Genomic DNA, 288,358 nt, shown 5'->3' with positions numbered 1-288,358 from the left:
ACACACACACACACACACATACACACACATACACACACACACACACGCACGGCGACACAATTACTGACCGAGGTTAGAGCCGACATTCGACCCACAGTGGAAAGCTAAAAAACACCTGATGTCTCAAACATGATTTGACCTTTGACCTTCCCAAGGTCACGTCACCGTCTCCCTCCCTTGTGTGTTCATGTTCTCCTCTCTGCTCTCTAGATGTTGAATTCTTCTTTAAATGACATAAAAAGGAGAATTCTCTGGTCCAATGCGGACGTCACTCTCTTCAAAATGAGTTTTTTAATTTCACCAAATCTATACGACACCGACGTCGCTGCACTGTTCTTCTTCTGGCATGTAGGGCACCCTAAAGTATGCATTGAGTTTCCTCCACGTGAAGCGCCCCCTCAGGAAGATTGCGCAATTCACGTCTAAAAAATGAATATGTGAATTCAGAACATATATTTTCCATTTTCCATTTTGGAGTGATGATTGTGAATGATTGTTATTAATATGCCCAAAATAAATGTACTATCTCTGGGAATTAAGTACATTTATATTTGAATCAAACATGAAAAAACGGGTTTGATCTCCTTACAAACACCATGGCAACAAGATGTGTGCAACTTATAAGAAAAATAAATAATTAAATAAACCGGAAAGCGCGACGACCTCGCTCGCTTCTCGTTTCTTCCACATCTCCAAATTCTCCAAACTCATCTGGCATCACTTCAAGCTCGACTTCGTATTTGGCACCTGAGCGCTGAGTGATTCAACACGTAGGTGTGTGTGTGTGTGTGTGTGTGCGTCCTTCACCTGCTGCATGTGCGCTTATTGCCAGGAGACAGTGTCTCATGATGGAGACTTAGCTGTTCCACCTGGCGGAGCATCACATCGATCTGTTAGTCTATGTGTGTGTGTGTGTGTGTGTGTGTGTGTGTGTGTTTCTTCAGTGGTTGTCACAGTGGTGTCAAACACAGGGCGGATTAATAAAAAACACTCCCTACAGTGACGTGTCCAGCATGGAGGTTAATCCGGGTTTTCAACAACATGGGATTGACCTTCTCGTGACCTTTTGACCTTTAGTCATGTCTCGCAGGTCTTAGTTTCAAAGGCGCAAACATAGACAGACATGAATTCACTAAATCCCTGAACTGGCGATGTGCCTCCCTGCTGAGGAGAGTCATCGTCTCATTTCAATCGGGACCAAATGGTTTATTTTGTGGCCAAATCTAAATATAATCAGGGCGTCTGATTGGCTGCTGGCTCCAGGCAGGCTGTTCAATTAGTGTTGATGAATTTGGCATTTTTGGCTGCGGTCCATGGAGCTTCATGTTAACCCCCAGGCAGTGTCTTAAAATGTGCATTCTCACTGCCCACCACCAGGGGGCGACTCCTCTGGTTGTATAGAAGTCTATGCTTCGTGTGTTAAAGCTGCATTCTCTCTCCTGACCACCAGGGGTCTCCTCTGGTTGTATAGAAGTCTATGCTTCATGTGTTAAAGCTGCATTCTCTCTCCTGACCACCAGGGGGCGACTCCTCTGGTTGTATAGAAGTCTATGCTTCATGTGTTAAAGCTGCATTCTCTCTTCTGACCACCAGGGGGCGACTCCTCTGGTTGTATAGAAGTCTATGCTTCATGTGTTAAAGCTGCATTCTCTCTCCTGACCACCAGGAGTGACTCCTCTGGTTGTATAGAAGTCTATGCTTCATGTGTTAAAGCTGCATTCTCTCTCCTGACCACCAGGGGCGACTCCTCTGGTTGTATAGAAGTCTATGCTTCATGTGTTAAAGCTGCATTCTCTCTTCTGACCACCAGGGGGCGACTCCTCTGGTTGTATAGAAGTCTATGCTTCATGTGTTAAAGCTGCATTCTCTCTCCTGACCACCAGGGGCGACTCCTCTGGTTGTATAGAAGTCTATGCTTCATGTGTTAAAGCTGCATTCTCTCTACTGACCACCAGGGGGCGACTCCTCTGGTTGTATAGAAGTCTATGCTCCTTGTGTTAAATGTCAAATATTATTGGGAACATAGTCAGTTGTATTTTTGTTAATTCTGCTTTTGGATTCTACGTGGGATTTTATAATTGACTCTTTTCCCCTGAAATAACTTTTCTTCTTCTTCTGTGGTTTCATCTTGCTCATAAATACAACGAGCCGTGTGAAAGCGTCTTATGACGATGATGAAAACGTTTTGATCAAGGTTTATAAATACAAACAAATATTAAAAAACAACCTCAGTGTTAATGACAGGAAACAAACATCATAATCATCCCCTTCATGTGAAAAGCTATAATTACACACACACACACACACTCACAATCTCACATACACACACACTCTCACATACACACTCACACACACACACACACACACACACACATACACATACATACACTCACACACACACACACACACACACACTCACGTATACACTCACACACACTCTCTCTCACACCCACAATCACACACACACACACACACACATACACACACACACACACACCCTCATGTATACACTCACACACACACACTCTCTCACACCCACACCCACACACACACATACACACACTCACACTCACACTCTCTCAGACCTACTTTGCCACTTTGCTGATCACAGGAGCGAAGTTGGTGGGTCCGTAGAGCTGCACCGTCCTCAGACTCTGGAAGTACGCCTCCAGAACGCCGTCGATGCCCACGCAGTTCGGGTTCTCAGCGTCGCCGCTCTGCAAAGGACACAGGACACATGACACGGGACACAGGACACAGGACACAGAGTACAGGACACAGGACACAGAGCACAGGACACAGAGCACAGGACACAGAGTCCAGGACACAGGACACAGAGTACAGGACACAGGACACAGGACACAGAGCACAGGACACAGGACACAGAGTACAGGACACAGGACACAGAGCACAGGACACAGGACACAGAGCACAGGACACAGGACACAGGACACAGAGTACAGGACACAGAGTACAGGACACAGGACACAGAGCACAGGACACAGGACACAGAGTACAGGACACAGAGCACAGGACACAGGACACAGAGTACAGGACACAGAGCACAGGACACAGGACACAGGACATAGAGCACAGGACACAGGACACAGAGTACAGGACACAGAGCACAGGACACAGGACACAGAGCACAGGACACAGAGTACAGGACACAGAGCACAGGACACAGAGTACAGGACACAGGACACAGGACACAGAGCACAGGACACAGAGCACAGGACACAGGACACAGAGCACAGGACACAGAGTACAGGACACAGGACACAGGACACAGAGCACAGGACACAGGACACAGAGTACAGGACACAGGACACAGGACAAAGGACACAGGACACAGAGCACAGGACAGAGGACACATGACACACTGATGAGATCACACAGCATCATCACTCCCTCAAAGACAATCAAACGTGTCCCATATCTGTCTCTATTGAGAGAGACAGATAGAGAGATGGATAGAGAAGGAGAGAGACGGATAGAGAGATGGATAGAGAAGGAGAGAGACGGATAGAGAGATGGATAGAGAAGGAGAGAGACGGATAGAGAGATGGATAGAGAAGGAGAGAGACAGATAGAGAGAGACTTTCAAAGGCTACCGTCGATCATGACGCTTTGGGAAGAGGGAAGAGATGAGGAGGGCGGAGATAAGAAGAAGGAGAGGAGGGGGGGGGGGGCATCCACTGATCCATAACGCTACAGCCATGACGTGTTTTAAGATGGAGTTCATAAAGAGTCACTCCTGTGATGCATTGTGGGACATGGGACTCTTGAGCCCGTCGTGGCTCTTCCCCCCGACCCTCCATCCCTCGGGAGGAAGCAAGGAGGAAGTGTTTGGGGGGAATGCCGGGAGGTTCCCCGCCGGCAGCCAGAGGAGCCGACTCCTCACCTTCTGCGGCCAGCTGTCTCTGATCCAAGCCACGCCCTGAAATCATGCCTGTGTGTGTGTGTGTGTGTGTGTGTGTGTGTGTCTTACCAGCGGGAAGCCGTGGGATATTTTGTCGTCGGGGGGCAGCTTAGCCCCGAAACCGTAGGCGGGAAAGAGCTTGTCGCTGTCGTAGTCCTGGATTATCTCTCCGACCGCTTTCAGGGCCATGGCATACGCATTCATCTGGTAGGGACTCATGTAGTGGAGGGAAGTGGGCTGGGAGGGGTTACCTGGCAGGAACACACACACACACACACACGACACAATGCAGTGAGTCAGAATGGAGGAGCGTTCGCATTTCTGAATCAGCCGTTTTCAAGGTTTTGCCTGCAGAAGTTTGGGATTCGGTGAAACGCGATCACGAATCAAAGAGTCGCGTTAACGTGATTATCGGGGGGTGGGGGGGGGGGGGAGCTTTCGGTTCACGCCGTCGTGTCGACGTCTGGCGAACATCGCCAAAATCCAACCGAACGTTCCCCTTCTCGAGATCTCGAGGGACTGGAAGGAGGGGCCATGATGTGATTATTCCCCCTCGTCTCACCTGGCTTCCAAACTGCTCTGCAGGTGTACCGAAAACATACCAAACGCGTTGGCTAATGGAGGAAAGGTCATGTTACGGTACACGGGGGGAACAGGTGCTCTCTGGAAGAGCTATACAAACAAAATTAAATTAAATTAAAATGGCGGCACTAGTTTCAGAGAATCTTTAAACTTCTATTCAGCAAGTGTTGTATATGGAGGACACACTCCATACAGCGTGTTAAACTAGGGTGACCAGATTTGTGAAATAGATGACACTTCTTCTCGGGGGGGGGGGGGGGGGGGCTGAGCGATTAAACATCTCTCTTGTTCTGCCTGTTTTGTGATATACATGCCTAAAACACTGAGATCGGTCGACCAATGACTGTTCTCTATCCAGTCACAGCTCGCGCAAGAAGGTGGAACGTAAGGGAGATACCATTTCCAAAACTTATAAGGGGTAATAACTAGATTGTGAAAGACCCAGAGAAACATAAATATCCGACGAAGCAAAATCCCGGACGTTTTTGGAATCCCTGCCGGACGCATTTATTAGGTCTCAAAAAGAGGACATGTCCGGGGAAAAGAGGACGTCTGGTCACCCTAGGTAAACATCGGTCTTGTTGGAGGTCAGTATTTCGAGAGGAAAAAATACAACTGGCATCGACTCCAGCTCGATGAGTAGCGTAGCATTAAGCTGGAAACCCCAAAACTAGAGGTAGTAGGACCAAATACTCCGACTAAAACCTCTAAAGTGTGCTGGCGTCTCAGTTCGTGACTCCCCGACTTCGCCCTCGGAAAAATGACCGACCATACAAGACAACGTCATCCATCCACAACGCGACCGCGTCCGGGACGTACCGTTGGACGCCGTGAAGTCGATCGCCACCGTGAAGTTGAGTTGTGTTCTGTTGGGAGTCAAAGAGGACATCAAAAAACAGCAAAGATCGCACACTTCAGCGCACTCAACACACGCCGCATCGCCAACGCTAACGCAATTGAGAGCAAGAGTAATCAGTTCACTGGTTCGCCGGCTAATGAGCAGGGCACGAACAACATTGCCTCCGCCATCTCCAAGGCCTAATGAGGTAAAATAACGCAACCGGTAATTAAAAGGGATTGAACTGAATAAATTAGTTATTAACACATGCAAATGTCCTCACAGAGGGGCTGTTGGGAAACCCAATCAAGAGCCTCCACAACAACACGGATCCCTTTAGAGGGCATTACATGGGCTCATATTCATTTACGGATGACTTACACCTCCCACAGCCGCTATTAGCCCAACCCTCACCCAAGTCATCGCCCTCAAATGGAATGATTTATATGGTGGAGACCTTTACTTTGTCCCCATAAGCACGGCGAGTCCCCACAACGGAGGCTGTCAACAGATTTATGTCCTTGTAAAAAAACAACAACACAATGTTTCTGCCCCTGAACCGCCAGAGAGTATTATTATTATTCCACTCACCCTCCTCGGATGAAATCCACGAAGGTATACTCAGACTCCACTTTGAAGGACAGCAGAGTAACCTGAACACACACACACACACACACATACCAAGTGGTAAACAGAGAAGGAATAAGACAACCAGGTGGCCAGACAGCAGCGGGTTGGAGGAGGTGATGCTACCTATGGAACTATGTAAAATATGAAATGGGACGTGGGGACGTCTGTGGGCGTACTCACGGTTCCAGAATTGACGTATTTCTTCTTCTTGCCTTTCTTCTTGTGATTCAAAACCTGCCGGCGACGGTGGAAAAAGCGAGTTAGCATTGTTCCGCGGAACTTCGTACCCCGGAACAATGTTCGGATGAATAATTCAACGGACTCCCGATACCGAGATGCCACGAATGGAGGCGACTGATGTCGTGTTTAACTGTGTTTATTTAGAGTTTAGAGGCGAGAGATGGAAAAACAAGCGAAAGGTGGAGAGATTAAACCGGCTTTCCTTTTACAAATCAGACTTAAATTCCTCTCCTCCTTTTTATGTTGGAGAATTCAATCATCTTTCTTCGTTCATTATGCTGCAAGTAGTAATTGGTTCGCTGGGAGCACATTTGAAGTGTTCTTCATCCGAGTCGGTTTTAATAAGCTGTGGGCATTGATGGGCTTTTTATTCCCAGCAGAACTAATCTATACTTCTTGTCAAGTAATGGTTTTGTTTGGACAGTTTTATTCAAAATGTCCACATATTCAGACCTCAACATTAAGGATCAGGAACAGTTCTTGGTCCTAATTGCCTCACCTCATTGATGACAGTTCTACAGTGCAACAGGGTCCATCGCATTTCAATCTCCTATATCACCTTTCATATGATATCGTAAGAATGTTTTGCTACGAATGTCCGGTTTAGGGTTATAATCATGGACTGTGAAAAAGAAGTGGACGTGTTTATCGTGACGTCACCAATTTGTTTGTGAACTGACATTTCGAAGCCTCGAGTTTATGCGATTTTGACGTTGCCATCTTGGATCTTTAGAACCGGTAAGTATACGTTGCAATATTTGGACGCGGTGACGGCGTATACGTCGTTGGTCGTGGCAGCGACTTGTCAATCACATAAAGCCCGCCCTAATGTATAACCTGCTTCACGCTCTATTTGACTCTAAATTACCATAAAGTATAAATGATGACATCATGCTGTATAGAAGAAGACTTGAAACTAGAGACTGAGACATAAACTCATGTTTACAATGTTTACTGAGGGAATACATCAAGAGAGAAGTAGAGTCACTATATAGACTTCTATACAACCAGAGGAGCCCCCTGGTGGTCAGGAGAGAGAATGCAACTTTAACACATGAAGCATAGACTTCTATATAACCAGACGAGCCCCCTGGTGGTCAGGAGAGAGAATACAGCTTTAACACATGCAGCATAGACTTCTATATAACCAGAGGAGTCGCCCCCTGGTGGTCAGGAGAGAGAATGCAGCTTTAACACATGCAGCATAGACTTCTATACAACCAGAGGAGTCGACCCCTGGTGGTCAGGAGAGAGAATGCAGCTTTAACACATGCAGCATAGACTTCTATACAACCAGAGGAGTCGCCCCCTGGTGGTCAGGAGAGAGAATGCAGCTGTAACACATGAAGCATATACTTCTATACAACCAGAGGAGTCGCCCCCTGGTGGTCAGGAGAGAGAATGCAGCTTTAACACATGAAGCATAGACTTCTATACAACCGGAGGAGACGCACCCTGGTGGTCATTAGAGAGAATGGCAGGTTTTCTTTCTACTTCCACACAGGGGTTACCACCGGGTTACAATTACATAACAAATATGTAAACTTCAGTGTCGGACAGCGTCCTGACCATTAATAGAGTCTTGAAGAAGACATATTAGGTTTTCTTTTGTCAGCTGGGATGAATTTCTGGTTTCAACTGTTGAACACTTTGAACCGACTCCTACTAACGAGGAAAAATGATAGTTCAGGTCAAGGGGATCTGGAGGGGTAGGGAACATCCTGAAAAGATGTGTCACAAAAAAATTATATTCGACTGAGATGTTGGCACCTCACCTTGTATCCTACAAGAAAACAAGTAAGACAAGCAGTGAGAAACAACAACCCACAACCACGTCACGTCTCACCTCGTAGACGTTGAACTGGTTCTGCCCCCGGGACAGCTCTCTGTAGCTGGTGGTGAACTCGCCGATGAAGTCGTGGCTGCAACACACAGACAAAGACAGGCGAGCATGAGCGCAGATTTCATAACCTGAGAAAGAAAATTGTCACGTCTGTCTCTGACCACGTGTCTTTCCTGGATTCTTTGTTTCTGTCAATTTCTCAGTATCACGAGACATTTCCCATTATCTCTGCCATTTGAAAGACATCAATGTGAATCGAGGGGCCACAGTCAGTGGGTACCCACAGATGATTTTACCTTCCATCTCGATCCCAGTCAAAGACATCTACCTTCACGGTCCTGAAATAGAGAGAGGATGTTTGAATTCCGAAAGATTTTCTCTAAATCAGATCACATCCTTTCAATAAAATGAGAACCAGAAATTCTATGTAATTAATAGAATTAATGTGTGGACGTTTTTTTATTATTCCATTCTAAATCAACCTTTCTAACCTTTGATATTACGTGTCACGCTAATGCATCACACGGGTCATAGCGGCCATTTTGAATAGCCAGACCCTATGATAATGACCAAAAAGCAGGAGAAGTAGAGGATAATTGCTCCCCAGTTTTTTGTAAAAGTGGCTCTGTATGCTCTCTCTGGCAGCAAATGGCTGGCACAGTCCAAGCTTACATAACAGAGTGCTGTTGAACACTGAGTCAGTCTCAATAACACCAGTGCTGGTCCCTAGGACACCATGACCGACTGCTGGCATTATTCTGACCGCCCCAGCAACAGGTCATACAAGTCTGCCTGGACCCTCCAGGCATGTTTTAGTGTGTTAAGATACCAAAATATTTAAATATAAACTTCGACTAGGACTACTTTTTCTCCCTTATTGAGAAGTTCTGAGTCTGTCCTCGCCCCCCCCCACCACGGCGGGTTATGCTAGGTTGAACGGCGAGCATCAAGGTGTCGGTGCAGAGCTCCGCGACCGGCTCCCGCTCTGCAGTGATGGTTCCAGCATTGATCTGTCTTCTTCCGTGAGAGGAAATATTGGAGAGATCGTACAGAATCATACATGTTTGACAGAGATGTCAAGTAACGACATGAGAAAACGCCTTTGTACAGATAGAAGTCAGTACAGTTCAAATTCATCGTTGTCTAAATAGAAATTAAATATCTCATCATCACATTTTATTAACTGTCCATTTCTTGACTCAAACGAGTTCTCTGACCTGTCATAGTCGCCGTTGCACAGCGCTCTGACGGGGATGGTGAAGGGCTGCCACACCGGATTCAGAGTGTTCTTCATCACCTCGGTCTTGTGGCAGATGGTGAACCTGCCAGCAAAATACCACACACACACACACACACACACACATACACTAAGGGGAACGCATGTTCATATTGCCTGTGGTAATCCTATCACTTATCTCCAGCTTCCTTTGCAGATTGTTGTATCATTTTGTATTTTTTTTACATCTGTTTAAGTTTATCTGGCGGAGATGACGGAATTGCAGATTTTTATTATAAATACTACAAAAGAGAAACTCTCCAAAGCAGAGTGGTAGAAGGTGGAATACATCTTCACCGTTGAGCTAATCCTCGATGGGTGATATGTCATATGACTCAAATCACACAAAAAATAATTTGTACAGGAAACCAGATGAGACATTTGATATTACTCACATGAATATATAAATTAGAAATGCTCAGAACAAAGGTGTTATTCATTGTTCAATACATTCGTCCGCAGGCTGTTCAACACGGCTTGCATCAAAATCTCAGGGATGAATCTCATTGTTAGACTGCCAGATTGTTTTGAAAAAAACTTTTTTTTAAAGGTTTCAGCTTCCTGTGATTCCCTTTAAGGATCAATAAAGTATTATCTGTCCATCTCAAGTATGATGTGTATCTGAAACCCGCCTAGAAGAGAAGAAAGTAAGTCTGAATAAAGTCCTTTTGCATATTTTTCTTCTTAAAATATGTTTGAAACTCTTAACAACAATGTGAAAAGTTCTCTAATTATTTATTCTTAGATTATTTAAATCAGGTTTCAACCTTTATGTCATCATCCTATCTGTTCCGTCTTTTCATAGTGCCTTATCTGCTCATATATATGCATATCTGCTCATATCTGTTCATATCTGCTGATATCTGCCCACATCCAGCTCATATCTGTTCATATCTGCTCATATCTGCACATATATACACATATCCAGCTCATTTCTGCTCATATCTGCTCATATCTGCTCATATCTGGTGCTCAGACTCACGTTCCGTCCTCATTACTCCGGTAGAAAACCAGGAACGGGTCGGACTTGCCAAAAAAGTCTTTCTTGTCCAGCTTGTTGGCGCACAGCTGCATGGTGGCAATGTCCTGAGAGAGAAGACAAGCAGTTCTTAGTGGAGACTCAGAATGCAGAGTAATTGGTACAAAGTTCACGCTTAATGGCATTACAGCCGTGGATCAGAATCCCACACCAGAGCGTTGGGATAGGCTTGATAACTGACGCATACACAGACCGTAGTGATTTGAATCCAGCGTTTTTTTCAAGTGAAACATTCTGACTGTCTGTAATATAGTCAGAGCAAATGGCTTCATGCATATGGATGCATGGGCGCAGCCGTGAAAGAGAAACTATGTCATTCCTGCTTCTGTGTTGAAATGCCTGGGATAGGAAAGGAAGGCAGGACGGAAGGGTAAATGGATGGATGGATGGATTGATGGATGGATTGTCCCAAATGAGGCACTTTAGTCATTGCCTCCAGGAGGAAGGCATCATGGGAAACCTATGCTTGTCATAACAGATAGGATTTGTCAGCCTAGATACGCACACACACACACACACACACACACACACACACACACACACACACACACACACTCACTAGCACACACACATACACACACACACACACAACACACTCATTGTCAGAATTTCTGAAGAGCATTTGGATGTTGTCAACAGCAAAACCTCCCTCCTATAGAAATGATGGTAAACACAACCAGGATAAGCCTGTTCACATCATGGTCTCTTGAGCGCACACACACAACCTTGTTCATCTAACTTTGTGAGGACCATCGTTGACAACATGCGCTACCTGGTCAATTACCCTAACCTTAACACCACAGCTGACCTCAACCTTTACCCTAACCATGGAAGTGACCTTAAAACGTGGTTTGAATCCTCCAACAGGCCTTTGATGGTCCTTCCATAAAATGTCGTAATCTTTAAGGTCTAAGCCTCTAATTGGTCCCCATAAAGATATATGTACCAGTCCATTCGCACACACACACACACACACACACACCTGACCTAAATCCTTGAGTGATATCTACCAATCTAAGAGGACACCTCTATCATTTAACAAAACTACTTGGATAATTTAACTTTGATGTGATCAATATATATTTTTAATCTGTTATACAAATATTACCAAAAACAAATACACAAACATATACAGTATACATAACTTAATTTTAACTTTGTGTGTGTGTGTGTGTGTTTGTACTGACCCTGCAGTTACTGAGCTCCTCTGCAGCAAAGATAATGACTCCACACTTCTTCCCTGGAATCCCACTGAGGGCGAGAGCAGAGACAGAGAGAAAGCATGACATGAATTATACAACTAGTGAGCCGATGTCATTCATAGCTACGAGCCCGGAATGGAAATCGTTGACCGCCCAGCATGCGGATTGTCGTATTTAGACCATTGCATGATGTTAAACCATCGAATGTATACAAGTAGCAGATGTAGTCATCGCTTGTGGACTGAAGGATTTGAAGCCTCAAGTTTGCCGTCACTATCCGGGAAGCATAGACTTCTATACAACCAGAGGAGTCGCCCCCTGGTGGTCAGTAGATAGAATGCAGCTTTACCACATGAAGCATAGACTTATATACAACCAGAGGAGTCACCCCCTGGTGGTCAGTAGATAGAATGCAGCTTTACCACATGAAGCATAGACTTATATACAACCAGAGGAGTCACCCCCTGGTGGTCAGGAGAGATAATGCAGCTTCAACACATGAAGCATAGACTTATATACAACCAGTGGAGTCGCCCCCTGGTGGTCAGGAGAGATAATGCAGCTTTAACACATAAAGCATAGACTTCTATACAACCAGAGGAGTCGCCCCCTCGTGGTCAGGAGAGAGAATGCCAGTTTTATTTTAGACTTCCACTCTCATGTTTGTAATGTGATGCACAATGGCGTTGGTTTTTTCTTCCCCGATGTATCTGCAACTTCCGAAACGTGTACAAAGCAGCAATAGTTGTGTTTTCAGCCGTGATAAATGATGGAAATTAATATCTAAAAGTATCAAAGATTCTCTGTAATGTGTCTGTTGTTCGTATCTACATATAAGCCCCGCCTTCTCTCTGGAGTTATTCTCGCCGCGGTATCGTTGCCGTTTATTTGCGTCACTCACTCGAGGCTTTGCGAAAACAAATCTCCGTGTACAAAAACTCCAGGTAGTTTTAATGATACATAAAAAGGAAACAAATAAGGCATTTACATATTTACTCCCGGGATTCAGGCCGAGTTGCACCGATAATGGAGGTTTAATAAAAAACTAAGGAAAGAATTTGGTTTTAATCAAATCAATTGGCTTTATTGAGCAGGATACAATCTTGTAAAATGTGTGATGTAATAAAGGGATGGGTTGAAGCTTGAATCATTTTTATAGTAGCTGTTGGTGTGATTATTATGTTTTTATATGTAGAACTACCCATTTTAACTGCTTATTAGACTATATCATTTTGGTGGGTAATATTCAGTATTCCTAATGTTCCAAATCAGAGGAATGACTCACACCCAAGAAGAAGAAAAACATCTCCATATCTTCCAATGTCTTTAAAGTTAAAGTTTGTAAAGGCTGAAAAGTTTTTTGTTCCTTCTTTTGTTTCCCTCGCCATTTAAACTCACATTTATTGTAATTGTCTCGAGACGGAAGTGACTGCCACGAAAGAACAATTCATTGGACCGAGACAAAAGGTGTGAGGAATTGGACAGAAAAGAAATAGAGTGGATGTCTTAAAGAATAGACTGAGTGGAAACAGGAAAGGAGCGACGGATTGGGAGCGAGAGAATGAAAACGAGGGGGTAACTTTGTGACAGTCGGGCTAAGCCTTGCTGCCGCCTCATCACAGCTTCCTGAATCACAAGATGAGGTTAACGAGATGAAGCAGCAAGAGGGTAAAGGGGGTGAGAGGGAAACAAGAGGCTTGACAGACAGGCGACTGATGGGGGAGGCAGCCTTTGCCTTTGATGCTAGCAACTGTTCCACACCGAACAGAACACAGCTTCCTTCAACGTTTATACGTGACAATAATATAAATATATTAGATGGGTTTCCATGAGGCGAGGCTGGGAAAGGAAATAGAAACTTAGCACTAGAACGCTTGTTATGTGGTGCTTTCATGTGCTGGTGCCAGGCTCCGACATCTGAGCACTGGAGCCAATGTCGTGGTTGAACATTGTATAATAATGATACTAGTTTTCTAAAGCGTACCTTAAAAACCTGTAGATCTACATCAGTTAACACTTCTACGCCACGCTAGGTACTGAAGGTTGATTTTTCTGATTTTAACAGTGAATAAAGACCTACACGCCTTCACAGGAACAGTGTTGTTCTTTAATTTCATTGTTGAATCAGTTTGACATCCACACACAGCTGTAAGGCCAAGAAAATGACCAGTCAATCTAGATGACATGGTTAGCCTGTGGAGAGCCAGATATATATATATATATATATATATATATATATATATATATATATAGTGCTTTTTAGTTATTTCCAAAAAATATTCTTCAAGAAGTGCAGTTAGTGACATTTTGGGCTCAATGGCAGAGTACCTCTAAACAGTCATGGAGTAGCAGCAGAGGGAGGGGCTTAGCCAGGGGGTCCACCCTATGAGGGTGGGATGAATGACAGTTGTATAATTCGTATAGTTCGTGAAGATTTGTAAGCTACACATTCCCATCAAAGCTCCAGACAACCATTAAGCTAAGTATTGCATTTAACATTCAATTAAAAAGAGTCAGTCTGAAAATAAGTTTAACAACTGACTTTTAGTCAGTCAGGTAAGTAATGCTTTATGCAGTTCCACTTGGATTGTATTACATTGTGAACATTGTTTTACTATATTTAACCAAGTATCTCAATGCTAACTGCAGTTTTCGTGTTAATGTAGCACCAACAACTCTTCACATTCATCCCAGTGGCTGTTATGTTGGTGAATCCTGCCGTGAGGTCAGCTAATCACGCATACTTTGACTACTTTGGTTAGTAGGCAGGAAAACAAGAGGAAAACAAAGCTTTAAAGTCCTTAACTATAATCCCATCTGGAAGCTTCACGTTTCCGGGATTTAAATTCCTTTAACTTCTAAACCCCAACTCAATTGTATTGCTATTCCAGTATATGTTTTACTGATAGCCAGTAAATAAATACACTGTAATACGTGCTCCGTAGTCTTAAGCTCCCCAGAGATGTAGACGGCAATGTGATCGCATTGAGGCCATTGAGCACCGTCGTTGAATGTCCATATGACGTGCTGGTTTTTGCCACTGAGCCTGTAATGAAAATCTGAGCCTGAACATTATGGACAGTCAACTATGGAAATGCAACTGCCAGCTGGGCAGAATTTGTTATGTTAATAGTCCAGAAGGCATAGCCCCGTGTTATCTGAAGGACTCTCAAAGTCATGGCTGACTAGTGGGACAATGTGGACGAGGTCTTTGAGCTGACTTTGGTCTGAAGACGGTCGTTTGTGTTGCTGAACTGTCGTGCTTTCCATCACCATTTGGTTTTAAGTCAGTGGGCTCAACATCTGCCATCAAAACTAAAACCATGTGTGCTTTTATAAAAAAGAAGATTGTGAGATATCCATGTGTTTCCACATCTGACAGCTCCGGTGACGCCCGAGTCAAATTGCTCACAAGGTGTTTTTGTCCTTGATATCTAGAGACCTCTTCCTTCTTAAACACATATGCAAACATCGTACATGAATGCACATGAGCAAATCTGTCTGAGTAGCACGCCGTCTCCGTGTTGATTTGTAATGTAGTTCAGCTTGATTTGAATCATGTCACGAGGATGAGAGCACAAGATGGAATAAGAGTCCTCCGCTTTTTGCAATTTTCATTACACGTAATTATTCTCCTTCACAGCGGCCCTCTCTGTGCTTTTCGTGGAGTCTTTCCGTCTTGTTTTCGTCTGCCTTCTTGTGTCGCTTCGTGCCCAAAGTCAACTTTTTTTTTAGAAAAGTGTGGAGGGGCCCGAGGCAAAACCCGGGAGGGCAGAGCCGTCATCCGCTAACCTGGAATAATAGTCCCACCGCGGGATCCTTTGGCACCGGCTGATTTAGCTCTGACACAAAATATGGAGAAAGATGACTGACAGGCTGAGAGGGAGAGGAAAAATAAATAAAAAGCCACCGTGTAAGTGGAATTGATTTCAAGGACACGGAGGAAAGAGACGGGAGAGGAAATAAAGTCTCTCGGCCATCTTTTGTGACATAGTTTTCATAAATCGATGGATTCTCTTGCTCACGCCACCTGTAGAATGATTATTCTTTTAATAAAATTCTTGTCTCATTTATTTGTGTCATGTAAGGTTTTATACTGTCTGCTTTGGAATCGTCTTTGTTAGTTTAAATACGACATTTTATCACTTGTTCATGTTTACACCGAGATTTCACAAAATGTTTGGTCATGGGAATTTGGTTTAAAGTCCTGGACACCCATTGGTCGACATGTGATGAACCTGTTCATTGGTCATGTGGATGAACCTGTTCATTGGTCATGAGGATGAACCTGTTCATTGGTCATGAGGATGAACCTGTTCATTGGTCATGTGTATGAACCCTGTTCATTGGTCATGTGGATGAACCTGTTCATTGGTCATGTGGATGAACCTGTTCATTGGCCATGTGGATGAACCTGTTCATTGGTCATGAGGATGAACCTGTTCATTGGTCATGTGGATGAACCTGTTCATTGATCATGAGGATGAACCTGTTCATTGATCATGAGGATGAACCCTGTTCATTGGTCATGTGTATGAACCTGTTCATTGGTCATGTGGATGAACCTGTTCATTGGTCATGAGGATGAACCTGTTCATTGGTCATGTGTATGAACCTGTTCATTGGTCATGAGGATGAACCTGTTCATTGGTCATGAGGATGAACCTGTTCATTGATCATGAGGATGAACCTGTTCATTGGTCATGTGGATGAACCTGTTCATTGGTCATGTGGATGAACCTGTTCATTGGTCATGTGGATGAACCTGTTCATTGGTCATGAGGATGAACCTGTTCATTGGTCATGTGGATGAACCTGTTCATTGATCATGAGGATGAACCTGTTCATTGATCATGAGGATGAACCCTGTTCATTGGTCATGTGTATGAACCTGTTCATTGGTCATGAGGATGAACCTGTTCATTGGTCATGTGTATGAACCTGTTCATTGGTCATGAGGATGAACCTGTTCATTGGTCATGAGGATGAACCTGTTCATTGATCATGAGGATGAACCTGTTCATTGGTCATGTGGATGAACCTGTTCATTGGTCATGAGGATGAACCTGTTCATTGGTCATGTAGATGAACCTGTTCATTGGTCATGTGGATGAACCTGTTCATTGGTCATGTGGATGAACCTGTTCATTGGTCATGAGGATGAACCTGTTCATTGATCATGAGGATGAACCTGTTCATTGGTCATGTGGATGAACCTGTTCATTGGTCATGAGGATGAACCTGTTCATTGGTCATGTAGATGAACCTGTTCATTGGTCATGTGGATGAACCTGTTCATTGGTCATGTGTATGAACCCTGTTCATTGGTCATGTGTATGAACCTGTTCATTGGTCATGTGGATGAACCTGTTCATTGGTCATGAGGATGAACCTGTTCATTGGTCATGAGGATGAACCTGTTCATTGGTCATGAGGATGAACCTGTTCATTGGTCATTCACACCTGCCTTTCGATAGGTTCATGGACTGCCGTGCGTTGGCGTACCGGCCTCTTTATTGTTTATTTACTCTTTATTTAATCGCGGCGTATCAACACCATGCTGACCAGCAGAAATTACCAAGCTGCCGAGCTGATGATGAAGTCTGTACAGACAACTGAACGTCAACGACAGCAGCTGGGACCTGCTTTCATAAGAAACCAAGAACGTCAGAAGAAATGCAAAGTTGTCATTCGATGAAGGCGTAAAGGCATCGATTACCACCTCTAGATTATAGTGTTTTAAGGCTATAAAACTCAAAATAAATGTATAAATGTGGCGGCTGAAAAACAGGTGCCCAGCTTCTGGAATGTTTTTAGTGCTTTCCATCGTCACCATTATTTTGATATACATTGTATTTAAGTCTCTTTCATTTGACACTTGTAATTGCAGATATAGGGAAAAGTACAACAGTCTAAAGATAATATTTTATCGTAATGAATCATTTCGATCCAACTGCCAAGTACGAAAGTTGCCTCTCAATATGTTTTTCTGACGTAATCTTATGTAAAACTCTCTCGTGACTCCGTATCCTTTGTTGTCGCAACACATGGCGTTGCTAACAGATTACTTGCCAAACAATGTTGTTTGTATTATTTTCCAAAATGCTCAAACCTGGCAACCATGAAACGAGCTCTGAGCCGATCGCAAACATTGCAAGATAAAGTAACAGATAATTCTTGCCAGTCGGAAGAGACACATTTGTAAGTCTTGCGCTGATTCATCTGCTGTGTCTCTTTTTGAGACCTTGGAAGTGGCAAAAAGAATGAAATACTTTCCTTTTGCGAACATATTCTTTACACATTGTCACACACACTGCGAAACCCACTGGTTACGGGTGATATTTGCAGAGACTTGAACTCCAAGAAGGTGCCAAAGATACCTATATTGTGATCGCATTTGCACCACGGGCAAGATGATGTCATATATTTGACTTCCAGCTTGATAAACTTTACAGTTCCCTGGAGAAGAAGAGCAGACGTGTTTAGTCATCCTGCCTGTCACAGCAGAGCCATACAGGTGAGACTTGAACCGCCATACCAGATGGCAGGTGACGCTTCCACAGGACGCGGATCACAGGTGTCGAACAATGACGACAACGGTGTGTCTGTGTGAAGGAAAGAGGCCGATAGAGATCGAGAGATTTATCACGACTTTTACTAAAGTTCCAAACTCTCAATGTCACTAAATAAACCCAAATTGCGTCTTTTAGTGGGTGTCCGGTAAGCCTCCTGGGACGGAACACAACTTCATTCTAATTTAAACATACGGTAAATGTTAATTGGTGACCATGAAATCCATGACCTTTAAAGATCAGTAGATCGGCCAACTAGCTTCTCGAGCAGATATCTGTCGGCTGATGAAGGACACAACAGCAGCTGGCAAAGAAATGGTAAGACGGAGAAATACAGGGAAAACAAAACCGGAGAGAACTCATTCATACTTGAGGTTCCGAGAGTCTTAACAAGTAGGATGGAGACAGAGCCTTCAGGTATCAAGCTCCTCCTCCACCTATCTCCTCTAGGATACACTGAGCACCTCTCTCCTCTAGGATACACTGAGCACCTATCTCCTCTAGGATACACTGAGCACCTCTCTCCTCTAGGATACACTGAGCACCTCTCCTCTAGGATACACTGAGCTCATATCTCCTCTAGGATACACTGAGCACCTCTCTCCTCTAGGATACACTGAGCTCCTATCTCCTCTAGGATACACTGAGCACCTATCTCCTCTAGGATACACTGAGCTCCTATCTCCTCTAGGATACACTGAGCACCTCTCTCCTCTAGGATACACTGAGCTCCTATCTCCTCCTATCTCCTCTAGGATACACTGAGCTCCTATCTCCTCTAGGATACACTGAGCACCTATCTCCTCTTCTCTCTCTCCTTATGTATGAATTGTCATCTCTCCAACTCTACTTCCTCCCGGAGTCTTTCTGACTTCATGTCTCTTAGGGTCATAAGACGATTTAGGATACAATGAGCACCTATTTCTTCTTCTCTCTCTCCCTATGGACATTTAGGATACACTGAGCACCTCTCTCCTCTTCTCTCTCGCCTTATGGATGAATTTACATCTCTCTGTCACACATTACTAAATCTACTTCTTCCCGGAGTCTTTGTGACTTCATGTCTCTTAGGGTCATAGGGGTGTTTTAGGAAACACTGAGCACCTATCCCCTCTTCTCTCTGACTGTATCTGATACCTTCTGCCTGGTGAGCCGGCCTCCTGTCATGGCCCTGTTGATGCCCCCGCCCCTCTTGCCCCCCCCCTTCCCCTTCTGGATCGTGGTCCATGCCGATTAATGTCGGGAGGATTCATTTTCTGGGGAGTGTCTGAATGTCGGGATTTATTTATTTTTTGCTGGCTACAGGAAGTCAGAAGATCGCCAAAGTCATCGTCTTGCCACCATGAGAATAACTACCACCTTCTAATGATACCAACCAATGGTCTGGGCCACAGTGGTGGATGGACCTCCGGACAGATAGACATAGACATCCTTAGAACCGAGCCACCATGGCTAAAAACAACAATGCTGTCCTTGGTTTGCAACATTGCCAACAACAGCCTTCTTCAGCCACAGTTATTTATATCACACAACAGAGTGGACACCTCAAGTCCCTGACCTCACGCATGGCTAAATACAGCCTGGAGATACTTTTTGAACAATGTGTTCCCACCTGTCTGTTTTTATCGCAAGAGTGTCGCAACAGGAAGAGATGACTGGTCCAGCCCTGCAGCACAACACCGGCCTGCTGTCTGTCACCGCGTTCGTCTGCTACATCTCAGAGCACTACATCTCTTATTTTGGGGACTATATACACTACCGTTCAAAAGTTTGGGGTCATCCAGACATTTTCGTGTCTTCCATAAAAACTCACTTTTATTTATCAAATGAATTGAAAATTGAATAGAAAATATAGTCAAGACATTGACAAGGTTAGAAATAATGATTAATATTTGAAGTATTAATTTTGTTCTTCAAACTTCAAGCTCAAAGGAAGGCCAGTTGTATAGCTTATATCACCAGCATAACTGTTTTCAGCTGTGCTAACATAATTGCACAAGGGTTTTCTAATCAGACATTAGTCTTCTAAGGCGATTACCAAACACAATGTACCATTAGAACACTGGAGTGATAGTTGATGGAAATGGGCCTCTATACACCTCTGGAGATATTTCATTAGAAACCAGACGTTTCCACCTAGAATAGTCATTTACCACATTAACAATGTATAGTGTGTATTTTTGATTAATGTCATCTTTATTGAAAAAACAGTGCTTTTCTTTGAAAAATAAAGACATTTCTAAGTGACCCCAAACTTTTGAACGGTAGTGTATGTGTGTGTGTGTGTGTGTGTGTGTGTGTGTGTGTGTGCTGGTCTTTTGTGTCCATCAGCCACACAGAGCAGCCAGCATCTATCCAACTGAACCCCCAATTACCCACCAACTGCCCTCTGACACAAGCCCAGGTGTAATTTCACGACACAGGCCGGTTATCACCGTCAGCAACACCATCGTCCTCACTCTGCCCGCCGCCGGCCACCTCATCAATCTACATCTGGGCCGCGAGGCAACATGTGGGTTTGTTAACGGATCGGCCTCGGATCTATTTTTCTTTCTCAGATTGCATTTACAAACGGGTGATTTGTCTGTTGCTTTGTTCGCTTTTTAGTTCGTGCTCAGAACTGCTATGCCTTCAACTGCGTAGAGATTCATTCATACCAGGGGCGTCGTTAGGCCTATTTTAGGGAGGGCTTCAGCAAAAGCACACTCTTTCTAATTGAACCAATCTATGAACTGTCAGAAACAACGGCTATCCGGGGCCACCCCCCAAAACAATTGCAGAGACATATCCTAAAATGCCTCTCCCCTTGGGGCTTAGCCCCCCCTTTCTTTGAATCCTACAAACGCCCCTGATTCATACATTGTATATATATTTATATATATACATATCTATATATAAATATATATATATTTATATATATACATATATATATTTATATATATATGTATATATATTAGTGCTGTGAAAAATAACGCGTTAACTCAGTTAATTCAATTACAGGTTTAACTAGTTTTTTTTTTTTAACGCATTTAACGCATGCGCAGAATGAGCTTCCAATCCGTCTGTTGTTGGTCGTCGGGACGAAAAAAAAGTCACTTGCAAAATGAGCTTCCAATACACCACTTCAATCTGAACTCTGTCCGCTCTCATGCAGACGGTCTGTTCATCGGTGATGATCCTTCCGCAGGTTCACCTACGGAAACCTTGTTACGACTTTTACTTCCTGTAGATCAGGGTCTCAACACGTCGATCGCGACCTGCCAGTCGATCGCGGCGTAGTGTCGGTAGATCGCATGACATTAAAGAGATTGGCCCGCCCCCCTGACATGTTCTCTAGAGCACGTCTTTGTTCTTTTATTAAACTAAACGTCTGTTGTTCATCGTATCTCCACAGCAGCATGTCATTTCTGTCTCTTCGCGTTGCGTTAACACTTATCGATCTCCGTCTCGCCGCCACAGAGCTCCGTGCGCGCATCGGGACCGAGCAAAAAAAAGTCACTTGTCAATCTGTCCACGTGTCCGGACCGATGAGGTTACAGTTATGCAGCGGTGTGCCCGCCGTCCCTTTCATCACGGCCCAGTTCATGAAGAAAACCCACACAGTCAGTTTGCCTCAGCAGCTGCTAGAGGAAGACTAGAGGCCTTTAGATTGTATCATGGTGGAGTTAATGGTTGACAAACAAGAGAAACATGTTCTGTTTAACCCTCCTGTTACCTTTACATTTACTAACATATTTTACCCTCGGGGTCAATTTGACCCCAGCAATTAAAACCTCCAGAAAATTATTAGAATTAATATTGCTTCCCAAGTTTAAGTGTGAGGTACTTTATGTTTGTTTGTTGACTACCGAAATAGCCCTTTAAATAAATAAAAAAGTTGATATTTCTTATATGTTTGACACAGTGAAAAACAGCCTGGGGTCAAATTGACCCCAAAGAACACTGCCATTATACATTGAATGGGGTCAAATTGACCCGAAAGGTAACAGGAGGGTTAAACATTCTGTTTAGGATGAAGATGTATTAATGTTCCATATGGAAGAAAACTGCTAAATAACTGCTGAGTTGCAGCACCATTGTATAGAAGAATGTATAAATGTATATATCCGTCTTTTGTCATAAATCTCTATGTTCTCACAAAATATACCGAGAATATCGGTAATATGTGATTAATCATGATTAATCCACAAAAACCTGTGATTAACCCGATTAAAAATTGTAATAGTTTCACAGCCCTAATATATATACATATATAAATATATATTTATATATATAAATATGTATATATAAATATATATATATATATAGATATGTATATATATAAATATATATATAAATATACACATCCAGTATATTTAAATATATATATATGTATATATATGTATATATATATATAAATATATGTATATATCCACGTGTCTGTGTGTATAACAGGTTATCCCTCACTCGATGAAAAAAATCAATTCATGTCCATAAATACCTTCGCTTTGTGATCGTACGGGCTCCCATATAATACATCCCGCAGAAGCTCCACCATCTTTTCCCTTTTTTCAAATACGTAGTTTTAGATCATTGTTATACTTTTTTACCGCCTCGGTTAATAGACCCCCCCCCCCCTCCCCCTCCTCCTCACCTCACCTCCCTTGGTTGCCTTGGCAACATGCAGGTAAGTGGAATGGAGTGCTCAGTTCGCCACGCAGCATGAAGCCCGTTTCTAAAACTGTTGACCTATAAAAGCAACAACACACCTGCCAACACGAGGAGGCTTCCAGGGACAGACGTGTGTTTGGGAATCCGTGTGTGAAGACAGCAATAGCACAAGGAAAAATCAATAATCCAATTCATTTATATATATATATTTATATATATATATAAATACATATACAGTATAATATATATATAAATACATATACAGTATAAATATATATAAATACATATATATACAACCATATATTTATACATATAATAATCCAATCTATTTATATCTATTTATATATATATATGAATATATATAAATATATCCACACACATCTATATATACACACATATATGTATGTATATATACATATGTATATATGCAAATATATTTATATATACATACACACACACAGGGCATGTATTGCCTTTGTCCAAGCTTACACACACACACAAACACACACACACAAACACACACTGCGTAGAGCGAGGACTCTGCAGTTTGGGAAGTAGACACACATCCGTCTACTTCGCTCTCTCTCAGGAAACGTCTCCTACTCTGCATCTATCGTCCTCCATCTATCTCCCCTCCCTCTCCCCCTCCCGCTCCCCCTCCCTTCTCCATCTTCACATACTCCTTTGGCCTTCTTTGCAGAATTAAGTTGCCGTTCTTCCGTCTCCATCCTCCCTCTCTCTTTCTCCTTTTGTCTGACGAGTTGTCACTCACCTTTTCCGCGTACACCCCCATTGTTGCTTTGTGTCACCCCTTTACCTCTCCATTCTCTCCTTTCATCCTCCCTAGTTTCTCCCCCCCCCCCCCCCCACCCCAACCCTGGTCTTTGCTGTGTCTGATCTATCAGAAGCTCCAGACGTCCCTCTATTCCCTGCAGGCGGGCCATCAGAGACACTGTCCGTACGGGGGGGATGGTGATTTGGCTCAGTCGGGTTCTCACTGTGTCGTTTAACTCTTTCCTATTTTTTTATAAGTACATGTTCCTCCAGAAACACTTCTCGTGTTGCCGTTCCTTTCGGTTGCTCTACTTTTTATCTTCTCGCTGAATCTTAGAGGCCATTTGAGAGCCAAACTGCGTTGTTTGTGTTGTGTGTTTGTGTGTGTGTGTGTGTGTGTTTTAAGGACGAAGCCATGGACCCACGGTGTGTATCGATGGATCATTAGGGACAGCTGTGCCTTGTTTGGGCTGTTTTAACTCAAAGTGTTGTCTTTTAAAAGGGAATTGAGGCCAGCAGGTATTTTTGTCACGGTTATTTTTTTAAACATTTGCGATGACAAACAAATAAAAGAGAGAAAAATATAAATGTTGTCGGTTGTTATGGGAAATAAAATGCCAGTGTAGCACGCTGAAATAAGTTGTCATACATCTTACCGATGTAATACAACCGTGTCCATCTTTTTATAATTTACTTTAAATGTGTTTTTAAGTTTCATTCATGTGTTGTTCCTGTGTTTGAGAATGTTGATCACCTGTGCACATACTAACTGTGAAGAGAGGAAGGTGCTTGTTGACCCTTTGGAAGAGAGAGCACTGTCTCTTTAAAAGAGGGGTGCTGCCTCTTTAAAAGAGTGCTGTGTCTTTAAGAGAGGGGCGCTCTCTCTTTAAGAGGAGGCTGCTGTCTCTTTAAGAGAGGGGCGCTGTCTCTTTAAGAGAGGATGATGTCTCTTTAAGAGAGGAGCGCTGTCTCTTTAAGAGAGCGTTGTCTCTTTAAGAGGGGCGCTGTGTCTTTAAGAGAGGAGGATGTCTCTTTAAGAAAGCGCTGTCTCTTTAAGAGAGCGTTGTCTCTTTAAGAGAGGGGCGCTGTGTCTTTAAGAGAGGAGGATGTCTCTTTAAGAGAGGGGCGCTGTCTCTTTAAGAGAGGGGCGTGTGAAGTGCAGGTGCAGGCTGAAAATAAAACAATGCATGCTTTTTTAACCGGGAACTTATGAAATAAAAGTTGCAAAACAGAAGATCAACGTGTTTCTGAAAGGTCAATTTGAAGCTCGAGTTTCAAATCGGTCCTTTCATCACGGCACACGGCATTCAGCGCAGTTGTAATTTTAATTTTCAATATTCCTCTCTGAATGAAAAGGATCAAATGAACACCGTGTGCATGCTTCGTGCAACGCCGCCGAACGGCACTAGTTAGCACGGAGGAAACGTTCAGCGGCTCACGAGCCCCGTGTTTGTTTACCCACGAGAGGACGACATGTCATCTTTAAGCTGGAGCTGAACCCACCGAAATATCAGAGAGCGAGTCCTTCGGGGAGGCTTAACAAGCTCCGTGACTCGGAGCTTAACAAGCTCCGAGTCACGGAGCTGAGATTATAAGTTTCACGGTCGTGCAATAAGTGATTTCCTGCAATGCCAACCTGGAGACGATGGCTGGAAAAGCACGTACTTGTTCATTTAAAATTAAACAATTTAAAAAGCTGACGCACATACTTTTAAAAATGTTCGACTCGCTCGTTCACTTGTTTCATTCAAATGTCGCCGGTATTTTCTCCTCCCCGACGCTCGCTTGACGAATCAATCGGCGCTCCATCGTCCACCATTAATCACCACAGAGTGAGTTAGTATGGAAATACTGTTCAGACGTAGAGGTCTTGTTGTGTGTGACCCGTCTCTTTGTTTCTCTCCTTCCTCTCAAGGTGAATCCACATTAACGGAAACGGTGCAAAGATGAATAATCGCCTGGAATCTTTTCCAGGCTGGATGAGTAATTGTCCAAGTCTTTAAAAGTCCATTCAGTTTGTGTCTATATATATATATATATATATATATTTGTGGCAGCTGTGGGGGTGGGGTGTGTAATTGGCCTCGGCTGCTGGCTGGTTGGTAATCAGCTAGCTGATCTGGCTGATTGGCATTCACCCGGCAGCTGATGCTAATTTCAGACCCCACCCCCACAGCTGCCACAATATTTTTTTTAAGGTGTAGAGGAGGGGTCTCCAAACTTTTTCCTAAGAGGGCCACATAACGTTTGCCTTGTCTGCTGGAGTGCTAGTGAGAGTGTGCTCACCTGTGCGCGCGCATCACGGCTGAGCGATGCGCGCGCCACTCGCTGTGAGTGCTGCGCGTGCAGACAGCATTTAACGGAGCGGAGCAGCGCGTGCGCTCTGATCGCTCTTTTAATGAAGTATCGATACTAAAAGTATGCTAAATCACATCGTTTTTAACGTACGGTACTTTGTTAGTATCGCTACACCGTGCAGCGTGACAGGAGCAGATGTAGCGGACTCACATTCAAGCTAACCTAACTTCCCAAACGCTGTGGACATCTGAACGCTGATTGGCCGATACGCGACACGTCCCATCAAAGATGTTCTATTGCGAGGAGCACCACTCCACATTTTCTCCGCGTCTCACTGCAATCTCAACGGCAGCGGGCCAGGTGAAAAAAAAAAAAAATCGGAACGCGTCTCTGGTATTGTTCAGGGGGCCGGTCCAAATGGGGAGGCGGGCCATATCCGGCCCGCGGGCCGTAGTTTGGGGACCACTGGTGTAGAGAAAGGGAGGGGGGGGGGAGGGGTTAAATCTATTGTTTGCAACTGTTGGGTATCATCATCACATTTACTTTACATTCGCAATCCAGTGTTGAAAAAACTGTCAAATACTTGATCACCCCACCCACCGTCTCTCTCTCTTTCTCTCTCTCTCTCTCTCTCCGGCCCTGTGCTCGCCCAGCTCTGTGGCATTTGGGCCGTCGGACCATAACCTCGGGAAGATTGTCCGGTCTGTCTGAGAACGATAAACTCTCTAGAACATGTGACTAGTGGCTGCTGGCTGCTGGGGGGGGGGGGGGGGGGGGGACTCACCACCGAGTCCAGCTGCTAGCGATTCATTTACTGTCGTGGGACCAGTCTGAAAGCTAGCGTGAAGATACTGGTGTCAAAACCCAATGAATCCTTCGGTACCGAGATCATCTGAACCTGGGATGCTCCACGCTGATCCTTCTCTCTTCATCATTACCTTACCATCGCCATTGGTACACTGACCACTCGAAGCTCTTTCACACCACAAGGTGCCAGCTGCCGATCAGGACTCTAACTGACCCTTCATACCCACGCAGTGATATCCTGCGGGAGCAATTTGGGGGGGAAGTGTCTTCCCTCGAGGACACACATCGACATGGACTAGTGGAGCTGGGGATCAACCCCCCCGATCCTCTGATTGAAGGTCTACCCCGCTCTAGCGTCCGAGCCACGGTCGGCCCTGTTCTTTGGTTAAGTGAAGAGAGAGCTATACGAAGAGAATAAAGAGAAACCGACAACCAATCACAGAGAGGTTCTTTCTACTGGTGCTGCTGTGTATCCGCCACGGCTTCTGATACTCCTGTGAAGAACTGCGTCTGATGAGCTCCACTGGCGATGCTCTCCTTGCAATTAAACAGGTTTGAATTTGGCTTTTTGCCTTCTGGGACCTCCCATCTCTCTGTCTCGCAGAGTTATTTCCACTCCTCAGAATACAGAGTGTTATCCCACATTGCAGAGATACAATAAACAGTATGGGTTTGTGCCCCCATTCAATGTTGTATCTCCTTTTATTATGTGGAGATTATTATTATTATTGTTGACCCTTTGGAAGAGAGAGCACTCTCTCTTTAAGAGAGGGGCGCTGTCTCTTTTAAAGAGTGCTTTGTCTTTAATAGAGGAGTCTGTCTCTTTAAGAAAGCGCTGTCTCTTTAAGAGAGGGGCGCTGTCTATTTAAGAGTGTGCTGTCTCTTTAAGAGAGGGGGCTGTCTCTTTAAGAGAGGGCCGCTGTCTCTTTAAGAGAGGGGCGCTGTCTCTTTAAGAGAGCAGAAAATATGAACAGATTCTGTCAATATCCATAAAATACTGTAGTGGGCTCAAGCCGGCGTTGCGTGACGTATGAAAAACTCAAAGCGACTTCTTCAGTGACCCCCAGGGAGCTCGGTGTGCAGCGATGCCTGATCCGACCGTACCAACATAATGGATGAGGCCATTTCAACGCGGTGTGTCTATACACAGTGCATTAGCGCGATGACTCACGCGTTGTTTTCCCACCGCAGCCATCAATAAATATGAAAACGAGAGTGGGAGACCTGTATTGTGCTCACTTTAGCTCGTCTCGAGAAATTATTCATGCGCATAATTCCTTTCATGAATACGATTCAACGAGGATGCCGTCGGGGCACTTACGAGAGGGTCCGCTCCAGCCGCCCGGCCGTGGAGCCGATGATTTCTCCGAGGGTACAGAAGGTCTGGCCCAGAAAGTCCTTGGGCGAGGGCGGGCGGGGGGGGGGGGGGGGGGGGATAGAAGAGATAGTGTTAATTGGATGACAGGACCCAGATGTACACACATTTGAAAATGCTTCTTCACCATCATATCTTAACGAGTTTGTAGTACCATATTACCCCACAAGAGAGCGTGTAGTACCATATTACTCCACTAGAGAGCTTGTAGCACCATATTACACCACTAGAGAGAGTGTAGTACCATACTACCCCACTAGAGAGCTTGTAAGTAAGTAAGTAAGTAAATCTTTATTTGTATAGCACCCTTCACAACACGAATGTACAAAGTGCTTCACATCCTTAAAATAGGTAAGATAAAAATAATAAAATAATGAAATAAAATAATAAAATAAAATAAAAAAATAACATCAAACAGATCATTTACGATTTAAAATCAGAACATAGAACACGCACAGGGAGCAACAATTAAAAGGACCAGACGCTGAAAATGTCTATAAATGTCCAAACGCCTGCCTGAACAAAAGAGTCTTTAAATTACTTTTAAACATGCTCTCGGAGGGCAATGATTTCAGGGCCAGGGGGAGAGCATTCCAGAGCCTTGGGGCTACCGCCCCAAAAGCTCGGTCACCTTTGGATTTAAGTCTGGTCCTGGGTATCTGCAGAAGTTCCTGGGTGGATGACCTCAGAGACCGACTAGAGGAGTGTGGTTGAATGAGATCACAGATATAAGCAGGGGCTTGACCGTGGATGGCTCTGTGGGTGACTACTAAAACTTTAAAATTAATCCTGAGATGCACTGGAAGCCAGTGCAGTGTGGCAAGGATGGGGGTGATTTGGCAAGACCTCCTAGACCTGGTGAGCAGCCTGGCAGCGGCATTTTGGACCAGTTTTAATTTATTGACGGATGATTTATTGAGGCAGGTGAACAATGAGTTACAGTAGTCTAGTCTGGATGAAATAAAGGCATGTACAGACATTTCTAGTTCCGCATGGGATATAATGGACCTGAGTTTTGCTATATTTCTTAGGTGGAAGAAACATGAGCGGGTGAGGGATATGACATGTTTTTCTAAAAGCATCGACTGATCAAATATTACACCAAGGTTTCTCAGATGGGTACGTACATTTCCCTTAAGGGACCCCATGTGGTGTGCCACTTTGGACGCGATGTGGTCAGCAGCTATAATTAGCACCTCAGTTTTAGCTGCATTTAATTGGAGGAAATTATTTGCCATCCAACTCTCTATGGCAGATAGACACTCATGGAGTATGCAGAGTTTCTCCAAATTATCCGGTTTGAAAGAAATCTGGAGCTGGATATCATCAGCATAACAGTGGTAAGAAATGTCCTTAAATTTGCTGATCAGGACACCCAGGGGGAGCATGTATAGAGCGAAAAGGATTGGAGCCAGCACGGAACCTTGTGGCACACCACATGGGAGGGGGGAAAGGTCAGACCTAAACGGGCCAACGGCCACCGAGAAACTTCTCTCTTTAAGGTATGAGGCGAACCAATTTAGGACGCTCCCAGATATGCCCACCCACTCCCTGAGCCTGTCCAGCAGGATACGGTGGTCTACCGTGTCAAATGCTGCGCTAAGGTCCAACAGGACCAAAACAGAGCATTTGCCGGAGTCAGAGGACATCATAATGTCATTTGAGACTCTGAGGAGGGCGGTTTCGGTGGAGTGTTTTTTGCGGAAACCAGACTGAAATTTGTCTAAGATGTTATGGTTAGTCAAAAACGTGGTGAGCTGGTTTGCCACAACTTTCTCCAATACCTTCGAGATAAAAGGCAGCTTAGAGATGGGTCGGTAATTTTTTAGTTGGGAGGGGTCCAGATTTGGCTTTTTAAGGAGGGGCTGAACGACCGCCTGCTTAAAAAAAGCTGGGACTACGCCAGAAACTAAAGACCTATTTATAATGATGCCTAAACTGGGGCCAACAACACTGATTACCTCCTTTAGCATGGCAGTAGGGAGAATATCTAGGGGGCTAGAGGAAGATTTCATAGAGTTTACTATGTCTGTTAGCTCCGTCTTCGAGATAATACAGAAACTACTCAAAGAGAAATTTCTGGCTGGGCAGGGAGGGAGGGGAGAGGGAGAGGGGGTAATGTTCGCCCTTATATCTGTAACTTTGTTCACAAAGAATAAAAGAAAACGATTACAGTCTACATTAGAAACAATAGGTACAGATGAGGAAGGGGGGCTAACTAACTTCTTAATGGTACTGAACAATACTCTGGGATTTTGTTTGCTAGAGATGATTAATTTAGAAAAATAAGCAGCCCTAAAGCTCTTAACCAATTCATTAAAATCAGATATGAGCTCTTTAAGGTAGAGGCGGTGTACTTGAAGGTTGGAAGATTTCCAGAGCCTCTCTGTTTTTCGACACTTTCGTCTGAGAATGCGGATGTCATCATTTACCCAAGGGGCGATATTCACAGAGCGGACAGTGCGAGTCACAAAGGGTGCTACGTCATCTAAAATGGCAGTACAATGTGTGTTGAAAGCCAGAACTAAACAGTCTACCATACTACCCCACTAGAGAGCTTGTAGTACCATATTACACCACTAGAGAGAGTGTAGTACCATACTACCCCACTAGAGAGCTTGTAGTACCATATTACTCCACTAGAGAGCTTGTAGTACCATATTACACCACTAGAGAGAGTGTAGTACCATACTACCCCACTAGAGAGCTTGTAGTACCATACTACCCCACTAGAGAGAGTGTAGTACCATACTACCCAACTAGAGAGCTTGTAGTACCATATTACCCCACAAGAGAGCGTGTAGTACCATATTGCTCCACTAGAGAGCTTGTAGTACCATACTACCCCACTAGAGAGCTTGTAGTACCATATTCCCCCACTAGAGAGTTTGTGGTACCATATTACACCACTAGAGAGCTTGTAGTACCATATTGCCCCACTAGAGATCTTGTAGTACCATATTGCCCCACTAGAGATCTTGTAGTACCATATTGCCCCACTAGATATCTTGTAGTACCATATTGCCCCACTAGAGATCTTGTAGTACCGTATTACCCCACTAGAGATCTTGTAGTACCATATTACCCCACTAGAGATCTTGTAGTACCATATTGCCCCACTAGAGATCTTGTAGTACCATGTTGTCCCACTAGAGAGTTTGTAGTACCATATTGCTCCACTAGAGAGCTTGTAGTACCATATTGACCCACTAGAGAGTTTGTAGTACCATATTGACCCACTACAGAGCTTGTAGTACCATATTGACCCACTAGAGAGCTTGTAGTACCATATTACCCCACTAGAGAGCTTGTAGTACCATATTACCCCACTAGAGAGCTTGTAGTACCATATTGACCCACTAGAGAGTTTGTAGTACCATATTGACCCACTACAGAGCTTGTAGTACCATATTGACCCACTAGAGAGCTTGTAGTACCATATTACCCCACTACAGAGCTTGTAGTACCATATTGACCCACTAGAGAGCTTGTAGTACCATATTACCCCACTAGAGAGCTTGTAGTACCATATTGACCCACTACAGAGCTTGTAGTACCATATTGGCCCACTACAGAGCTTGTAGTACCATATTGACCCACTACAGAGCTTGTAGTACCATGTTACCCCACTAGAGAGCTTGTAGTACCATATTACCCCACTACAGAGCTTGTAGTACCATATTACCCCACTAGAGAGCTTGTAGTACCATATTACCCCACTAGAGAGCTTGTAGTACCGTATTACACCACTAGAGAGCTTGTACTACCATGTTGCCCCACTAGAGAGCTTGTACTACCATGTTGCCCCTCTTGAGAGCTTGTAGTACCATATTGACCCACTAGAGAGCTTGTAGTACCATATTACCCCACTAGAGAGCTTGTAGTACCATATTACCCCACTAGAGAGCTTGTAGTACCATGTTGCCCCTCTTGAGAGCTTGTAGTACCATATTGCTCCACTAGAGAGTTTGTAGTACCATATTGACCCACTAGAGAGCTTGTAGTACCATATTGACCCACTAGAGAGCTGCGCTCACTAAATGCGGGGCTACTCTCTAAAGTCTTAAAAAGTAGGATTAAATAGGTTATCAAGCATCAACTTATCAAGAATCAAGAATCATTTGCCGGCGAGGGAAGGGCCGATTACAGTCATTTGTAACTGAGGCATAAAAAATCAGAAGCAATAGTAGCTTGGAAAGTGGAATTGACTGAGAAAACATTGGGCAGATAATTGATGTTCAGGGGCCGAATATGGGTTGTATTACAAGTGGCATGGCACTATTCCTGGCATCTCCCCTGGTACTCGGGCACAATGGTGTTGGAGGTGGAGGGTAATTACTCCCAACCGTAGACTGTATTTAAGAAGAAGAGGAGGAGTGAGGTAGAGACGCTGTCACAGGAAGCCCGCCCTAAGCATACCCTGCTTTATGGTTTATTTGACTCTAAATTGACCATCATTTACAAAATAAAGACTTTAAACTATAGAAATTGAGACCATAACCTGCTTACAATATTTAATGAGGTAATAATTCAAGTGAATTCCATACAATCTGACTTATTTTTTGCAGCTGGAGGAGTTGCCCCCTGCTGGTCAGTAGAAAGAATGCACGTTTGAAGACTATTCCGCCTCACTCGGCAGAACTAAAGGGATTTCAGCTACCCTCAACGAAAACCCATCTTCATCATTAATATACTATCAATGCAACTTTAGTGGCTTATAAAGCTAGAGAAAAGAAACTCATGCAGGTGGGAGTTTGAGGATGGATGGGTAAAACAAACACAGGACTTTCACCTAGGAGACCCCTGTTTGTGTAATGAAAACAAAACGAGAGGGAATTTAGTATGAAAAAGACACTAACTTTGAAATATATGTTCTTCATTTGTTAAATTCCATTGAAATCCCATTAAGAAGGGATTCCTTTATATCCTGGCTGGATGGACTGAGCAAGTAATCACGGCACGTTTTAAACGTCTCGATATTCATATACCTGACTAATGATTTTAGATCAACTTGAAAATTTGCGAGGCTATCCTTTAATTAACGGTGCACTGCATAACGCATCTCTAGGACACCGCAGTGGGCTCAGTCGGTTACAGGTTCCCATTCATTTTCTTTAACTTCTTTTTTCATCATATGAATTCATGAGTTGTTAGCATGGGGGGGAACCAGCTCATTAAAGTACATGGACATTAAACTAATTCCTCTACACATGTCTGTGCCAGGTGTGCCACTCACCTTCTGCTCTCCACAGGAGTTGATTCGGGGGAAGAAAAGAAAAAACAGCTTCGTCACAAGATGGATTTACAATACAGGCCCTTTAAACACCAAATAGATTCATTCATGGCAAATCATCGTCCTTCACTGTAGATGAGCGTAGAGTGACGCTGGAGACGTTGAATGAACTGTGCTTACGTGTTTGGAGATGTTGCAGCTTCTCGAGTCCACGTTGTAGCTGCAGGGAAACAAATAGTGAGACAAGACGGTAAGATTGGAAGAAGTTGAGACGTTTGCATTTCAAGAGATGATGTGAGTCAGAACCGTCTTCTTCCGGAAGCAAGAATTCTTTAAAGTCAAAACTCTATATTGTAGCGATTGCTCGCCAACTATATTGCAGTTACTACTAGCAGTAATGCTATATTACCTCAACGTGAGAATCCGTATGTTTTTGTAAGTATTTCAAAGTTATGGCAGCGGTTGTTTACACAATCTGAGTTTGGCCGAATAATGCTTCAGTTCAAACGTCGCCTACCGCAAGGAATTGTGGGGCGGAACGATCTACGATCCTTTCGTAAAAGGAAGATCCAGTGTTTCCTATGCTAAAGGAGATAATGAAGGAAGCATTGAAGCACCTTTCCTTAGCATTTAGAGAAGTCAAACAGCTCTTATCATGGCGGCAAGTTTCAAAACCTCAGAGTCATTTCACTGAATTAGGAACCTTCCGGAGCGAAAAGGACTATTCCACCCTAAAATATAATCCTGAGTATGCTCTTTGGAGAGACCGCTGCAGAGTCAAATAATAAACTCTATCTAGCTGGTGATCGATATTGTTTTCCTATGATGGTGAAGGTATGACCTACCCTACTCTGCCTCTGATTGGCTTCAGCCACATTTACACCAAATCAGGCGTTGTGGCGATTAGGGCACGGCGTGGATATCTCTTAACGGGCGTTATTAATGTCAGTTTACGTTTTTAGTTCCCTCACGTAATACACACATGGTTACGTTTGGCCACTACAGCGTGATGTTGCTTTTCTACAAAATGTTTACTGTTTCCATACATTTTGAAAACACTAGAGTAAGGTTGGAATTGTGTAACATATAGATATCACTAAAATAATTTTCTGAAATGTTATGTATTTTGTGGCGAATTTAGGAGAAATCTATCACTAAGTTTGGATGTGTTCTTCTAGTTATGGAGGTAAAATAGCACAAAATCTCAAAATTGGGAAATAATGTTTTGGGCATCAAAAGAACCAAGAATAAAAGAAAATGTGAAAGTCTCTTGAAGGTCTCCTGATTTTTTTCATTTGATTGAAAATAGAAAAATTACCCGGCAAAGCGGCGGGGGTTTAAATTATGTACACAACACCAGTACAATAATGTCATCACAAACAATGTTCTGGTTCCATTTCCAGACCCCACTGAGCAATAAAAACACTTGTCAGAGCCTTGATTACTTGATTATTGCTCCAGAGGTCTTTAAGTGATCTCTCCCTGCTTTTGATTAGGGATAACAGACACTTATTTAATCAGTTGGGCAATCAGGCAACCTTGGCAAGTGACATATTTTTCAAAAGAAATCTCCTCTCCTGATTGGATATCCCAGCATTTGTTCTAATCTGGTGATTAGACCCATCACTTAACCTGATCAGGCAAAATTTGCTTTCAACCAAACTGAAGACCTTATTCAGAGAGAGAAATTATTCAAATGCAATCACAGGCGTTGCTATTTTCCTGTGATTGCTATGAATCCAGAGCACAGCTGAATGTACCTAAATTGAAATGGAGCGGAGAAACGCTGTAAGACTACTTACACATCAAACCGTAGATTTTGTTTCTCCTCGAAGAAGAAATCCAGAACGAACTTCCGGACGAAATCCGGATTCCGAGTGTTATCGATGACCTCCGTCCTGCCAAACTACAACAGCAGAGTGATTATTGGTGGTAATAACAGCTTTAATTCACAAGTCCATGCGTGTTATTAAGCTCCCATCAAGAAGGAGACGCCAGAGAAAGAAGTGAATCAAACGAATGAGGTTCAGCAGAAACCCGTATTACCATCGGACCCTTTCGGGATTTTGAATCTCTGAATATGAATCTCCTTTCGCAAGCCTACTGTCTCACTGTACCGCACCTCATCGAGCTATGTGTAACTCCTTTTGTGCCCGGAGAAATCCGAAAGCTCAGTTGTAGCCTTGTTTGGCCCAGCTCCACACCTTCAAGTCAACAGGGTCTGGCCTCCCTCCAGGTACCTGACAATCACACCGGTAATCCCCCCCGCTCGCCGTTGGATCGGCGGCCTCACCTTTCGCGGCCGGCCTCGACAGCGCCGTGTAATGAGCTATTGATCTTGGCACTGATTCAATACCTCGACTCACTTCTTTAGTGCCCAGCGCACATAATCCGAGCCATCAACTGCGTCCCCGGAGCCAGGGCCTTACCGAGGCCGTGCAAGGGGCGCCGAGTGGACCGCAGAGCCGCCTGGGCGTATCGACCCGGCGGGGAGGATCCGATGATATTTTTCTCTTAGTGATTCTCTTTCCGGGGCTCGGGACCTTTTGGTTTTTGTAATCCCACTCAGGCATGATTGGTTGAATAGGCGCTGGGGCATATGTGAAGGTTGAGGAATTACTTAGTAACTGGGGGGGGGGGGGGGGGTAGCAGATCAGCTGGGAAGGCAATCATTGGATCGGCAAAGGCTATATACATCTGTCTATCAAATGAGTCTGTTAGAGCCGTGGATTTCTTTCAACTACCTCTAATCTAACTTTTGATTTGCTGGTCTTCAGTTTACCTTCTGAGGAATGTGTATTTCAATAACAATGGAAGCCGTGCAGGAAAGAAGGATTTGTGATTTAAGTGTTATCCCCCATTGTGCACAGTCATTATGTGTTGACTTGTAAAAGACTTTCATTCTTTGTGTTGGGGTAAATGAAATGGAATGGAATCCATGCAGACCACAGTCCAACTGTTCCTGAGGGGAACTGCCGGTCTGGATGTGTTGTACAGTCCTATAATGTCAATGATGCATGGTTTAGTAATGAGATAGTCCGATGTTTGGATCTAGGAGCCCGCTGACATGGGGACTGTTTGTGAACTTCTGAGCTAACAGTCAACATGCTAGTTAGCCAGCTAACAGCTCCCGCCTATTTTCTTTCTTGAATGATGTCATGTACACTCTAAAAAGCCCAACTTCAAATGTGTTGTCCTAACACATTTTTTTAAGTTGAGTCAACAAATGCCTTTGAAAAAAGTTGAACTAACTCAAAATGTCAATTTCATTAATAAAGAGTGGAATCCACTTAAATTGTTAAGTTGAGAAAACTTAATATAGTGGTTTGGGCATCTGCTGAGGTAACTAAGGCCACTGCGCATGTATGTCAGTAAACACACACACACACACATATATATATATATATATATATACAAATACATATATAAATACATATATATATGTAAATACTAGGGCTGTGAAACGATTAAAAATTTTAATCGGGTTAATCACAGGTTTTTGTGGATTAATCATGATTAATCACATATTACCGATATTCTCGGTATATTTTGTGAGAACATAGAGATTTATGACAAGACGGATTTATACATTTATACATTCTTCTATACAATGGTGCTGCAACTCAGCAGTTATTTAGCAGTTTTATTCCATATGGAACATTAATACATCTTCATCCTAAACAGAATGTTTAACCCTCCTGTTGCCTTTCGGGTCAATTTGACCCCATTCAATGTTTAATGTCGGTGTTCTTTGGGGTCAATTTGACCCCAGGCTGTTTTTCACTGTGAAATACATATAAGAAATACATATAAGAAATATCAACTTTTTTATTCATTTAAAGGGCTATTTAGGTAGTCAACAAACAAACATAAAGTACCTCACACTTAAACTTGGGAAGCAATATTAATTCTAATAATTTTCTGGAGGTTTTAATTGCTGGGGTCAAATTGACCCCGAGGGTAAAATATGTTAGTAAATGTAAAGGTAACAGGAGGGTTAAACAGAGCATTTTTCTCTTGTTTGTCAACCATTAACTCCACCATGACACAATCTAAAGGCCTCTAGTCTTCCTCTAGCAGCTGCTGAGGCAAACTGACTGTGTGGGTTTTCTTCATGAACTGGGCCGTGATGAAAGGGACGGCGGGGACACCGCTGCAAAGCTGAAACCTCACCGACCCGGACAGGTGGACAGATTGACAAGTGACTTTTTTTTGCTCGGTCCCGATGCGCGCGCACGGAGCTCTGTGGCGCGCGAGACGGAGTTCGATAAGTGTTAACGCAACGCGAAGAGACAGAATGACATGCTGCTGTGGAGATACGATCAACAACAGACGTTTAGTTTAATAAAAGAACAAAGACGTGCTCTAGAGAACATGTCAGGGGGCGGGCCAATCTCTTTAATGTCATGCGATCTACCGACACTACGCCGCGATCGACTGGCAGGTCGCGATCGACGTGTTGAGACCCTGATCTACAGGAAGTAAAAGTCGTAACAAGGTTTCCGCACGAGAACCTGCGGAAGGATCATTACCGATGAACAGACCGTCTGCATGAGAGCGGACAGAGTTCAGATTGAAGTGGTGGATTGGAAGCTCATTTTGCAAGTGACTTTTTTTCGTCCCGATGTGCGCGCACACGCCAGCATCCGAGCTCTGCGGCGCGCGAGACGGAGATCGGAGTCGTGTTAACGCGACACTAGAGACATAATGACATGCTGCTTGTTAGAGACGACCAACAACAGACGGATTGGAAGCTCATTCTGCGCATGCGTTAAAAAAAATAACTAGTTAAACCTGTAATTGAATTAACTGAGTTAACGCGTTATTTTTCACAGCACTAGTAAATACATATATATACTACTTTAATCTTATATTTTAAATAATAAAATAATATGAAAATATTTTCTTTAGCCCCTGTTTAAAATACATTGGTTTTTGATACCATTGTTTGTTTATTATATTTAGATATGGATTAGATTTGGAAGGATATTGTCCATTGTTTAATGGCAGATTTGCTCCAGTTCAGGTTTTTGTCACTTATTGAATTAAAGGGAGCCTGTACTGTGAGAGCAAATGTTTCCCTGTATTTTGCTCAATTTATTTATTTAATTTAACAGACTATGAAGATTGAAATACTATAATTCTAATGTGTAGGAGGTGACTCTTGTATGAAAGTGCTATATTTTAGTTTTTTAAATCTGCATAAAAATGTCTTTTGACTTTTAAATTGTATTGTAACAGAATGGGAAGAAAGAAAATGAAAATTTAAAAGAGGCGGTGAATATTTATTATAGTCTCTGTATGCTTGTTTTTGTGTAGAATACAGACTAGGAGGAATCTTACGTGAAAGGAGTTGAACTGGGAATACTGCAGAGTGGGTGGAGCGGGGGTGTGGTTAAGGGAACGGTGTCTGATTGTCATCAGCTGGACTGATTGGTAATCAGATTGGTAATCAGTCCAGCTGATGACGATCTGTGTTGGTTATCTGAGTCTGTCTCCATAAAGGAGCTGGACAGACAGGAGATGAGAGGAGCGTGGAGAGCAGAGACACAGTCAGCTGTCGGAATAAACCTTATTACCGAATATCCCTCTGGCTACTTGTTGCTTATTGGTGCTTTAGGGGGGGGGGAACCTACTCGTGACGGCTACACACGTGTCACAAACATGTTCCAAAGCTTGTTTCAAGGCCTTGATTTTGGATTCACAAAACAGAATCTTTTCTTTATGCAGCCATTTTGATTTTTAAGGATGTTGACCCTCTGCTGTCTATGTTCAAGTGTTGACACCTGGAATTCATATAGTTATGCAAACAAATGTTTAGTTATTGTTAATAAACATTTTGTGTTTGAAGAAGTTTGTTTTCTTTAACTGTTGACTTTTCCAAAGAAAACGGTGTACATTTTTTATTAATTTAAATGAAGGCAATGTTGCAAAGAATGTTGAGTGTACTCAAATAATGGGCAGTGAAATTTAGTAACAAAACATTTTAAGTTAAAAGTAAGTTCTCTCAAACAAAACATTTTAAGTTAAAAGTAAGTTCTCTCAACAAAACATTTTAAGTTAAAAGTAAGTTCTCTCAACAAAACATTTCTCAACAAAAAATGTTAAGTGCTGTTGATGTATGTTTTTAATCTACAAGAACACACAATTTAAAGTTTCTCCAATTTAATATTTTAAGTGTTCTGAACTTAAGTACATGAGTAGATGTAACTATCAAATGCAATATTTTAAGTAGTGTTAACTTAAATACATAAGTACGTCTGAATAGTAATGTTACGTTTGACAAACTTAAGATATCACTTTGAGTGAACTTCTTATCATAAGTTGACACAACACATTAGCCCTTAGTTGAGTGAACTCAAAAAGGCTTTGCAGCTGGTTGCCTCACTTTTTTAAGTTGACTCAAATTTTTTTTTTTAGAGTGTAGTGTCAAAACCACTCGACAAGTACAAGTACAGGTCCATGATATTTCCAATATGAGTGTCTAAGTTTTTGAGTGGAGATTCATATCCATTGGCTAGAAAGAACTCATATATATTGCTTAGGAAGAACTCATATCTATTGTTAAGAATAACTCATATCTATTGCTAGGTGAACTCATATCTACTGCTAGGTGAACTCATATCTATTGGCGAGGTGAACTCATATCTATTGCTAGGATGTAATCTCCTGTGATCAGGACATGATTTAGTGCTCAGCCTGGCGCTGCAGGGAGAGCCATAACAAAAACATAAAACAACAATAACTTCCCACACACCACAAAAAAGAAAGAAAGAACTGCTGCACAATGGAAGATGGTCTGGCTGGAGACTTCCTGTTGGGATACAGCGAGTTGTGATTGATTTCCTTTTAATGCAAACACACGATTTGTCCCCTCAAAGGACAACATTTAATTTACAATAGGTAGCGTATTGCCACGATACAAAAGAAACCTTCTGAACATTCGAGCACAATTATCCGAGATGTTTACTCGGCTGATTGCCGTGAGATTCACGTCGTGTTTCTTTTGACAAAGCCCCTCCAGGAGGAATAAAAAGTCGTGAGGCGTCCTGACGTGAGGGGATCAGCGGCGACAAAGCTGCGAATTTGCAAATGAGTAAATACGGCGACTAAAGACGGAATGTCGTCGGCAGATAACACGAGACGGGAAATGAGGATAGAGATGATGAGGAAACCTGTGCGACTAAAAAAGAAAGGGTAAAAAAGGGAAGACATTCAAAGATGCGGGACTGAATGTAAAGTCACCTTTCCTCATTAATAAAGAAAAGGAAAGAAAGAAGTCGTGAGGAGCAGACGATGCATATTTAATGAGGCCGGGGGAAAAAAGAAAAGCAATGGTATTAATTCCGTTTGTCAAGCATCGGAAAGTTGAATTAATGAGATCCCTCCTTCATTCATTTATTCCTTAACCTTTACTATCAATTCATCAGTTTAAGTCAAGTGTAACACAGTTTTTTAAGAGAGTGGTAACAAGCGAGGAATTTGACGATTAAAATGTTCTACAATGTGTTCTCAGGTTCGCAGTGAGTTGCCCCCCCCCCCCCCCCCCCATCTTCTCTTATACCTGACTGAGGGTAACTAGCGTCAAGGACAATTCTTGGTGTCCTTAATTTAGCATTCTTAAAAATAAAAACACACACATGCAGTACACATATTATTATTATTATATTGATTGCTCAACTCACCTCCCTCCATTCTTTGGTTCCCACGGCCTGCAGATATAACACGACCACTAGACGGAAGAAGAAGAAGAAGAAGGAAAAAAGGGGGGAACCGTGAGGAGGATAGAGAGAAAAAATGAAAGAAATGAAGACAACATTCAATGTTGGAGGTTGGCCTGATGGTTGGTACATGTTTGCACCGGCAGCACCTGACAGGTATCAAAACACTCGGGGAAGACAATCAATCAACGTCGGTTTTCATTGGAGCTATCGAAGCTCACGGAAAAGTCAAGGATGAGAAAACAAAAGACTCTTATAGACGCTGGTGGCAACGTCAGTTCATGGTGCGTGTAACCACGGCGACGCCACGCTGAGCGGGTTTCACCGATTTCTTAAGAGTTACGGACACATGAGCCCGTCGATGGCGGTGTCCAATCAGAACACACCGACGCGGTGCAGTCAGAAATAACCTTTTGTAGGACTTTAACAGAAAGTCAATATCTCAACCGTTGGATTGACAGAATTTATTTTTACAGACATTCACTGTCAAAACAAAATCTAGGCAACAATAGACGACATTTTGTGTGTGTAATATCTGTAAAAATGATTCAAGAAAAACATATATATATATAAAAATATTTATATGTAATATCTGTAAAAAGGATTCACAAATATTTATATATAAATATATATACACACACATATATATATATACACAATAGACTAAATGTTGTGTGTGTAATATCTGGAAAAATGATTCAAGAAAAACATATATACAGGACTGTCTCAGAAAATTAGAATATTGTGATGAAGTTCTTTATTTTCTGTAATGCAATTAAAAAAACAAATGTCATGCATTCTGGATTCATTACAAATCAACTGAAATATTGCAAGCCTCTTATTCTGATTTATTGCTGATTATGGCTTACAGCTTAAGAAAACTCAAATATCCTATCTCTAAATATTAGAATATCATGAAAAAGTATACTAGTAGGGTATTAAACAAATCACTTGAATTGTCTAATTAACTCGAAACACCTGCAAGGGTTTCCTGAGCCTTGACAAACACTCAGCTGTTATACATCTTTTTTTTTACTTGGTCTGAGGAAATATTAAAATTTTATGAGATAGGATTTGAGTTTTCTTAAGCTGTTGTAAGCCATAATCAGCAATATTAAAAGAATAAAAGGCTTGCAATATTTCAGTTGATTTGTAATGAATCCAGAATGCATGACATTTTGTTTTTAATTGCATTACAGAAAATAAAGAACTTTATCACAATATTCTAATTTTCTGAGACAGTCCTGTATATATATATATATTAAAAATGTTTGGATGTAATATCTGTAAAAAAAATAGATATATCTATATATGTATTTGAATACTTTTTACAGATTTTACACACACAATTTTGTTTTTAAGGCTTACATCAAGAAGCATATGACGAGAATGGTAGCTATAGCGCCACGGTAGCTAGCGAGTGTTGTGATGTAGTTCACTGAGAGGTGTCACACAAAAACGAAAAAGACTTGCAGGAGGAGGGTGGCGCACCTCCTCCCTCCTCCACCCTAGGCACCTCTCGTCAGTCTGCTCATCTTTCATCATCGGGTTACAGTAACTTCCTCCCCTCCACCTGTCTGGACTCCAGGGGGATTCTCCCTGCTCAGACATCAGCATCACTCCCCCTCGTTTCTCCTCATTCAGGACGGAGTTTGCACTATTCAAATGCAACTGTAATATCTTATTGTTAAACTCCATAATAAAGTCGTCTGTAAAGAGATCCGGCGGCCCCTGACTCGTCATTACTCGTGCTCCACCGTCGACAGGCTGTGGTTTGTTCACCGTACATTTCTTTAAAAAGAAATATACAACGACATAAATAGGCTGTGCAATTACAACCAACACATTCATCACGTTGTCCTGTTTGGATACATAAGCAAACAAACAACACTCCCCGAAGCCTCTTGCGGGACATGTTGATAATTGTCCGAGTCTCGCCGTACGGGCGCCATCAGCCTCCGTGACGTTCTGGACGTTAGCGCTAACGAACTTCAGACCGTCAGACAATTAAAAATCGTGTTTTCCCTCCTAATGAGGCGAGAGAACAGAGCAGCCATCCTGTCTTCAGAGGAAAAACAATCTGCTCTCTGTTGGATTGTTAACCAACCCGCATACAGAGCTGCTCGAAAGGGAATTACAAGTGAATCAGTTCAGGAGCAACATGTTCGCCTTCCGAATAGATCGCAGGGGAGGAAAACAATGAAGGCAAAACACACTCCGAGGATTATATCTGTGAGCCTCAAGGTCACATCCCCGATGTTTCCCCTGCGTCTCTTTAACAGACGTGAAAGTCCGGGTACCTCGATGTTTTCCCCCCCAAGGTTGCAGAGCAACAGCCCGACGGCGGGTGGAGACTAATCCGCCGCGTCGGGGAAACCTGACTGATTGGGTTCCTGATGGGAAGTGACCGAGGGGGGAAGCGCCCGTCTGGTCGGCCACGGAGAGACGACGGAGCGCGAGGCGATTCTCCGTCTCTGTCGGATTCCGACTCCAACCCCCTGCGACAGTCGGGCGCCGAACCAGAGCGACTCTGAACGAGGAGCACTCGGAGTTGAGCTGGAATCACAGTCAGTTCTCACGGGGCTCCAGGAGACAGGAAACAAGAAGTTCAGAAGCACAACGGAAGAAAGAAAATGATGAATCTCCTGCAAACACGAGCAAGGACACTGGGGGTATTTTCTCTTTTTTAACGGTTCCTCCACATCCATTGTATTGTCCCTGTTCCTCTTCAATGCATCTCTTGTATAACTACACACTTCTAACTTTAAGAAAAGAGATGGAGACTTTGTAAAGGGGGCATTGTGGCATGACATGGGCAACAAAAGTCAATATCTCAACCGTTGGATTGACACAATTTATTTTTACGGACATTCACTGTCAAAACAAAATCTAGACAACAATAGACTCAATTTCTTGTGTGTAATATCTGTAAAAATGATTCAAGAAAAACATATATATATATATATATAATGTTTATATGTAATATCTGTAAAAATTATTCAAGAAAAACATATATACAGTTCTTTATCTGTAATGCAATTAAAAAAAAAATGTCATGCATTCTGGATTCATTAGAAATCAACTGAAATATTGCATATATATATCTAAATATTGCTGATTATGGCTTTGTAAGAAACTCAAATATCCTATCTCTAAATATTAGAATATCATGAAATATACTAGTATATTAAACAATAAATCTTTTTTTGAGATAGGATTTTAGAGTTTTCTTATATAATCAGCAATATTAAAAGAATAAAATGTTATTTCAGTTGATTTGTAATGAATCCAGAATGTAAAATGAACTTCACATATATGACAGTCCTGTATATATATATATATATATACACACATTGTGGCATGTGATGGTCAACAATAGCGTGTTATACGTCCGAGTCCACCTTCGGACTCATCGGGCTACGCTGACCGAGCGGACGCGCAACCTGTTAGCGAGGCTGTTTCTTCTTCTTCTTCTTCGACTGGGGGATTTCTGTTAGCCGGCCTCTTGGTTTAATCAGAGGGGAGGAGGCCGACATGGACGTGGACCGCGGTGAGGTGAAACGGAGAGGTGGTAGGAACGAGGGGGTGGGAGGGGGGGATTTAAAGGGCAGGACAGGGGAGGGAGGTGGAAGAAGAATGACAAGAGAAGCTTGGTGCACTCAAAGAAATGACTCATTGGATGAACTCAATTAAATTGTTGGCAGGTTTTTCATCCAATAATTATATGCAACTCCAACTCAAATTTAGCACATCAGTGCAATACAATGTAATTAAGTTAGTCCAACTCATTTGTATCAAATACATCTAAAATAAAATAACGATATTCATAAAATGAAATTAATTTGTGTTTGTCCAACTCAAAATATAAACTAACTAACTAACTAAGAAAATATACAAACTCCACACAGAAAGAACGCCCCGACTGGGAATTGAACCCAGGGACCTCTGGCTTTGAGGCGACAGTGCTAGCCACTACAACACTGTACAGCCCTGAAAGTGTCTTCACCTTGTAAACAACTGATGTTTAGCTGGCGCATGCGCAAAGAGTAGTCCTCAATTAAACACATTTATTTTGAGTTGATATGCACACCATCTAACCTAAATAAATCTAACTAGAACGGGCACTCGGTAGAGCGCATACCTTCGCATATCACAAGATTGGGCATTGAGTTATGAACATGTTGGCATTAGTTGCATGCCAATTGGACAAAAATGTATCGTGCTATGGTAAAAAAAAAGATTTTGACCTTTCCATGACCTTGACCTTGACCTTTGACCAGATTGATCCCAAAATCTAATCAAATGGTCCCCGGATAATAAACAATCATCCCACCAAATTTCATGCGATTCGGTTCAATACTTCTTGAGTTCTGCGAAAGATTTTGACCTGTTCATGACCTTTGACCTTGACCTTTGACCCGATCGATCCCAAAATCTAATCAACTGGTCCCCGGATAATAAACAATCATCCCACCAAATTGCATGCGATTCGGTTCAATACTTTTTGAGTTTTGCGAATAACACGCATACAAATAAATAAATAAATAAATACACGGCGATCAAAACATAACCTTCCGGCATTTTCAATGCGAAGGTAATAAATGAAAGAATTCATACATTTTGTGTTCCACCCATTAAATATAAATATCTACTTTTGTAATTGATTTATTTAAATGTATCAAACAATATTTAAATGTGTCACCTCGAAGAAGGGCTTGAATCGTTATTGTGAGTGTAACCTAAATAAATCTAATAAATGAAAGTATTCATACATTTTGTGTTGCACCCATTCAAAATAAATATCTTCGTTTTGTAATTGATTTGTTTAAATGTATCAAACAATATTTAAATGTGTCACCTCTAAGAAGGGCTTGAATCGGTTTTTTGAGTGTGGATGACAGATGGAATATGATGAGGGCCATAGAAGAAGAGGTCAGGGAGGTAAGGCAATGGGATGGATACATGTTGGGGGAGGGGGGGGGGGGGGGGGCGCTGTCAGGCGGTGACAGATGATGGAGAAGAATGGCTCGTCTTGACAGAAATCCCTCACAGGCCTGTCAGGGAGCAATTTCAGGTGAGAAGGAACGAGCACACAAAACCCCCAAGAGGCCAGAAAGCCCCGAAACCCTGAGGCCCGAGCAGCTCAGCCGAGAGGTAACGTACATATATATGTATATATGTATATATATATACATATATATGCATACATATACAGGACTGTCTCAGAAAATTAGAATATTGTGATAAAGTTCTTTATTTTCTGTAATGCAATTAAAAAATTATTAAATATTAAAAGAATAAAAGGCTTGCAATATTTCAGTTGATTTGTAATGAATCCAGAATGCATGACATTTTTGTTTTTTTAATTGCATTACAGAAAATAAAGAACTTTATCACAATATTCTAATTTTCTGAGACAGTCCTGTATATGTATACATATATATACATGTATATATACATATATACATGTATATATATGTCTGTATATACAGTATATATGTCTGTCTGTATATATACATGTATATATGTATATATGTCTGTATATATATATATGTCTGTATGTATATACAGTATATACATGTATATATATATATATAAATATAAATATGTCTGTATATATATATATATATGTGTATATGGGGAGAACCACAAAGGCTTGTTTTCCTTTCTGTACTGTATTTGATTGATTGATTCTCAAATTTAATTTCTGATGTTGGGTGTGGATTTGTCTTTTCCCTCAAGGAATAATCAATAAATAATATTTTTTAAATAAAGAAGAAGATTGAATTGAAATAGTTTTAGGCTAGAAAAGAAAAATAAACGAAAAAAAGTTAAAAGCTCCATCGAGCCAAAAGGAGCTGGAGAAAATAATTGTGTGTGGGTCGGTTGTTAAAGGGCAGGTCCAACATGGAAACTCGGACCAGAACACGAATGAAGTCGACCTTCAAGACGAGTGGGAGGGGAAAAAGCAACTTTATGTGAATTAAATTCAGTCTATTTAGTAAAGCCCAAAATGACAAATTAGGCCTCAGAAGCTTTACAATCTGTACGATGATGAACAATAGATGTGATGTGACCAGATGAACAATAGATGTCATGTGACCAGCTGAACAATAGATGTCATGTCACCAGATGAACAATAGATGTCATGTGACCAGATGAACAATAGATGTCATGTGACCAGATGAACAATAGATGTCATGTGACCAGCTGAACAATAGATGTCATGTCACCAGATGAACAATAGATGTCATGTGACCAGATGAACACTAGAGGTCATGTGACCAGATGAACAATAGATGTCATGTGACCAGATGAACAATAGATGTCATGTGACCAGATGAACAATAGATGTCATGAGACCAGATGAACAATAGATGTCATGTGACCAGATGAACACTAGAGGTCATGTGACCAGATGAACAATAGATGTCATGTGACCAGATGAACAATAGATGTCATGAGACCAGATGAACAATAGATGTCATGTGACCAGATGAACAATAGATGTCATGTGACCAGATGAACAATAGATGTCATGTGACCAGATGAACAATAGATGTCATGTGACCAGATGAACAATAGATGTCATGTGACCAGATGAACAATAGATGTCATGTGACCAGATGAACAATAGATGTCATGTGACCAGATGAACAATAGATGTCATGTGACCAGATGAACAATAGATGTCATGTGACCAGATGAACAATAGATGTCATGTGACCAGATGAACAATAGATGTCATGTGACCAGATGAACAATAGATGTCATGTGACCAGATGAACAATAGATGTCATGTGACCAGATGAACAATAGATGTCATGTGACCAGATGAACAATAGATGTCATGTGACCAGATGAACAATAGATGTCATGTGACCAGATGAACAATAGATGTCATGTGACCAGATGAACAATAGATGTCATGTGACTAGATGAACAATAGATGTCATGTGACCAGATGAACAACAGATGTCATGTGACCAGATGAACAATAGATGTCATGTTACAGAGTTACAACATTAACATTTGTTTTTTGTTTTATATTTATTTTGAAAATAAATATAAAACACAAAACACAATACTGAAAAACTAAATACTAAATAGACAGGAGGGAAATAAAGTAAAGTGCTGAGTAAAGTGGCTGAAGGAGCTGCAGAGCCGGACATGAATACGGCCGCTAAACGCCTCGGCTGTGAGGGGGGGAGGGGGGGGGGTCCTCAGATCTCACCGGGAGACCTCCAGCGTAATTAGAGACCAGTGACCTTTATTTAACTGGAGCCTTCCTTCTCCTCCGCCACGGAGCATCACAGTTCAGCTCGCCGGACTGGAGCCGGTCAACACAGCGTGTTCCCAACGCGAGGCGCGTGTTGGGAACGGGAAACTTCTTTGTCGTCTTCCCGCCTCACCCACATGATTAAAAGCCATTCTTTCACAAAGTTCACACTCAGATACTTCACAGCCGGACCACCGACGTGACGACAGAGACATACATCATACAGTTCATGTCTCAGGATTTGGTTTTCCACATGTGTTATGAACAGAAGATATAATCATAATGTCTGTCATCGAGCGCTGTGAAAGATGTTCTACTTCTTAAAAGCCATTTTCATGTATTTCATGTCAAGAAAGTCGCAGCCCTGTCACGAAAAAGCCTAAATCCTATAGTTCATGTCTCAGAATATGTTTTTTCATTGTGAACTCACCGCAGGAAGGAGAACAAACTCCCAGCTAAAAGCACACCTGCTGTTCTACGACTAATAATATACGATAACTCCTACCTGCTCGTGAGTCACAGTCCTAAAGCAGATGCAACTCAAGGAAATGTTGAGAGAGTATCACTCAGCGTCGGAAACATATAACAAATGTGACGCGGCAATTGGCGGAAGAATAATTTCACTTTTAATTTCATCTGAAATTAATCTTCTAGCATTTCATATGTGAACTCCTCTGGGAGCCGGAGGAGCGGTGCATTGGTCGTCTACAGATTCAAACGCTCACGCATGTGGGAGAGAAAACTGCCAGCGCTCCACCGGAAAATGGTGTTACATAAGAGCAGTGGGATGCTGCAAATGGGGGAGCCTGCTGGAGGTTTCAGATGGCGGAGCGGCGGAACCATCGCCTCACTCGTGCACTTTCAAATTGTTTTTTTCACGAGCCGGCGTGAGAGATTTTCTCATTTTTCCGACTTGCAATTTCAGCACCGAAATGATGTCGAAGTGCTACACGAGGAGCCATAAAAAGGTTGGATTCAGCGAGAGAGAGGGAAACAAAAAAAGAAGTAGGTCTAAAAAGGGGGGCGAAGGAAATATCTCATGAATTCCATTATTTTATTCTGGCTCTCAAAGGAGGAAATCGTTTCCAGATGCGTCGGCCCAATGATGGAACTAGTTTCTTCTCCCTTTGCCAGACCGTAATCTCAATTCTTCACTTGTACTTGCACCAGAGCTGTTTGCATCTCCCCAAGGGCGACATCAGTGTGTCTGAGGTCACGCATGCCCTGAATATGTTAAAGCGGAATAGTTTCTGCAACTGACGAGCAGCATGGCGTAAGAACGGAGCACAATTCCATCATGAAAACATCCATAATTTAAACACGTGGCAGCTGCTCTGAAACACTGACTGACAGCACGCATGAGCGCTCTCCAAAAAAAAGAGCTTACATAACCGTCATCCTGGGCGAGCAAAATACTAGAGTGTAAAAATCAACGTGTGATTGATTTGATTATCACGCCACGTGTTGCTGACGTGTTTTAATTTAGTCGAGCTGTGTGAGGAGTTAGCGTCATTCTGAGTTACGGTTCCCCTCTTTAAGTCTGTTTTAGTCTCAATTGAGGGAAACTGTCCCTTTAAAAATAAAAGGGACTTATTTTACAGTATGTACAATTCAAGTAGTTAGAAGAAGTTTAATAACTAACTGTTTTTTAATCCAAAATATATTTTCTTTTTAAATCCTAACCAAGTAGTGTTGTTGCCTATAAACATTACATTTTATTCCCATTGTTATTTAACATTTTAAATTTTTATTTATTTTTTAGATACTTTATGGATGATAATGCACAATATGCCATACATGGATCATAGAACAAGTATTTAAATGTGTAAAAGAAATTAAAAAATGAAATATAAGAAATAAAAAATAATAACAAAGGCATAACCTAAATGTTTTAAATAATAATAATAATAATCAATAATAAAAACACCCTCTCATAGACCCTACCCATGGTTTCACATTCTTTTTTACCTGAATATTTTTTAACAAGGTTGTCTTTAAAAACTCAAACAATGAGCTTTGAAGACGCAAAAACTCTGCTTGGAGCTGCCGAGCCGGTGATGAATCTCTGTCGATCGGTCACAACAAGGGACCGCTTTCACATGACATCATCATTAAATCAGCCGGCAGCATCGTTAAGCACGAGAGCCAAAGATCAACGTCGCAGACGGTAGGAGGCGAGACCGGCGGGCGAAAGAAGAGCGTCTGAGATAAGCGGGTAAAGAAAAAATACATCGAGACCGAGGACCAATTACGGCGCCGGAGCCCTGAACACTGCGTTCAAGGTCCTTTAAAACATATAAGAATAGATAACCGGTCCTTTAAAGCATATTAGAATATATAACCGGTCCTTTAAAGCATATTAGAATATATAACCGGTCCTTTAAAGCATATTAGAATATATAACCGGTCCTTGTAAAGCATATTAGAATATATAACCGGTCCTTTAAAGCATATTAGAATATATAACCGGTCCTTGTAAAGCATGTTAGAATATATAACCGGTTCTTGTAAAGCATGTTAGAATATATAACCGGTCCTTGTAAAGCATATTAGAATATATAACCGGTCCTTTAAAGCATATTAGAATATATAACCGGTCCTTTAAAGCATGTTAGAATATATAACCGGTCCTTGTCAAGCATATTAGAATATATAACCGGTCCTTGTAAAGCATGTTAGAATATATAACCGGTCCTTTAAAGCATGTTAGAATATATAACCGGTCCTTTAAAGCATATTAGAATATATAACCGGTCCTTGTAAAGCATGTTAGAATATATAACCGGTCCTTGTAAAGCATATTAGAATATATAACCGGTCCTTGTAAAGCATATTAGAATATATAACCGGTCCTTTAAAGCATATTAGAATATATAACCGGTCCTTTAAAGCATATTAGAATATATAACCGGTCCTTGTAAAGCATATTAGAATATATAACCGGTCCTTGTAAAGCATGTTAGAATATATAACCGGTCCTTGTAAAGCATGTTAGAATATATAACCGGTCCTTGTAAAGCATGTTAGAATATATAACCGGTCCTTTAAAGCATGTTAGAATATATAACCGGTCCTTTAAAGCATATTAGAATATATAACCGGTCCTTGTAAAGCATATTAGAATATATAACCGGTCCTTGTAAAGCATATTAGAATATATAACCGGTCCTTTAAAGCATATTAGAATATATAACCGGTCCTTTAAAGCATATTAGAATATATAACCGGTCCTTGTAAAGCATATTAGAATATATAACCGGTCCTTGTAAAGCATATTAGAATATATAACTGGTCCTTTAAAGCATATTAGAATATATAACCGGTCCTTTAAAGCATATTAGAATATATAACCGGTCCTTGTAAAGCATGTTAGAATATATAACCGGTCCTTGTAAAGCATGTTAGAATATATAACCGGTCCTTGTAAAGCATATTAGAATATATAACCGGTCCTTGTAAAGCATATTAGAATATATAACCGGTCCTTGTAAAGCATATTAGAATATATAACCGGTCCTTGTCAAGCATATTAGAATATATAACCGGTCCTTGTAAAGCATGTTAGAATATATAACCGGTCCTTTAAAGCATGTTAGAATATATAACCGGTCCTTGTAAAGCATATTAGAATATATAACCGGTCCTTGTAAAGCATGTTAGAATATATAACCGGTCCTTGTCAAGCATATTAGAATATATAACCGGTCCTTGTCAAGCATATTAGAATGTATAACCGGTCCTTTAAAGCATGTTAGATTACGTAACCGTCAGAGTAAAAAGGTCTCTTGCAATGTGACCGAAAGAATAAGAAAAGGTGAAAAAGCCGGAAGCTGTATGCTTTGCTGTCGGCCGTCTCTCGTTCAGCATCTTGACACATCCGGAGCGCGTGGGCAGATACCGAGAAGCGCGGGGGGTAATTTGATGAAAGAAGTAAAATAAATAAATGTAATGTACACAACGCGATACCACGCCCCCAGGGGCAAACACCGAGTGGCCGGTCCATGAGATGAGGAGACGTGCTTCAGAGGCTTCTGCTCTGGCTCCTCCACGCTTTCTTGTACAGAAGCTGCAGAGGAGAAGCAAAAGGAAAACCCCTCGTATGATTCTCCCCATCGCATCCTCGAGGAGGATCTAGTCGAGGCCGACGAGGCCGTGACGACCTCAGGTGTAACACACCGGACGGGGATTTGAATGCTCTGGACTGGGAGTGAATATCAATAACTGGGTATCGGAGCATCTTCTGGGGACCTTCTCTTAATTTTGCTCTCTCCTTCTATTCGTGTCCGTGTCCCACATGTGAAATCACTCGCTCCCGTTCTTTCATGCCGGTGTTGTTCCCGCTCTGTGGATTCCGTCATTGATCACTGACTTCGGTTCCTCCGAGCTTCGCATTTGGTAATTTCCGAGACTCTCGTCGACTCTCTTCGCTCGCAGCAGCGAGCTCCTCTGAGGTTCCGTCTGTCGGAGAGTGAAAAGTTCGCTCTCGACTTTGAGATTAAGACCACGACAAAATGTCGAAAGCGCCAAAAATGAAGTTAGTAAGTGGGTCAAAACGTTTTTTAGGCAACGAAATTGCTACAATTTACTTTCATGAACTGAAAACGCGGACTGCTCCCAGAGCGGAGAATGCCTCGGTGGAGCGATACGATGAGGTCTGGCGTCAGGTGACACGTCGGGGTCGTTTTGTCACACGAGTCGCTCCTCATGAGAGAATGCGAGTTTAAAGCCCTTGAGCATCGGCTTCACTTTACAGACTCGGAGGTCTGATAGCTTCAAACTACTTCACCTCGCTGCACCCTCTTCGCGTGCAACGGTTTCTTGGCATCCAACTTTCTTGCTTATATTCTGGAAATGTGTTTAAAATTTTGAATCACGAAAGGCTAATGGAACTGCAAAAACCCACATCTGAGGCGTGTTCAGGTGACCTCCGGCTAATCGTGAGTCATCGTGATCAAATAAAGGGAATCTGTCCTCCACCGGGACTTGACAATGGGCCCTTTAAATAACCCTCGGTGTTGAAAACAGCTGTGTGTGTGAAGGTGTGCCATTTCGTCTCCAGTTAATCAGGTCAATGTGACGAGACTTCCTGTGGCGCCGTACCTCTTCTTCCTTGCCAAGTCGTAGAAGCCGTCGCGTAAGTTCAGTCAAGACGACCGTACTCTTGACCGCCAATCATCCCCCACATGCTCACTCACTGTTTACTTGCTATGACACCAGCTGTTTAGATCAGCTGGTCTCCTTTATCCAATGAGCATAAAGAAACAACGACATGGTCATCATATCATCCAACTGCTGTCTCTTTTAAGTATGAACGTCTCTCTACCTCCACCTCCCCTTCTCCGCCAAAGTCTTCATCAGATCCATCAGCTTCATCAACTCATCATTCCAGCAGCCTCGCCAGGGAAGTTTGTTTTCGAAGGGTGATTTATTTATTTATTTAACCCTCCTGTTACCTTCAAATGTTCTAACATCTTTTACCCTTGAGGTCAATTGGACTGCAGCTATTTAAACATCCAGAACATTATTCTAATTCCTATTAGTTCCCATGTTTAAGCGTCAGGTACGTAATGTGTGTGTGTTGATATCTAAATAGCCCTTAAATAAAAAAGTGTTTCGAAGTCTGATGTGTAAACATGTGTGAACTATCTGTGGTTTGCTGGTTATGTTAGGGCCTAAAACCTCTTTGAAGATTTTTAAAATTGCATGTTATAGTTATAGTGACCTCAATATCATCCAAAACAACCAAAATCTATAAAATAGGTCCATAACATGTTGATATTTCAGCCTGGGGGTCAAATCGACCCCAAAGAACATCGATCTGCACTAGTGTGTTCAGGACATTGAAAACATGTAATCGTGTTCATTTTATATTTACCCAGTTTTCCTCTTTAAATCAGGAAAAGTTGTGAAATATGAAGCAAAAAACATGCCGTCAATCATATATGTTGAGACTTTAAACATCCAATGGGGTCAAATTGACCCCAAAGGTCACAGGAGGGTTAAGCATCTATAAAGCGGTCTCCTCATATTCCTCACCCCGTCTCCCGTGGACCTCCTCGGGGTGCTTGTGTACAGCTGACCCGTTTCATGGGCGCACTGAATCATATTAACGTAAGAACGGTGCGATTACCCTCACTCCGGCCGCGTGATGTCCAGCGACTCGTTCCAGCCTCATTTCACGTCGTGTATTTTTGTCTTTCTCCATCCTGCGATGTTTCTATATTTAGCATTTCCACAATCGGCCTTGGCGGGAGTTTCTCCCGTACGAGGAGCTCCGAGTCGTCGTGTGAAATGTGATTAAAACGTCGGCGTGGCAGGTGGGACGAGAGCGGCTGATCGAGGAGGTCCATCTCGTCCTTCCTGGACGGCGCCCACGCCGTTAACGACTTCCTTCCTGTCGTAAACGGCCCGTTCTTTCTGTTTCTTGTGACCTGAGAGCGGGTTGTTAAGTCACTTTAAGAGTTATGAGTCATGAGTTATGTTGGTCTTTGGTTCCCTGAAGATTATTTGTCACTCAAATCCCCACGTAGAGCTTGTTTCAGCAACCACTGGAATACTAATAGTAATCTTGAACAAGTATCACTCTTATTTGTGTGCAAATTAATACACAATTTATTCTGATGTGATTTTAATCCTCGACACTCTAATGTGCACAATTATCTTGTCGAATATTAAATAACTCATTTATTCCTGTACATTTCAATGATGTTGATCTCTATCATTGTAAATGTATTCTACTACAGGTTTTCATAGTTTTATATCATAATATTGCACATCCAACCTACTGTACACACATTAACTGAACAGACATTGTGTTAGCAAACATATTTTTATACTTATATATTTCTAATGGGTTTATTAAACATGAGAGGATAGAAAACGTGATAATTTAAAGGTCCTCTCCAGGCTTTGATTTCTGGTCATTGTTTTTTTCATTAACAGAACCCCTTCAAGCCTCCAATTGGCTTCCACATATCTCTACACCTTTTCCTCATTTAGTATGTGTGTACTTATGGATATGAAAGTTATCGGATCAGTTTGGACCATAAACTGTGTGAGGTCACGGTGACCTTGACCTTCTGACCATGAGAATCTAATCAGTCCATCAGAAAGTGGACATTTTTGCCAAATTCAAAGAATTTTCTGACAAAAAACACTAATTAGGACATTAATGATTTTCATTGGAGTTTTTTAAAAATGTTATACTTCAAGAGAGAAGTAGAGTCTTTATATAGACTTCTATACAACCAGAGGAGTCGCCCCCTGGCGGTCAGGAGAGAGAATGCAGCTTTAACACATGAAGCATAGATTTCGATTCAACCTGAGGAGTTTCCCCCTGGTGGTCAGAAGAGAGAATGCAAGTTCAAGGCACTTCAGCATTGGTTTATGTTGTGGACTGAAGGAAAAGCTCATGCAGCCCAGTAGCTCCTCCGTCTGCCCCTCACATCTGGGGCGTTATGACCCGGAACTTGGAGGTCAGACCGGGTCGAGGAGTTTAAGACAGCTGTGCTCTCCAGCTGTGACTTGTGGAGCTCATTAAAAAAAGCCAGACTGTCTGGCTGACTCGGGGTAACATTTGTCCGTGAAGGCTTCACCCGACCGGAAGGCTTCAGGGTCAGGAGGGCCGAAGTGGATCAACACCTAGGAGTTGTAAAAGAGCCGTTTGGACTGCCAGGTGAAGAGAGGTTTCAATTCTCTTTGAAAACGGCCCCTCAGCTCTTTTTTGTCTTGTTAGTTTTCGGACTAAGCTCTTGACAATGACAATTCCTGAAATGTGTGTAAATGGATCCCCTATAACAGGCAGTCGGGTTTGATTAGTAATGACATCCAATAACATCCAATGACATCCAATGACGCCCAATGACATCCAATGACATCCAATAACATCCAATAACATCCAATAACATCCAATGACATCCAATGACGCCCAATGACATCCAATGACATCCAATGACATCCAATGACATCCAATGACATCCAATGACATCCAATGACACCCAATGACATCCAATGACACCTAATGACATCCAATAACATCCAATAACACCCAATAACATCCAATGACACCCAATGACATCCAATGACATCCAATGACACCCAATGACATCCAATAACATCCAATGACACCCAATGACACCCAATGACATCCAATGACATCCAATGACATCCAATAACATCCAATGACATCCAATGACACCCAATGACATCCAATGACATCCAATGACATCCAATAACATCCAATAACATCCAATGACATCCAATGACGCCCAATGACATCCAATGACATCCAATGACATCCAATAACCTCCAATGACATCCAATGACATCCAATGACATCCAATGACATCCAATGACACCCAATGACATCCAATGACACCTAATGACATCCAATGACATCCAATAACATCCAATAACACCCAATAACATCCAATGACACCCAATGACATCCAATGATACCCAATGACATCCAATAACATCCAATGACATCCAATGACACCCAATGACATCCAATGACACCCAATGACATCCAATAACATCCAATGACACCCAATGACACCCAATGACACCCAATGACACCCAATGACACCCAATGACACCCAATGACACCCAATGACACCCAATGACACCCAATGACACCCAATGACATCCAATGGCATCCAATGACATCCAATAACATCCAATGACATCCAATAACCTCCAATGACACCCAATGACACCCAATGACATCCAATGATACACAATGACATCCAATGACATCCAATGACATCCACTGACATCCAATGACACTCAATGACATCCAATGACATCCAATGACACTCAATGACATCCAATAACATCCACTGACACCCAATGACACCCAATGACATCCAATGATACACAATGACATCCAATGATATCCAATGACATCCACTGACATCCAATGACACTCAATGACATCCAATGACATCCAATAACATCCAATAACATCCAATGACATCCAATGACATCCAATAACATCCAATAATATCCAATGACACCCAATGACACCCAATGACACCCAATGACACCCGGTGACACCCAATGACACCCAATGACACCCGGTGACACCCAATGACACCCAATGACACCCAATGACACCCAATGACACCCAATGACACCCAATGACATCCAATGACATCCAATAACATCCAATGACATCCATTAACCTCCAATGACACCCAATGACACCCAATGACATCCAATGATACACAATGACATCCAATGACATCCACTGACATCCAATGACACTCAATGACATCCAATGACATCCAATGACACTCAATGACATCCAATAACATCCAATGACACCCAATGACATCCAATGACATCCAATAACATCCAATGGCATCCAATAACATCCAATAATATCCAATGACATCCAATGACATCCAATGACACCCAATGAAGCTGCTGGCTAAGGATAAGCGGAGATACAGTCAGATTGTAATACACGCCGGTGGTAATGACGCCCGAGCCCGCCGCTCGGAACTCACTAAAATTAATGTGGAATCGGTGTGTGCTTATGCCAAGACGTTGTCGGACACCGTAATTTTCTCTGGCCCTCTCCCAAATTTGCAGACAGACGAATTGTATAGCCGAATGTCGTCTTTCAACCGCTGGCTGTCGAGGTGGTGCCCAGCGAATAATGTGGGCTACGTAGACAACTGGAAGACTTTCTGGCGAAAACCTGATCTGATGAGGAGTGACGGCATTCATCCCACGTTGGACGGAGCGCGTCTCATTTCTGCGAATATGACCAAGTTGATCACCGGACTTAATCTATGACAACCCAGGGTTCAGATCAGGAACCGGGAGCAGAGTTGTAGTTTAACACCCTTCTCTGCTCTTCCATTCGAGCAGTTACCCACCCTTGACTTTAGAGTAGAGACTGTGTCTGTCCCACGGCCACTTCAATTAAATAAATCAAAAGTAAGCAGAAGAGGAGTCGTACACAATAACCTTATACAAGTTAACACAATTATTTCAGCAGTGCAACAAAATAGGTCTATTAAATGTGGTCTCCTAAATATTCGATCTCTGTCATCTAAAGCTGTGTTACTGAATGATTTAATATCAGATAATCACATTGATTTATGTTGCCTAACTGAAACCTGGCTGAGCCATGAAGAATATGTCTGCCTGAATGAATCGACTCCTCCAAGTCATATTAATACTCACATTCCTCGAGGCACCGGTCGAGGAGGTGGAGTAGCAGCCATCTTTGAATCGAGCCTATTAATTAATCCTCAACCAAAATTACACTACACCTCATTTGAAAGCCTTGTTCTTAGTCTTTCACATCCAACCTGGAAAACACTACAGCCAATTCGATTTGTGATTCTGTACCGGCCACCAGGTCCATATTCAGAGTTTATATCTGAATTCTCAGAATTTATATCAAGTTTGGTTCTTAAAACCGATAAAGTTATTATTGTTGGAGATTTTAATATCCATGTGGATGTTGATAATGATTGCCTTAGTGCTGCATTCATCTCCTTGTTGGACTCGATTGGCTTCTGTCAGAGTACAGAAACCCACTCACAGCTTTGGCCACACGCTTGATCTTGTTCTTACTTATGGCGTTGACATTGAGCATTTGAACGTCTTCCCACAGAATCCTCTTCTGTCAGACCACAACCTCATAACTTTTGAATTTATACTACCGGAGTGTACTCCGTTAGTCAAAAGTTTTACACTAGATGTCTAACTGATAGTGCTGTAGCTAAATTTAAAGCGATTCCTTCTGTATTTGATTCGATACCACGTCTCAATATAACAGAGGACTCCTGGTCTAACTTTAGTCCGTCCCAGATTGATCATCTTGTTGACAGTGCCATAGGCTCTCTGAGAATGACACTGGACTCGATAGCCCCTCTGAAGAAGAAGACAGTGAGGAAGAGGAGGTTTGCTCCCTGGTATAACCCTCAGACCCGCAAACTGAAGCAAATGTCACGAAAGCTTGAGCATATGGCTCAACTAATCTCGAAGAATCCCGCTTAGTTTGGCGAGATAGTCTTAAAACATATAAGAAGGCCCTCCGTAATGCCAGAGCAGCCTATTACTCATCAATAATAGAAAAAAATAAACACAACCCCAGGTTTCTCTTCAGCACTGTAGCCAGGCTGACAGAGAGTCACAGCTCTGTGGAGCCGAGCATTCCTATAAACCTTAGTGGTAATGACTTTATGAACTTCTTTAATGAAAAGATTTTAACTATTAGGGACAAGATTAATAATCTCTTGCCCATAACCAGTGCCAATCTGTCCTCAAGTGGAATGGCCTTGGAAACCGCTGTATGCCCTGGTGTATATTTGGAGGATTTTCTCCTATCAACCGTGACCAATTATTTTCAACGGTTTCTACTTGAACACGTCTACCTGTCTCTTGGACCCCATCCCGACGAGGCTGCTTAAAGACGTTTTGCCTTTAATTGGCGGCTCTCTATTAGATATTATCAATGTGTCTCTGCTAACAGGCCACGTACCACACTCCTTCAAGGTGGCTGTTATTAAACCTCTCCTGAAGAAGCCCACTCTGGATCCAGAGGTATTGGCTAACTACAGACCGATCTCTAACCTCCCTTCCTCTCCAAGATCCTTGAGAAAGTGGTCGCAAATCAGTTGTGCGACTTTCTACATCATAATAGTTTATTTGAGAAATTTCAATCAGGATTTAGAAAACACCACAGCACCGAGACGGCACTGGTGAAAATTACAAATGACCTCTTAATGGCAGCAGATAAAGGACTCCTCTCTGTCCTGGTCTTGTTAGACCTTAGTGCTGCATTCGACACCATTGACCATGACATCCTGTTACAGAGACTGGAGCAGTCGATTGGCATTTCAGGCACGGCACTAATTTGGTTTAAATCCTATTTATCAGATCGATCTCAGTTTGTATTTGTAAACGATGACGCCTCGATAACCACCAACGTTAATCACGGAGTTCCACAAGGTTCTGTGCTTGGACCAATTTTATTTACCTTATACATGCTTCCTTTGGGCAATATTATCAGGAAACACTCCATAAACTTTCATTGTTATGCAGATGACACTCAACTATATTTATCGATAAAACCAGAGGAGAGCAACCAACTCTGTAAAATTCAAGCATGTCTTAAAGACATAAAAACATGGATGACCTGCAACTTCTTGATGTTAAACTCAGACAAAACCGAAGTAATTTTAATCGGCCCTGAGCACCTCAGAGATCAATTATCTGGTGATGTGGATTCTGTAGACGGCATTGCCCTGGCATCCAACACCACTGTAAAGAATCTTGGCGTTATCTTTGATCGGGACTTGTCCTTTAACTCCCACGTAAAGCAAATCTCAAGGACTGCATTCTTTCATCTACGTAATATTTCAAAATCAGGCACATCTTGTCTCAAAAGATGCAGAAAAATTGGTTCAGCGTTCGTTACTTGAGACTGGATTACTGCAACTCCTTATTAGCAGGCTGCTCTAATAAATCTCTTAGGTCCCTCAGTTGATCCAGAATGCTGCAGCTCGTGTTCTCACTAAAACTAAGAAAAGAGATCACATCACTCCTGCACTAGCTGCTCTGCACTGGCTCCCAGTAAAATCAAGAATCACTTTTAAAATTCTTCTCTTAACCTACAAAGCCTTGATTGGTGATGCTCCATCATATCTTAAGGAGCTTGTCGTACCATATTGCCCCACTAGAGAGCTACGCTCACTAAATGCGGGACTACTTGTAGTTCCTAGAGTCTTAAAAAGTAGAATGGGAGCCAGAGCCTTTAGTTATCAAGCTCCTCTTTATGGAACCAGCTTCCAATTTCAGTCCGGGAGGCAGACACAGTCACCTCGTTTAAGAGTAGACTTAAGACCTTCCTCTTTGACAGAGCTTATAGTTAGGGCTGAATCAGGTTTGCCCTGGTCCAGCCCCTTGATATGCTGCTATAGGCATATAGCTGCCGGGGACGTTTAGGATGCACTGAGTACCTATCTCCTCTTTTTCTCTCCTTAAGGATGAATTTTCATCTCTCAATCACACGTTACTAACTCTGCTTTCTCCCGGAAGTCCTTTTGACTTTACGTCTCATGGGGTCATCGGACCCTATGAGACGGCATAGATCTATCTGCCTGATGGATCGTCTGGGTCGTGGAATTCCTGCTCATGACTACGCCACTGTCCTGTTGAGACTCCGCCCTCCTCCTCCCCACCGCCATCTGCCTGATGGATCGTGGAGGTCTCCATCGTGGAATATGCCTACTATGAACTATTCATACACTCTGTCATATTCATTGAATGTATTTTAACTCTAAATCTGTCCTTCTGTACACATTACATCTATTGCATCTGTCCATCCTAGGAGAGGGATCCTCCTCTGTTGCTCTCCTCCAGGTTTCTTCCTTTTTCCCCTGAAGGGTTATTTGGGAGTTTTTCCTGGTCCGATGTGAGGTTTTGGGGCAGGGATGTCTATGTGTACAGATTGTAAAGCACTCCGAGACAAATTTGTAATTTGTGAAATTGGGCTATACAAATAAACTGAATTGAATTGAATTGAATGACACCCAATGACATCCAATAACCTCCAATGACATCCAATGACACCCAATGACATCCAATGACCTCCAATGACATCCAATGACATCCAATGACACCCAATGACATCCAATAACATCCAATGACATCCAATGACATCCAATGACCTCCAATGACATCCAATGACATCCAATGACACCCAATGACATCCAATAACATCCAATGACATCCAATGACATCCAATGACCACCAACAACATCCAATGACCTCCAATAACCTCCAATAACACCCACTGACAGCTCTGTCCTACTTTCACTCTCTCTAACTCTCCCACGGCGTGTTATCGAGCTCGTTGTGTTTATTTAATGCCGCCCAGCCCCTTTGTGTCTCTCTTCATGTTTTATTCCCACATTTTCTTCGAGTGTAAAGATTCTCTGCTTTGAAAAAGAAATAAATATTTGAGAGCTTCTTGTAAGTAGCTGGCGGGAGTGACAACCAGAGCCGATTGACTTATGTTGCATTCGTCGGCGATTCACAACTCAGAATCAAGGATTCAAGAAGAAATGTCACATTAAAGTTTGCAGCCCTACATGCCATCACTGAGCTGTAGAAAATATATTATAATCACATTTAAACCACCTCAAAATGTTGGTTGGATCCAATTTGCAAAACTTTTGTTTGCTTTCCAGAATTTTTCAATAAATGTAGATATACAATCCAGAAGGAAATGTATTTGAGGTTCTGAACATGGCTGGAATTCCTCGGCCGAAAACACGGCATTAATAATCACAACAACATATTATTCAACCTGGCTAACAGAGAACTGCTTAAGAGAAATATCCTTCCACTGAATACCAAAACCCACAAGTCGTGTGTCTTCATCAAGTCTATACAGAATACATTCCTTCCCCTATATGTATATACAGAGATATCTTCTTTTACCGAAGCTCCTGACCTTTCATCAACCTCATTTTTTATTCTCCCTCCTCTTGTATGCTATCAGCAGATCATCAATAGCTCTGACCTTCTGGGATATTCAACATCCGTTATATCGTACTGCTGGGAGAACACCGGTGGACACATGAATACATCTTCCAGTTTGTGTTTTGTTTTTGATATTCAGTTAAATGTTGGACTTGGTGACACGATAATTGATTTGCTAAAGTAAACATCATTATATGAAGGCCTGAGACAGCGAGACGTCGTACGTACCTGGATCTGACTTGGAGAACGTGTCCACGTCCAGCAGACTCCTGGAGAAACAGCAAAGCTTCAGGTAAGAATGGTTCCTCACGGCCCTTTTAAAAACTATATGTGTATATATTCATTTACATTTCCTCAACTACATTTTTTTAACCACTTTTATATTTTGCTCCCCGAGTGTTTCAGTCTCAGTTTTAAGTCAGGGGCCGATTTTATATGGATGGAACCAACATTTAAAAATAACTGCTGGGGACCCTTTTCCCCGACACACGAGTCACAGTTAGCCCCTCAAGTATGTACACTAGCCACCTAAAGGATGTACACTAGCCACCTAAAGTATGTACATGAGCCACCTCAAGTATGTACACTAGCCACCTAAAGTATGTACACGAGCCACCTCAAGTATGTACACTAGCCATCTAAAGTATGTACACTAGCCACCTCAAGTATGTACACTAGCCATCTAAAGTATGTACACTAGCCATCTAAAGTAAGTACCCTAGCCATCTAAAGTATGTACACTAACCATCTAAAGTATGTACACTAACCATCTAAAGTATGTACACTAGCCACCTCAAGTATGTACACCAGCCACCTCAAGTATGTACACTAGCCACCTCAAGTATGTACACCAGCCATCTAAAGTATGTACACCAGCCACCTAAAGTATGTACACTAGCCATCTAAATTATGTACACTAGTCATCTAAAGTATGTACACTAACCATCTAAAGTATGTACACTAACCATCTTAAGTATGTACACTAGCCATCTAAAGTATGTACACTAGCCATCTTAAGTATGTACACTAGCCATCTTAAGTATGTACACTAGCCATCTAAAGTATGTACACTAGCCATCTTAAGTATGTACACTAGCCATCTAAAGTATGTACACTAGCCATCTAAAGTATGTACACTAGCTACCTAAACTATGAACCCTAGCCATCTATAGTATGTACACTAGCCACCTCAAGTATGTCCTGTTAGTCGGTGAGTTTGTGTTAAACCTTTGGACAAAACCAGGAAGAAGCAAAAGAGTTTAAAATTACTAAATGCATTAAAAAAGTGAGAAAAAAGATGGAAATAATGCAAAAAACAAGGCGGAGCCTAAACAAAAAAACATCTGACTTGTAATTCTAATTTCTATATTTTCTATATGTACTGTATTTTTCTTTTTTGCAAGGGGAGGGGGGGGGGCGGTGAACACACTAAAGATCCCCGTCATCAGAACAGCCCCCTCCCTCTGCCCTGTTAGGGGGGGGGGGGGGGTCCTCAGATCCGCCCGACACCTGAGCAGAGGAGCAGGTGGGATGTTCAGTCACAGATGAAATCAATCTGAGATTTCTTTTCTCTTTCTTGTTTTTTGATTGATGACGTTTTCCCTGAAGTGCGTAACATTGCATCATTCTGAATTAAAGCTTCATTACAGCCACACAGCCGTGCTCAGCAGCAATGAACACGCACGCGCGTCCACGTCTCGTCGGCGGATCAGAGCCTGGAGGGCAACAAGTCACGTGACGCACAGCAATTATTTAGAGATATGTTTTGAGGTCAATGCAAAATGCATTGGACATGTTTTTAAATCTAAAACGTGAAGAACAAGAAAACTGACGATAAAAAGTGCACATTAGTTAAGAAAAGCACACAAACATATCGACACACACACACGCACACACGCACACACACACACGCGCACACACACGCACACACATGCGCGCAATTAACTTCTATCACTTTGATGCCGCGCGCGCGTCTCGCGCCTCATCCATGGGTCCATATCCGACACATCTGGGCATATTGTTTTTCCCGCGTCGCACACTTTTAACCTCACATTTACACATTGAACATCCACGTGCACGTGTGTGTGTGTGTGCGCGTGCGCGTGCGTGCAGGCTCCGACCTTACCGGCACGAGACGGTAACTTCTATCTTAGTTGCGGGGACTGTGGTGTTGAGAGGGTCGAAGTCCCCAATCGATGCCATCATCGCGACCCGCGACGCTAACGAGCATCCAGAGGAGAAGAAGGAGGAGGAGGAGGAGGAGGAGAAGATGAAGATGATGGAGGTCCGATCATTCACAACAGGATCGTGATTGCGGTAAATCCAGAGAGAAATGTTCTCCTGGTGGTCCGCGGAGGTGGGAGAGAGAGAGAGAGAGAGAGAGAGAGAGAGAGAGAGAGAGAGACGGTGAAAGTTGTGAGGCAGATTTTAAAGTTCATTCAACCTGAATCCACGGTGTGCTCCTCGGAGGAGGAGGAGGAGGAGGAGGAGGAGGAATGATGAAGGAAGAGGAGGAAGAGGAAGAGGAGAGCGCAGCCAACCGAGGCACCAGCAACGGCTTGGTGCTCTCTCTCTCTCTCTCTCTCTCTCTCTCCCTCCCTCTATATCTATCTACCTCTCTCTCTCTCCCTCCCTCCCTCTCTACCTCTCTCTCTCTCTCTCTCTCTCTCTATGTCTCTTTATGCCTCTCTCTCGCTCTCTCTCTCTCATTAAGAACTTAAATGAATCCTCCACTAGATGTTCCTTTAGACTTTCGTGGTTAAACCCCTGATGCTCTAGAAGTTTCCATTAGAGGCCAAATGTTCATCTTTATATTTATTAAATCATTTCAGAAAACTTTTACAAAACAGAATGTTCCTCATGTGAGTCATGAGGAAGTTTCATGGTGATATTAATGTTTCACACACACACACATATCTAAATATATATATAATTTAGATAATGTTGGATATATAAATAACATTTATTTTTTACAATCACATTGAAATGATGACGCGTTAAAGTCCAACATGTAAACTAAACTCTGGTGTTCCACCTCTGAACTTCAGGTGTGATGACACGACGGTGTGAAGGTCGTCTGAGTGACGGCTGCAGCTACAGAGGTCATGAGACCTTCACTGACCTCCTGAACCCAGTAATTGCCATCACTAATATTATCTAGATCAATGCTTCCTGTAAACACAATAACACGGATAACAGGTTAGGATCACGTGTCCCTCAGTGTGTCACACTGTGAACTATCGGAAACAATGGATGTGAAACAATGAAACAATGGATGTGAAACAATGGATGTTGAACAATGGATATGAAACAATTAATATGAAACAATGGATATAAAACAATGGATGTGGAACAATGGATATGAAACAATTGATATAAAACAATGGATATGAAACAATGGATATAAAACAATGGTGATGAAACAATGGATATGAAACAATGGATATAAAACAATGGATATGAGACAAATTATATAAAACAATGGTCATGAAACAATGGATATGAAACAATGGATATAAAACAATGGATATGAGACAAATTATATAAAACAATGGTCATGAAACAATGGATATGAAACAATGGATTTGAAAAATTGGATATGAGACAATGGATATAAAACAATGGATATGAAACAATGGGTATAAAACAATGGATATGAGACAATCTAAATGTATATATATACTGAATATATAAATATATATATATTGTTTTACTTATTGTTGTCTGTGTGTTCGTTCAAATATAACACCAAGTGTGACAGTTGTCCCATGGGGAGGGAGAGTGAGAGAGAGGATAAAAGCTACTTATTTAAAAATGTTCCACTCTCTGGACAATCTATAAATAAAGTGTTTGACGAGAGAGCAGCGTCCACGGGCTAGATGTGTGTGTGTGCGTGCGTGTGTGTGTGTGTGTGTGTGTGTGTGAGCATCAGCTAATTATTCTAGGAGGAAGAAATCCATGTTTAGTTTCCATTTCGCAGCTGAAAAAAAAACAGCCGTCAAAACATTGAAAATAATGGAGAGAAAAATTTAAGTGTGGAAAAAGTGTTTTTTCTTCACTTCCTTTTTCATCCCTCGTTACCTCTCCTGTCTGTTGTGATGAAGACTCATCACGATGAACAGAGTTCGGCCCTCATGGATTGGTCGAGAAATGTGACTCAAGGAAACAGATTTCAATCACTTCTTCATTTCTTAACAAACTTTTAAATAAGCACTCTTTATGTATTTTTGCCGACGTGGCGTCTCTCCCACAATCCTCTCTGATTATGAGATGATGATGATGATGATGATGGTGATGATGACTCACAGATCTACCCACCAATGAGCTCAAGCACATGCTAATCATAGCGAGGCAAGCGCATCATATCTGACTGAGTGATTCAGTCTGGAGTTGATGAAGTGATGGAGGGATGGAGGGATGGAGGGAGCGGTAGAATATTAAAGTAGAGAGAGTTTATTAAAAAGGAGTTCATGTCTCGGACACGTGGGAGGAACCACGTGGTTCTCCTCAAAGATGTCTTCAATGAACTATTGCTGAAACGTCCTGAACCTGCATTCTCTCTACTGACCACCAGGGGGCGACTCCTCTGGTTGTATAGAAGTCTATGCTTCATGTGTTAACCCTCCTGTTGCCTTAGGGTCATTTTGACCCGATAAAATATTTCACCCTCCCGCCGCCTTAGGGTCATTTTGACCCGATTCAATGTTTCACCCTCCTGTTACCTTTATATTTACTAACATATTTTACCCTTTGGGTTCAATTTGATGCCAGCAATTAAAACCTCCAGTAAATTATTAGAATTAATATTGTTTTCCAAGTTTAAGTGTGAGGCACTTTATGTTTGTTTGTTGACTACCGAAAGAACACCGACATTAAACATTGAATTAACCCTAAGGCGGCAGGAGGGTGTAATATTGATTCGGGTCAAATTGACCCTAAGGCAACACAAGGGTTAAAGCTGCATTCTCTCAACTGACCACCAGGGGGCGACTCCCCTGGTTGTATAGAAGTATACGCTTCATGTGTTAAAGCTGAATTCTCTCAACTGACCACCAGGGGGCGACTCCTCTGGTTGTATAGAAGTCTACGCTTCATGTGTTAAAGCTGCATTCTCTCTCCTGACCACCAGGAGGAGACTCGTCTGGTTGTATAGAAGTCTGCATTTTCTCTCCTTCTGATTGTTCCAAACTCCAAAACAAGCATTTTAAGTTGTGTGATGACGCCAACAAATCCTGAATTTAGACTTTTTGCAAATCACCATCAACGCTTCAATATTTCTGCATTTTTTGTATCTGTCTATTGCAATTAAATACCAAATAAATAGTTTATTTTGTGTTCACATCGCTGTATTACAGGTGATGTGAGGCGATAGATAAATGGTACCTGCTCCTCCCCCCTGATGACGCTCTGAGGAGTCACTCCATCGTCTCGAGACATTTTTTGTACATTTGGGGTATTTATATTTTTTCGTGATCTCCAGGTTCTCACATCTTTCCCCTCAGATCCCAGTTTGAAACGGCCTTTGATCATGTGACAGCATATTTGATTCGCTAGGCATGTGTGTGTGTGTGTGCACCCCCCCCCCCCCCCCGACTCAGCCCCACACTGTGACATAATACGAGGAGCAGAAAGCCAGAGCAAAGTGCAACAGTCTGTTCACCGAGGAGCAGTCAGAGCTGCATGCCAGGCCTGATAAAATGCTGCCCCCTGGTGGTCAGTGCTGCACACTGCAACTACACTGTTGTATTCAGCCTCAGATGTTAGCCGTAAGAATGTTCGAGGCCAGCAGTCGTCATGAGGTCATGAGGTCATGAGGTCGTCTCCTCACAGCAACATGCATCTCAAGTCATGAGAGGGGGGGGGGGGGGGGCACATCAAGGAGAGGAAGTTGTTGATTGGTATTTGGATAGATAAATAGATAGATGGATGGATGGATGGATGGATGAATGGATAGATAGATAGATAGATAGATAGATGGATGGATTGATAGATAGATAGATATAGATACATAGACAGATAGATATAGATATAGATACATAGATACATAGATAGATAGATATAGATACATAGATAGATAGATAGATAGATATAGATACATAGATAGATAGATAGATATAGATACATAGATAGATAGATGGATAGATGGATGGATGGAGGGATAGATAGATATAGATAGATAGATAGATAGATAGATGGCTAGATAGATAGATATAGATAGATAGATAGATAGATGGATGGATGGAGGGATAGATAGATAAACAACATACTAATACGAAGTACTTTATACATTCCTTTGTTGGAGACAGTTCTTTGTTGATGTTGGTTTTGGGAGGTGGATGAAGAATAACTTTATGGACAATAAGTTTATGAACAAAAAGTGTATCATATCTCAGATATGCAATGTCACCTCTCTCTCTCTCTCTCTGTCTCTCTCTCTCTCTCATTGGAGTAGTTCTTTTGTTCTCTGGCGGATGGATTGGTGGTGAAGTCCTCGTGGATCAAGATGGCCGAGCCCTTCACCTGTTCAGCTTCATGTAGAACAGAGATCTGACCACAAGGGGGCGGGGCCATGCAACCTGCTGGCCAACCCGATGGTCCCATCCAACTTTCAGATGGTCCGGTTGTAGTTTTTCAAGAGCTACAGTATGTCACCCAAAATATAAGTATGAACCTGAACATATAAATGCTACGTGTTCCTTTTAAAAGCATCATTTGATATTTTTATATTTCTTTTGTCAACAAATCCCAAGAAAACTAAAACCAATGAACAATGAGTTGACCCCGCTAACACATATTGACCTGATGGATGTTAATTGTCTGAAAATATTCCTTTTCTAAATATAGTGCCTATAGCCCTTCACTTTGTAATACCTTTAAACATTATAATAACAATGTATGGACAGGGAGTAGAAGTATATAGAGACACCGTGTTTTCATTGGCCAATATCAGCCCCGACATCGTGAGCTTTATGTTCTGTATCTCATGAGCTCCTCTCATAGGTGCAGACAGCTTTAACACCGGAGCTCTAAATGAATCCTTTCTGGGGAACAAGTGGACTTTCTGTTCCACTAGAGCGCGCGTGCAGTTCACCGAGTGGCCAGCAGAGGGCGACCTCACACCAGACCAAGTGAACGAGCTGTGAGACACTGTTCAACACGCAGACTGTCTGTGGGCAACAGACACAGCAACGGATATCATGAGGCTGGCCTGCCTCCGACCATGTTTACACACACACACACACACACACACACACACACACTCACACACACACATGCAGTCAGTCATGCAAACACCTCTCATTCCCCAAGAGGCCGTATACACTCTACTCTATTGTCATCCACTGACATGTCCTCACTTGAGCCGTCACCATACACACACTACCACACACACACACACACACACACACTCACACACACACTAACACACACACACGGTCAAAACACCAATCCCCCACAAAACAGGAACACACTAACGTAGCTAAACAGATGTGTTAAAGCTGCATTCTCTCTCCTGACCACCAGGGGGCTCCTCTGGTTGTATAGAAGTATACTCTTCATGTTTTAAAGCTGCATTCTCTCACCGCTACCGCCCAACTGGAGAGACAACAATAAGGATATAACAATAAGGATATAATAATAAGGATATAACAATAAGGATATAACAATAAGGATATAACAATAAGGATATAATAATAAGGATATAATAATAAGGATATAACAATAAGGATATAATAATAAGGATATAACAAGGATATAACAATAAGGATATAACAATAAGGGTATTATAATAAGGATATAATAATAAGGATATAACAATAAGGATATAATAATAAGGATAGAACAATAAGGATATAATAATAAGGATATAACAATAAGGATATAATAATAAGGATATAACAATAAGCATATCACAATAAGGATATAATAATAAGGATATAACAATAAGGATATAATAGGACCAGAAGTATTGTGGCTCCCACCTCCCACAGTGAACGCGCATCTTCTCTCGTTGGGGCTCCCCGACTCAAAATGCGCGTGTCCGTCACAAATGAACGCCTCCTCCGAACGTGAGCGAGCATTCGCTGAAATTATTGGAGGTGAACAGCTGGGGGGCGGAGACCCCCCCCCTCCTCCTCCCTCCCTTTTTTTTCTTATCCTCCTGTGCCCGCGCGCGTACGAGAACGCGCTCCGTCTCTTGTCATCCGTACAGCATCAGCATCTTCCGGAGGAGAGGGAGAGGAGGGGGCGCGCGCGCAGGGAAACGGGAGGAAGAGAGGACGGAGAGAAAGAGAGAGAGAGAGGTGGAGAGAGGGAGCGAGAGGCGACATACTGGAGACGACAATAATAACGAGGAGCATGGTGATGGAGACGAGGAGGTGGAGGATGTCGGGTTTAGGAGGAAGGACTGTTGACGTTTGACGGAGGGGATCCGATTTTTTTCTTCTTCTTCTCCCACCTTCTATCGGTTTTCATTCCGTTTGATCCCCCCCCCCCCGCCCCGCCCCCACACACACATGCTGCGTGGTCGCTGAAGGCGAGCAGAGGGGAGAACACGGGGGGAGGCAGCCCCCCCTGCGGAGGCCTCGGTGACGACGGGCTCCACCGGCCGCCGGCGCGTCCACGGATGGGTAAATAAAAACAAGGGGACACCCCGGGGAGGCGGACTGATGGAAGAGGAAGAAACGCAGCTTTAACCCCCACCACCCCCCAACCCACCACCACCCGACACCCCCCCCCCACCCACTGTGAAATAATAGAAAGATCCTGTATGTGGATGGATTGTTGTTGTTGTCCTGAACGGTTCGCGCCTCGCGCGGCAGGCCGGACCTCTGGTCTCGGTCCGTTGTTCATTCGAGGTGGAGAGGGAGGCTGGGGTTTATTTTTATTTTTTATTGCTTCAATTTAGCATTTTTTCTCCTCACTCACTAAATCCAGTTTTCTTTCTTCTTTATTTTTATACAATGTTTATCCTCGTGACATCACGCGCATCTGTGCCGCTCGCGCGTTGACCGTGGTGATGTGTTCAAATAGCCTCGAACACACACGTTGAGGCAGCCAAAGTGTGTGTGTGTGGGGGAGGGGGTGGGGCTTTTTTTCAAGATTTCCTTTTTTTTTTACTTGTAAGAGTCCAAAACAAAGACAGAGGAGAAGAAAAAAACACAAAAAACTAAACACCACCAAACATGTTGCCTTCCCAAGAAGCCTCCAAGATCTACCATGACAACTACATGCGCAACTCGCGCGCCATCGGCGTGCTGTGGGCCATCTTCACCATCTGCTTCGCCATCGTCAACGTGGTGGTGTTCATGCAGCCCTACTGGATCGGGGACAGCGTCAGCACGCCGCAGGCCGGGTACTTCGGCCTGTTCCACTACTGCCTGGGCACCGCCGGGCCGTCGCCCGCCCGGGAGCTCACGTGCACCGGCAGCTTCTCGGACTTCGGCTCCATCCCGTCCGGCGCGTTCAAGGCCGCCTCGGTGTTCGTGCTGCTGTCCATGGTGCTGATCCTCGGCTGCATCGCGTGCATGGCGCTGTTCTTCTTCTGCAACGCCTCCACCGTGTACAAGACCTGCGCGTGGATGCAGCTGCTGTGCGGTAGGAAAGCGTGTCACTCAGCACACACTATACACAACAACATACACAACATCATTTAAATAAAAGACACGTTTGATGACGGGGAATCCCCGTCCTGAACTCAGTTGACCCTCCTGGCCACCATGCACACAGTGTTGTATACGAATGCATTTTCTTATCATGAATGCATTCATAATAAGACTGATCAGATAATCACTTTACCCACAATTCACTGCTGCATTGACACCTTTTTTTCAGCCCTTGAATCCACCAACATGTGCACATTCTATATATTTATTTATTTTATTTTATTTATTTTATTTATTTTATTTATTTTATTTATTTTATTTATTTTATTTATTTTATTTATTTTATTTATTTTATTTATTTTATTTAATTTATTTTATTCATTTAATTTATTTTATTTATTTTATTCATTTTATTGAGACTTAACTGGAGTGACATCATCAAAACATTTACAGATGTCTGACGTCAGAGCAGCGGAGCGGCAACGGGCGCGCGCTCCTATAGTAACGTGACGTCGTGTCACGTGTGATTTAAAAAAAGTTTTTTTCTTCTTCGTTGGTCTGAAAACCAACACACGGTGGTATAAAGCGGCGCATGCGCAGTTGTCACTCATTCATGTGACGTCGGTTGGGTCATTGTTGATGATTCCAGGTTTTCAGATGTTTTTTGTCTCGTGGCAGATTACAGCTGCAGCCATGGAGACGAGGTTATCGTGTGTGTGTGTGTGTGTGTGTGTGTGTATACGTGTGTGTGTGTATGTGTGTGTGTGTAGGTGGGTGTGTATGTGTATCTGTCTGTGTGATTGTGTGTCTGTCTGTCTCTGTGCGTGTGTGTGTGTGTTTAAGTATTTCTATTGGTGTGTCTCTGTGTGTGCGTATGTGTGTGTATGAATGTGTATTTGTGTGTGTGTGGCCACTCGTAACACACACAGCGCGTGTGTGTGTGACGGTGTGACATTTTGAGGCTTCTGTTTTTGTGTATTTTTTTTTCCTGCACGAATAAAGTGTGAAGCTTGTGTTCATGAGGAGGATTCACTCAGAGCTACACACACACACACACACACACGCACACACACACACACACACACACACTGGGCGAGTTAAATATAGAACTAGAGAGAGAGGGAAAGTTCCCAGAGGGATATCCCTGCCTCTCCCTGCCTCTCCCTCTCTCTCTCTCTCTCTCTCTCTCTCTCTCTCTGGCTTCCCCCGACCCAACGTTCATGTTTTAATAATCAGACGTCACCAGTGTGTCTCTAAAAATAGCCGAACAGCTGAATAATGGATTCATTTGACCCCTCTCTGCATGTGTGTGTGTGTCTATTTGTTTGTGTGTGTGAAAGAGAAAACCCCTGCAGCATGTTGATGAGATGTAAAAGTTGATTCATATACATATATACTGTATATATGAATATAGATATATAAATGTATATATATATTCATACATATAGACGGTATATATGTATTTATACATGTATAGACACATATACTGTATATATGTATGAATATATGTATATATATGTCTATATGTATATATACATTTATATATACATTTATACTGTCTATAAGTATATATATATGTATATATATACATATATGTATATATACTGTATGTATATGTGTATATATATACATATATACTGTCTATAAGTATATATATATATACATATATAGACAGTATATATATAGGTCGCATATCCACCTTATAAATACATTATTTCCAACATCACAAAAAAATAATTTGAAATTCACGTTGTAAAAAATAAACCTTCAAGTGAAAGACAAGATTCAACACACACAGGGTGTGCAAAGAGGGCAACAAGTACACATCAGCAGGAATGCAACAAGTACACTATTTACAAATAAAAACAACAGTGTGTACAGTGTGTGTGTGTGGGTGCTGTGTGTGTGCGCGGTGTGTGTGGTGTGTGTGTGTGGGTGTGTGGGGGCTCCTGTCCTCTGAGGTGGTCGGGTTCACTGAGATGGCCTGAGGAAAGAAAAACGCCTTCTTCTGTTCTCTGTTCAGCAGCGTGCACTCTCTGGGCGCCGTGACTACGGCAGCCTGCCTGTTCTCAGCCTTGTGAGGAGGATGATCCTATGATCCCCTGGGCTGGTTCCTGCCTGGTCCTGGCTGGTAGCACCTCTCCTGGTGGGAGTCCTGAAAGGTTCCTGTCACGAGTCGCACAGTCTGCAGAGCCAGGCTGTGATGCTTCAGAGCCGAGGCTTCCTGCCGCCTCCATGCTCTGCTCACAGCTCACAGACAGCTCCAGAGTAGAAGGAAGTAGGATCCTCTAGAGGCTTTAACTTCCTCCTGGTAGAGCAGCTGCCTGAGGCCCTTCACCTGCCTTGTCTGTCAGAGTGTCTTGTGTTTGTGACCATGTCAGATCCGATCTCAGACCCCGTCCATAGTTACCCCCTCCCACCCCCCTCATCCACCTCCGTCCCCCCCCCTAAAGTGTCCAAGTTGTTGTTCGTTCCTCTGTTGTTGTACCCTCCTACCTCCCTTTATTGGTGACATTCGCGGTGTGAGGCTGTTGTCCAGGCACCAGAGTGACAGATCATCGTCTCTCCAGGTAGGCTCTTCTCGTCAGGCGGAGATCAGGCCATCCCACCACCACTTGATGATGGTTGATTGATGAAACCTGGCCACAGTCATGTGTACAGTCATACAGTAGGGGGAGTGAGGTAGGGCTGGAGGGGGGCAACCTGGGGGGATGTGAGGTGGGGGTGAGGATTTGTGTGTGACCTGCCCACCTGACCACAGGTGTCCAGGAGGAAGTCAGAGGTCAGCCAAGCAGGGGGGGGGTGTTCAGTCCCAGCTCAAGGAGCCACATGGAGGGACTATGGGACTATATAGCTGATGAATGACAATGATCACCGAACAGCACCCCCTCTGCCCCCTCTGAGATCCAGTGAGAGTGTGGTGTGCAGTACCTGGGCAGACAGCATCATCCGTGGATCTGTTTGATAAAGCAAAGCGGCGCAGCCATGGGAAGGAGGGAGGGAAGGCGAGATGAGTCTTTATATCAGCTCTCAAAGCATTTCATGACCACCGAGGTGAGGGCCACCGGTCGGTAGTCATTCATACATGCTGGAGAAGCATTCTTGGGCACAGGGACAAAGTTATATCAGAATGAAAGTATTACATACTATCATAAACTAAACCCGTTAAGCATTTACATTTATGTTAATATGTCACCATGTTATAAGATAGATAGTTACGCTTATCTAAATAAATCATGTTAACTTAAGTTATTCGAGATAGTGTGGGATAAATATGTAAATATATATATACATATATATATATACACTACCGTTCAAAAGTTTGGGGTCACTTAGAAATGTCTTTATTTTTCAAAGAAAAGCACTGTTTTTTCAATAAAGATAACATTAATCAAAAATACACACTATACATTGTTAATGTGGTAAATGACTATTCTAGGTGGAAACGTCTGGTTTCTAATGAAATATCTCCATAGGTGTATAGAGGCCCATTTCCATCAACGATCACTCCAGTGTTCTAATGGTACATTGTGTTTGCTAATCGCCTTAGAAGACTAATATCTGATTAGAAAACCCTTGTGCAATTATGTTAGCACAGCTGAAAACAGTTATGCTGGTGATATAAACTATACAACTGGCCTTCCTTTGAGCTTGAAGTTTGAAGAACAAAATAAATACTTCAAATATTGATCATTATTTCTAACCTGGTCAATGTCTTGACTATATTTTCTATTCAATTTTCAATTCATTTGATAAATAAAAGTGAGTTTTCATGGAAGACACGAAATTGTCTGGATGACCCCAAACTTTTGAACGGGAGTGTATATATGTATATATTTGTAGCACAATAATGTTATTTTAGGGGCTCTTCTGTGATAATGTTATGCCTGCTTGTCAAGAAAGAAGATTCTTGTGGTCGTGTCGATGAGAAAGTCTCGACTTAATGTTCATGTAATAATTCCATAAATAACTTCATGGCGCTATAAATAAATGTATTCTCGTTGGTTTCACCTCGGATCACCAACGTGTCCTGGCAACACTTCCAGAATGTTTCAGTCCGCGCGATCGGCTTTGAAGCCTCGCTGAGAACGGAGAGATGACAAGAGATGAGAGGGGAGGACCGGTAGCCATCCTGCTCGCTCTCTCTCTCTCTCTCTCTCTCTCTCTCTCTCTCTCTCTCTCCCATCCTCTCCTCCTCTTACCGCCTTTGAAGTTATTCCTTTCCAAGTTCAGCATGCGGTGTCTTGAGAGAGTAGGATGGGGATGGGGGGGGGGGGACCACTTCAAAGAGCTGTTGGAGGTGTGTGTGTGGGGGGGGGGGGGTAGTTTTAGCCAACTGGTGCCCCGCTTTAATATTTGAGTAGAAGATGGAGGGGTTGGGCCCAGAGTACGTCACACTCTACATTCTTCTACATCTAAACCGAGTCGACGGACTCAGGAGCCAAAAGGCCTGATTCATTCATCTTATAAGCGACGCTAACAAGGTGAGAACAGTCTGAATGAATACGGCCGCAGAGCTTCGACTGACTTTGTCTCCAAGGGGTTGGATTAGGTACTCTGGACCCGTAGTTCTATGAAGACCCGTGGCTAATTGGGTCTAGAGAAAGCAGGGTGTGATGGCTGTGGTAGCCCAGTAGGTGTCAAACGAGCCGATCGTTTTGACCCTACCTCTCGAAGGTTTTTCCGATCGACACCTTTTGCGCTCGCCGAGGTGATCGCCGAGGTCTGCGACGGGTCCAGATGCGGCCGCACGATCAACCGGGTTGTTACCGAGGCGGATCTTTGTTCGCCCGATTCCTGGAAGAAGTTTATCGACGACCAATCTCAGAAGCCGTCAGCCATCGGTCGGACAACGATACGCCTCCGGGGGCCGGAGTTCGGAGGAGCTCCTCTTCTTGATGGTTTCAAATCTTGTTTGGCATCCTGTGATGAGCTGATGTGTCTGACGGGATTCTTTAACCAGCTGATAAAAAGCTAAATCATCAACAAACAAGTGTCTTACGGATCTCTTTGGCCTTTTACACGAACCGGTTACATCCATTCAACCGAAGGCAACTCAAATGCGATTGGTCGATACCACAAGTGGAAAAACCAGAGTGGTTCCATCACCAAACATCTTGTTCCCATCCTGCAGTCACATGCAGATGTTTGTTAGAACAGATTCATCGACAACCTGAACCAACGTCTGGCTGCTTGTCCTTCTGGAAGATAAATTCATCAGCGTTGTTCAAAGATATCAGCAATGACACGTTTATGAAGACCAACCCCACCAATGACCACATTACGATCAGAAAATGGAGATTTAAATGCTCACGGCACGAATGAGTATGAAGTATTTGGAGCACCAGGACGTGGCTCTGCATCCTCGTCCTCAGGAAGCTCGCCCTTCGAACGAGCCTCGTGCCGGATGGGGAGACATTCATCAAAAAGCCGTAAAACACTCAACGCTCATTATCTCAGTTAATGATTTTATCCGCTCTCATCTCTGCTAATATTTGGCGTAAAACGTCATAAAAAGAAGTTAATACCGCGATGATTTCCCACGCCGCTCACTTCAATTCTCTCATTAGTTATCGTGTTATCGTCGTTACGCCGTCTCCCATTACGTTCTCTCATTACGCCTGCGATCATCCGGTCGGAGGAGCGGTCGCATTTATCCAACTCTCAGCCTGAAATACGACTCTCCTTGTGCAAGGAGAGGTGACTAATCTCGTATCCTCCCTCGCCGGCTGCCACGAGTTCACCGCCCACCATCCGCTCGTGATGGATGGGTGGTGGGAGAGGCGTGGGGTCTTCAGAGGGAATCGCTCATGTGCCAGGGTAATACACTCGATTCCATCACCTTCAGATGATGATCACATTTTCCTGCCTCCTGTTAAATTCGTTCTGGGTACCTTTTTTCTTGTTGTATTTGCTGCCATTTAGAAACTGTAAACTCTCTGTTGAAGGTGTTGGTAATCGTGATGCCAAATATGTGGGTTATTTCATGTCCCTTGAGATGATGGAGAAGAAGTTTCGAGCGACACGGTACTTGATAAGAACACAAAGTTTATTCTACAAGGTACAGGCCGAAGACAGACATCTAGAACCACTGGAAACTTTCGGGGTCCGGATGAGAAAGTTCAATGGTTTATCATGTTGTCACGGGTTATATAGACAGAGGAAAGAGGAGGCGTCATGTTCGAATCTATGGGCTGGCAATGGTTTCGAGCGGGCTTCTAGCCCCCCCTCCCATGATCTCATGCTACCTAATGTAAACCATCTGGTCCAGCTCTAAGCAATGGTATTCTATACCATGGACACCTTGTGGGCCTCTGAGACCAGATCTATATTTATGTCTTTATCTTTAATAGCTGTATGGTGTAAAATACACTACAAAGGCACAACACCTCCATAACAGTCAACCCCCAGCCAATCAAATCACTTCAATGTGTGATCAGTCACAATGCACTAGCTGATAGTAACACCTTGTTGGCTAAAACCGTCACAGGGTTTGAACCACTTTAACACTCTGGCTAATGTCGCCATTTAATTGAGCTAGTTCTGAATAACAATAGAGCAATTCTCATTCTGTTTTTTTACACCTTTCCAGGAAATATTCAGTATCCAAAATTCCAGCCGCAGCCGAAATCGAAGCCCTGTCCCCTGTAACGGTGTCAAACTGAACTCATCAGTAGAATACTTGAATCAGTGTGAGGATTACCGGAGTTCGGTTTGGTCTGGAGACCAATCGAACGATCCCGTTGTCCGGTTGGCCCGTCGATTGGTGCATCTTCAGCTCAACACAAGGTCCAGAGTTGCTGAGCAGGCTAGCAGACAATCAACAGTCAAATAAGTGTGAAGCTAACGTTCGTTTGCAGACCCGAGAGCTGTTTAAATGAATGAAACATGCTATTTGTCCGAAGCTTGTCAGCTGCTCATGAGTTGGTTTATGTTGCATATCAATCAAACACAAACACAGGCCGCCATACGAAGGGTAATTGTTTTTCAGTCATCTCAGTTGGACTTTGACGAACGTATCGGCTAACGGACGCCTTCTGGTTTTCTGTCATCTCTCCATCGACGGCAATAGGGAGAGAGCCAGTGATCTCTCCATCACTACGGGCCTCAATCCACACAGCCACTACAGCATTTCTACGCCGCCCAACATCCTTCAATACACACACGACTTTTAAAATATTCACAATTGCGCACCGATGGCGTTGCGGACGTTCAAACCTCTTTGGAGCGTTTTTATTTTGGGCCCGAAGCGTCATAATCTGCAACCGTTTGAATGTCCATGTGTATCACAAGTGATGTTGCCCTAGAGAGAAGACATGTCTGGTCTAGAATGAAGATGCAGCGTGGCGTCTGCCATGTATCTTCACCCATCTTACCGCTTTATCGACGGCCCCTCAGGCAGTGGCCGACTGCTAGTGAAACAGTGCTTGTGAGAAAGGAGTGTGGACCGGTCGGCTCCCCTGGTGATGCTCACTTCGAGGTGGAAAGTATAGATTACCATTTGGGTTGTATTGTTGAAATGGACTATACATAAGAAGTGGAAGTAGTCCTTGTGTCTATTGGTTTGTGGACTTCCATTTTGAAAACCAAACGTTGCTGTTTTGGCTTTCGTCTTCTTGGATTAAGGTTGTCCCCATCTTGGCTTTTTGATACCAGTGAATGGACTTGACCATATTTGGACTGCGGGGGAGGGGCTTACAGACGCTGTATATGGCTTAAGTAGGCTAGCGACCTGTCAATCACAAGGTACGCCACGTAAATGAAGAGTAGAAGTAGAGTCATTTTATCATGGACTTCTATACAACCAGACCTTGTTTTGCAACCAGTCGTGGCCCCTGCTGGTCATTTGAAAGAATGCAGGTTTAAGACACATCTGCATTGGCTTCACAGATTGCAGCCTAGTAGCATATCTGTAATGTCAAAATTATCCATTTTCAGGCTCTATTCACAAGGTCAAACATGTTAAACACATTGTTTACTGACTGAGTAATATGTTTCTAAATATATCTCATCAATATGAATCTAAGTCTACCAACTTCTACCCGTCTGCAGGAGTGTGCCTGGTGCTGGGTTGCATGATTTTCCCCAACGGATGGGACGCCGAGGCGATCCGGGACATGTGCGGCGAGCGGACGGGGAAGTACTCTCTGGGCGACTGCTCTGTGCGCTGGGCCTACATGCTGGCCATCATGGGCATCCTGGACGCCCTCATCCTCTCCTTCCTGGCCTTCGTGCTGGGCAACCGGCAGACGGACCTCTATCTTGACGATTTGCAGATGGACAACAAAGGTACGTGAAAACAAATAATTCCCGGCATTTTCCACCTAATCGATGACCCACAGCGCTAGGGGCCCAGTTAGCCAACTGATCTTCTTTAAAGGGGCAGTGTGAAGGACTTGGTGGGTCTCAGCCGCTCCCTCTTCCCTTTTCAAGGCTGCGTTACCTCAGTTTTCACAAACGTGTCAGAGAACTACGGCGACCTTCAAGTTGACGCGAATGGTTGCGAATGACACGAATTGTGCAGAGCAAAACATTTGCCTCGAATTTAAATCGCCCATTGAGCTGCTCCGCCGTGAATCTAACTGCGGCTGCTCTAATGGCGCTGGAAGCAGAAGTCATTCAGATGTAGAGGTGAAAGTCACCGAGCTGTGTGAGCCTACGGGTGATGTCATGTATAAATAAATATATATATATATATATAGTAATTTTATGAACCCAAACACAAGGGCGTCAGATGTTAAGACGTTTGTGGGACGTCCTCAACAAGTATGAAGCAGAACTAGTGTTTAGTCCTTCATGGTGGATGAAGGAGATGATAACTGTTTCCACGGAGTAAAGCCAGAGATAAGCCCCGCCCCCTCTAAGGGGCGATTGACGCGAATAAACCACAACTAGACAAGCGTGTAAACTCACGCGAGTAAAGCGTTGATAATATGGGTGAACACAGCATTAGATTCAGGTGATTATGCTCTGATGAAAACAGACCTAATGAATATTATATTCCACTTCTGCTGATAGGTCCCCCTAAATGCCGCGCGCTGGCCCTTTAACTGTAAAGTCGTTAACGTGAACAAGATGTTCCCTCACCTCGGCTTCTCGGAGGGGAGAACGTGTCTCCGGCCTCCGGAGGGCCTCTTCAGTCGGTTTGCTCGACGTTGCGTCAGGACATTTTTGAATTGTGTGTTCTCGGCGGCGTGAAGAGGGAAAGAGGAAGAGGAGGGAAGGAATGGCATGAAGGAGAAGGAGAATAGAGGAGAGAGAGTAGAATGTACAACAGAACCAGAGCGAGGGGGAAGAGAGGTGGAGACGGATCCGTGACATGAGACGGAGGAGAGAGGCGTAAAGAGACCGAAGTGACATAAGACGTCTCGGTTTCCCTCCGACGGCTGATGACGACGGTTTCCATGGTAACTGGAAATATTCCAGCGCGTGGGCAGGGCTTTTCTGTCATCATCTGATTAACCTCATTGACAGTGTCAGTGATTTATATATTTTTATTTTATCTTTACACATGCGACGCATCGAAATGCTTCGCTCGTATTTATTTCACAGAAATAAAATGTTTACTTTAGCTTCTTTATGTCAAATGTTAAAAACAACAACTGTGTGACGACTAATGGAGCATTTGTCTTGAGAAGAAAATATGTGGATTTCTTTTAAAATAAAAAACGAAGAGAAACTAATTAATAAATGAATGAACATGTATTCATTTTTATTTATTTTTTCAGTGATGCGTAACTCATGCTTAGATAAGCAGATTCATGTTTTTACACAGGAATGCACTTTTTATGCCGTTCCCTCACCGTGGCTCTCTTTCTCTTTTTTCTCTTGTCCTTACAGATTTTGCTGTGTCGAGGGTAAATTGACTTTTTTTCCTACGTTTTCTGTGTCTTTGAACTTCACATTCTTTTGCAAAGCCTCATTGGTTTCATGCCGCTCATAAATCATCCCACGGATTGCGAGCCGAAACAGATCGTATGCTAATTTATTGTATTTCTGGGGTTCCGGTGAAGACAAGACTTCATGTTTACGTGCTCTGCCCGTTATTTACAGTCCGTTTACTTGAGACACAAGACTCAAGTTGAGAGACGTAGCCAGCTAACGCGCTAATTGTAAAACCTATAAAAAAGCTAAATGATGTGTGTCGCTACATTAACCCCATCCTCCACCAATGTGATTGGTCAATACAACAAAAAATACCAAATTGGACGGCACCAAAGTGCAAGAGTTGTCCAAAAAACCTGCGGTACTCGACATCAGACGGCGAGCCGCAGCAGAAGTCAACTTTACCAGCCGGGAGGTCAAGTTTTAAGGAAATTAGAATGTCTAGGAAAGATGCATCCATGCACTCCTCTGATTGGTCAATACTATATGTAGATATGTGCAAGGTACGACTTTGGTGTTTTTTTTAACCTTTTTATTGTGAAAAAAAACATGGGACTCTACAATAATACGTATTTAATTGAAATTTGAACTGCATCTCATAACAACACAAAAAACTGTCCCCAGCTATTACAACGATGGTTTTCTCATTATTTTGAGGTACTGAGCCATGATTGCAAGATGAATTGCTTAAACAAGGTAGTGTCAGCTGTTGGGGGGCAATCACATACACAGGGCTCTCAAGTTTTGAAGACAGGCAAGAGTGACATTTCCATCCCCCCCCCCCCCCCCCCCCCGCCAGCTCATGTTGGCGCGCTGCGGCACATTAAAACATTAAATAGCCGAGAGTTTTTTTCAGCGTGAGAAATACGATGTGTGGCGGGAGTGCGTGACTTAAGACCGAAATGCGTGAGTGTCACGCTCAATGCGTGACACTTGAGAGCCCTGCATACATTTTCCATACATACATACATACATTTCTCAAACAGTTATTCTGGATGCAGCACAAATCTGTCCACGTAAAGTAAAATTAAACATAATCATATACAGACTAAACTAATGGCATCTTCTTTCCACCAACACGCTCATTCACGATGTTTCATTCCTCTGTGAATCTTTCTCCAGATCGAGGTGCGGGACAGAAGAGAGCCGAGATACGGAGTGCAGCGTCTCCACTGAGGGCACTGGACACAACTCCTTTCCTACCCTCCTTTCCTCTCCTCCTTTCCTCCTCTCCTCTTATCGTCTCTCCAATGATACCACTCAATCTTAATATCGACACCAAGTGAAAAGGATTCTTTCCGTGAGACGGAACCGGGCGACAACTCACTGGGATAAACTATATTTTCAACAACAACAACAAAGAATAGAGTTGTACGGCGCATTTCTCAACAAACACTCTTACGACGAAAAAAAAGACAAAGATTTACCGTATTTTAACGTCTTGATTGGCATGAGAAACCTAATCCTCACAGATGAAGAACCATCACGTCCGCGTATGATTATAACGCCATTTATTTCAAATATTGCTATTTTTAACAACTTTTGAGTTTGTGCACGTTCGAGGCTCCAGGACCGCGGACGACGGAGTCCAGGCTCATTCACATCACTCGTATGGCTCTTCATCCAAAGGAATAAGGGAGTTTCAGACGTGAGGACTTGAGAGGAGCCCCCCCACCATTGCAGCTTTACAGAAACCTAACATCTCTGGGAGATTCTCTACTGTATATACGTCACAATGTAAATGACATCACCGCCGACCAACGCAGCCGACGACACACAACCTCACCCCGCTCCGATGGACTGTTCTACCCCTTTTGGTGCCGGAAGAGCATCGGAGTGACCGCTGGGGTCCCGTGACTCCTCACTGCTGACGGAGTGACCGCTGGGGTCCCGTGACTCCTCACTGCTGACGGAGTGACCGCTGGGGTCCCGTGCATACCTGCAAACTCATGAGGGGTGAAAAAGGTGACAACGGGGGGGGGGGGGGGGGGTGTAGGTGACTTTTTTGTTGTCACCACACCACATCCACGTTGTCTGAATCCTCAAAGCTTTTAGAACCACAACTACAGTCATTTTATTGTTCTGACCACAAATCTAAATAATGATAAACAGTTCAGTTTAAGAACAAAATGTTCTCCGCTCTGACTCAGCCCTATAATGATAGTAATAACAAATATACATTGTCATTATATATAATATGGTTAAAGTCATTCATGAACCAACTTCCTTTTTTTTGCCTGAACAGTCCTCATGGACTTCTCCCTGAATCTGTTCTGTCTCTACCTGTTTGTCACGATACTCATATTATAACTTCTATACATATTACATACCTGCCATAAATATCATGATACCCGATACCAGAATTAAATACAATACCATAAAAACAATATGGTCCCATAAATACGAGACTGGTATATTTATCTATAATAGTAATAAATAAAACATCTGTATGGTTCACTTTTTACCAACTTGTTCAACACTTAACAAATAGCAGTAATATTAGTATTAATACAGCCAGATATGAATGAAACTACATGGTTCCATCATAGCATTGATTATCACTATGAGGCCGTTAGTCTCTGACCAGATGATCCACAGTTCATCAGGATGAGCAGCTGGAGAGTTACACAACTTTACAGACTGAAACATTTCACTTCTGGCATCTTTTTATTCTTTAAGCCGAAGTCTCTAAAGCTCCGCCTCTTCTCTCGCTGTGAGCTGCGCAGCGCAGTGTGCGCAGACAGCTCGACACGGAGCAGCGCGTGCGCTCTGATCGCTCTCTTAACGAAGTATCGATACTAAAGATATGCTAAATCACATCGTGTTTAACGTACGGTACTTTGTTAGCATCGCTACACCGTGCAGCGTGACAGCAGCAGATGTAGCGGGCTAACATTCAAGCTAACCTGAACCCCCAAACGCTGTGGACATCTGAACGCTGATTGGCCGAGACGCGACACGCCCCATCAAAGATGTTTTATTGCGAAGAGCACCACTTCACATTTTTCTCCGCGTCTCACTACAATCTCAACGGCAGCGGGCCAGGTGACCCCCCCCCCCCCCTAAAACAAAAACTCTTCGGATCTCCACGATTCACGTGGACGACCTATTTTGAGTTCAAAACGGTGAATTTCACCGAAAGGTGACAAGTTTGCAGGTATGGTCCCGTGACTCCTCACTGCTGACTTGGTGACCGCTGGGGTCCCGTGACTCCTCACTGCTGACAGAGTGACCGCTGGGGTCCCGTGACTCCTCACTGCTGACGGAGTGACCGCTGGGGTCCCGTGACTCCTCACTGCTGACGAAGTGACCGCTGGGGTCCCGTGACTCCTCACTGCTGACTTGGTGACGGAGTGACTGCTGGGGTCTCGTGACTCCTCACTGCTGACTGAGTGACCGCTGGGGTCCCGTGACTCCTCACTGCTGACGGAGTGACCGCTGGGGTCTCGTGACTCCTCACTGCTGACGGAGTGACCGCTGGGGTCTCGTGACTCCTCACTGCTGACTTGGTGACGGAGTGACCGCTGGGGTCCCGTGACTCCTCACTGCTGACGAAGTGACCGCTGGGGTCCCGTGACTCCTCACTGCTGACGGAGTGACCGCTGGGGTCCCGTGACTCCTCACTGCTGACAGAGTGACCGCTGGGGTCTCGTGACTCCTCACTGCTGACTTGGTGACCGCTGGGGTCCCGTGACTCCTCACTGCTGACAGAGTGACCGCTGGGGTCTCGTGACTCCTCACTGCTGACTGAGTGACCGCTGGGGTCCCGTGACTCCTCACTGCTGACGAAGTGACCGCTGGGGTCCCGTGACTCCTCACTGCTGACTTGGTGACGGAGTGACCGCTGGGGTCTCGTGACTCCTCACTGCTGACTGAGTGACCGCTGGGGTCTCGTGACTCCTCACTGCTGACTGAGTGACCGCTGGGGTCTCGTGACTCCTCACTGCTGACTGAGTGACCGCTGGGGTCCCGTGACTCCTCACTGCTGACAGAGTGACCGCTGGGGTCTCGTGACTCCTCACTGCTGACTGAGTGACCGCTGGGGTCCCGTGACTCCTCACTGCTGACTGAGTGACCGCTGGGGTCTCGTGACTCCTCACTGCTGACTGAGTGACCGCTGGGGTCCCGTGACTCCTCACTGCTGACGGAGTGACCGCTGGGGTCTCGTGACTCCTCACTGCTGACTTGGTGACGGAGTGACCGCTGGGGTCCCGTGACTCCTCACTGCTGACTGAGTGACCGCTGGGGTCCCGTGACTCCTCACTGCTGACAGAGTGACCGCTGGGGTCTCGTGACTCCTCACTGCTGACTGAGTGACCGCTGGGGTCCCGTGACTCCTCACTGCTGACAGAGTGACCGCTGGGGTCTCGTGACTCCTCACTGCTGACGGAGTGACCGCTGGGGTCTCGTGACTCCTCACTGCTGACGGAGTGACCGCTGGGGTCTCGTGACTCCTCACTGCTGACAGAGTGACCGCTGGGGTCCCGTGACTCCTCACTGCTGACAGAGTGACCGCTGGGGTCTCGTGACTCCTCACTGCTGACTTGGTGACGGAGTGACCGCTGGGGTCCCGTGACTCCTCACTGCTGACAGAGTGACCGCTGGGGTCCCGTGACTCCTCACTGCTGACTTGGTGACGGAGTGACCGCTGGGGTCCCGTGACTCCTCACTGCTGACTTGGTGACGGAGTGACCGCTGGGGTCCCGTGACTCCTCACTGCTGACCTGGTGGAGTGTTACCGTCGACCGGATGTTTGTCGGGAGGCTGTGAATCAAAGCGGTCGCTTTTTTTTTTGAGGACACGGAGGAAAGAAATGCTGCGGCCTCGCAAGGAGACTCTTATTGTCGTATTTCATCCGGGAATAAGTTCATCGAAGCTAAGTCCGACTTAGAACTCTTTTTTTCCCCGTTGTCTCATTACACCCGAACACCAGTGTGCAATTTAACTCCAGTTTACGGCTCCAGCGTACAGCGACCAGTTTACAGATGACTTAAGACGGGGCGGAGCCCCAAGTCCTGCATTGTCTTAATGGTGATGTCACTCATTTGCCTTTTTGAACAATAAGCAATGCGAATAAACCCCCAACGTATGAAGTAGCGTACAAGTAGCCAAACTGGGGTCTAGTGGGTCTCATGCAAGAACATTTTTAGAATATCCTTCTTTTATTTTGTATGTTTTTCTCAGATTTAGTTTTTTGGGGGGACGCTTCATGCCCCAAAAAATTTACAATTTATTTGACCAAAGAGTAAAAAGAAGAGTTTCATTTCCTGCTGTCTGAAACCAGGAGACGACAGTTTAAGTTAAGTTTTATTAAGCCGGACCCCGTCAATATACAGAGGGAATGGTTTAACATGGAGTTAGATGCTAAAATAATAAATGGGAGGAGCCTAACGACTTACGCAAATCTGGGTCGACCGGGTTGTGCATAAAGACCTTGATGCAGCTGAAACATGTGAATAGAATCCTCCTCCCCCCAAAGAAAAATGCAAACCGAAATGATTTTTTAAATTCTTATAGATTTTGGCATATTATATATAATCTTTAAATTTATTCAGACATAGGCATTCAAATTACAAGGTCCGGACCACTTTGCAATTTTATCCGTATTAATTTCAAAATGTATCTGTTTACACTGTACAAAAAGATTCTTGCATGAGGCCCATTGAGTCTAAAGAAAATTCTGGAATCAGCCAATGAAATAGCCGAAAAAAAATAATGTCAAAAATAATGACGTCAAGAAAAAGTATTACTTGTGTAGCATAGCTTGTTGCTACGACGACAATGAACCTCGATGTAGCGCTCCGGACGACGTGATTGGCTGATGTAAAGCGTTTCCTGTTTTAAAAAAATCATATGAACTAAAAATAGGCACCTGCTCCATAGTATATGTATACTATAATTGAGGCGGTATTGACGGACCTCGTCCATTTGGTATTGCGAGAAATGTGTTTTTGTTTGTTATTTTTAAATCTGTGCGATCGCTGTGACGTCAGCATGGTGATTATTATTAATTTTTTTATATCTCATGGTATTAATGGTGGTAATGTATCGTGAGGTAGATATCTACTACTACAGCGTGCGTCTCTCATTGTGGGAATTCTCTCACGGGGCCCGGGGACATCGACATCGTACCTTACGAGAAAAAAGGGGGAATAAAGAAGAAGAAAATAAGAAGAAAAGAAAAAAGCCCAAAGGCCTAAAGGTCACGTCAGGCTCTTCCTGTGTGACCCCTGGTCAGCTCTCCTCCACGATGAACTGAAACATAACGAGGAACTGACAGTACCTTAAAAACCCGATGAGCACATATTTGTACCACTCCAGGTGCCTCAAGAACTCTGATGGTGCAGAACCAGCAACACAAGTTTGTTTTTGTACTGAAAACGACACACGGACCACTGATCACAGAGCTGAGGTCGATTCAGCTTCACGGCGACCAACTCAAGCTCAAATAATGAAGTATTTTATTACACAACCTCCTCGCGGAAACATTTTGATATAGAACAACAAAACATCCCCTGACTTTGTTGCTTGTAGTTTGATTGTACTCCAAAAGCTGAATTCACCTCAATCTCGATTTAGAAAAGCAGATTGAAGAAATTAAAAAAGAAAAATGACTAAGCTAAAAACATTTTTTTAAGGTGAAGTCATTTCTAAACTCTAGTGGCAGACGAAGGCATTTGCAGACTGTGTAAACGTCAATGATTTCATCACGTTTTTATTACGCAATATCATGTACAAAGACATCGTCCAGTGAAATGCAGATGTTGCTACCAGATGTTCCCATCTGTCATGTTCACAGGGGAATGTGATAGATATCAATGTGTTACATGGGTGGGTGGGGGGGGGGGGGATCTTAAAAAAGAACGATATACTGATATTTGTACTTCTGATAATATCTTTTGTTTTTCAGCATCTTTCTGTTCTTGTTTACTGTCTGTGTATTTTGGTATAATGTGTGATGATTGTTGTTTCTGTCTTAAGATTCAAATACCCGACTCCCCATCTCTTATTTCTTTTTTTTCTAAATAAAAGTCTATTTATAAAGTTGCTCGATTTGTGGACCGAGTCTGAACGAGGCTTTCTATGCTTTCCATTAATTGTGACGGTTTTGATTTGGGAAATTGTAATTGTCTAATGAATTCCTATGTGAAGAGTATTGCGACTCACCACGATGACAATTTCTGTTGTTAAAAAAAAGACATTTTGAGAAAGGTCGAATAAAAGATATTTTACATTCAATCACGTTATCCTGGCTGAATCAATTCAATCGTGTAGATATTTAAAGGCCGTGTAGGGTTTAGCGGCCTCTAGTGGTGAGACTGCACATCGCAACCAACGGAGAAAAAAAGAGTCAGTGTTGGGTTTGTCTATTCTGGGCCACCGTAGAAACATGGTGGACGACATGCTTCATATTTACATACAAACAGCTTATTATAAAGTTTACGAAAGTACATCGATTCTTATTTTCAGGAGGTTCATTAAAGGAAATATACTTGTTAATATTACATTGTGACCAATATTTCTGTTATTAAAAAAACACATTTTGAGGTCGAATAAAAGATATTTTACATTCAATCACGTTATCCTGGCTGAATCAATCAACCATGTGGACGTTTTAAATGACATGTAGGGTTTAGCGGCCTCTAGTGGTGAGGCTGCACATCGCAACCAACGGGAAAAAAAACAACAAATGGCCTCGAGTCAGTGTTGGGTTTGTCTATTCTGGAAACATGGTGGACGACCTGCTTCATATTTACATACAAACAGCTTATCAGGAACTTTACGGAAATACATTGATTCTTATTTTCAGGTAAAAGGAATTATACTTATACATATTACATTCTGACCAATATCGTCCCCTTAAATGCGACACACTGTTCCCCGAAAAGCAAAGCAATAAACACCGTCCCGGTACTTATCTGCTTTATTCATACGTATCATTCTCTACCATATCTGCTTTTAGCAGCCACCACGACGGTTATTTATGCAAAGACGAGGTGCCTCCACTTGGAAGCTGTGAAGCAGGATGAGACTTTACTCACCGCAAGGCGCCTCTAGAAAAGGACAACGCTCTACTTTTAGAAACCTCAAAGGTTTCACTGTCATTTGGGTTTTTAGAACTGACATTTAAATACATTCTTGAGCTGCAGGGACCCGAACCAGCACGCGGCGAGCCAGGGCCGCCGGCTTAGAGTCCACCGTGGTGGTGCAACGCTGCGTTCACAGCAAGAGCTTTAATCGCTTTACTCTTTGCGGGTCATTCACTTCATTCGCGCCTTAGAGGGGGCGGGGCTAATCTCTGTGGCTTTACTCCGTGGAAACCGTTTCCATTCCCACGAGGAATACGCGTTACTGTCTCGTGATCCAGGGATGTCTTTCCTTCAGTGACTCGAGACTCTTAAAAGTCTGATGCTGCGTTCTCACCCAAAGGGTTGAGAATGTTCACAACGCTTTACTTGTGTGACTATTTGTGGGTCATTCGCTTCATTCGCGCCTTGGAGGGGGCGGAGCTTATCTCTGTGTCTGTACTCCGTGGAAACAGTTATCATCTCCTTCATCCAGCATGAAGAACGAACCACTAGTTCTGCTTCATACTTGTTGAGGACGTCCCACAAACGTCTGAAGGTCTAACGCCCTCGTGTTTGGGTTCATAACATTAATATATTATATATATTTATTAGGGCTGTCAGCGTTAACGCGTTAATCTATGCGATTAATTTGGCCGCGTTAACGCACTAAAATATTTTAACGCAATTAACGCAAGTTTTTGTTTTTGTTTTTTTTAAACCGCGGCAGTACGGTTTGACACTGTTTCCGTTTTTAAAACAATCATTTCTCCGCGAAAATAAGGAGCAGAAATCAGTTTAACTCGTGGATGAATCAGTCGGGTTTCCTCCTGCTCCTCCTTCCTTCGGTCTCCCCCTCTGATACACAGATGAACGGAGGAGCGACGTGGACGACGCGGCGGAAAGAAAGCGACACACGAAACCTTCAACGTGATTGGTCAATCCGTTTGTCTGTCAACATTTCGGGGGGGAAAAAAAACCAATGAACACTCAGTAAATCACAAAGGACCTCCCACCTCACAGGTTAGGCTCATTTAGCAGCCTGTCAGTCAGAGAACCAGAGGACAGGACAATGAGCCTTATTTCAGAGCTGAGATTGTTCTGGAATGTTTGATGTAGAACACGTGGGGGGGTGTCACATGCAAAAGACTTTAAAGGGTGAATTTAATTTATTTTGTAAAATGTATAAAATGCCCCCAGCCTCCAGAGGGTCAACGTGACATATTTGAATGTCAGTCAGTTACCAAGGCCATTGGTTCTGCTGCTGTTCAATGTTAAAGATGACAGGACCAATGGGGTCTCAATATACTTTTTTTTTTTTACTAATCTGATGTTTCACTGAAAAAACAATTTATCATCCACGATATTAAATACCTCGCTGGCACTTTATATGTAGGAGCCTCTTTGAAAACACAGCTCTGTGTGAAGTTTTGTCTTTAAAAAGAATGAACTTTTAACTGCGATTAATCGCAATTAATCGCGATTAATCGCGATTAATTAATCGATTAATTAGTTAATTTTTTTTAATCGATTGACAGCCCTAATATTTATACATGACATCACCCGTAGGCTCACACAGCTCGGTGACTATTACCAACTACGTCTGAATGACTGCCGCTTCCAGCGCCATTAGAGCAGCAGTTAGACTCGCCAACGGTGAATCACTTAATTTGCTTCATTCGCTTCATTCGCGTCGCGCAATTTGCGTCATTCGTAACCATTGGCGTCTGTGCATTGACTTTGCTCATGGGATCTACTCACGCGGATAATTCTCAACGCTTTTGGTGTGAAAGCAGCATTAGAAAGTGACAAGGAGGTAAGGACTGAAGCTGCAATGTCCAGCAATATACAGACTAGCTTAGCGAAAGGTCTGGAAACAGTGCGGCAAGGTAGTGAGTAGGACATGCACTGAATGTCATAGCAAATCATAGTTTGGCTCAAACGCCGACCTCATGGAGTCGTTTAGAGAAGCGGTCACGGGATCCCTGAAGTCAGAAAGATTCATGCTCTGGGAAACATGAACGTCTTCAGTCTGGACCAAAACAGTGGACTGTGAGACGGTCTCCAACCAGAGGCAATGGGACTCATAAGACTGCACATGGCCGTGGTATGGACTCATCTCATTCTGGACAATGGCCTCCTGACTCCTGATCATCTCTGATGAACTGGTGCGTAGAGAATCCCAGCCACAGGTTACTGAGGATTACAGAAGGTGTGAAATGAGGCTCGTAGAAGAGATTTTTTTTATCCCTGATGGATTCACACCGTTTCATAACATTGTGATCATCGGTGGTTTTCAGGGAGTCTGTGTGGTCCTTCCCTCCGGCCCTCAGTCCCACTTCGACCTACCACGCTGTGAACGCTCCGGAGGCAAAAGAACTCTTTTCTCTGGTTCGGAATGTGTCGACTTTGACCCACCACGATGTGGCTGCACATACCTCAGCTTTCAGCTGCATGACCCCCAAGATGTGGCCCATCAATTGTTGGGGTTTCATGCAAATAACAGGGAGTCAATTAGGGGTGAAATATCGCACATGTCACATATATTTATATTATTCAAAGCCGAAAGTACTCAGGTCACTGCTCCTACGCTAAAAACTGACGCTCTGCACACGCCTCTGGGGTCAGTTGTAGGTCGAATGCAGTCGGACAAAAAAAACCAGGATGTTCCACTGCATCCGGTCGCAGTGTGCAATATGTTTTCTTTCTTGTCTGGCTATTCTGACCCACAACAGATATATGAGCATGCAATCCAAAGTTCAAGGAGCAAAAGTGGTTCGTCCCAATTGAATGCATCCGACACGCAAAGGTCTGTATTACGTCAAAGCAGCCGGGACTGGGACACGGCTGTTGAAGGTGGTTTCTTTCAGCTTTGACCACAACCAATGATGAAGTGAATGAAAAGGACTCACACTTCCGTCTCCTGAATGAAAGTCTCTCCCGGTCCATCTCCACATCCTCCAACAAACGTTCAGACATGAATCAGATCGAGCGCATTGTTATTCTCAGGCTATGCTGCTCACCTACAGGTGAGGTTTAGGATCCCGTGCGGTAGAGAGCCGGACCACCATGGAAAACCAATACGGTCACAGGAAGAACGTGCAAAGTATCCAACCATGACCGGTTGAGTAAAACACAGAGAAAAAACAGGAGTTTGTTGCCCCCCCGACGCCGTGAAGGTGCTTCCTGTGCAACTAAAGAGGGGTGAGGTGGAGGAAGTGGTGGTTATCTAGCAGGAGTCCTTCCAGTTCCTCGGTGTTCTGTTTGTTTTCTCTTCAGCCGTGTCGGCTGGTCACCGGCCAGAGAACGCCGGGGAGGAAGAGGCCGACCACGGTCCATCACACGTGCAGTAAAGTAGAACTGTGAGAGACAAAGACCCAGAGACAAAGACACAGAGACAGAGACACAGAGACAAAGACACAGAGACAGAGACACAGAGACAAAGACACAGAGACAGAGACACAGAGACAAAGACACAGAGACAAAGACACAGAGACAGAGACACAGAGACAAAGACACAGAGACAGAGACACAGATACAAAGACACAGAGACAAAGACACAGAGACAGAGACAAAGACACAGAGACCCAGAGACAGAGACACAGAGACAAAGACACAGAGAGAGACAAAGACACAGAGACACAGAGACACAGAGAGAGAGACAAAGATACAGAGACACAAAGACACAGAGACAGAGACAAAGACACAGAGACAAAGACACAGAGACAAAGACACAGAGACAGAGACAAAGACACAGAGACAGAGACAAAGACACAGAGACAACGACCCAGAGACAGAGACACAGAGACAAAGACACAGAGACAAAGACACAGAGACAGAGACAAAGACACATAGACAAAGACACAGAGACACAGAGACAAAGACACAAAGACAAAGACACAGAGACAGAGACAAAGACACAGAGACAAAGACACTGAGACAGAGACACAGAGACAAAGACACAGAGACAAAGACACAGAAACAAAGACACAGAGACAGAGACAAAGACACAGAGACAAAGACAAAGACACAGAGACACAGAGACAAAGACACAGAGACAGAGACACAGAGACAAATACACAGAGACAAAGACAGAGAGACAAAGACACAGAGAAAGACACAGAGACAAAGACACATAGACAAATACACAGAGACAAAGACACAGAGACAAAGACCCAGAGACACAGAGACAAAGACACAGAGACAGAGACACAGAGACAAAGACACAGAGACAAAGACCCATAGACACAGAGACAAAGACACAGAGACAGAGACAAAGACACAGAGACAAAGACACAGAGACAGAGACAAAGACAAAGAGACAAAGACACAGAGACAGAGACAAAGACTCAGAGACAAAGACACAGAGACAAAGACCCAGAGACAAAGACACAGAGACAAAGACCCAGAGACAAAGACACAGAGACAGAGACACAGATACAGAGACACAGAGACAAAGACCCAGAGACAAAGACACAGAGACAGTGACACAGAGACAAAGACACAGAGACAAAGACACAGAGACAGAGACACAGAGACAAAGACCCAGAGACAAAGACACAGAGACAAAGACACAGAGACAAAGACCCAGAGACAAAGACACAGAGACAAAGACCCAGAGACAAAGACACAGAGACAAAGACACAGAGACAGAGACACAGAGACAAAGACACAGAGACAAAGACACAGAGACAGAGACAAAGACACAGAGACAGAGACACAGAGACAAAGACCCAGAGACAAAGACACAGAGACAAAGACACAGAGACAGAGACAGAGACAAAGACACAGAGACAGAGACAAAGACACAGAGACAAAGACCCAGAGACAGAGACACAGAGACAAAGACACAGAGACAAAGACACAGAGACAGAGACACAGAGACAAAGACACAGAGACAAAGACCCAGAGACAGAGACACAGAGACAAAGACACAGAGACAAAGACACAGAGACAGAGACACAGAGACAAAGACCCAGAGACAAAGACACAGAGACAAAGACACAGAGACAAAGACACAGAGACAGTGACACAGAGACAAAGACACAGAGACAAAGACCCAGAGACAAAGACACAGAGACAAAGACACAGAGACAAAGACACAGAGACAAAGACACATAGACAAAGACACAGATACAAAGACCCAGAGACAAAGACACATAGACAAAGACACAGAGACAAAGACACAGAGACAGAGACACAGAGACAGAGACAGAGACACATAGACAAAGACACAGAGACAGAGACAGAGACACAGAGACAAAGACCCAGAGACAAAGACACAGAGACACAGAGACAAAGACCCAGAGACAAAGACACAGAGACAAAGACACAGAGACAAAGACACAGAGACAAAGACACAGGGACAAAGACACAGAGACACGCTGTTGTTGGGTCACTGGGTCTTTATTTTTCACATAACTTCTATAAATTGGGACTTAATGTCTTTGAAACCTAAATATTATTATTATGCATCTTTATGCTTCAGGATGCAGTTTTTAAGGGATGAAGATGGTGACCTCCAGCTGGCCACCACTGGAGCGGTTGAGCATCCCGTTGGAGTGCCGGGCCTCCTCTCACCCACGCACCCTTCATACCGGGCCAGAGGTAATATTTAGGGACGCATGGATTCATCTCTAAACACACCTCGCTGGGAGGAAACCAGGGATAAGAACATGTGTAGATGGTTTTTTCTCTCTCTCTCTCTCTCTCTCTCTCTCTCTCTTTCTTTCTCTCTGGCCGCCGTGATGTGAGACTATAAATATTAACCGGTGTCTACTGAGCCATCACACTTTTCTCTGGACGGTCACAATTCGTTTTTTAAGAGATACGAAACCCGGTTTGGAGACTTTTATGAAATAATACCCGTGTTTCTTCGACGATGTTACTTTGGACCCGTGGCGGTCGGCGATGCTCTCTACCGCTGGCGCTGGCGCTGGGCTTGCCCCTCGTCCTTCTGCTGAGCGACGGATACTCAGAAGCCTCCGTGTACCACATTAAAGGTGAGGACTACTTCTTCTTCTTCCCTGTGGAGTGATTTGATTCTTCTGTCCAGGAGATGCTGCTTCTCCACCCGGGAGCATGAATCAACTCCTGTTATGACTCACCTGGAGCCATTAAACCAAATGTCCTCTTTACCCTGACCTTGCATTCGGCCCCTCGGGGCTCCTCACATACTGACCCCCCTCTCAAGGTGACTGACAAACCCCACTCACAGAAACATGGAGGTGCCATCTGGAACGCGAAAATGGTTCTTCAGAGTGATGCCAGGGAAGAACCATTTCTGGTTCCACAAAGAACCTTTCAAACCAGGGTTCTTTAAAGAACCATTTCCTTAAAGAGTTCTCCAAAGAACCTATAAATGTGTCTCAAAGAACCTTTAAAAATGGTTCTTTAAGGCACCATATCTGGTTCCACAAAGGACCTTTCAAATCAGGGTTCTTTAAAGAACCATTTCCTTAAAGAGTTCTTCAAATAACCTATAAAGGTGTCTCAAAGAACCTTTTCTAAAATGGTTCTTTAAGGCACCATTTCTGGTTCCACAAAGAACCTTTCAAATCAGGGTTCTTTAAAGAACCATTTACATAAATAGTTCTTCAAAGAATCTATAAAGGTGTCACATAGAACCCTTCAAAAAAATGGTTATTTAAGGCACCGTATCTGGTTCCACAAAGAACCTTTCAAACCAGGGTTCTTTAAATAACCATTAAAGGTGTCTCAAAGAACCTTAAAAAAATGGTTCTTTAAGGCACCATTTCCAAAATGGTTCTTCAGTAGTTCTTCATATAACCACAAAGCCTTATAAGGAACCATTTAAGATTCATTATTTTTCTCCTTGTGCACGTGGAACAGGGGGATGCTATATTAAATGTGCCGGGCCTCTTGCGGCGGTGCTTTATGCTTGATGTATTCCTGTGCCACAGAAAATCTGCAAAGCTTTGACTTTCGCCTCTGTCATCGGCTCATACCGCGAACGAGAGAAGTGACGATACAATACAAGAGACCGATGTGTTCATTGTGGCGCTCATTGCTTCCTGCAGGCCTCTGCTTTCACAAGGACAAGCACTACAGAGCAGGAGAGTCTTTCTGGAGAGGCTGTGACAAGTGCTTCTGTCACGCCCTTGGCTCCTACTGCCTCACGTGAGTCCGCCTCTCACTCTAATGGGTATTAAAGCCTCTCCGTTCGATAAAGCCCCGCCCCTGGGAGTTCTGTCTCGGTAAACGGTCTCTTTTCTCTGTCCCTGCAGGCCAATGAATCCCACCTCCTGGCCCAGGAAGTGCCGCCGGGTCAGGACCGAGTGCGGTTACACCGTGGTGTACAAAGAGGACCCGCGGGCGAAGTGTCGGGCCTACAGCTGGATATGATAATGAAACTAAACATGTTGTATTGTGTATGTATAAATATATAGTGTTGGTTCTGGACAGCCTTACCTTGATGATATTTTTGTAATAAGCTTTACTGAGGACAAGTCAAATCATACTTTGATGCTTAAGTTCCTCTTGGAACCAAAGAGACAGAACGAGGAGAATCGGCCCCAGCTGGACGTCGGGGTCACCATTGTTTGATTTCAATGTTGTTGTTTTCTATGTAGATCAAGTTGACTTACTGTACACACACACACTGCAATTGATCTGGATGTTCATTAAACTGTACAACAAGTAAACTAAAAGAAAAGCAACTTTAAAGATAGCGTGGGACAATAGTTTATTTAATTTGGAGACAAAAAAATACTAATCAGGTGTCTGCTGCTTGTATTGGACATAAGGCTCCCTGCCTTTCCATCCATGCTCGTCTGACCGCTGTGAGGACTAACAATAACCATGTTCATTGTTTGCTTTCATTATTTGGGGGACTGGTTTTTGAGGCAGGCCTGAAGGGGACGGGCTGCTGACTGGGACTGGGCTGTCCGGAGTATTTTATATACATCCAGCGTAGTTTTCTCAAGATTACCAGCCCTAGTTCTCAAGTATTATTAATATGAATGATCATGAAATGTATGCTTTTTTAAAAAAAGCATAATATTCATCACACTGAGACGAGGAACGATCCCTCAGCCAGACCTTTGAGTCCTACAAGTAGCTCCAGACATACAGGACTTACACTAGAGAAGATGTACACAATTAAAATTTAAAATACACTGCCTCAGCAGTATAAAGTGCACAATGGGGCTCCAGTGGGGAAGAGCATCCTACTCTTCATCAAGTGCTGCATTGGTAAAACACCAGATTCTACAGGAATTCACAAATTAAAGTGAGTAGCTCTTTGGTTTCCTCTAGAAGGTCTGAAGACCTCAAAGATACCCGAAGCATTGTTTGACGTCTCACAGATTGAGTTTGTGGCCGGTGCTCGTTCACAAGTCAGCCCGGCCGAGCTGCGAGACGACGGCAGATGGGGGGGACGCCGCCCTGTGGGGTCCGTTGGGAGGCGATCAGGAGGTCAGCCAAGGGTGGCGGAGGCACTGTGCCGCGGTGGCCCTCCTCTTCGGATGGTAGTCCAACATTCGAAGGAGGAAGTCTGAGAATCCGGTGGCCTCCTCCAACGGCAGGTGTTATTTCTCCACCAGGACGTCGAAGAGGCTCCAGAGCCTGAGCGGGCCGAAGTGATGCAGGTCGCCTGGGTGACACGCAACCAGTATGACAGGTGGACGCTCAGCACAAGCCATTTAAAAATGATTTACTGGAATGATAGTCCTAAAAAAAGTATAATACCACACAACACACGTCGAGAAGAAGTTGTGGATGTACCTCTGCGGTTGAAGTATTCTGCAGAGTATTTACCCGACAAGGCAACAGCTGGTGGGATTTGACCGAGCAGCTCCAGGATCTGGGCTACGTGGTCTGAGGTGGATGGAGAGAACAAACACACGTGGGGCGAGTCAGCATGCACTGCATCGACATTTACATTGTGGTCTCATTTCATGCCGTGTCGACGTCAGGTCCCTGGACAAAACGTACCTTCCGCCAGGGAAATGGACTCGCTGGCTTTGGGTTCAAACAGCGATTCTCCAGAGGCCAACTCGAAGGCCTGAAAGAATAAAGGGAGACGATGAAAAGGGTGAGAGGTGTGGCCACGGATTGGAAGCCTGGTATAGTCTGTATCATAAAGCTCGGCTATAGGTTTATTTAGGTCTGCTAGCAGCATGACAAGAGCCCATTGTTATGACAGCGCAATAGTCCAAACAATGTCCAATTGTCCATAAGGAGCACTTGGCTCATTAGTATGCAGAATTACTTTATTGGAGCTTCCCAACTTTTTAATTAGTCTTCCTCCCGGCGAAGACGTTGGTTGATTAGGTTTATACATGAGGAATGAGATTAGTTCGGTTTAAGATTAACACCATCAGAGGCGAAGTCGGGTAGAGCATAACTTTGCCATAAGTGTGTATTTACATAACAATGGAACTTTGATTTTGGAATAACTGTCTGGGCTTTCAGACCAAAGGGAAATTTTTCAGGACTATTGGTGTGTGTGTGTTGGAACAATGGCTTCCATGACTGAGACATCTCAACAACAATGGGATGGATGCCATTAAATGTGGTTCTCCACGTACTCAACATGTGCCACTAGCAGGTCAACATTGTGAAACATCTCTGGACCAACTAGATGGATTAGCACATGCCTCGGTACAGACCTTTACAGACCTTTATAGACCTTTTCGATTGCCAAAAGATGAATCTGAATGCATATTACACATCTTGTATGGCGAGATGTTCATAGAGATGATCACCCCCAGTGACCCACTGGTTGGACAGTCACTCTAAGCTCTTCTAGTGGAAATCCCACAGATAGTCAGGTCGAGTTTTGAGAAAGATGTGGTCCAAATTCGCCACAAAACTAATATTTCCATGAAGTTGTGGTTTTAAATGTTTCCCACGGACGGTTTCTCACCATGCAGGCGACGCTCCAGATGTCAGCAGGAGGACCGTACTCGGATCCCAATAAAACCTCCAGTGAGCGATACTGACGGGTCTGAATCTCCTCACAGAAATGTTTGTACTGGTCCAAGAAAGAGAGACAGAAACAATTACATCTTGAATCTAAATGTTTTTGATTGTTAAACCTGAGAGAACATTTGTTTTTGGCCCCTTGGGGTTCGACGGAAGCAAGTTGTGACACAACATATTATTATCACCTTTTAGGTACATGACAAACTTGTGAATAAACTCCTTGATTCTTTAGCCTACCAGCAGTTATAGAGCAATGATTAGCGTTCCAACATGATCTCCCTTGTCAGCATATTTTGCGCCCGGGTAACCTCGCTCGTAGCTTTAGGCCACAAAAAAGACTTGAAAAAAAAGTATGTCTGTTACGTAGCTTAAAATGTAGACGTACCATCATGTGACACAGAGTCGTCAGTAAAAATAACTCAATATTTGGTTTCACACAAACAACGGCTGAAGTAAAGGTCCTGGGTTTGTTTGACCCCTCCAACACCTTCCCGCCCTTTAAAATGACTTTCCCGCCCTTTAAAGGACTTTCCCGCCCGTTGTAGTACATCTTTTGCTCAGTGTCTAATAATGACGCAGATGGATTTTTAAAAAAGACGTCAAAGACTAGCGTCACTTGAGTTGTGTTGATTCTCTCTTTTAGCTCTGTTTTTGGTCTCCACCACCTCCTAAGAGAGAGATATCGGGCTCCTTAACTTCTAAATACAATACAATGTTTACTTTGTTTGTAGGTTGTGAAGCAGGTAGGTTTCCGAACTACATACTCTGAAACCAGGTTTTGGACCAGTGTCTTGTACAGATGGACCCTTCTTGTAGGTCTAGAAAATGAACTAGCACTTGGCTAATGTGTTATATCAAACTATATAAAGACTATGTGGGAAAGAGGAAAATACTGACCACCCAGCAGGAGCTGCCCAGGTCAGCAATCTTCACTTTGATTTCCTTTAAACTGTGCGGCTTCACCTGCTGTTTCTCTGGAAGGGACGAGAAATCGTGTTGAAAGATGATATTTTTGATCGGATACATCACAGCATGAGTTTAGATCTCAGTTCAACCTGTTTGTTGAGCCAGAAGATTTATGAAATGTTTGTAAGGAGCAAAGACTTGAGACTCTGAAACTATCTCCGGCATCTGTACATAAGAAAGGGAGAACGAGTGCCTGTTGTCTTGGCCTCTTTCCCAGTCAGTACAGAGGAGGAGCTGCTGCCCCCTGCTGGTCCTTTGTGAGACTGCTCCTCCAGACGCAGCAGGATGTTCTCGGGCTTGATGTCCGTGTGGATGATTTTACAACGAGTGTGGAGGTAGTCCAGGCCCTGAAGAACCTAGAAACACGACACAAAAGTACTGAACTGTGTTCTGGCATCTGACTCCATCGCCGTGAACTGTTGGGTCAACGAGGGGAGGATTACCTGAGTGAGTATTTGTTTGACTGAAGACCGTGACAGTCCGGGACTCCCAAAACACAGCTGCCAGCTCCTCAGGTCGGGCCCCAGGAGCTCCAGAACCAGGCACATGTCTGACCAGCAAGCATTTGAGGACGTGTACATGTCAGCTATTGGCTAGCAGCGCTTACCGTACGACGCGAACCAGACGACAACCTCCGGTTCTGCCCAGTGAAGCCAATGAGGAAATGTCTTAAAACGTCATTCTCTCTCCTGACCACCAGAGGGCAACTTCACTGGTTGTATAGAAGTCTATGCTTCATGTATTAAAGCTGCATCCTCTCTCCTGGCCACCAGAGGGCAACTTCACTGGTTGTATAGAAGTCTATGCGTCATGTGTTAAAGCTGCATTCTCTCTCCTGACCACCAGAGGGCAACTTCACTGGTTGGATAGAAGTCTATGCGTCATGTGTTAAAGCTGCATTCTCTCTCCTGACCACCAGGGGGCGACTCCTCTGGTTGTATAGAAGTCTATGCGTTAACGTTGAATTAACTCTCCTGACCAGCAGGGGGCGACTCCACTGGTTGGATAGAAGTCTATGCTTCATGAGTTAAAGCTGCATTCTCTCTCCTGACCACCAGGGGGCGACTCCTCAACTTCTAGTTGCAAGTCTTCTTCAATGCAGCCTGATGTCATCATTTAGTACATGATGGTTAGTTTAGAGCAGGGATTCCCAAAGTGTGGTGCGCGCACCCCTGGGGGTGCGCGAGCTGCCTCTAGGGGGTGCGCGAGAGGAAAAATGTAATGGTGGTCTAATGGTGTAATAATTAATATTAAACATTCTCAGGGCTCTCAAGTGTCATTTCGGTCTTAACCAGTGGCGTCCCTAGGCTAAAAAACCCGGGGCTAAAGCCCCGGATGTATTTTAATTAGCCCCGAATGTTAATAAAAAAAATTTTAAAAAAAAGATTTGGCACACAAGTGGTTAACACCTCCAGATCGCACGTGACGTCATTCACCCAAAGCAGCAGAGTCAGACTGGCAGCAGGCGCACGTAACAGCAAGCTGCTGTCTGAGAGTGTTTCTATGTCTACACATTTCGCTGCTTCACTCTTCTGGGCTAAGCCCAGCGCCGCCGCTCCCATAACGCACATCAATTATCTGGTGATGTGGTTTCTGTAGACGGCATTGCCCTAGCATCCAACACCACTGTAAAGAATCTTGGCGTTATCTTTGATCGGGACTTGTCCTTTAACTCCCACGTAAAGCAAATCTCAAGGACTGCATTCTTTCATCTACATAATATTTCAAAAATCAGGCACATATTGTCTCAAAAAGATGCAGAAAAATTGGTTCACGCGTTTGTTACTTCGAGACTGGATTACTGCAACTCCTTATTATCAGGCTGCTCTAATAAATCTCTTAGGTCCCTCCAGTTGATCCAGAATGCTGCAGCTCGTGTTCTCACTAAAACTAAGAAAAGAGATCACATCACTCCTGCACTAGCTGCTCTGCACTGGCTCCCAGTAAAATCAAGAATCACTTTTAAAATTCTTCTCTTAACGTACAAAGCCTTGATTGGTGATGCACCATCATATCTTAAGGAGCTTGTAGTACCATATTGCCCCACTAGAGAGCTACGCTCACTAAATGAGGGACTACTTGTAGTTCCTAGAGTCTTAAAAAGTAGAATGGGAGCCAGAGCCTTTAGTTATCAAGCTCCTCTTTTATGGAACCAGCTTCCAATTTCAGTCCGGGAGGCAGACACAGTCACCTCATTTAAGAGTAGACTTAAGACTTTCCTCTTTGACAGAGTTTATAGTTAGGGCTGAATCAGGTTCACCTGGTCCAGCCCCTTGATATGCTGCTATAGGCTTATAGCTGCCGGGGGACGTTTAGGATGCACTGAGTACCTATCTCCTCTTTTCTCTCCTTAAGGATGCATTTTCATCTCTCAATCACACGTTACTAACTCTGCTTTCTCCCCGGAGTCCTTTTGACTTCACGTCTCATGGGGTCATCGGACCCTATGAGACGGCATAGATCCTATCTGCCTGATGGATCGTCTGGGTCGTGGAATTCCTGCTCCTGACTACGCCACTGTCCTGTTGAGACTCCGCCCACTGTTGAGACTCCGCCCACTCCTCCTCCCCACCACCATCTGCCTGATGGATCGTGGAGGTCTCCATCGTGGAATATGCCTACTATGAACTATTTATACACTCTGTCATATTCATTGAATGTATTTTAACTCTAAATCTGTCCTTCTGTACACATGACATCTATTGTTCTGTCCATCCTGGAGAGGGATCCTCCTCTGTTGCTCTCCTGAAGGTTTCTTCCCTTTTTTCCCCCCTGAAGGGTTATTTGGGAGTTTTTCCTGGTCCGATGTGAGGTTTTGGGGCAGGGATGTCTATGTGTACAGATTGTAAAGCACTCCGAGACAAATTTGTAATTTGTGAAATTGGGCTATACAAATAAACTGAATTGAATTGAATATATATATATGTAAATACATATATATACTACTTTAATCTTATATTTTAAATAATAAAATAATCTAAAAATATTTTCTTTAGCCCCTGTTTAAAATACATTGGTTTTTGATACCATTGTTTGTTTATTATATTTAGATATGGATTAGATTTGGAAGGATATTGTCCATTGTTTAATGGCAGATTTGCTCCAGTTCAGGGTTTTGTCACTTATTGAATTAAAGGGAGCCTGTACCGTGAGAGCAAATGTTTCCCTGTATTTTGCTCAATTTATTTATTTAATTTAACAGACTATGAAGATTGAAATACTATAATAATAATGTGTAGGAGGTGACTCTTGTATGAAAGTGGTATATTTTAGTTTTTAAAATCTGCATAAAAATGTATTTTGACTTTTAAATTGTATTGTTACAGAATGGGAAGAAAAAAAATGAAAATTTAAAAGAGGCGGTGAATATTTATTATAGTCTCTGTATGCTTGTTTTTGTGTAGAATACAGACTGGGAGGAAACTTACGTGAAAGGAGTTGAACTGGGAATACTGCAGAGTGGGTGGAGCGGGGGTGTGGTTAAGGGAACGGTGTCTGATTGTCATCAGCTGGACTGATTGGTAATCAGATTGGTAATCAGTCCAGCTGATGACGATCTGTGTTGGTTATCTGAGTCTGTCTCCATAAAGGAGCTGGACAGACAGGAGATGAGAGGAGCGTGGAGAGCAGAGACACAGTCAGCTGTCGGAATAAACCTTATTACCGAATATCCCTCTGGCTACTTGTTGCTTATTGGTGCTTTAGGGGGGGGGAACCTACTCGTGACGGCTACACACGTGTCACAAACATGTTCCAAAGCTTGTTTCAAGGCCTTGATTTTGGATTCACAAAACAGAATTTTTTCTTTTTTTTCTTTATGCAGCCATTTTGATTTTTAAGGATGTTGACCCTCTGCTGTCTATGTTCAAGTGTTGACACCTGGAATTCATATAGTTATGCAAACAAATGTTTAGTTATTGTTAATAAACATTTTGTGTTTGAAGAAGTTTGTTTTCTTTAACTGTTGACTTTTCCAAAGAAAACGGTGTAAATTTTTTATTAATTTAAATGAAGGCAATGTTGCAAAGAATGTTGAGTGTACTCAAATAATGGGCAGTGAAATTTAGTAACAAAACATTTAAAGTTAAAAGTAAGTTCTCTCAACAAAACATTTTAAGTTAAAAGTAAGTTCTCTCAACAAAACATTTCTCAACAAAAAATGTTAAGTGCTGTTGATGTATGTTTTTAATCTACAAGAACACACAATTTAAAGTTTCTCCAATTTAATATTTTAAGTGTTCTGAACTTAAGTACATGAGTAGATGTAACTATCAAATGCAATATTTTAACTTAAATACATAAGTACGTCTGAATAGTAATGTTACGTTTGACAAACTTAAGATATCACTTTGAGTGAACTTCTTATCATAAGTTGACACAACACATTAGCCCTTAGTTGAGTGAACTCAAAAGGCTTTGCAGCTGTTTGCCTCACTTTTTTAAGTTGACTCAATTTGTCTTTTTTTAGAGTGTAGGAACGTGTGTGAATGTGGACGTTTATACAACCGTGTCAATTCAATATTTCTTTATCCAATCCAGAATCATCGCTGAGACTCATGTGGTTACGTTGTTAGACACAGTCCAGTTGTTCAAGATTATTATTACAATTTACACTCACTAAACTTGACCCTTTGTTGCATATTATGCGGTTGGGTACAGAGTTGTATCTAAATTCATGTTTATAAATCGGTTTGCAGACCCACAAAGAGACATTTTCCGTCATAGAACAATCTAGCTAACGTATAACGCTAACCGAGCTAATTTTAAGTTAGATAGCTGAACATCCGACACATGCAGTGGGCGGTGTTATAACCTCCTCATGAATGTGAGCTTTGAAATATATACAGTATACATACAGTATATACTGTGTGAACCAATGAGAACCATGGCTTTTTACTAGAGTTTGCTAAAGCTAGCAATAGCGACAGGAAGTTGAAAAAAGCTAAACAGGAAATGGAGCAAATGAAAGAGCCAGTGTGGCTAAAAATGAAGAGCTTGAATTTCTTAATCCCCAAAATTAAAATGGCTGAAATAGTTTTTATATTTACAAGAAATGGCACATTTAAATCTTAATGTAGACATTTGTGATTCTTAAAATATTTTTTCCTGCCAAAAGAAAATATTAACACTGCCAAGAAGGGTCTTGCTTTAAAATATCACTCCCCAAAAACAGTCCCTAACTCAACCCACCTGAGGTCCACACACAGCCACACGGTGGCGTAAGAGCCCCAGCCGAGCTTGGAGAGCACCTGGTATCTCCTGTTGAAGGTGTCGCCGATCTGGACCGGGTGGTACCCGCCTGAGAAGATCAGAGCGGGGAGTTGTTCCCGATGTGAGGTCAAAGGTCAGGGATGTCGTTTGTGTACAGATTGTAAAGCCCTCTGAGGATAATTAGTCATTTCTGATTTTGGGCTTTACAAAATAAACAGAATTGAAAACAAGAGAGCATCTGTTAGCGTCTATTATTGAACTCTTTGTATTACTCCATGAACTCTTTGTATCACACAGTTTCCAGTCGTCCATCTGGTGTTTAGAAAGCCGAGGACTGAACTATTCCTGGCATTACGACTTCCTCTAAGCTTCAACACGTCTGCTGTGAGTAACACAGTCAAATCTCACTGAAACATCACGATGCAGAAGCTTCAGGATCAGTTTCAGCCGGCATGACAGACGTGTTGAACATTGTCTTATATATATATATATATATAATTATATCTATATAATTATATATATGATTATATATATATATACATATATATATATACATATATATAATTATATATCTATAATTATGTATATATACATATATATAGATATACATATATATATAATTATATATATATAGAATAATTATATATATATATAATTACATATATAATTATATATATACATATATATATAGTATATATATATAATTATATCTATATATATATACATAAATATATAATTATATATATATTTATATCCATATATGTAAATATAATTATATATATATAATTATGTATATATATGTATATATATATATAGGTGGGTTATGATCTATGACTGCCTTCGGGATGTGTGGTATCACACGTAGTTTATCTGCTTTTAAGAGGCATACAGCTGGCAGGAGGTCAAAAGGTCAGGTTCAAAAGGTTCTCGTGATGTATATTAAGAGCGGACCGAGTGGAGGTCATGAGAAGCACCTACGGGTCACGAGTCAGACACATTCTTAGCCTGCGTGTTCACAGTGAGACGTCCAACCCAACACTTCTATAATCACCGACGGCAACGCACTGCGTTCACGACTCTGACAGCTCTGAGAATAAAGAGTGTGTTGTCACGGCGATGGGGTGAGTTAAGAGTCTCTGATGTACCATAGCAGTATTCTCCCGGGTCCTCGGAGTCTCGGCTCTCCTTTGGATCCGGCTGCTCGTGACGTCCTCGGGCCTCGAGGTTATTGGACGACCTTCAAACATACACACACACACACACACACGTAAACTGGACTCCACAGACTGCCGGTGCATCCTCTGCGCACAGTGACCACGCCGGTGTTGCCGGGAGACTTGAACTACTTTTAGCGTTCCCACGTGGTCTGGATGCGGCCCTGATCGGACACTCGGCATCGGGAGTTGCAGTATCCCTGAGTCAGCAGTAAATCACTGAGCAGTGTGAGTGTTCACGCAACCCGACACCGGCCCGGCTGCTCGGGGCGTCACGGCTCAGAATACTGAACCCGGGTCCAGTTTCTGTGTGGCTGTCGTGAATTTTGACGTGTTTTTTACAGTTATCGCACGTTAACGATTGATGGCGTTCTCTTCCTTCTTTTTTCCTCTGCAAGACGTGTGACGTGTGATATCTGAAACTCTAGCAGACTAACACTCAGAGTTTAATCATCAGTGTTCAAACAGAGCTGGGCGGTGTGGACAAATCCTCTATTCACGTTTACGTCGTTTCCTAAGTATCACGATATAAAGCATGTTTTTTATCTTTATACGAAATAACCACATGATAAAGCTTATGCTAAATCTTTTCTTTATTAATTACGATTATTTGTGTGCAAAGTTAATTTTCAATGAGGTGGCGATGAAAAGTTTGATGGAAAAAAATAAAATAATAACAATCTTCTAATTGTTATCAGGTTTTCCGAAAAATGTAAGTTGGCATGTACGGAGGACAGAAAATGTCTTAAGTATAAATAAATAAATGCATGAATAAATACAGCAATAAATAAATGCTTAAATAAATGTATACATGAATACAGGAATGAATAAATACATTTATTTATTCCTGTATTTATTTATACATTTAAATAAAAAAATATAAATAAATAAATGCATGAATACAAAAATAAATGCTTAAATTAATGTATACATAAATACAGGAATAAATAAATTTATTTATTCCTGTATTTATTTATACATTGATTTCTTTATATTCAAGCCATTTTCTCTCCTCCATAGGATGTGCGTGTTATCAATTTAGACAGTTCTTGTGTTAAATGAACTTCTACATCCTGACACCAGCTCATAAACCCAAAGTCCCGCCTCTTTTTAGTACATTTGAACACGTTCACTGCTTCCGGAGGTTAAAAATCGACCAATCAGAATGGAGGAAGCCCGACTTCCTCCACAGGAGTTCTGTCTCAGTGTTCCTGACGGTCAGGAGCAAACAGGACAAAACGACAAGTTAATTTAAATAAAGTGACTCCAGGGTCACGTCTGGAAGTCTGGAATCAAGCCAACTCAACTTAACCCCCTTTAAGTTGAAATCATGCTCAGTTGAATCATCTGGTGTTCCAGGTCCACTCACAACGTGTCGGCCTCCCACACGGACCCGGCCGTGGGGCTCCTCCGCATGGCGCCGTCCAGCCGGCCGCTCGCCACCTGCAATTAAAATTTTTAAAAAACAACCTGCTGGACGTCTGAAGCTGCACGGGGCGAACCTGCAGAGGGAAACGCACACCGCCTGGACACAGTCGAGCGGCTGAGAGGTGTTGGGGGAGGGGGAGGGGGGGGGGGGTCAGCAGGGTCTAAACATGGAAGAAAGGCCCCTCCTGCAGACTCCTCCACTCAGTCCTGGTCTCTCTCTCTGAGGGCAGGGCCGGAGTGGGGCCACTTTTCAGCCCGGGAATTTCAGGCTCAAGACCAGCCCACTTTTTTCATGGTATAGTGGAAATTGGATAAATGAAGCAACAGTTCAGCTCTTACTATCCTGTAATTCTTTTATTAATACCATGGTCCAACAAATAATGTAACGGTTAAATACAACAATAATAATCCACTTAAGATGAGAAGTTAACAAAAAATATGCACAACATTAAAAAAGGCAGAAGGGCGTAGCAGGGGTGTCAGACTCAGATTAGGCAGTAGGCCAGATTTGTTGGAGTGAGACCTCATGGGGGCCGTCATTGTCATGGTCATTATCATGGTCATTGTCATGGTCATTATCATTTTTCTGCATGAGTATTATATAGTGGTGATTTACTCCTTTACTACACAACAACTACACCCACTTCTGAGTAAACAATGCATATTGGTTCATCAAGTACTGTACCGCTCTTTCTTAGAATATATAACTGTAATTCATATAGTGTCCACTGTTATCCTCTCTACCTGTCCCTGTCGTCATGGCCTCCTCATTGCAAATGTCGGGCTCATCATTTTCAGCAGGAGACTCTTATCTGCTGCTCCGAAGCTACAAAGACAAATTAAGAGTGATATTACTGCATACTTCAATATCAATATCAATAGTATATATCAATATTTGCATAATATTTGCAAAGTCTATGGATCGCCATATGTTGGGTGATATAAAAAGGCTAATATTGTAATTCAATTTAATATTTTGCGTGGGAATAGGTTGACAACGCTACAATGATATTAATCAAGGCTACAACGTTAGCCGAATAGTTATGTTGCTAATCATTAGGCCTTTGTCCCTCTTTATCAGTTGCCACTTGTGTTTATCCTCTTGAAAATAAATCTGTAAGCTTAGCACATTTGGCAGCATCCTCCTCCAATGCCTTTCTTTTTCTCAACCTGGCTTTTTCAGCCCCTCCTGCCCTCTTCCTCCCGTCCGTCCTCTCTGACGCGTATCGTTGCGGTCGGGCCGGCCCAGCTATCAGGAGCTGAGAAAACTTTTTGGAAAAGACGGCTAAGGACCGAACCAACTCTATTTGGAAGAGGAGAACTTCCTCGCATGGTGTATGTACCATGCGAGGAAGTTCACCCCTCCAAAATAGAGTTGGTTGAGTTCCATAATGGACTGAACCAACTCTATTATTTGGGAGGGGTGAACTTCCTCGCATGGTACAACCCATGCAGAGGCTGCGGTGTCAGAATGCTGAACGTGTGTAGCCCACTTTAAGAGAAGATGGACTAACCTGACAAATGTCAACAAATAAAATTCTCGACCGGCCCAGAAATGAAGCGGCCCACCGGGAACTCTCCCGATTCTCCCGATTACTCACCCCGGGCCTGTCTGAGGGGCTCACAGATGAGGAGGGAGGCGAGGGACAGCTGCTGAACTCCCCCCCCCCCCCCCCACACACACCCTGGGGTTTGACCTTTTGGGCCATGAGGGGGGGGGGGATCCCCCGTCCTCCAACCAGATATCAAGCATCACAATAAAGTCTGGAGAAGGAGGCGGGCTAAAGAGATTCCTGCTTATTGTATTTCTATTGGGCGTCCCGTCTGGTGTGTGACATCACGCGTTGGACATCGGCCCCTAGGGGGCGCTGACGTCCTCTGTTCCTCCTGGAGGTCACCGGGAGGTCGAGTTTTAAAACAAGTGGTGTCGCTGTGTGTAATGACTTCTACTGGGACTGCTAGAAGTGTGTGTGTGTGTGTATTAATATGTGTGTGAATGTGTGTGCATGTATGTTAGTGTGAGTATATATGTGTGTGTATAGGGGTGTGTGTGTGTGCGTGTTTGTAAATGTGTGTGTGTGTGTGTGTGTGAATACCCTCCACCTCCCAGAGTGGTCCTCTGCTCTCTGGGTGAACACTCCCCTCTCTGGCGTGAGAGGCTGATATGAGCCAGAGGGCTTCTGGGTAATAAAATCTCACTGTGTGTGTGTGTGTGGCTTCGATGTAGTCGGCCTTCACCTCATGACCTCTCCAGCTCGGGGTGAACGTGGTTCAGTCACATGACGCGTTCTCACAGACCCGGTATACCTGTAGCTGCGCCGTACGACCAGCGGGGGCATATCACACACACACACACACACACTCTTTATTTAATGTTTTTAATATCCTAAATTCTGAAATCACTCACTGCAGTTCATTTATTCTAGAGAACAAGTATTTACAGAGAGCTTAAAAAGACACTTTCCACCGGAGCAGGAAGTGTGTGTGCGTGTGTGTATGTGTGTGTGTGCCTTTAATTGACACCTCTACTAGATGTTATCAAGGTGTCTTTGTACCACAGTCTTCATCGCAGTACCTTTACTTAGTACCTCCGACTTCCTCTCTAAGATCCTTGAGGAAGTATTCCCAGACTTTCTACATCTGTTTGTGGACGTTCAGTCAGGATTACACGTGGATTATCGAGTTTAATCCTGAATGTGTTGATTCAGAGCTTTTCATTGGTCCCTGAACTGGTCACCAAAGGACCAATGAGGAGGACGAGCCCCGCGGACCGGTCCACTACCCTGAGGAAGAACCGAAGAACTCAACGTCGTCAACATGGGGAAGACTTTATTACGTCACATGACGTCAGAGAGCAGAATGAATCTACAGGACACACACGCACACACACACACACACACACACGCACACACACACACACGCACGTCAGAAACGAGCAACAATAATGTGCAAAGAATGTTGTGAATGTACAAAAATAATACAGAATAAACAAATCATACTTTTCTTTTGATTCTAAAAATAAAGATTGAAACTCAGAATGTCGGGACAGCTGGAAAAAAAAAGTACAAAAGAATACCCATGATGCATCAGACCCAGAGGAGCATGAGCAGAACAACATGTGCAACAGATAATAAATATAAAATAAATTACATTTGAAAAGACGTTCCCATGTGGCGTCACTGCAGAGCGCCGTGTGGCTGAGAGAAGGGAGGAGCCTAGAAGACGAGCAGCTGAACGCCATCCAGCCCCTCAGGAGGAACCACGAGTCACACCAATGGAAAGCCCATTGGTCGACGGCCCATTGGTCCGACATCCCATTGGTCGACGGCCCATTGGCCCATTGGTCGACGGCCCATTGGTCGACGGCCCATTGGCCCATTGGTCGACGGCCCATTCGTCGACGACCCATTGGTCCGACAACCCATTGGTCCGACGGCCCATTGGTCGACGGCCCATTGGCCCATTGGTCGACGGCCCATTGGTCCGACAACCCATTGGTCCGACGGCCCATTGGTCGACGACCCATTGGCCCATTGGTCGACGGCCCATTGGTCCGACGACCCATTGGTCCGACGGCCCATTGGTCGACGGCCCATTGGTCCGACAACCCATTGGTCCGACGACCCATTGGTCCGACGGCCCATTGGTCGACGGCCCATTGGCCCAACAACCCATTGGTCCGACAACCCATTGGTCAGCGGCCCATTGGTTGACAGCCCATTGCTCCAAAAACCACAAAAAAGCAAAACGACGTCATCGCTGCTTTTAGATTTCATTTTCTTCCTCTTCAGGGTGAGCCAATACGAGAGTTGGGGGGAGGGGGGTCATGATGTCATTCGGCATATAGAGTCCATGTTTCTGGAGCAACAGGTCTTTGGGAGTTTGATTTTAACGGGCTTTATGTTCATGAGCAGAACTCATAAACTACGTCCAGTTTCCTTGATTTTGTTCAGGGTTTTTTAATGACATATTGTTATCAGCTCGCTTGACTTTGGTAGAGAGAGAGAGAGACTGTGACAACACACGTGTGCTCATGTGTTTCCTTGTTTGGATTCATTTGTTGGATTTAAATTGTTTAAAGTTTATTCACATTTTTGTTTAACTTTATTATTTGAATGTTTCCAACCCGATGAACCAACCAGCCGACGGATAAGAGAAGGAAACAATAAGTATTGGTCCGAGTCGTGCCGAGCCTCCGGTAGAAGGTTTGAGGGGTCGGAGAACCCCCGGAGCAACGTGGCGGTACTGCGACTCGAGGACGTCCGGTTCCAGAGAGGAGAACCAAGTGCAGAGATACGAGAACATCAAAGTACCGTTACAGCGTCCAGCAGATTCTATACAAAAACACTTTAATGGCACGACGCTATTTACACGTGAAACGCTGCGTGGAATCTGGCTGCGTGAACATGAATGTGGACGGAAGGAAAAACACTGATAAAAACATGGCGTTGAAATAAATTACACAAGTGAAAAATGGGAAAGGAAATAAATAGTAAAACCTACAAATTCATGATTCATCTATTTGTGTGTTTATCATCCAACAAGTCGGACTTGGTCTTCCATACATTTAGGTTTTCATTGATTTAGTACAAATACTTTAGTACGGATACTTTAGCACAGGTACGTCTTCTCGTCTTCACGTCTTCCCGTCTTCTCGTCTTCACGTCTTGTCTTCACGTCTTCTCGTCTTCACGTCTTCTCGTCTTCTCGTCTTCACGTCTTCTCGTCTTCACGTCTTCTCGTCTTCTCGTCTTCTCGTCTTCACGTCTTCTCGTCTTCACGTCTTCTCGTCTTCCCGTCTTCTCGTCTTCTCGTCTTCACGTCTTCTCGTCTTCACGTCTTCTCGTCTTCTCGTCTTCACGTCTTCTCGTCTTCTCGTCTTCTCGTCTTCACGTCTTCATTCATCCTCAATTAAAATCAACACTTCTTCTTCCTTCAGTTCAAACTACAGAAATTGCGGCAAAAGCACAAGTGGCAATGTGAAGCTAAGCCCCGCCCCCCCCACACACACACAGGACATCACGTCATGAAGTAAGACTCACAATGATGTCATGCTCATCGGTCCGTCCTCCCTGTGAGACTCGGACGCCGTGGAGGAGAAACATTCCTCCTTGTTCCCTTCGTTCCTCGTCCACAGGTTCTTCGTCTCGCCAGCAGGGGGCGCCGTGCAGCCGGAGGCCCTCGAGCCCCGGGAGGCGGAGAGTCGGAGGGAAGACGACGCTTCTCACATCGTGTCCGTCTAGTTCATGTTCTTCCCTCGTTCTCTTGTCCGTCTCTTTGCTCGCCACTTCCTGTGGGACAGGAAACGAGGCGACGCCAGCAAAATCAGTCCGTCGAAAAGACGGCAAAACCCCGAGTCCCGGTGTCCCTCTGCGCCGGGAAGAACGAGGGAGGACTTTTATTCTCCGTCAGCTGGAGGTCAAAGGTCGAGTTGGATCCCGTCCTTCGGGGGGGGGTCATAGGTCGGTGACTTTGTTCTCCACGGCGGCGGCGATCTGCTGCAGCCGGTAGCCGAGCTGCATCTTCTGGGCCGTGGCGTCGTCCTCCAGCGCCGTGACGATCTGACACGGGGCGACACACAGGGGGCGGAGCGTCAGCCCACAGGCTCCTCCTCTTTTTGGGGGAAGGCTGAAGGGATTTGAGCGACGTGTATATATATATATAGAGAGAGAGATTTAATTGGCCGTTAGCTAAGCCACGCCCCCAAAAAGAAAAGCGCCCAATCGCTGAGCATCTAGAACAAAGCTTTTCTATTCAGGACCGTTCTCATCCCCACGGCGGGCTGTGTTTACCGTGAACTACTCACTTGGGCGTAGTACTTGTTGATGTACTTGACAGCTCGTGAACTACTCACTTGGGCGTAGTACTTGTTGATGTACTTGACAGCTCGTGTAGTACTCACTTGGTCGTAGTACTTGTTGATGTACTTGTACAGCTCGTGCAGCGCCACCAGGGAGTTGACCTCGGCAGCGTAGTTCTGTTCGAGAGAGAAGGAGAAACCGTTCACACCTCATGTCAGACTCCGCCTCCAGCTGGGAGGGAAACAGGACATGATCACGTGTTCGACCTTTGACCTTTGACCTCTCAGACACACAAACAGACAGAAAAACAAACAGAGAGCGGGTGACGTACGCGAGAGAGTTCGGCCAGAGCCGAGTTCATCTCCTGATCACTGGCGGAGATCGTCTGACGGATGTCTGCGTAGTACCTGGAGAGAGGGGGGGGGGGGGAAAGAGAGGGAGGGATGGAGAGGGATTGAGAGAGAGAGGGGTAGAGAGAGAGGGAAAGAGAGAGAGAGAGAGAGAGGGGTAGAGAGAGAGAATGGTTGGAAGAGAGAGAGAGAGAGAGAGAGAGGGAAAGAGAGCATGTCAACATCAGTTCCCTCATCTCCTTTAACGACTCTTCCATAGTGACGTTGAGTCGATGACATCATCACTTTACAGCCCCCCCCCCCCTCCAGAATGGTTCGTCCCGTGCTCTCACCTCTCCACCATCTGCTTGTAGCGGGGGATGTCTCTGGCGTACAGCAGCTTGTTGATGGGCGAGTCCTGAGGGACGGAGACGCTCGTCAACAACAACAACATCAACATCAACAACTTCAACAACAACAACAACACGCGGAGCAGCTCACCCGGCCCAGCTTGTGGTCGGCGATGGTGCACGAGTCCATGAAGGTCTGGGCGATGACGGACAGCACGGCGTCCACGTGGTCAGACGTCTGCACGTCAAAGATGAACTGAGGGTTCTTCAGGATGTTGATCCAGAACCGCAGAGGAAGGCTGAGGAAGAGGAGGGAGAGGAGGGAGAGGGGGGAGAGGGAGAGGAGGCAGAGGAGGAGGGAGAGGAGAGAGAGGAGGAGAGGAGGGAGAGGAGGAAGGGGAGGAAGAGGAGGAAGGGGAGGGCGGGGGGAGAGGAGGAAGAGGAGGGAGAGGAGAGGGAGAGGAAGAGGAGGAGTAGAGAGGAGGAGGAAGAGGAGGGAGGAGAGAGAGAGAGGAGAGGAGGAGAGGAGGAGGAGAGGGAGGAGAGGAGGAAGGGAGGAGGGAGGGAGAGGAGGGAGGAGGAGGAGGGAGGAGGGAGGAGGAGAGGGAGAGGAGGGAGAGGAGGAAGGGGAGGAAGAGGAGGGGGAGAGGGAGAGGAGGAAGGGGAGAGGAGGGAGAGGGAGAGGAGAGAGAGGAGGAGAGAGAGGAGGGAGAGGAGGGGGAGAGGAGAGGAGAGAGAGAGGAGGGAGGAGGAGAGGAGGAGGAGGGAGGAGAGGAGGACAGAGAAGAGAGGAGGAGGGAGGAGGGAGGAGAGGAGGAGAGAGGAGGAGAGGAGGGAGGAGAGGAGGAGAGGAGGGAGGAGGAGAGGAGGGAGGAGGGGAGGAGAGGAGGAGAGGAGAGGGGAGGAAGGAGGAGGAGAGGAGGAGGGAGGAGAGGAGGAAGGGGAGGAAGAGGAGGGAGAGGAGGAGAGGAGGGAGAGGAGGAGAGGAGGAAGGGGAGGAAGAGGAGAGGAGAGGGAGAGGAGAGAGAGGAGGGAGAGGAGGAGAGGAGGGGGAGGAGGGGGAGGAGGAGAGGAGGGAGAGGAGAGAGAGGAGGGAGGTTATGAACAGATTATTGATGTGTAACGTAATCAATATGATAATCAATCAAGAGATGAACCTTCTGTTAGGATCACACACACACACACACACACACACACACACACACACACACACACACACACACACACACCTGTTGGTCTTCCAGATGTGCAGCGTCTCGGGGTCCAGGATGTGGTGTTTCTCCGCCTGCTCGTCCAGGAGGTCAAAGAAGTATTTGACAGCGAGCGGCACGGGGCGGCTGGTGCTGAGGATCGCCACGAACACGTCGTCCACGAACTTCTGCAGCGTGCCCTGGGGGGGGGGGGGGGGGGGCATCTGGTCAGGGGTCTGGCCCTGTGGGGGTCCTGCCCTGTGGGGGTCCTGCCCTGTGGGGGTCTCACCCCTTGGGGGTCCCGGCCCTGTAGGGTCCTGCCCTGTGGGGGTCTGGCCATGTGGGGGCCCTGTGGGGTCTCATGTGGGGGTCTCATGTGGGGGTCCTGCCCTGTGGGGGTCTCACCCCTTGGGGGTCCCGGCCCTGTGGGGTCCTGCCCTGTGGGGGTCTGGCCATGTGGGGGCCCTGTGGGGGTCTCATGTGGGGGTCTCATGTGGGGGTCCTGCCCTGTGGGGGTCTCACCCCTTGGGGGTCCCGGCCCTGTGGGGTCCTGCCCTGTGGGGTCCTGCCCTGTGGGGGTCTCATGTGGGGGTCTCATGTGGTCTCACCTTCATGTACAGCAGCCTGGTGAGGTAGATCTCGGGGATGGCCTTGGCGCGCTCGCCGCCGCGCTCCCTCACGCTGCCCCGCCGCTGCTTGGGAAGCTCCGCCTCCTCGCCGGCTTTCACCAGATGCCAGAGCCGGACTCCTCCCTCGTCCCCGTCGTCCAGCATGGGGGTCTCTGGAGGGAGGCGGAACCGGGTCAGTCCAGGTGGACTGAGGTACCAAGCCTGTAACGGTCTGGTCCGTAAGGGTCTAGTCTGGTCTGGTCTGTAAGGGTCTAGTCTGGTCTGGTCTGTAAGGGTCTAGTCTGGTCTGGTCTGTAAGGGTCTAGTCTGGTCTGGAAGGGTCTAGTCTGGTCTGGTCTGTAAGGGTCTAGTCTGGTCTGGTCTGTAAGGGTCTAGTCTGGTCTGGAAGGGTCTAGTCTGGTCTGGTCTGTAAGGGTCTAGTCTGGTCTGTAAGGGTCTAGTCTGGTCTGGTCTGTAAGGGTCTAGTCTGGTCTGTAAGGGTCTAGTCTAGTCTGGTCTGTAAGGGTCTAGTCTGGTCTGTAAGGGTCTAGTCTGGTCTGGTCTGTAAGGGTCTAGTCTGGTCTGTAAGGGTCTAGTCTGGTCTGGTCTGTAAGGGTCTAGTCTGGTCTGGTCTGTAAGGGTCTAGTCTGGTCTGTAAGGGTCTAGTCTGGTCTGGTCTGTAAGGGTCTAGTCTGGTCTGTAAGGGTCTAGTCTAGTCTGGTCTGTAAGGGTCTAGTCTGGTCTGGTCTGTAAGGGTCTAGTCTGGTCTGTAAGGGTCTAGTCTAGTCTGGTCTGTAAGGGTCTAGTCTGGTCTGTAAGGGTCTAGTCTGGTCTGGTCTGTAAGGGTCTAGTCTGGTCTGGTCTGTAAGGGTCTAGTCTGGTCTGTAACTTTCTTCTGGTCACATGAAAACCACTAACCCAGACCCTCGGACCCTCATCCGGTTCATGTTTCTGTAACGCCCTCCCCCCCCCCCCCCCCCCGGCGGGCCACGCCGTGTTCGGCTAAAGACCCGTTGAGACCCGGTAACGGTTGCCATGACAACGCGTGGGCTGAGGGGTCACTCACTCTCTCCGGGCGAGTAGTCGTGGCTGTCGTGGACGTGGTTCTTGGTGCTCCGGGGGACGAGGGCCACCGTGGCGCCGTCGGGGACCTGCGGCGCACAACATCGGTTACACACACACACACACACACACACAGTCGCACGCGGTGTGTGTGTGTGTGTGTGTGTGTGTGTGTGTGTGTGTGTGTGTGTGTGTCTGTGTGCGCGTGTGTGTGTGTGTGTGTGTGTGTGTCTGTGTGTGTGTGTGTCTGTGTGTGTGTGTGCGTGTGTGTGTGTGTGTGCGTGTGTGTGTGTGCGTGTGTGTGTGTGTGTGCGTGTGTGTGTGTGTGTTTGTGCGTGTGTGTGCGTGTGTGTGTGTGTGCGTGTGTGTGTGTGTGTGTGTGTGTGCGTGTGTGTGTGTGTGTGTGAGGCTCACCTTGTAGTGCTGCAGCGTGTTGAGGCGTTTCCACAGGCCCTGCACCACCGACGTCAGGTCCTCGTCCGACAGGATCAGGTGACCCGCCACGCCCGAACGCCACTCTGGGAACACAGGGCGTCTCCGTGACCACGAGCGTCGGCATGGCGACGGCGCGGCGACAGGAAGTGGGCTCACCGAGGTGCAACACACACACACACACTTGGCGACCGCGCGGCGACAGGAAGTGGGCGACAGGAAGTGGACTCACCGAGGTGCAGCGAGTCCACGTGGGGCCTCTGGGAGAAGGAGGTGCCCTTCCAGCTCTGCTCCAGCAGCTTCTCCTTCACCTGGGTGATGGTGTCACAGTCCAGGACTTTGGTCGCCACCGGCGGCGTGGCGGTGGCGCCTTCGCCGGCGGGCACTACCATGTTCAGGGTCTGGAGGGGGGGGTCGGGGTCACAGTGGTTCGTTAATGTGTCAGATTTGTTACGCTATGTTCTATATATAATATGTTGTTTATATTGTTTGTTTATGTGTTTTGTTGATACCTGTGAGAAGAACATGTCCTCTTAATTCATATTTGAATATGGAAATGTTTGTAATAATACATCAAATGTTTCACGTTTCATTTGATATCATGAATAATTCTAAATAAAATTTGTTCTTTAACATTTAAATTATCGCTCACAAGTTTAAAATGTGTTTGAAATGTAGTAAATAACCTCTCCAGGTGGTATCCATGGTAACTGGACCCTTTGATCCCATGTGTTTGTGTTTTGTGTCTTTTCAGTGAAGGTGCGTTCACTTGCAGAGCGGAAAAATGTGCGGAAGAGCATAAATAAACCGGCTTATATTAAGCGCGTCTTTCAGTTAAAAGCATTTTAATTATTTAAAAGTCAGAGTAAATGAATTTAACACATGTCCAGGACTTTTACAAAACAATTGTGATTTTCTTTTTTCCCAGGACTTTTCCAGGTCTGGAGATAACCATTTACAAATATTCCAGGACTTTTCCAGGTTTTCCGTGACTACAAACCCTGATAAGAGTCACTTAGACCCCAAGAACATAGGTGAAAAGTACCCGTTACCCCTTAATCCTTCAAAATGAGGACAGACCAGATCCCCCCCACGGTGTGAACACATGGGCCGGCCCGGGTCCTCACCAGCGTGCGGTACTCCACGTCCTCTCGCAGCAGCCGGTTGTCGTTCAGCGTGTACTTGGCCTTCCCCGTCACGGCGTCCACCGGGCCTTTGTCCACCTGGTGCTTGATGGCTCTGAACAGCATGTAGAACGCCTCGCCCACCGACTCCTGGACACGCGAGGGACGGACGGTCAACGCTGAGCTGCAGAACTCTGTCCAGGAGTCCTTCAGGGACCGTCCTGACCGAGTCCTTCAGGGACCGTCCTGACCGAGTCCTTCAGGGACCGTCCTGACCGAGTCCTTCAGGGACCGTCCTGACCGACACTTACAGAGACCGTCCTGACCAAGTCTTACAGAGACCGTCCTGATCGAGTCCTTCAGGGACCGTCCTGACCGAGTCCTTCAGGGACCGTCCTGACCGACACTTACAGAGACCGTCCTGACCGAGTCCTTCAGGGACCGTCCTGACCGACACTTACAGAGACCGTCCTGACCGAGTCCTTCAGGGACCGTCCTGACCGACACTTACAGGGACCGTCCTGACCAAGTCCTTCAGGGACCGTCCTGACCGACACTTACAGGGACCGTCCTGACCAAGTCTTACAGAGACCGTCCTGACCAAGTCTTACAGAGACCGTCATGACCGAGTCCTTCAGAGACCCTCCGGACCGAGTGCTTCAGAAACTCTCCTGAAGGAGTCCTTCAGGGACCCTCCTGAAGGACTCCTTCAGAGACCGTCATGACCGAGTCCTTCAGAGACCGTCCTGACCGAGTCCTTCAGAGACCGTCCTGACCGAGTCCTTCAGAAACTCTACTGACCGAGTCCTTCAGATAACTTCCTGAAGGACTCCTTCAGAGACCGTCCTGACCGAGTCTTTCGATTGGCACACATTTTCTCAATTGGTTGCAAACCAAATATTTCTACTACAATCCGTCTTCCCTGATCTCTGGCCAGGTGTAACAACCAGCCGGTGGCCGTGTGGACGTACCCTCAGGAAGCTGAACAGACAGATGGACATCCAGTTCGTCAGGAGCTTCTCAACCACCGATTCCGTTCTGGAAAAGGTCAAAAAAAGCACATGAGTGACGGATGAAGGCCCTGAAGGTCTTGAAGCTCCATGCCCCCCCCCTCCCCCCACGGCCTCGCCTCACCTCCTGAGCATCAGTTTGGGGTTCTTGGCCACGTACTGCTCCACCAGGTCGTTGAGCAGCGTCTTCAGGATGTCCGTGAAGTACTCCAGCTTGCCGTGCAGGGCCACGGTCAGCAGGGACGCCACGTAGGCCCGGTCCCTCGGGGAGAAGGTCCGCTGGACCTCCAGCGTGTGAATGAACTGGGGACGAGAAGACGAGGAGATGAACGTCTCCCTGCGACGGGGACATCGATGTGAAGACCTCGTCCTCTGAGGACCGGAGGTGGACCCCGACCCCTCTGACCTTGGTGAGGAACAGCTTGCTGTTGAGCAGGTTGGACAGCAGGCCCAGGCCTTGCTCCACCGTCTGCCTGCGACTCTCCGGCACGTCCAGATCTCGTCTCAGTGGCGACTCCCGGTGGCCGGGGAAGAAAATGCGCTCGGCGTACACCCGGTAATCCAGGATGGGGATCCCCGATCCCAACACGTCACTGGACATGTCCATCATCTCCGTCATCAGGTCTGAAGGAGGGGGGGGTCAAAGGTCAATGTGTGTGTGTCGCTGGTGTAACTCTCTTAAGGTGGAGCGGGGTTGTCTCTACCTGTGAACTCTTTCTTGCAGCGGTCTCTCACGCTGGTCTCCAGGTTCTCCAGCTGGATCTGAACCTTCTTGTAGTCCCTCATGGCCTGTTTGCTCTTCCTCCTGATGAAGACGACAACGATGAAGACGACATTTAAGGTCAAGAGAAAGAAGAAGTAGAAGAAGAAGGAGAAGAAGAAGAAGATATGTAATCTTGTAAATATATTTTGGTCTAGAAGCGTTGAATAAATCCAGAGTTTTAATAATAAAATAGACTTTAGAGTTGATTCTGGCCGTGTGATGTCATCACAGGAGCGACAAGCAGCTCAAGACACTTAATAAACTCAAAGGGACAAGAATAAAACTCATTTAAAATCTATTTTAATGCAAATAATCACTACATTTAAAATGTGTGATGATTTACACGGACTACAAGAATTTGAAAGGGTAAAAAAAAAAAACTAATTCTGGAGTCTTGCTTTTAGTTGTAGAAACTTGGCGGGACGGATTTCCATCAAATGGAACAGCGGCCAATAGAAGCCTCGCGTGTCGTCGTCCAGCCGCCGGTCTACCTGTGAGCTCACCTGTAGATGAGGACGATGATGAGCACGATGAGGGCCACGATGGACGCTCCCACGCCGACGCCCACCTGAGCCTCCAGAGGGAAGGTGGACTGGGCCTGGCTGTCGTACTGGACTCGGCCCAGAGAGAAGTTCAGGTTCCCCATCTTCACCTGGAGAACACACAATAAGCATGACACTTTAAGTCATTGGTTTGAATTATAAAGTTGTGTCTTAATGTTTTTATACATGTTTTTACCTGTATTTATTTATTTGTAGTTATTGTTTTGAATCAGAATGTCGTTTCTTAATGTTCTTATACATATTTGTATCTATATTTATGTATTTGTATTTATTGTTTTAAATGAGAATGTCGTTTCTTAATAATTTTATACATGTTTTTACTAGGGCTGTGAAACGATTAAAATTTTTAATCGGGTTAATCACAGGTTTTTGTGGATTAATCATGATTAATCACATATTACCGATATTCTCGGTATATTTTGTGAGAACATAGAGATTTATGACAAAAGACGGATATATACATTTATACATTCTTCTATACAATGGTGCTGCAACTCAGCAGTTATTTAGCAGTTTTCTTCCATATGGAACATTAATACATCTTCATCCTAAACAGAATGTTTAACCCTCCTGTTGCCTTTCGGGTCAATTTGACCCCATTCAATGTTTAATGTCGGTGTTCTTTGGGGTCAATTAGACCCCAGGCTGTTTTTCACTGTGTCAAACATATAAGAAATATCAACTTTTTTATTTATTTAAAGGGCTATTTAGGTAGTCAACAAACAAACATAAAGTACCTCACACTTAAACTTGGGAAGCAATATTAATTCTAATAATTTTCTGGAGGTTTTAATTGCTGGGGTCAAATTGACCCCGAGGGTAAAATATGTTAGTAAATGTAAAGGTAACAGGAGGGTTAAACAGAACATTTTTCTCTTGTTTGTCAACCATTAACTCCACCATGACACAATCTAAAGGCCTCTAGTCTTCCTCTAGCACAGACATGGGCAAACTACGGCCCGCGGGCCACATCCGGCCCGTTAGGCTTTTTAATCCGGCCTGCCGAACTTGTCCAAATCGCGACTTTGTTTACTTCCGGTGTGCGTTGGCGCGGAAAGAACTCGTCACACGAAACCCTTCACCGTGATTTGTCAATCCGTTTGTCTGTCAAAATTTCTCGAAAAAAACCAACCAATGAACACTCAGTAAATCACAAAGGACCTCCCACCACACAGGTGGGGCTCATTTAGAAACAGCCGCAGTGATTTTGGCGAGCAGCGCGGAGCCTGGAGGGGCTGCAGAGCCACGAGGAGGAACACGCAGCCAGAAGAGAGCCACTTGGACCGGGTAAGAGTCTTTACTACACGTTACGTGTCACAGTGTCCGTCCCGGTGTCCGTAACGTGTGCGCGGTGCTGACTAGTCTTGTATTTTACAGAGAGGATTCACCAGCGTCTGCAGCGCAGCCTGCAGCTCCACCTGCCCGGCCAGCAGAGAGGTATCGTGACACGATGACATGATGTTATTATAGTGAAGCTATATTGTAAATAGTCAATAGTTGTGTTCTGTTTTCTATTTCTCAACATGTATATAATGTAGATATTTTTTTATGTACAATACATATTTATAAATGTAAAAAAAATGTAATGGTCGTTTTTTATTTGCACACACCCCATGAAACTTTATCTGCAATATGAAGTCATTTCTCAGTCCCATCTTTATCATTTTGGTGAATGTGTGACAGACACATCCTTTTTACTCAAAACGGTAATACAATTCAGTTTATTTGTAGAGCCCAATTTCACAAATTACAAATTTGTCTCGGAGTGCTTTACAATCTGTACACATAGACATCCCTGACCTTTGACCTCACATCGGATCAGGAACAACTCCCAAATAACCCTTCAGGGGGGAAAAGGGAAGAACCCTTCAGGAGAGAACAGAGGAGGATCCCTCTCCAGGATGGACAGGTGCAATTACATGTATCTAGCATTGTATTCAGATAGTTCACTGCTTTTGTGAACTTATGACCTTTGGTAAACCAATTTCAAACACCAAAATAGTTGGTCCACATGAGTAAAGGTGTGTTTTCAGAAGAGATATGAATAATTTAAAAAAATAGAACTTCAATTGTCAGCTTTAGGGTCATATTTTCTCGAGTAAAGCGCTGTCAGTCTGTTTGTGACGGGTTCATACACATGCTGACCAGATGACGCCGCACGTCGCCCTCACTTTAAAGACCCCTTTCTAGTTTCTGCTGCAGGCAGGATATTTAATACAGTCTATCTCTCAGGACAATCCATCCATTATTTTGCGGGGTTTAAAACAATTAGAAATTATTGAGCTTGAGTATTTCGTTGGGTAATTTGTTTTGAATGTTGAAAGTGATTCCATTGATCTCTTTCCAGGAAATGTTGATTACTTTAACTTTGCACCTTAAATTGAAATGTATAAAAAACAGACGCAATCTCCAGGTTTAAAAAATTACATTGCGTGTCCAAATGCTCCTGGCCCGGCCCCTCTGTCACATTTTAGAACCGAATGTGGCCCGCGAGTCAAAAAGTTTGCCCACCCCTGCTCTAGCAGCTGCTGAGGCAAACTGACTGTGTGGGTTTTCTTCATGAACTGGGCCGTGATGAAAGGGACGGCGGGGACACCGCTGCAAAGCTCAAACCTCACCGGCCCGGACAGGTGGACAGATTGACAAGTGACTTTTTTTTTGCTCGGTCCCGATGCGCGCGCACGGAGCTGTGTGGCGAGCGCACGGAGCTCGATAAGTGTTAACGCAACGCGAAGAGACAGAAATGACATGCTGCTGTGGAGATACGATGAACAACAGACGTTCAGTTTAATAAAAGAACAAAGACGTGCTCTAGAGAACATGTCAGGGGGCGGGCCAATCTTTTTAATGTCATGCGATCTACCGACACTACGCCCCGATCGACTGGCAGGTCGCGATCGACGTGTTGAGACCCTGATCTACAGGAAGTAGAAGTCGTAACAAGGTTTCCGGAGGTGAACCTGCGGAAGGATCATTACCGATGAACAGACCGTCTGCATGAGAGCGGACAGAGTTCAGATTGAAGTGGTGGATTGGAAGCTCATTTTGCAAGTGACTTTTTTTTCGTCCCGACGACCAACAACAGACGGATTGGAAGCTCATTCTGCGCATGCGTTAAATGCGTTAAAAAAAAACTAGTTAAACCTGAAATTGAATTAACTGAGTTAACGCGTTATTTTTCACAGCACTAGTTTTTACCTATATTTATTTATTGTTTTGAATCAGAATGTCGTTTCTTAATGTTTTTATACATGTTTTACCTATATTTATGTATTTGTATTTATTGTTTTAAATCAGAATGTCGTTTCTTAATGATTCTATACATGTTTTTACCAATATTTATTTATATTTATTGTTTTGAATCAGAATGTCGTTTCTTAATGTTTTTATACATGTTTTCATCTATATTTATTTATTTTTATTTATTGTTTTGAATCAGAACGTCGTTTCTTAATGTTGTTATACATGTTTTTACCTATATTTAAATCAGAATGTTTTTTCCTGTTGCTGCTTTTCTGACTGAGTCGCCAACTTCATTTCCTTGTATGTTTTTTTTAGTGTTGTGAAAAAGAACGCGTTAATCCAATTACAGGTTTAACTAGTTTTTTTTTTTTAACGCATTAAACGCATGCGCAGAATGAGCTTCCAATCCATCTGTTGTTGGTCGTTGGGACGAAAAAAAAGTCACTTGCAAAATGAGCTTCCAATACACCACTTCAATCTGAACTCTGTCCGCTCTCATGCAGACGGTCTGTTCATCGGTAATGATCCTTCCGCAGGTTCACCTCCGGAAACCTTGTTACGATTTTTACTTCCTGTAGATCAGGGTCTCAACACGTCGATCGCGACCTGCCAGTCGATCGCGGCGTAGTGTCGGTAGATCGCATGACATTAAAAAGATTGGCCCGCCCACTGACATGTTCTCTAGAGCACGTCTTTGTTCTTTTATTAAACTAAACGTCTGTTGTTAATCGTATCTCCACAGCAGCATGTCATTTCTGTCTCTTCGCGTTGCGTTAGCACTTATCGATCTCCGTCTCGCTCGCCACAGAGCTCCGTGCGCGCGCATCGGGACCGAGCAAAACAAAAGTCACTTGTCAATCTGTCCACCTTTAGATTGTATCATGGTGGAGTTAATGGTTGACAAACAAGAGAAAAATGCTCTGTTTAACCCTCCTGTTACCTTTACATTTACGAACATATTTTACCCTCGGGGTCAATTTGACCCCAGCAATTAAAACCTCCAGAAAATTATTAGAATTAATATTGCTTCCCAAGTTTAAGTGTGAGGTACTTTTATGTTTGTTTGTTGACTACCTAAATAGCCCTTTAAATAAATAAAAAAGTTGATATTTCTGATATGTTTGACACAGTGAAAAACAGCCTGGGGTCAAATTGACCCCAAAGAACACCGACATTAAACATTGAATGGGGTCAAATTGACCCGAAAGGTAACAGGAGGGTTAAACATTCTGTTTAGGATGAAGATGTATTAATGTTCCATATGGAAGAAAACTGCTAAATAACTGCTGAGTTGCAGCACCATTGTATAGAAGAATGTATAAATGTATATATCCGTCTTTTGTCATAAATCTCTATGTTCTCACAAAATATACCGAGAATATCGGTAATATGTGATTAATCATGATGAATCCACAAAAACCTGTGATTAATCCGATTAAAAATTGTAATCGTTTCACAGCCCTAGTTTTTTTAAATGTCGATGAATAACCCCCCCCGTGGTCTCACCGTGAACTCGGGCAGCCCGTCCACGCCGTCCTGCTTGTTGCCCGTGGCGACGGCGGGCTGCTGGGCCGGCGGCTCACAGTACAGGTGGTTGTGGGTGAGCGTCTTCACGGAGCACACGCCGGCCCCGACCCGGGCCTCCACCTCGTGCTTGTGGATGGCCAGGTCCAGGTTCTCTCCCTGGAGGCGGGGGACACAAATGAGTGAAACCACAAACAGTCACCACGTCGGCGTCCATTGTGCTTCACGTGAGTTCACCTCCACGGAGATGACGCTGCCGGGCTTGTGGTGGTACGGTTTGCTGCCGTCGTTCTGGTTCAGCGGGTAGAGCCGCGGGTCGGGCTCGTAGCGGAAGGCCTCGGCTCCCACGGCGCCGAAGTCAAAGTGGAGGCTGTCCAGGAGGAAGTGAACTTTGACCCTGGCCCTCCTGGCCTCCGGGCCCACGGCTGGAGTCGGGCACAGGATGAGGGTGGAGCCGTTCACAGTGCAGCGAGCCTCGTACTGCAGGGGAATAACACCGCGGGTATTACCATGTTGTTTGAGAAAAATATGAGAGTATACAGTATATATATTTATATGTATACGTATATAAATATATATATACAATTTATTTTATTAATTTTATTTCATTGTATTCATTTTATTTATTTATTTCTATATAATTATATATATATATATAAACAAATAAAATAATGTATATATACTGTATATATGAAGCGGTTTGGATATATATATAAATAAACACATCCAACCCTTTTATATATATAAAATACAAAAGTTATTAATATATATAAATATATTATCATAAAAAAACTATTTTATTTATATATATTTATATAAAAAGAGTACAGTAAATAGTTAAATAAATAAAATTATACATATATATATATTATATATGAGAAAAAGGGTTGGAGATATATATATAAAAACCCTTTTATCCCAGATGTTCTTCCAGTCCAACCTTTTGTATATTTGGAATTCTATACTACAGATGTTTTTGTCTTCTTTACATAAATTGTACATTTTGAAATCTGCATTCATGAAAGATGCTGATTAAACCTTAAAGATGCTCATTAAACCTTATAGATGCTGATTAAACCTTAAAGATTCTGATTAAACCTTAAAGATGCTCATTAAACCTTATAGATGCTGATTAAACCTTAAAGATGCTAATTAAACCTTATAGATGCTGATTAAACCTTAAAGATGCTCATTACACCTTAAAGATGCTCATTAAACCTTATAGATGCTGATTAAACCTTAAAGATGCTCATTAAACCTTATAGATGCTGATTAAACCTTAAAGATGCTCATTAAACCTTATAGATGCTGATTAAACCTTAAAGATGCTCATTAAACCTTAAAGATGCTGATTAAACCTTAAAGATGCTCATTAAACCTTAAAGATGCTGATTAAACCTTAAAGATGCTCATTAAACTTTAAAGATGCTGATTAAACCTTAAAGATGCTCATTAAACCTTAAAGATGCTCTTTAAACCTTAAATATGCTGATTAAACCTTAAAGATGCTCATTAAACCTTAAAGATGCTGATTAAACCTTAAAGATGCTCATTAAACCTTAAAGATGCTGATTAAACCTTAAAGATGCTGATTAAACCTTAAAGATGCTCATTAAATCTTAAAGATGCTGATTAAACCTTAAAGATGCTCATTAAACCTTAAAGATGCTGATTAAACCTTAAAGATGCTCATTAAACCTTAAAGATGCTCATTAAACCTTAAAGATGCTGATTAAACCTTAAAGATGCTCATTAAACCTTAAAGATGCTGATTAAACCTTAAAGATGCTCATTAAACCTTAAAGATGCTCATTAAACCTTAAAGATGCTCATTAAACCTTAAAGATGCTGATTAAACCTTAAAGATGCTCATTAAACCTTAAAGATGCTGATTAAACCTTAAAGATGCTCATTAAACCTTAAAGATGCTGATTAAACCTTAAAGATGCTCATTAAATCTTAAAGATGCTGAGTAAACCTTAAAGATGCTCATTAAACCTTAAAGATGCTCATTAAACCTTAAAGATGCTGATTAAACCTTAAAGATGCTGATTAAACCTTAAAGATGCTGATTAAATCTTAAAGATGCTGATTAAACCTTAAAGATGCTCATTAAACCTTATAGATGCTCATTAAACCTTAAAGATGCTGATTAAACCTTAAAGATGCTCATTAAACCTTAAAGATGCTCATTAAACCTTAAAGATGCTGATTAAACCTTAAAGATGCTCATTAAACCTTAAAGATGCTGATTAAACCTTAAAGATGCTCATTAAACCTTAAAGATGCTGATTAAACCTTAAAGATGCTCATTAAATCTTAAAGATGCTGATTAAACCTTAAAGATGCTCATTAAACCTTAAAGATGCTCATTAAACCTTAAAGATGCTCATTAAACCTTATAGATGCTGATTAAACCTTAAAGATGCTGATTAAACCTTAAAGATGCTCATTAAACCTTAAAGATGCTGATTAAACCTTATAGATGCTGATTAAACCTTAAAGATGCTGATTAAACCTTAAAGATGCTGATTAAACCTTAAAGACCCGTAATGGCTGGAGGACTCGAACCTGTCTGACGTGACACAGCGTTCCCTCGGGGCAGTCCGCCTCCGGGACTATCCTCCTCCATCTCTTCGGGGGCTCTTCACTCCTCTTCCTCCTCCTCCTCCTCCTGGGGGGGAGCTTGTCAGGGGGACTGAGGGTCACCCTCATCTTCGGCTCCTGGACCACATCCAGGTTCTGCCCGGAGACCCGGATGACTCGGCCTCCGCTGCAGGAGAACATCGTGGGAAAGAAGAAAAGATTGAGGATGAAGACGAAACATTCACTTTACTTTTGGTCACAAAATTCAGAAAAAGTCGTATATAAAATAACAATCAGAATTTAAAGCATACCGTATGTAACCTTAAAGGACTCAAATGAATGAGAGACAATAGTTTTATGAAAAGAATAAAACATGTATGTCTTTTCAGTGAAGGTGCGTTCACTTGCAGCGCGGGAAAATCTGCAAGTATGGAAGAGTGTATGCAGCTTATATTTAGAGCGTTTAAAGCATTTTAATTATTTAAAACTCAGCGTGAATGAACATATGAAGATAAAAAAATGTCCAGGACTTTTACACAACTTTTAGGGATTTTTTTCGGGACTTTTCTAGGTCTGGAAAAAAATTCCAGAACTTTTCCAGGTTTTCTATGACCGTACGAACCCTGTTTATAATGTAGAGTCCCCATAGCAGTCTCTGTTGTGTGTGTGTGTGTGTCCACACTGCATTCTTCTGCACCTGAAGAAGCTTTTGGACGGAGCCGCCGTGGAGACGTTGGGGTTGTGGGTGTAGTGATACACCAGGCCCTGCAGGTGGCGCTCCGTGCCACCGAACCGCACCACGATGCCGTGCTCCCCGGTCCGGTTGCTGCCTCTGGTCACGCAGCCGATCTCCTCCTCCTGGATGCGGACCCTGAACACACCACGGGCGTCTTTCATTCACTTGTCTGCACATTTAAAATCACTGAAGAGAGAAGGTGAGACTCACACCACGCACGCCACTCCTCCGATCAGGACGCCGACCTCGCCCGGGTGTCCGGTCCTCAGCTGCCGGCCCCTGATGGTGAGGGAGGAGCCCCCCGCCTTGGGCCCCCTTTGAGGGGACACGCCGCTCAGTACCGGGTCCTGCAGACCATAACAATGATCCATTTAATTTATATGGCGCTTATTAAAGAACTCAGACACTTTACATGTTACACTCGTCCACCGGGGAGCAGGGTTGCTCAAGGACACATCGACCAGGGTCGGGGGTTGAACCAACAACCCCGATTGACAGTCGCCCCGAGATGGAAGACGAACCCCAGAAAGAAACCCGGCGACTGAGCTGCTGATTCATGGGGAGGGTGAAAGAGACCCAGGGGCATTCTGGGAAAAGAGCAGAAGGTCGTCTCACAGCCCGCTTCGTTAATCAGCTTCGTCACTCGGGCTAATTAATGAAGTCGAACCCGCCGTCGTCATGGTAACGGGGGGACGAGCCGCGGCGCAGACGTTCACTTACGCTGATGAAAGGCGGCTGATTAACGAACGCCATGCGGGGGGTGGTGATTTCTGAAGGGGGGGGGGGGGGTCCTCTCTCATATTTATACTTAAAGAGCGTACGAGGTATAAAAATGTAAATCATCTGGAGTTAAAATTTGTAAAGAATTGTCCGACTAAAAAAATAAAATAAAGTTTAGATTTGCACATCTCAAGATTTTTACGGTGGAGAATGAAAAAATTATCACACATGACTTAATAATAATAATAATATAACAAATAATAATAATAATAAATAATAATAATAGTAATAATAAAAATAATAAGAATTATTTAAAATAATACTAATAATAATAATACAAAATAATAATAATAAAATAATACTAATAATACAAAATAATAATACTAATAATAATAATACAAAATAATAATAATAATTTAAAATAATAATAATAATGCATACAATTTATAAAGTGCTTTTCAAGGTACTCAAAGACACTTTACATCACATAATTGAATATATACCATAAGTAAAACGACAGTTTCTAGAGCGCAGGGCCTCAATCTGGACCGGTGGTTTACCTGGAAGCTGAAGACCTGGGCCGACAGTCCGAGGCCCCCCCCCTCACCTTCACCGAGGCCTGGCCGCTCTTCTCCCCCCCGCTGCTGCTGGTCTCGCACACGATCCTGAGGATGGAGACGTTCGCTCGTCAGACCCAGCTTTGTGATGGAGCGTCCCGTAAAGAGGGGCCCGAGGTCACGGCGACCTCGACCTCGGTCCACTCGCCTGGAGGAGACTTCGTATCGGCCGTGGATGACGCCGCACGGCACGCCGGCCACCGTGACCGAGTTCTGGACGTCTTCGGCCCGCTGGCCGAGGTTGGACCCCGAGATGGTCAGGAGCGTCCCCCCCTCCACGGGGCCCGACGCCGGGTCCAGCTGCAACACAAGAGGACGGCGTGGTTGAGGCCTCCGGATCACGGAACACATGGCGGCGTGCCGGGAACTAGGGATGGGCATCGAGAACCGGTTCTGTTTTAGAACCGGTTCCCAGTGAACCGATTGTTTGGGATCGTCAGCCAAATTCTTTAACGGTTCTGCTAACGGTCCTCTGTGGCGTTGCGCATGCGCAAACTTTTTTAGTTTCTTCAGACTGCAGCAAACATGGCAACGAGGCAGAAGCGCTCTAAAGTTTGGCTCTATTTCACAAGACAAAATGACAACTACGCCACTTGTAACGTGTGTAAAAAGTCTATTTCGTCGAAGGGAGGAAATACAACAAATATGAAGAAGCATTTGAACACAGCATGGAATTAAATGACAGGAGTGTCATGTGTTCGATGCAGCAGCTCAGCTAACGTCGGCGCTTCATCAGAATCAGAATCAGAAACAGGTTTATTGCCAAAGAATGAATGTTTTCACAAACAAACGAGGAATTTTTTTTGGTGGAAGGTGCAACATTTGGACATGACAAACAACAATCAACGCAAGGAGGGAGGAGGTGGAGGAAGAGGGAGGAGGAGGAAGAGGAAGGAGCGGGAAGAAGGAGGAGAGGAAGGTGGAAGAAGAGGTGGTAGTCCTGGGGTGACAGTCAGTCAGTCCGCTCATTAAACCTTAAAGATGCTCATTAAACCTTAAAGATGCTGATTAAACCTTAAAGATGCTCATTAAACCTTAAAGATGCTGATTAAACCTTAAAGATGCTCATTAAACCTTAAAGATGCTGATTAAACCTTAAAGATGCTCATTAAACCTTAAAGATGCTGATTAAACCTTAAAGATGCTCATTACACCTTAAAGATGCTCATTAAACCTTAAAGATGCTCATTAACCCTTAAGATGCTCATTAAATCTTAAAGATGCTGATTAAACTGTAAAGATGCTCATTAACCTTAAAGATATATTAAACCTTCCAAGATGCTCATTAAACTATATAAAAGATGCTCATTAAACCCAAAAGATGGTCTCCATTCAAACCTTGCGATGCTGATTAAACCTTAAAGATGCTGATTAAACCTTAAAGATGCTCATTAAACCTTAAAGATGCTGATTAAACCTTATAGATGCTGATTAAACCTTAAAGATGCTGATTAAACCTTAAAGATGCTGATTAAACCTTAAAGACCGTAATGGCTGGAGGACTCGAACCTGTCTGACGTGACACAGCGTTCCCTCGGGCAGTCCGCCTCCGGGACTATCCTCCTCCATCTCTTGAGGGCTCTTCACTCCTCTTCCTCCTCCTCCTCCTGAGAGGAGCTTGTCAGGGACTGAGGGTCACCCTCATCTTGGCTCCTGGACCACATCCAGGTTCTGCCCGAGACCCGGATGACTCGGCCTCCGCTGCAGGAGAACATCGTGGGAAAGAAGAAAAGATTGAGGATGAAGACAAACATTCACTTTACTTTTGGTCACAAAATTCAGAAAAGTCGATATAAAATAACAATCAGAATTTAAAGCATACCGTATGTAACCTTAAAGGACTCAAATGAATGAGAGACAATAGTTTTATGAAAAGAATAAAACATGTATGTCTTTTCAGTGAAGGTGCGTTCACTTGCAGCAGGAAAATCTGCAAGTATGGAAGAGTGTATGCAGCTTATATTTAGAGCGTTAAAGCATTTAATTATTTAAAACTCAGCGTGAATGAACATATGAAGATAAAAAATGTCCAGGACTTTTACACAACTTTTAGGATTTTTAGGGACTTTTCTAGGTCTGGAAAAAATTCCAGAACTTTTCCAGGTTTTCTATGACCGTACGAACCCTGTTTATAATGTAGAGTCCCATAGCAGTCTCTGTTGTGTGTGTGTGTGTGTCCACACTGCATTCTTCTGCACCTGAAGAAGCTTTTGGACAGAGCCGTGGAGACGTTGGGGTTGTGGGTGTAGTGATACACCAGGCCTGCAGGTGGCGCTCCGTGCCACCGAACTGCACCACCTACGATGCCGTGCTCCCCGGTCCGGTTGCTGCCTCTGGTCACGCAGCCGATCTCCTCCTCCTGGATGCGGACCCTGAACACACCACGGGCGTCTTTCATTCACTTGTCTGCACATTTAAAATCACTGAAGAGAGAAGGTGAGACTCACACCACGCACGCCACTCCTCCGATCAGGACGCCGACCTCGCCCGGGTGTCGGTCCTCAGCTGCCGGCCCCTGATGGTGAGGGGAGGAGCCCCCCGCCTTGGGGCCCCCTTTGAGGGGACACGCCGCTCAGTACCGGGTCCTGCAGACCATAACAATGATCCATTTAATTTATATGGCGCTTATTAAAGAACTCAGACACTTTACATGTTACACTCGTCCACCGGGGAGCAGGGTTGCTCAAGGACACATCGACCAGGGTCGGGGGTTGAACCAACAACCCCGATTGACAGTCGCCCCGAGATGGAAGACGAACCCCAGAAAGAAACCCGGCGACTGAGCTGCTGATTCATGGGGAGGGTGAAAGAGACCCAGGGGCATTCTGGGAAAAGAGCAGAAGGTCGTCTCACAGCCCGCTTCGTTAATCAGCTTCGTCACTCGGGCTAATTAATGAAGTCGAACCCGCCGTCGTCATGGTAACGGGGGGACGAGCCGCGGCGCAGACGTTCACTTACGCTGATGAAAGGCGGCTGATTAACGAACGCCATGCGGGGGGTGGTGATTTCTGAAGGGGGGGCGGGGGGTCCCTTCTCATATTTATACTTAAAGAGCGTACGAGGTATAAAAATGTAAATCATCTGGAGTTAAAATTTGTAAAGAATTGTCCGACTAAAAAAATAAAATAAAGTTTAGATTTGCACATCTCAAGATTTTTACGGTGGAGAATGAAAAAATTATCACACATGACTTAATAATAATAATAATATAACAAATAATAATAATAATAAATAATAATAATAGTAATAATAAAATAATAAGAATTATTTAAAATAATACTAATAATAATAATACAAAATAATAATAATAAAATAATACTAATAATACAAAATAATAATACTAATAATAATAATACAAAATAATAATAATAATTTAAAATAATAATAATAATGCATACAATTTATAAAGTGCTTTTCAAGGTACTCAAAGACACTTTACATCACATAATTGAATATATACCATAAGTAAAACGACAGTTTCTAGAGCGCAGGGCCTCAATCTGGACCGGTGGTTTACCTGGAAGCTGAAGACCTGGGCCGACAGTCCGAGGCCCCCCCCCCTCACCTTCACCGAGGCCTGGCCGCTCTTCTCCCCCCCGCTGCTGCTGGTCTCGCACACGATCCTGAGGATGGAGACGTTCGCTCGTCAGACCCAGCTTTGTGATGGAGCGTCCCGTAAAGAGGGGCCCGAGGTCACGGCGACCTCGACCTCGGTCCACTCGCCTGGAGGAGACTTCGTATCGGCCGTGGATGACGCCGCACGGCACGCCGGCCACCGTGACCGAGTTCTGGACGTCTTCGGCCCGCTGGCCGAGGTTGGACCCCGAGATGGTCAGGAGCGTCCCCCCCTCCACGGGGCCCGACGCCGGGTCCAGCTGCAACACAAGAGGACGGCGTGGTTGAGGCCTCCGGATCACGGAACACATGGCGGCGTGCCGGGAACTAGGGATGGGCATCGAGAACCGGTTCTGTTTTAGAACCGGTTCCCAGTGAACCGATTGTTTGGGATCGTCAGCCAAATTCTTTAACGGTTCTGCTAACGGTCCTCTGTGGCGTTGCGCATGCGCAAACTTTTTTAGTTTCTTCAGACTGCAGCAAACATGGCAACGAGGCAGAAGCGCTCTAAAGTTTGGCTCTATTTCACAAGACAAAATGACAACTCGCCACTTGTAGCGTGTGTAAAAAGTCTATTTCGTCGAAGGGAGGAAATACAACAAATATGAAGAAGCATTTGAACACAGCATGGAATTAAATGACAGGAGTGTCATGTGTTCGATGCAGCAGCTCAGCTAACGTCGGCGCTTCATCTCTTTCTGTCCAAGGTAAACTCCTCAAAAGTGATCACAACCACTCACTGTGTGAAGCAATTTGCCTTTATTGTGTGGAGTCGATCAAGTTATCTTCTGTCCCTTCGTTTGAAGCACACATTTGAGCTCCGGCATTGGTCCCATTATCGATCACTTCACGTTTGGATTTAAAGTCCAGTTTTGAGAAATGTTTGATCGTAACGGTATTAATTATTGGACGGCGTGTGTTATCAGCAAACGTTCGCGTTATCGTGTTAACCCATTATTAAACTGAGCATATCGATTTTTAATCCATTATTAAATTTAGCATATAGCTAGTTTAGCTACAGAATCTTCCATTGTCACCCTACATTGAGGCGAGGTAATGTGGCTTTATGTCAGCTCAGCAAATTCAGCGATTTTGTTAGTGCCATTTGTTTCATTGTGTAAACCAGCTTTCACTATATAAATAATCTCCATTGCCATCCCATTTAGCTGATGAGGTTCAGAGTCAGACCGGTTCAGAGGCTGGTCGTCTGTCTGGGTCACAGGCTACAGCACGTCTTGTACACCTCCTCATATCTTTGTGTTCAGGCATCCTCCACCCCATCTGAGAGAGTGTTCTCCACGGCTGGAGACACAATAAGTCCTGAGAGATCGCGTATCCTCCCGGAGAAAGCAGACATGCTTATATTTCTGCACAAGAATTGTTGATGATCCATACAATTGATGGTTGCACACTTGGTATTTGCCACTGCTAGTTTCATTTTTGGCAGCTCAGTTCATATACCCTTTAAAAAAAAGGAAGGAGCACTGTAATTTCGAGGAACATGTTTAAATTAAACAGAATACATTTTATTTAAGTTATGTAAGTTTTATTTTAAGTTCAAGAGTAATATCGTATAAATGTTTTTGGTTATTTAAAAAAAGTAAATGTGTATGTATACATACTGTGTGTGTGCAGCATTATATAAAAGAAAATTAATGTGAATAAACCCGTTTGTGCTCTTTTTCACCCTTGCCCAAAAGAATCGATAAGAGAATCGATAAGGAATCGAATCGATAAGCAGGAATCGATAAGGTATCGGAATCGTTAAAATCTTATCAATTCTCATCCCTACCGGGAACACGTCACGTGTAACTTACTAATATACTCTGACTTACTTCCATACTTCCGCTTACTTCCTTACTTCCTCTTACTTACTTACTCTAACTTATTTACTTCCTCTTACTTCCTCTAACTTCATTACTTCCTCTTACTTCCTCTAACTTACTTCCTCATACTTACTCACTTCCTCTTACTTACTTCCTCTAACTTACTTCCTCATACTTACTCACTTCCTCTTCCTTACTTCTTTACTTCCTCTTACTTCCTTTTACTTACTTCCTCTAACTTCTTTACTTCCTCTTACTTACTTCCTCTAACTTCCATACTTCCTCTTACTTCCCATACTTACTCACTTCCTCTTACTTACTTCCTCTAACTTATTTACTTCCTTTAACTTACTTCCTCATTCTTCCTTACTTCCCTTTACTTCCTCTTACTTAGTTACTTCCTCTAACTTACTTCCTCATACTTCCTTACTTCCTCCTACTTATTTACTTCCACCTACTTATTTACTTGATCTTACTTACTTCCTTAAACTTACTTCCTCCTACTTCCTTACTTCCTCAAACTTACTTCAATTCAGTTTCAGTTTATTTATATACTTCCTCTTACTTACCTACTCTTACTTCCTTACTTCCTCTAACTTCCTGAATCTAACTTCCTCTTAGTTCCTCTAACTTACTTTCTTCTTACTTCCTCATACTTCCTCTAAATTATTTACTTCCTTTAACTTACTTCCTCACTTCCTTTTACTTCCTCTTACCTCATTACTTCCTCTAACTTACTTCCTCCTACTTCCTAACTTCCTCCTACTTACTTCCTTTAACTTACTTCCTCATACATACTTACTTCCTCTAACTTCCTTCCTCTTACTTACTTCCTCTTAGTCCCTCCCCCTTTAACTCTTACGTAGTGAATGACGGGAGCGGGACACGTGTGTTTGACCTCCTCGCTGCACGAGTCCCGGAACACGCAGCGGGCGCCGGCGGCGCCGCCGCACCACACGCAGCCGTACTTCGGGTCGGCGGTGCGACAGCGGCTGCAGTCGGACCGGCCCACGGAGCAGTTGAACAGGGTCACTGGAGGGGAAAGGGGGGGGGATACAGGTGTGTGAGGAAGTGACATCATCAACAACGTGCGGCAGGGCGCCGTGAACCAAGAACACGCACCGTACAGATCCTCGGCGCTGTCGATGAGGAAGTAGTTCTTCCTCCTCACGTTGATGGCGGCCGGGTATTCCTCCAGCGGGGCGGAGTAGGAGAACTGGAAAAAACAAATATTCATTGAACAGACACAGATCCCTCTGTTGGCCACCAGGGTCCCGGCTGTATTTACATTCTCAAGGTCAGACTTTTATTTTAATATATTCATTTTTTGTGGATTATTTCTCAACGCACCTTCATGTAACTTCATTGTTCGTTAGCCGTTACCGGTGTTGCTAACGTCACTAGCTAACGCGACTGATTTACCAGCACCGAATGCTCATTTTCAGTGAACCTGAACGCATCATGTAACTCAATTGTTCGTTAGCGGTGCTGCTAACATTACTAGCTAACGTTACTGATTTAGCAACACCGAATTCTCATTTTCAATGAACTGAGCCTGAACGCATCATCATATAACTGAACTGTTCGGTAGCCGTTAGCGGTGCTGCTAACGTCACTAGCTAACGTTACACCGATTGATTGTTTACAGTCACATTATTAGAGATCAGCGACTATAGAAAATCATAAATGACGTCATGAGTGAACATCGGATTAATCCGTGGTGGATATTTAATGTTCTGACCTGGTGGGGTCGGCAGGTGATGGAGAAGGCCGACGGCCGAGTGGCGTCCGGCTCCACGGAGGCGTCCACCACCACGGAGCGGTTCTCTACGTCCAGCACACACTCGTAGTCCAGGTTCTGGTCCTGAAGGTCCGGTGGGAACAGAGTGTTATCCGACTGTCACAGAGACAGCCTCCATATAATAATTCACCTTATGTTATGGATCAAAACCGTGAGATCCATAGCTGTTAATATCAGCCGATAACTATTCATCTTCTTTCTTTGGTTGTAGAGCCCTTTGAGCATTATTTATACAGATGAAGTGTAATTATTGTATTATTTGATATACAAATAAACAAATACACTTTGATATTCAAATAAACTTCATTATTACATTGTTACATTGTTGATAATTTGTGTGTTTTTATCATGCGCTATAAAAATGAAGTTTATAACTATCGACAAATAATAATAATAATTATTATTATTGTTATTATTATGATGTTTATGTACCATACAAATAAAATGTATTATTATTCTAATAAACTGAAACAGAAAATGCACTGAATATGTTAATATATATATATGTATATATATATATCAATAGCCACACCACACTCACAACGGACAGATCAACAACAATATATATATATATATAAAAACACAAATAACATTTATTATTCTAATAAACTGAAACAGAAAATGCAATAAATAAATTTGTAATATATATATATATAATATTTATTAGAATAATAATGCATTTTATTTGTATATAATTCTGGAGAAAGACTGAACATTAACATTATAATATTATTAATAATTCTAAGAGTATTTTTAATTTTTTTATCATGGGCTGTAAAAATGAGTACGTATATCGACGTCTAGATTACCTGGAAGAGGTTCAGGTGCTGCCCCAGCAGAGTGATCTTCCTCTCCACGTTCACGGGGAGGAGAGAGGAGTCCAGAAGCTTCTCCACACAGGGACACTCCTGAGGAGACACCAGTACCCATCCCAATGAGGAACATAACATACAAATAAACCTTTAAAAACCTTTTCCCAGATCCTCAAAGGGATCTCTGTGGCCAGGTCATCGTTCTCTTGATTATTATATATACGCGATGTAGCTCCACAAATCCAGATTCACTCCAGAAAAACAATCCAACAAAAGTCATCTCTGATTTAGCTGAAATTTCTTTTTTAAAGATCAACGGGAGAGTAGCTATCCCTTCATGCACCTTCAACTTAAAACTTTAAAAAAGAAACGGCTAAGCGACGTGAACCGCGAGGCGGGTTTGAAGTGTGTTTGAAGTCGACTAGAATGTCATAATGCTCCTGAGCTAATGGGAGGAAACGAGACCTGTGGGGTTAAGTGCCTTGAATTCCTCCGTGCCGTCCTCGCTTCTGTGATTGCATTGATTTTGTCTCGGTCGTTTGCCTCTCTTGTGCACTTTTTAAAAGTTTCAACATCAGAAGATGGAATACCACTCTCGCATCCTTCCGGCGCGGCGTTCCAGCTACGCTAACGGCTCCGCGGCTGTAGCGTCACATTTAAAACAGACATAAATTAGAGCGGTGTCGTTCTTCTAATAACTAAATAATACAACTTTTACTTTGGAACTGGAGTTTTGGAGTGGACTGTACGCAAGAAGTCGCCCGTTGGTTTGTGGACTGCGGTTTGAAGCATTGAGTTTGGCATTTTGACTGACGCCATCTTGGTTTTTTTGCAACCAAAAATGACAAGAAAGTACAATTGTTACAATTAACTGTAAACACACCGTGAAAAAACAAAACACAGACAAGCACAACGGCGTGGTAGAGACCTGCCAATCACCTGGTAGCCCCGCCCCCAAAGCGCCCCCTGCTTCATGGTCTGACTCTAAATGACCATAAAGTATAAATGATGACATCATGCTGTATAGAAGAAGACTTGAAACTAGAGACTGAGACATAAACTCATGTTTACAATGTTTACTGAGGGAATACATCAAGAGAAGTAGAGTCATTATATAGACTTCTATACAACCAGAGGAGTCGCCCCCTGGTGGTCAGGAGGGAGAATGCAGCTTTAACACATGAAGCATAGACTTCTATACAACCAGAGGAGCCCCCTGGTGGTCAGGAGGGAGAATGCAGCTTTAACACATGAAGCATAGACTTCTATACAACCAGAGGAGTCGCCTCCTGGTGGTCAGGAGGGAGAATGCAGCTTTAACACATGAAGCATAGACTTCTATACAACCAGAGGAGTCGCCCCCTGGTGGTCAGGAGAGAGAATGCAAGTTGAGGAAAATTCTGCATCGCCCTCACTTTTAAGAACCGGCGTTCGAGCGTCTTCAGCTACGATCTCAAATGTTTGACTCATTTTGTATTTAGGGGCATTTCCAAAAAAATAATTGGAGTGGATAATTGAGCGGAGTAAGTTTCTATATCTGGTTTTATTTTCCAAAAAAGTAACGTGGCCGAGGTCTGACTCCAACAAATGGAAGCTGTGAGCCGGCGGCACCGTTCTCCTCCATGTGATGCGCTGACTCGAGAGTTTCCCTTCCACCTTCCTCAACAACGAGGGAGGTAAGTGTGTAAGTGTGTGTGTATGTGTGTGTATATGTGTGTGTGTTGGTCCGTATGGTCGTTAAACTCTAAGCCCGCCCACTTGTTTTTCGCGGTCCAATCAAATGTGAAGGATTTGATTCTCGGCTAAATCGTTCACCGCTCAGAGACTCGGCCTTTAAGAACAGATTTCCGTGGACGCTGAGACAGACTTCTGGACTTCTGAACTCACCGGGGAATACGAGCCGGTCAGAGAGTCGGACTGGTAGTCAGAGATCGGCTCGATAACCGTTTCAGGCGAGCGTGTGGCGTTGGCGCCTGCGGGGGATGGGCCCGTTGGCTCCTCCCACCCACTGGGCCGCGGATGCGAGTCGCTCTCTCCGTAGCCGGCTTGGTGAACGGCGTCCTTCGCGTCACCGCCGTCTCCTAAACGGGACGCTGCTCCGGAGGCGTTCACGTCGGAGGAAGAGGAGGAGCCAAAAGCTTCGCCAGACGGCTCTAAAAACCCCGAGTCACGGTCTACCTTCTCGCTCGTGCTGCTGGGTAACGGAGTGCCGGCGGTATTCAAGCCCTCGGCCTCCGAGAAACTTGCGATGCCGCCGTGTCCCTCCGCGGCGTCCTCGGTCGTGGCGAGGACGCCGGTGGGCGCCGTGGTGGGCGGGCTGAAGGCCCCGACAATGGGGGAGGCGGTTGCCACGGTGATGGGGGAGGCGGTAGAGGAGGCGGTAGAGGTGGTGGGTGGCATCGTTAAAGGGACAGCTGCTGTGGTGGGGGTGGGAGTCTCTGTGGGGGACGGCTGTGTTGTTGTTGTTGTTGTTGCAGCAGTGGGAGGTGAAGGGGTCAGGTTTCTGCCGGGCGATGGGTTGGTGGGTGTTGGCGGTTTGAACTTGACGATGGAGCGGTGCGAGTGTACGAAGCGAGGAGGGGGAGGGGGGGGGCACAAGACAACAACAACAACAACAACAAAAAGGAGGGGAAAACAAAATTAGGATAAGAACAGAACGGGTAAAAACATTAAGAAGAAACTCATGAGGAGAAACAATGATGAAACACAAACAACTGTAATAAAGAAGACAAACAGAAACTACACCAAAAACACACAAACACACACGCTGCTGTGTGACACACACACACTGCTGTGACACACACACACGCTGCTGTGTGACACACACACACACATGCTGCTGTGTGACACACACACACACTGCTGTGTGACACACACACACGCTGCTGTGTGACACACACACACGCTGCTGTGTGACACACACACACACACACACTGCTGTGACACACACACACACTGCTGTGTGACACACACACACTACGTGACTCACGTTGTGGTTGTAGACGGTGACTCCTCGGCTGCAGGTGTGTGTGTGCGTGCACACGTGCAGGTGGATGCACCAGTTGCACCCCCAGCGACTGCTGACGCACCCCTGGCACCTGGCGGAGCACACGGCACAAAACAAACAAACACAAACACAAACCAAACACAAAACAAACACAAACCAAACACAAAACAAACACAAACAAACACAAAACAAACACAAACATAAAACAAACACAAAACACAAAACAAACAAAACAAACACAAAACAAACACAAAACACAAAACAAACACAAACACAAACATTTGATTTGACCCCAAACAGCAACGAGGATGTTTAACTATCTGGGATTTCCACAAAAATAACTATTCAGTGTGTGTGTAGATGTGTGTGTGTGTGTCTGTGCATGTCTCTGTGTCTGTGTGTGTGTGTGTGTCTGTGTGTGTGTGTGTGCGTGTGCGTGTGTGTCTCTGTGTCTGTGTGTGTGTGCGTGTCTGTGTGCGTGTCTCTGTGTGCGTGTGTGTCTGTGTGTGTGTCTCTGTGTGTGTGTGTGTGTCTGTGTGTGTGTCTCTGTCTGTGCGTGTGTGTGTGTGTGTGTGTGTGTGTGTCCTCACGGCCTGCGTCCAGACAGCTGCTGCACCAGGCTGCAGTCGTAGAACGTGAATTCGGTCTCTGCCACCGAGACGTTGGCGAAACGCAGCGACAGAGACACCGTCACGAACTCTGAGACGACGACAACAAACACGAGGTCACAACAAGAGAGAACTTGACCTTTGACCCCCACATTATAATCACTTAATCGTTGACGGTCTAGGGATGGCATGACCGTCAGTTAAAAAGTGAAGTAAAGTGTAATCATGGACTCTGAGTATTTTGGCCCTTTAATGTTTTGTGGATCGTCGCGCGGCGCTCACCGTCTCCACGGCCGATCGGGGGCAGGCTGCCGGCATCGGGGGTGGAGCACGTCACGCCGCCGGCAGCGAGCGAAGCGGCGGCTTCCGTGTCCTGGAAGAAGCAGGAGTAGGCCTCTCCGGGCCCGAGGCTCGGGAGGCCGTCCACGGACACCTGGATCTGAAGAGGAGGGAGCGTCAAGGAAAGAGAGGAAGAGGACGGGGAGGGAGAGTGACCCGGTTCCCCCGCCTCACGTCGGCGTTCTGCCCGCGGCTGACGTTGTAGAGGCCGAGCCGCCGGACGCCGAGGCACCGCTGCGTCCGGTTGAAGCTCCACAGCCACTGGCCGCGCTCCGACCCGCGCCGGCACTCCTGGCGCTGGCCGCACCTGAAGCAACGAGGCGGGGCAGGTGAGCGAGGCGAGGGCGAGACACGAGACACGAGAGCGTACGGCTGACATGACCCCCGACTCACCGGCCCTCCAGCACACACCAGCCGCAGTACGGGTCGTTGGCGGACAGACAGGACCGACAGTCCCGGTGGTCACCGCATTCGGCCACGGGAAGCTTCTCCACCTGAGAGCCACAGGTGACAAGCAGAGACATTCAGGTTCTCAAAGATCCTTAAAGGTCAATATTTTCTCCGCCCCTTTTACACTTCAATGGTTTTGAGTTCCAGTTTTCATATTGTGACACTCAACGAACATCGTTGATGGAATAAAAATAATGAAATATGTATAATTATTTTAGCCAGTGCTACTTATCTTGTAGCTAACTAGCTGACCTGGAAAGCTCCAGTCAAGTAAAGATTAAATAATGTTAAAGTCAAGAAAAAAGGTTATTATAATCACTTTAGGCCAGGTAGGATTCAAGCTAGCTGCAAGCTGACTGCCATTTGTAGTAATCAATGTTGACTAGCTAACGGTAACATAGGCCATCCCAATTCAAATGTTGACTAGCTAACGGTAACATAGGCCATCCCAATTCAAATGTTGACTAGCTAACGGTAACATAGGCCATCCCAATTCAAATGTTGACTGGCTAACGGTAACATAGGCCATCCCAATTCAAATGTTGACTAGCTAACGGTAACATAGGCCATCCCAATTCAAATGTTGACTAGCTAACGGTAACATAGGCCATCCCAATTCAAATGTTGACTGGCTAACGGTAACATAGGCCATCCCAATTCAAATGTTGACTAGCTAACGGTAACATAGGCTTTCCCAATTCAAATGTTGACTAGCTAACGGTAACATAGGCCATCCCAATTCAAATGTTGACTGGCTAACGGTAACATAGGTCATCCCAATTCAAATGTTGACTAGCTAACGGTAACATAGGCCATCCCAATTCAAATGTTGACTAGCTAACGGTAACATAGGCTTTCCCAATTCAAATGTTGACTAGCTAACGGTAACATAGGCCATCCCAATTCAAATGTTGACTAGCTAACGGTAACATAGGCCATCCCAATTCAAATGTTGACTAGCTAACGGTAACATAGGCTTTCCCAATTCAAATGTTGACTAGCTAACGGTAACATAGGCCTTCCCGATACAAATGTTGACTAGCTAACGGTAACTTGGCCTTCCCAATTCAAATGTTGACTAGTTAACGGTAACATAGGCCTTCCCGATACAAATCTTAACCTCTACTAAGCTATAGCTTGAAATGTAATGTATTTTCTCAACTAATAATGAGTGTTTAGGTCCATTATATTACCTGTTACAGTTACTTATTTTACCACTTGCCTCTTTAACTGCAGCTAAGAATAGTCCAATCATGCTAGTCATCTATTTTTGGTAAGCGTAATGTCAACCTACTTGAAAATAGCCATGCCATACTAGCTAGCTCACAGGTATTCAGCTAGCTAGATATGTATAACACGAGTAAAGTTCGTTTAGCCTTAAAGATATTTAGCCTTGAATTCCTAGAATTAATCAAGTTGTACGTTTTTCTATACGAGACAAAGCTGCCTTTGGCAACAACTTCAATCTCGAGCTCGAAAAACCAACAATAAACTATAAATCGTGGCAATTTAAAAGATTTAGATCTCACTTTCACCAACCATATCAAAGCAATTACTAAAACCGCCTTCTGTCACCTTAAAAAGAAAGAAGTAAGGTCTCCCAAAGTGACCGTGAGAAGCTCATCCATGCTTGTATTTCCAGTAGGACGCACATTTGAAATGGGCTCTTAACTGGGTTTCCCAATGGGGACCATTAGGCAGCTGCAGCTTGAGAATACTGCTGCTCCAGTTTGATCCAGGACCAAAGGAACAGAGCACAATGCCTTCCGGTTAGTTGCAGAATAGACATTTAAACTTTTACTACTACAAAGAAACAACATTATAATAATCACCGAATGGTTTAGGAATAGATCTGATATTCTGAAAGGATATACTTCAGGGCTCTTAGATCCATGGGGAAGCAGCGTTCATCCGTCATAAGACTGGAACTAACTGCCAGAGGATGGGCACCAAATAAAATTAAATACAATATTTTAAAAACATGTCTCTTTCCATGTGACTACAAATGTTTGGATTTTTTTTATAATGTATTTAATCTATCCTATGTATGTACGTTTTATTTCATTGTAGAGGGTTTGCCTTATAATTACATTATACTCTATTTAATGACGATCTTATGTACTTTGTATCTTTCAATCATCTTTTATATATGGATGATCCTTTTTATTTATTGATGTAGAGCTCAATGAAATGCCCCTCTGTACAAAATGTGCTCTAGAAATAAACGTTCTATTGCTACGTAGTGATGGTGATTTTTTTTTAAATCTCTAATTTCATATTCTTATCCTGTTGCACTTTATTTTGTTTTTATAATCTTTTGCATCAAGCCAGAGAATCTGTCTTTGCATACACAAATAATATAACATGTCAAACTCCAAGAAACTGAACTTTAATCTGACCCGGTATCAGTAGCTCTATGGCAACCGCAATGCTCGTGATCATATTTAGTTTTAGATTCATGTTAAATATAAGTGGATTAGGTTGAACCCTGAACTGGACTGAGACGAGCCAGTCCACGATAGACCGCCGGTTTCCCATATCCATTCATCAGCATCTACGCTTCCCACACAGACGCTCTGTCGGGAGTGTGCCGGCACAATGGAGGCCACTCTCCCCGATCGATAGCATTGTTACGTCCGACCTCACACCTCCTGCTGACTGTTGGACCCACTGCAGCGGGGTCCGTGGCCTTTGACCCCCGCGGGCAGCTGGCCTCTCCGTTTTCTCTTATGTTCATTGCCTCTTATTCTTTCATCCCATTTCTCTTCAAGAGAGCCGCAGCTTGAGGAAGAACCAAAGCCTCGACACATTCTGACAAACGGATCATTTGTCCAGCGATGAATCACAAGCCGTGTTCAGATCTCGTGTATAGAGACATCTGGGCGACGGTTTAATGGGGCGGCAGAGCACGTCTGCTCATACATCTGTTGAGTCGGGATGGGTATCGTTTTTTTTCTTTTTCCGATACCGGTGCTAAACCGGTACTTTTAAAACGATACCAGTGCCTGAACGATACTTGAAACAAAAAAATTGCACAATTAGGACATTAAAAACCTCTTCGGCCATATTCTCTGTAAAGGCCGTTCTCACGGAGCACCGATAAACAACGGATATCAGACTGTCGACATGCTTAAACATGGTTATAATGGATAATTTATTATTTGTTGGTCTACTTTTATGAAAGTGAGACTTGCAATCAACATTGCGGTACTAATCTGAGTCCAGGCTGCTCTTGTCATCGTCGGTCTCAACGTGTTCAGGGCAGGGTTCTAACACATTTTGATCAGTGCATTTCCAGGACTTTTCCATGACTTTCAACCAAATTTCCATGACCAAACTGAAATCTCGGTATAAACATGAAAAATGTAGAACATTTTGCGTATTGAGAGCGTACGCCGGCTTATACGTTTTTTCCATGACCTTTCAAGGCCTGGAAATGACCATTTTAAAATTCCATGACTTTTCCAGGTTTTCCATGACCGTACGAACCCTGCAGGTGGACCGGTGACGGTCTCCCCATCGCGCCCAGCCTCACCGAAAACCGGTACCACATTGCCCGCGGTTTTTCGGTACCCAACCCTACTGTTGAGCAGCGAATATTGAAACGGAAAAGGACTTGAACGCCTCTAAAGCTCCGTAGCGCTACGTCTGTATCCTCACGGTAGTCTTGGTCATGACGTAGATGTGTGTTCCAGTCTGGTCCAGTAGAAGGTCCCCGCTGATGGGCGAGTTGATCTGGATGGTCGTGTTGGCGTAGACCTCCACTTGGCCGTCTCGACCCAGGTATACCTGCAGAGAGAAAACACCGGACGCTTTGGTACATTCTTTACACCGCAAGACTGGAATGGACAGCGGACGGAAAAAAGGGATATCTTCTTCGGCTTCCAACTCGAAACACAAATCAAATCCCACTCAGGCATCGCAGCAGAAGTGGCCGTGAGATGTGATTAGGACGGAGTCAAATCTAATATGAAGCAGTGGAAGACACCTCTGGCTTAAGTGATTCCCAGGCCTTCAAACTCTCATGTTACCTCACATTAATGGGATTAGCAGAGGTTTTTATTTTGCTGCCTCTTTTTTTTTTCGAGGGCTCTCTCACTCCAACAGGATGGAGACTCAGTCGTCCCATTAAGAGGATGCACTCAACACATAAATGGCATCGGGAGTAGCTCTTGGCTTTTATGCAGTTTTGCACGTCACATTTAGTAAAGAATGTTACGCTGTACTGAAGAAGCAACAGGTGTGTGACAGGATCGAGCTGGGGAGACCAACGGGAAGATAGTGGTTGATCAGCTTTGCAGAAATGTACATTAGTTCCCACATCGCCGAGCCTTCGGTTAAAGGAACAGCTCGACGGCTTGGGGAACAGCGGTGTGCATGAGCGCACTAAAAGGGCTTTTATTGGTGAACCGTGTATCCACTTGCTCAGTGTTCAGTCACGAGGAAAGCCTTTCTCTGCACTCCGGTCAAGCTTCTTCACATGCATCGATGTGCAGAGCAATTCTCACTGCAGTGGCAATGAACATCTTGAATGTGAGGCTCCCTGGAGGCCATGGATAGCGGTTTCGTCCTGCTTTCAGTGTTTTGTGCTAAGCTAAGCTAACCCTCTGCTAGAGTTAGCATCCCATTTGAACTGAATGGTACGAGTGTGTGGTATCAATCTCCTCATCTAATCCTCAGGAAGACAGTGAACAGGGCGGCTCATTCGTAAACGACAAACTCTTCTTCTAACTCCAACCGGATCGATTGCAAATGTCTCGCAAATGTACATACATATATATATACACACATACATATATATAAGGATATATTATGATCTTCAAACCAGTATTCTCGTCTCCAATGAGCTCGTCTGTAGAACGGAGCGAGTACCGGATGACTGGAATCTGCCGGTTTCTGAAGCCGATGGGAACCGGCTCAGCCTGTGGTTGTGAAAGCTCCCGTAGTCCGATGTGTGTGTACTTGAAGGGTTATTAGGTGACAAACTCGTTGGGTAAGGCGGAAAATTGGGAAATTACTATAATAGAAAGTGTTTTATGGTCTAATTTCTTTCCCATGACACATTCCTGTGATGCGTCCCGGGCATCACGGCGCATGCTGGGACGTACCTTAAGAGGCCCGCAGAAGCCCAAGATGAGCTCCCTACCTTGTGCAGCGAGCCTTTGGAGTCCCCGAGGAAGGCGATGCTGTGTCCGTCCCGGACGCTGACGGCCACGGCGGTGAGCCGGGCGGCCGAGGTGCTCCACGCCGCCCGGGCCTCCAGCGGCACGCGGCTCGCCATGGGGCTGGGGGTGTGGTCGGAGCCGCAGGGATACGCCTTCAGGGTGTTCTGCAGAACATCGGAGGGAAACTTATCGCAATTTTACGCATTTATTTTAATTTAACACACCAAGATTATTATTTTTTGTATTTCTCTTAATATATATATCAAACCCCGGAGATTCAGACTAACAACTTCACGTTCCAATTACTTCCTGTTGCCCGAGAGCCTTTGACCCCTCCTGACCCCCAAGAGGATTGCCCTGCAGATTAAAGCAGACCCATTCGGACTAAAGGCCACCGGCTCTGTTGGTTTGGCGAAAACAAACAACTTTTTAAAATCCTGCTTTCTGGTCAGTCTCACAGCTCGGCTGCTCCTAAGTGGCCCTGACGGAGGAGGAGAAACATCTCTGGTTAGTCCAGAGTTTAAAGGAAAGAAAGATGCCTGAGGAGCTGTGATCTCATGCATCTTCTCCTCGTCCAATCATCCCTCTGTTTCATTCCGCATGTCCTTTTTCTTCCGTTTCCCTGTCGCTGTGTGTGCGAGGCTTTCTATTCCCCCCGCTCCCCCACCCCACTCCCACCTTCTCTCAACCTTAATCTCCACCTTCCCATGTCAGTTGTTTCTCCTTGTCACAGCTCATTAGGCAGCAGCCCAGCTGATGCAGGGTCAGCTTGGTTTATTGATCCCTAATGGTCCCATCAAACGGTTCTGAGGGCCGACGGGACCCAGAGGGAGTCACCGAGGGGCAGAGCTACTCCTGCCTTCATTCTTCCTCTGGCTAAACTTAATCTGGGAAATCCGCCCATTCCTTGTTCCTGGGCTGAGCTTTCTGTTTCCTCTTATGTTTTTAAACCACCCAAACCAATAGACCTGAGGTACATTAGTCATGATGGCCTACTATACGGCATACATTTTTGCAACAAGCACTCAAAGCAGGACAAAATAAATGAATTCTGCTCCGGTTATTGTGAGGTCATTGTTTTCGGACGCCCATCTCTCCTGGAAACAGTCCGCTTCCTTTCCTTCCTCGCGTCCTTACCACGGGGAGGTTGGCGCAGCTGGACTTGACCTCGTACTCGATGTAGGCCACCTCCCCCCCCCCCTCCGCCCGGCCGCCCCGGGTGTAGCAGAGGTCGCGGGTGGAGTCGATGCGTCGGTCGAGCTCGTCCAGAGGGTAGACGCACAGCGCCGAGGCGTCCGGGGCGGAGAAGACGCCCAGCAGGTCCTCCCCTTCCAGGCCGACGCCGCGCCCCACCTGTTGCAACGGAGCGGGAAAACAACTCGGTTCAACAGGGAAAGACTCGGAACGCCAACACGCCGCGAAGCTCAAACTCCATTCTGAAGGGTTTGTTTCAGGTGGGAATACCCGAGCGGCCTGGAGCAGGTTGTAGGTCCTGGGCGGAGAGGAAGCGGAACGGCAGACCAGAGGAACTTCCACGTAGGAGTAGTAGGAGGTGTCGTCCAGACAGACTCGAGCGGCGAAGGTCCGGTACTCCCTCGACGGCGACTTGATGTCGCGCCGGTAGAACAGGAAGTAGACGTAGGCGCGGCGCGCGAACGCCATCACGAAGTGGTGGTCGTACTCCGACAGGCGGCCCGCCACCGCCAGCTTGGCCGTCTCCTCGTAGGAGAAGACGGGCTCCGCCGAGAGGTGGCGGGTGGAGATGGGCGGGTGGCTGGCGGTGTAGCCGCGGCCCACGTACATCACCGTCCTCTCCCCGCCGCCCACCACCAGCCCCACGGTCGACACCGCCGGGTCGTTGGCGGCGACGTACTGCGTGTCCACCGGCCGCTCGGTGGAGAAGCGGACCGTCTTGATGGAGGCCAGGCTGCGCTTCTGGCAGGTGCCCTGGTGGATGCTGCCGCAGGTGATCAGCTCCAGCGCCGCCGGGTCCACCAGGAGCAGCTTGTTGTGGTTGCTGGTGCTCCGGGCGTGGGGGCAGTTGGACTCGGTCACCGGCGGGAGGCAGTCCTTGCTGTCGCTCACGGGGCCGGTCGCCTCCTCCAGCTCCAGCCGGAGGCCGGCGGCGCCGTCCAGCTGGAAGAGGCGGTCCACGGCGCCCAGGTACACCGTCCCCACGGAGGGGTCCGGGTGGAGCGCCAGGTGCTGGAATTCGGTGTCATTGCGGGAGAAGCGAGGGTAGGAGCGACCGCCGGCCGAGGCGAAGACGAGGAGGAGGAGGAGGAGCCGGGTGGAGTTCAGAACCTTCCCATGTGGCATGGCAAATATTCTGAGGAAGGAAGCAGAACCGGGTCAGACGCCTTTAGCCAGATGTTTGAGCTGAAACAGGGTTCTCTTGTTGACCGACTTTTCCAGGACTTTAAACCAAATGTCCATGACCAAACTGAAATCTCGGTTTATACATGAAAAAGTGAGAACATTTAGTATTTAAACAATGTGAATTCATCAGGATATAGTATTTATTAAATTTAACAAATCACCAGCGAACTATCCAGTTCAGGTGCGTTCACTTGCAATGCGGAAAAAAAGTTATTGCGGTGCCAGGAAGAGAGCGGACGCCGGCTGATATTTTGAGCGTCTTTCTTTCAAAAACATATTTATTATTTCAAACTCGACGTAAATGAACATGTGAATAAAACACATTTCCAGGACTTTTCCAAAACTTTTGTGATTTAAGTTTTTTCCAGGACTTTTCCAGGTCTGGAAAAAAACATTTTATAATTCCATGACTTTTCCATGTTTTCCATGACCATACGAACCCTGAAGAAAGCTGCTTCTGTCGAACCGAGTGCAGCCGATGGACCGGCCCCGACCAATCAGAGCACTTTAACACTACGTGACATCATCACCCGTCTGCACACTGGTTTGCGGGGCTAAGGGGACATCAGGTCCACGAATCAACATTCACACACACAGTAGAACAGCTACGGGGTTAACCGCGTTGCCCGAGGACGCATCGACGCGGCCATCGGAGCTGGGGATCCACATTTAATAACAAATCTTCCCGATGGACGAAGCCGTTATGTAATCACTCCCGTTTCACCGGATCTCTTATGAACAGACTGGAACTAGATCTACTACTGCAGCAGCTACCGGCTATCACAGCCGCTGCACAGCACTTCATGTACATGGCTTTGTACATAAATGTCTGAATATATATTTCATTTTATGAATTATTTGAACATTTCATTCATACCGGTATAGTATTCTGCACGTCAGTTATCTTTACTTAATTTCCGGAAAAAGCCAGATAACTTTTTTCTCTTTCTATACGACATCGTGTCCTCTCGTGTTCCAAGATAGACTCTCAGTTTCATTCTCTCAAGTAGCTTTTCAACCATATATATTTGTTGGATTTTCAAAAGAAAACCCTCCTTCAATAAATATTGTAAAACGCTGCGAGGCCCTCAACTTCCCACATCTGGAAATTATCAACAATCTTCTTTGGAGTAAAATATAGATCATGTCCCATTTAAAATAAAATAAAAAGACGTGGTTCTTGTTGTTTTTCATATTATTCTCCAAGATGTAGGTGTCTTATACACACACATATCTATAGAGTAGTTATGCCTTCTAATCTTTTTTAGAATGAGAGAAAACCAACAAGTTGGGCTCCGTTTGAAGCTCCTTGAACACATGGACTTTGTTCCTCCAGAGGGAACCAAGGCCCCGCGACCCGGAAATACGAGAAGCGGGTCGGGTCATGGAACGCGACGCAACGCGACGCCAACTTCCTGGTTGGCCGACACAAATCCGTCTTTCCTGCAGCTTTCTACCAGAGTTGGACCCATGGCTCCGTCCAATGGGGCAGATTCTGTTTCCGTCTGTCGGTTTCCTCTCTGGATCTAAAATATTAACAAATCGCCTCGGGCCTTCACAGCTGGTTTATTCAAAAACAGTAACTCTCCCAAGTCTCCCATTTCCTGAGCCATCACTCAACACCTCTGGAGAGGAGAGAGTGGTTTGTGGACACTGAGCTTTTCGCATTCGGAGATAAAACCTGTTTAATTATTGAACGGGCTCCTCAGACCTCTCCCTGACCTCACGGACGAAAAGGATGCATAGAAATACATCAAATCAAAATTCGGCGTGGAGACGCGTTTTTCCTTCGAAGTTCCCACTACGTTACTGGGATAGGGCGGGGATTGCACCAGCAACCCCGTGATAGAAAGATGGACCTGCTAACCACTGACCCAGAGTCTCCCCACAGGAACTGTCAGGCAATGGCGGAACAGATGGGGCAAGACGACGGAAATGCATCACTGAGTGGAAACCGACCGCCATCAAAACTCAACAGAAAGAGGTGAGGGGGGTGAGGCGTCTCGAGGAATCGGCATCGTGCGCTGACGATGTGCTCGGTAACGCGTTTGACGTTCGACAAGTCTGGGCGGTCGAAGGCCGACTGAAGCATCGGCGCCAATAAACCACAAACGAGTCGTGGAACTCCGGGGCGCCATCTTGTACGTAGCTCGCCCCGAAGCGTCTCTTAAGACTCAAGATGCACAGAACATTAACCAAGTGGAAATTGGCTTTGTTGGTATGATTAACGCCCCAACACACCGGGTCATGACGAGGGTCGGGTACCGAAATCCGGTGCCAATATGCGTGAGGCCGGTGCCGAGCACATCAGCGTCAGGCTGGGCGCGACGGGGAGACCGTCACCGGTCCCCCTGAACACGTGGAGACCGATGATGACGAGCAGCCTGCTGAACTCAGATTAGCACCGGAACGTTGCAATCCCCCCCCCCCCCCGAGTGCTGCAATCAGGACGAGGACCCGGGGGTGCCGAAAGGGAGGAGACCGAGAATCTGCCGTGGGTGAGCGGGTGCAGATCTGAGCTCGGGTCCGTAACCCGGAGCAGCTGCATGAGTCTCGGTGTGCGTCGGGTCAGTGGGCGAGCCTCGGTTACTTATTCATGAGCCGGACGAAGCGAATAATAAGTCATAACCGCCACGCCCGCTGTCAGAGGATCCGAGTCGGGCGTGTCAACGAGCAGCGGCCACGACGGTCTGACGGGGGCGTGAAACAATCCGCCTCGAGACCGGAGGAATATTCATCATGAAATATAAATATAAAACAAACCAATGCAGTGGGCGCCTCATGTTTTATCGAGTGGCGTCTCCGATACACGTCGTCTTTTGAGGTCATTCTAGGGTCAGATAATCACGGTCACTGCAGATGTTCAACGCCAGTGACTTCACATTTGAGTTAGTCCAATACTACTTGATGATCTGATGTTTCCATACTCACATGCCACAATTTAACATTTTCACGAGATGATTATCATGTTATCGTGTCTTTAACTTGTTTTATTGTGCATTTGTTGGACAACAGACTTACACTCCGAATACGAGTGTTGGGAGAGGGGATTGTTATCTCTATTTTGAATATGACGTCAATATTTAATTTGAAAAATACTACGGTTGTATCATGTCAGTTCATTAATCATATTGCAAAAATACATATAGCGCCTCACGGTGGCCATGGGCTACAATTACAGAATATATGTGAAATGTTAATGGTGAATGCAGCAGAACGCAAAAATATACAGAAAAGAGTCAGAGAAGGCAGCAAAAGTGACTTAATAGGTTCAGTTATACAACAACAACAACAATGTAGAGTCAGATATTAGTGGTTCTTACTTCTGGGACCAAGACTGACGACAGCTACGTCAAACACGCTGAAAATAGAGATGTTTTCACATAGTTCTAATGTCGGATGGACTTCATGTTAAAGCATAATGTTCTTATTCAGGAATTTCTCTTGAATAACATAATAAATCATTTAGTGTGTCAAGTAGCTAGACGAATAACATTTAAGCCGCGCCCTCTGGGGACCTATACCCTACCCTCACCTGCTCTGTGACAACACGCCGCGGCCGACATATTTATAGCGCGCTGCGACCACATCGCCATGGGAACTTCCTCGACAGCAATGACCGCTTCCTCCGAGCGGCCATGAGGCCTGATGAGAGGACAGAGGCACGGGCCGGGCAGCTGTGGTGGTAAACACTCAGAGGGGAAGACATCCATCTCCATGTCCGAGACCTATTAACCCATCAACCCATCAACTAAAGGACCACTCCTCAACGTGGAGAGCTTCTTCTAGAAGCATCCATTCAATCGTAAGTCTTGAAGGTACTTTGTAGATTGTCAGTGTGCATGAATCAAGAAGCTTATTTTGAAGTCTTTTAAGACAAGAACTGATCCATTATAGCTGATGGGGCGGATCCAAGAGGTTCACCGGAGTTTGGTAGGAATACAAATACCACCGGCACCCTCCTGAGGAGCAGAGGGCCGGTCCTCCGGAGTTCATCAGTTGTGTCTGGAATGCAGCGAGTTGGTCCATCGGGCACAGTCCAACACCTATAAATAACCTCTGGTGGACCATTAGACCGTCCACAGTCACAAAGAGGCTAAGGAGCAAATATTCACACGCAAGGAAACATAGGAACGACCACATGAGTGATCCGAGTCTACCTGCGTCAGAAGTACTTCAGTTGAATCGGGTTCGACTCTTCGTTTCCTTACTCTCATATAAACTATCCATCAATCCTTTGGCACGAGGTTCAGTGATGATTTGGAGAACATTACATCGTCAAATGTTGCTGCTCGTCTCAACCAGTGGGGTCCATGCAGTTTCCCCGGGGGATTCAACAGGTGCCCCCCCCCCCCCCCCCATGGGACCCATCTCTGGGATGTTGGCCCCCCTCCCTGCGCAACTGGCTCTAGATCGGCTTGTAAAGGCCTCTGGGTGAAGGTGGCTGGCGGCTCCGGATGAGGGTTTTACAGGATCTCCTTGGCTGAACCTCACCTTGGACTTAAGGCCCGCTGCCCCCTCTCACCCTGCGGGGAGCAACGGGGGTCCTCCGCTCGAAGCTGGACCCTCTGCTCCACCAGCTGGACTACCCTCAGTACGTAAGGTGTCCGCGGCAATGCCAGCGACCCAACCAACCCAAACAACCAACCCAACCAACAAACCCAACCAACCAACCCGTCTCAACAAGGATGCTTTGTGGTTGGGTCTGTTTACCATTTCATAACCGTTCATATTATACAACCAAAATCTTTATGACTTCTCTATATTAATTGTTTACTCCACAAAATAGTGAACAAGAGCACAACGGTCTTCATAGTCTAGCCTAAAAAACACTTTTTACTTGAAGACAAAGAGTTTAGGACAGACCCGTCGACTTTGAGAGATTTCCTCAGACTTTTCCTCCCGACTACAACTCTCCACTTAAACCCAGAATGATTTCTTTTGACGGCAGAGGGACGTAGCCGTCCGGATCGGCAGCACTAGAACAGTCCCTGAACGTCTCAGACTGTAGTCTCTTCCGTGAACTTTTGCCCCAACCGTTCCTTTCCGTCTCCCTTTCTCTGTGTGTCCATGTTTATTAATCGCTGAGAGAGTCTGCTGTGCAAGTTCATTTCTAAAGCTGCTAATGAGCCGTGACAGCCCACTGAATGCCTAAGGCCCGATCAAATATGTGGGGTCAGCAGCACGGGGCCACTGGGAGGGGGCATTGAGCCCGCGGCCACGGAGCACTGCCTCGCATTGTTATGTTCTGGTGGGTCGGCCGGGCCCCCCAAACTCTGCTGATCCCATCCAGAGAGTACAGTAGAGAGACGAGCGGCGGGCGGCGAGAGACAGAACAGGCACAAGCGTTCGCCAGACAACAAGCGGAATGGATTTAAAACGTCGGGTCTGGAAGGAGTAGCGTGTGCACTCGGTGAAGTTCAGTTGAAAACTTCAAGATAATGACGGCATTGGCTGTTTTTTTATGCTGAAGGAAACAGTTGGTAGTGAAGACAGAAGAAAGGTACAGCTAGACTACAGCGTAGACTACAGCGTAGGCTACAGCTAGACTACAGCGTAGACTACAGCTAGACTACAGCGTAGACACAGCGTAGACTACAGCGTAGACACAGCGTAGACTACAGCGTAGACACAGCGTAGACACAGCGTAGACTACAGCGTAGACACAGCGTAGACTACAGCGTAGACACAGCGTGGCTATAGCGTAGCTACAGCGTGGCTACAGCGTAGCTACAGCGTAGACTACAGCGTAGACACAGCGTGGCTATAGCGTAGCTACAGCGTGGCTACAGCGTAGCTACAGCGTGAACTGACACAGCGTGAACACAGCGTAGCTACAGCGTGGCTACAGCGTAGCTACAGCGTAGACTACAGCGTGGCTACAGCGTGACTACAGCGTAGCTACAGCGTGGCTACAGCGTAGCTACAGCGTAGACTACAGCGTGGCTACAGCGTAGCTACAGCGTGGCTACAGCGTGACAGCAAGCGTGAACACAGCGTGAACACAGCGTAGACTACAGCGTGACTACAGCGTACTCATCGCGTCGGCCGGTTTCATGTCAGGTAGCCCTTTTGGCGGAGCCGGATTTATTTGAATGTAACCGTTGACGAATTGAAACCCGGGTTGTCTGGTTGGTGCAGACGCTGCAGCTGTTTCCCCTTTTACAGCTGATCACATCCGACCTGATGGGACGACCAGTGACCAGAACTCCAACCAGCAGGCTGCTGCTGTGGGCGGGACCCGACTAACTCAGGGACCTGGAAGTCGCTCCTCATCCTCATCCACCCGGTGCGTCCACGCTGGCTGTGTCCACACTACTTAGATAGTTGGATCAGCTAATATTATGAGACAGATCGACACATGCTTGGCCCCTCTCCACTTCCGTCGCCCTCTACGGGGGCCAATGCCCCCCCCCCCCCCCCCAGCCCTCAGTTCACATGCAGACACAGAGGGTCTCTCTCTCTCTCCGGCCCTCCGGTGGGCTGAAGGAGCTCTCTGTGTGGGGTATAGTGTCCCTTTCACAGCTCCGTCGCCCGAGCTCAACGGACACAGGATAAAAGCCACTTCCCTTGGAGAGAGAGTCCACACACACACACACACTTTATGACAGGATCTTTTCACCCTGGAGATGGGCACGCCCTCCCTGGGGATAAGCAGGTGTTCTGCCGGGCTGCACACCCGACCTGAGCTCCACTGAGACCAACGGACTTCAGGATTCTCTATTCCGTTTACAATGCAGAACAAAAAAAGGCCGTTCGTTATAATACGACAGCTTCTTCATGATGGGAATGTCAAGAGGGGACATAATGTACTTTTTATGGAGTCCCAGACATTAAATTATCAAACTGGTCAGAAGAAATGTCATTATTTTATTGTATTTAATAAAACAATGTTTTTTTAGATGAAAGTCTGAGATTAAACTAACAGGATTTTACATCACTTCTTCCAGAAATCCATGTTCTATAAACCCATCATCCATCTACATTATAGAGGGACATGAATATGAATATCTGAGGTGACGGTTATCTGTTTTTTCAATGTAAACACGCAACTGGTTGCTCTGAGCATCCGACAACGAGGCCTCTGACCTCTGACCTTGACTGAGAGGGGGGGGGGGGGGGGGCGAGAACTGGCGATGTCATGGAAATATGTGACGAAACTGGAACTGATGGTGCTGTAACTCTTCAGTTCAACATTCACGAGGCTCGAGGATCAAAAGAGCAACCGGGAGGAAGCCGGAGGACGGCGGACTCAAGGAGAAGGAGGGAGAGAGAGAGAGAGAGAGAGAGAGAGAGAGAGAGAGAGAATGATTGACAATAGCAGCGGAGGCCCAATTTAACTTTTTAGATGGGCCGACGGCTGTGGGACCCAAGTGGCCCTGGAGTGCGGTAAAACATGGCCACTTAATAAGCATGCCCGTTATAAATCTAAAAATGCTTGTTTGAATATAGTGCCGCTCGTGCTTTCATTATCTTTGTGCGTGTGTGTGTGTGTGTGTGTGTTGGCCGGTGGTCAGATCCTTAGAAAGAGCCTCCGCTGACCGGAGAGCACCGCCAACAAACGCTGCCACAATTACAGGCCTCCAGGAGGGTCGGGCCACGCTCAGGGGAGGGAGGGGCGACCGAGCCAGAGCACGATGGAGGCATCCGGAACACACGCAGATTCTCTGGAACGTTAAATATTCAGGCGACAACCGAGGTAAAAGAGAAATGTTCCAAAGCGTCACCCCGAGCTCAGCTGCCGGCGGCTGAAGCTTCATAAGTCATGAACGCTATGAGGGCGGTTCTTCATCTTCTCATGGAGCTCTGACCTCATCCTTCAAATTCAAGCCAACCTGAAGTTATGATTATCGAGCAATCCAGAAGGAACCGGGACCGCTTACACTAAACTAGAAGAGAAGGAATCATTAAGTGCAGTTATAGAACCTGCTAGCATCTCGTCTTCACATCCCTGGAGATGTCCTTACCACTCCAATAATGCGAGTAACCAACACTAATTAACTCCATGTTTATAATCGCGGTAGTCCAAATTAAATACCCCCGAGAAACAGGACATTGGTCAATACCCAAGGTGGTGGAGAATGTAACAAGAAGCCATAAAACAAGTTGACTTATGGTACCTTAGTGTGTGAATACGTTTTAATATCCAACCAGAATCCTCCGATTCAGGGGCGTGAAACTCATCTTCACCGTGGGCCACATCAGCATCATGGCCGCCTCTTAAAGGGCCGGTGTAACTGAAGCACTGTATCAACTACTCCCGAACATATTGTTAGATAACTCTCTTTTCATTTGATTATTGTTTATTCGAGAGTAGAAATATTTTACACGAGAACATTTCTCTAATATTATAACACAAATCCATTAACTTTGTAACTTTAAAAATAAAAGCACAGGATATAAAAGGCGATGGCGTGCCTTTCAAGCCGTCAGGGGCCGCATAAAATGACGCGGTGGGCCGCATTCGGCCCGCGGGCCTTGTGTTTGACACCTGTGCCCTGATTGGAGGACGGCACTGAGCCACACAGTCGCCCTCAGCTCCCGTCAGGATCGCCAGGTGTGTGCCGGGGACCACAGGAAGCTCGGCTGAGAGCGAAGCCGCCGGTATGGGCGGCTCTCCAGAGCATCGGCCTGTCGAAATACACCGAATAAACAGAGCGCCAGAGCGGAGAGGAACACACACACACACACACAAAATGACAGAGTGAAAATACACAAAAGGCATTTGCATTCCTTCTCCAAAGAGACAAAGCCGGGTTTGGGCTTCGGCCGTCCGCTGACGATGGAGCGTCGCGTCACCGAGGACGCCGGCGCGGTGATTGTGTGGCAGAATGCTGGAGGAGGCGGCGGCCGTGGGGCGGCATGCGTATTCATTTGTTTGTGGACGGTCTGCATACATTACCACCTACAGCCTCATGTCCCCACCGCGCCACACAGACAAACACACACACACAGAGACACGGCCGCCTCCTCTTTCACGGCACTCAAAGGCCTAAGAAAGCCCTTTGTCGCCCGTTGTTGTCGTGGCGACGCTCACGGGTGGAGTGAATGGGGAGCGGAGGTCTCGCTCCCTCAGTCTGTGGCCGTTTTAATCGGCTTGTCACACCGTCTGTGCTGCGAGACGCCGGCGCTGTCCTCGGCCTGTTGTCGGGCCGGAGACGCTCCTGAACATTCTCCTTTCGGAGGAAGCTTATTTTAGGATTGGGAGGAGTCCGTGAAGCATCAGGACGGATTTTCTGCTCCATTTCTTTCATTACAATAGCAAACCAGAGTGTTACTGCTCATATTCAGGGGCTTCCCGCCAACCCTCCAGTTCAATAAGTTCCACGGTTATTGAAAATGCATTGTGCTTTTCTCTAATAAAAAACAGAATAATCCTCCAAGAGGAACTACTTCTTCTTCTTCTTCTTCTTTAGCGGACGCTCCAAGTTCAAAATGAGAATCTGGTGATTTGTTTTATTCATGAATGAGTCGGTGACCCGCGGCGACCCTCTGACTCGTAACATGCTAAACGGAGGCGGCTCTCTTGTCTCACCCTTCACGAACGAATCCTCTCGCCCGACCCTCCTTCTCTCTCCCTCTCTCTTACACCCCCCCCCCCCCACTCCTCCGTCCGCCGCTCCTCGGTATCTCAGGCGCCTCTCTGGATGCCATGCATTTTTTAAATATTTAGCCGGGGATTCGTTTTTGCGGCTGTTGTCCCTGAACACCCCGTAGTGGGAGCCGCTGCCGCCGCCGCATTATTTCATTACATCATTCCCTCAATCCTTAACGAGTAATATACACTCTAGAGGTTTCAACTCCAGCTGTTTTCCATATCTTCTCCTTCCATTTCTCAAAAGGGAATTCAAATAGTTTGAGGACATCGTGACGTTAAGCCTCTGGGTCGGTTCCCGTGGCGACGTTAGATGAGAAATTACCACGACCTCTTAACCGCGCATTACGTGGAGGTGGTTCGGCGATTTTTGATGATCTCGGATAGCAGTACCGATTCGTACAGAGATCGGGTATCGGCAAAAATCGTCCGATCCGTTACTGGATAACAAATATTTTAATAAATACAAACTTGGTACTTTTATATATTTAGTTATTGCAAACCTGGTGATGCCAGACGCAGAGAAGAAAAGTCCCTTAAGCAGTGAGGCCCACAGCTGGTTAGTGAACGGCTGGGTTCTGATCGGTAATCCGTAAAAGCCAATTTAGGAGGAGCCATCCCGCTGTTACGGTAATAAACTAAGCTAAACTAACGGATATCAAGTGGGCATATGACGAGGAGCGTCTGTTAGCTTGTTTTCTTTGGTACCACCCTGTGGTATACCTTGTACATTTAGTCATGTAAAGTTTCATCAACAGCTCATATTTTTGGTCTGCTGAAACAAATCAGCTGCAGTTTGTAGATAAATCTACTTTATCTGCTCCAATTGTAACCGACTCCCAGTTTATTATGTATTTTGATGTCCATCGGGGCTCGCCGTTGGCTGGGCGCGGTGACCTGAACTTGCTCCCCGGTTGGCCGCCTGATGAAAGAGCCGTTGTTGGGTCAGTTCTGCCAACACACTGACCCTCTGTCTGCCGGTGTGGGCGTCTGGACCTGTGAGGACTTTAGAATAGCAATCTATTGTGCTGAATATCAAATGTGATGATGAGTCTTTCAAAATCAAAAAGGGTGGAGGAGTTGATTTAGTATGCAGCAGTGTCCGAGACATTTCTAGAAGAACCTTCTGTGTTTTGGGTCTTTCCCTCTGGTTTTGGGGGGCTACCTGAGTGTTAGACCAATACAACAATACGTGTCCTTAATACCTCACTAGTGGGGCTGGTCATGCAAAGACTGCCGACTTTCATCCTCAGCCGCCCATGCAGACATAATCCCACTGAATCCCATAAAGGGGACCAGCGGCAGGCGTTCCTAATGCACATCTCATTCCGGATCGCTCTACAGTCCGACGGGCTTCTGGCTCATTGGGTCGCTGCTGGCGGGTACTTCCTGGTCCCCGTGTGGTCCTTACATGAGAACGGGCTTTAACTGGATGATGATGCGTTCACAGCTGAATATGTGATATAAGTATAGAGACGCTGATGTTTTAGAGTACAACTCCTCATATAAATATTTGTGATTTACAAAAATAGGACATACAAATATATTGTGTTACCACCAAATAACAGAAAGCAGATTTATAAAGCGGACGGACGCTATCAAACCACACAAAACAGAGTCCAACTAGAGTTTCTCTGCAGCTCTTTGGTCTTTTGAGTCTGGTTTGATGTTTTGTTCACAAAGTAAATGCAAAGACGCAACTTTGTGCCCCGGTTTAGGTTTTTGCGCTATGCTGTGTCGCAAAAGCCTTTTAGATAGATATTGAGATTCTCCAGATATTGAGATGTGACCTGGAATTGTTGAAACATTAATGGAGAAATATATTTATATATATACTGTATATATATTTTGTATATATTGGCGGCATCTGTGAGCACCCAGAGATCGGACGACAAAAGGAAGATTGTCTAAAAAACAACCCAAATATTAAAATAAATATAAAATACTGCAGTATTATTGTCTGCTATAGACATAGCCCTGATCAAACATTTAAAAAACGGTCTGCCTGACGAAGCATGAATTCAGACTCTACGAATCAGCATCACTGTGTAAATAAACATGCTGGTTCAGGTTCGCCTCGAGTCGCTCTGGGAACGTCCGTCAACCAGACGCAGTTCCTGTCGACGGCGGTGAAGCTCAGCGAATGACGGGATGAACCAAGAGACGCGCCCCGGGTACGGAGCAGCATCATTGGTTGTTGGTTGTTTGGGCCACGGTTGAGGACGGAAAGAAACGCCGTTAGCTGCACTGAAGTGATTGAGCTAACGATGACTCAACTATGTTAACAAGAAATGTTTAGAAAAGTAATTTTTTAAGCAATAATGCTGGGAAATTGAGTAATTCCCCAGATTCTTGCCGGTCTGAACCGATGTAAAACATTTCATGGCAATCCATCTTAACAGTTGTTGATTTGACCAACCAACCAACAAGTCCACCCCTAGAGCCGAGTTACAAGCATGGCTTGAATGTTGATGATGAAAATGATTATATTTTGTGTTACTATGTCAAAACATCCATCCGATTAGCTCAATGAAGACGACAAAATGTTCCAATCATAACATTTTGATCACCTCCAGCTCATTTGGCTCCCAAACTGTTGGTTCTGGAGTGCAGGCAGGTGGGAGTGACACCCCGGCCTTCTGTCAACAAGCCGAGTGACGGACAGCTCCATTAGAAAGAAAATGGACGCCCCCTGGAGACGAGCCTTTGTCACCCCGCCCCACCCCACCCCACCCCTGAGCTTCCTGGGATTGGGTGAGAGGACAATCAGCGCAGGTCTTTTAGAGTGGGAGGTCTCCCAATTGTCAAATGCTTAATAGACTGTGCTGTCTCCATCTTGGCTCAGCAACACACACAAATCGGATGTACGTGCAATAAACACACACACACACACCCACACACTATCTGAATCCATGGCAGAAAATCAAAGATGATTGATGAGTGCAGCCCGGCTGTGTTGAAGGTCTGAGGTGTGTGATTGTGATCTGGAGACAAAAGGAGTCCTTGTCAAAGGTTAACCATGTGATACAACTCTCAGGGCGCAACGGAGAGGATTCTAGGTGTCATCAATCACACCGATTCGCTCTTTTCATTGAATTGTCATCTTTCTTTTTCAATCAATAAGCAGCAATGGCATCGTTGTGTTGTGGGCATCAGCTGGGTCACATTCAGAGGTGGGGTCCAAATCCTGATTTTGAGGGGGCAACAGCAACTCTTTGCACTCTAGTCCGGAGACAAGTACACCGTAGACACAGCTACGGGGAGCAACTCAGGGTTAAGTGTCTTGCTCAAGGACACATCGACTAGGGCGGGGATTGAACCCGCCAACCTCCTGATTGACAGATGGACCTGCTGACCACTGACCCACAGTCGCCCCTTACGACAGGTAAATCCCAAATCAAGTCCCAAGACAAGACCGACAAGCTCCAAGTTACAGCCCAAGTCAAGACTGACAAGTCTCAAGACTGATAAGTCCAAGGTCAAGTCTCAAGTCAAGACTGACAAGTCACAAGTCACGTCACAAATTACGATACGCAAGTCATAACTTTTTACGTGACTTGAGACATGACTCAAGACAAGACTAACAAGTCCTAGGTCAAGTCTCAAGACAAGACCGACAAGTCCTAGGTCAAGTCTCAAGACAAGACTAACAAGTCCTAGGTCAAGTCTCAAGACAAGACCGACAAGTCCTAGATCAAGTCTCAAGACTGACAAGTCCTAGGTCAAGTCTCAAGACAAGACCGACAAGTCCTAGGTCAAGTCTCAAGACAAGACCGATAAGTCCTAGGTCAAGTCTCAAGACAAGACCGACAAGTCCTAGGTCAAGTCTCAAGACAAGACCGACAAGTCCTAGGTCAATCTCAAGACAAGACCGACAAGTCCTAGGTCAATCTCAAGACAAGACCGACAAGTCCTAGGTCAAGTCTCAAGACAAGACTGACAAGTCCTGGTCAAGTCTCAAGACAAGACTGACAAGTCCATGTTCAAGTCTCAAGACAAGACTAACAAGTCACAAGCCACGTCCCAAATTACAACAGGCAAGTCCCAATTCAAGTCTGACAAGCTCCAAGTCTGGTCCCAAGTTAAGTCTCACAAGTTTCAAGTCAATACTGACGAGGTCCAAGTTAAGTACCAAGTCCTAAACCATGAGTTTTTAGTCCTAAACCAGTCATTAAGCGCTCTTCACCAAATGCATTACCATTCTAATAACAGAGTAACTGGCGCCAACTGGAGCTCAGTGGTTTTCTCCTGCGATGTTATTAGATGCTGTCGGACCGGAGCGATCCAAGTGGATCTGGGTCATGTAGTGTCGACTTGCTGGGAATCAACAGCGCCAACGTAAGTGGATTCAGGAAATGAGATGTGTGGTGTTGCAGATCGCTTCGTGTACATTTGGAAACACACAAAAAAGTCAGTGCTCCATCAACTCCACTACCAATGCACTTCTCTTCCATCAGCACCAGCGTTTCAACATGGAGACAGAGTACTGGAGGTGGGATGTAAAACTACACCCAACCAAGGGAAGGACCCTCTGCAGGCGACTCCAGTGCAGATGGTCTTGGTGCATCGCTTTTAGGTATCATGGCCTTTTTAATCTTTGAGCTGGGGTCAGTTTCTCAGGCACAAGTCCAAGAGCTGCGAGTGTACGCCTCTGGTATTATGGTTTTACTACACCTGGAAGACCGGTTACATTAAATCCACCTCGAGATGTTCGTGCTGCGTCTTCAAGAGGCTGCGAGGCTGTGGCTCAGGACATCGAGACAAACGGCAAACAAACGGCTCCAGGCGGCATCCTTTGTTCGAGGAGGGGCACGGACCCAACACTAATACGGCTAATGGCTTAGGAATCCCCACTGCCTCTTTAATTGAAGCTGGCTCTCCTGTGTCCAGAGGATCGGGGGGGGGGGGGGGGGGGGGCGAGATAAGAAATCGCAAAAGAGAGAGAGAGCTAGACTGGGGAGAGGAGGGTTCTGCTCTCATCTTAAAAAGCGAGGAGGGGCCGGGAGGGGATCAGAAGGTGTGTGTGTATGTTGTGTGTGTGTGTGTGTGTGTGTGTGGTGGAGATGTTGCCAATCAGGATCCCCCCCCACACGAGGTTTAAGGACACCTGGGATCATCAATGATTGATCAAACCAGAGGGTTTAACCAAGAGAGAGGTGGGTGAGAAACACAGGGACTGAGGGGGCAGGAAATACAAAGGAGTGTGTGTGTGTGTGTGTGTGTCAATGAGAAAGTAAAAAGAAACAAAGAGAAAGAGAGGGGAAGTGAACAAGAGATGGAACAGAAATGGTGAGAAAATAAAGAAAATGCATCAATATTGACCAGAGAAGACCCCGCCCCCCTTCCCCTGAAAGGAAGGCTGCATGAAAGGAGGCCGGCTGAGTTCTGTGCGTTGGACCCAGAGAGCGACGCTGTGGAGGCAAACATCCCATCAAAGCGCTGCTGCAGCCCTGAGAGGCCCAGGCGGTTCTGACTGAGCTCAGACAAACAGAACCCATGAGATCCATCCTGAGGCTCTGAGGGACGGGTTATTATTCAAACCGCCTGTTTAAGTTGCTTTTGTCTCCACAACGCCATCAAACTTTACGTGGAAACGGTTGATAATCATTTGTATGTCTAATAACAGGGTGTCTACAGGAATAAACCAGTGAAATTTAAGACTTTTTAAGACCAGTCTAAATAAAATTTAAGACCTAACGTACGAAGGAAATATACATTAATCTAAATTAATTAATTCAAAGTAAACACACTGATGTCTGTTCAAAATTAACAGTATGGTGTAATGCAAAAGGATAACACAAATGTCATTGCTGTTTATTAATACAACATTTTCTGAACATTTAGGTCCCATGAACAAATGTCTATAAAATCAAGTAAATATATTTTTTAAATACGTGCAACATAGTTCCTTTTGAACAAAAAAAATCTATAAAATAACATAAATAACATTTCCAGCTGCTTTTAAAATGCAAATACATTTACAAAATAGAATGTATGTGTGTGTGAGTGTGTGTGTGAGAGTTCTCATGTCTCTATGTGATGGATGTTTGTGCACAGGTTCATACGTCTCCTCCTGAGCTTTTGTGAATATACTAGGAAAACAATCCTTTTCAAACTGTATGAATACAAAAACTTCCAGTTGACATTTGGTCCATTCTCCTGGAAAAAGGAGAAAAAAAGGCAGACATTAGCCAAACAACAGTCACCACATCTCTTATGACACCACCACTTCAGATTAATGTCAGACTGGATCAATATGAATGAAAACTATTTTTACAAATTAAGCAACGTGAGCCATCCCTTGAGCCTAGTGAACACTATGTAGACATATTGACAGGTAAACACCACTCTACTACCATTCTAAAACTATTGTTAATTAGTCTAATTCATGTGTAGTGCGCCTATCCATAGCTGTTATTAACTTGACACATGAGTAAAGCTTAACTATATGAAACACATACTCATATACATGAGGTTAGTTAATACATATATTTATGTTAGATTTACTGTGAGATGCTGAAGTAGGTCCTGGTGTCATGGCCCATGAGCTCCATAGGATCCTGATGGGACCGGGTCATTTCAACTATAGCGCACATGAAGTCCAGCTGTCTGCTCGCGGTGGTCTGGTTCAGAGTCTCATGGTGGTCTGGTTCTGAGTCTCGTGGTGGTCTGGTTCAGAGTCTCATGGTGGTCTGGTTCTGAGTCTCGCGGTGGTCTGGTCCAGAGTCTCGTGGTGGTCTGGTTCAGAGTCTCGTGGTGGTCTGGTTCAGAGTCTCGTGGTGGTCTGGTTCAGAGTCTCATGGTGGTCTGGTTCAGAGTCTCGTGGTGGTCTGGTTCAGAGTCTCATGGTGGTCTGGTTCAGAGTCTCATGGTGGTCTGGTTCAGGGTCTCGTGGTGGTCTGGTTCAGGGTCTCGTGGTGGTCTGGTTCAGGGTCTCGTGGTGGTCTGGTTCAGGGTCTCGTGGTGGTCTGGTTCAGGGTCTCGTGGTGGTCTGGTTCAGGGTCTCGTGGTGGTCTGGTTCAGAGTCTCGTGGTGGTCTGGTTCAGAGTCTCGTGGTGGTCTGGTTCAGAGTCTCGTGGTGGTCTGGTTCAGAGTCTCGTGGTGGTCTGGTTCAGAGTCTCGTGGTGGTCTGGTCCAGAGTCTCGTGGTGGTCTGGTCCAGAGTCTCGTGGTGGTCTGGTCCAGAGTCTCGTGGTGGTCTGGTCCAGAGTCTCGTGGTGGTCTGGTTCAGAGTCTCGTGGTGGTCTGGTTCAGAGTCTCGTGGTGGTCTGGTTCAGAGTCTCGTGGTGGTCTGGTCCAGAGTCTCGTGGAACAGAATGAAGAACGCGCCGCCCTGTTGGTCTTCGGTGATGAGCTCTTTGTTGCACGGCGCTGGATTTCCTCCGGTGACCTCCAGCGTTGTAGCGTTGACGTCGTTGCTAGCGGCGGAGCAGCAGCTAGCCCCGCGCGCTGCTGGCGGCCTTCGCTAGTCTCTGTGCTTCTTGCTCTGCACGTGAGATTCCACCCGACACATAACGCAGCTTCAGAAGCATTTCACCGACCGTGACCAGAAACATTCTTTTCAAGCCGTTGTTGAACTTGCATCCCCCCCCCTCCATGTTTTCTAAACTAGCCGATGCTTCACGTTGTAGGGGATGGGACCGAATACGCGGGGCCCCTTTAAGAGAAGGGGCGTGGCCCCGGTGACACCAGAGACGCCGCAGAGCAACCGGAGCAAAATACGAACCTGGCGGAACAGATTGCCTCATATTCGTAAAGACATGACACCCAAAAAATTTAAGACCAATCCAATCTGAATTTAAGACAATTTAATGCCTTATTTTTAGGAAAAGCAATTTAAGACTTTTTAATGCCCCGCGGACACCCTGAATAATCTGCATGTACTGTACTCGTTCATTGTATTATCTCATAACCTTTAGTCGTATTTCATTTCATCCGCCCCGCCTGCTTTCCTTTTGTGATGACCAAAAGGAAAATGATACACAAATAAAAGTGTATTATTTATTTGTTGTTTGGGCCCCTTATCACTTTTCAGATGTTGTTTGATATTATGTTCCTTTTCACCCTTCAGATGGTTCAACATATATATAAATATATATATATAATAAATAATACAAAATATATCTATAAAATCGTATACTAGAAATGTTTGCATGATTTTATATATATATAAAATTAAATAAAAATATATATATGAAATTGTATACTAGAAATGTTTGAACGATTTTATATATATATAATATATATATATTAAATTAAATATATGCTTACACATGGATGCATCAGTTTTAACAAGTTATTTTCCTTTATAATAATGTCACTGGGGGACAGTGTTCTGTAGAACCGGTATTTGTATTTAACATTTAGAAAGCAGGACTTTTAATTTGTTGTACTGCTCCTCTGACTAAAGGACTACAAAAGGCTGACGGCCGGACTGCAAGGCTTCGTCCTGAACCTTCCAGAGTTCTTCTAGTCGCCCTCCGGCCGCCCCGATGTCAGCGCGCCGCTTCTCTTCCACTCATGAGACGGAGACGTCTGTACCGACGGCGGCCAATCGGACCAGGAAGACGTTCTGCCAAGCATTGCGCAATCGGGTAGTGGAAAAGGACTAGAAGCAATTTAGTGGGATAGCTTTGACCTCTCCGTAGTTTGGGCTTTTATTTTGTCGTGAATTGACCTCAGAGTGTTTTAAACCCTAAAGCATTATTTTTGGTTGCTGGTGTGTGTGTGTGTGTAGGGGGGGGGGGCAGATTGGCTCCAAGGGTTGCCGGGCATTGTTGTTGAATCTTTGAATAAAAGACTTGAATCCCCTCCCCAGGACTGCTGCTCAGAAATGCATTATTAATGAGAATCGGCAGACTGATGCTCAGGATTAATTACAGTAGAAAGCCCCCCCCCCCCTTATTTGATCCCTTTCTTGTTGCTCAAGCCAACAGCATTTTTTTCTTCTCATTCAAGATCAGAAGAAGGTGTTTCAAGTGTTGTTTTTTTCTGGAGCCCCCCCTCACAGACTTTAGTGTGCGGCTACATAATCTACCCCCCCCCCCCCCCGCTCCATAAAGAGTGTGCTGCACTTTTTGGGGTTGTTTTCCTTGCTTCCACCACTCTGAGCAAGGCTACAGCCGCGCGCCGCTGTCACCTGCTTGGTCGCACAGGGAGAAGCTGAACAGGCTGAAAGGATAACAGCTCTTCTTTTTTAATCGCCCAATCTCATCCCGACAGTCTCAGTGCAGCTGCCCGACGCTCAGAGAGAGAGTATATGTATATATAAATATATGTATATATGAAAATATAAAAATAAATGTTGTACAAATATATATGAATATATATATATACATATAAATAAATATATATATGTATATATATATGTATATATACATATATATATATGTAAAGAGTACATGTTTGCAGGAATAGTCAGCCCCCACTGTTGTGCTTTAAGTAAGATGCTAATATTAATTTCATGTCATTTGTTCAACGCAACTTTCAACTTGCTAACTTGACATGTGACGTGAGTGCAGAGCAATGTTTCCCTCTCGACTCCAGAGGTCACCACGTCCTCATCAATCACGACGACGCCCGGAGAAAAGTGCTCATTCTCTCCGCGGGTTGTGGTTGGCTTCAATTAGCGGGGCCAACATCTGACACTGGGGGGGGGGGGGACACGCGTGGGGCCGCATTCATTGGACGGGAGCTGTAGTGTATCCAAGGGCAACGGGGGTCAAACTGTGGGACCCCGCGAAAATAGAAAAAGAGACAGGAGGGAGGGGCAGACGGACGTGACCTGTCGGGTGTGTGTGTGGCCGTGTGTGTGTGTGTGTGTGTGCATGTGTAGGAGGTATAGAATAACCCTCTTTGTGAAAACCAATTAGACATCCAAAGTGAGGACATTTGTTTCTCACTCCTGAAACAAAGAAAATGGACTTCAGATTTAAGGGTTAAAGTTACCACTGTGTGTGTGTGTGTGTGTGTGTGTGTGTGTGTGTGTGTGTGTGTGTGTGTGTGTGTGTGTGTGCCTGGCAGGGGGGCAATTCAGCAGCTGGACAAGCAAGACTTGATCCGACTCCTGTTGACCTGATGGAGAACACTGAAGGCCTATTAGCACACACACACACACACACACACACACACACACACGTGCGTCTCATATTGCGCACAACCACTGAAAGGCATGATGACATCACAATAACAAGATCGCTGCATAGCGTGTGGGCCGGACCTGGTGGGAGGCATCGTAACCCAGAACAGCGGGGGGGGGGGGGGTCCCCACCTGTCTTCGGCCGAGGCCACTATGGAGTCAAGTTGAGTAAAGTAAACGTCTCTACAAGCGACGAGGGTCACCGTACCGACAAAGAGCGACCTATTAATAAAAACTCATGAGCGCGCTGAAGAGGTGCTAAGCTAGGCTAACCACTCAGACACCAGCGTGGCATCCAACTCGCGGCGCGATTACGGCGGAAGTCCTAATTATTTTCATTGAGCTTATCCGACGAACTGACTCTGGGAACACGATGCATTCGTGGAAAGAACCAAGTAAGAGGCGACAGAACCACCGACACATGGGTGGGCGGGGGGGGGGGGCACGGCACCCGGAGGCAGCGAGGTGGCGGGCGAGGGGCGCTTGGATAAAGCTCCCCGCCGACGCTACGACCCACATTTCGCCCCCGGGGGCTTTTCTAGCCGACCGCCGCGGAGTTCATCCTTTGTATCTCCATGACCTGGTTTTCGTAATCTTTGGAAGCCGAAATAGGAAATGACTCAAATTTTTACGAGACGGCGGAACATTCAAGAGGATTTGATGGATCCTGACGTGGAGCACGCGAGGAGGCAACACAGGAAACGCTAAATTGTGGTAAACGCACAATAAAGCCGGACCCTCGTCGTTTCAGGAAAGGTCGGCTCGGCTTTGAATCTGCGACATGCAGAATGCCTCTTGGTGGAAACGCGGTCGTCGTCTCTTGAATCTGAAACTCTGGGGGAAAGAAGTGAAAACAGTCCGACTCTCGGTTCCACTTGGTTCCGGGTCTCGGTGACGTTTCCTGCACACGGGGAATGAATCGGTGTGATTCTGCCGGAGCGGGGCAGCGAGTGCCTTCGACTCCCTGCGATTGACAGCAGGAGACGGACGTGGGGAAGCCGACGCCCACTCAGGAGGACCGTAAAGATCGGCTGACGGCGGTTGTGTCATTTCCCTCAGTTCTCTCAGTGTGTGGTCAGCTGTGCTGCAACCACTGTGAAAATCTATACCCCCCCCTTCTACACCCACACACACTGAGCTCTGTTTGCTTACCCCCCCCCCCAGACTGCTGTATCCGGACAGATCTCCTCACACTGAGCATTAATAATCGTACTTTTCTTCCAACAGGAAATAGGATTTCTTCTGGCCCTGCAGCGTATCTCATGAGAAGGCGATCGGTAACGACTCGTCAACCCAACGGCGTGGAGCGGGTACCAACGCTTTTTTACCACCGCAATTAAAATCGGTTCGTGAGCCGGAAAAAAAAGTTGGCTCCCCGACCTGGAGCCCAAAGAAGATCAGATAACGGGTTCATCAGAGCGCCGGCCTGCTGCACGACCCTCATGATGACGGCAACGCTGGCCTGTTCCAAGAATCCTGAACCAGAGCTGATTTTGCATAAAGGAGGTGTGATTAATCACTAATGGCTGCTCTGTGGTGACCGACATTAAAACATAAACCATCGAAAACCAGATGCTGTTCATCCGTGATATTGAATACACGCACACACCAGAGGATTCGACATGTTGGAGTCTCGTCGCTTCACAGGCCGATTTCAAAGTTCCTTGGATGCTTCGACTCGGCCGAGTGTGACGCTTGCTATCCTGCTACAAATGATGATTTTCTGTACCGCGTTTGCTGCACCGATCAGTATTTGTATTAATATTTTAAGGGCTTTGCTCGGATGCGTTTGCGCGGCGTTTTATTGAACATGTAGTTCATATTTCAAGCTTTTCTTGGTCATGTATGCCCCGAGACCAGCAGCCCAGAACCATCGGAAATCTACTATAGGGCTCCATGTAGGCACGTGCACAGACACACCCCTGGTGGTGCTCAAGCTCCTCCCCTTTTGTCCTGGATGAGAAAAGTGCCCCTTCTGCTGGAGACACTTTGTTTCTCCATTAATAAGTATTTAAGAATAAAAATTACTCTCTCTGTCGTCAATCCCCCCCAAATCAGACGGGGGTTTTATTTGAGTTCTCGTGAGAATTTCGCCCCGACACGCTCCACTCTCACGATCCCCCCCGCCGCCGCCGCCCTCCTCCTCCTCCTCCTCGCGTTTATTATATGGCATTTTTCGCTCCCATCATTTTGTAAATAATAATAAATTGTAATTGTTAATAGAAAACAAGTCATTGTGTTCAGCTCTCACGTCTTCTCACGACACAATGTGTTTCAGGTGTTGCGTAGCAACTAGTTACGTGCTAACTTTAAGTTACTGTGATCAATAGATACATCATGTTGGCGATGGATGCCCTTTTTTTTGGTTTGAGCCCCTGCCCCCCCCCCCCCCCCCCAACATGTCTGAGCACGGGCCTCGCTCCAAGAGTCAACAGTTTAGAATTACCACTATAATAAGAAAGAAAAAATCTAAAAGAATACACTATACAGAAGGTGGTAATGTGTACAAGAACCAGAAAGGTGCTCGTATGTACAGTAAGTACATATTTCACAACTCTTTCTACTTTTGTTGTGTATTTGACCCCTTCCGCCAAAAAAAGACAGAATTAGATATCGTCACTAATCAATTCCAGTAAAGACTAAAGGCCTTTTCCCAAAAAGGGGTTCTATGTCAAGAGTCTTGGCTTCCACGTTAATAAGCACTCGTCTTTTTGAACTCGTCTCGCTGCCAACTGGATCACAGAAGACGAGGATAGACTTTTCAACCGCCGCGGTCAAACAAACCATCCAAATGATTTCCTCCTCTTTCCGCCACAGCTGGCTGAGCGGCGGCCCGCTCCTCCTCGAGGAAGACGAGTGAGTGAGCAGCCACTCACAAAAGGCTTTGGAGCAGTTTGGCTAGAAAGAAGAACGAAGAAAAAAAAACGGCGTTTATCCGTCGGTGTTCGTGAGCCGGATAGCGGAGTGATTTAAAAAGGGCACTTTTCAGGTTCGATAGACCTTTCAGAGATAAACGGCTCGGAGGATGAGATCGGCGTTTCCTGTCGGGCGGCTGGTTAACGGTAAGTGGAAAGCCGACGTGTATCGCGTAACTCAATAATCAGCAAGACGGAGCGGACCGTTCCATCCACATCGTTTCAGATGGTTAGGAAAGGGGACGGATTCTACAGCATCTTCAAGATCTTGTCTGATAACGAAATCCACAAACTTCGAGATATGTGTGTTAACGAAAGGCTTTGGCGACCCTATGCATGTAGCATGTGTGGCACAGATGTTTCAGAGGAACAAGCAGGAAAAGGGCCAATTACTTCAAATAGACTCTATTGAACTCTGTCATGATTCCTTCTGGTCACATGACGTCCATCCTTCTGTCCATCCTGGAGAGGGATCCTCCTCTCTTGCTCTCCTGAAGGGTTCTTCCCCTTTTCTCCCTGTGAACGGTTTGTTTCTATTTCTTGGGAGTTGTTCCAGAGCCGATGTGAGGTCAAAGGTCAGGGATGTTGTATGTGTACAGACTGTAAAGCCCTATGAGGCAAATTTGTAATATCGGGCTATACAAAATAAACTGAATTCAATATAGGAAAGGAGACACGAATGTAATAACAAGTATGCCTTTGCACTTCAAGACACGACAGGGTTCTTGCAGTGATCGGTCGAGGAGTGAAACCCAAATGGTGAAAGTGATTAAACAACAAGTCAATAATCACTGATGTCAATATCTGCCAGCCAATCAAGTGCAGACAAAACTTACTTATTCAAGCAACAGCACTGATCTCATCCCAAACTATGTCAAAGACCCGGTCACATTTGAGTATTTAGGCCGTAGCGTTCCAATATTCGAGCCGCTAAGCCTGATCCTCTTCAGGGTCCTGGAGCCGGTCCCCGCTGATATTGGATGAAGCCAGGGTTCACCTGGACAGGCCGCCAGACCATCTCAGGGCTCATGTAGAAAATCGCTAGTATTATATAGAGCCCGACAACCATTCACACCTTCGGACCATTTAGAGTCCAAATATCCTGAGCTGCAGGTCTTTGGACTGTGGGAGGAACCCAGAGGGAACCCTGGCTGCCACGGGGAGAACATGCAGACCTGGGGGCCTCTTGTGAGGAGCCTGTGCTAGCCACTACACCACCGTGCGGCCTAAACATACGATATATAACATTTCATACCATCAGTAAGATCTTAAATGTAGCTTCTTCTTTCTTTTTTTCTCAACTGAAATTTGCGCAAAATCTCATTATATGATAAAATCAAATTAAATAAAAAACAGACATCCGTATGTCTTTGGACTGTGGGAGGAAGCCGGACACCCGGAGGGGACCCCCGCTGATGACTGAGCAGCCGGCAGGCGGTTAATGTTCCGCCTGATGGATCACGGAGGTCTGCCAACCATGCCATGGCCCTGTTGATGCTCTGATCCGATCCGAAGTGAGGTTCTGGGACAGGGATGTATATATGTACAGATTGTAACGCCCTCTGAGGCAAATTTGTAATTTGTGAAAATGGGCTATACAAAATAAACTGAATTAAATGATTGACTACATCATAACCGTCGGCGCCAACGAAATCTTGGAACCCGCAATTTATTTCTATACACCCCAGATCCCTCTTTGGCAGAACTCCGCACCGACACATTGACGCAACTCATTGGACAGACCCTTATTTAAAGTCTTTTTAATATGTAGTCGTACAAATAAAGTAGCCTCTAACATCGTGGCACCTTTCTATCATCGGTATAACGTGCTAGGACTCAGTTGATGGGTGATAAAACCTGACATGTTGGATCTTTGGGAACAGTTTTCAGGTTCTTGTATTCTACATGAACACATGTAGATCAGAATCCCAATGAATTGATTTTGACCCAATAATAACTTCCTACATATGTCTTTTGCTTGTGATGCTTTGCAGTGCTCGGCTTTGTGTGCCCTGGACTGGACTTCCTATTGGTGGCCCTGGCGGTATTATGGTTTAACCTCCAACCTTATTTCTTTCGCTTCAGCTTTTCATTAATCAGCGAGAGACTTAAGAGGATTTGACTTCCACTAAAACATCAGAATATGAAAATAGATTCCACGGAGCTAGCATCCTCTTAAAATAATAGAAACTTGAAGAGGAGGAAGAACGCCCCACGCTGAAGGTAATGGCGCCATCAGCTAGAGATACGGCAGAAGAACTATATTTTACAAAGAAATCCAAATACCCATGAGTCACAAAACTAAATTAATATCAGTGACTGTTTAACAAAGTAAATACAGAGCGCAGATAATCAATAGGCTAATCAAGAGTATCCAAACAGACGTGGGCCTGCAGGATAAAGATCCCCGTCTCTTATAGCCTCGGGGGATTTAAGGAATTAAACCCTTCCACTTGCAGTCAGGATCTAATCTGACATCCTGAATCTCCCGCCATTGAACTGGAGGACAATGAGAGAAGAAAGGCTGACCGTGCGATCGCCTCTGGACCTCTGGACCTCTGGACCTCTGGACCAGCTTTACGTGCGTACAAACGAGTAAATCCCAGATCCGATAGCTGGATTGACAGCTCCGTACGAGCAGTCGAGTCCGTTTGATCAATCCAGTCCCAGAACGTCTTATCTTGACAAGTTTGCAAATGATATCGATCGTTCATCGCCACGGGGCGATTCTCAGGGCTCGTTAGCGGGGGTAATTAATTCGGGACTGGTCTTGAAAAACTAACAATGAGACAAATCAAATGCCAGGGGGGGGGGGGGGGGTGACAATTTCAGGATTACATGGCAGGGCATTGGTGACAGCTGTTTGTGCCAACAGAGCTGCAGACTCCCAGGAAAGGGAATGCCCCACCTGTGAGCCCGTCGGATCGCTCCCATAGCGCCACTGGGTCAGAAGGCAACTGTCCAGGGGCCTGTGGCTGGGTGCCAGGGGGCAACAGCTTCGGGGTAACAGGGGTTCTGTTTCTGGCAACTGGGCCCCACATACGTGACTGAGCAACAGTCTGGGCAGCAAGGGCTCCGAAGCAGACAGGAGTGGCACGGGCCGGGTGGTGGGATGACGTCCCGGTTACCCGATTCTCACGCCAATGCTGGATGAAGCCAACGCCCTGCTACACTGACCCATCACAAAGTCCGTCAAAACTAATAGGCTACTTTAAATTCGTATTAAATGAATATAGTGATATGCTCTTCAATGTTTTTCATATATATATTATATATATATTCCATTCCATTATCTGAACTGCCCATCCTATTTAGGGTTGCTTGAGCCGATCCCAGCTGACATCGGGTTCACCCCGGACGGGTCGCCAGTCCATCTCAGGGCACATTCAGGGACACCCGTTCACGCTCACATTCACACCTACGGGGCGTTCAGAGTCCAGTTAACCTGAGCTCTACGTCTTTGGACTGTGGGAGGAAACCGGAGAACCCGGAAGGAACCCACGCTGCCACGGGGGGGGGGGGGGGACATGCAAACGCCACACATGAAGGACCGGCCAACTGAAGCATGAGCAAAATCTCATCAAATAAACAGAATAATAAACTTTGTCATAATCACTTATCAAAAGTGCTTTACAAAAAAGCAACACATTTAAACACTGGCAAAAATAGACAATGTGATCAATTATCAAAATAAAGTAAAAAATGTTTGGTGTATACATACTGTATGTATACACACACACACGTGTGTGTACGTATATATTCATATGCATGCATACGTTTCCCTTTCATCCTCACTGCATGGCTGGCTGCATTCAAGACGTGTCGTCGAGGAGCAACGTACAACAACACGGGGAGCGCCTTTCATCAGATTAAAAAACAATTCATTTAAGTATCGATCGAAAGATTTATTGACTATCAAAACTGTCGTTAGCTGCAGCCGCAGAGATCTGGTCAGCAGATCTATTCACCGATCAATCAGCGCCTGGTCGCCATCACAAGGTCATCACTTATCATTGATTTCTTAACAACCAACTCGAGGGATCCCCTCTGGCATCACAGACTCCGGCTCTCCGGGACTTCAGTGCAGTGTTTCAGTCCTCAGCGTCCCCGTCCAATCGGCACGGACCTCAACGCGTCCTTACCAAACGACACAAAGACAACATCGGAGACCAAGATGGAGATTTCCTTCCAGATATCCGAGGCGTGGCAATGACTAATCTTTGATTACACACATATATATATATATATATGTCTATATTCCCATTCCATAGTGGACGGGGGCCTGAGTCGGCGATATGGAAGCGGGCTGCTGGGGGGTGTCGGGTTGTCTCCAGGCTCATGGGCTCATTGAGGGATCCGGTCCACCCAGCCCACAGCGGGCGTACCTGTCCACTAGAGGAGAGTTTAGGCTCAGGACTGTTTGTGGCAAATACATTTAGTTTAAAAGATAAAGGATTCAAGTCACATGACGGGTTTGGGATCCGCTCAATGGCGTTCTTTTCTTTCCTCATCATCTCAGCGAGGCCTGTGGCTCCAGAGCAAGTGTTCTCTGTGGAATCTCCACTCCCACACCCCATTACACCACACACACACACACACAGAAGAATGTACCAGAAGGGACCCCCAGCTGTCGCTGTAGCAAATATGGGGGAACGCCCAAAATACTTCCATCATCAAAATCTGGCGGCGTACGCATTCCCTCTCTGTCTCTCACAACCTGAAGATTTACATCTTTACCCCCCCCCCCCCCCGTCAGTGAAGACGTCTTTCTGCCCTAATATTCACAATAGAATCATCCCGGCCTCGTCAAAGCTCCTCGAGAGAAACTCATCGTTCTGAACGCACCAGCCGGCAGACGCCGCGATGCCGCTACGACTTCCCCCGACACCGACAAACCCAAAACCCACACACTCCGTCCTCATTGCACACGGAGGCAGCGGCGGAGCTTTAAAAAAAAAAAACAGGACTTTGCCAACCCGGGGCCAGAGAATAGACATGTCAGCTGCAGAGGAGCTGCTTTTCAATGGCCAGCTGCAGCTCAAGTGGCCCGGCGACCCATTCACCCTCTGTGTGTGTGTGTGTGTGTGAGAGAGGTTTGAGGTCCGGATAGTAGGCTTAACCACTTCCTGCGGGGCCACCCTGAATGAGAATAATCGGACCCACACAGTCGGATTTCAAAAGCGCCGCAGGGTGCAGTACCGGCAGCCTCCTGCGCTTCACGAGTCAGAAAATCACCGGATAGAAGAGAACGCCATCAGCCCGCCGGTGACACAGAGAAAATTAATTTACTTTAAATTAACCGCCAATCAATTGGTAGAGCGAATTAAAATGTTATTGATTTTTTTTAAATGAATCTCGATCGATTGCATCATCTTTAAATGTCTTTTCTTTGGCTTCAACGCATTAGTACAACTAGAACGGGCACTCGGTAGAGCGCATACCTTCGCATATCACAAGCTTGGGCATTGAATTATGAACATTTTGGCATTAGTTGCCAATTGGACAAAAATGTATCGTGCTATGGTAAAAAAAAGATTTTGACCTTTCCATGACCTTGACCTTTGACCCAATTGATCCCAGAATATATCAAATGGTTCCCGGATAATAACCAATCATCCCACCAAATGTCATGCGATTCAAGAAGATTTTGACCTGTTCATGACCTTTGACCTTGACCGTTGACCCGATCGATCCCAAAATCTAATCAACTGGTCCCCGGATAATAAACAATCATCCCACCAAATTTCATGCGATTCGGTTCAATACTTTTTGAGTTCTGCGAATAACACGCATACAAATAAATAAATAAATAAATACACGGCGATCAAAACATTACCTTCCGCATTTTCAATGCGAAGGTAATTACTGAAAGCTTAGGACGATGTGTGTGTGTGTGTGTGTGTGTCTGTGTGTGTGTCTGTGTGTGTGTGTGGCATCGATCCGACACCGACTCAAACAGCTGTTGGTGTTGCTATCAGGTCGCTACTTGCATCGGCCTGACATCGTTTAGTATTTAGTGTTTAGTGTTTAGTGAGCCTCATTCGGGGAACTTTAGTTTAGTTTCCTTGACATTAAGAAAAAGGAGAGTAAAAAATGTCTGACGGGCATCACACTTAAGGCGAAAAAGAGTAAGGAAGAGACTTTATTTGAACGTTGTCCCGCGTAAACTTTGACTTGTAACGAGCAGCTAACGCCGAACGCGTCCGTCCTCCCCGCAGCGCCACACAGTGGCCGTCGATGAAGACGAGACACTTGAGGAATATACCTCCCGAGAGGATGAAGAGCAGCGACCATCCGGGGAACTTTGTTGCTTTCCGGCTAAAACGCCTCACGGTACTATCACAATGACCGTGTCACGGAACTAAAGTCTGTTACACAAACTACTGAGGGACTCCTCCTCCTCCTCCTCCTCCTCCTCCTCGGCGTTGTGAGGATGACCGGCGCCGAGGTCCGGTCAGGAGGGCGAGCTGCGTCCCGTTGGACCGCGGTCACAAACAAGATCACTTCCTCATGCTGGTCGGTCGTGATCGTCTGAGAACAATCGAACTTTCACACACACACACACCGTCTCCGATCACACACACACACACACACACCATCTCCGATCACACACACACACACACACACACACACACAGTCGAGTGTGGGTAACGTGATCTGGGGCTTCAGGCCCTCAGCGAGCAGATGGCCGGTCATCCGGAGACCTTTGGACCCCGCGAGAGAGAAGAGGGACTGAGCCTTAAGGCTGCAGCGCCGCAACAACCCGACACAAAGGTTAGGAAAACACACACACATATATCATATATATATATTATATATGTATTATATATATATTTGAGAAGAAACCTCCTTCACGGTGAGAGGGCGGAGCTGATATTCGGCTCTCGTCATTAATCTGTTCTTCCCCAACTAAAACAAAGCTTTGAAAAAATGTGAAACAGGTGACCGAAGAGCCCCAACTGCATCAATGCCCCCTCATCATCATCTTCATCTTCATCATCATCGTCACCACCAACGAAGTGCACATTCCAGTAAACTAATCACAGCCGGAAAAAAACACAGAATTTGTGTGAAGTTCAATGGCCAGAGCAGATCCTCTGGGTTGTGTGTGTGTGTGTGTGTGTGTGTGTGTGTGTGTGTGTGTGTGTGTGTGTGTGTATGTGTGTGTGTATGTGTGTATGCACGTGCCATCTTGCAGAATGCTAGCAGGTGAACACGGCATTTGGCATTTGGATAACACACACATTCCTTCATCAGCTGACAAAAAGAGTGTGTGCATGGTGTGTGTGTGTGTGTGGGGGGGGGGGGGGCAGTGGCCACCATACTACAAAACTATCTGCACATCGTATTGAACAGTCTAGTCTAGAGTGAGTGTGAGTGTGTGTGTGTGTGTGTGTGCATGTTGTTTGGGTGTAAACAACAACAACAAAGAAAAGTGCTTGTCGACTTTAATTGCAGAACTCGCCTCCATTGTCAGACTAATGAAACGTGACGTCATGACGTGACGTCAGCGTGGATGTTTTGCGGCCAACAACCAGCAGAAGTGATGCGTTCAAGAGTTTGTTTGTTTGTTTGTTTTTTTTTGGCTTACCGCGAAACCCCAACAAATCCGCATGTTCTCCCCATTTGAACACAATGATGTCATATGCACGTACCTGTTGGGTCAGCGGGCACGCGCGTGAATCAGCCGTCCATGGCGCATCCACGCGAGCCAGCGAGCACCTGGTACCTGACGGAGTCCAGCGTGTGCGCTTCACGGCCCCCTGTGCGGCGGCGCGGCGGCGGGGCGGCGGGGGGAAGAAAGAAAAAGTAGAAAACAAACTCCCGAGTCCAGAAAGAGTCTGCGTGTCGGTCTTCTTCTTCTTCTTCTTCTTCTTCTTCTTCTGTGGTTCTGGCCGCGGCTCGCGCTCAGGACGGGGCAGGTCTGCGCATCTGAGAGGCTTCCACCGGAGTCACAGAGGCGGCGGGCGGCGGAGACAAGGCACCCGCAGCCAGAAGGGGTGGGGCCGGAAGTGACACTGAGTCGCCTTCAAGATAAAACCATGTAACGGAAAACATTATAAGTATGTATAATTAAGTGCTGCATTAAAGCGTCTCTTGTTCATCACGTTCATAATGCAATGTGTGTGTCCTTGAGCCTCACCATACGCCCGGACCACCCTCTCCACCACCTACTACAGGGACAGAGGAGTACTTTCTCCAAACGTTTCATCACGCTCCGCTGCCACAAGGACAGATACAGGAGAACATTCCTGCCGACGGCTTTTAGGCTCTATAACAGATCACCTCTTGCCAGATCCTAGTGCAATAACTATAATAATAACATAATAATTATCACTGTACACATTCATATTTACACTTTGTTGATCTGCACTTCACACATTTCATTTACACTACACACATACACACACTTTGCATTTTGCACACTCTGTCTATATTTTATTTTATTTTACACTGCAGTCATTAGTATTATATTTGTGTATGCATATATGTTGTGTATATATATATACATATATATTTTATTTTGTATTTTATATTGTACTTTGTATACTTTGCACAGTCATTGTATTATATGTGTTTGTGTGTATATATATATATAAATATGTTTCATTTTATATACATATATACTTCATTTTGTATTTTATATTTTACTTGGATACATCTATATCTTTCATCCTTGTTTTTTATATTTTATATTTTATTCTTGTGTGTTTAGTTTATTGGTGCTGCTACTGTGACGACAAATTTCCCCTTGGGGATTAATAAAGTATCTATCTATCTATAAGTAACCTGAATATTGTTCTTTTAAAGCTCTCGTGGCGGGTTCTTACCTTTTTTTTCCCCATGAAAGGGTTTTTTCTATTTTTTGGGAGGTCTTCCTGATCCGGTGTGAGGTCAAAGGTCAGGGATGTCATATGTGTACAGATTGTAAAACCCTCTGAGGCAAATTTTTAATTTTTGATATTGGGCTATAGAAAATATACTGAATTTAATTTAATTTAATTAAAGGGCCGGTGTGACCATCTCTCCTCGTCTCCTCGTTAATTTTTTTAAATTGAAAGTAGGCATCTATCACATTTACAGATGTCTTTCAGACAATTGACATCGCATGTGCAGATTTTTAGATTAAGCTCATTTTAGTTTTACATTTTCTAGAGCAAGAAGTGTAAAACATAGGAGGAACTACAAAAAAGAGACAAAAACAAGAATAAAACAAAGTATAACTAAGGAGTGATTTATTCTCTATTGTACATTCATTGATTTATTAAAATAAAAGCAGGTCTATGAGGTGTTACGGTACATATGTAACCCATTTTTTCCAATATGCCAAAAACTGTTCCAGTTATTAGTAACAGATGACGTCATCATCTCTATGTTGTAAACGTCCATTGTAACGTCCATCCATGTATTCAGAGCAGATTTAAACACTGAAGAAAACGCACCTTTTAATATTTAATTCCATTGCTGCAACAGATATATCCCTAAATGCTACACACTGTCCCTTTAATTAATAATTACATATTACTATGGATTTAAAATTAACTCCACCTTCAACAGCTGCAACCATCGCTTTAAAATACCATGACCTAATAAAAAAAATTATACATTTTAACAAAGTATTTTAACACTGTGGTATTAAACATCTGAATTGGTACGTCATGTCACACCACGATAAGGACACCACAAAGTAGTAAAGTAAAGTATCTCCTCTCAGTCTGTGTCTATCCTCACTGTGCAGAACTCTACCGTACGAGTTTTATTTTGAAAAGGCTACCCGGAAGTGTCGCTCTGCCTCTGCGCGTTTGACTCTAGCTTTGAGGGACCAGACCAGTTCAGACAGAAAGCCCCAGTTTACGGCCACTCTGGATTCATTGTTGCAACGTGAACGAAATTAAAACTCATTAAAATATAATATGACGCGTCTTTTTCTCCACCCTAACAACACGTGGTCACGTGGATGTGCGCACGCGGACAGGTGAAGAGTATCTCTGATGGAGGTCTAGTTCTGCTGATCACATTGTCCAGATATTAAATATATGCAGCACACTGCATGCTCTGACAACAACTCTTCCTTTACATTTAAAGTTATTGTGATCAGTCGTGGCAAACAGTTTAAATATATTATATATTTTTTCTTAATTTGTAATGATTTAAATCATGTATTTTTTTTATCCTCCGAGGTGAAAATGAACAATGACTTCAGAGTCGGGACTGCCCTCCTGGTCCAGCCCACACAGTGCCGCGTGTCTGCCCCCTGCTGGTCGGTGGTGGGAAAGGAATATATAATATAATATAATAATATAATCCGAATAAACCATCAGATTCTGAAATGTCACTGGAAGCCACTTTATTAGGCACACACACACACACACACACACACACATAATGCACCACGAAGTCTGAATATATGACGTTTCGTCGTTGTTGTTATTATTATTCACTCTCCGTTATATTCAGAGGTGTTTCTAATATTATGGCCCCTTCATGTTTGCAAATATGCATAACAAAATCTCCTCAGAATATAATGAACGAACAGTAATTCAATCATACTGGCGTTCACACAATCACAACAACTTAAACCACAAGCAACACGTCACAACACTGTGTCCCGCGCGTGGGACTGACAGCTCGCCCACGTGACCAGCCGAGTGGGCAGGCCCGAGGAAAAGGGGGCGTTTCCGTTGCGCTCACCTTTTTACCTTTCTTTTTATTTACCTCTCTCTCTCTCTCTTACCTGCCGGGAGGAAACACCCCCAACGCTCGCGCGCAGAGCCGCGTTCCGTGACCTGCAGCCCTGACACTCACCTGGGGAGCAGAAGCCGAGCGACAGCGCGCCATGGAGTCCCCGGTGAGACCGGGCTTCCACCGGGTGGAGGTCCAGAAAACCACGTGGGACGTCGCGGACAGGTACGCGACGCTGCGGCCCATCGGCTCCGGAGCCTACGGGACCGTCTGGTGAGTTTTACCCGGAGGAGGAGGAGGGGGGTGGCGGGGGGGTTGTTGACAGAAATGTGCAAGGCACCTGCATCTTTTAGTCTCATAAACATCCATGACTGAAGTCATAACTTACTGGACATAATGCAAAGTTTACGCATAATTACATCCTATAGATACAACTAACCCTAAATATGAATATTCCACATAATAAACACACACCAGGCACTTAACGTGGCAGTGGCCCACCTCCAACACACACACACTGTGACTCCAGCAGCAACGCTGGTGGATCAACAGTCCCCCATCGGGCGGCTCGACACTTGGCGACCCCGGTGGGTTCATACATGTCGGGCTATTTAAGCCTGAAGTCTGCATTCCGCTCCCAGACCGGGATCCGAGCGTCCCGGGTTACTCTGACATCTGCTCACAGAGGCACTATTGTCCGCCCGAGGCGAGTCAGCAAGTCGATGCAGGTCCTCAGATCTGACAGGAATCTCCTCCACCGATGCGGAGACACCCAGCCAGGAATGCAGGACGCCTCGGATACGGTTCCATCTAATGATAAGCCGTGCTGGGCCAGTAAGGTAGACCTCAAGGGGGCTCTTACCCCCGGGCTACCCTAGATAACAGAGGGGACGTCAACCCTGAGTCATTTTAAAGTATCATTTAAGATATTAATATGTAATACAGTTATAAGGAGTACAAATAATATGTACACATGCTTACTTGTACCAGAGCATTTCCATTTTGCACAATCTCTCCGACATTTTATAGACGAAGCGATTCGTCAATAAGTGACAAAGGATCAGAGAATCGACTTCAGTGCCGATGGTCGTCATGTGGAGCCCTTGATTCTGTGTCCCTGACCCGTCCCTCCGGGTGTTGGACGGGCCCTGACGCTGTGTCTGACTCTTAGTTCTGCCTTGGACCAGAAGACCAAGGAGAAGGTGGCCATCAAGAAGCTGTATCGTCCGTTCCAGTCCCTCATCCACGCCAAGCGGGCCTACAGGGAACTCCGGCTGCTCCGCCACATACAGCATGACAATGTAGGAACTTTGAGTTGTTTTTATATTTTTTTTATAGGATGGTCGAGCTAACAAGATGAGAATTTAATGGATGTGATACAATCCAGGCCATTAGCTGGCTAAAGGTACTCTGTTGAGACAAGCAGTTGGGATTGTCGTGTATTTGCTCAGTCCTCGTTCAACCAGGGAGGTCACTCTCAAGAATGAGATGAGGATAAGCAAACCTTGTTGACCCTTCAACAAGAGCCCTTAATCTCCTCAACGCCCCGGACAGGCTGGGAGTGTTGCGTGTTGTCGGAACCCTCATGATTCTGTGTTTTCGCTGAACACCTTTCAGGAACTCTACGCACTCGGACATAACCTCCTTTTACTAAGCTATTGTTTAGGAGGCACCAAATTCAACAAGATAACTTTATTGAATTCATGTTTTGGTTGTCAAATGGATGATTTTGATCCATTTTGCATTGTGTGTTATCCGTGTTAGTTGTTTTTGTATTTAGAAAAGAAAGAGAAGATAACTTTTTAGCAGTAGACTATAGATTGTATATAACAAAGTTTGGCATGTTTAAAGTGCAGGTGATTCAAAACCTTATTTTCATTATCCCAAAACACGCTGTGGAAGGTCAGTGACCTGTCAATCACCTTGTAGCCCCGCCCTGAAGCATACCCTGCTTTACGGTCTATTTCAATGGTCCTCAACCTTTTTTGAGTTATGTTCCCCCTGTAAAATATATTTTTCAGCCGAGTACCCCCTGACCAGGGCAAAGCATTTCTGGTTGAAAAAAAGATGTAATACGTAGCATAATATATAATATATAATATGTACAATTCAGTTTATGAACTAACACTTAAACCTTATTGAATATTTATCAAATACCTATTTTCAAAGTCTTATATTGAAAACAAATCTCACATACCCCCTAGAAGGCCTTCACGTACCCCCATTTGAGAGCCACTGGTCTATTTGACTCTAAATTGACTATAATCTAATAAATGCTGTATAGAAGAAGACTTGAAACTAGAGACATGAACTCATGTTTACTGAGGGAATACATCAAGAGAGAAGTAGAGTCCTTTTTTCATAGAGTTCTATACAATTAGAAATCAGGAGAAAAATGCAAGTTTAGGGAACTTCCACAATGATTGGTGATGCTCCAGGATTGCGCAATAGTACTAACTCCTCTTGATGACTAGACGTGTGTATTAACAGACGTTTATGTATCACTGGGCTTTTCCTTCAAGGTGATCTGCCTCCTGGACGTCTTCACACCGGATGACACGCTGGACAAATTCCAAACCTTGTGAGTTGGGATTGGGGAAAGCACATTCTTCTGCTGGCTGTCGCAGCTTGTTGAGGACCTCCCGTGTGCATGTGTGCGCACGTTTGAAAAGTTCCAGCAAGTATGTGTGAGAGAGCGAGCTTGTTCACGTTCGCTCTGGTTGTCATGGACAGTATGTATTTATGTGCCTCTACCTATTTGTTCATGTTGCTCTTCTTCCCCCTCTCTCTCCTCCTCTTCTTCGCTGGCTCCAGCTACATGGTGATGCCACTAGTCGCCCAGGATCTGGGCCACATCATGAAGAAGCGCATATTAACTGATCGCATCATCACATACCTGTTCTACCAGCTGCTGAGAGGACTCAAGGTAAGAGCATGTTTATTTATTCACCTGATTGTAAAAACATACTCTCCCTGTAAATACTCAAATTGATTTTTAAATGACTATCTTTAATTGTGGGAGAGGGAGTGGAAATGTAAGTGTCACACAAACTCAGGACTTTCACCCAAGTGACCTCTGATCCTGTGAGAGAGTCTGCTGAACCTAATCAATCGTTTCTCACTTTAGACCACGGGTCATTTGACTCGAGGGTGATATGAAACCAGACACTACCGTTCAAAAGTTTGAGGTCACCCTGACAATTTGGTGTTTTCCATGAAAACTCACACTTTTATTTATCAAATGAATTGCAAAATGAATAGAAAATATAGTCAAGACATTGATGAGGTGAGAACAAATGATTTTCATTTGAAATATTAATTGTTCAAACTTGTGGCTCAAAGGAAGGCCAGTTTTATAGCTTACAATACAATTTAATTTTCAATTTTGAACAACGCATGAGCCATATACAAAATTTATTTGTAGGCTCTCAACAACTCACACGGCAACTTCACGCTCAACTTGTGAGGTCCGAAATCGACATATTTCGGCCAGGGTCCCAGATCCCACATGTTCCTGCAAACCCAGTGTGTGCTGCAGGTCTGTAAAGTCCAGGAGGAATTAATTGAAACACAAGGTCAGCTGTCTTAGTCTGGCAAGTCAAACATTTTGTCAGTTTACTGACTGACTGCTTTACTCTTATGTATGCCCTTCCACTCAACGCTAGTCAATGTGTAACTACGAGTGGCCCGTGGAAACGAAAGAGAAAGCACGCTTGAAAGCGAGACTTTTCGTAAAAAGCCCCCTTTTGTCTTTGAGTAAAGCTTCGAACTTCTTTGATCCCGAGATGTTTTTCCGCCTCTTATCTGTGCCCTGCTCTGAGGACGGAAAAATACACAAAACACAGTCCTCACAAGCCACGTGGTGACGCATACGTCCTCACCGGGGCATTTAGAGCTGTGCGTGTGCATATGTCCATGTGTGCTGTTGTACTATACCATGTGCTAAAATCTATGTTTTCCTTCTTTACAGTATATTCACTCTGCTGGGATCATTCATCGGGTTGGTCCCATTACATTATTTTCTTTTTAAAACACTACCACTCGTAATTAATGTCTGGTGTTTTTTATTTTATTGTACACCTAAAGTAATAGTTTGACATTAAACATTTTATCTATTTTCTTTCTTGCCAAGAGATAAAGGCACAGTGAGTAGGATTTTTGTACACAAACTCAATTGAATAAGTGAATTCCTCACGAGAAGTGTGTGGCGGTGTATCTGCCAAGCGTCACCCTCAGCTGCTGAGAAAGAAAAGCCAACACCTGCAGTTCCTCAAATGGCCACTTGAGAATGGCTCCAAAAGAGAGTCAGACCCTTAGACCCCAACAAGGTAAAATACCAAATGGTTACAACCAGCAAATCCTCCTCTTTGTGCCTTCAAACTCAAGTACATACAGTAATTATCACAAGTTGGTTTAGCTTAGCACACATTTTGGGGGAACACTTAGCAACTTCCTGGAATCACTCTACTCCTCCACCCTACCAACAAAAAACCACAACTTGGCTTTCACACCTTTTTTATCTTGTACTTCTTTACCATGAATCAGCATGGTCTGGGGGCCTTTGTGTCTCCCTGTACCTCCAAACGTGTCACATGTATAGCTGAACGATGTGTGTTCTAGTTGCCCCAAGGCCGTTTCCCCTTTTTATGCTAAGCGGCTGCTAACGAGTTATAACACATGCAAATGATTGTTTTCCGGCTTTTCATCTAACTATCTCAGCAAGAAAAGCAAATGAATGTTATTCCAAAGATGTCAAACTATTGCTTCAAGTTTTCTTTTGTTTTTTTTAGTGTGTTTCTAGGTTTTGTGCAATTAATAAACCTTTTGTGGTTGAATATTAGGATCTGAAGCCTGGTAACCTCGCTGTGGATGAGAACTGTGAATTAAAGGTAGGTAAAAAATAAAATAAAACACTGACTATAAATGTGAACACCTTAAAAGGTGTGAGCGAAGCCACCGAGAAAGGACCCAAACATCGACAACGTTACAAAGAAAGTTTAGTCTTCTTAAATTGAGGGGAGCTGGGGGAGGCGACGGGACACGGGGAGCTGAGGGAGGAGACGAGGAGCTGAGGGAGGAGACGGGACACGGGGAGCTGAGGGAGGAGATGGGGAGCTGAGGGAGGAGATGGGACACGGGGAGCTGAGGGAGGAGATGGGGAGCTGAGGGAGGAGACGGGACACGGGGAGCTGAGGGAGGAGATGGGGAGCTGAGGGAGGAGACGGGACACGGGGAGCTGAGGGAGGAGATGGGGAGCTGAGGGAGGAGACGGGGAGCTGAGGGAGGAGATGGGGAGCTGAGGGAGGACGGACACGGGAGCTGAGGGAGGAGATGGGGAGCTGAGGGAGGAGACGGGACACGGGGAGCTGAGGGAGGAGATGGGGAGCTGAGGGAGGAGATGGGGAGCTGAGGGAGGAGATGGGGAGCTGGGGGAGGAGACGAGACACGGGGAGCTGGGGGAGGAGACGAGACACGGGGAGCTGAGGGAGGAGACGGGGAGCTGAGGGAGGAGACGGGGAGCTGAGGGAGGAGACGGGGAGCTGAGGGAGGAGACGGGACACGGGGAGCTGGGGGAGGAGACGGGGAGCTGAGGGAGGAGACGGGGAGCTGAGGGAGGAGACGAGGCTGAGGAGACGGGACACGGGAGCTGTGGGAGGAGGGAGCTGAGGAGGAGACGGGGAGCTGAGGGAGGAGACGGGACACGGGGAGCTGGGGGAGGAGACGGGGAGCTGAGGGAGGAGACGGGGAGCTGGGGGAGGCGGGGCTGATCTACTATCCATGACTTGTAACACACTTGAACTGAGATGCATGAAATGCAAAAGAAATGTAATCTAAATCCTTAAACGTATCCCAGATCCTGGATTTTGGTCTGGCAAGACAGACGGAGAGTGAGATGACTGGGTATGTTGTGACGCGCTGGTACAGAGCACCAGAGGTCATATTCAACTGGATGCACTACAGTCAAACAGGTAATAATGTAACCTCGCTTTAATCCAAGTTGCCCTCTTCAGTTTGTTGAAGAATATTGCAGAATATCATATTATTTGTTGAAGAATATTGCGGGCTGTTTTTCCATTATTAAAATGCCTTCCCCTCACAGTTGACGTCTGGTCAGCCGCCTGCATCCTGGCTGAGATGATTACTGGCCAGGTGCTTTTCCCGGGACACGACAGTATCCTCACGAATTGTAATAAAGCTGTATATGCTCAACGATGAATAGAAATATAGCACAATTTTGAAAACAGGTGCAGCATTGTTAGAATTTGACACATAAATGTCATGTGGATTACGGCAATACTTGAGCCGTGTTTTCTTTCGCATATTTTGACTCATTTTGAAGTGGCACATTAGAAAAGCTGGAAACATGGACGATACTCAACTGACATGAAATAACAATTCAAATTTGCTCAATAGAAACCAAATCCTGAAGTTCACAAGCTCTACTCTTTTACTACTCTTGATTAGTGGCGGTTTACAGACATGTGTGTGAAACGTGAGGATGTTTCAAAGAAAGGTTTGGGTCAAACTAAATGATTCAAGATTCAAGATGTTTTATTGGTCGACCAGCATGATGCTCGTTTAGTCAATTCTGGTCCATTTAGAGCGGGCTTACTGTGATTGACACGTCACTGCATACCAAATTGCCAACGCTTCAAAACGGCAGTACACAAACCAGTGGGTGACGTGACAAGGACTACATCCGCTTCTTCCACTGTATTCAGTCTATGGACCTCAGACTGTCAGAACTCAATAATTAATGTGATAATTATAACACTTTCACTCAAATGTCTAAAGAGATGAAATGAGGAAGTGATGACATTTTGATTATCCCTTCAATTACCTATTTTATAAACCAGTTAATTGGTTATTTTTGTATTCACTATGGCTCTTACCGTCCGGATCTAGGTATTGTATGTTGTGCATTGTCAGGCTTCCTGAACCAGCCTGTTCAGGTATTGACCAGCTGACTAAAATCCTCCGGATGACAGGAACGCCAGACTCCTCCCTGGTCCAGAAGATGCAGAGTAAGGACGTAAGTTGTGTCTTCATGCCTTGTCGATGCTGTTTCATTTTGCCTCTCCTCACCATTTGTGTGTCATCGTGTTCTGTTATCTGAAGTTCGTGCCTCAGGCCACATTTACACATAGCCGGGTATTTACAGAAACGAATATATCTGCCCCTCCGTTTTCAAAAATAACGTTGTTCACGCAAGGTCGTTTTCAAAAAAGTTTCTGTTTCTATGAACCCGCATAAATACGCCCCCGGGCGCCATCATAACTATGCCAAACCTGTAGTCGGCAGTGTAACGAGAAGGATAAAGACATGCAAACCAATCAGAATTCTCAAAACCAACAACAACTACGAAAAACACGATCAACTTCCTTTTCCTTTAGAGAGTAAATATGGCGCGAGGTTCATTTGTATGGACAGACAGTGGAGCTGCTGCTTCGAGTCGCCTTTGATTATAAGGCAAATAAAGCACTCGATAATGTGGATTGGGAATCATGCCAAACTAAATCTAGGGATATGTTGGCATTGTTCTTAGAACAGTACCCGTCCGAGACCTCCGAGGAGTATCCTCGTGTCAAGGAGGAAATAACTCGGGCGCACCTAAGCAAACTAACTGTAAACAGGACGCTCACATGACGTGAAGCATTTTTAGTCGCATACTGTGACGTTTGACAACCTAAAACTCCGTTTGACCTCGTTCACACGCAAACACAAAAACTGAGTATTCAGAAATCTCCACTTTGGCCGGAGTTTTTAGAAATGATCGTTTTCCGTGATAAAACCTCCGTTTTTGTGTAAATGAAAGGCCAAAACGCATGAAAATATATGCGTTTTCCCATCGTGTAAACGGGGCCTCAGACTGAAATGTCTCCGACCTTTTAATGTTTTCCAGGCGCAGTCGTACGTGATGGGTCTTCGTCCGCAGAAGAAGAAAAACTTCAAGGACGTTTTTGCGTCCATGGATGAAAAAGGTGCGCCAAACTGCATCCACTTGTCATCTTCAAACTGAAATTCATTAATTTTTTTTATTGAAATATGTCACTAATGTTAAACGGACATCCACTCGGACTGATTCGATTTGCCTTTAGTGCCTTTTTCTTTTATCAAAACTCGTGAATTCATACGTTAGTTATTGCAAGTATATAAAAATGTCTACGGAGATAAAATGCTTAAACTGGAAAGTTACTTCTGAGTCCAAAAGCTGGAATCCTCAGATTCTTGGCCAAGCATCGGTTAATTTAACAAATAAAATTGTGTATAATATTGTTTTCTATCTCGATGCTTCCAGCTGTAGGCATCATGGAGGGGATGTTGCTGCTGGATCCAGAGACGAGGCTGACGGTGAAGGAGGGAATTTCCCACCCGTACCTGGCTGAATATCATGACCCGGAGAGCGAGCCGGACTCGGGGCCTTACGACGACTCCTTCGAGAGCCTGGAGCTCGCCGTCGGGGAGTGGAAAAGTAAGTTTTTGTAATGCCCTGAATTTTAAAAGTGAAAGCTTAGGGGACTCTTAACCCTTGTGTTGCCTTAGGGTCATTTTGACCGGAATCAATATTACACCCTCCCCCCGCCTTTGGGTCATTTTGACCCGATTCAATGTTTCACCCTCCTGTTACCTTTATATTTACTAACATATTTTACCCTTTGGGTTCAATTTGACGCCAGCAATTAAAACCTCCAGAAAATTATTAGAATTAATATTGTTTTCCAAGTTTAAGTGTGAGGCACTTTATGTTTGTTTGTTGACTACCGAAAGAACACCGACATTAAACATTGAATGGGGTCAAATTAATCCTAAAGCGGGGGGAGGGTGTAATATTGATTCGGGTCAAAATGACCCTAAGGCAACACAAGGGTTAAAATAAATCCACGCTTTAAAGCTATTTTTGGAAATGTAACCACCACCGCTCACTTTTTTTTTCTTCATTTCATCCAATCAGGTCTTATCCACATGGAGATCATGACCTTCGACCCTGACAACCCCAGTAAGACAGCCATGTAGGCCGCGGTGATGTGCCGGCGCCTCCCAATGGTTGGTTATAATACCAACTGTAAAGCAACACTGTGAGACTCAGACGAACACAAAAGAACAATACAAATCTTTTTGGTGCATCAGATATGTGGCGCGATCAGAATGCATTATGCTTTAGTTGGTACGGTGGCCTGTACAGGACAGTAGTTAACAGAGAGTTTAGGCTCCCTTAGAGGTTGTTTCTAATCTGTGATATTCAGAAGCATGTTGAAGTTGATGAAAAGAAAATGCTGTACCATCGAATTATAAAAATGCTGTCTTCTCATTTCTCAATGTGAATCAAATCCATCAACGTCTTAGCTCAAGGTCCATTCACTTCTCCTGCTTCTCATGGTTTTATTTCCGTGACGTGGTAGATGCTTACTTTACATGTATTCATGATGTGGAAAAAAGTATTGAATGCAACTACATGATTTTTAGTGCTGGAATTTTTTCCAAAATTAAAGGTGATAGAAAAGAACCTGTGGCTGTTGATTACGATATTACGAATTCATAGTGGATGAACCTGCATGTGACGGACTCATCACTAGAGGGCAGCATTACATCTCAGGAGAGATTCTGTAGCAGAACATAAATATGAGGGAAATAGAAACAAAAGAACCACATGAAATGCAAACTAAGGAAGATGCAAAATGTAAATCATAATTTTACAATACATAAATGGATAAATGTAGATAATATCAGTAAATAATAAATGAATGAGAAATATAGGAAATATAATGCACCAGCCACATACAACCACAGTGCAAACAAGTGAACAGAAGATCCTGAGAAGTGGGATTAAATAGATAAAGAATTAAATGCGGCTATTCCTTATAATATACAGTATACATGCAACACTTATGGATTTGTTGTACCACTTATTGTCCAATTTAATCATTAATATGAACTGTAGAAACAAGAGTGTGTCCATCAGGATTTGAAACTATGGCACGATGAAGATGTACAGGAGAATAAGGATCCGTGGCTTTTGAAATCTCTCTCTCATTCTCTCACTCTCCCTCTCTCGGTCTCTGTCACTCCTCTGCTGAGTCTGCCAACTGTGGACGTTCACTCTTAATCTGGTCTCCTAAACGCATCATCATCTCTCTTCCGGTAAGTGTATTGCATCTCTAGCTAACGATGGCTTCCTCCTCTCCCCCTCCCGCTCCTTTTTGCTCCGTCTGTCTCATGTATTCCTCTGCCTCCCTTCATGATCACGATTCATGGAACAAGTGGAGTTAATTTGCGAGGTTGGAGGCAGTTCCCAGTGGGTTAGAAGCACGGCTTCGCACCATCGAAGCTCAGTCTACGTTAGCTACCAGACGTAACTTCTGCTGGCTGTTCCCCGGCAGCCCTCGAGCAGCCGGATGGCTGGGTAACTGTTCGAGGGAGTAGTACGTCTAAACTGAAGCCCGCTGTGCGCCACCAACCTCTTCACGTTTCTTACCGTTTTCCGCCACTCGGCGATACACCCGCTGAGAAACACTCTGAGAAAATCAGGCACATCTTGTCTCAAAAAGACACTTACTTCGAGACTGGATTACTGCAACTCCTTATTATCAGGCTGCTCTAATAAATCTCTTAGGTCCCTCCAGTTGATCCAGAATGCTGCAGCTCGTGTTCTCACTAAAACTAAGAAAAGAGATCACATCACTCCTGCACTAGCTGCTCTGCACTGGCTCCCCGTAAAATCAAGAATCACTTTTAAAATTCTTCTCTTAACGTACAAAGCCTTGATTGGTGATGCACCATCATATCTTAAGGAGCTTAGTACCATATTGCCTCACTAGAGAGCTACGCTCACTAAATGCGGGACTACTTGTAGTTCCTAGAGTCTTAAAAAGTAGAATGGGAGCCAGAGCCTTTAGTTATCAAGCTCCTCTTCTATGGAACCAGCTTCCACCTTCAGTCCGGGAGGCAGACACAGTCACCTCGTTTAAGAGTAGACTTAAGACCTTCCTCTTTGACAGAGCTTATAGTTAGGGCTGAATCAGGTTCACCTGGTCCAGCCCCTTGATATGCTGCTATAGGCTTATAGCTGCCGGGGGACGTTTAGGATGCACTGAGTACCTATCTCCTCTTTTCTCTCCTTAGGGATGAATTTTCATCTCTCAATCACACGTTACTAACTCTGCTTTCTCCCCGGAGTCCTTTTGACTTCACGTCTCATGGGGTCATCGGACCCTATGAGACGACATAGATCCTATCTGCTGATGGATCATCGAGGTCTGGGTCATGGAATTCCTGCTCCTGACTACGCCACTGTCCTGTTGAGACTCCGCCCACTTTTGAGACTCCGCCCACTCCTCCTCCCCACCGCCATCTGCCTGATGGATCGTGGAGGTCTCCATCGTGGAATATGCCTACTATGAACTATTCATACACTCTGTCATATTCATTGAATGTATTTTAACTCTAAATCTGTCCTTCTGGTCACATTACATCTATTGCATCTGTCCATCCTGGAGAGGGATCCTCCTCTGTTGCTCTCCTGAAGGTTTCTTCCCTTTTTTTCCCCCTGAAGGGTTATTTGGGAGTTTTTCCTGGTCCGATGTGAGGTTTTGGGGCAGGGATGTCTATGTGTACAGATTGTAAAGCACTCCGAGACAAATTTGTAATTTGTGAAATTGGGCTATACAAATAAACTGAATTGAATTGGTTATCGGCAGCTTCCTTAGTCAGAAACGTGAAGGTAGCGAAGCCACGGAACATATTTGAATGCATTCCGGGGGCCAGAGCGAGTGATATTGAAACTTGTTTTAATATGCTGGCTAAATATAAACGTAAATACAGTAAGATTGTAATACACGCCAGCGGTCATGACTCCTGACTACGCCGGTCAGGTCACTGCCCAATTTAATCAATGATGGGATGTATAGCCGCAAGTTGTCATTCAACCGCTGGTTGTCGAGGTGGTGCCAAGCAAACAATGTGGACATAGATAACTGGCAGAATTGATAAAAAAAGAGAGAGATACTGTTATATATCTGCAGATAATGTTTCTTCTCTGGATATTATTTGTGTGGATGTACATTGAGAGCGACACACTATCAAATGCCTTGTAATTATACATATACTCAACGTAATGAAGCAGAATCTGATGGTAGATCTTAGCCAACCGTTGTCATGAACCCAAGTCATTTGTATTGAGGATACCAAAAATCAAAGAGAGGAACCACACTGCCAAATTTAATCTCACATCAGATTTATTCCAAACAAATGTAACAATAAACCTGGTTCTCCCAGGCAGCCTAATCCAAGTTTATTTTTCATTCAGAATGGAAGTGAAAATATTTTCAGTTACCGGAGAAATGTGGATGTTTCTGAGGCTGCAGTGTCTCCAGGCTTTTATGAGTGGTTCTCCGGGAGAGGGGGAGCAGAACATGAGGAGGAGAATAGGATGAGGGTAGAAGAACGACAGCTGCTGTTTTCAATAACGGCGGGATTGTGAGGAGCTTCCGCCACCGCCGCTGCTTGTGCCGTAGCTGCCTCCGTAGCTACCGCCACCAACTCCCATACCGCCGCCACTGCCTCCAATGCCGCCACCATAGCTGCCGCCGCCTCCGATGCCGCCACCATATCCTCCACCGCCGCCGCTGCTGCTGCTGCCGCCGCCACCTGGTGATAGGGAAAACATTTTTAAGATGACATGGTAGGAATTTTAGTTTTTGTTCAAACATAAACAACCAAACCGATGGCTTTCTCATTTCCACATTTCCATTTCCATTCCCTGACTCATAAATGAAGATATCTGTTGAGACATACCGGAGGACTGTACGTGGACGGTTGCAGTTGCACCTCCACTGTTGATTCTGCAGAGACAAAAAAAAGGATCAAGTTTAGCTGCCGATGTTGCTGCCTGCTCGACACGATGCAATGCAGTCCTTGAGTGTTTAAAAGGACCAGTTGTCTTGTGAGTCCAAAGCAGCCCAGATGTTACCTCTCCTCCTCTCCTTCCAGCAGCTTACTGTAGGTGGCGATCTCAATCTCCAGAGCCAGCTTGATGTTCATCAGGTCCTGGTACTCGCGGACCTGGAGGGCCATTTCCTGCTTGGTTTTCTGCAGGGCTTGTTCCAGGTCCCTGATGCGGGCCTTGGCGTCCTTCACGGCTAATTCACCACGCTCATCGGCCTCAGCTATATGGGCCTCCAGGTTGCCGCGCTGCAAGTTTTAAAAGTTAGCAGGAGCTTCAGAAGTGGTATTTGTCATAAAAAGAGGCTTTTACATGTTGGCCACCAGTTTCTTTTTCTGTTTTATAAGTTATCAATGCATGTAACTGTGAACTAACCTGTGCCTTTAATGACTCAATCTCATTCTGGAGGCGGCTAATCATGCGGCTGAGCTCAGTAATCTCACTCTTGGAGTTACGGAGATCATCCCCGGCATTGCCTACATTTGTCTCCATCTCTTGGTACTGAAGAAAACAAAATGCATATATATGTTGTTATTAGAGACTCCACAGACTTGTCCAGCAGAATGAGTTCGAACCTTTCTGTCTCTTCCTACCTTCTGCTGATACCACTGTTCAGCATCTTGACGGCTGGTATTAGCGATGGCCTCATACTGGGCCTTGACTTCAGCCACAATAGAGTCCATGTCCAGATCACGGGTGTTGTCCATCTTCACAATGACTGAGGTGTCCATGATCTCTCCCTGGAGATCACGAAGCTCCTGCACAAAAGATATGTTATTTTTAAATGGAATTAGAAGGTAAGAGGGTAAAGACAATACGATATTGATTTCTCTTCTGTATCTCAGCCATTTAAATGACCTCTAAAGGTTCATTAGGATGTGTTCCCCTAAAATGAGATTAAAGAAACATATTAGGGCTCCGTGTGGTTCATTTTTCGTACCGACTCATAGTAGGCTTTGAGGAAGTTAATGTCATCCTGAAGGGAGTCCACTGAGGCCTCCAGGTCCACCTTGTTCATGTATGTGCCATCGACATCCTGCAAGCAGAGGACAAAGGAAGCGATTGGCAGAGGTGACGGGTCGGAGGAAGAGGCAATAACTCATTCCACTGCAGTAACAGACACGGCAGAACTCAATTCTCACCTTCTTAAAAAGAACAAAGTCATTCTCCGTGTTGGCACGCTTGTTGATTTCATCTTCATATCTGCCACAAACAACAGTGGGACAAGTTAGCGGATGAGAAAACATTCACCGCTGCAGGTGGGATGTTGCGTCCCGAGATGCTTTGCAGCTCTCACTTGTTCTTGAAGTCCTCCACCATGTTCTGCATGTTCCCCAGCTGGCCGCCCAGCTGGCCCTTCTCATTGCCGAGCCCATCCAGCTGCTTGCGAACGTTGCCGATGTAGGCCTCGAACATGCCGTCAATGTTGACTTGTGTGGTGGTGTGCTGCTGCAGGAGGCCCCACTTGGTTTCCAGCTTCTTGTTCTGCACCTCCAGGGTGCGGACCTAAAATGGGGGAAATCGTTCCGTGTTCAGATCCCCTCTCGCTCGGAGGAAAGTACCGCTTTGACAGCATGAGCAGGATAATCGTAATACGTGATCCGCATCTGTAAATGCGTGTGCTTGGCAATGCCTGATGTCGTTTCATCACTTTCAGCAAAGAAGTTGCTTCAACAACAAGGCAATAAAAGGTGCTTGTTGTGTTTGTTTTACTTTCCTCAGGTGTTCCATTGAGCCACACCTGTGTGTGACTTTCACAGCTCTTGTATGCACAGGTGCCACAGGGCAGGGATGCTCCAGTCGCTCTAGCTGGCCTTGCCCTTGTTCCAATAAGTTCATTATTTGGGAACATCTCACGTGATCCTGAGAAACATGTTCCACACGAGACACAAAAAGTGACCTGTGTTTTAAAATCCCTGGAGAGGGTGGAGCCCATCCCTCTACTTTGGTTGTGTACATGTGCCTGGAGACTTTTTCCTTTTCTTTCCAAAGACCAGCTGAGGTGAACTGCGCCACACCTGAGCCGAGCCACGCCCCCAAGACCCCTCTACATGCACCGTTCCCTCATCTTCAGGATGCATATGTTTACTTAGTGAACTTGTCTGCCTCTGCCCTTGGTAATTAATGCAACGTGTCTGAAGCCAGTAACCGTTGCATCACCATCACACAAATCTGTGTCATGACTCAATATCATAGAAGATGAAAACATTCGTACTTTCCTGCGACGACGTCTCAATTAAATGGTTGATTAAACTACGATGTATTTTACAGCATCAAATAGATCAGAATTCTACTTTGAATGAGCTGGTTGGGATCAGGTCTCCCGTAAGAACAAATGGAGCTAATGGAAAACCCATTAGCTCGACTGTGGGCCTTATTCTGTGCATCTGTTTTTCCAACTAATAAATAACATGTCACATCTATTGGAATGGCGTTGTACAAAGAGCTGCTCACCTTGTCAATTAAGTCGGCGAAGCGGTTGTTCAGACCCTTGATCTGATCTTTCTCTTGTGTCCGAACAATCTGGATGTTTGGGTCGATTGTAATGTCAATGGGCTCCAGCAGGGACTGGTTGGTCTGGATGGCTGTCATGGTCGCTGTCAGGGCTCCAAGACCGCCGCCGTATGCACCTCCACCACCAAAAATACCAGTAGGATAACTGAAGCCGCCACCACCACCCATGCTTTGCTTACCAAAGGACATGCTGCCGGTCGCACTGGATGGGATTCCTTTGTTATTGAGCACCATAGATCTGGAGGAATTTGATAGGCTATCACCACCACCAAAACTAATGCTGCCTAAGCCTCCACCACCACTCACGGAGGTTCCATCGCTACTGAAATTTATCAAGGACGGTGGACGAAAGGCCATGGCTGTTTTTAATTCCCTCTGAAAGGTAAAGATTCACAGAGAAAAAGGGGAGCAGAAAAAGATGTTCCACAGAGGAGTACACGAAGAGGAGAGTCAAGTTCTTCTTAGTATCTTCTCTCCATCCGTGAGGGATTTATATCTGCCTTGAACTGTGGAGGAGGTCCCGGTGAGCTCCACCTCCTCTGGACCCGCCTCCTAACCTTCCTCCAATTACCTTTGTCCTGGAAGGGGCACTCACAGGTGGATTGAAGCAGCTCAGCCTGTCGGACAGGTAACAGCTCGACACACCCAGGTGCTCACAGGGGAAGGAATGGCTGCAGAGCCAGGGCTGCGATTTGGGATGAAGATATGTTTTCAAAATTATTTATTTTGCTTGGGGGGGTCCTGCAGTTTTGGGTGGTTGGGGGATGGGCCGTTGGGTTGGGGACCTGTAAACTCACTGATCTACCAGTTTCTGTTTCTCCACCATCCTGCAAGATCAATAAATATGAAGATGTTTTCAATAATGTCTCAAATCAATACATCAAGAAACATTAAATTGACAAACAAGTTTGTAATATATGTAGCAGAGAACAGAACATATGAGGTATAAAAGCATGTTTGGTGAATATAATCTGGGGCCTTTTATGACATTAGAGGGACAAAGAGAATATAATCATAATTTAAAGAAATAGTTGGTTGTGTTGAGTGGTTTTAGATTTGGTCGTAACATGAAATGAGTGAACGCCTTAATAACCCTCAAGAGGAAACTGGTCTTGCAGGAGGTTCCCTGCAGGGACCTTGATGGATGCACATAGACCAGAGCTCACACAGTGCAGTGGAAATGTCTTAAAATCGAAGTGTAGGGGGAAAATAAAGTGATCTGAGGAGTTAAATATTGAATACTACAATCTTGTTATTTCTTTTTTCATGCTTGCAGTTTGTAGTTGCTTGAGGGCACTGTACACTCTGCCTCCCATACTCATAACATATCTTTGAACAGAAAAAAAGAAAAATGACAAAAGTTACACTAAATGTCATTCTTCCACCTACTTTTAAATCAGGAGTTAAAAGTAGACGAGATTCATCGCTCTGACAGAATTGGGATGGTTATTACCTCTGTACTGTACTGCAGCAGCATATAGTAAATGAGCTGAAGGGCAAAAATCAGTCACACCCCATAAGCAAATGCCAGTCCTAATTCTCTCATGTATGAATTATATTCAAAGGCAACAAACTGCATCTTCATCCATCTTTGCATTCAACACGTTGAGGGAAAGGGCATTTTACAAAATAGGTTCATATCTGTTACCATTGTTTGCTTGTGCATCTGCAGTTGTTTCCCATGTAATATAGGGACATCATCGGGCCTGGCGCCACCTTGAGCCAAAAAGAAGAACATTGTACAAAAATTATTATAATAATAATAATTACAACAAATTCCAAGGAATTTCTGTTAATTTTATTAATCCTTCATGCAAATTGTAAACATTTGTGTTTTTGAAAAGTGGAATATACCCAGTAATATTTGTAAAATATCTACATAAAATGTGCTTTTTTTTGCGTGTCCTCTTCGCCTATCTGCATGACTCAGCTGCGCTGGGGCCAAATCGATTTAAAAAAAATTAAAGATATAAGTGAGATACAATTTAGACAATCAGCATCCTGCATGATATTTATATTTGTTCATGCTTTATATATTCCATTCCATTCCCCATACCGCTTATCCTCATTAGCAGTGGTCCCCAAACTACGGCCCGCCTCCACATTTGGACCGGCCCCCTGAACAATACCAGAGACGCGTTCCGATTTATTATTTTTTCACCTGGCCCGCTGCCGTTGAGATTGCAGTGAGACGCGGAGAAAATGTGAAGTGCTCTTCGCAATAAAACATCTTTGATGGGACGTGTCGCGTCTCGGCCAATCAGCGTTCAGATGTCCACAGCGTTTGGGAAGTTAGGTTAGCTTGAATGTTAGTCCGCTACATCTGCTGCTGTCACGCTGCACGGTGTAGCGATACTAACAAAGTACCCGTACGTTAAAAACGATGTGATTTAGCATATTTTTAGTATTGATACTTCATTAAAAGAGCGATCAGAGCGCACTCCGCTCCGTTAAATGCTGTCTGCACGCGCAGCACTCACAGCGAGCGACGCGCGCATCACTCAGCCGTGATGCGCGCACACAGGTGCATAATATGGTGATAATTCAGCATAATGGTGAGTTGTATTTTTTATGTAATTTATATTAGTTTTTATGCCGGTGTTACGGTTAAACAGATGTCCTTGTGTCCTCATAACTGTCATCGCGAATGCTGTATTGTTTATTTCTCCAATTTATTATATAAAATGTTCTCGTATACAGTCTCTCGTAAGAAAGAATAGGACTCGATGTTTGAAGGCAAATCACTGTAAAAATCCAGGAGCGCAAATGAGAGCCACGTACGCACGCAAATCAAACATCAGCACGAGAAATTTACTTTGACGAGTACTTTTACATCACTCCGCAAGCAAAAGTCTCTCTCGCGTGATCAAATGTCGGACACGGATTCTTAACCTGCTCACTCGTGAAACTTTAACCTGCTCAGTCACCATTGTATCTCCACATTTAATTGGACTAGAGTTGCTAGTAGGCGGTATAAAGCTATTATGTGATCGGCCAATATTTACAGAAAACAGGGGAGCCAGTATGAGGCACGTCTGACCACAAGGAGGTAACGTATTTAGTAAGTGATTAGTGTAACATAGTTACCTTCGCATTGAAAATGCAGAAGGTTATGTTTTGATCGCCGTGTATTTATTTATTTGTTCCTCGCTTAACTAAAAAAGTATTAAACTGAATCGCATGAAATTTGGTGGGATGATTGGTTATTATCCGGGGACCATTTGATTAGATTTTGGGATCGATCGGGTCAAAGGTCAAGGTCATGAAAAGGTCAAAATCTTCTTTTTACCATAGCGCGGTCAATTGTTATCCAATTGGCATGCAACTAATGCCAATATGTTCATAATTCAATGCCCAATCTTGTGATATGCGAAGGTATGCGCTCTACCGAGTGCCCGTTCTAGTTTATCATGTTCTTGGCTTTACAGTTAACTAAGTCATTTTAATACCTCTCTTTGGGGTACTACACGCCTTCAGGTGTGATATCCAGCCAATCCAGAGACGAGGATTGTAACTCGTTAAAAGTAAATTACACGCGTGGATGTTTGATTTGTGTGTGTCTCTTATTTGTGATCTCTGATTTGGGAGTGATTTTCCTTCATATAGATGTTATTAGTCTATTATTAGTTGTTATTCTTTTGAGGAACCCCTAAACCCAACTTGAGTCAAGTTGGTCCTCAGTTGGTGTAGCACCCACACAGCCACCTAGCAGCAGCTACATAGCCTGACAAAGTCCCTGCAGGGGCGAAGCGCAGACTTGGTCCTGGGGTGCCTTTCGTATTTTTACATCTTCTCATGATCATTTTAAACAGGAGTACGTAATGCTGTCTGTGGTCTGTTAAAATATTTTACTCTTGTCTTTTACAACATCATTCAGAAAGAAATAGTTTGTGTCACATCTAAAGGTACATTACATCTAAAGTTATAGCCTAATCTTATTCAAGAGTTTATTAAAATAAGTGCCATAAGTCCAAGTGCATATATTAACTGTGCTTTTAGATTTTCATTGTTAATAGTGACAGATGTGACCATTCAAAACACTCAGAATTTCAGATTGACCAAGAAACAGATAACTAGCTGACACTTATGAGAAGGGTGATACTTTATTTGCAGAATATATGTGCAAACAAAAGAGTTGAGTCACCGGCTCGTCAAGATAGTATGACGATACTAACAACTTAAAACTAGAGTACACAACACACGTTGATATATTATTCTTGGCTGGTATTAAGCTTGATCAAAACTGGACGTCTCGTGCTCGGTGGAAAATGAGGATCAGAATGCGATGGATAAGTTTAAGAATATTTAATGGCAAGAAGTTTTCAAATTGAAGCTAGGATCATAGGGCCGGACTGAATATTACGCCACAGACTAAAAGCAAAGTCGCGGATAGGGAGCTGTCTTGTAATCTTCAGAACGTCTAGAGAACGAACTCACCCTATTGCACCCGACTACAGCATCAGATGAGTCCCGCCCACAAGGGGAACAGGTAGTATAAAGGAGTATCATAGAAATTTGACTAAACATAGAAATCTAGATTTTTAATTAAAGGTTAAATAAAGAGGCTGAAAGCTAAAAACACGTTGGATCTCACTGTCAACGTTCCTCTTTTTACTCGTTCTTGACATGGTAGAAATGACCGGGAAAGGGTTTGTGGCAAGGTTGCACAGATAGCATGATTAGAGTGGAGCTGCTACCGTGAGGTGAAAGGAGGAATTGCATTTGAAAGTTTTAGGATTAATTTAACAGTGCTAGCGGGCCATGAATAATACAATATAAGTCCAAAGCTGCGGGACGTATGAAATCTAGATAGACGCGATATTTTCCCGGGCGGCGCATTTGGGGCGACGCAATGTGGGCGACGCGTTTTCAGCGGCGTGTTTTCAGCGGCGCAATTTTCGCCCGGAGTTGAAATATTTCAACTTTGAGGCGGTCATCTCGCAACTCGGCCAAACAGCTCTTGAGTTCCGCTCTCGTAGCTGGAAGCAGAAGTCTTTCAGACGTAACAGTAACTTCATCGGTGAAAGTGACCGAGCTGAGTGAGCCTACGGGTGATGTCATGAACCCAAACACGAGGGCGTTAGTGTGTGGGACGTCCACAACAAGTATAAAGCAGAACTAGTGGTGAGTGATTCTGGTGGATGAAGGAGATGATAACGGTCTTTACGGAGACGAGACACGGAGATAAGCCCCGCCCCTCGCGGAGCGTCTCGACGCTTATGGTGAGAACACGGTGAATGGTCGAGCGAGTAAACTCACGCGTTTTGGGCGACGTGAAAAATAGTTTCGCTTTTGGTGTGAACACAGCTTTAAAGATAGAGACCAGTCTGTTGGACCAGTGCTCTGGACTTTTCCGTAGTCTTCTGGGGGAGCAGCATTAGAGCCGCAGACACGTACCGATTAACTAAACTGGTCAAGAAGGCCGGCTCTATTTGGCTCTAAACAGGACGATCCGGAACAGGTGGTGGCGAGGACACTGAAGAAATGATCGTCTATATTGGATAACCCGGACCACCCTCTCCACCACCTCATTTCCTTTATTATTTAAATTCGTAAATGTGATATGCCCTGCTATTTATTTTATTGTATTTTATATATGTAAACTTGTTTGATGGTGCTTCATGAAATTTCCCCCTGGGATAAAGTAAAATCATATCTTACTTTACAAGCACAGTTATTGTGCATCTCTCACTTTTGTTTGTTTTTGTGTAACATATTATTGATATGAAAAAAGGTATAGACTGCAATTCCATGTGGGATTTTGTTTTTTCAATCATGATCTCTAGTGCTGGAATTGTTTTCAAAATTAAAGGTGGTAGAAAAGAACCTGTTGTTAATGATGATGTTACAAATTGGATGAACGGAGGTTAAAACCATGACAGGCTCTGCGTCTCACGGAGTCATCACCAGAGGGCAGCGTTATACCTCAGGAGAGATTCCGTCTGGAGGACGGGGATGTGCTGACGGAGTTCTAAATCATAATTCAACAATACATCAATCAATATATGTAGATAATATCAGCATTTGGGTTTAAAGTGTTGGGATTTAACCCTCCATTGATGCAGGGGGTGCTTCTGCCTGTGTTGATCATGTTGCTGCCCCATACACCACTATTGTTGATGGGCTTGTTGCTGTGGTTATTGCTGTCAATTGTTCAATGTGTTATTGCACAAAGTAAAAAATAGAAATAAAATAAAAGGAATGAGAACAATAGTAAATATTATGCATCAGGCACATACAACCACTGTGCAACAGGAAATCCTGAGTGGGATTAAATATGTGTTGCATATAAATGCAAGAATAGAATAATAATAATTTAATAAGACTATTCTTGAAAATATACAGTATACATGCAGCACTAATGAATTTATTGGACCACTTTCCAATTTAATAATTAATATGAACTGTAAAAACTAGGGCATGTCCATCAGGATTTTAAACAATGGCACAATAAAGATGGACAGGAGAAGAAGGATGAAAGTCGCCGTCTGAAAGAAGGTAATTCACAAGAGAGCGGAATGTTGCTCCTGAATTCTGCAAACGTACATTCTTCCTCCAGATATTCACGTTGGTGTTGCACCAACCAATAGATGCCCTCGCGGTGGCTGGGGTTCTTACACCCTAGAATGACCAAGTCATCTCCAGTTCAATCAGGAGAGACTGATTCCCAATTCAACATTAATCATTATTACATCGGTATAACAAAAATGGAATTGTGCAGAGTCTTTAGTGATGGGACTCTATCCTGAACCAGGATAAACAAGGGGCAGTGACGCTGAGTTCTGATCCGACAGAATCCCCCCTGGAGTCCGGACACTGGGGGTGGTCAAGAAAAAAAGTTAGAGACATCGTGCTGCATCTAATTGGTCGCTTAAAAGTGGACGCCCCTTCTCCAGACCAGCTGATAGCTTAAGCACTGGGAGTAATAGACTGAGACACTTCGACATGAACCACCATGTAAAGAGAGTCTTCCTTCTTGAACTACCGCTAATGCGGTTTCTGCATGCGGTTTGCTTTGCTGCTGCAATATCTCCAGATGTTCAGCCATGCTAGCAGCGTGACTCCGTGGTTTTTGAAATATCTCTCATTCTCTCTTTCATGGACGTTTACTCTTAATGAACAAACCACATTTTGCTACGATCTATTATGTATTGATAGGTCATGATTATGGACCGTTGTTGTTGTTGTTGTTGTTGATATGTGTTCTACTTGGGTCTACAGTACATTTATGTAATACCACACATTGCCTCATTGGGGACATTACGGTTTCCAAAATATAATATTTAACATATTGCGGCAGCTGTCTCTGGTTTTGCCTCGGCTGCTGATGATTGGCAATTAGTCAGCAGCCGAGGCCACTCTTATAAAAGCTCCCACTTGAGAGTGGAGTAGGGGTGAGTGAGCAGAGGCGCAGGTTTTGCGGTCTGCTCGGTGTGTGTCTTACAGAATAAATATGTCGTTGAGCAAAACCTGCGCCTCTGCTCACTCACCCCTCCTCCACTCTCAAGTGGGAGCTTTTATAAGAGTGGCCTCGGCTGCTGACTGATTGCCAATCATCAGCAGCCGAGGCCAAATCAGAGACAGCTGCCACACATATAAACTTATATTTATTTAAATTTGTAAATATATATCTATTACATCTGTAGATTGTTTCTTCTCTGGCTATTATTTCTGTGGATGTACATTCATTGTAATTGTACATATGCTAAACGTAATCAACCCAAATCATTCGTATTGAGGATACCAAAAATCAAAAAGAGAAACCACACTGCCAAAATGTATATGACATCAGATTTATTCCAAACAAATGTTACAATAAACCTGCTTCTCCCAGTCAGCCCAATCCAAGTTTATTTCTCATTCAGAATGGAAGTGAAAGTATTTTCTCTTGTAACAGGAGACAGGAAAGAGGGTCCCAAACAAATGAATATAAGAGTCTTGTACGTGGCTGCTTTTGTGATGTCACGATGCACAACAAAATGTCCCCGCTGTGAGACAACAGAAGAGACATAAATGCAAGAACATCAACCTCTAGACCTCCTTCTGGACTAATCTAAGAACTGCTGTTGGCATTGCGTGTGCAAGTATTGTTGGGTTTTGAGGATCCTCCGTCATGACACTACAAGTGCACTGCATGACAGCGGATCCAGACACCAAAAGACGGCCAGGCTGACTGATCGATGGTCCACTAATTATTCTGCCTCAACTTGACTCTCCGCATGTATGTGGTGCCGGAGGAAGTAGCAACCCAGTAAAGAAAACAAACGTTCCATTACATGGATCTGCCCGCTGATACCGGACAAATGTGGATGTTTCTGAGGCTGCACTGTCTCCAGGGAGTGAGGTGATGGGGATATTTTGAGGCATTTATGAGTGGTTGTCAGGGAGAGGAGGAGGAGAACATGAGGAGGAGAATTAAAGTGTAGAAGATGAAGAATGGAAAGAAAGACAGCTGCCGTTTTTAATAATGGCGGGATTGTGAGGAGCTTGTGGTGCTCATTTTGATGATGCCGCCGCCGCCGCCGCCGTAGCTGCTGCTTCCGTAGCTGCTGCCACCACCTGACATTCCATAGCTGGAGCCGCCGCCGCCGCCATAGCCGCCGCCGCCATAGCCGCCGCCACCGCCATAGCTGCCGCCGCCGCCTCCGCCTCCACCTGGTGATGAGAATAAAACATGTTTAGATGAGATGGCAGGAATTTGAGTTTCTGTTAAACATTGTCATGCAATGGCTTAGAAATTAAGTGAATTGTAAAGATATCTGTTGACATACCTGAGGACTGTATGTGGATGGTTGCAGTTGCACCGCCGTTGATGATTCTGCGAAAAGATACAAAAAGGATAAAGTTTAGTTGACGATGTCGTCACACCAAAAGCGTTGCGCATTTTTTCACGCCAGGAGATTCCATGCAAAGTCAATGCACTGATGCGAATGCATGCGAATAAAGAGAATGTCCGCCAGGAGATGCAAATGGAATTGTTCAAATGTGCCCGTTGCTGAGATGCCAAAGCCAATCAGCGTTGAGATGTTGTTAAATCAAACTGGCTGCTGCTGCTCGAGAAGCGCCGGAAGAGGCAGTCATTCAGACGTAATCGGTGGAATTCACCAATGCTATGAACGAGAGGTCGTTTGATGTTTTGATGGTTGTGGGATTTCCATCACAAGTATGAAGCAGAAATAGTGGTTACGGCATTCGTGTTTCAGAAGATCTTGTGAGTCCAAAGCAACCCAGATTTTACCTCTCCTCCTCTCCTTCCAGCAGTTTCCTGTAGGTGGCGATCTCAATCTCCAGAGCCAGCTTGATGTTCATCAGGTCCTGGTACTCGCGGACCTGGCGGGCCATGTTCTGCTTGGCTGTCTGGAGGGCTTTTTCCAGGTCCCTGATGCGGACCTTGGCGTCCTTCACGGCCAGCTCACCACGCTCCTCAGCCTCAGCAATCTGGGCTTCCAGGTTGCAGCGCTGCAAGTTTTAAAAGTTAGTAGGGGCTTCAGAAGGGTTTTTTGTCATCCAAAAAATATTCGACATGTTGGCCATCAGTGTCTTTTTCTGTTTCATAAGTTATCAATGCATGTAACTGTGAACTAACCTGTCCCTTGACTGACTCAATCTCATTCTGGAGGCGGCTAATCATGCGGCTGAGCTCAGCAATCTCACTCTTGGAGCTGCGGAGATCATCCCCGGCAGTGCCTACGTTCGTCTGCATCTCAGTGACCTGAAGAAAACAAAATGCATATATATGTTGTTATGAGAGACTCCACAGACTTGTCCAGCAGGATGAGTTTGAACCTTTCTGTCTCTTCCTACCTTCTGCTGATACCACTGTTCAGCCTCTTGACGGTTGGCAAGAGAGATGGCCTCATACTGGGCCTTGACTTCAGCCACAATAGAGTCCATGTCCAGGTTGCGGGTGTTGTCCATCTCCACAATGACTGAGGTGTCCTTGATCTGTCCCTGGAGCTCACGAAGCTCCTGCACAAAAGATATATGTTATTTTTAAATGGAATTAGAAGGTTAGAGGGTAAAGACAGGAAAGTCTCTTCTGTATCTCAGCCATTTAAATGACCTCTAAAGGTTCATTAGGATGTGTTCCACTAAAATGAGATTAAAGAAACATATTAGGGCTGCCTGTGGTTAATTTTTCTTACCGCCTCATAGACGGCTCTGAGGAAGTTAATCTCATCCTGAAGGGAGTCCACCTTGGCTTCCAGCTCAACCTTGTTCATGTATGCACCATCGACATCCTGCAAGCAGAGGACAAAGGAAGCGATTGGCAGAGGTGACGGGTCGGAGGAAGAGGCAATAACTCATTCCACTGCAGTAACAGACACGGCAGAACTCAATTCTCACCTTCTTAAGGAGAACAAACTCATTCTCCACGTTGGCACGCTTGTTGATTTCATCTTCATATCTGCCACAAACAACAGTGGGACAAGTTAGCGGATGAGAAAACAGACATGCATGGCATTCACCGCTGCAGGTGGGATGTTGCGTCCCAAGATGCTGTGCAGCTCTCACTTGTTCTTGAAGTCCTCCACCATGTTCTGCATGTTCCTCAGCTCTCCCTCCAGCTTGCCCTTCTCATTGCCGAGCCCATCCAGCTGCCTGCGCAGGTTGGCGATGTAGGCCTCGAACATGGAGTCGATGTTGGAGCGTGAGGTGGTCTGCTCCTGCAGCAGGCTCCACTTGGTCTCCAGCATCTTGTTCTGCTGTTCCAGGAAGCGGACCTAAAATGGGGGAAATCGATCATGTTTAGATCTCTTTGCTTGGAGGAAAGTACCGCTTTGACAGCATGAGCAGGATAATCGTAATACGTGATCCGCATCTGTAAATGCGTGTGCTTGGCAATGCCTGATGTCGTTTCATCACTTTCAGCAAACTGCAAATATAAAAAGCAAAGAAGTTGCTTCAACGATAAGGCAATAATTGGTGCTTCTTGTGTTTCCTTTACTTTCCTCAGGTGATCCATTGAGCCCCACCTTTGTGTGACTTTCCCACACAAAAGGCTCTTATATGCACCGATGCCTCAGGGCAGGGATGCTCCAGTCACTCTAGTTGGCCTTGCACTTGTTCCAATAATTTCATTATTTGGGAAAATCTGACGTAATCCTGAGAAACATGTTTTACAGGAGACAGAACCCCCTGGAGAGGGTAGAGCCCCTCCCTCTACTTTGGGTGTTAACATGTGTCTGGAAACTTGTTTTCTTTTCTTTCCAAAGAACAGGTGAGGTTAACCGTGCCACACCTGAGCCGAGCCACACCCCTTGCACCGCTCCCTCGCCTCCAGGATGCATACTTTCACTGAGTGAACTTGTCTGCCTCTGCCCTCTGTAATTAATGCAACGTGTCTGAAGCCATTAATCGTTGCATCAACATCACACAAATCTGTGAGATGACTCAATATCATAGAAAATGAAAAAGTGTATACTTTCCTGCGACTACATTTCAATTAAATGTTCGATTACTCTACGATCGATTTTAATGCATCAAATAGATCAGAATTCTACTTTGAATGAGCTGGTTGGGATCAGGTCACAAGTAAGAACATCGATGAGGTGTGGCACGAACACACTGAGGAAAAAGCGAACTGGGCATTTTCTCTCACACTAGGTGTGGTTAACCTGAACGTCCTTTCTGCACCATTTGAAATAATGACACAAGTTAATGCAGAGACTTTTGTAATGTGCAATGCATTGGAAAGACGGTGTCAACTTCCTGCAGCACGGTTGAAACCTTGCGAGTCCTCGCAGCCATGGTAATAAGGCAACAACATGATCCCTTCTCTGCCTCATGCTGAGAGCCAACCGTCACTGGATATGACCACTCTGGTGTTTCTGTCCACGTACTCAGAAACAACTGGCCAAGGCGCCGACTATGCTCAAAGAGAAGTTAAAAAAGGAGCAACGGTCTTCTTCCAGTGTCAGTGCAGAGGCTAGCTGATGCACTGTATTGCGTTGGGAAGATGAGAGGTGGCTGCGCATCAGTTCTTCATGAAATGATGTGCACATTATTCAGGTTTGGATCAGTTGCTGTGTAATATTTAATATTTAATGAGCCCAGGTGGGCTCCTTGGAGACTGTTGCAGATATACAAGACAAACCCATTAGTTCTCATGTGTGCCCTGTTCTGTGCATCAGACGATCAACATCCGGTTTCCCAACCAATAAATGACATGTCACATCTTTTGGAATGGCGTTGTACAAAGGGCTGCTCACCTTGTCAATGAAGCTGGCGAAGCGGTTGTTCAGAGTCTTGATCTGCTCTTTCTCATGTGTCCGGACGGTTTGGATGTTGGGGTCGATTGTAAGGTTCAGGGGGGTCAGCAGGGCCTGGTTGGACTGGACAGCTGTGATAGTAGCCATGCCTCCACCAGCACCGAAGTTGCTGCCGCCACCGAAACTAGCACCGTATGCACCTCCACTACCGAAACTACCACCACCACCTCCACTACGAAAACTATAGCTGCCGCCACCACCACCACCACCACCACCCATGCTTTGCCTACTAAATGACATGCTGCTGCCGGATGACCTGGATGGGTTTGATCTGTTGCTGACCACCATCGATTTTGAGGAAAATGATTGGCGACCTCCACTGCCCCCGAAGCCCATGCCTCCGCTGCCACTCATGCTTCCCCCGACTCCACTACTGCTGCTGTAACTCGAGGATTGGCGAAAAGACATGGTTGGTTTAATTCCCTCTGAAAGATTCACAGAGAAAATGGGGAGCAGAAAAGATGTTTCGGCAGAGGAGTACACGAAGAGGAGAGTCAAGTTCCTCTAAGTATCTTCTCTCGGTCCGTGAGGGATTTATATCTGCCTTGAACTGTGGAGGAGGTCCCGGTGAGCTCCACCTCCTCTGGACCCGCCTCCTAACCTTCCTCCAATTACCTTTGTCCTGGAAGGGGCACTCACAGGTGGATTGAAGCAGCTCAGCCTGTCGGACAGGTAACAGCTCGACACACCTAGGTGCTCACAGAGAAAGAAATGGCTGCAGAGCCAGGGCTGAGATTTGGGAGGAAGATATGTTTTCAAAGATATTTATTTAGCTTGGGGTGTTCTGCAAGGTTTGGGTGGTTTTGGGATGGGCCGTTGGGTTGGGGACCTGTAAACTCACTGATCTACCAGTTTCTGTTTCTCCACCATCCTGCAAGATCAATAAATATGAAGACGTTTTCAATAATGTTTTGATTGGTAAAATCTCACTGAACTTGCGGAACAAGTGACCAGCTGTTGTCAAAAGATATGTTTGAATGCATGTCAATACATTATATCTATGCATGAGTCTGTACATTCCTAAACATTGTTCAATACAAAATAAAGTGATTTTAGGATGAGTAGGTGGCAGGATTAAATATTGAATCCCACCATCCTGTTATTTATGCATTCATGCTTGTAGTTTGTAGTTGCTTGAGGCCACTGTACACTCTGCCTTCCATACTCATGACATATCTTTCAAAAAAAATGTACATCACTAAAGTTCACTACTTCCAAAAGAAGAAAATTGATTGGTTACACATTAATTGTGCCTTTCTTAAACATTTCAACGAAATGTAATTTTTCCACTTGGATCTTGGCTGCATTACTGCCAGTTTGCAGCCGACTGAACAATACAAGTTAAAAGTAAACGAGATTCATCGCTCTGACAGAATTGGAATGGTGGCTACCTGTTGAAACCCATCCTAATACCTCTGATGTAGGTGTTGGTTTACCGGCCTCGGTACTGTACTGCAGCAGCATATGAATGAGCTGGAGGGCACAAGTGAGTCACACCCCAAAAGCAAATGCCAGGACTTCACACTCCATTCCAATATGCTCTTGTATCAGAATTACATTCCCATGCAGCAAACTGCATCTTTATCCATCTTTGCATTCAATAAGTTTTGAGGGAAAAGGCATTTCAGAAAATATGTTCATATCTGTTACCATTGTTTGCTGGTGCATCTGCAGTTCATCATCTAAGGCACAGCTAAAAGTACGGTTAAGGTTGGGCAACTTAATCCCCTGCATTGTGTTGAGGGAAGGATTGTGGCTTTGCATTCATCGAGTCCTGGCTGCCTCAATAATCAGTGAGACCAACCCGGTGAACCCGGTTTATTATACATAAACAATAATCTATCCAAAATGTGAACTGACACGTCCATCTATTTTACATCTATGACATGCATTTGTTGTGTTGACTTTGGAGTGATAGGGCCTGCCAACGACACACAGATACATGGTACTGACAGGTAATGGTAAATGTAACATTATAAATCCATCCACATCTAAGAATAAATATGGCCTAACGTGGCGTCAATCCCATTTACACACCGACGCCGAAACTTCCGTCTGTCATTAAAGTTCTCGTAACAGGTTTACATTTTTCTTCTTGGTCAATTCACTTCAACGCCAGATATAGATATCCGGTACTGAACGCCAAACAACGTGGGGAAGGGGCCATTGCCTCCCACCACGAGCCGTGCTCACAACTCCAGTTTGTCTCGTATTGCGTAACACGATTTTTTTTTTATAAAACTCTTTGAAATTTGTTTCTGTGCAAAACTATTTTTATCAGAGGAAGGATTTACAAAACGTAAAAAATGTACTTGCTGTATAAACTCCAAAGATGAACTTTTCCACAACTTGCAGAACATGGTATTTGATGTAAAATTGTAGACAATATATCATTTAAAGCTAAAAAAAAGTCACATGCATATTTGGTCTGCATATTTAGTCGCCCTATAATGAACATATCCCTGCAGCAAAAAACAATAATTGGTGTGTTAAACTGGGGCCTCACCTCCAACCTTTCTTAACCTTTGCAGAAAAACTCATCTGCCGTCAACATAAACATCACCAATGCACCAAAGACATTGTATTATGAAATGTAAGCTTGTTAACCTTTCCTTACAAGGCGATAGAGCCAACAAATCTGCTACAGGATTGTATTTGGTCTCACATGATATGACAGGTGAAATGTCAGGCTTTCTAGTCAGCACATGTCGTGGAATGTTTAAAGGCTCATTTTCTCTGTGAGAACCAGCCTTGAGATGGGAGTTTACCCCACTGAAACTTGGCAGGAGGAACTGCTGAGAAGACTTGCTCTTCGTGCCAATTGAGACAGAGCTTATATCAAAGAGGGTTGTAATTTGATCCCGACATTGTATCTGGCACACCTCAGTGGTCAAGTTAGGCGAGTCAAGCCCATTGAGATACACTCCAGAACACAATTTCAAGTAATGACCCAATTTACATTTAATTTAATTTTTTTCTGACTTGGTTTTACCCCAATAATTCGTTGGAAAAGTTGCCCTTGTATTGTTGTGTCGGTTTGATTTAGATTCAGATTCAACTACAAGTGCACCAGCTTGTTCATTTCAGACCAAGCTCTTGTAGAGTACTCAATTGAATATCTTAAAGTAACTACCTATTGCCGAAAAACAGAAGTATTTGAGTTGCATTAATTGTTAAAATGAAACGCATTCCATTTTAATTCAACACTCAGCTGCTTTGTGGTGTTTTCTTAATAGGTAAAAATAGAGGTCCGGTTAAATAATTAATAAAGAAATAATTTCAGAATAAAAAAAAATTCATGCTGTATTGGCATGTATTGAACCCTATTAGTAATATAAAAGTGAGATATATAGTCTGGTACATGATACAACTCAAATGGCACAGATGGTGCCCAATATGCCCAAATGCCAATTATGGAGACCTCGCCTAAACTGTTTTTTTTCTTCTTCTTCAATTCAATTCAGTTTATTTGTATAGCCCAATTTCACAAATTACAAATTTGTCTCGGAGTGCTTTACAATCTGTACACATAGACATCCCTGCCCCAAAACCTCGCATCGGATCAGGAAAAACTCCCAAATAACCCTTCAGGGGGAAAAAAGGGAAGAAACCTTCAGGAGAGCTGCGTCATTCCAATAAGATAATCAGAATAATAACTGCTATTTACAAGGCAAACCTGAAACGTTTTAATTTGTGCTGTGTGCCATCTTCATTTCATCTTAACCAGTTAACTGATATTTCCACATCTGAAGTGTCTCCTTTATATAACACCAACATAATTTAAATAGCCCGTGTGCTATAGGAGCTGCACCCTGTTTCGTATGTGTATGCAAACCTTTGCAATTTCTGTGAAAACAAATGCAGTTAGCGACATGGTGACTGACAGCTTGACATAGCAGCAGCAAGGGGTGGGGCTCAGTCAAGTCAACAGAGTGCTGCAGGGATAACGTATTTTTGTGTAGCCACGGAAGTTAGCATCAAAATTGTTCCCTTTGACCAAAACTCCAATGGGATTTTTCCATTGGATTATTGCAGAAGTTTATGATACTCAGCAAGATAATATTCTCGAAGTAAAATGCTTTTGATAGTTATACACAAAGGTCAAGGACAGTGGCAGGCTGCAGCGTAGCATTCATGATGAATCATGGAGGTCTGGATCGTGGTCCATGACGACTACCAACTATTCATCCACTCTGTCATACTCATTGAATGTGTTGTAACTCGAATGATTCCTTCTGGTCACATGACATCTATTGTTCTGTCCATCCTGGAGAGGGATTTGCTCTCTAGAAGGTTTCTTCCCTTTTTTCCCTGTGAAAGGGTTGTCATTTGTAAAATGTGTAATTTGTGGAAATGGGCAATACTAAATAAACTGAATTGAATTGAATTCGCTCTGCCGAGAGGCTGATTGGCTACAATCTGCGGTCCCATCTTCAGGTCCCTCCTGGCACTTTTGTCGGCCGGTATGTCACCAGAGCAGTAGCCGCATCTTTCTGTCCAGCCAGGGTTTTTGATTGAGGAACTCTTTGAAGGTGTTGGTGGTCATCACTGTCTCAGTGTAGGTTGGCCAGGACAGCCGAGGTGTACTCCTCCAGGTCAGCTCCCTGTGCAAAACCTTCCCAGTCCTTGCTTTGAAAGCAGCCTGTAGAAATGAAGCAGCATCCTCGCTCCATACTTATTGGTATTCCATTATTGGTTTATATGATGACTCATTATCAGAGAGTCTGATAAGGTGTGGAGATGGTGCAGCTTTGTATGCTCCTGAGATGTCGGTGTACACCTGGCCTAAAATATTCTTGCCTCTGGTGGGCAGCACTGTCTTTAGTTCTGCATGGTTTAAGGCTCCCTCCGGATGAGCGTTTAGCTCGTTGCTAACGGTGCTGTGTAGCTCCTCCAGAGCTAGCTTCGCGTTAGCATGTGGTGAGATGTACACAGCTGTGATCAGGATGGCAGAAAGTTCCCTTGGCAAGTAGAACGGTCTGCATTTCACAGCCAGGTATTCTAAGTCTGGGGATCAGTGTTTCCAAATGATGTCCGTAGCTGTCCGCCAGTGGTTGTTAACGTGTATGCACACACCTCCTCCTCCTCTGCTCTGACCGGAGTCTGCAGTCCTGTCTCCTCGGTAAACCGTTCGACCCGCGAGCTCGATAGCTTCGTTGGGACCGGTACTGTCCAGCCTCGTCTCTGTGATTACCGTCACATAGCTGCTCATGTTGTGCGACGTAATCCGTGGCAGAAAACGATTTGGAAGAGTTGGTCGGTTGTGGTTAGCTCATAGCCTAGCCTGCAGGCCGCTCCTCTTGCCCCGCTTCTGTCTCCCGACAAGTCCTCCAAAGACTTTTCAGGAACCACCTCTTCGTAAAGGCAGAGAAGTGCAAATTATACACTCTCCAACAGTGATAGCACGTTAAAAACATAAAGATGGAAGCTAACGTTTATAGATCACAGTATTCACTGTTCCTGTAAAACTGGGTAGGTCTTAATTACCTTCGCATTGAAAATGCCGGAAGGTTATGTTTTGATCGCCGTGTATTTATTTATTTATTACCTTCGCATTGAAAATGCGGAAGGTTATGTTTTGATCGCCGTGTATTTATTTATTCATTTATTTATTTGTATGCGTGTTATTCGCAGAACTCAAAAAGTATTGAACCGAATCGCATGAAATTTGGTGGGATGATTGGTTATTATCCGGGGACCATTTGATTAGATTTTGGGGTTCGATCGGGTCAAAGGTCAAGGTCAAAGGTCATGAACAGGTCAAATCTTCTTGAATCACATGGAATTTGGTGGGATGATTGGTTATTATCCGGGGACCATTTGATTAGATTTTGGGATCAATTGGGTCAAAGGTCAAGGTCATGGAAAGGTCAACATCTTTTTTTTACCATAGCACGATAAATTTGTGTCCAATTGGCAACTAATGCCAAAATGTTCATAATTCAATGCCCAATCTTGTGATATGCGAAGGTATGCGCTCTACCGAGTGCCCATTCTAGTTTACTGTTGCATTCATTCAAAAGCAAATGCAGCATGTGTATATACTCTACCTTCAGTAGATAGCGTAGTCAAGAAGTGCTCACGCTATTTAATGATGTGCTAATATACTCTGATCATTTTAGCTTCACAGTTTTTTTTACATATTAACGAGGCCTTTCAGAAACCTATCTCCCGATAACCACTTTAAGTACTGAGTATCAGGATGAAGTTTAAACATGACTATAGCGCCAAAGCCACTGAATCAGCGAGAGAATGAAGAACATCTGAAACAACTGCATGAGGCAACCTGGTCCAAGCTAGCCGATGCTGTGCTTTGATTAGCCGGTCTGCGTTGGAGACTTAGCGTTGGTTCAATTGTTCATTTTGATAGTTCCATTGTCCCTTGATTGGTCTTGTTACCTTCGCATTGAAAATGCAGAAGGTTATGTTTTGATCGCCGTGTATTTATTACCTTCGCATTGAAAATGCCGGAAGGTTATGTTTTGATCGCCGTGTATTTATTTATTTATTTGTATGCGTGTTATTCGCAGAACTCAAAAAGTATTGAACCGAATCGCATGCAATTTGGTGGGATGATTGTTTATTATCCGGGGACCAGTTGATTAGATTTTGGGATCGATCGGGTCAAAGGTCAAGGTCAAAGGTCATGAACAGGTCAAATCTTCTTGAATCACATGGAATTTAGTGGGATGATTGGTTATTATCCGGGGACCATTTGATTAGATTTTGGGATCAATCGGGTCAAAGGTCAAGGAAAGGTCAAAATCTTTTTGTTACCATAGCACAATACATGTTTGTCCAATTGGCATGCAACTAATGCCAAAATGTTCATAATTCAATGCCCAATCTTGTGATATGCGAAGGTATGCGTTCTACCGAGTGCCCATTCTAGTTTATTTATTTATTTATTTGTATGCGTGTTATTCGCATAACTAAAAAAGTATTAAACCGAATCGCATGAAATTTGGTGGGATGATTGGTTATTATCCGGGGACCATTTGATTCGATTTTGGGATTGATCGGGTCAAAGGTCAAGGTCATGAAAAGGTCAAAATCGTCTTTTTACCATAGCGCAGTTAATTTGTATCCAATTGGCATGCAACTAATGCCAACATGTTCATAATTCAATGCCCAATCTTGTGATATGCGAAGGTATGCACTCTACCGAGTGCCCGTTCTAGTTGGATTATGTTTCTGTCGTGAGATGTTGTGAAGATCAGTCTGTTTATCTGAATAAGTCTCCTCTAGGCAATGTAATAAACATGGTTTACTGCAGCTGCCCTTAAGTACGACACGTTGTAGGACTGCATACGCATCTGTTAGTCGGCAATGCAAATAAAAGTGTTATTTTACATTACATTTTACAACAACTTTGCATTTGGTCATTCTCTGAACCACCAGACTCGAGCAGCACAAATGCAAATTCCAAAGATAAATGTGCTCCAGCTCTCCGTACCCAATTTCGTCTGTACAGACTGAGTAAAGTGAATTGATTCTTTGTCCAGGCTTTGAAGTGGAGCTCTTGGCAGTCAGTTAAATTCTATGACTAAGGCGTGGTGCTGGCCACTCATTTCTTCTACTCCCTCTTACACTTAGAGCTACACTTACACACGCACACACACAAACACGCACACAAACCCTACTAAATAACCTTGCTCTTCAAAAAACACTACAAGGGAGTGTTGGTGGAGTACATTTAGCCGGCGGGTGAATTCTCACCACTGTATAAAGGGAAGATTATAATCGTTGCCACACCTTTAGAAGAATTAGAAAGGTTAACTACCATGAATGCGACATTGCCTCATCTTTAAGACTCAGAACATTTTTATTCAATTTGGATGATTGAGCTTTTGAATGGACAGTGTCTATGTTTGTCGACTCATTTAATCCCAACTGAACATTAATTTCATTCACTGAAGTTCCGAACTGAAGGAACAAAGAAAAAAGGAAAATGCATACCATATAAGTCTCATACAGAGCATCACCAGGGAAGAGACCAAGTATTTGCCGAAGCATACGAGTTGTAAGACAACACCGAACCTAATTCTGACCCTACTATAAATATAATCACCTTTATTGATCCAAATGTATCCAATGCATTTGCATTGCTAGCTGGACTAGGTTTAAAAAACTCCTGAACATCTGAGGTTGGTGCAACTACTCTCAAAATTAGCCTCAACACACATTTTTTATTCATAGTCGTTTTATTTCAAAAAGCAACGTGCAGAGCTGCAGCAACCCATGAAAGGGGAGTAGCCGCATCTGTAACCCATGACCTCGCTGCCTGTTTTTCTCCTTCTTCGGGCCCCGAATGGGACACGAGAAACATTCTGACAATGCTCCAGTCATTGGTATCAATCTTTCTCCAGCGTTAATCCTTTGCAACCACACCCAGCGCTGCGATAGCCAGAGGACAAACTGGCACAGCGAGGGCAAAGCTTCGACTTGAAGATGGCAGCGCGGAACAAGAGCCCTGCATATTTCTCCACTGCCTTCATTGACTAACAAAAACAGGGTAGGTCTGTGCATGTGCTCATGCATCAAAGCTGTGGCTGTTTCTAAGAGCTGGGAAAGAAGAACCACACCCTAGTAACAATACCTGCATCCTGAATGTAGACGGTCGGTAGACAAAATGATGTAAACACGTGACTTCTGCAAGCGCTGCTGCAGGCACTCCCATTTAACATGTCTGTAGACTCACTATGTCTGAGTCCAGTGACGCTGGTTGACTGAAGTCACCAACCGCTCATTCCTGGACCGATAAGGCCGTGTAACGAGACCCAAGTCCTTCCTAAAAGGTTAAAGTCGGTCAGGTAAACAGTCTGGAACGCCCACATTGTTGAAATGTTTTCACTCCATATACTCAATCATCAGGCTGATGGAATGAAACAACGGATGCTTGTATAGTGTTGCAGAAATTAAACGTGGTGGAAAGTGGAGCCAACGTTATCTTGATGCTCTTGTTTGAGCCATCATTGAAGAGGTGTGGTGCGTACCATTGGTTACCACGAGTTAAAGCATAATGGGGGTAAAGTAGGAACTGAAAAACAATAAAACTATACTTTGAAAAATATGTGTTTAGTTGTCATGTATGAAATGAACGCTTTCTTACTTATCGCAACATATTTAAACAGCACTTGTAATGTATGGAATGATTCTGTGTCCAGCATTTTGATTCATGGAAGCGGTTGATCACGACACCCGTGACCACGATAATGACCTGAAAGTAAAGCTAGATTATTCTAGATTGAGCTCTTCATATCCATATCGGGAGCCTCTTCACTGAGTCCGCCGTGTCGCACCGCCGGCAGCCCCAGAACCGACAAGGCCATTCAGGTGTTGGGCCAGGGTGGTTCTCCTCCACGCCTGGAACACTAAAGAAGCTTCCGGTGGTCACAACATGCAAACTCACGTCTAGGGATGGGTATCGTTTGGGTTTTTTCCGATACCGGTGCTAAACCGGTACTTTTTAAACGATACCGGTGCCTGAACCGATACTTAAAAAGAAGAAGAAGCACAAAACAACATTAAAAACCTCTTCGGCCGTATTCCCTGTAAAAGCCGGTCTCATGGCCGCACAGACAATAAACGGATATCAGACTGTCGCGCTCATCGCTAGCGCTAGCTACGAGCCAGCTTAAACATGGTTATAATGGCTAATTTATGATTTGTTGGCCTACTTATATGAAAGCAAGACTTGCAATCAACGTTACGGTACTAATCTGAGTTCAGGCTGCTCTTGTCATCGTCGGTCTCCACGTGTTCAGGGGTCTCACCATCGCCATATTAGCACCGGTTTTCGGAACCCAACCCTACTCACGTCTAGATGCCGACATACTGGCCCTTTAAAAGTGTTCCTCACTACTGTTTTTGCATCGAATGTTTTTTGTGTTCATCGTGCATTATAATGTCCTCACAGCTGTATTTCCCTGAAAAACATGGCCAAGGTAAATGTGGCAAATAATAGTGATTAGTAAGAGTTGACAACCTTTCAATTTCTAACAAGAACAATTAAGGGTTCGATAATTAGAGTTCACTAGAGGCTTTGACATCGTGCCAATGACTAAGACGCCTGGTATCACGTTGTCACAAAACTCGAGGCGTTCCTACCCCAACCGGACCGATGCTTTTTGGAAACATGTATATTTAGCCTGCACAAATTGCTGAACAGAGCGACAGAGCCAAGTCTCCGGCCCTGCAACTAGCAGGAATCCACGCAATCCATTCTCACACCCAACTCGTCCAATGGCAGCCCTTGACGAGGCGCTCTACGTACCCGTATAGCATTCGTGGTGTCAGTTTCCACTCATTACATGCAAAGTGTCTTTTAAAAACAAGCTTCCGTGTTCACAGGAAACGTACAGTTTGCTACAATTTCATGCAGAGTGTCATTTCAAAATAAACGTCCGTGGTCTCAGGAAACTTGCAGTTTGCTTTCATTCCATGAATGATGATATCTTATGCAGTCATTCCATGCATAGTGTCTGTTCTAAATAAATGTCCCTGTTCAAGCTAACGTACAGTTTGCTTTCATCGCATGCTAATTGTCTTTTCAAACTAAACATCAGTGTACACAGGAAACTTCCAGTTTACTCTTGTTACATGAATAATTTCTTTTCTAAATAAATGTCAGTGTTCTCAGGAAAAGAACAGTTTGCTCTCATGTCATGCGTAGTGTATTATGCAGTCATTACAAGCGTAATGACTTATGGGCGACTGAGGGGCGACTGAGGCTCATGGTGAGAGGGTCGTCCTTCAATCAGAGGATCGGCGGTTCGATCCCCGGCTCGGCTAGCCCATGTCGATGTGTCCTTGGGCAAGACAATTTACCCTAAATTGCTCCCGGAGCTGTGCATACAGTTTATAAATGTTGGTTTGTCCTGATGTGCAGGTTGAATCATAGCTCCTCCCTAGACTAGAAAAGTGCTCGACAAGTACAGGTCCATTTACCATTTATGCAGACATTGCATGCATGGTGTCTTTTCAAACCTCCTTTTTTAGAGTTAACCTACAGTTTGTACTCATGACATGTAGAGTGGCTTTTTGAAATACACTCCAATGTTCACACTTTGCTTTCAATGCACACCTTTTCAAAATACAAAACAAAACTTTACGCTAAATAAATACACTTACTGGTGGTCAGTTGAGCTTTTTACCGAACAAAACAATGTTAAAATAAGTCAACACATGGAATTGGTTAAACATGGGACATGACAAGTGGTTTCCTGAGTAAAAGTCTGTATTGTTTGACCTGCCCATCCATCTTGATCTGTTCTCTCTTCATTCTCCTAAAAACAAACCTATTTATTTGGCCTTTGCTTGAAAATGTCATACCCAAACTAAAGAGGATATATCTTTGCAACCACAAGCTCTATTTGAATAATATAACAAACGAAGGGACAGAAGATAACTTGATCGACTACACACAATAAAGGCAAATTGCTTCACACAGTGAGTGGTTGTGATCACTTTTGAGGAGTTTACCTTGGACCAGTGGTCCCCAAACTACGGCCCGCCTCCACATTTGGACCGGCCCCCTGAACAATACCAGAGACGCGTTCCGATTTATTTTATTTTTTTCACCCTGCCCGCTGCCGTTGAGATTGCAGTGAGACGCGGAGAAAATGTGGAGTGGTGCTCTTCGCAACAAAACATCTTTGATGGGACGTGTCGCGTCTCGGCCAATCAGCGTTCAGATGTCCACAGCGTTTGGGAAGTTAGGTTAGCTTGAATGTTAGTCCGCTACATCTGCTGCTGTCACGCTGCACGCAGTGGCGGCTGGTGAAATTTGTTTTGGGGGGGGGCGCAGTTGGGCGGCGCAGTTTAAATAGCACTCCACAATGAGAATAAAAGAGGTTTTGAGTAGAATATTGTAACAAATAAAGCTTTATTTCAAGAACACAGTGCTCAACACTGTCCACAACAACTAAACAAACGAAACATTGGATTCAGAAAGAGATGCATCACATTGTACATTGGCCCCACTACTTGTAAAGAAATTTAGCCCTCCTCTCTTTCAAGTTGGCAAACTTCTCAATGACTCTCTGATTAAAGTCAATCATGTTTGTGACCAGCCTTTTTTCCATTGAGAGCATGGCTAAGGCATTCAGTCTCTCCTGAGTCATGGTGTTCCTGAGAAAGGTTTTAACCCTTTTCAGTGTTGAAAAACACCTCTCAGCCTCAGCAGTGGTCATGGGAGTTGTGATGATGATTTTCAGCAGTGTTTTTGTCTCTGAAAATACCTCCGATAGATTATTTTCCATGAACAACTGGAAAAGATCCACAGCACCACAACAGGATCGAAATTCCTCTGTGCCATAGATGAGGCTAAGCTCTGTCTTCAGCTTTCTTCCGTTGAGCATTGGATAGGCCTTCAATGTGGTGGCCAGAGCAACTTCAGGGAATACATTGACGTAGCATTCAAACTGGCAGCTCTGCAGTAAGGTGGCACTGATGAGGTGGTCTTTGAAGGCAAAGCGTTCCCTGGTGTGTCCAAGTATGGTGTCACAAACCTACAGATAAATATAGAGAGAGAGACAGACAGATAAGTTGTGGGGAAATATCTACTACAAACAGGCTTCATAATACAGACCAAAGCCAACAATCAGAGTTGACAAAAAATATGTTTTGTGTGTCTGGATGGCTCATCAACATAGACAAAAGGCCAGGAGCCACCTTGATGCTCTAGCCTGGAGCTATATCACACACACACTTTTTTGACACTCACCTCTGCAGCGATCCTTCCAAGCTCATCTTCCTTCATAGCCCGGCGCTTCCTCGGCTGCTCAGAGCCACTGCGTTGCTCCACCACCATTGCATCGATTGAATCTATGTAAATAAAAAGAATGATTTACAAATCATATTTGTCTTATTACTATGGTTGATGAAAAAGAAGAATGTTGTGACTAAGCTTACAGAATAATAACAATAATGAAATTACCTGATTTTGTGTATGTTCTCTTGGAACTGCTGGATGCATGTATTTATATGGACTGAATCTATGTTTCTCTTCTGGAGCTTGGCATAGAGGATGTCCACGTGTGGCATTATCCGATGGAACAGTTGAAGGAAGAAGTTGAAATCAGGATCCTCCAGTAGCCTGATGTGGCCCCCTGCTTCTTGGCTGGTCATGTCATCAAAGCTACCTGATGCTCGAATTCTTCCAAAGCATTCAATGAGGTCATCTTTATGCTCAAACACAGTATTGACGGCACGGCTGCGAAAGTTCCACCTCACGTTGCTGGCTGTTGGCAGACGATGGGCCACTGTTTCATCAAGGACAGCGGTCCGCTTGGAAGATCTTGAAAAGAACGCAGCAAATCCACCAAGGTCGGAAAAAAAGTTTTTGACTTTGACTATGTGAGAGGTGGCCTGTTGCATTATGAGATTGAGCTGATGGGCATAGCAGTGGATATAGTGGGCATTTGGGTAGTCATCCTGGATTCTCTTTTGAACACCTGAAATGGCACCCCTCATTACACTGGCACCGTCATATGCCTGGCAGATGAGTTTACTTTTCTGCTCACCTGGGAGGATGGCAGCAAGGCGTTCTTTTAATGCCACGGCAATGCTCTCTGCTGTAGCTGACTGCAGAGGGATGAACTCAAAGAATCTTTCCTCCACATTAGCACCATTGATGTAGCTAAGTACAAGCACAAGTTGGGTTTGTGTGCTAATGTCCATGGTCTCATCTGCTTGGATCGATAAAAAATCGCTGCTTTGAACTTCACTTATGATCTGTTCGTTCACAACAGACAGCATACAGTCAAGAAGCTCATTCTGGACTGTTTTGGATGTTCCCTTAAACACAGTCGCGCTCTCGAGATGCTCGTTCAGTGCACTGTCAAGTGAGGCAACAACGTCCACCAAGCCACGGAATATCCCTGGGTTATCAGAGTTCTCGCTCTCATCATGACCACGCAGGGCCAACTCAAATGCACCATAGAACTTCACACAGTCCATAATTCGTGAGAGAATGTGTCGGTTTTTCTGAACTTCTTCATTATGTTTTCGAATGCCAATTCGATAGCCTTCGTCGAGCTGCTTTGCTATACTCAGTCTACCAAACAGGTTTAGCTTCATGCTGTTATTCAGATGGCTGTGGCAAAATTCGTGCTTCTTGCACTTCTCGGTGAAGTGCTTTAGATCCCTCATCCCCGTTGTAGTCCAGAGAGTTTCAGTCCCAGGACTTTGGAATAACAGACAGGGGAAACAAAAAAACGAATTACTCACGGAGCAACCAGCTCCGGTTAGCATATAGGCTTGAGTTGAATCTCCGGGTATACGTCCTCGCGGTCAGTGATTTGCTGCAGAATTTTTCATTCCGGATGTTCGGGTCCCAACTCTTTCAGCCTCTTCTTTTCAATATCTGACCGTCGATTGAAAGGTCTTTCCCGTAGAGCAGGAGTTCCCAAACTTTTTAGGCCACGCACCCCCTTCTACATCCCGACCGGGTTCACGCACCCCCAATCCCCCACACTTTTTCTTTTTTTTTGCTCCGAGAAGAGTTGTTGACGGCGCGTATCACGGCAGAGCGATGCGCGTTATGGGAGCGGCGCTGGGCTTAGCCCAGAGGAGTGAAACAGCGAAATTTGTAGTCATAGAAACACTCTCAGACAGCAGCTTGCTGTTACGTGCGCCTGCTGCCAGTCTGACTCCGCTGTTTTGGGTGAATGACGTCGCGTGGGACCTGGAGGTGTTAACCACTTGTGTGCCAAATCTTTTTGTTTTTGTTTTTTGAAATTAACATTCGGGGCTAATTAAAAAACATCCGGGGCTTTAGCCCCGGGTTTTTTAGCCTAGGGACGCCACTGAGTCTCACGCTCAATGCGTGACACTTGAGAGCCCTGAGAATGTTAAATATTAATTATTACACCATTAGACCGCCATTACATTTTTCCTCTCGCGCACCCCCTAGAGACAGCTCGCGCACCCCCAGGGGTGCGCGCACCACACTTTGGGAATCCCTGCCGTAGAGATACCACAGAGTTTTCAGTCACCGACGCCATGCTAACATAAAGCTTCTGCTAGCTATGTTGCTCGCGGGAGTCGCGTGTGGAGGTGGAGCTCTCGGTCAGGGTTGCCAGGTCTGTGAGATAAAACCAGCCCAAAAACCAGCCCAATATCAGAACTCAAAATATGCCCGTGCCAAACCATATAAACTGCTTTTAAAGTCCAACAGCATTGCTATCATTGCCAAATGTATTGTAATATCTACAAAGTAACAACATATGTTTAGTATGCCAGCATTAAAAGCAGTTTTCCCTCAACAGTTATTTCACCTAGGTCTTAAAATGGCCTTGTGTAATTAGATACAGTATATTATCATAAATAAAATGTGTGTACGTGTTTTTTTCATCTCAAAATTTTAAGAGGGGCGGCGCCCTAGCGCCCTCTATGGACGAACCGCCACTGGCTGCACGGTGTAGCGATACTAACAAAGTACCCGTACTTTAAAAGCAATGTGATTTAGCATATTTTTAGAATCGATACTTCATTAAAAGAGCGATCAGAGCTCACACGCAATGCTCCGCTCCGTTAGATGCTGTCTGCACGGGCAGCGCTCAGCCGTGATGCACACAGGTGAGCACACTCTCACCTCACACGAGCACTTTTTGTCGTGTGAAATAGAGCCAAACTTTAGAACGCCTCTGCCTCGTTGCCAAGTTTGCTGCAGTCTGAAGAAGAAACTAAAAAAGTTCACGCATGCGCAACGCCACAGAGGACCGTTAGCAGAACCGTTAAAGAATTTGGCTGACGATCCCAAACAATCGGTTCACTGGGAACCGGTTCTAAAACAGAACCGGTTCTCGATGCCCATCCCTAGTGATAAGTGTCTCTGCAAAGATGCACAGATTATGTAAGAGGCTGCAAACCAAAGTGTGAACCATGAACAGCAAAAACAAAAATTAAATAAACTTTTATTAATTAATATTAACATTATTATCTCCAGGAGACGTGTTTGGCTAACGGCTAACGTAATTACACGGGGCTGTGACTGGCCTCGGCTCAGCCACTGCTCAGTTTTTGTGTTTAACTTTGTTTTTTATAAGTTAGAAATGAAATGTCTTACACAACGACTCCAAGCGAATTTCCAGCATACATCGCAGCTTGTATTTAAGTTTGCGTGAAGTGCGTTTTTAAGTTAAGCTAACTATGTCATGTAGGCTAACTTAAATTTAAACAAGTCAACGTTAAACCTTGTTTCAATCAGTCCTGTGTTGGTGTCACCTGCCTGATGTACTTCCTGTCTGTACACTATGCCACCTGAATTCCTTCTTTAATTCAGTCATAATTACTACACCCACAAGGCCACTACACCCACAAGGCTACTACACCCTCAAGGGTACTACACCCACGGAAAGTATGGGTTGTAAAAGTCCGTGGTTGTGGCTGACGCTAACTTGACTGACGACTCACACGGCTCACGAGTCACGTGACTAACTCGGAGAAGTAAAGTCAAAGTTCACGTTGACTTTTTAGTCTTCACACGTGACATGAACAGTGGCCACCTGGATGAAAGTCCATTGTGTGATTTTTTGACGTGGTGAAAATGTCCTGAACGTTGTGTATTTTGGCAACAAGTTTTTAAAAAAGTATATATATTTGGTTGAATAAAGTGACCGGTTTCTAAGAAACTCGAACAACTAACACAATAATGATTTTACCCTGTGGTCTTTAATAATTTAAATGTCTGTTTGTTGATGTTGGCAAACAGTTGAGTTCAGGGAGATAAAATAGTGTGAATAGTTTGACTGGTGGGAGTGTTTGTTTTCTAACTCAGGTTGCATGTACGCTGAGCCGCATTCCAACACTGCCCCACCCAGCGCCACACCTCTGAACTCAAACTGCAGTCTGCACCGAAAGTACTTTATACTAATTATGTTCTTCTTCTTTCCCATGGTTACAGTGCAGGATTGTCCTGGTGAACAATATGTCCCTCTCACATCTGAATCATGGACATATTTACTTTTTTACGTTTTCAAAGAGAGTTTTGCAGAAAATAGGAAATGCTCACCAAAAACATTGGTACGTTTCTCTGTGCGTTGATAACTCACTTTGTAACTATTGCATTGCGCAATCAAATTGTATAACCAAATGTGTGCAAGTGGTATATAAGTATATGCGCTGCAGAGACAAGCCGGAACGAGTCTCATCCCACCATTTCCCTCTTTAGTACTCAATGAAACCCACTCTTCTACCTTTACTTTGACCTTCACCATATCTCACAGCACGCCTCGGGGGCCTTGGAGGAGGACAGCTCTGTCAGAACTAAATGCCAACCACCCCAAGGTAAAACCACACCCTTGATGTTTAGCTGCAAAGGGCATATTTGATTTTTAACCCTCCTCCTTTCTCCTCAAATCATTGATGGTTCAACTCTTTCCGCCTCCTGTCACATTCCAGACAGGCCACAAGGTTGACCTACCCGGTGCGAACAATTAACCGCATGCAACTGTACTCACTTTATCACCTGGAACATTCCCCAGTTACACTAAGACCCTCCTTTTTGGTCTTACAAGGCTTCAGCAATGTTATGTGTTAATATGCAAATGAGGTATTGTGTCATTTCAAGAGCAACGGCAAGATAAAAAAACACACAAAGGGTTCCCTTCCTCCGAGGCATCTCACACCAAGACATCTTCAATAATACAGTATATTATCAAACAGTCGACAGATATCTTTCATAGTAAATCACTAAACAGTAATCCATACATAGACATCCTCCAATAACCGGTGCAAGTCAAGATAAAAACCCTTACAACATGTTAGTCAGAGTGAATAATATATAAACAAACTACTCACTGACAACCTTCAGGTTATAGATAGGAATAAAACGTTGTTGGATGTAAGTGCCCTGAGATGGACTGGCGGCCTGTCCAGGCTGTCCCCTGCCTTCGCCCTATGTCAGCTGGGATCGGCTCCAGCGACCCTAATGAGGATAAAGCGGGATTGATAATGGATGGATGGATGTATGTAAGTGCTACTGAAGAGAATATTTCTCATCTTGAGAAAAACAACCTTTAACTAGACCGGGCACTCGGTAGAGCGCATACCTTCGCATATCACAAGATTGGGCATTGAATTATGAACATTTTGGCATTAGTTGCATGACAATTGGATACAAATTGACCACGCTATGGTAAAAAGAAGATGTTGACCTTTTCATGACCTTGACCTTTGACCCGATCGATCCCAAAATCTAATCAAATGGTTCCCGGATAATAACCAATCATCCCACCAAATTTCATGCGATCCGGTTTAATACTTTTTGAGTTATGCGAGTAACACGCATACAAATAAATAAATACACGGCGATCAAAACATTATATGCTATGTATGCACTACAGTTCACTTCGAGATGTCCTTATTTTTCAAAGCACTGTTTTTTTCGATGAAGATAACATTAAATTCATCAGAAATACTCTCTCTACATAGTTAATGTGTAGATGACTATTCTCTGTTTAATGAAGTCTCTACAGAGGTGTGTAGAGGCCCATCTCCAGTGTTCTAGTAGTACATTGTGTTATCGCCTTAGAAGACTAGCGGAGGGGTATAAAACCCTTGAAAACCCTTTTTACGTGAGCGCAGCTGAAAACAGTTATGCTGCTGAGAGAAGCTATAAAACTGGCCTTCCTTTGAGCCACAAGAACTTTGAAGAACTACATCAATATATGAAATAAAAATCATTATTTATAACCTCGTCGATGTCTTGACGATATTTTCTATTCATTTTGCAATTAATCTGATGAATAAAAGTGTAAGTTTACATGGAAAACACGAAATGTTCTGGGTGACCCCAAACTTTTGAACTGTAGTGTACATTTTGAAGACACTACAGGGTGAATAGGGTCAATTAATAACCAACAGATATCATCATGAAGCGTCTTGAGTTGGTAATTTACACAAAGACAAATTCTGCATTTTGATCTCTGAAATGTAATGTGCGTCATAGTTCACATCATAGTTCTGGTTTACATTAATAACAATTCAATTCAGTTTATAGCCCAATATCACAAATAAAAAATGTGCCTCAGAGGGCTTTAAAAACCATACAAGTACGACATCCCTGACCTTTGACCTCACATCGGATCAGAAAGAGAGGAGGAGTGGGCGGGGCATCAGCAGGGCCATGACATCAGACCCAGTCAGGTCCAATGGACCCAGTGAGATGTGAAGTCACAAGGACTCAGGAGAGGAAGTAGAGTTAATAATGTGTGATGGAGAGATGAAAATCCATCCAGGAGAGAGGTGCTCAGTGTATCCTAAAACATCTATAAGTGGATAGAGAAGAAAAGAGAGGTGCTCAGTGTATCCTAAACGTCTATAAGGAGAGAGGAGAGGAGAGAGGTGCTCAGTGTATCCTAAAACATCTATAAGTGGATAGAGAAGAAAAGAAAGGTGCTCAGTGTATCCTAAACATCTATAAGGAGAGAGGAGAGGAGAGAGGTGCTCAGTGTATCCTAAACGTCTATAAGGAGAGAGGAGAGGAGAGAGGTGCTCAGTGTATCCTAAACGTCCATAAGGAGAGGAGAGAGGTGCTCAGTCTATCCTAAACATCTATAAGTGGATAGAGAAGAAAAGAAAGGTGCTCAGTGTATCCTAAACATCTATAAGGAGAGAGGAGAGGCGAGAGGTGCTCAGTGTATCCTAAACGTCTATAAGGAGAGAGGAGAGGAGAGAGGAGCTCAGTGTATCCTAAACGTCCATAAGGAGAGAGGAGAGGAGAGAGGTGCTCAGTGTATCCTAAACGTCCATAAGGAGAGAGGAGAGGAGAGAGGTGCTCAGTGTATCCTAAACGTCCATAAGGAGAGAGGAGAGAGGTGCTCAGTGTATCCTAAACGTCTATAAGGAGAGAGGAGAGGAAAGAGGTGCTCAGTGTATCCTAAACGTCCATAAGGAGAGAGGAGAGAGGTGCTCAGTGTATCCTAAACGTCTATAAGGAGAGAGGAGAGGAGAGAGGAGCTCAGTGTATCCTAAACGTCTATAAGGAGAGAGGAGAGGAGAGAGGAGCTCAGTGTATCCTAAACGTCTATAAGGAGAGAGGAGAGAGGTGCTCAGTGTATCCTAAACGTCCATAAGGAGAGAGGAGAGGAGAGAGGAGAGGAGAGAGGTGCTCAGTGTATCCTAAACATCCATAAGGAGAGAGGAGAGAGGAGCTCAGTGTATCCTAAACGTCTATAAGGAGAGAGGAGAGGAGAGAGGTGCTCAGTGTATCCTAAACGTCCATAAGGAGAGAGGAGAGAGGTGCTCAGTGTATCCTAAACGTCTATAAGGAGAGAGGAGAGGAGAGAGGTGCTCAGTGTATCCTAAACGTCTATAAGGAGAGAGGAGAGGAGAGAGGTGCTCAGTGTATCCTAAACGTCTATAAGGAGAGAGGAGAGGAGAGGTGCTCAGTGTATCCTAAACGTCTATAAGGAGAGAGGAGAGGAGAGAGGAGCTCAGTGTATCCTAAACGTCTATAAGGAGAGAGGAGAGGAGAGAGGTGCTCTGTGTATCCTAAACGTTAGGACTCCAGGAACTCTAGGACTCTAGGAACCACAAGTAGCCCCGCATTTAGTGAGCGTAGCTCTCTAGTGGGGCACTTTGGTACTACAAGCTCCTTAAGATAACACTGCTCCACATAACTAAATCTCCGTCATGCAGTGTACATTTGCAGATTTGATTAAAGTGATGGGTTAAACCGCCTGGAATGATGTATTGAACTACGGTAGGGTGGTTGATACTGGTTGTTGATCTTATCAAGGATGCAGAGCAGGTCTCCTCCTCCTTCTAATCCCTCTTCATGGGAACTCACACCACACATTCCTCATAATCAAAAATAACTCATTGTTTTGGCAGCTGACATAGTTCTGGAGTTAGTCATTAGGCTTGATTTTCAGCAGAGCGGGGAGCTGAAGGGTCTGAATGAAATCCAGTCTTTTGTTTCTGCAGTCGACTCCCATCAAGCAGGAAGCACAGGTGTGTGAATGGCTTCGCTTTTCACTTCAGAAATGGCACTTTAATCCGAGATTTGCTCGTTCAAATCATCCCATTGTGTCTCTGGTCCTTTAATGCACTTCTGTCAGACCCAGGAAAACGACTTTCCATTAAACGTGATGCAGTGTACAGTCAAAACAAGTTAATGAGTTCATTGACTTTCACCCAGGAAACTCCTGTTCATGTCCTGCAGGAAACGAAAAGTGACTTTTACGCCACGTTTTGGTATGAAATGTTGCAAGAGAAAGTCCGTAAAGAAAGGTTGTTTTCAATAATTGCAGTTGTTACGTTATATTGGCACATTATCTTTTTTTCTATCTATTTTTTTAATCGCTAATCAAGGAGCTTAGTTGCCTAAACCCAACCAATTGTTTACTTTAACCAACATGTTAATATGCTTTTCTGCACAACTATACAAGTAAAAGGTGCTGGTTGAAGGTGATTATGGATCACCGATGTTTATCTAACGCCCTTAAACAGCTGAGCCGAGATGCACGAGATGAAAAACCTCTGGAAAAATGGAAAGTTAAAACTAATAAACTAAACTTGTGTTTTAAATGGTTCACGACTTGAGCACACATCACCGCAACTAAGAACGCTTTGGATCGATGCCATCTCTAGCAATAACTAATGTATGTTGGCTTGTATGTGACCACATAGTTTAGTAATTGATGCTGCACAACAATGTTCGGACTGCATTCTTTTTTACCCTACACACAGAAACATGGAGGTGACGTCTTGAACCGAAAATGGTTCTTCAGTGATGCAATAGAAGAACCATTTCTGGTTCCTTAAAGAACCTTTTAAACCAGGGTTCTTTAAAGAACCATTTCCTTAAGAGTTCTTCAAAGAACCTATAATGGTGTCTCAAAGAACCTTCACAAAATAGTTCTTTTAAGGCACCATTTCTGGTTCCACAAAGACCCTTTAAAACCAGGGTTCTCTAAGCCACCATTTCCTTAAATGCTTCTTCAAAGAACCTATTAAGGTGTCTCAAATGAAAATAAATGGTTCTCCAGTAGGTGATGGTTCTTCGTAGAACCACAAAGCCTTTTAATGAACCATTTAACCCTTGTGTTGCCTTAGGGTCATTTTGACCCGAATCAATATTTCACCCTCCCCCCGCCTTAGGATTAATTTGACCCCATTCAATGTTTAATGTCGGTGTTCTTTCGGTCATCAACAAACAAACATAAAGTGCCTCACACTTAAACTTGGAAAACAATATTAATTCTAATAATTTTCTGGAGGTTGTAATTGCTGACGTGAAATTGAACCCAAAGGGTAAAATATGTTAGTAAATATAAAGGTAACAGGAGGGTGAAACATTGAATCGGGTCAAAATGACCCAAAGGCGGGGGGAGGGTGTAATATTGATTCGGGTCAAAATGACCCTAAGGCAACACAAGGGTTAAGAACCCTTATTTTCCCGAGTGTTCCTTTGCCAAAGACAGCAGGACGTTTCCTGTGATTCACGAAGGCGAGCACAGATGTCGGCCTCTTTCTTTCACTACAGTTTTCAAATCATATTTATTTAGCATTTTTAATGCGTATCCGGCATGTTGACAGCAAATATTTAGCTGCACTGAATCTGAAAATAGCCCCTCCTTACAGGTGTGTGAACGCCGCTGTTGTGGTGGTTTCCATGGCGCTGAACGGTTCTGAACTGTTTTAATCCGTCTCTTCCGGCCGGGGCTCTGTAACATTTCAACGTATCCCAAAGGTTTCCAGAAAAGAAATATTTTGATCTGGCGACCAGCTTTGACAGCGGAAGCCTGTCTGAGGTCGAATGGTTAACCCTTTGAACATGAGAGTGACAAAAGATACAAGTCACTTGTTAAATATTTGACGTAGCACAGCGAGTTACTTCGGCTTTGAGCTCCTCGTTCTCGCGTTCCTCTCCACACAACCTGTTTGAGCTGCTGCACTTTACGACACGTTACAAAGGTCAAGAATCCACCTCTCTTTTTTCTGATGTATGCCTCCACACCCTTTTCCCACACCCATGCTCACACGCACACATGCAAACATACACAAGCACTTCACTCTCTGGCCTTTCTGGATGTTCCGTTCCCTCTTTTGGTTAGAAAAATGGCAGAAGACAGATAAAGATGGATTGATGCGTTCTACTAGTCGCTGCTAAAGCGAGAGCCTGTGCATGAAGACAGGCTCTGACAAGAGGTAATCCCCTTGGAGCCATTATTTAAGAGTTGCCTTTTTTGTGTGCGGGCTGGAGTCGAATTTGACTGGTTTCCTACTTGGCATTTGCCGATGCCTTGTTGGAACCTGCTTTCTGCTTGCCATGGGAATACAAACACACAAGAACAAGCCTTGCCTGCAGTGATCATAAAAATGTGCAAGCTATAATAACTGCTGGGTGAGTCAGTTGTTACGGTGCCCCCACACGCCCGAGAAGCCCTTTAACGCACCTCACGGGCGATTTTTCATCAACTTTTTTAATCAACTTTTTTGGAGGATGTGAGCTTCCTGGATGGATAGTTATGTAAGAACACCTCAGGGAGAATTCCAGCTGCGCACGCTGCTCTTGATGAGGAGCCGTGGTAAAGTTTATATATGTGTATTTGTAAGAGTCTTGCTAATCCTACAAGTGGGGTGCACACCACAAGGACCTGTAGGCCATGGTGGGAAGTCAATGAGTCAAGTGCCGTACGTAGAGCTACCGTGAGGCCCTTTGAACTGGTTATGAAACAGTTTAAACATTCTGAGGCCTCTGTATGACCTTCACAAACGAGACTATCAGCGAGAAGTTCGGCTTTTGGGTTGACCGGGTCTCATTCGTGTCTTGTCATGCAGTTTCACCAGGAATTCCAACTCCAGCGGGGCCTTTGGAGGGGCCTCCACAGGGGCCTCCAGGGGGGTGTCGAGCCCACCGCCAACAGACCCAGATCCGTCTTTGCTGACAGCCTTCGACTTGTTGAGGTCTGGCGGGAGGTTGGTTCAGGACCTCGTCCCCGCCGGGTGCCAACACCGGCCCAGGCGGGGTTGCTTGGCCCACTGGAGGGTAGGAAGGCTCAGGGGAACCTGAACCAGGACTTAGTGGGGCGGACTGTTGGACCAGTAACATTAGAGGTTTTCGAAAGGGACTCTGGAGACCATCAAACCCAACACAGAGATGAAGTTTCCTGACGTATTTTACTGAAGCATTATGATGCGGCTTTATACTTCTACTCCACTAATGTTCAGGGGGCAATATTGTATGTTTTACTCAATGGATCAGAAAGCGACCCACTTAAGTGCTTTACAGATCCAGATTCTGCGAAAATATGAAACGCTATCATTGGTTGAAATAACCCGTTTGGCCTTGTTTCCTCCATTATGGGGCCAAGAGACCCAGCAGGAGTGACACCTGTCAAGGGCCACATGCATTAGTGATGCTGCAGGACGCCGTCGTTGATATTATTCATATTTTACTCTGCTTGTTTATGCATGAGTAGTAATGATCCGACGATATAATGCAAACATTAAACACATCTACTGATTGCTTCATCTGTACTGAGGTGGAATTTCGAATGCAGGACTTTTACTTCTATCCTACTATGCATCTGCCGCCGCTGTCAAAGGCCAAACCAAACCCTCATAAATCCTCGATGAGTGAAAGTTGAAGACCAAGTTTAGCAACTGTCACTGTCTGTAATAACAGAAAGTGCAGTGAATGACACCGGCGTACCTATTCCATCTGCTTTTAGTACACACTCAAGGCATCACGATGTGGCGTCTTGGCTGCTGTCCCAGTTTCTGTGAGTTGAAATGTTAATCTCCCACACTGTTAAAATATGTGGTAAATACTTGAGTGTAAGAACCTTTGAAGAGAGAAAGAAAAGAAGAAACTTGTTTTGTTTTTTAGTTTATCAACCCATCTATAAAAGAACGACACCATCAGCGAGAACAAACTGCCTATTTGTACGTCGTTATTCCTCATGCGTGTCATCGGGGCGGGGCGGGTTCTGGTGAAATCATGTGGGAGACCCCGGAGAAGGGGCCAGTAGCACATCTGAGCCCGACACCGGCACCGTGCTGCTGGAGACTCGGGCCATTGCCTCAGAGAGCTTTACAATCTGTACACAGACGACATCCCTGACCTTTGACCTCACATCGGATCAGGAAAAAACTCCTAAAAAACCCCAGAAAAAAAACCTTTTACAGGAAAAAAAATACATGAGAAACCTTCAGGAGAGCAACAGAGGACAATCCTTCCCCAAGGTGGACAGAAGAATAGATGTCATATGACCAGAATGAAGCGTTACAGAGTTACAACACATTCAATGAATATGACAGAATGCATGAATTGTTGGCAGTAGGTGTGGTCCACCATCTATTCCCCTGATCCAGCTCAGAGAAGGGGGGGCAACAGAGAACCAGACCTGGGCATAGCAGGATAATGATGGGTTTTCTAAAAGGGACTCGTAAAAATGACAATTTGCTCTTCCACAGGGACCCAAAAATCAACCCAAACCAATGTTCCGTGCAACTTTTGTCGACATTACAGGTTTTGAACTACTCTATGCGAATGCTTAAGCAGGGACACTTGTTGGACCCCCCTATGTGGTCCAGACACAGCTGGTGGTTGAGATCTGGCAGACTGAGGATGTCGATGTATCTGCAAAGGGAGGCGATGCTGAAGGGGAGCGTGTAACAGCAGCTTGAAAGAGAGAAAGACGATAGGCCGGCAATGTAGGTGTGTCGCCGTGCTATTGGCTGGATGTGACCTGATCACGACAGCTTACATCACGATTGGCAGCAGCCGAGTGAGCGCACCTGGGAGGAGTGCTCGAGGAATACACTTACAGGCCGAAGTATGCAACCGTGCACCAACGCTTCAAATGGCAGAGTGGGGTTTCTGAGCCACCGTGTTGAGTTCCTTCGATGTTCCCTTCGAGGGCGACCGACCGGACCGCGCGGCCCTGGAGGACGACGGTCGCTGCTGCCGCGGTACCGGCGCCCCAGATCTCAGCTGATCGCGAAAGAAGCCGGAGAACCAGTTCCCAAACCACGAGTCAAACAGAAATATTAACCTGTAGATAACACATCTCACCGGTGTCTCTTTAATGGAAACAGGCCTCCCTCAGTAGTAAAATGCCTCTATGAGAGTAAATGTGTATAAAAGGGGGTTTCAATGACAAGAACGAGACAAACACAAACTCGTGCAGATTCTCAAAGGTCAACGAGGTCTGCGTGAAGTTGAGGACGAGAGCGCCGCCACACCCTGCCTGGCCAGGAGGGGAAAGGCGGCGAGCTGCTCCCAGCTCATCTGAATACTCCTCCGGCGACAGCGAGAGGGCCCATGTGACAGGAGCTCTGCAAACAAGGGAGAACATCGGGAAAGGCCGTTATCGACCACGGGTCCTCATCCCCTCATCCGTTAGATCTTCTGCGATGGCGTCCAGGTTCATACGGTCGTGTGCAGCTCATTGCAAGCTGCTCTTTCACGAGGAGGGAAGTCAAGCGAGCATCTTCAGAGATCTTCTGGAGAATCTCGAGGGACTGATGGCCGGTGGCCGCCACGCTCACGATGAGGAGGTGGGAAACTCAATGCAGGGGTATAACCCGGAATTAAAAAGTATTCTTATGACTTCCAAAAAGCCAAAACGCCCAATAGTACGGAAGAGGATTAGGGCCTGGTCCTGTCACACACACACACACACCTGGAGAATGCTCCACCTGATGCATTTCTCCTGTGCATCAAACAGATGCAGGTTGACTGGAGAGGGGGAACAAAGCTGCATTTGTTTATTTGACGGGTTTTCTTTCCGTCATCGTGTTCTTGAACCTTCTTTCCGCTGCTGTAGCGTTGACAACCCTTTCCTCTGGCGCTCGTGTAAACGCAGAGTTCACGTTCAACGCCGCTCCCTCCTCACACCTCGCCCCGTGAGCCGAGGTATGAGGTATGAAATACGTACTGTGGCAGCGGGGTGTGTTTAAGCTCGGCTGCAGAGTGGGTGGAGCGGGGGTGTGGTTCAGGGAACGGTGTCTGATTGTCATCAGCTGGTCTGATGACAATCAGACCAGCTGATGACAATCTGTGTGTGGCAGTGGGGGGTGTTTAGGCTCGGCTGCTGAGTGGGTGGAGCGGGGGTGTGGTTCAGGGAACGGTGTCTGATTGTCATCAGCTGGACTGATTGCTAATCAGATTGGTAATCAGTCCAGCTGATGATATGTGTTTGTGTATCTGAGGCGGTCTCCATAAAGGAGCTGGCTGGACAGCAGATCGGGAGTCAGCGTGGAGAGCAAAGACACAGTCTGCAGTGGCAATAAAAGCGCTTACCAAATATCCCTCTGGCTGCTCAGTCCTTATTGGTGCTTAGGGGGGGGGAACCTACTGGTGACGGCAACACGCTTGTCACACTGGAGCCAAACGTGGGACCCTTTCTTTTTTTTTGTGTGGGAAAAAAAAAAACCAACAACAAAGAACATGGAGAGCATCCAGCAGCACCCAGATCAGCCATGGATTCAGCTGGGGCAGATGCTGGGGAGGATAGCAGCGATGATGCAGGACCAGGCGGAGGCAGGCCGGCAGACACTGGGGAAGCTCCTGGCCCAGGCAGAGGAGCAGACGCGCGCCCTGGAACGGCTCGCCGCCCAGACAGCGGCGGCCACACCTGTAGCTTCCCCCTTGGCGGGGGTGGAACTCCAAAAAATGACGGCGGGGGACGACCCGCAGTCGTTCCTGGAGACTTTTGAGACGGTGGCGGAGGCATGCGGCTGGCCAGTGGGGGAGTGGGCGATTCGTCTCCTGCCCCTGCTCACCGGGGAGGCGCAGACTGCGGCCCTGGGGCTTCCCCCAGCAGCACGCCAAAGTTACGTGGACATGCGGAAGGCGGTGATGGATAGGCTGGGTCTGACTCCGGAGGATCACCGGCGGAGGTTTCGCGAGGCCACGATGGGGCCCGACGACCGGCCGTTCGTCGCGCAGCGGCTGAGGGACGCCTGACGAGGTGGCTGCAGCCCGGGAGCACAGAAGGGGCGCAGGCGGTGGTGGAGAAGGCCGTCGTGGAGCGGTTCATGGAGGGGCTGCCGACCAGAACAGCAGAGTGGGTCCGCTGTCACGGCCCCACGTCGCTGGAGGCCGCCATCACACGGGCGGAAGACCACCTGGCGGTGCACCCCGGCGGCCAGGGGGACAGCGACAGCGCACTGGCTCCGGCCAGGCCGATGCGGCCCCTGACGCGACCCATACCGGCACCAGTAAACACCAGCACCCTTCCCAACCCACAGGTAGTCCCTCAAACACCAGGGCAGGCGTGTTGGAGGTGCAGACAGCCCGGACACATCCGGCGGGAGTGTCCGCTGATGGAGGTGGGCCAGGTGATCCGGGTTGCCGGCTCTCCAACACCCTCCCCAGGTCCGGGAGCGACATACCGCGTACCGGTAAGAATCCAGGGGGGTATACATCAGGCAATGGTGGATTCCGGCTGTACACAGTCTATGATCCACCAGAGCCTGGTTCGACCCGGCATTGGTGGAGGCATTGTGGGTGAAGATAAGATGTGTGCATGGGGACATTCACGAGTATCCCATAGTGTCAGCGGAAATTAGACACGGGGGGGAAAAAGCATAACGTGAAGGTCGCGGTTAGCTCCCGCCTTACGCACCCCTTAATCTTGGGAACCGATTGGCCGGGCTTTGACAAGTTAATGGGGAAGGCTGCGGGGGTGCGTTCACAGCAGACAGGGTCATGCGGTGTGTGCGCCGTGCTCAGCGGTGACGCGAGGTTGTCCGACACTGCAGACGGGGAGGGGGAACCGGCGGAGCCTCCTATGGCGACTCCTCCGGCTCCCGAGTTTCACTCCATGGAAGATTTTCCACTCGAGCAGTCTCGGGACGATACTCTACGCTCAGCCTTTGGCCAAGTGATACGAATTGATGGTCAGTTGGTGCACCCTGACGCAGCGCAGACATATCCGCACTTCACATTGATCAGGGACAGACTGTACAGAGTGAGCCGTGACACTCACACAGGGCAGGAAAGCACCCAGTTGTTGGTGCCGAAGAGCCGCCGGGAAATGGTTTTCCAGGCGGCTCACTATAACCCGATGGCTGGTCACATGGGATATGATAAAACTCTGGACCGGATAATGACCCGATTTTATTGGCCGGGCATCCGGGCGGATGTGCGCCGTTGGTGTCGTCCTGCCGGAGTGTCAATTGGTAAACCCTCCGGCCATTCCGAGGCACCTTTGCGCCTCTGCCATTGATGGAGGTTCCATTTGAGCGCATCGCGATGGACCTCATCGGGCCATTTCACCGGAGTGCACGCGGATATCGCTTTGTGTTAGTCTTCGTGGATTACGCAACACGATACCTGGAAGCGGTGCCCTTGCGCAACATTTCTGCAAAGAGTGTCGCGCAGGCGCTGTTTCAGGTCATCTCCCGAGTCGGAATCCCGAAAGAGATTCTGACGGACCAGGGCACCCAGTTCATGTCAAGAACACTGAGAGAACTTTACGGGTTACTGGGTATCAAGTCTATTCGGACCAGTGTGTACCACCCACAGACCGACGGGCTGGTGGAGCGTCTGAATAAAACTTTGAAGTCCATGATCCGTAAATTTATTAATGACGATGAACGTAATTGGGATAAATGGCTTGACTCTCTGTTGTTTGCAGTACGGGAGGTTCCCCAGGCCTCCACGGGATTTTCTCCCTTTGAACTTTTGTTCGGCAGGACTCCACGGGGGGTGCTCGACCTCATTAAAGAAAACTGGGAGGAGGGGCGAGCACCAGTAAAAACGAGATCCAACACGTCCTGGACCTGCGAGCAAAGCTCCACACACTGGGTCAGCTGTCACGTGAGAATTTGCTCCAGGCCCAGGAGCGTCAGCAGCGGCTGTACAACAGAGGTGCCAGGCTGAGACAATTCACACCGGGAGAGAAGGTACTTGTATTGCTTCCTTCTTCCAGCTCTAAACTCCTCGCCAAGTGGCAAGGGCCCTTTGTGGTCACACGGCAGTGGGGATGTCGACTATGAGGTGGTGCGTTCGGATAGGGGCGGAGCTACACAGATTTACCACCTCAACCTCCTAAAGGCATGGAGGAGGCGGAGTCTGTTTCTCTGGTGTCCTCGGTATCTGAGAGAGAGGAGCTGGGGCCTGAGGTCCCAAAATCCACCAATCCGGCCTCGCTCCTTTGTGAAGACCGTCTCTCCGGGACCCAGAAAACAGACATTGCCCGGTTGCAAAAGCAGTTTGCTGATGTGTTCTCTCTCCTTCCAGGACGCACAAACCTCATAGAGCACGAGATCGAGACTCCTCCGGGCGTGACAGTGCGGTTACGACCCTACAGGTTACCTGAACACAAGAGAAAGGTGGTTCAGCGGGAATTGGCTGCAATGCTGGAGATGGGGTAATAGAAGAGTCCCACAGTGCCTGGTGTAGTCCCATTGTTCTGGTGGTCAAGAAGGATGGGTCTATTCGGTTCTCGTGGACTATCGCAGGGTGAACGAGGTGTCACGGTTCGATGCTTACCCAATGCCCGGCGTCGACGAGCTCCTGGACCGACTGGGCACCGCGTGTTTCTTTACGACACTGGATTTAACCAAGGGCTACTGGCAGATTCCTCTGTCGCCAGAGTCTAAGGAAAAAACGGCCTTCTCCACTCCGTTTGGGTTATACCAATTCACCACGCTTCCCTTTGGGTTGTTTGGGGCCCCAGCCACCTTTCAACGCCTCATGGACCGGGTGCTGCGTCCGCCGCTGCATATGCTGCCGCCTACCTGGATGATGTGATCATACACAGCACCACCTGGGCGGAGCATGTGCAGCGGTCGGCGTGTGCTGGAGTCCCTGAGGCAGGCGGGCTTACGGCCAACCCGGGAAGTGTGCAGTTGGACGGAGGGAGTACGGTATCTGGGGTACCACTTGGGCGCCGGGCAGGTGCGCCTCAGGTGGACAAGACCGCCGCCATCGCAGCCTGCCCGCGGCCCAAGACTAAAAAGAGGTGAGGCAGTTTTTGGGGCTGGCGGGCTATTACAGGCGGTTCATCCCGAACTTTGCGGAGCTGACCAGTCCCATGACTGACCTGACCCGGAAAGGTGCCTCAGATCCGGTCCAGTGGACGGAGCGGTGCCAGTTGGTGTTTGAGGAGGTAAAGCAAGCTCTCTGTGGGCAACCACTCCTTCACACACCTAACTTCTCTCCCTTTTACTCTGCAGACCGATGCATCGAACAGAGGGCTGGGGCCGTTTGTCCCAGCAGGTGGAGGTTTGACCGCCCGTGCTGTACATCAGCCGCAAGCTGTCGGAGAGGGAGGCAGGTACAGCACGGTGGAGAAGGAGTGCCTCGCCATCCGGTGGGCGGTCGACTCCCTGCGCTACTACCTCCTGGGACGCTCATTCACCCTCTGGTCGGACCACGCCCGCTCAATGGCTCCACCGCATGAAAGATACCAACGCCCGAATCACTCGGTGGTATCTGGCTTTACAGCCTTTAATTTCAAGGTGATCCATGGCCGGGGACACAGATGGTCGTGGCCGACTTCCTCTCCCGCTCTCATGGGGGAGGGGAGTAGGTTAGGCGGATGTTGCCCGGCCTAAGTCGGGCGGTGGAGGTATGTGGCAGTGGGGGTGTTTAGGCTCGGCTGCTGAGTGGGTGGAGCGGGGGTGTGGTTCAGGGAACGGTGTCTGATTGTCATCAGCTGGACTGATTGCTAATCAGAGTGGTAATCAGTCCAGCTGATGATATGTGTTTGTGTATCTGAGGCAGTCTCCATAAAGGAGCTGGCTGGACAGCAGATCGGGAGTCAGCGTGGAGAGCAAAGACACAGTCTGCAGTGGCAATAAAAGCGCTTACCAAATATCCCTCTGGCTGCTCAGTCCTTATTGGTGCTTAGGGGGGGGGAACCTACTGGTGACGGCAACACGCTTGTCACACTGTGTTTGTGTATCTGCGAGGCTTTGTCTCCATAAAGGAGCTGGACAGGAGGAAGATGGGGAGTGCTGAGCAGAGACACGGTCTGCTGTCTGGAAACAATTGTTAAGAGAGACGCGTACGTGAACCGATTCGGTCGCCTCGGGTGGGAGACGGAAAGAAAAGTCACGCCGCAGTCTTCTCGTGTAGGGGAAACCGGGGGAGGAGAGGAACGAGACGGGAGACGAGAGATGGAGAGGAGGGGGGGAAAGGTTTGAGGTGCGAGTCGGCTCACACCGGGTACTTTATTGAGGGAAATAATCGTGCTCTAAGGACAGACGTGTAGCAAACTGTCGTAAAAGCACGTCGGCGGCGCCCAGGCGCAGCGCGTCACCGCGTGCTGCTAACCTGTCGCACTGGAGAGGACGTGAGTCCACGGGTCACGATGCCCGGCCTCTCTTCTGACGACCGGCCCCGGTCACGGTATCCTCGCCGGCACGCTTCGAGGCGAGGAAACTCGAGCGAGGGCGAAGACCGAGTTAAGGGGGAGAGGAGGCGGAGATCAGTAACTCCCTCTATATGATTCTGCGATCGTTCGGGCCTGATGAATGACGCGCGTGCACCTCGACAGTGGTTGCTGTTTGGCTCGGCGCGCGACACCCCTAGATGATGTCAGATCGATCTCCGCGGAGAGAAATGCTGGGTATTCAATTATCTAGTCTCCTCCCAAACACGCTCGAGGTTACAAGGCTCGTAGAGCGGCTGGCGGGACACTTATTAATATTCTTATTCTTAGGACAAACTCCGCGACGAGGACTCAAGTGTTACGATTCCCTCTCTTGGTCCCAGAACCAACCACGGCTCGGCCGAGAGCCGGAGGTCTACCAGCTGCAGCGATTTCTCTCGTCAGTACAAAATGTCAGTGGAGAGTGTGAGGGCTCAGAATGGTCCCTGGGGGACTGAGGTCAGTAGGGGTAGCCGTGCAGACTCACCTCGGAGGCTGCGGGGTCCGCTCTCGGGTCTCCGCCTTCCGTCTCCTCGGGTGGGTCGACAGGTGAAGAAATAGGTCTCACAAACAAAGTAGGTCCACAAACCGAATGTAAAGTTTAAGACTGCAAGGCAGCCAAGTATTTTATTCAAAAAAAGAAAGAAGAAAGAAACAAAGTACAATTACAAGTCAGTTCCCTCACGGAAGCCTGACGCTAAAACACAACCACTAAAAACCTCTTTTTTCTGCTCACTCAAAAACTCCGTTCGTCACCTTTATACCCTCGGCTCCTCCCACTTTTACCGGATATCCGTCCCTTTTTGGGGTGCAGATGGGGGGTTCATCCCCCCCCCCCCCTCTCTTCCTGAGAGGTTCTGGAGAGACTCTCTGTCCCACATCAAAGAGGGGGACCGTTGTCTTAGCTGGTTTAGATGAGCTCGGTCACCTCGGTGACCTGTCTCCGGGTGTCTCCTCTTATCTCTCAGGCACTTAGGGTACCCTCTTTATGATCCTTTCAGACCTGGTGAGACTTCCCGATGCCAGTGACATCAAACACACTCTAACCGGGGGTCAGGATACAGAACATATTGGGAGACATATATTACATTATCATATCAAAGACCATTGATCTACAGGCAGGTTAACACACATGAATCCAGGCTTGTGTTTATTCACTTCGTAGTAACATCCTCTCTGGCCCATTTGGTCAGGATATGGGCTCCGAACACACAATCAACCAGGTCTTCATTTGAATATCACAAGAGGTGCCATGGTTACCTCTCGTGTCGAGCCGGTTGTAAACGCCTCCGCTGACCCCTCAGGACCCGTGTTCTGTCACACCTGGCCCTCTGCTTATCGTCCCAGCGATGGCCTCGATGCTTTCATTTGATCTTACAGCCACTCTCCCTGTCGGCCGGCCTGATGGATGCCTTGTTGCTTTCCTGTTGTTGTAGTCTAATGGAACTGGGGTCCCCTTTGATCTGTTTTATTACTCACATTCCGCATTCGCTCTTCCCGGCCTGGTCTACGGATCCTCGTGCTAATCCCAGAAAAATTCGCATTTATTTGTCCCACTTCTAACACAATAAAATATATTACGAATAACCATCCGACTACTCATTCCATGGTGCTTGAAGGGGGGAACCTACTAGTGACGGCGAGACACGTGTCACACTGGAGCCAAACGTGGAGCCTCTTTTCTTTGGGAGAAAAAAAAAGCAACCATTTTTTTTTAAAAAGCACATGGAGAGCAGTCAGCAACACTCGGATCGGCCGACCCAGCTTTTGATGGCGCTGGGTCAGATGCTGGAGGGGATGGCAGCTATACAGCGGGACCAGGCAGAGGCGAACCGGCAACTCTTGGGGACACTACTGGCCCAGGCAGAGAGGCAGACGGAAGCCCTGGAACGGCTCGCCGCCCGGACAGCTGCGGCTCCACCAAACCCTCCACCCTTGGCGGGGGTGGAGATCTCTAAGATGATAGATAGATAGATAGATATATACTTTATTAATCCCCAAGGGGAAATTTGTCGTGACAATGGCAGACGACGTCCAATCATTTCTGGAGATGTTTGAGGGGACGGCGGAGGAGTGGGCGGTCCGTCTACTGCCTCTTCTCACCGGGGAGGCGCAGACAGCGGCGCTGTTGCTGTCCCCGATTACGCAGCCGTGCGTAAAGCCGTCATCGATCGGCTGGGACTGACTCCGCAGGACCACCAGCAGAGGTTCCGGGAGGCGACGCTGGGACCCAAGGACCGGCCGTTTGCCTATGCACACCAGCTGAAGGACGCCACCACCAGATGGCTACAGCCCGGGAACTCCGGAGGGGCGCAGGCGGCGGTGGAGAAGGTCGTCATGGAGCAGTTCGTGGAGGGGCTGCCGACCGGAACAGCAGAGTGGGTCCGCTGTCACGGCCCCACGTCGCTGGAGGCCGCCATTGCACGGGCGGAGGATCACCTGGCGGTGCACCCCGGCGGGCAGGTGGACAGCGACAGCTCACTGGCTCCGACCAGGCCGACGCGACCCATACAGGCCCAGCAAACACCGGCACCCTTCCCAACCCACAGGTAGTCCCTCAAACACCAGGGCAGGCGTGTTGGAGGTGCAGGCAGCCTGGACACGTCCGGCGGGAGTGTCCGCTGATGGAGGTGGGCCAGGTGATCCGGGTTGCCGGCTCTCCAACGCCCTCCCCAGGTCCGGGAGCGACATACCGCGTACCGGTAAGAATCCAGGGGGGTGTACATCAGGCAATGGTGGATTCCGGCTGTACACAGTCTATGATCCACCAGAGCCTGGTTCGACCAGGGGCATTGGTGGAGGCATTGTGGGTGAAGATAAGGTGTGTGCATGGGGACATTCACGAGTATCCCATAGTGTCAGCGGAAATTAGACACAGGGGGAAAAAGCATAACGTGAAGGTTGCGGTTAGCTCTCGCCTTACGCACCCCTTAATCTTGGGAACCGATTGGCCGGGCTTTGACAAGTTAATGGGGAAGGCTGCGGGTGCGTTCACGGCAGACAGGGTCATGCGGTGTGCGCCGTGCTCAGCGGTGACGCGAGGTTGTCCGACACTGCAGGCGGGAGGGGAACCGTGGAGCCTCCTATGGCGACTCCTCCGGCTCCCGGGTTTCACTCCATGGAAGGTTTTCCACTCGAGCAGTCTCGGGATGATACTCTACGCTCAGCCTTTGACCAAGTGATACGAATTGATGGTCAGCTGGTGCACCCTGACGCAGCGCAGACATATCCGCACTTCACATTGATCAGGGACAGACTGTACAGAGTGAGCCGTGACACTCACACAGGGCAGGAAAGCACCCACTTGCTGGTGCCGAAGAGCCGCCGGGAAATGGTTTTCCAGGCGGCTCACTATAACCCGATGGCTGGTCACATGGGATATGATAAAACTCTGGACCGGATAATGACCCGATTCTATTGACCGGGCATCCGGGCGGATGTGCGCCGTGGGTGTGCGTCCTGCCCGGAGTGTCAATTGGTAAACCCTCCGGCCATTCCGAGGGCACCTTTGCGCCCTCTGCCATTAATGGAGGTTCCATTTGAGCGAATCGCAATGGACCTCATCGGGCCATTTCACCGGAGTGCACGCGGATATCGCTTTGTGTTAGTCTTCGTGGATTACGCAACACGATACCGGGAGGTGCCCTTGCGCAACATTTCTGCAAGAGTGTCGCGCAGGCGCTGTTTCAGGTCATCTCGAGTCGGAATCCCGAAAGAGATTCTGACGGACCAGGGCACCCAGTTCATGTCAAGAACACTGAGAGAACTTTACGGGTTACTGGGCATCAAGTCTATTCGGACCAGTGTGTACCACCCACAGACCGACGGTCTGGTGGAGCGTCTGAATAAGACTTTGAAGTCCATGATCCGTAAATTTATTAATGACGATGAACGTAATTGGGATAAATGGCTTGACTCTCTGTTGTTTGCAGTACGGGAGGTTCCCCAGGCCTCCACGGGATTTTCTCCTTTGAACTTTTGTTCGGCAGGACTCCACGGGGGGTGCTCGACCTCATTAAAGAAAACTGGGAGGAGGGGCGGGCACCAGTAAAACGAGATCCAACACGTCCTGGACCTGCGAGCAAAGCTCCACACACTGGGTCAGCTGTCACGTGAGAATTTGCTCCAGGCCCAGGAGCGTCAGCAGCGGCTGTACAACAGAGGGGCCAGGCTGAGACAATTCACACCGGGAGAGAAGGTACTTGTATTGCTTCCTTCTTCCAGCTCTAAACTCCTCGCCAAGTGGCAAGGGCCCTTCGTGGTCACACGACGAGTGGGGGATGTCGACTATGAGGTGGTGCGTTCTGATAGGGGCGGAGCTACACAGATTTACCACCTCAACCTCCTAAAAGCATGGAAGGAGGCGGAGTCTGTTTCTCTGGTGTCCTCGGTATCTGAGAGAGAGGAGCTGGGGCCTGAGGTCCCAAAATCCACCAATCCGGCCTCGCTCCTTTGTGAAGACCGTCTCTCCGGGACCCAGAAAACAGACATTGCCCGGTTGCAGAAGCAGTTTGCTGATGTGTTCTCTCTCCTTCCAGGATGCACAAACCTCATAGAGCACCAGATTGAGACTCCTCCGGGCGTGACGGTGCGTTCACGACCCTACAGGTTACCTGAACACAAGAGAAAGGTGGTTCAGCGGGAATTGGCTGCAATGCTGGAGATGGGGGTAATAGAAGAGTCTCACAGTGCCTGGTATAGTCCCATTGTTCTTGTGGTCAAGAAGGATGGGTCTATTCGGTTCTGCGTGGACTATCGCAGGGTGAACGAGGTGTCACGGTTCGATGCTTACCCAATGCCCCGGGTCGACGAGCTCCTGTACCGACTGGGCACTGCGCGTTTCTTTACGACACTGGATTTAACCAAGGGCTACTGGCAGATTCCTCTGTCGCCAGAGTCTAAGGAGAAAACGGCCTTCTCCACTCCGTTTGGTTTGTACCAATTCACCGCGCTTCCCTTTGTGTTGTTCGGGGCCCCGGCCACCTTTCAACGCCTCATGGACCGGGTGCTGCGGCCGCACGCTGCATATGCTGCCGCCTACCTGGATGATGTGATCATACACAGCACCACCTGGGCGGAGCATGTGCAGCGGGTGGGCGCGGTGCTGGAGTCCCTGAGGCAGGCGGGGCTTACGGCCAACCCGGGGAAGTGTGCAGTTGGACGGAGGGAGGTACGGTATCTGGGGTACCACTTGGGCGCCGGGCAGGTGCGCCCTCAGGTGGACAAGACCGCCGCCATCGCAGCCTGCCAGCGGCCCAAGACTAAAAAGAGGTGAGGCAGTTTTGGGGCTGGCGGGCTATTACAGGCGGTTCATCCCGAACTTTGCGGAGCTGACCAGCCCCATGACTGACCTGACCCGGAAAGGTGCCTCAGATCCGGTCCAGTGGACGGAGCAGTGCCAGTTGGCGTTTGAGGAGGTAAAGCAAGCTCTCTGTGGGGAACCACTCCTTCACACACCTAACTTCTCTCTCCCTTTTACTCTGCAGACTGATGCGTCGAACAGAGGGCTGGGGGCCGTTTTGTCCCAGCAGGTAGAGGGGGTTGACCGCCCCGTGCTGTACATCAGCCGCAAGCTATCGGAGAGGGAGGGCAGGTACAGCACGGTGGAGAAGGAGTGCCTCGCCATCCGGTGGGCGGTCGACTCCCTGCGCTACTACCTCCTGGGACGCTCATTCACCCTCTGGTCGGACCACGCCCCGCTCCAATGGCTCCACCGCATGAAAGATACCAACGCCCGAATCACTCGGTGGTATCTGGCTTTACAGACTTTGAATTTCAAGGTGATCCATAGGCCGGGGACGCAGATGGTCGTGGCCGACTTCCTCTCCCGCTCTCATGGGGGGGAGGGGGAGTAGGTTAGGCCGGATGTTGCCCCGGCCTAAGTCGGGCGGTGGAGGTATGTGGCAGCGGGGGGTGTTAAGGCTCGGCTGCAGAGTGGGTGGAGCGGGGGTGTGGTTCAGGGAACGGTGTCTGATTGTCATCAGCTGGTCTGATGACAATCAGACCAGCTGATGACAATCTGTGTTTGTGTATCTGCGAGGCTTTGTCTCCATAAAGGAGCTGGACAGGAGGAAGATGGGGAGTGCTGAGCAGAGACACGGTCTGCTGTCTGGAAACAATAAAATATATTACGAATAACCATCCGACTACTCATTCCATGGTGCTTGAAGGGGGGAACCTACTAGTGACGGCGAGACACGTGTCACACGTACCAATCGGATTGTTTTCCCAACGGGTGAGGACCCAGGTGGAACTGCTGACTCCTGGGAGGTGTTTCATGCAACGTGTCCGTCAGCAGATTTTAGGTGTTTTTAGGAAACTGTTTTTCAAAGAGTGAAGCTGTTTCTGGCGAGCGCCACCGTGTCACGCTGCTGCCGGTGCGACAAACGACTAAACGCATCCTCCTGGTGGACGCTCGGTGGCTCCATGATGGAGGACGCCGGCTCTCCCTGGGATCCGTCCTCATGGCTACTCTTTACGAAAAGGGCGAGGTCGTTTTAGCAGTGGCGTGCCGTGGGCCTGGGGCCTGGGCCTTCATTGAGGTCCTACACAGTCCCACCCGAATTAATCCACCTCTTATTACATCATTATGATGCCATGGCTCTAGACACGATACAGAGACGCAGGAGAACCAGGCGTTGCGTCACCTTGAAATTGACATTTCTATTCAGAGAATTGCAGGGGAAGAGTACAATACAGTACAGTTCAACGAATAGGCAAGAACATACTCGAGTGCAACAGAGTTATATTAATATTCCTGTTTACCCAAACACATGACACAATTGTGAGTCTTTTCAATATTTCCCTATTTTTCTTCACCTTTTCGTTGTGCAGCTCCGTTGCCCTGCGCGCTTGTTCGTTGATCTGTAGATCCGCTCGGGTGTCCACAAAAGTTTTAAAAAGCACCGATGCTTGTAGGTGCCGAGCCGTACTTTGGTGTCTCGTTGCTGCCTCGGTTAGACAACTCAAGTTTTCAAAGCCAGTGTGGCTCCAAACACCAAATCGATCACTTGCTAATAACAGGCATTCCCATCAGTCCGGTGTGCAGAGCTTCTCGGAGCCTGAGCCATTGGTAGCGCTCATAGTTGGAACTTTGAAAGTGGCGAGCGAACCTCTTCCCCGCCTGTGACGGGCTTTGTAGCGTCGTCGTCGGTCTTAAAGTTTGTCTTGAGAATGGCGTTATAATTATATCCTCGACCAAATCGATATCTTCTCCTCCTTCCGCCATTGTGGGTTGAAAAAACAGCTTAGTAGTACACAAATTAATTCGTTCATCAAATTCAGTTTCCTAGTTCTGAGGTTCTGCATATACCTGCCCATAGGCCCCGCCTCTCAATATTGGTAATCCAATCAAAAGACCTGCAGCACTCCGCCTGCTAGCTGGCTCCTGTGCCGCTTCCGGGGCCAGCTAGAAGGCCTAGAGGAGCCAACTCTAAAGCTGATTGGTTGACACAACATTTTCATTCCCATTCACTTTAAGCTACCAGCGCCCGCAATGTTGATTCTGAAGGCCTAAGGGCAGATTTTAGCCCCCTGGCAACACACGATGGCTGAATATGATTGGATAAAAGATCTAACATAAAGACCAGCCCTCCAAATCTCAACCTGGGGCTGGAAGCAGTGCAACGAAGAGGAAAGCTATGAAATGAAGAGTATAACTCTTATTCTGGGGAATAATTGAATGCATATTTGTGGGAACATTTATTTAAAAAAAAAAAAATTATTCTGATGATGTTTAGGCCAGCAGAGAAGGCCTTGCTGGCCCTAACGGCCCACCACTGCGTTTTAGTCAATGGCAATATTTAGCAAAATTCAAATGTGTCGACTGTTGGGCTACTGGAGAGTGTGTGCGTGGGAGGGGGGGGGGTAGAATAAATAACTCTTCTGTGTTTTTCTCATTTAAATAAAAATAACAATGTTAGAATAAAATATAGACACATTTAGAAAAGGTCAGGGTCCTGTACAGTACAATAAACAATAAATACTCAGGTTAACACCTGAATCTTGTGTCATTATTTTTTAAATGTTAAGGGTACGGTCATGGAAAACCTGGAAAAGTTATGGAATTTTAAAATGGTTATATCCAGGCCTGGAAAAGTCCTGAATAAAAAAGTCCTGGACATGTGTTAGATTCATATGTGCATTTACGCTTAGTTTTAAATAATCAATATGCTTTTTAAAAGAAAGACGCTCTAAATATAAGCCGGCATAAATTCACTTGCAAATTTTCCGCGCTGCAAGTAAACGCACCGAAACTGAAAAGACATAGATGTGTATTATTTTAATAAAACTATTGTCTCTCATTCATTTAAGTCCTTTAAGGTTATATACTGTATGCTTTAGAATTCTCATTGTTAGTTTAAATACAACATTTTATCACTTTTTCATGTTTACACTGAGATTTAAAAAAAAATGTGGTCATGGAAATTTGGTTTAAAGACCTGGACACCCATTGGTCAACATGTATATGAACCCTGCTATAGCTACATGTGTTTAGTTGAACACATTTATCACATTGCAAAATAGAAAGGTCAAAAGGAAGAAGTTCTAGTGTCAAAGGTCAAGCATTTAAAGATCGATTCTGAAGCCGTATTTGCTAAATAGATCCTAAATGTTCTGACTATTATCAGCAGACTTTGCTAGAGATAAGAATGTTGACTCCACACGGACCAGGAGTGTTTGCTGAGTTCCTGTGAGAGGGCTGGTCCTGACCTGCAGCGTAGCACACTCAGTACATAGTGGTGTGATGTTGCTCCCTGGTGGTCAATTGCTGGGGGGAAAAAGGAAATATAATTAGATTTTCTTCACCCTGGTGTAATCCCATCGACATTCTGACCACAAACTCAAACCTTTGCTGTTAAAATATATTTTTTATTCATCAAAGGGTCTGAAAATAATGGGGGTTGATTATAACAGTTTGTACTCATGGTTGATGCACTTGTTGTAAGTCGCTTTGGATAAAAGCGTCTGCTAAAGGACATTTAATGTAATGTAATGAACACGAAGAACATGAGGAAGAATCTGAAGTTGAAATGGGTCTCCATCGGACCCTATGAGATGGCATAGATCCCATCTGCCTGATGGATCATCGAGGTCTGGATCGTGGAATATGCCGACTACCAACTATGCCATGGCCCTGCTGAGACTCCGCCCACTGTTGAGACTCCGCCCACTCCTCCTCTCTACCTCCATCTGCCTGATGGATGGTGGAGGTCTGGATCGTGGAATATGCCGACTACCAACTCTACATACACTCTGTCATATTCATTGTGTTGTTACTGTGTTTTCATTAGTGTGTAATGATTCCTACTGGTCACATGACATCTATGACACCTGTCCATCCTGGAGAGGGATCCTCCTCTGGTGCTCTCCTGAAGGGTTCTTACCTTTTTTGCCCGTGAAGGGTTGTTTGGGAGTTGTTCCTGATCTGATGTGAGGTCAAAGGTCAAAGGTCAGGGATGTCTATATGTACAGATTGTAAAGCCCTCTGAGACAAATTTGTAAATGGGCTATACAAATAAACTGAATTGAATTGAATTGAAATAGGAGGCAGAGTATGAAGAGGAGGTTTTCCTGGAGGCGTTCTGGGAATGTGTTAGCTGACCTTCGCTGACTTGCCTGATATTTATTTCCTGTGGTGTGGAACAGAACATTGAAGAACACGGAATGACAAAAACAAACTGAAACTCATTGAAAGGTCACATGACCTCCTGCTCACCACCACCTCCCACTCGTTTCCTAACATCCAAACAAACTCTAGTGGAATAAAACAGCTTCCCAAACTCCCTATTATTAAAAAAAGCGGTTTTCAGGTATAGCAACTCTTTTAATGATCAACAACTTTGAGCTTTTCTTCCGAGTCTTAATCAAGCTTGATCCATCAGTGTAGCCACAATATGAACCACAGGGATGTACAGAAGCAGACCAGCTCGTTCCACTGGGCTTCAACATGGAGAGAACAAAGTGTTGCACACTAGAACCTGAATAGTTTGTGTCTGTTAACTTTCTTTGTGGGTTACTTCCACCGCGTGACCACCGTGAGTATGAACTCGCCACTTCATTCCAGGTTACATTGCTTTTCTCCATTATATTTGGACTCTCCTCCACGATCCTCTGGGCCTCATGGGACTCCACCGTCAGATACCGCATCAGGTAACCGGTGCCGAGGACTCGGAGGGACGTCTTCGCCTCCAGGAGTTTGCGTCGCTGGTGAGAAGTCATCAAAGAAGTGTACGCGGTTCCCGGAGAAAGTGACCTCACGGTCGGCCGTTTGTCACCCAAGGAGACGAGTGTAGACGGTCCTCGGCGTCGTTGGGTTGTTCTGCCGGTGTGCCGGCCCGCGGGGGTCCACCTGTCCGGATTGAACCGGTCGTTTTTCACTGTGAAATTGAGAACTTTTGGAAGCCAAGATTCGAAGACCCATGGCGTTATCCCCCTGGGTTAGGGTTAGATCGATGACCTTTACGTTGTTGTGTCTGACCCGGTTCTCTTGGTCCTCCAGCCGGGTCGTGGCCTCAGTTAGCCGTGTCTCGGAGCGTTTGAGTTCAGCGAGGAGCCGTGACACGGAATCTAGAAGCCGAGACACTGAATCTAGAAGCCGAGACACTGAATCTAGAAGCCGTGACACGGAATCTAGAAGCCGTGACACGGAATCTAGAAGCCGTGACAAGGAATCTAGGAGCCGTGACACGGAATCCTCTGTGTCGGGTATCCTTTGTTCGGCTTCGTCCGCCCTCCACTGCTGTAACACTCTCTAGATATTGAGTTTCATTTCCAGGCTGGAGCTGAGTTTCTTCACTCATCTTCTGCACCGGGCCGTCAATCCGTTTAGCCATGTTGTCGGAATTGGTCTCTTTTTTCGGACTCAGTTTTTTCGAAGTCTGGATCATCCAATTCGGGTTTTTTCAGTTGTTTCCCCCAAAATATTAAACAGTGACATCACGACTTTGCTCGGCCTGTTTTATTAATGTTAATCTATATCCGAGATGTTCAATAAAGTGCTCCTGTCCGGCGCCCCTACCTCCCTCCTCACTGGAGTGTTTAAAAAAAATATTTTACATTTAAGATCTAGCGCCATCTTGTGGCAATAATGCATATTGTGGTAATGTTGCAGACATTTATTTTACGAGTGCCAGAAAGAACACACAGCGTTTCTCAATTCAAAGTACACGAGTACAGACTTGTGTTCTTTTGGAGTCTGGACTCCAGAGTCCAGACTCGGGAGGACGGGACGACGGTCTTTCTGCGATTGGAACAGCAGCTGACTTGATGACGTCACCACATCAGCTGTTCTTGCTCCTGAGTTTACTCTAATTATTCACTGTAAATGATGTTTTACAGTCAAATAAACAAAACATCCTAAAATTACATTCCGTGACTCAACAACAGTAGTATTTATAAAAAGTCAACTGTCAGTAGTTTATTTTCTCCTCCGCTACTGTTTCCGGTTGCTGGTGAAATGCATTCTGGGATATCGACTGGCCAGAGTACGAACAAGTCTCCTCTGATGCATCCTCCGGAAAGTGGGAGGATCAAGTCACATCCGGGCATTTTGGCCGTGCTTTGCGAGAAGCGAACTTTGAATTGGAACATGTACTCGGGCTGCGACTGATGACGAGACACGAGTCACGAGGACACAAGTAGAGGAAAGTACACACAAGTACGCATTTTGAGAAACGCCGACAGTGGTCAACGCAAGTGTGACTGTTTCTAGAGCCAGGGTTTGGTTTGTCCAATCCGGGCTCCTGTAGAAACATGGCCGACTCTGTAGAGAGGACCCACTTTAATTAAATCAGAAACGATAGTTATTTGCATGTGATTATATGCTTAAGAAAACATACTTAATATTATGCCATCATTCCTTTTCTGCCAGTCGAGGCTACACGCTGAACCTTTTAGTGTGCGATACATGTACATGGGCTACATAACATGAACTGAATTTAATGTACATTTTCAAACATTTGAATGAAGTTTGTTTTAGTTTCTCATTTTCCTTTTGGATTTTAAAGAATGACAAAGGGCTGTCCCTGATTACAGATTCTAGACTGGGTCACGACTGATTTATTACGGTCAGATTCAGTGGACTTTAAGTATTTTTTACAGCTACATTGCTCTTTGAGTCATCGGGCATCAAGACATTGAAACAAATGCAAAATGTTCCTTCAGTAAACACGTTTTTTTTATTTGGTAGCAAAAACAGCACCACAGGACAACAGCATGAGCGGGGCAGCCTCCTAAGGGGTCGAACAGTTTCAGTTACAGGACAAGCAAAGGCAAGACATGCACTACCTGCTGCAGGAGGCCTTTTTTTTTAAGACACCGTTGACCAACAAAGCTGGAGCACTGTTTCAGTACGTTCACATTCCTTTGACGACACCACTGTCGATGCATCGCCGCGTTGAAGGAAACAGCCCTTTGTTCATGGAATTGCTGTTGCATAGATTTCAAGGGAGTGTTATATATTTTTAGATATATCTATATCTATATATATACTTTTCCTAGTTGCAATTTGCCCAGTTTTTATCTCACTTTCTGTGACACTACTACTACTTTTTTTAGTTCAGACAATCAGACATACAAAATAACTTCTTTGGTCCCTTTCAGATCTTTGGTAGTGTTAGGATCATTTATTGCTTCATGGAAATGTTTGGAGAGTGGCCGGCAAGCGTTTTACTTCATAGTTGGGGGGAGGGGGGGGGGTACAGGTGGGGGGGTTGAACTGTAAGTATAAAACTACCAGACAGGCAGAGGCGATAATAGCAGACAGGTAGCTACACCTTTAAACCTGACGGCTCACTCCTCCATGACCTCGGAGGACTCGGACACCACCCTGCCGTCCCGGGTCTCGATCATCTTGATCACAACGTTCTTCTTGCTCTGGGTGGTGCTGTAGCTGCCGCCGCCGCCGGTGCTGCCGCTGCTGAATCCGCCGCCGCTGCTGTAGCCGCCGCCGCTGCTGTAGCCGCCGCTGCTGTAACCGCCGCTCATGCTACCGCCGCTCATGCTGCCGCCATATCCGCCGCCGTACCCGCCGCTGAAACCGCTGGAGTAGCCACTTGAGTAGCTGCTCTTCTCCATGGGGAAACCACCATAGCTTGCTGTTGAGAGAAGGGAGGCAAGAAAAAACAGTCAGATGGGAGGAAATCTGACAAAGAAAGTTCACAAAATCCAATCAATGAAGTCCGGTGATCGTGACTTCAGTCGACTTACTGCTCTGTTGGGAAATGTTGATGGACTTGATGCCGGTCGCCAGCCTCTCCTCCTCTCCCTCCAGCAGTTTCCTGTAGGTGGCGATCTCAATGTCCAAAGCCAGCTTGATGTTCATCAGGTCCTGGTACTCTCTGATCTGGCGTGCCATGTCCTGCTTGGCTCTCTGCAGGGCTTCTTCAAGGTCCCTGATGCGGGACTTGGCGTCCTTTACTGCCATCTCCCCGCGCTCCTCTGCCTCGGCGATCTGGGCCTCCAGGTTGGCGCGCTGGGAGAAGAAAAATGCCACGCCGGAAAAATAAGACTTTGTCCACTCTTGTGATGGTTAAATGACACGAACAAACTATGTATGATGGCTCCTGTACCACGGCGTCGAAACATCTGTTGCTTACCTGTCCCTTGATGGAATCGATCTCTGATGTCAGTCTCTGGATCATGCGGTTGAGGTCTGAGATCTCTGTCTTGGTGGACCTGAGGTCATCTCCGTATCTGCTGGCGGACGTCTGCATCTCCTCATACTAAACAAAAAACAATACCAGACATTACAAACTGGAAACCCCATCGACCAGAACACCGCATGTGCCGATTCACGAACTGATGAAGGTTACCGAGCTTTCTTTCAGTATAAATGTGACCGATACACAATATAGAAATGCCGGAAACACTTAAGAAGACTTTAAAAGGAGCTCTCATTCACCTTGCTTTTGTACCACGTCTCCGCCTCGGCGCGGCTGCGGTTGGCGATGTCCTCGTACTGGGCCTTGACTTCAGCCACAATGGAGTCCATGTCCAGGTTGCGGCTGTTGTCCATCTCCACGATGACTGAAGTGTCCTTGATCTGTCCCTGGAGCTCACGAAGCTCCTGAAGAAGTACAAAGAGAGAGATTGGTAAACCCCAGCTCCTCAAGGAAGCCCATCTGGGAAGTGCGCCTCAAGGGGCGGTACGGGAGATGAGTCAAGGTACAACCACGATTTATTTTGTGCCGTACCTCATCATAGATCGACCTCAGGAAGTTGAGCTCGTCTGTCAGACTCTCCAGCTTGGCCTCCAGCTCAACCTTATTCATGTAGGCCTCGTCGACATCCTGGAACCAAACCACGTTGTGTTAGAATGGGACATCTCAAAGAACCCTTCAGAAGAAAAGGTCCCTTCAGAAGAAAAGGTCACATTCGCCAACTCAAAAGGCAAGTCGAGTAAATGCTGACGCTGACCTTCTTGATGAGGACGAAGTCGTTCTCGCACTCTGTTCGCTTGTTGATCTCATCTTCATACCTGAGAGGGGGAAAACAGTTCATGGTTAGATTTTGAATGTTCATAAAGAGTCTCTTCTCTTGCTTCTGTTTGGTTTATACACCAATGCAACACTAGGAGGCGCCAGCAGTCCATCTCTTGAACTCCTTTGGGACATTAGCCTCTAACAATGTGGGTTGACCCAGGGCAAAGTCTGAGAGGCAATATGGGCATCTCTTGGGGGGGGGGGGGGGGGGGCTAGGAATTTAGCTGACTTCAATTGTCTCTGGACTACTGGCCGATGCGTACGGCACTATCGCAGCTATTTGTTGTATGTAAAGCTTTCCAAACTCTGTCAAACTACTTGTACCTTCGGTCTCATGTAATGTAATGCAATGGGTGTTTGGAACATGCCTCCTAAGTGATGTAATTCCCTCCCGGTTGTGGATGACGTAGGACAACGGACAGATGTAGGGAGTAGTCCACAAAAAGAGAAGCTTAGTGTCTCGGAAGCACAAGTGCAGCTGTGTTTGATTCATGAATGAGGAGTCTAGGCATTTGGGAAATCCCTACAGTGCAACCTACATGCAAAAGGTGAATCCTCGATAAACAGTGTGCTGAGCCAGATTCTGCCCCCTTCCACACTCACTTGTTCTTGAAGTCCTCCACCAGGCCCTGCATGTTGTGCAGGTCGGCCTCCAGCTTCATCTTGTCGTTGCCCAGGCCGTCGAGCTGCCTGCGCAGGTTTGAGATGTAGGCCTCGAACATGGCGTCGATGTTGGAGCGGGTGGTGGTCTGACCCTGCAGCAGGCTCCACTTGGTCTCCAGCATCTTGTTCTGCTGCTCCAGGAAGCGGACCTGACGCGTGGAAATATTTATTATGAGTTGTGAGTGAGAAACAAATCCCCCCCAAAAATCAGCCTCTTACATGCTTGGTAACGAGTCTATGAAGACGGACTCCTTGTCATCAAAAATGTCATTCTTATGAAGGTATGATATAAATGCTCCGCCATCCCGAATACTGCAGCACGCCTCCTGGTCACCGTCTCCCTTCATTGTTCTTATCTGACTTTGGAGCTTTTAAGCTGCTGTTGGCTCAGCGTCAACCTGGCCGGGCCTTTCCAACGGAAGGCCTGACCTATGTGCATCCTGACAGGAGGCGGAGGGGGTGGGGTGATGTGTGTGTGTGTGTGTGTGTGTGTGTGTGTAGGGAAGGCAAGACCAGGTTTGGAAAAAGCAGCTGTTGGATGATGAACAGGGCCAGTTCACCCTTCTTCCCGCATGTCATCCTGTTTTTGCAGAGCGAAGTTCGTCACCAAATAGGGAAAGCACAGAGAGCGGAGGGGGAGTGGGGGGGCTGGAGGGGGGTAGTCGCTTCCGCAGGCAGATGCCGGAAGGTAAATATTTAACCGCGTTATCGAGGCGATGGTTGAGGCCGGGAGTGGGGAGGAGGTGGGCAGTTTGCATATTTGTGAACAATGAAGGAAAGAAGACGCTCGGTGGTGAACCGACGCATTTCGCCCTACAGGTGGAATCCAACTTCTTCATTTGAACCGGAGTGAACCCAGATAATGAAAAGGCCTTGGAATGGATCGCCACGGCGACACGCAGCCGCTGACAGGAGGGGGAAGTCTCTCCGCTCCGTGTCGAAGCATGAAGAAACAACTTCATCTTCCTTTTCTTTAAAGGTGTCGGCGGGGCTGAGGGAGAGCCGATACGTAGCCGGTCGGCTGACGTTGACTGGAACATGAAACCTGTTTAAATATTAACCCACTGCCGACGACACACACACACACAACCCACTGAGTATTTTAGCTGATTTGAACGAGTAAGTCAACAAACTCCCAGTGAACACTCCTTTTTCTAATGTGTCGGCGTCAAAGAAGAGTTTCAATGTGTGTGTGTGTGTGGGAGGGAGGGGTGGGGGCCACCAGGGCCGCACAAAGAGCCACACCCCAGCAGAGGGAGGGATCATTCCCAAGGTAACTCGTATCACAAGCCTTCTCTCTCTCTCTCTCACCCTCCCTCCCTCCTTTTGTATTTGTCTTTCCCAGTCTCTCCCTTTCTGCAAGTCTGTTTTTCATCACTATAAAAGGGCAGCCTGAGACCGGCCATATCGAGCTCTACATTGAGCCACGGCACGTCTCATTCTTCAGCCTTTGTGGGAGTTGATATAGCGGGGCGGAGGGGTGTGGGGGGGTGAATCTAACTTTTACCAGCGCCGGAAAATAGCGAGTACATTTAGCACTGCCAGCAACATGTGGCCGACATATGGACATCTGTATATAACAACAGCACGACTGCGTCTCAGCAGCTGGAGAGAAATATTCAAAACTTTTAGGGACTACACCGCTCCGCCCACCCAGAGAAAGTTCTGTCGGTATGCTCAGAAACCGACGGTCCCGTACCGCCCCCCGGTCACGAGCCCTCACCTTGTCGATGAAGGAAGCGAAGCGGTTGTTGAGGGTCTTGATCTGCTCCTTCTCGTGGGTGCGGACCACTTGGATGTTGGGGTCAATCTCAAGGTTCAGGGGGGCCAAAAGGCTCCTGTTCACGGTCACGGCGGTGATGGGGGCCTGACCGCCCATGCCGCCCCCGAAGCCCATGCCCATGCCGCCGCCTCCGCCCATGCTGGAGTTCAGGCCGTAGACGGAGGAGCTGGTGATGCCCCCGAAGCCCCTGTTGCCTCCATAGGAACTCTTGACGTTGTAGCTCCTGCGGCTGCTGATGCCGCCGCCGCCCGATCCGCCGGAGTAGGAGCTGCTGCTGAAGTTTCGCGGGGCGCTGGAACTCCTCACGCTGTAGCTGCTGCTCTTGTAGCTGGTCATTCTGAAATCTGGAGGAGTCTGGGAAGGTCAGACTGCAACGGCTCGGCTTGGAAATGCAGGCAGGCAGAGGGAAAGAGACCGGAGTGGATAGAAGGGAGAAGAACTTACTGAGGAGTTTTAAAGCCTGCGGCCGTGGGAGGGGACAGTGCAGAGCTGCCATTGGCCTGGCTGACAGAGGGAGGCGGGGCTGTAACGTTACACTCCTCTGACACATTGTCCAGTCGCTCAGAGCATTACCTGGTCTCTCACAGGCTTCTCTGTGTTGTTGGAGAAAACCTGGAATCCTGAGCGGATTGTCGAGTGGTTTCATTTCTTTGATCTCAAAACCCTCCAACAGTTCAACAGGTCTCTAGAAAATATCACAATTCGGATTCTGCAGATATGGATCAGAAAGAAAACGTGTGAATGTGTGGCGATACTCATCTCTTAACAATCAACAATTGTATTAAATTTAACAATACTTTAAATCTGTTCTGCTACTATTATATGTTCCTTCACCATCCCTGTTATTAGTTTGACAGTCCCATGAACATTAAACTAGTAACTTGTCACTTTTTCTATTACTGTCTACTACTCTACTACGTAATACTCTATTTATATACTCACTTTTTAACATTGTATTTCATTGTTACATTTTGGCGGAAGCACTTTTTTAAGACTTGCATTCTTATTTTCTATGAGCATTGTTGGAGGGAGCCTGCGAGCAAAGAATGTCGTTACCCTCCCAACCCTTCAGTTGTTAAAATTGTTGTTAAAGTAATTAGATTTTTACAAAATTGCAAAAGGATCGTCATGCAGCACGTCCTCACTTCCAACTCTTCAAATATTTTTGCTTGTTCAGCGGCCCGACCAGGCGAAGAGCCACGTCAACGGACTTTAAACGTCTTTAAAAGTGCAATACCTCGACGGACCAGGAGGGGGCGACTCCTCTGGTTGTATAGAAGTATATGCTTCATGTATTAAAGCTGCATTCTCTCTCCTGACCACCAGGGGGCGACTCCTGAGTTTATAATATATTAATTATTAACCCAAAGGGGAAATTCTCTCTGCATTTAACCCATCCTTTTTTTTATTAGGAGCAGGGGGTGCGGTGAGCGGCTGAAAGCAACTGGGGGTTGCCTTGCCTTGCTCAACACGACTTGCAACTAATGGGAGAGGGGGGGCGAGATCCCCCCACCCCGGTTGTGCAGCGGGGCCTCTTACCCCCACTGACTAAAAGCTGCCCCTTATGTCTCAATCTCTAGGTTCAAGTCTTCCTCGTTACAGCGTGATGTTTATTTAATAAATTATGTTTCTTTAGAGTCAAAGCGACCATAAAGCAGAGGATGCTTTAGGGTGGGGGTCTACTTATTTGCGTCACCTAGGTTACGCGCCGTTACTTTGACGTTGAATAGTCGACTTAAATACGGCACATTGGTTGCCTAACGTTGCAGACAATCACCATGTCTCACACGTTAGCCACTTACGTAACAAATGTACTATTTTAACCCAAAACACCTTTTCCCATACCTAATCTGAAAAAGAATGTATAACTATAATGAGCTGCAACATACACAACTGACGCGAGAGGGGTATGTAGAGCGTCCTAGTTTAAAGCATGCAGTAATTTAACCTGTTGCATGCGTCATGGCTTTATTATATTTGTATAATCTCTTAATAAGCGAGATTGAGACGTATTGGTCGGCTGATTTAAGGCTGTTTCCAGTCTTTATGCTAAGATTAGCTCCCCGGCTGCATGCTGTAGCTTCACTGCTCATCTAACTCTGCAAGAAATCAAACAAACATTTAAACTTGTGTATTAACCAAGAATATTTGAGTCATAAACACATAAACAGAAAAAAACTCCGACTGATTAGCACACAGCACCTTTATGCGAGCTGTGCTAGCACATCAAACTCAGTCGTAAACGACGCCACTCAAGAAAAAATGATGCTTGTCCTTATAAAAACATCAGTGAAACAATTATAATGCTAAGAATCACTCGGGAACAGCAACAGTTGGCGCGTCACCTAGCAGCTTCTACAATAACACGTGTTGGTATAGCACGGACAGTTTTGGATGCTTTAGGGCTCAAAATTCTTTGGTTGCTGTGGGAAACGTGTGCACAACCCCTGGCCTCGCTCTGCATCTCATACACACCGTGTGCAGAGTTGTGTGTGCTTGTTCCTGAAAACCAGGTGAACTGCACCAACCAGCTGCCCAACAAGGTATGTTCGGTCTACCTCACTCCGCCCGAGGCTTTAAAAAAACTAAAACACGGGAAGTCAGAGTCGAGTTCATGTGAATCTCGAGCTGGCTACGCAACGAGCGCCTCGGCCTCGCGGCGCGTCGTTAGCGTCCGTAACGATCCGTCTGTCGTCCGCGACTCGCCGCGTAAAACGTTGCTAACAAGAAAACTCTCTCGCCGCGCTGACAACAGAGCCACGGACGCTCCCATCGCTGCTGCATGTCACTAAATCATGCTTCCCAGCATGCAGCAGAGAGTGCAGCCAAGGAATACGGTCCTTCAACCAATACCGGCCCTGCATTCCTCCCCACCCCCCCCCCCCCCACCGCCATTTATTTCCACTTCCAGTCCCTCACCGCGATGAGTCATGAATCATGGCCTGGCGTTACCCATCCAACCCCCAGCCTCTCTAGCCTTCCTCCTTTTGCCCGCCTTTCACTCTTGGCCTCATTATCACTATGGAAACACACCCAAATACCCCCCCCCCCTCCCCTTCCCCCTCGGCCACTTTCAGGCAAAATGGATGCCACTGCAGGGCACAGGGTTGCAAAGCTCAAAGGGACAACAAACAAAAAAGAAGAGCATGTGGCAATGTTGATACAAAGTTTCAGCTTGAGAATCCGGTAACTAACTGAAATAAACATAACCAAAGGGCACCCCCCTTCCCCCCCCCGCCCCCCCCATCCATGACGGCGGTCACATACTATCACCGGGTTTTGAGTCATGCAGCGATGTTCATTCAAAGGCCGCGGAAACGGAAACGAGAAGTGATCTCTCTCTCTCTCTCTGTGTGTGTGTGTGTGTGTGTGTGTGTGCAGCTCCACCATGATGCATCATGGGATGTGCTCCGGCCGACCGTGTGACTCAGCGCTCCGGTCAGGCCGGAACGATTCATGTTTCTTAATTTCTGCAGTTTTTCATCATGTAATCCCTTTTTATTTATTTATTATGAATAATTAAATTGTCGTGACCTTTCTGATTTTTCACAAATACTTAAATGCTTTTTGTTCTCCAGACAAATTTCATCACTTGAATAAAACTGGCAAATGGACAAATCCTCGTCTCTGATTGGCCCTTCTTGCTGAGAACACACATGTGATCCCTTTGAGGGCCGCTCTTAAAGGATTTACTCTTCCACTTTGGTGCAAGTGGGCCTAAATAGATGCGTTTAGTACTTCTAACAGGTCACTGGCACAAACCCTGGTGTCAACACTGCTCCGGGGTCACGACCCCGTCCTGTGACACCAAAAGAACACCAAATATGTCTCAATCAATCATGAAATGTGATTTAATCTTATTGACCTTTGACCTCGGGAGATAAACGTACACATGGGATGTCAGTGTTGAGATCAACGACTCAGCACTAAACTCAACTGAGCCGACAGTCACGACAACAAACCACCGCTGGTGTTTTTATTGACGCCTCGGCTGCGGTTTTTATTGCAGGATTCCGATCATATTTGGGATGACTGTGTGACACTAATAATGAGTGCAACAACAACAACAACAACATCTCTAATCTCATTTTGAGCTTCAGTGAAGGGCGGTAGCCGTACCCAGGTGCGGCTACGATTCATCCCGTTGACCTCAATCGATGGTCATGAAGCTTTCAACTATAAGAGGAACTGAGACTGAAACTGGGCCCTTGATGATGGACATCAGGCTCCGGATGCGAGGGAATTAAGTTTAACGATATTTAATGGCAAGAAGTGTAAACAAACAATCGAGGTTCAGGATCGTGGGTTTCGTGGTGATCCGGGCTCAACAGGAAGCAGCTCCAAGCGAGCCGGTGTTGCCGTCTGACCCGGGTCAAGACGAAAAAGCGATATTTCCCCAGTCCAGAGTCTTAGTGGCTAATCAGCCAATCAGCTCCTCTCAAAGGTAGTTCAGCCTCTAACACCTTCCTGTTGGATAAAAGTCGGCAATCAAAATGGAGGGGTCAAAGGTCACGACCCCCGGGTCAAAACAACACTTCCGCTCAAGTCGCTAGACAAGTATTTTCACAATAAAAGTCCCGTCTGCAAATAAAGTCACTTCACGGCTTCAACCGGCTTCGACAATCTGAAACACTAACTAACATTCACTCTCATGCACACACATAAACAGAACTTCTTGCCATTGACATTTTAACATTTGCATAGAGTGACCAGTCCCCCTATGCTTCATAACACATTCAGAATAATAAAATTCTCCCTAATATTTCCGATTATAATATCTTTCTATATGTATTAATTTAAAGCTCAAGACTACAGAATCAAAATAAACTATTCCAACAGAACCCATAAGACGCCTTTCTTAACACGCCTCGTCTTCCTTGACGACATCGCGGGTCGATCTCTGCAGTCGATCCCGAGATACGTCGAGGTGGACGGACCTTAACCCCGGGTGTGCTGCGACACTTCATAAACATCTCAGAGGACCGAGAGCTGCCGCCTCGGCACAAAGCCGGCGGAGGGCGTGTCCGAGTGTGTCAGAGATAATGTAGTGTGTGTGTGTGTGTGTGGTCAAAGCACTGAGGTGTGTGCTAATGCACGTAATTATCTCACCCCTGCGCTCCACCCGACCATAAAAGACACACAGCGTGGAGAAACTGTTGAAGCGTAAAGGCCTTCACACCCCTGCAAATATTAAATGTCTCGGGCTTTTAATTAGTAAAGACTAAGAACGGAAGAAGTAGATCTGGTCTGCAGTGTTGTTGTCAGAGTTACCGTTTTCCTTCAGGTTTATTTATTTTTATGCGTGTTACTCTCATAACTAAAAAAGTTTTAAACCGAATCGCATGAAACTTGGTGGGATGATTGGTTATTATCCGGGGACCATTTGATTCGATTTTGGGATCAATCGGGTCAAAGGTCAAGGTCATGAAAAGGTCAACATCTTCTTTTTACCATAGCACGGTCAATTTCTATCCAATTGGCATGCAACTAATGCCAAAATGTTCATAATTTAATGCCCAATCTTGTGATATGCGACGGTATGCACTCTACCGAGTGCCCGTTCTAGTTGTTGTTGTTTTTATAAATATTGGAGCGACTTCACCCTTTCCGTCGAACGTGATAGTTTGATGCCTTCATTTGCAAATGCTCCAAAAAATATATTAATGGGTGATTTAATTTCACACAAGAAACGCCGTTCATGCCTCTATTCATCTCACAGAATGTGACACGCGTAACATTTGAAGGCTGGACTAAAATGTGTTCGCCATAATGTCACAACGCCATGTTGACTTTGTGAAACACTTGGTTAGGTTTAGGCAAAGTAACGACGTGGTTAAGGTGAGACAAAAAACGGTGACTTAACGACTTAACGTAACAGCAGTAATAATGTAACCAGCGTCAACAAATACCTGCGCTTATCGGACTTTTTTACGTAACAATTTAAGTGTCGTAAATACCAGACCTTCTTACGTGATGTTTCACAACAACTATAACAAGACAACTTGTGCTATTCTTACTTGATGTAACGTTAGAATTGTAAAAACGTAACTAACGTAAATATATAACAACCACCTAACATCGTATCTCGCGTTACCCATTAGTGGACTATCTTACGTGACTAGCGTACATAAATAAAAACTGACCTTATCGGACTTTCCTACATAACAAATGTCGAAAATAAATAAAAACACCATTAGCAGACTTTCTTACGTGAAGTTTCGTAAAAACCATGAACGTGTAACTAGTAATAAACAACAACCACCATTAGTGGACTTTCTTACATGATGTTACGTTAGCGCTGTAACAACTTAACTAACGTACATAAATAACAACACTATTATTGGACTTTCTTAAGTGATGTTGCGTAACAACTTTAATAACGTAACTACCGCTAACCATTCGTGGACTTTCTTACGTTATGGAACGTAACAGCAGTCACAATAAGACTAGCGTAGATAAATAACAAACCCCATTCATGGACTTCCTTTTTTAAATTTTTTTAAATATGTTTTATTGATTTTCAGTTTCCATTCATGGACTTTCTTACATGATGTTGCATAACAACTGTAACAACGTAACTAGCGTTACTCAATAGTGGACTTATGTTATGGTATGTAACTACGGTACATAAATAACAACCACCTTTCGCTAACTGTCTCACATGATGTTACGTAACATTACGTTGGATTCTTGGACCATGAGTGGATTTTCTCACGTAATGTAACGCGAAAGCATAAAAACTATGTTTATTATTGTTATTATACCACGTAATTCTCAATAGCAGTAACTTAACATAAGATAGTTGCTCTGTCCAAATGCAGGGAAGTCAACGTTCAGCGTATCCGTGTTGTGTAGACACGCCAACGTGTCTTCCTACTGCGAGCTGCGTGGCTTCACTGCAGCGTCTTCAGTACAAGAACCACTTCCAAATGTCCAGCAGCCTTTCCTCAGGATACAAATGATGACCCTCCACATTGAGCTCTTTGTGTTACGGCCCCATTGTGTTGCAAATAAGTAGTAATTAAGTAGTAATAGACTAAACGCTCTGACAGACCAGTTTTCTTCTCTGGAACAACAAGTTCTCCACGATCTTCTGGATACCTTTCAGAAGAAAGTTGCCCTCAGTGGCCTGGCATGCAATGACAATGTGGAATGGGCCATTGTGCGTTGTTGTGTGGCTTCATGACAGATCAGGACTCAAAAAGGTGAAAACCCAAAGAAGACGATCAGATGAACAAAAGGAACTTACATTTTTGAACTATCTCTCCAAACATGATCGTCATGGATACAGCTGCGAAAGTCCCACCTGTCCAAACTGGCCCCTTGAAATACAATTCTTATTTAGGTGATGGAAATATACTTGTAAAATTCAGCTGATGTTAATAGACACACATTAATAATATTCATTAAATTAACCGTAAAAGGCCAATAACTCACATTTCTTGAGTGGATTTATTAGAAGATTATTAACTAAAAGTATAAATTTGAGGATTGACACTATATGAAAGATAAATTAAACATTTTACTGCATTTAATCGATGCAACTGCATTTTTAGGTTTAACAAGACAACATGTAATGCCCTTTGCATGTCTGGATATTGATACTCAATACCTTTTTATGGTATCGGCCAAAATAACCCAGTACCAAGAACCAAATTAATATCTGTATGAGCCAATCGCCTGAAATATTCAACAATCTAATGCAACGTGTGCTCAGAACATGGCCTAAGACCCGGCGGCGAACAGTTATAACCCAACTAATTCTCTCTGTGAATGATTTCAAAATGGCCATTTATGGGCTATCAAGCCTTTAGTTCTATTGTTTACAGGTGGGTTAACACACAAGGAAGTCGTAATTTATAGTCAAATGAAAAGCCGGTGGGACATCTATACAGCTAGGATTATAAATCATTGGGCAGTGATGTTTATGTGATTATATACCTGTAATAGTTTATGGCCACTGGAACATACAGGACAGTCTAGTCTGTGGAGCTAACGGCCTCACGTAGATTTCCAAAGGTACACAAAGTGAGGAGACGTTTTTATTTATTTTTTATTTGTCTTTGGAATCTGGATTCCGAGCACCAGAGACATCGTCCGTATTATTTTGATGAGTTTTTTTGTATTTCTGTGTCCTCGCTCTGATACACCAAAGCAACGTTACAGCGCAGCAACGTAACGTAATAAATAACCTCCGTGACCCGGGTAAAGTTAGCATGTTTTTAGCAAGAACGGGTTCATAAAGCCATAATAATGGAGTGAGAGTCATGTAGTCAGACGTATGACCTTATGACCTTTGATTCACGTTCAATAAATAAGATGAGACGTTTATGAATGAGTAGTCGGCATGGAGCATTTCCACAATCCATGGAACAGAAGGAGGAGGAGAGGAGAGTCAACGACACAGTTTCTAGGAAATTATGCAAATAATTCAAAAAGTAAAATAGTGCGTCACATCTCATGTCATAAATACTGTACTTGTCAGTGTACCGGCGTACCTCGTCGGTACGCCGGTACACTGACAAGCAAACAAATGCAAAACAACAACAACAACAACACAATGTGCTTAAAAGACCTGGAATTACAACAGCACAAGACTTCAGGAGATTTTGTGGAGGAAGTTATGATAAAATGTTTCAAATGGTGTGCTTCCACAATATATATATATATATATATATATATACATACATACATCATGAACAAGGCCCGGACCCCCACCTGACGTGGTCACTTATCCCGCCCCCACACCTCAAGCCTGTGTTATGCACACACTACTTTGCACACTGAACATTGCACATGCACTTTTACACTCCTGCCCTGCTTTTTGTATTGTAGTCCTTATTGTGTTTGTATGTTTTATGTTTTATGTTCATTTTATGTTCACTGTATGCACCTATACACCAAAACAAATTCCAGGTAGGTGTAAACCTACTTGGCAAAAATACAATTCTGATTCTGATTCTGATATATATATACAGACATATATATATATATATATATACTGTATATATATGTATGTGTATCGTGTGCGTTAAACTATTCCATTCTGTTATATTAGGCTTAAATGACATCTACAAAGATGATTTAGAGGGCCCACACACACACACACACACACACACACAGCTCTCTCCCTGAGACGAGGTTCAAGAACGCCTACAATTGTAAAATGTTATGCAAACACACAAGCAGACTTCCTCTTTCATAATATATTGATATTCCTGTATCATGTACTTTATTTAATACCAGTATAAATCAGTATAAATTAGTGCTGTGAAAAATAACGCGTTAACTCAGTTAATCCAATTACAGGTTTAACTAGTTTTTTTTTTTTTACGCATTTAACGCATGCGCAGAATGAGCTTCCAATCTGTCTGTTGTTGGTCGTTGGGACGAAAAAAAAGTCACTTGCAAAATGAGCTTCCAATCCACCACTTCAATCTGAACTCTGTCCGCTCTCATGCAGACGGTCTGTTCATCGGTAATGATCCTTCCGCAGGTTCTCGTGCGGAAACCTTGTTACGACTTTTACTTCCTGTAGATCAGGGTCTCAACACGTCGATCGCGACCTGCCAGTCGATCGCGGCGTAGTGTCGGTAGATCGCATGACATTAAAGAGATTGGCCCGCCCCCTGACATGTTCTCTATAGCACGTCTTTGTTCTTTTATTAAACTAAACGTCTGTTGTTGATCGTATCTCCACAGCAGCATGTCATTTCTGTCTCTACGCGTTGCGTTAACACTTATCGATCTCCGTCTGGCGCGCCACAGAGCTCCGTGCGCGCGCATCGGGACCGAGCAAAAAAAAAGTCAATTGTCAATCTGTCCACCTTTAGATTGTATCATGGTGGAGTTAATGGTTGACAAACAAGAGAAAAATGCTCTGTTTAACCCTCCTGTTACCTTTACATTTACTAACATATTTTACCCTCGGGGTCAATTTGACCCCAGCAATTAAAACCTCCAGAAAATTATAAGAATTAATATTGTTTCCCAAGTTTAAGTGTGAGGTACTTTATGTTTGTTTGTTGACTGCCTAAATAGCCCTTTAAATAAATAAAAAAGTTGATATTTCTGATATGTTTGACACAGTGAAAAACAGCCTGGGGTCAAATTGACCCCAAAGAACACCGACATTAAACATTGAATGGGGTCAAATGGACCCGAAAGGTAACAGGAGGGTTAAACATTCTGTTTAGGATGAAGATGTATTAATGTTCCATATGGAAGAAAACTGCTAAATAACTGCTGAGTTGCAGCACCATTGTATAGAAGAATGTATAAATGTATATATCCGTCTTTTGTCATAAATCTCTATGTTCTCACAAAATATACCGAGAATATCGGTAATATGTGATTAATCATGATTAATCCACAAAAACCTGTGATTAACCCGATTAAAAATTGTAATCGTTTCACAGCCCTAGTATAAATATAGTTCCTCCCTGAACAGTCCTGAAGGGGGATGGACTGGGTTCTGGGGGTTCTGGGAGGAAACCAAAAAAGCTTTCATTTCAGCAACGTATAATTCTACAATTTTAAGTACATGAGATGAATTTCATGGAAAATGTGAGAAAGCGCTCTCCTTCCCTGCGATGTAATGACGACACACACACACGGACGTCCGCTCCGACAGTACTGAGGTTCTGAAGGAGCCAGGAATATAAAACGACCCAGGAAAGAAATAGATTTACTCCATAAAGAATAAACATAGAACCACACCAAAAATGTTGATGGTGCTTTTTTTTAAAATGCATTACTTGATATGTGCCGCCCCTCCCCCGAGAAACCGTTTGGGCAATAAACCTAAAACATCGTAGTTCAAGTGAAATTAACTGGGCGCTGACTTTCACACGGGACTCTGACGCCGGCCCCCTGGGTGAACGTCATACATCGAGGCTCCAGCTTCACTTTCCATCGTCATCGGGCTGTGCTTTATGCTACTACTGTTTTGGAAGAACCGCGTTGGTGATTCAATCACGACCACAATGTTCCCTCCCCGACCGCTCCGCTCCGGGCCGGATATTTATAACTTTTCTGCTGGCAGTTTAAACAAAGAAAAATAATTAAAAAATCATGCAGAGAAAAAGAGAAACTCGACATGTTCCATGGAAAAAGCTGGTTCCACTCGGCCCGGCGGGCCGGCGCCGCAGAGGGGAGGTTCTTTTCTTTCATTCTCTGTCTCCTGCTCTCTCCGTCCTCTCGTTTTCAATTGCGGCGTTTCCTGCTTTCATGAAACCACACACACACACACACACACCACATGTTCCTCTTATGATCCGTGTGTGTGTGCATGTCGCCTCGTGATCCCCTCCGTAAAAAAAAAAAAGTTGCAGCCGGCCCACACCGCCGACGCCCCGATCGCCACGCCCGCCCGCCTGCCCCCCCGTCGCCGTGGCAACGGGGTTTACCGCAGAGCGCCGATGACTTTGCCAGATGCGTATGGAAATGGTTTGAGTGCGGTTGCCGTGGATACGGGGACGGGGAGGCTCATTCGCAGACGCGGAAAAAAGCACATTTTGAGTGTTCCCCTGACGCTGTTTTTTTAAATACATATGGGGAACATAATGAGCGATAAGCCCGGCAGCGCTTCCAGGCTGCAGAACAATGCAAAGACAAATAAACACTGGCGGAGGCTTCTAGGGGGGAAAGGAAGTCGACGAACATTTTTTTTTTGAGTCTGTCTTTTCTTTTTTTTCCACCTGGGTCGAGAACAGAAGTTTGTGTGTTGAATCTGTTTCCAATCACAGCGCTGCTCACAAGTCTCCCTTGTGGAGTTGTGTGTCGCTGCGTAGCCGAGCGCAGCGCACTGGGTACAACGTGAAGATGCTCACTGGCCACGTGTCCAGACGATAATAAAGGGAGGCCTTCTGGACTAAACCCTGAAACAAAGAAGGCTGCTGGGAGAGCGCCGCCCCGCTGCTGGTGGCCGTCTGGCCGCGTGTCTCCGTCTGCTGGTTCCTCTTCATGTTGGAGTGGAAACAGAGATTCAATAAGTGTTATGTAACTCTGCAGCAGGCCGACGAGCGCTTCACCAAGTCTTGAGCTCGTCCTTCACCAGGACTCACCGGAGGTTTAGACGCGTGTTTACGTCCTAAATATCAGACTTTCTAACGTGATGTTTCGTAACAACTATAACAAGACAAGTAGTGTTATTCTTACTTGATGTTACATTAGAATTTTAACAACTAAACTAACGTAAATATATAACAACCACCTTTAGTGGACTTTCTTACTTATATATATTATATTATTGTATTATTATTATTATTACTTGACGTTGCGTAACATCGTATCTAGCGTTACCCATTAGTGGACTATCTTACGTGACTAGCGTCCATAAATAACAACTGCTCTTATCGGACTTTCCTACGTCGCAACTGTTGAAAATAAATTTAAAAACACCATTCGCAGACTTTCATACGTCAAGTTTCGTCACAACAAGAAACGCGTAACTAGTAATAAACAACAACCACCATTCGTGGACTTTCTTACATGATGTTACGTTCGGCAAAATAACTACGACGTGGTTAAGGTGAGACAAAAGACGGTGACTTAACGACTTAACGTAACAGCAGTAATAATGTAACCAGCGTCAACAAATACCTGCGCTTATCGGACTTTCTTACGTAACAACTTAAGTGTCGTAAATACCAGACTTTCTTTCGTGAAGTTTCGTAACAACTATAACAATACAACTAGTGTTATTCTTACTTGATGTTACGTTAGAATTGTAACAACGTAACTAACGTAAACCACCTTTAGCGGACTTTCTTGCGCGACGTTGCGTAACATCGTATCTAGCGTTACCCATTAATGGACTCTTACGTGACTAGCGTACATAAATAACAACTGCTCTTATCAGACTTTTCTATGCAACAACTGCTGAAAATAAATAAAAAACACCTTTAGCAGACTTTCTTACGTTTCGTAACAACGACAACCACGTAACCACCATTCGTGGACTTTCTTAAAAATAAATACAAATAAAATACTCACAATAAAATACACGTCTAACATTATGTTCTTGTTCAAATATCATATTCTTTTATTACTATGGTAAAAAAAACAGAACGATAAATAGATTAATACATTTAAACACTAATAAACAATACATGAGGTCTACAGCTCACCTGTGGTGCAGGTAGAGTAAATACAAAATAAATAAAGATTCAGGTGTTATTTAATAAAGCTTTCAGAATAAAGTCATGTTAGTGAGTCGTAATGTTCCAACTCTCCATGCTCTGTTGAGGAATTTTATATATAAATTTATTTAAATGTCGATGTAATTATAAAAGCCTTAACTGAACACAGGGATACGAGGTATTGTTCTTGTTTCTGGAAACATTGGAACTAGTGTTTGTATGTTTTTTAAACCACAAGTGACTTATAACTGCAGTGATTGTCCCCATGTTCTCGTATTTTAATGTATACATTGTTGTTGTTGTTGAATTTCTTGCTTTCTGGACTCATGAATCTGGAAAAAAAGAAATATAAATCGACTTTATTGTAAATCCTGAAGTATAAAAACAGCAGCTGTGCTGAGCTTCATGGTGAGGCGTGATGATCCAGAACAATCGCTGCAGTGTGTTTTCAGTTGCAGCGCGTTGCCTCCAAACGGCTCGGCGGTAAAAACATTGGAGCCGCGCCTGGAAAAGAAGATGTTTTGGGTTGAGAATGTCAAGAGGAGCATTTTAGAGCCTCGTAGGGATAAATGACACTTACTCCAACAAGCGGTATGTGCCACACTGATAAAACCCTAACTTTAGCTCGTTCTCATGCTGTTGCTGAATGGCAACGTGATTTAGAGGTGTGGTGAAACCTATGCAGAGCGGAGGGGTTCCGGGTAACGGCCACAAGGCGCGTCGCTCCGGGTCGTGGGTGTTCTGGTGTCTCTTCAGCTCAGCTCCTCTTCGTGTCTGGAGTCTGGATTAATCATGTGGTCGACCATCTGTAATTACTACGCGTCTGTAAAAGGCCCAAATATATCTGCTCATAACTGCTTCACTCCGCGTGATGCGTGATTCATACTCCGGCAACGCCGCGCACTGATGTGTGTGTGAGAGCTCCATTCATAAGGACAACCCGTAGTCCATTTAGCTGACTCCTTTATCCCAGCTTACTATCACGTTACACTCACACGCCGTAGACACAGCTACACGGAGCGGCTCAGGGTGAAGTGTCTTGCTCAAGGACACGTCGACTAGGGCGGGGATTGGACCCGCCGACCCGCTGATTGACAGACGGACCCGCTAACCACGGACTCGCTGTCGCCCCTTATCCCATCTTTATGGTGGTGGAGCCTTGACACACTGTGTCTGCAGGAGGGAGTCATTATCTGATGGAATGGAGACACACGGGCGACTGAAGTCACAGCCAACAGCGTTGTTAAAGGACTATAAGAGGAACTGAGACTGGGCTCTGGGCTGATGATGGACATCAGGCTCCAGAGGGCGTGAATTAAGTTTAACAATATTTAATGGAAAGAAGTGTGAACAAACAATCGAGGCTCAGGATCGTGGGTTTCGTGGTGATCAACAGGAACCAGATCGAAGGACCCGGGTCAAGACCAAAGAGAACGATCTTCCCCCAGTCCAGAGTCTTAGTCGCTGATCAGCCAATCAGCTCCTCTCAAAGGTAGTTCATCCTCTAACACCTTCCTGTTGGATAAAAGTCCCGCTATCAAAATGGAGGGGTCAAACGTCACGACCCCCAGGTCAAAATGTCACTTCCGGTCAAGTCGCTAAACAAGTATTTTCACAATAAAAGTCCCGTCTGTTATTGACTGCATTAAAGTCACTTCACGGGCTTCAACAATCTGAAATACTGAACATAAATTCACTCTCATGCTACATACATTAATTCTTCCCATTTACATTTGCATAGAGTGACCAGTCCCCCTATGCTTCATAACACATTCATAATAATAATATTCTCCCTAATATGTCCTATTATAATATCTTTCTATATGTATTCATTTAAAGCTCAAGACTACAGAATAAAAATAAACTATTACAACCTAACATCCCACATGTCCTAGTTCACTGCTTAACTCAGAAGCCATTGCTAACTGGTTAGCCTAGCAGCCTCGTGTGTGTCGTCCCCCCCCCCCCCCCCCCCGTATGAATGGTTCCACCCAAGAGAACCAATGAACATGCTCCCCATGGAGTAGCTTCCCTGTTTACTTCTATATGAAAATTAATATGCGCATTGTGTTCCTCCCAGGTGGCCACCACCCGCTAGCTCCCTCTCCCCATACTTTCAATTCACATTTAAATGTCTTAGAACAGCTTCTTTTGCCTTTTTAAAACAAACCATACGCCCGGTATCTACTCTAGCATTAAGCATTATAGAGATACACTCTTTGCTCATGCTGGATCCCAACGGGACGTCCGCTATAAATCGTGTTTCTTCTTTTCTAATGCGTCTCGTATCGGTAATCCGATGAGTGTGTTGGTTGGCTGGCTGTACATTTATACATGTCATCGGATTATGACTCTTGACGGGCATCCTACAGATTAACCGTTTAACATTCATGTATTCACTGAAACTGACAAACAAAATAACAACATGGGGGGGGGGGATGACATGCCGTGTGCACCAGTATATACACTTGTTGGCATCACATAGATGTGTATGCTAATGCAGGTGTAAATTACTTCCTTTGAGTCGCCCTTCAAGGCATTCACAAAAGATCTCTTTACCAACAGAGAGATTTACGGTAGTTTCTGGCGCCTTGCAGCGTTTCACCGTGGAAACCACGTGATTCAGTCACACCGAGACGCAGGTGAAGAGTACCGAGCCGGTACGATGCGTTGCTCTGGAGATCGAACCCTCGGACTCGCCCCGCCCCCTTTTACTCTAGCTCGCCTCGCGTCGCTGTTATAGAGTTGCTTTGAAGTCAGAGGTGTCTCCGAGATTTCTATACCAATCTGAACCTCTCGTGATCTGATATTCATGTTGCAGCCAGTCAGATAAAAGATAAACAATGGGTACGGTCCAAAGAAAGGGATGAGCAAACTAGTTGTATGAGACAAGGAGACAAGGAGGTGTTTGTGTGCAACATTATCCTGCAGACAGTCTTCAGTCAACAGACAGTAGATTAGTACCGAGTGCAGAGGAGAGCAGCCGATGTCTCCGTTGCACGCCATGTTTTCACAGTTTTTATCACTGGGATCTAGGAAGAGCTGGGAGGGTCCGTCACAGGTGGGAACTGAAACTATAGTGGCCCACAGCATACAAGTATACACATGTATATACATTCATGTCTTGGGTCCTGCTTGCTTTGTGTGCAGCTGTGTGTGTCTGGAGGATATACAACGCCTGATTGCAGTGTTTGAATTGAGCCTTCTCTAATGTGGGTCTGATGAGTGAGGTCCTCTTCATGTTGGGGTAATTTGGGCCACTTAATGTGGGTGGCATTTTATTTTATTTATTTTCTTCTTTTTTATCCTACATTTAGCCCGAAAAGTCCCCGTTGAGATAAAAGATATTCTTCTTCAAGGGAGTCCTGGTCATAAAACAACAGCACAAGCACGTTCACAGAACAAAGTATTTTACAACAAGGCAACTCCACACAGGCCAAAGCCGAGATATCCATAACACATTCCACCTGAGACCTTTGGCAGCACAGACGGCACAGAAAAAGCCGCCTAATCTCTCAGAAATTGGTGATATGAGCACATTCCTCTACAACCCAATCTCTGCATGGTACATCTCTACAAACCCCAGGACACTATGACTGACAACGTCCCTGAACGCCTCATGAATACACTTCCTTTCAGCCTCGTGTCGCGCTTCAATAAACTTAGAATAAAACCTGGTTAACGTCGTGAAACAATTGGTTAGCTTTAGGCAACAAAATAACTTGCGTAAGTTTAAAAATAAATGAGAAAAACAACGCGACAAAGTAAACGACGCAAATAAATAACAACAACGCTCGGCGGACATTCTTCCATAAGTTTATGTACAAAGCACAACAACATGATTTGCGTGACGGGCATCGAGCCAACGTCTCATTCTGGTTCCACATCAGGCACGAACAACAGTTACCATGGTGATTCCAGAAGTCAACCACCAAGCCTCCCACCATATAATGGTGGTTTACAAAAACATACGATGCCAACCATCCCTGGTTACTGGGGCTGCCGATGTGTTTCTGCGAGATCACGTCAGAAACAAAGAGAAAGCAAAAGAAAAACGACTTGTTTTGGGAGCTTGTATGAAAAAAACAACGTTAGCTTAGCACGGAGTTTAAAGAAATGTGCCAACCAGCACCTCTAAAAGGGTCCGGATAAGAAGACCAGGCTAAGCCAATCAGAGACAGAGTAGGATGGGCAACGCCTCATCATTCTGCATAATGTGCTTCCGTTTCTTGTATTTTCCGAACCTTCGGAACATTGGCATTGGACTTGCTCGGGCATTGATTCACTTATTTTAAAGGTTTCTAATGATTTACTGAAAGTGAAAATTCCTCAAGAGATATCACATGTTCACACGGATACGCTCAGGTGCAGAAGAACTGTCCGACTCCAGGTTTGAGAAACAAATGTTTTTACTTCAAAAGAGACGGTCACGAGTGAATCGACACGAGGGACAAAACACACACCAATCTGACAGGGGAGGGGACAATGCAAAGACTGGGAGAATATATAAGGGGGGGATGTGGGACATCGGGGATCAGGGAGACGGGAGTGGCTGGGGCAGGTGACGGGAATGAAACAATCAGGAGAGGCTGAGGGCAGGTGCAGGGAATGATCAATCACTGGGGAGACAGAGACTAAACTAACAGGGTGTTACAAGAGAAGGTCTTGCAAGGCCCCGACTGCAGCTCCTACTGTATGTTAGGTTGTTGAACCCAAACTGTGATAAATGTTGCACATGGTGACTTTACGGTCATGAGCAATCTGTGTGAACCCTGAACGCAGAGGCATACTCCATACTTTCTGACGAATCCCCCTCCCTTCCTCAGACAGAAAAGATAACAGAGTTATGAGAAAAATGCCTGCGAGGTCGAGCAGAGCTCCTCCCGGCCTGTTCACCATAAAAGCACAAAGCTACACTTTGGAAAAGCAGAGAGGGGAGAGACGACACAGCAAAGTTACTCACACCCAAACACCGCCGCGACATGACTAATGGGGACGGTGGCCTTCGTTTACCGGAGTGTGAGGAATTTATCGAGACTGTGCGGCAAACTTAACGTATGGTGAAAATTTGTGAAATAGGGACATTGCGATCAGAACCGAACTCGGGTTGGAGGGGTTGGATTTCACTTTGCGATATATTATATCTGCCAGCTGGTGTATAACAAAGGAGGTCAGATAATTAACATAAACACGGGGGTAAAGGGTAATCCGACTGCTATTGTGCCGCTACTAGGTGTGTCTGCTTGGCAACGGTACAATAAGATAAGCAACACTGATTATTTTGTTTGTGTGGTTTTGGGAATGCTAGCTGGATCAAACAGCCCGTGTTTGGCCTTTTGGGTGTTCACTGGGAATTCTTAATCCCCTCTCACACTTCTGATTCCTGTGGCACGCCTGTTCAAACATCACAAGCCTCTGTTTGCAGAACGTTACCACTTTCTCCTGCACGTAACAAACTCTGGATGTCTCACAATTACCCCCCAAAAACACATAAACTAGAAATGTGGTTATGCAATCAGGCCTTTTAACACCTTCCAAAGTAAGCAGCGCTGTGCATTGACCACGGTGAGAGGAGAACAATAAAAAAGACAAACAATGGGTACGGACACTCCCGAAAAGGGAAGTAAAGCCGACGTGACTCACTCCCTCATGGGCGATTCGGCGGTAAGAAGGAGAAAAAAAAGAAGTGGCACAAAAAACAAATCATCTGAACATCTCAAAAGCGAAGCCTCGGACCTGGGAGCTGTGCTTCCTGTCCTGACCAGAAGTGACTCATAGGGCAGCAGAAAGGACGTGGCTGCTGTCTGCAAGAGAGCGGACAGACTCCCAGCGCTGGGGAAGACGTGAACATGAGCCCAGACAATGGGATGAATGAGCATGCGCGGAAATCTGCCGAATGCACACATAAACCCAAAGTTTTTGGCGGATGCAGCCACTTTTTTTAAAAATGCTCTTTCACTCTGTTCAGCAGCTGAGAAGAGAGGGGGGGAAAGAGTCCAGAGTAACACTAAAAGAGTCTTTGTCCAACAACTCGGTTTACTGCAGAGGAAAACTGGTGGACTGTGTGAGAAGAAGGCATGATGGCAGAGGATTGGAATGAGCCAAGGTCATAAAGGATGGAGGGAGGGACTGTGGGTGTGGGGAGGCGTGCAGATAAGAGAAGGAAGGGAGGGGGGTTGTAGGACGGTGGCATGGCAACAGGACGAGGTGAGTTCTGTAGGGCTGAGGAGAAGTTAAGAAGTTAGGCAAAAAGTCTCGTCAGATGAGAAGAATTTAGTCGGAACGGTGGTGTGCACCACTTCACACGCAAGTGTTGGTTCAATAATGTGGGAAATACATTTGTTTGCAGTTCAGTCAACACCTGGTTGGGTTAGGGTCAGTCAACTCACTGTTGGGTTAGGGTCAGTCAACTCACTGTTGGGTTAGGGTCAGTCAACTCAATGTTGGGTTAGGGTCAGTCAACTCACTGTTGGGTTAGGGTCAGTCAACTCACTGTTGGGTTAGGGTCAGTCAACAAATTGTTGGGTTAGAGTCAGTCAACTCATTGTTGGGTTAGGGTCAGTCAACTCATTGTTGGGTTAGGGTCAGTCAACTCACTGTTGGGTTAGGGTCAGTCAATTCACTGTTGGGTTAGGGTCAGTCAACAAATTGTTGGGTTAGGGTCAGTCAACTCATTGTTGGGTTAGGGTCAGTTAACAAATTGTTGGGTTAGGGTCAGTCAACTCACTGTTGGGTTAGGGTCAGTCAACTCATTGTTGGGTTAGGGTCAGTCAACTCACTGTTGGGTTAGGGTCAGTCAACTCATTGTTGGGTTAGGGTCAGTCAACTCATTGTTGGGTTAGGGTCAGTCAACTCATTGTTGGGTTAGGGTCAGTCAACTCACTGTTGGGTTAGGGTCAGTCAACTCATTGTTGGGTTAGGGTCAGTCAACTCACTGTTGGGTTAGGGTCAGTCAACTCACTGTTGGGTTAGGGTCAGTCAACTCATTGTTGGGTTAGGGTCAGTCAACTCATTGTTGGGTTAGGGTCAGTCAACTCATTGTTGGGTTAGGGTCAGTCAACTCACTGTTGGGTTAGGGTCAGTCAACTCATTGTTGGGTTAGGGTCAGTCAACTCATTGTTGGGTTAGGGTCAGTCAACTCACTGTTGGGTTAGGGTCAGTCAACTCACTGTTGGGTTAGGGTCAGTCAACTCATTGTTGGGTTAGGGTCAGTCAACTCATTGTTGGGTTAGGGTCAGTCAACTCACTGTTGGGTTAGGGTCAGTCAACTCATTGTTGGGTTAGGGTCAGTCAACTCATTGTTGGGTTAGGGTCAGTCAACTCATTGTTGGGTTAGGGTCAGTCAACTCATTGTTGGGTTAGGGTCAGTCAACTCATTGTTGGGTTAGGGTCAGTCAACTCATTGTTGGGTTAGGGTCAGTCAACTCATTGTTGGGTTAGGGTCAGTCAACTCATTGTTGGGTTAGGGTCAGTCAACTCATTGTTGGGTTAGGGTCAGTCAACTCATTGTTGGGTTAGGGTCAGTCAACTCATTGTTGGGTTAGGGTCAGTCAACTCATTGTTGGGTTAGGGTCAGTCAACTCATTGTTGGGTTAGGGTCAGTCAACTCATTGTTGGGTTAGGGTCAGTCAACTCATTGTTGGGTTAGGGTCAGTCAACTCATTGTTGGGTTAGGGTCAGTCAACTCATTGTTGGGTTAGGGTCAGTCAACTCATTGTTGGGTTAGGGTCGGTCAACTCATTGTTGGGTTAGGGTCAGTCAACTCATTGTTGGGTTAGGGTCAGTCAACTCACTGTTGGGTTAGGGTCAGTCAACTCATTGTTGGGTTAGGGTCAGTCAACTCATTGTTGGGTTAGGGTCAGTCAACTCACTGTTGGGTTAGGGTCAGTCAACTCATTGTTGGGCTACTGACTGGAGCACAATCCAAAGTCTATTTTTACGCTTCGATCGTAGGTGACCACGCTGTCCCTGAATGCATCCTTTACTGCTCTGCAAACTGCATATAAGTGGAGCACTTATTTTAGGGACACTTTACCTGCAATGCGACGCATTTTTAGCTTAGCATAAATGCTGTAAGAAGGGGGGGAGGCTAGCCTCACTCCCTGTAAACGCGTACTAAACAACACGCTGTATCTCGTTTAGAAATGTTTGTTTTGTTGGGACAGAGGCTAGCTAGTTTCCACTGTTCTAGCCGTTATGCTAAGCTAGCAGCAATATGGCTACAGCTACAGTATTGTCGATTATTCTCATCTAACTCTTAGCAAGACAGGAAATGTGCACATATCCCAACATATCCAACTATTCCGAGAGGTTGTAGCGCGACGGCAGCCATGGAACACGGGCGATAGGTGGCGCTGCAGAGAAGACATACGACTGCAGGGCAACAGAGCGAGAGAGAGGAGGGCAAACTGCTCTCGTGCAAACAATAAGGTTGGCATGGCTTTTGGGATAAGCAGTGGGAGTCACGACACCAGGCGCCTATGGCAGGGGCTACGGACTATCACAAACTACCAGAGCAGACCCCGCGCAATGGTGAGTGCCGACGCATCCCTAGCGGACGACCTGAACTCATTTTATGCACGGTTTGAGGCTAGCAACAACAGCGCTAGCTCGCCGGCTAACAACAACACCGTTAGCGTAGCCGAGGTGAGTTCTACCGCTGGGGATGAACACACACTCTCTGTGACCGAGCACAGTGTGAGGAGGGCTCTGTTGAGGGTGAACACCAGGAAAGCTGCAGGTCCAGATGGCATATCTGGGCGAGTACTGAAGACCTGTGCTAACCAGCTAGCTCCAGTGTTCACCACAATATTCAACCTCTCCTGGCTGAGTCCGTGGTCCCGCCTGCTTCAAGAGATCCACTATTGTCCCTGTGCCCAAGAATGCTTCTCCAGCATGTATGAATGACTACCGACCGGTGGCCCTCACCTCGGTGGTCATGAAATGCTTTGAGAGGCTGATAAAGGACTACATCTGCGCCTTCCTCGGATTCCTCCATGGACCCGCTGCAGTTTGCTTATCGCCCAAACAGATCCACAGATGATGCTGTCTCCCAGGTACTGCACACACACTCTCTCATCTGGACAGCCAGAAGGGGGCTATGTGAGACTGCTGTTCATTGATTATAGTTCAGCTTTCAACACCATAGTCCCTCCAGACTGGCGGCAAGCTGATTGAGCTGGGACTGAACACCCCCCTGTGTGCTTGGATCCTGGACTTCCTGACCGCCAGGCCACAGGTGGTCAGGGTGGGCAGACACACCTCCAAATCCCTCACCCTGAACACAGGATCCCCAGGGTTGCGTCCTCAGCCCCTACTGTACTCCCTGTACACACATGACTGTGTGTCCAGGCGCAGACACAACACCATCAACAAGTTTGCGGATGACACAGTGGTGGTGGGCCTGATCTCCGACAACGACGAGAAGGCCTACCTGGAGGAAGTTGCTGATCTGTCACTCTGGTGCCAGGACAACAGCCTCATCATGAATGTCACCAAAACTAAGGAGCTGATTGTGGACTTTAGGAGGGTACAACAACAGAGGACGTACTCACCACTGGGGATTAACGGGACTACTGTGGAGAGGGTGAGCGGGTATAAATACCTGGGAGTCCACATCACCGAGGATCTGACATGGTCAACGAACACAGACACTCTGGTGAGAAAGGCAAGGCAGCGCCTCTACCACCTCAGGCAGCTGAGGAAATTTAAAGTTTCCCAGAGGATCCTTCAGTCCTTCTACTCTGGAGCTGTAGAGAGCGTCCTGACAGGAAGCATCACAGCCTGGTTTGGCAACTGCTCCGCTCAGGACAGGAAGGCTCTGCAGAGAGTAGTGCGTTCGGCTGAACGCACTATTGGAACTACACTCCCACCCTGCAGGACTTGTACACCAGGAGGTGCAGAACCAGAGCCGGCAGGATCATGAAGGATCCTCACCACCCCAACAACAGACTGTTTCAGCTGCTGCGGTCAGGCAGGCGCCTCCGTAGTCACGCTGCAAGAACAGAGAGACTGAGACGGAGTTTCTTTCCTCAGGCCATCAGGATTGTGAACTCCGACCTCACCAGGACCCCCACATAGACCCACACAACTGCCCCTCTTAGGCACACACACACACACACACACACACACTTACTGTAAATATTGTGTTGTTTTTTATTGTAAATAGTGTGTACTTGTTGCCCTTGCACATTCCTGCTGAGCATTGCCACTTTCATTTCACTGCACACCCTGTGTGTGTATGTGACAAATAAAACATCTTGAATCTTGAATCTTGAATCTTGAGAGCCAAACAAGAGCTTCAGTGTGGACGGAGAGACAGATTCATGCGTTTCAGGGAAGAATGCGAGGTGTCCAATTCCTCACTTGTCTTCTACCCACGACCCGTAAGCTCTCAGAAGCCGGCGTTGAAGGGGATGTTTTTTAACTCTCTTTACGAGCTCCTCTTTATCTTCAGGGTCAAAGCTTTTGGTCGCAAACCTTCGGCTGTCCTGAAAAACACGACACAGGGAGGAAAAAGTGAAAATGGCGGATGTGTGTTTGTGTGTTTGTGGGTAAAGCTCTGCGCTGCAGCCATGTTGGCCCCGGATGAAACCAGAGGTCCTGGGCCGGCCTCGGGAATCTGGTCCTGCTTTATGGCGTTGTTATGCAATATTGCATAAAGTCAGACACCAGGCAGACGCCTTCATACAACTTCTACTCTCACTTCTTCAGTATTTTGTGTTATATAATCACGTGTTGCTTCCACGCCCGGTTCAACCATGTAGTCCAGGTGCTTGAGAGTGACCCGAGCCACCAGGAGAGGGCCGGGCGGGGAGCGGCCTCTGGGTGGGTCATGTGTGTGTGAGCACAGGAGGTCGGGAGGGGAACCCCGCTTCGCTTAACTCTGGGTAGGTAACCTCCCTTAGAACATCCCAAAACCCACACACTGCACACACACACGCAGACGATTGCTGCACAGCGGGGCCCCGAGCCGAGAAACACACCCGAACTATGGAGCTCGACCAACTCGGTCCAACCCAGAAACGCAGTTTGATCCCTCCACACACACACACATGGACATGAAACACACCCACACACAAATGATAGTGATAATCAATTGTTTTACAGATCACATGTTGTGACATTTAATGATTTTGTTTATTATAAAATAATGCAGACAATGTACAGAGCTGAAGTGAAGTCACTGCCAGACGGTGTACAAAGTTTTCAATACATGAGTGTAAATATGATTTGAGAGATGTTTGAAAGTCTACTGTACAAAAGGCTAAAAAGGGGATTAAAAGAAGATATATTTCTATTTTAGGGGTCAAATTATGGAATAACGTTAAAATGGATATAAGATATAAGAATGGTGAACTCATCTTTGGTTTTCAAAAGGATTATGTATAAAACGATTTTTGAGAGTTATAAGTGTGATTGAAATGTATTTATATGGAAGATGTATGTGGATGGATGTCTGTGTATATATATATATACATATTATATACATTATTTTATATACATTTTCTGATTTATTTTATATAAATTTAGGATAGGAATATATTCTACCTCTACCCTTTCAGTCTTTCTGTTTTGTATATTATATAGAATAATATTGTTTTGTATTTGATTGACTGAATAAAAATACACACACACAAAAAAATAAAAAATACACACACAGGTGATGAATCATTTGTTTTTATCATGATTGATTTTGAGGGTTGTTACACAACGGGAACGAAGCCTCAGCTGTGGTAGTGAAGAGACGGAGGAAGGCCGAATCTTCGCCCGCCGTGCGAGGGCGTAGCGTCAAACCGTCACGTGACCGGCCGGCCGACCGCTGGTACTTCGACACCTTTTGTACTAACGAGTATCAATTATTAATACGGGTCTGCACTTGGCCGCCGCGTTCACGCCCTGACATAAAAAAGTGGCTTTCACAACTTTACGGTTGGACGTTATCTTCGAAAAGTGTTCATCCAGATGAAAAACACTCCCTGGTTCTATAAGGCGGCTCTCGAGTGTCGAGCAGAAGCTGTAATCTGCCGCGTGTTCCGTGTCCTCGGTACTCTGCGGACGCCGACGCTCCGCCGGAGAGATTAAGCGTGTGCAATGTCATGTCAGAGCAAACTGTTGCTCCCACTGCTGATAGCGCGGCGGAGCCGTCGCCCGGGAGCAGCTGGGGGGGGTTTCATTTTGGGTGTTTTTTGGACCTATCATGGGGAGCATTGGGGGTCTGTGGGAGGAGTCTGCGTTGTGGCATGACCCGAGCTTGAGTTTCCACGCGGCGGCCTGGTCGGCGGCCCTGTGTGAGGTCAGCTAGACTAGACAGGTCTTAAAGAACGGGACCTTCACCCAGGAGACCGGCGTCCATGTCCCACGGGCCCCCGAAGAGTCAACGATGAAGTCCAGCACAGTGATGTTATTTAGCGTAGGTTGCAGAACGCTATGGAACGTACTTCACTCAAGTTAACTGAACGTTAACTTAACGTTAAGTTGAGCTTTGCTTACATAAACCTTTTCTAAACAAATCAACGTTCTTATTTCAACTCAAACTCAGATCTTTGCTGAATCCAAACCAAGTATTTTTGATTCCTTTTTTAATGATAATTTTGGGGGGGGGCTGGTCTCAGGAAGGTGTGTGTGTGTGTGTGTGGGGGGGGGGGGCAAGACAAGTCAAGGCAAACAGGGTGAAACCAACCGACTCGAGGCCGAGTGAGGGGGGGGGCAGGCCTGTTATTTCCTCACCCGGCCAGAACGCCGTGTGAAGATAACAGGATTTGTTATAGAAACCAGTCACAACACCTTTATTGTTGCCCCCCCCCCTCCTCCTCTTCTCCCCCTCCCCACCCTCCTCCCCCGCTACTGATAAGAACGGCTGGTTCCGAGGACACCCCCACGCCCATGCTTTCAAATTCCCATAATCCTACTTTCTGCCCTGCAATAGATCTCTCTCTCTCTCTCCCTCTCTCTCTCCCTCCTCCCCTCCCTCTCCCTCTCTCCCCATCTCTCTCTCTCTTTCCCTCTCTCTCTCTCTCTCCCTCTCTCCCCATCTCTCTCTCTCTTTCCCTCTCTCTCCCTCTCTCTCTCCCTCTCCCTCCTCCCCCTCCCTCTCCCTCTCCCTCCTCCCTCT

At 45.3% G+C, this 288,358-nt stretch overlaps 8 protein-coding genes and 1 long non-coding RNA gene across 10 annotated transcripts in view; 3 read left to right on the top strand and 6 right to left on the bottom strand.

Moving 5' to 3' along the window:
- The window catches only part of LOC130199818 (copine-9-like), a 76,040-nt gene extending 10,863 nt beyond the window's left edge, over nt 1-65,177 (bottom strand). Inside the window, exons 1-16 of one of the 2 annotated variants that reach the window (XM_056423616.1) lie at nt 64,918-65,177; nt 63,021-63,061; nt 40,967-41,013; nt 35,084-35,187; nt 33,423-33,501; nt 27,995-28,071; nt 11,558-11,621; nt 10,314-10,417; nt 9,273-9,377; nt 8,352-8,393; nt 8,059-8,134; nt 6,153-6,206; nt 5,934-5,995; nt 5,324-5,370; nt 3,992-4,173; nt 2,590-2,717 (exon numbers count right to left, since the gene is read on the bottom strand). In XM_056423616.1, coding sequence (XP_056279591.1) covers nt 2,590-2,717; nt 3,992-4,173; nt 5,324-5,370; nt 5,934-5,995; nt 6,153-6,206; nt 8,059-8,134; nt 8,352-8,393; nt 9,273-9,377; nt 10,314-10,417; nt 11,558-11,621; nt 27,995-28,071; nt 33,423-33,501; nt 35,084-35,187; nt 40,967-41,013; nt 63,021-63,061; nt 64,918-64,997 — 1,292 coding nt within the window. In that variant the 5' untranslated portion in view covers nt 64,998-65,177. Of the gene's footprint in view, nt 1-2,589; nt 2,718-3,991; nt 4,174-5,323; nt 5,371-5,933; nt 5,996-6,152; nt 6,207-8,058; nt 8,135-8,351; nt 8,394-9,272; nt 9,378-10,313; nt 10,418-11,557; nt 11,622-27,994; nt 28,076-33,422; nt 33,502-35,083; nt 35,188-40,966; nt 41,014-63,020; nt 63,062-64,917 lie in introns of both variants that reach the window. The other variant, XM_056423615.1, reaches the window with a different exon arrangement.
- A 6,797-nt stretch (nt 65,178-71,974) lies between these two features.
- Nucleotides 71,975-84,096, top strand: LOC130199821 (LHFPL tetraspan subfamily member 4 protein-like). Its single transcript, XM_056423619.1, has 4 exons — nt 71,975-72,386; nt 80,447-80,683; nt 82,235-82,251; nt 83,402-84,096. Exons 1-4 carry the CDS (start codon nt 71,975-71,977, stop codon nt 83,453-83,455), a joined length of 720 nt encoding a protein of 239 aa, XP_056279594.1. The 3' UTR covers nt 83,456-84,096.
- A 13,981-nt stretch (nt 84,097-98,077) lies between these two features.
- On the bottom strand, nt 98,078-109,126 carry si:ch211-220i18.4 (SRSF protein kinase 3). The gene is given in 10 exon segments (XM_056423584.1): nt 98,078-98,959; nt 99,091-99,183; nt 99,301-99,370; nt 100,235-100,342; nt 101,191-101,267; nt 101,453-101,615; nt 101,703-101,852; nt 106,446-106,558; nt 107,616-107,707; nt 109,054-109,126. Coding segments are annotated over 10 exon segments (1,098 nt in total). The 5' UTR covers nt 109,101-109,126; the 3' UTR covers nt 98,078-98,774.
- Nucleotides 109,127-111,921: 2,795 nt separating this feature from the next.
- Nucleotides 111,922-182,314, bottom strand: LOC130199822 (plexin-B1-like). Its single transcript, XM_056423620.1, has 38 exons — nt 182,075-182,314; nt 150,858-151,722; nt 150,531-150,746; nt 149,375-149,557; nt 147,889-148,017; nt 144,172-144,272; nt 143,953-144,085; nt 143,722-143,878; nt 143,422-143,530; nt 142,814-142,922; nt 141,712-142,365; nt 139,822-139,920; nt 138,953-139,075; nt 138,334-138,427; nt 138,074-138,243; nt 135,494-135,645; nt 135,288-135,393; nt 130,644-130,780; nt 130,395-130,568; nt 129,683-129,884; nt 127,349-127,591; nt 127,094-127,270; nt 122,285-122,433; nt 121,723-121,823; nt 121,425-121,642; nt 121,143-121,321; nt 120,980-121,046; nt 120,012-120,158; nt 119,117-119,285; nt 118,867-118,970; nt 118,457-118,541; nt 117,391-117,563; nt 116,822-116,982; nt 115,744-115,891; nt 115,596-115,660; nt 115,245-115,320; nt 115,015-115,089; nt 111,922-114,673 (listed from the first exon to the last, which is right to left on the bottom strand). The coding sequence occupies exons 2-38, from the start codon at nt 151,710-151,712 to the stop codon at nt 114,569-114,571; spliced, it is 6,345 nt and encodes a 2,114-aa protein (XP_056279595.1). The 5' UTR covers nt 151,713-151,722; nt 182,075-182,314; the 3' UTR covers nt 111,922-114,568.
- LOC130199823 (uncharacterized) lies at nt 135,974-137,051 on the top strand. The gene is made up of 2 exons (XR_008832892.1): nt 135,974-136,092; nt 136,651-137,051. It is a non-coding gene; the product is annotated as an uncharacterized LOC130199823 (long non-coding RNA).
- A 2,843-nt stretch (nt 182,315-185,157) lies between the features above and the next one.
- zgc:171775 (STKc_p38 domain-containing protein) lies at nt 185,158-194,607 on the top strand. The gene is made up of 12 exons (XM_056423618.1): nt 185,158-185,375; nt 186,274-186,403; nt 187,625-187,683; nt 187,917-188,028; nt 189,073-189,102; nt 189,944-189,991; nt 190,957-191,071; nt 191,203-191,274; nt 192,056-192,135; nt 193,006-193,084; nt 193,402-193,575; nt 194,056-194,607. The coding sequence occupies exons 1-12, from the start codon at nt 185,257-185,259 to the stop codon at nt 194,115-194,117; spliced, it is 1,080 nt and encodes a 359-aa protein (XP_056279593.1). The 5' UTR covers nt 185,158-185,256; the 3' UTR covers nt 194,118-194,607.
- Nucleotides 194,608-197,305: 2,698 nt separating this feature from the next.
- LOC130199819 (keratin, type II cytoskeletal cochleal-like) lies at nt 197,306-200,965 on the bottom strand. The gene is made up of 9 exons (XM_056423617.1): nt 200,497-200,965; nt 199,340-199,548; nt 199,185-199,245; nt 198,983-199,078; nt 198,636-198,800; nt 198,418-198,543; nt 198,070-198,290; nt 197,895-197,941; nt 197,306-197,747 (listed from the first exon to the last, which is right to left on the bottom strand). The coding sequence occupies exons 1-9, from the start codon at nt 200,911-200,913 to the stop codon at nt 197,560-197,562; spliced, it is 1,530 nt and encodes a 509-aa protein (XP_056279592.1). The 5' UTR covers nt 200,914-200,965; the 3' UTR covers nt 197,306-197,559.
- A 7,368-nt stretch (nt 200,966-208,333) lies between these two features.
- On the bottom strand, nt 208,334-213,338 carry LOC130199927 (keratin, type II cytoskeletal cochleal-like). The gene is made up of 9 exons (XM_056423785.1): nt 212,769-213,338; nt 211,072-211,280; nt 210,904-210,964; nt 210,702-210,797; nt 210,361-210,525; nt 210,143-210,268; nt 209,795-210,015; nt 209,328-209,374; nt 208,334-209,211 (listed from the first exon to the last, which is right to left on the bottom strand). The coding sequence occupies exons 1-9, from the start codon at nt 213,234-213,236 to the stop codon at nt 209,018-209,020; spliced, it is 1,587 nt and encodes a 528-aa protein (XP_056279760.1). The 5' UTR covers nt 213,237-213,338; the 3' UTR covers nt 208,334-209,017.
- A 43,991-nt stretch (nt 213,339-257,329) lies between these two features.
- LOC130199555 (keratin, type II cytoskeletal 8-like) lies at nt 257,330-262,525 on the bottom strand. The gene is made up of 8 exons (XM_056423168.1): nt 262,043-262,525; nt 260,260-260,468; nt 259,592-259,652; nt 259,369-259,464; nt 259,077-259,241; nt 258,772-258,897; nt 258,383-258,647; nt 257,330-258,270 (listed from the first exon to the last, which is right to left on the bottom strand). Exons 1-8 carry the CDS (start codon nt 262,436-262,438, stop codon nt 257,966-257,968), a joined length of 1,623 nt encoding a protein of 540 aa, XP_056279143.1. The 5' UTR covers nt 262,439-262,525; the 3' UTR covers nt 257,330-257,965.
- Between the last annotated feature and the right edge of the window lie 25,833 nt (nt 262,526-288,358).

Source organism: Pseudoliparis swirei, chromosome 9 (genome assembly GCF_029220125.1).
Source record: "Pseudoliparis swirei isolate HS2019 ecotype Mariana Trench chromosome 9, NWPU_hadal_v1, whole genome shotgun sequence".
NCBI lineage: Eukaryota > Metazoa > Chordata > Actinopteri > Perciformes > Liparidae > Pseudoliparis > Pseudoliparis swirei.
The sequence above is the reverse complement of the archived record's forward strand: the minus strand, read 5'-3'. Positions and strand labels throughout refer to the sequence as shown.

Excerpts from the sequence above, each read along its gene's own strand:
- LOC130199821 (XM_056423619.1), top strand. The coding sequence starts at position 71,975 with ATGTTGCCTTCCCAAGAAGCCTCCAAGATCTACCATGACAACTACATG. Across the intron at positions 72,387-80,446 it reads GTGGATGCAGCTGCTGTGCG|GAGTGTGCCTGGTGCTGGGT; the intron begins GTAGGAAAGCGT and ends ACCCGTCTGCAG.
- LOC130199555 (XM_056423168.1), bottom strand. The coding sequence starts at position 262,438 with ATGACCAGCTACAAGAGCAGCAGCTACAGCGTGAGGAGTTCCAGCGCC. Across the intron at positions 259,465-259,591 it reads ACTTCGTCCTCATCAAGAAG|GATGTCGACGAGGCCTACAT; the intron begins GTCAGCGTCAGC and ends GTTTGGTTCCAG. Across the intron at positions 259,242-259,368 it reads TGAGGTCGATCTATGATGAG|GAGCTTCGTGAGCTCCAGGG; the intron begins GTACGGCACAAA and ends GTACTTCTTCAG.
- LOC130199822 (XM_056423620.1), bottom strand. The coding sequence starts at position 151,712 with ATGCCACATGGGAAGGTTCTGAACTCCACCCGGCTCCTCCTCCTCCTC. Across the intron at positions 139,921-141,711 it reads TGACCGGCTCGTATTCCCCG|GAGTGTCCCTGTGTGGAGAA; the intron begins GTGAGTTCAGAA and ends GTGTCTCCTCAG. Across the intron at positions 114,674-115,014 it reads TCAACAAGTACTACGACCAA|ATCGTCACGGCGCTGGAGGA; the intron begins GTGAGTACTACA and ends GCCCCGTGTCAG.
- zgc:171775 (XM_056423618.1), top strand. The coding sequence starts at position 185,257 with ATGGAGTCCCCGGTGAGACCGGGCTTCCACCGGGTGGAGGTCCAGAAA. Across the intron at positions 192,136-193,005 it reads AGAAGATGCAGAGTAAGGAC|GCGCAGTCGTACGTGATGGG; the intron begins GTAAGTTGTGTC and ends AATGTTTTCCAG. Across the intron at positions 193,085-193,401 it reads TGCGTCCATGGATGAAAAAG|CTGTAGGCATCATGGAGGGG; the intron begins GTGCGCCAAACT and ends CGATGCTTCCAG.
- LOC130199927 (XM_056423785.1), bottom strand. The coding sequence starts at position 213,236 with ATGTCTTTTCGCCAATCCTCGAGTTACAGCAGCAGTAGTGGAGTCGGG. Across the intron at positions 211,281-212,768 it reads TCGCCAGCTTCATTGACAAG|GTCCGCTTCCTGGAACAGCA; the intron begins GTGAGCAGCCCT and ends CCCCCATTTTAG. Across the intron at positions 209,212-209,327 it reads CATCCACATACAGTCCTCAG|GTGGAGGCGGAGGCGGCGGC; the intron begins GTATGTCAACAG and ends TCTCATCACCAG.
- LOC130199819 (XM_056423617.1), bottom strand. The coding sequence starts at position 200,913 with ATGGCCTTTCGTCCACCGTCCTTGATAAATTTCAGTAGCGATGGAACC. Across the intron at positions 199,549-200,496 it reads TCGCCGACTTAATTGACAAG|GTCCGCACCCTGGAGGTGCA; the intron begins GTGAGCAGCTCT and ends CCCCCATTTTAG. Across the intron at positions 197,748-197,894 it reads CGTCCACGTACAGTCCTCCG|GTGGCGGCGGCAGCAGCAGC; the intron begins GTATGTCTCAAC and ends CCCTATCACCAG.